Here is a 285,114-nt window from a genome sequence, read left to right on the forward strand (position 1 = left end):
TCATCTGTTGCTTCACGAATCATTTTAATTATGTATATTCTGAACTCCTTTTCTGACATTTCTTCTCCCATGCTGTCACTGGATTCTATTAATATAGAATCTAGGTTTGTTTGGATCATTTTCTTCCCTTGTTTTTTTCATGTTGTTCACCTATCTTCCCCTCTAGCAGTGCAGATCTGGGGTATTGCCATTTCTTCCCTATAGGCTTATAGTGAACCTATAGGTTTCCAAAACCTCTTTTTTTAAGGGGGAGATCAATATTAGCACCATATCATATTAGACAATATGCAGCCCTGAACCAAATAGCCCCTATGAAGACATTAACAATATTGTCATAATAAACAGAATGAGTTCAATTATTATCTGCAGTATAACAAACAGATTTGCAATGAGGTCTGCTGTTTCTAATGGAAGGACAAAGAGGATGCAGAGGAGTGTAGGATGTAACTGTTAGTGGGACAGGAAAAGAGTATATAGAAATTCTAGATTGTAGAAGGAGTGAAAGTGTAATCAAAAGTTAGTTGTTAGCATGAGAAAAGGGAGAAAGAGACTCTGAGGAAACAGGTAAACAAGAGGAAAATAGAGTATGAAATGTAAAGAAATAAAAATTTAAAAATTTTCAAAAAGGAGAAAAAAAATCTGTAATGTAACAGTCATATAATATTCAAACCTCTCAGTCTTCAGTAGCCTGATGCATGATAGGTGCATGACAATAAACTTCCAGTCTCAGGATGGGATTTGCCTCACCTAAAGTTGGGAGCTACTGCTTCCAGGATAATCCAAGATGGCCACTCTGACTTCCAAATGTGTTGGCAAATGGGGAGCTGCAGCTTGGGGTGTGGGCATGGTGGGTCAGGGGTCCTTGAGTTGGGGGGTGATTGGTTGGGCTGAGGGGTCCTGGAGATGGGTCTCAGTCAGCCTGGCCTGGGGTCGTACAGGTCCTGGCTGTTGTCTCAAAATGGTGGCAGCCATAGGAAACCAAACCTGCAGGTTGACAGTGGACTTCCAGGCAACAGTAGGCAACTGGTGATCACAGGCAGTCTGCGGTCAGTCTGCTGGCTACCAGCAGACGATCGGCAGGTGGACCTTGGGCCGTGAGTGGTAGGTAGGTGAAAGGCAGGCAATGGGCAGGCAAGAGACAGGCAAATGGCAGATGATAGGTGCCAGTCAGTGAGCAATGTGACTCAAAAAGTAGTTGATATGCTGGCAGATTGCAAGCAAACACAGTGAACAAATGGGGTAAACAGTAGGGGATCAATAAGCAGCAAAGACTGCCTCATTGAGAACCAGATATCCTCTGCTTGAAATCCGAGTTATGGAGTGACAAGGAATGCAGCCTCCCTCTAGTCCACCATCTTGGATCTCCCTCTGCCCCAGAAAATTATTTTAAAATCACCAACTTTATACACCCAGAGAGTAATGATGGTTTATTAGATTTATAAAATAAGAGCCAATGAAATGAAAAAGTAGAATGGTAAGAAAATAAGAAAGGCTTGCTGCAGGAGCACAGATGGTGGTCAGTGATTCAGGAGGCTGAAGCAGGAGGATGTCAAGCTCGAGGTCAGCCTGAGCAACTTAGTGAGGCCCTGTCTAAAATAAAAAATAAAAAGGGCATGTTGTTCAGGTGTAGAGTACCCTGGATTCAATTGCCAGTAACATCAAAAAGGAGAAAGAGAGGAGGAGGAGGAGGAAAGGGGGAGAGGAAAGAATAATAAAAGAAAAAGCGCTGGGAAATTAAAAATACAGTAGCTGACATAGAAGCTCAATGGAAATTTTTGGAAACAAAATTGAGGAAATCACTGAGAGCACAAAACAAACAGACATACCATGGCAACTGAGTCTTCTCTGTCAGAGGACAGAAATAAGGAAAACTAAATAAATAAGAAACACATCCCTATCAAAACTCCATCTAGCACTTTTTCAGAAATGGACAAGCCAATCCTGAACCTCACAAGAAAACGCAAGTGACCCAAGATAGCCAAAATAATTTTGAAAAAGAACAAAGTTGGGGGACAGTTATGGTGGTGTATGGCTGTCATCCCAGAGACTCAGGAGGCTGAGGAAGGAGGATTGCAATTTCGAGGCCAACCTGAGAAAATTGTGAGACCCTGTTTCAAAGTAAAAAGTAAAAAGGGCTGGGAATATAACTCAGTGGTAAACATCCCTGGTTTCAACTCTCAATAGCACAAACAAAACAAAACAACAAAACAAAAACTAAGGTAGAGGATTCACACTCTGATTTGAGATCTTTCTACAAAGCTACAATTAATTAAGATAACATGGGGGACTGGGGTTGTGGTTCAGTGATGGAGCACTTACCTACCACGTGTGAGGCACTGGGTTCAAATCTCAGCACCGCATATAAATAAATAAAATAAAGGTTCATATAAACAATGAAAACATTATTTAAAAAAATACAATATGGTACTGGCATTTAAGGTTAGATATAGATAAATGGAACATAATTTAGAATTCAGATGAGACAAGTGGATATCCACATACAAAAGAAATAAGTTGAACCCCCGACCTCACACCATATAAAAAAATTAAATACAAATGGATCAAGGATCATAAAGAGATGTAAGAGATAAAACTATTAAAATCTTAGAGGAGGATCTTTGAAACCACCTGACTGACTCTTAGGTTTCCCCTCCATCCTGTGCGGCAACTCCTCTGCCCACCCAGTTGCATGTTTTTACTGCCAGTTATCATCATGGTTCCAACACATATTGCTTTTATGAAATTTTAGGATTTTTCTGGCACAAAGGGCGCCCTCTATCCAACGGTGGATAAATCCTAAGAATTAATGTATTTCCTGATTAAACCATGTAAGTAGCTGTTAATAGAAAAAAAAAAAAAAAGAATGGTTAGGAATTTTGGAACATTAGCATCAAGTACACAGTACTCACATTTTGTCTAATACAAGTACATTGTTTTATCAAAAAGATTCCAATAAAACATTTTAGAGCAAAAAAAATCCTAAAGGAAAATATAGGCATAAATGTTTGTCATCCTGGATTAGGCAGTAGTTTTTAATAAAGTACACTCAAATCAAATAACAAGAGAGTGAAACAAATAAGTTGCATATCATTGAAATTAATCTTGAAACAAAGGATATCATAAAGTGGAAAGGCAACCCAAAGAATGAGATACATTTTTTTTTCAAATGATATATCTGATAAGGGACTTGTACAGAGAATATATAAAGAACTTATATTTTTTTTGTGTGTGTGTGGTGCTGGGGATTTGAACCCAGGGCCTCGTGCTTATGAGGCAAGTACTCTACCAACTGAGCTATATCAAGAACTTATATCTTTTTAATAAAATTTCACCCCAATTAAACAATAGGCAAAAGATCTGAATAGGTATTTCTCCACAGAAGAGATACAAATGACCAGGAAGCATATGAAGAGATGCTCAGCATCATTAGTTATATATAAGAGAAATGCAAAGAGCAATACCACTCCACATCCACAAAGATGGCTATCACAGAAAAGGGAGACACAATAAATGTTGGCAAGGATGAGAGAGGGAATGGAACTCTCACACACTGCTAGAAGGAATGTAAAATGGTGCAGTCACTTTGGAAAACACTCTCTAAGTTCCTCAACTGGGTAAACATAGAGTTACCATATAATCCAGTAACATATTCCCTTGGTATGTACCCAAAAGAAATGAAAGTATCAACTGGTGAGCAGAGAAATAAAATGTTATATCCACAAGGGATAAATAAAATATTATCTGGTAATAAATAGAAATGAAATACTGATACATACTATAACATGGGTAAACCTTGAAAACATTATTCTAAGTGAATGAAGCTAGTCACAAAGGACTATTCACTGTGTGATTTCACTTACACAAAATGTTCAGAACAGGCAATTATCCAGAGTCAGAAAGTAGACTTGTTGCATAGAAGTTGGTGGGAAATGGGGAGTGATTGCTAATAGGTATGGGACTTCTTTCTAGGGTTATGAAAAAGTTTTAATGTTGGCTATGATAATGGTTACACAACTCTGTGCTTATACAAAATGCATGGCATATGTACTTTAATTCGGTGAATTGGATAGTATGTGAATTTCATCTCGATATATAAATTTTTTTTTCAAAGAAATAACTGATTCTTTGGGAACTGTTTACAGATATGCCAAGTACAAAGGGCAAAAAAAGGTCAGAGAGGTGAGGGAGAAGAGAAAGTCTCAGGGATTCATGAGATCCTTTCTAGCCAGCAGAGTTTCATAAAAGAGGTACCATTCCAGAAAACAGAGGTAATCTGGTGGTTTTTCAGATAGATAAGGACAAATTAATGCCACAAGGATTCCTGGGACCTAAAGGAGAAATTGTTTCCTTTTCTCTGTGACAATTTTGGAAATACCATAAAAGATATGGTTGAGGTTCTTACATCTCACTAAAATCTACCTTCCCCCCTTTCTGTGGGACTGTAATTGTAGTCTGGAACGTGCCACTCTATCTTCATCCCCAGTGCAGTCAATGTATGGCCATGCGGACTGAGTTGCCTCTAATGGAATGCAATCAGAAGGGTTATGTGTCATGTCTTTTCTTTTTTTTTTTTAATAGTAAATTTGACTGTAGATATGTTTTATTTGTTTAATTGATTCATAATCTACCAATTTCCAAAAGGAACCTGATAGAGTGATTTTTTAAAAAAAAAATTTACAGACTGCATTTTGATTCATTGTACACAAATGGGGTACAACTTTTCATTTCTATGGTTGTACACAATGTATATTCACACCATTCATGTGATCATCATATACATAGGGTAATACCATCTGTTTCATTCTACTCTTTCCGTTCCCCACCCCCCCACCCCATTTTCCTCTACACCATTCAAAGTTTCTTCATTCTTCTCTCCACCCCCGCCACCCCCCATGTGCCATTTCTGAACCCAGCAACTGAGGACCTTGTACGCCTCCTCTGTACTCTCAGATGTGCCTTGATTCAGTTACAATGATGGAAAAATAAGGTATGAGAATACTGTGTCCCAAAATAGTTGTGTAGAAGGGAACGCCCTACTAATGCCCTGAACTGCTATACAAGAGAGGGATAAAAATCAGTTTTATGTGAGCTGTTGATTTGGAGGGTTTATTTGTCATAGAAATTTATTCTTTAATACATAAAGTTTCAGGGAGTGTATTATACCTAACTTTAACTGAGTTAAATAATTGGAAGGGTACTCATTTTCAAGGTATTGGAAGATGAAAAAAAGAGTGATAAAAAATAAATCTGTACTCTGTAGTTAAATCTAAATAGAACAGAACATTTCAACTGAGAATATATCATCAAAGGATAAAATAAAAATTCTTGAAACAGAAAATGCATACTGAAAGGAAATTATAGGCATGATGATATGTAGTAGTCCCAGCTTCTTGGGAGCCAGAGGTAGGAGGATCATTTGAGCTCAGGAATTCAAGTCCAGTCTAGGCATCATAGTGTGACCCCTTCTTTTGAAAGACAAAACCAAAACCAAAACTAAACTTAAAACTTTTCTTAAAAGAAATTCCTAATAATATCAGACAAAAGTTACTATTTTAGTGTGTAAGTTATCTATTGTTATGTAGCAAAATATTCCAAAACTTAATGACTTAAACAATAATTTGGTATTTCTAATGACTGGTTGGAGTACTTCTGTTCCACACGATGTTGACAGGGGTAATTTCTGTGACAGTGTTCTGTTAGAAACTTGACTGAAATATCCAAGATGGTGTCTCTCAATTTTCTTTGTTTCTAAAGTAAATATAATATTTAATGGTTTTATGTTGAAAGCATCATAGCAGAAACAAGATATCATGATTTTCATTTGACATATTACTAGAAGTCTTAGCCAATACAATAAAGCAAGAAAAAGAAATAAAAGTTATAAGATTGGAAAGGATGAAAAACATTAGAATTAATAAGTGAATTTAGCAAGGGTGCTGTGTTCCAAGCCAACATACAAAAGTAGTTATTTCTGTATTCATATTGAAAACAAATAATTAGAAAATAAAAATCTTATCATTTAAAAGAATGTAAAATACCTAGAATTGATCTAACCGAGACATAAGCAATCTCTACACTTAAAACTATCAAACATTAAGAGAAATTACAGACAACAAAATATATGGAAAGGCATATCATTTTCATAGATTAGAAGATTAGACCCTACATAATGCTGGTATTAGTCTAGGGCTGCTATAACAAAGTACTTCAAACTGGGTGACCTTAAAAAAACAGAATTCATTATCCCATAGTACTTGTATCTAGAAGTCCAAAGGTTAACAGCATCATGTTTTGGGAGAATCCTTCCTTGCCTCTTGTGGCTTCTGGTATTTATCAACAATCCTGACTTGCAGCTGTAGTACATTAATCCCTGTCTCTCTTCTCACAGGGTGTTCTCTTCCTGTGTGTCCATCTCTAAGTCTCTTTTCTTATAAGGACACTAATCATATTGGATTAAGGGCCTGCCTACTCCAGTATGGCCTCACCTTTACCAATTACATCTGCAACAAACCTATTTCCAAATAAGGTCACCTTCTTAGAGGACTTCAACATATCTTTTGGGGGAATCCAAACACACTAAATAACGAATACTTATTTTACAAAATAAGTGAACACCTTCAGTATAATACTGAACACAACCTCAACTGTTTTTAAAATTTCCAAGTTTTCTCATGATGGATGATCTTTGATTCTAAAATTTATACAAATATGCAAAGGAGCAAGGAAAGTTGAGACAATCTTTTTTTCTTTAAATATTTTTTTTAGTTGTAAATGGACACAATACCTTTATTTATTTATTTATTTTTATGAGGGGCTGAGGATCAAACCTAGCGCCTCACACATGCTAGGCAAGCGCTCTACCACTGAGCTACACCCCTAGCCCTGCCAAGACAATCTTGAAGAAAATAGTGGGAAGGAGAACTTTTTCTATCAACTATCAGATTTTATTATAGATCTGTAACAGAAATTAAGACAGTGTGGTATTTCTATACAAAGAAATAGTAGTCTCTATACAAAGAGACAAACTACGTGGACAAACTACATGGTCCTGAAACAAACCTATGCATATTCAGACAACATCTGATAAAGGTGACAGTGTCCAGCAGTAGAGGAAAGGATGGCCTCTTCAAAAATAGTGTTTTGTCAATTTAATATTCACATAGAAAAAAATACCCAGCTTACCACATACCATATGCAAAACCCAACTACGGGAGGATAATAGATCTAAAAGTGAAAGTAATAAAACATTTGGAAATTTCCAACGTGGGGTAGGAAAATATTTTTTTTTTTTTTTTTGGGTGCTGGGGATCGAACCCAGGGCCTTGTGCTTACAAGGCAAGCACTCTACCGACTGAGCTATCTCCCCAGCCCCCGGAAAATATTTTTAAACAGCATGCAAAAGGCACTTAGCATAAAAGTCTTCTACATTCATCAAAAGGCACCAATAATAAAGTGAAAAGGCAAGCAACTGAGTGGGGGAAGATATTTGAAGTACTTGTATTCAAAAAAGATTTGGCATAGTTCATTCCTCCTGCTACAAGAAAAACTGGGTGATTTTTAAAATTTGTTCTAATTAGTTATACATGATAGTAGAATGCATTTTGATACATCATACATAAATGGAGTATCACCTCTCATTCTTCTGGTTGTACATGATGTAGAATCACACTGGTCATGTAATCATATATGCACATAGGGTAATAATGTCTGATTCATTCCACTATCATTCCTACCCCTGTGCCCCCTCACTTCCTTTCATTCCCCTCTGTCTAGTCCAAAATATCTCTATTCTTTGACCCAGCCCCCTTGTTGTGAATTAGCATCTACTTATCAGAGAAAACATTCAGTCTTTGGTTCTTTGGGATTGGCCTATTTCACTTAGCATGATATTCTCCAGTTCCATCCATTTACCAGCAAATGCTGTCATTTCGTCCTTTTTGAAGGCTAATATCTCATTGTGTATAAATGGTACAGTTTTTTTTTACCTTATTTTGTTTATTTAGTTTTTTAATGTGGTGCTGGGAATCAAATCCAGTGATTCACGTGTGCTAGGCAAGTGTTCTACCACTGAACCACAACACCAGCCCTATCAGTTTCTTTATTCATTCATCTGTTTAAAGACACCTAGGTTGGTTCCATAGCTTAGCTATTTTGAACTGAGCTGCTACAAACATTGATGTGGTTGTGTCACTGTATTATGCTGATTTTAAGTCCTTTGGGTATAAACTGAGGAGTGGGATAACTGGGTCAAATGGTGGTTCCATTTCAAGTTTTCTAAGGAATCTCCATACTGCTTTCCATAGTGGTTGCACCAATCTGCAGTCCCACCAGCAATGTATGAGTGTACCTTTTTCCCCACATCCTCACCAACATTTATTATTACTTGTGTTCTTGATCATTGCCATTCTGACTGGAGTGAATGGAATCTCAGTGTAGTTTTGATTTGCATTTCTCTAATTGCTAGAGATGTTGAACATTTTTTCATATATTTGTTGACTATTTATATTTCTTATTTTGTGAAGTGTCTGTTTAGTTCCTTTGCTCACTTATTTTTATTTATTTATTTATTTTTTGGTTTAAAGTTTTCTGAGTTCTATAAATGTCCTTAAGATTAATGCTGTCTATCTGAGGTGCGTGTGGTAAACCCTTCTATTAGGCACCGGGTCTCTGTTCTAGTACCTATGTCTTTGACACTTTGAGTTGATTTTTGAGCAGGGTGAGAGATAGGGGTTTAATTTCATTTTGCTGCATATGGATTTCCAGTTCTCCCAGCACCATTTGTTGAAGAGCCTACCTTTTATCCAGTGAATGTTTTTGGTGCCTTTGTCTAGTATGAGATAACTATGTGGGTTTGTCTCTGTGTCTTCTATTCTGTACCGTTGGTCTATGTATCTATTTTGTTGTCATTATCATGCCATTTTTGTTTCTGTGCTCTGTAGTATAATATAAGGTCTGGTTTGTGATGCCTCCAGTTTCACTTTTCTTGCTAAGGATTGCTTTGGCTACTCTGGGTCTCTTATTTTTCTAAATGAATTCATGATTGCTTTTTCTAGTTCTCTGACAAATGTCATTGGGATTTTAATAAGGATTGCATTAAATCTGTATAACACTTTTGGTAGTTTGGACTTTTTTTTTTTTTTTTTTTTTTTTTTTTTTTTTTTTTTTGGTGCCAGGGATTGAACTCAGGGACACTTGACTCCTGAGCCACATCCCAAGCCCTATTTTTATTTTATTTATAGACAGGGTCTCACTGAGTTGCTTAGTGCCTCACCATTGCTGAGGCTGGCTTTGAACTCACGATACTCCTGCCTCAGTCTCCCAAGTTTCTGGGATTAAAGGCATGCGCCACTGTGCCCAGCAGTATGGCTATTTTGACAATGTTAATTATGCCTATCCAAGAGCATGGGAGGTCTTTCCATCATCTAAGGTCTTCTTCAATTTCTTTCTTTAGTGTTCTGCTTTAGTGTTTAGTTTTCATTGTAGAGGCCTTTTACTTCTTTTGTTAGATTGAATTCCAAATATTTTATTTTCTTGAGGCTATTGTGAATGGGGTACTTTTCCTAATTTCTCTTTCAGTGAATTCATCACTGATGTATAGGAATGTATTTGATTTATGGGTGTTAATTTTATATCCTACTACTTTGCTGAATTCATTTATTAGTTCTAGAATGTTTCTGGTGGAATTTTTTGGAGCTTCTAAATATAGACTCATGTCATCAACAAATAGTGATAGTTTGAGTTCTTCTTTTCCTATTTGTTTCCCTTTAATTTCTTTATTCTGTCTAATTGCTCTGGCTAGAATTTCAAGGATAATGTTGAATAAAAGTGGTGAAAGAGGGCATCCTAGTCTTGTTCCAGTTCTTGGAATGCTTTCAATTTTTTTTCCATTTTAGAAAGATGTTGGTCTTGGGTTTAACACAGCTGTTACAATGTTGAGTTATGTTCCTACTATCTCTAGTTTTTCTAGGGAAAAATTGGGTGATTTATAAATAATAGAGATTTATTTCTTATGGTTTTGGAGGCTGGGTAGTCTAAGATCATGGTGCCAATTTGAGGTCCCAGTAAGTGCTCACTCTCTGATTCTACAGGGCACCTTGTTGCTATGTCTGGAAGGGATTTACATTGTCTCCATATGGGTGAAGGGTAAAAGAGCAGAAGGGGCAGGCAAAACTTGTGTGAAGCCTCATTTACAAAGGCATTAATTCCATTCTATAGTCTAATCACCCTGCAAAGCCCTTACCTCTTAATAGCATCACTTTGGGGTTTTAGTTTCAATATCTGACCTTTGGAAGGACACACTCACATTCAAGGAGAGAACTCATATTCAGAACACAGGTCCATAAGAAAATAGCAGACAAGCCAAAAAAAAAAAAAAAAAAAACAAAAAAAAACCAAAACCCAAAAACACAAAACAAACAAACAAAAAAACACAGTAAGAGTAAGAATCTTGAACAGACACTTTATAGAGAGAATATCCAGATATCCAAAAACATGAAAATGAGCTCAACCTTATTAGTAACCTGGGAAATGCTAATTAAAACCACAGTGAGCTGTGGCTCCTGAGGCTGAGGCAAGAGGCAAAGCCAGCCTCAGCAACTAAGGGAGATCCTGTCTGTAAATAAAATATAAACAAGGGCTGGTTATGAGGTTCAGTGATTAAGTGTCCCTGGGTTCAATCCCTGGTATCAATAAAGAAAGAAACCCATAGCCAGATATGGTCTACCCCAAGAGTTGGTTAAAATTATAAAAATTTATACCAGTAATTATTGGTGAGGTGTTGGGCAACTGAAATACTCATATATTGCTGGTGGAAGTATAAAGTGAAATAAGCACCTTCTAAAATTGTTTGACATTATCTACTTAAGTTTTACAAATATATGCAAGCAATTAAATGTGTGCATATGTTAACAAAAATAAGAATGTTCACAGTAGCCTTATTCCTAATAGCCCCAAATTGTAAACAACTCAAGACCACCGATCATAGATGATCAAATTGTAGTGTACTCATTAAAAATAGAGTACTACAGAGCAGTCAAAATGAACGGTCACACAAATTATGGATGCATCTTCAAAACAACATTTAATAAATACTTGACTTTGGAAAGTTAATCTTGTTATTTATATCTCAGATAAAAAATGTATTTCTTAGAGGTGCGGTCAAGATTAATTGGCACAGTACAGGAAGTGTCAGGTATTATTTATTATTATAATGTCTTGACAGGCCACCCTTCTGAAAAGGCCATTAAAGTATTGAGCAGAACACTTGCAGCGCCATCTAACGTTCCTGACAGCCTCCCCCAAACTCTTTCTTCACTTTCACAATCAAACCTTGGTCTCTTTAAGAAGTCAACCATAACCGAGGTGATAGGGATGCTGGGAAGTGAAGGTCCACTCAGCTCAGTCCTGGGGCATGACGGGAAACGGGGGCGGAGACTAGAGCTGGCAAAGCCCACTGAATTAAGGTTTGAGGCATGACGGGAAATAAGGGCGGAGACAGGGCTCAGAAGGTTCCCTGAGCTCAGTTCTGGGGCATGACGGGAGAGAAGGGCGGAGACCAGGGCTGGCAAGAGCCACTCAACTCAGTTTGTGGCATGACGGGAAAGAAGGGCGGAGACAGGTCCACGGGGCTTAGGTCTGCGGCATGATGGGAAAGAAGGGCGGAGACCAGGGCTGCACACGCACCTTTGGCCGAGTCTTGCTTTGAGATACATCAGGCGGAATTCAAGTAGGAGAAAATACGGGTCCTCCGGCCCTTGGGTCCTATTCTGCCTCCTCCGCTCAGCGCTCCTGCGGGAGCCGGGAGGCGACTAAAGGTGGGGGGCGCAGCGCGGGCGGGCGCGGGGCGGAGCGCAGCTGCGCCACGTGACCAGGGGGCGCGGGGCGGGTGGCGCGGCCGAGGTAGCTTGCGCCTACTGCAGATGTCTCCCCGGGGACGTGCTGACAGGCACCAGTGGGTCCAGCGCTCCTCCAGCGAAACTGGGTTGTGGCGTCGGTCCTTAATGACGGGCGCGAGACTTTTTGGTGGGAATGGGAACTTGGGAACTCAGGTGATAACTCCAGGGAGGGGTGAGCGTCCGTAGGTGGTTAGAATTGTGGCAACTGGTCGAGAGTTCTCAGGTCTTCCTTGAAACGAAGTTTTAGAGCAGTTGTCCGTTTCCATGCGTGCCTTGACTGGAGAGGTTCCCTTTTGCTTCAACTTTAATATGCACTTTTCGAGGAAGGGAATCTCTCTTGAACCGCCAAGTTCCTTGTTTACAGGGTGGCGTTTGGGATGCTGGACTCAGAAGGGCTTGACCCCTATGGAGACTCTGAAAGGTACAGGTGTCCCACTTTAAGGAAGGGCCACCTGTGAGTGCATGCTATTGTGATGGGATCTGGATCTCTGAATCAGAGTTGGGCTAAGAATTGGCACCCTTGGAGGGTTCCAGTGAAGGGTGAGTTAGAGTTGAGGGTGGGGTGTTACTGTGCCCCTCTTTGAGAAATAAGACCTCCAAGTCAGTACTCCTGGAATTAGGAACTGTATTTCTTGAATCCATTCCTCTGAAAACTTCGTAACTTCCTCCCTTGCTACTTTAAACATATTGAAGAAAATAGTGTTTGTTTTTAAAGATACTAGGAAAGTACGAGCTGTTGCCAGAAGACTTGATTTCTTATGTCAAGAAAGCAGGAAGAAAAGAGAACAGTTAGTCACGGTCCCAGAGGGTTGTTTTTCAAATGCTCAATCCTGACAATTTTAATATTGATAAAATGAAGGAGGATCCCTCCACAAGACACCCCCAAAAAAACAAAACGGAAAAAAACCCACCAAACAGCTGTGTACTGATTGTGTTTTTTGTGTTGTAGGAGTCCAACTATCCATTGCCAAGAAGAAATACATTGGTTTTAAACTAGAGAACTCCTCTCTATAAAAAAGTAGAATGAAAGAACCTTTGGGTGGTGAATGTGACAAAGCAATGACACCTCAACAGGGGCTTCTGGACAAAATTAAAGAAGAACCTGACAATGCTCAAGTAAATTTTTCCGCTTGATAAAGTTTTTTTTTTTCTTCTTGTCTATTTTGAATTGAAAAATTTACCTAGGCAGTTTATGGTTTATAAGTTGAAACAAAAATGATTCTTTCCCCCTTAGGTGGGTGCTTTGGTTTGATTGTATACCCTCAAAGCCCATGTGTTGGATGTGTAGTTAACCCAGTGCAATGTTGTTGGGGGTTGAGGCCTAATAAGACATAATCAGGTCATGAGGGCTTCTGCCTTCAAGAATGGATTGATGCTATTATCTCAGGATGGGTTAGTTACTGCAAGAAAGGCCTTGTTGTAAAATTCAGTTCAGCCCTCTCTTGCTTCTTCCTCTTTCTTGGATGTTCTCTTGCCTTCTCTCATGATGCAGCAGGTAAGGCCCTATCTAACTGTGGCCCCTATATCTTGGATTTCACAACCTCCAAAACTTTGTGAAATAAATTTCTTTTCTTTATGAATTACCCAGTCTGTGGTAACACAAAAATGGAGTAAGACAAGGTATCAGGTTTCTGTGCTTTGAATTATCAAAAATCTTGATAACTATGCACTATTTTGTAAAAGGAAAGCGGTACGTATTACCATTTTTTCATATTTGCTATTTAAAAAACTTCTCTTGTACCTGATTGCACTTTCTTGTTCTGTTAAGTATTTATTGTCTATTGTATGTTCTGGGGGCCCAGGAGTGAGTAGTTAGCTTAGTTCCTTCCCTACCTCATAGAGTTTACCAATTAGTAAAGACAGAGATTTCCCAAGTAATTGGTCAATTAAAAAATACATATATATGTATGTAGTTACAAACTATGACAAGTACTTTGGAAGAAAAACCTGAAAATGGGGAATCTGACCTAGTTTTGGGAGGGGATAGGAGTAGTTAGGAAGTCCTTCCAGAGGGAAGGATTTATAAGCTAATTTTGAAGAATGAATTGACTAGGCAACTGGCATGAAGAAGAGTGTTCAAGACAGTCCTGAGTTGGAAAGATACATGGTTCTCTTGAAGAACTGTAAGACCAGTGTACCTGGAACAGAAAATATAAAAATGATGATGATGATGAACAACAACAAAGATGGTATTAGTTTATCAATATGCAGTATATCTTGGTGTCATAATAATATGACATTATTATTAACATTGTGTATGCTTACAGTGTGAACACTGTTGAAAAGCAGTTTATGTACATTAATCCACTTGATAATTGCAACCTTGAGTTAAATACTGTTTTTATTCCCATCTTACACATAAGGATCAGAGACACATGAGAATCAGAGACCAGTAACTTGTTAAAAGGTCACCCAATTAATGATACCATCTGTCTTAGTATGTTTTCTGTTGCTGTAACAATACCTGAGACTGGGTGATTTATAAATAAGTTTATTTTGACTGACCGTTGGAGACTTTGAGTCCAAGATTAAGTTACTAGTATGTGCTTGGCTTCCAGTGAGTGCGTGGTATTGTGTTATGTTAGTGGAAAAGTGGAAGAGAAGCATATATGCACAGAAGTTACAAAACTTGAACCCTGCTTTGTAACAACACACTCAGTAACTGACTCAGGCCTTTCTTAAGGCATCAGTCTCTCTTAGTGGTCTAATCACCATTTAATGGTACCACCACCTCTCAACACTTTTTCCTAAGGAATAAGATTTCAATGTAAGTTTCAGAGGGGACAGACCATATTCAGATGATAGCACTAAGTCATTTTGTGTTGCTGTAACAAAATACCATAGACTGTAAGGCCTATAAACAACAGATGAATTTCTCCACAGTTCTGGAGGATAGAGGATAGCAGTCTGAAATCAGGATGCCACATGATTGGGTTCAAGGGAGAACCAACTTCTTGTATCCTTTGGTAGTGAAAAAAAAGCTAGCTAGTTCTCTAGCCTCTTTTTTTTTTTTTTTTAAATTCTAGATGGACACAATATCTTTATTTTATTTATTTATTTTTATGTGGTGCTGAGGATCAAACCCAGTGCCTTGCACTTGCCAGGCGGGCATTTTACCACTGAGCTACAACCCTAGCCCTCTAGCCTCTTTTTTTGTAAGGACACCAATGCTGATTATGAGGGCTCTACCCTCATGACCTAATTACCTCACAGAGGGCTCATCTCCACATACTATCACTTGAGAGATTATAAGGGTTTCAACATATGAATTTGGGAGGGGGCGACAGACGTTCAGTCTATTGCAGATACTAAGAAGCAGTAATGAAATAATATGACCAGACAGTGGAATCATTGGCAGCATCAGATTTATCTGCGAGGCCAAGTAAAATAGAAACCTAAAAGTGTTTATTGAACTAGGCAATTGTGAGATGATTGATTATCTTAAATAATTTCAGATAGACTAGTAGCTTGTTTGTATTGGGTTCAGGAAGGAATTAAAATGAGGAAGTAGAGAAAGAATGAAGTGCATTTGTTGAAATTTGATGGAATAGAGAAGGAGAAGCAAGTGGAGTAGATTCATTTATAAATTGAGGGGAAGAAACCAATATGGAGATGGAGAGAGGTTGTAGATAAAGGGAGATAGGATGGAGTGCTGAAAGAAGGAAGAGAAAAATCTTGAACACAAGCACTATTTAAGATGGTTGCCTTTTCCAGTGAGGTAAGAGAACAATTTGCTAATCAGTTGACATATATGGTAGAGAGAAGAATCTGATGTTTCTTAGTTGCTTGTTTGTAATTGATTAAATTGAAACATCAGTGAACAGGAAATAAGTGAGGTATGGTCTTGAGAGTAATGAAGGGTTTAGAATAGTTTTTTTGCAAAGTAAAAAGAAACTGACCAGGGAAATATAACAAGAATATTAGAAAAATATTAGAGATGAAGTAGTTGATAAGGTAAACTGAAGAAGGTATATATTTATACTTTTAACTTTTACTGCTTTCTGAGTGCCAGTAAATAATATTAAGTATCAAGTAATGTTTAAGACCATCCACTTTGGCTGGAATGGATTTGGATTTATTCATTCATAAAATATTTACTAATGGCTGTAATTGTGGATCTAATAAGTATAAGAGCTAGCATTTTTTTTATTGTAAACAAAAAGAAGTTATGATAAGTCTATTTAAATTTTTTTTATTCTTTTTGATTATACATGATAATAGAATGTATTTTGACATGTACATACATGGAGTATAGCTTCCAATTTTTGTGGTTGTACATGATGTATTCATATAAGAACATAGGAAAGTTTTGTCTGATTCATTCTACTGTCTGTCTTATTCCCATCCCCGTTCCTTCTTTTCCCCACTGTCCAGTTCAGTGAACTTCTATCCCCCAACCCCCTTATTGTGAGTATATCCACATATCAGAGAGAATGTTTGGCCTTTGGTTTTTTGGAATTGGCTTATTTCACTCAGTATGATCGTCTCCATTTCTATCCATTTACTGGCAAATGCCATCATTTCATTCTTATTTAAGGCCGAGTAATATTCCATTGTGTGTATGTACCACATTTTCTTTATCTATTCATCTGTTGAAGGACACCTAGGTTGGTTCCATAGCTTAGCTGTGTGAATCGAGCTGCTATAAACATTGTTGTGGCCACATTACTGTAGTGCGCTGATTTAAGTCCTTTGGGTATAAACTGAGGAGTGGTATAACTGGGTCAAATGGTGGTTCCATTCCAAGTTTTCTGAGGAATCTGCATACTGTGTTCCATAGTGGTTGCACCAATCTGCGGTCCCACCAGCAATGTATGAGTGTACCTTTTTCCCCACATCCTTACCAACACTTATTGTTGCTTGTATTCTTGATTATTGCCATTCTGACTGGAATGAGATGAAATCTTGAGAGTAGTTTTGGTTTGCATTTCTCTAATTGCTAGAGATGTTGAACATTTTTTCATGTATTTGTTGACTGATCATATTTCTTCTTCTGTGACATGTCTGTTCATTTCCTTTGCCCATTTATTGATTGGATTGTTTCTTTTTTGGTGTTAAGTTTTTGAGTTCTTTATATATTCTGGAGATTAAGGCTCTATCTGAGGTGCAGGTGGCAAAGATGCTCTCCCATTCTGTAAGCTTCACATTCTTGATTGTTTCCTTTGCTGCGAAGAAGCTTTTTAGTTTGAATCCATTCCATTTATTGATTCTTTATTTTACTTTTTGCGCTTTAGGAGTGTTGTTGAGGTATTCAGTTCCTAAGCTGACATGATGAAAATTTGGGCCTACTTTTTCTTCTAGTAGGCGCAGGATTTCTGATCTAATGCTTAGGTCCTTGATCCACTTTGAGTTGAGTTTTATGCAGGGTGAGAGATAGGGGGATAGTTCTGTCTTATAGGGAGCATCTGTTTGGTGCCAAAATACCTTTCATGGAAAGTGATAATCTAATGCAGCAGTTCCTAGTTTTGTTCACTTAATAAGGAAATTTCAAAAGTGGTTTTGGAACTGACGTAGTCGTTTATTTTACTAAGTGTAGGTAGGTTTTGGTAACTACCATTTATTATGACCATTGTTTCAGAAAAGTAAGACAGTTTTTAAAAAAATTTTCATTTGGAAATATGTAAGGCCATTTTAACACATGTACAAAAAAGGTAGTTGTGATTTCCAAATAAATGGCAGTCCTTTTCAAGATAGGTATATCTTAAAAATATATCTTAAAATATACTTTAAAATTTGTCAGATGATTTTATTCTACATTTAAAAAAATATTCTTTTGTTGACCTTTATTTTTATTTATGGTGGTGCTGAGAATTGAACCCAGTGCCTCAGACATGCTAAGCAAGTGCTCTACTACTGAGCCACAACCCCAGCCCCTTAATTCTACATTTTAAAGGACATATTGAAGATAAATCTGATTTAGGTTGATTTTGTGTATAATGAGCTGATTGCATTGAAATTCTTCTCTATCTTTTCTGCCATTACAAATATGACAGCTTAAAAGTCTTTTGGCTAAAATTACTGATTTAAATCTAAACTCTGAATCATTCAGATTTCTTTTCATTTACCACTCCCTTGTAAATACATCCTAAAAAATGAGAAGTATTGTGGGTTGGAATAACTATGTATTATTCTCATACATCAAGATTATATTTGAAAAGTGAATATAACTTTATAAAATATTTTCCAATACTGACAGCTTATCTTTGTGAAGATTAAATCTAGTCTAATAACTTTCAAATTTTGACTTTTGAGATGTTCATGAAGATGATTGAGTACAATGTAAAAGGAACGAATGTGATAGAATTAATTTTTACTTGAATTTCTAGTTTGCTTAGGTATATTTTATTCATTTTTCTCTTTTCTCTTTTGTATTTAAAAGGAGTATGGACATGCCCAACAGCCGAAAAGTCAAGAAAGTGAACTGAAAATCAGTGCTGTATTTTCAGTTAGTGACAGTCCTCTTGGTAAGAAGTATAACTGTATGAGTTAATTACAGTTAATATTTGTTTATTCTGTCTAGAAGAATTGAGGGAAAGCACTCCTCATGTAAGTCTTTTCCTTTAGAGTATGTTTTTCAAACTGGGAGCTGTTATTCATCATCATTTAAAAAAGAAATTGAATGAGATTATATCAGAATGTGATATGTGTAGTAAGGAATGTGCTGTTTCTGGAAACTTGTTTCACTTACCAAATTATACACACATACAAATGTGTGTATGTGAGAATTGAGTTATATTGTAAAATTTAATTTTAGGGGTCATGGTTAAAAAAGTTTGAAACTCCCTGTTTTGGAGTATTGTCTCATTAGTATTGAATTTCAAAGCTGTCCTAAAAGAAATTACACATACATATATATTTTACATATATAAAAAAATACTAAAACCTTTTTTTTTTTCCCTTATTTTGCTAGCCCAGCAGTTGACTCCAGGCTTTCAGCTTTCTCTTGCATCATCTGGCCCAAATGTATTGCTTCCTTCAGTTCCAGCTGTAGCTATTCAGGTTTTTTGTTCTGGTTGTAAAAGATGCTTTATAAGGGTCAAACTGCATATCATAAGACAGGATCTACTCAACTCTTCTGTTCCACACGATGTATCACCGGATATTCTTCACCTGTCTGCCTACCACCTCCTCCCAGGAAAACCTGTGCAAACTGCTCAAAGTATAAAATTCTTAAAGATATCTCTTTTTACTTTGCTTTTTAAAATGTGTATATATTTTAGTTTAGACTTGTTCTTACTTTTGGAGGAATGTGCAAATTAAAGTTTTGCAACATTATAAAAGTAACTCGGTGTTAGAAGTATTGCCTAAACCAGTTTTCTATCTCTTTCAATTTAAATTTTACTATGGAAAGAAATGAACCATTTTGGAATTATAGGATCACTCATATTTCTGTAATTGTAGACAACAAACATTTAAAATTGTTTAAGAGCTATCTTAAAAGTATAGATACAATAGTATCACTTTTTTTTTTTTTGGTATTAGAGATTGAACCCAGGAGTGCTTTACACTGAGCTACATCCCCAGCCCCCTTTTTTAAATTTTGAGACAGGGTCTTGCTAGTTGCTGAGGTTGACCTCAAATTTGCCATTCTCCTGCCTCAGCCTCCTGAGTGACTGGGTTTACAAGCACATGCCACTGCATCCAGCTTAGTCTCACTTCTAATAATATATGAAAGTTATTTAATTCTTTAGAAGATAAAAACTGTTAAGTGGTCACAGAAATAGGGTGTTTATTTCTAATATCCTTGTGAGCCTTTATTTGGGACATTGCTTTATAATACTGCTTAGATGCAGAGAGAAGAAACAGAAAAGTCATATAAACTTTTCTCTCTCTTAGTGCATTTGAAAAATTTGGGCACGTTTTGCCTATTTTCATGATAGTAGTTCCAGTAAGAAAGTGTGAGATTTTGAGCTTACGTTTCATTTGCTGGAGCCAGTAGGACTAGATTTAGTGGCCATCACACAGCTCCAGATCCTGAGGTATTATGTCCTGTTACTAGCCAGCAGCTGCCAAGATCACACATGAATGAGACAGCAAATGAAATTGTTGAAAGTTTGTGGTGTCAGTAGTGACTAACATAGAGGAAGAAAAGTTAAAAGCTTGGTTGTAGATTAGTGGTTGTAGTTCAGTGGTAGAGCACTTGCCTGGCATGAGTGAGGCCCTGGGTTCAGTCCCCTGTATTGAAGGAAAAAACCAAACTTGGTTTTAGATTATGATTCCATTACTTACTAGCTAAGTAACCTTGGGCTAGATATATTCACTTTCCTGAATCTCAGTTTTTCACTGTTAAATAATACTAACTTCCTCAGAGTTTTTTTCTTTCTACTTTTTCTTATTGGTGCATTATAGCTTTACATAATGATGGGATTTATTACATATTTGTACACACACACATACACGGTATACACTGTAATTTGGCCAATATCACTCCCCAACACTTCCCCACTCCTTCCCTTCCTCCTATCCCCTGGTCCGTTGAATTTACTGATTTTCTTACCCCCTAGGAAATTTTTTTTTTTTTGATATTAGGGATTGAACCCAGAGGTGCTTAACCACTGAACCACATCCCCAACCCTTTTTTATATTTTATTTAGAGACAGAATCTGGATGATTTGCTTAGGGCCTTGATAAATTATTGCAGTGGGCTTTGAACTCACAATCTTCCTGCCTCAGCCTCCTGAGCTTCTGGAATTATAGGTGTGTACCACCACATCTGGCTCCTTAGAATTTTAATAAGACAGTAATAGCACATTGCCTAGCACATAGTGAGTATTTAATAAATGGTATCTTACTGTTAGTAATAAATTTTAATTTTATGTGCTTCTATTTATAATTATTACTTTGCATTTTATTGTGTATACTTAATTTATGGACTCTTTTGTCTTTGAGATAGGTGACAGTTTCTTTATCTATTTGGTGTGTTGGCCTAAGACATCTAAAAGTAAATCCTGCGAAAAGAAAAATCTCCAAAAGGGAGAGGTGTTGTTCAGTGTTTTATATATTCAGATTTAATTTGTTTTTGTTTTTAAAATATCCTTCCTTTTTTTTTTTTTTTTTTTTTTGGTACTGGGGTTTAAAATCAGGAGCACTCCACCACTGAGCCACATCCCCAGCCCAGTTTTGTATTTTATTTATAGGCAGTGTCTCAGTAAGTTGCTTAGCACCTCGCCTTTGCTGAGCTGAGTTTGAGCTCACAGTCCTCCTACCTCAGCCACTGGAGCCCCTGGGATTACAGGTGGAACTCAGATTAAAATGCCCTTCTTATATCTTCCTTTAATATGTTAATGTCATTTTAATAAAACTGATATGAGTAAATTTCATTTTGTTTTTAGATATTTTGTTTCAGTATATTAAATATAAATATAAAGTGAATTAAGTTTTAAAGAACTTGACATGACTTATACATCCAAATGCATAATTTGTTCTTTTAAGTAGCCACCCTGGTCAGTGACTTTTGCCACAATGCTGCCCTTGTTTAGATTTGTTTATTTATGTATTTATTTATTTATTGTGGTACTGGGGATTAAACCCAGGGCCTCACGCATGTTAGGCAAATACTCTGCCACTGAGCAGCCCCTCAGAAAGTTTTTCATCTCTGGATATGGCCCTGCCTTCAGAGTCTCTGAAACATTCTTTTAGATTAAGTTAGGGTACACGTCTGTCTTTAGCATGAGTTGAAAAGTTACTTGATGCCTTATCAGGTCAAGATAGTGAGTGATTAAACTGAATTATCCTCTCAAGCATGAGATTTAATCATACAATTAAAAATATTTTTAGGTTCTTATAAATTAAGAGAACTTAGAGGAAAAATAGAAGAAAGTGTTTTGAGCCATGTTATTATAGCAAGAGGTATAATTTTTTACCCAGGATCAATGTTAAGGTTTAATGCTCATTTGAATACATAAGGTTTAGAGTGTGTTTGTATTTGCATGCACAAATTTTCTTAAAAAGTCATTCTTACTGACTTATTTATGCATACATTATGTCACTGGCAGATTTGCCTTATTAAGTAAAATTCTTTATTGCTGTTTTTAGCAAAACCAAGCAACATTTTAAAATTAACACTTCACCTATATATAAGCATGTCTACTTGCTTTTTTCTTCTGCATGATAAAGGTACAGGATGGGAGCCAGGTTAGCAGAATGATTAACTCCAGACTGCTGCATTTGTATTCTGCCATCACTGCTTACCAGCGGTACGACTTTGACAAATGATTTCACCTCTGATTTGCTCTCCTTACCTGTAAAGTGGCAATTATATTTCCCTCCTACTGTTTTATGATATTTAAATTGGGTAATTGAGCTGGGCGATGTGATACACACCTGTAATCTCAGCAGCTCGGGAGTCTGAGGCAGGAGGATCCCAAGTTCAAAGCCAGCCTCAGCAACATAGTGAGACCCTGTCTCAAAATAAAAAATAAAAAGGACTGGGATATGGTTTGGTGGTTAAAGGCCTCTGGGTTCAATCCCTAGTACCAAATAAATAAATAGGGTAATTGAGTAAAGTGATTAATGCCTGGTACATATTAATTACTCAGTTTATTTATCATATGTAATATTACTGCTATTATTGTGACCTGCACTAGTGTTTCTAGTTAATAACTGTTACCTTTGATTTTTATACTTGTGGAAGGAATAGTAATACGTAAGCTCTCTTTTACCCAGATATTGGATCAGTGCTTATTGTAATAATTAGCTCTTATAAAATGGCTCTAGAAATCTCATACAATTAAAAAAAAAAGAAACCTTGCACAATTATTTAGTTATTTGTGTTGTTCCTGTCATTGGTAGTTTATCTATTTCCTCAAATCTTATATTTTTAAATTTTAAAAAATTTCACTTATTGTCTCATTCATATTTCTACTCTTGGCATTTGCTGTTGAGTAAAAGGGCACATATCTTGGGGTTTGGAGTTGTGGCATGGCCTCTGAATCTAATCTCATTGACTCTAGCAGGTGAAATTTGGTTGGAGCAGGAAGCTTCACTGTTTTTGTCATGAGCTACTGGCCAGTTATATTTTGTTTTTATTTTATTTTTATTTTATTTATTTATTTATTTTTTTGTGGTGCTGGGGATCGAACCCAGGGCCTTGTGCTTTCAACGCAAGCACTCTACCGACTGAGCTATCTTCCCAGCCCCTGTTTTTATTTTTAATTAAAATTTTTTTTGTGGTACTAGGGATTGAATCCAGAGCCCCCTATATGATATGCAAATTCTCTACCACTGAGCAATATTTCTAGCCTCTTCTTTTTTTTTAAATTTATTTAGATGTTGACAGACCTTTATTTTTATTCATTTATTTATATGTGGTGCTGAGAATTGAACCTAGTGCTCACACAAGCTAGGCAAGCTCTACCACTGAGCCACAACCCCAGCCCCTCCCGCCTCTTCTTATATTTTATGTTGAGACAGGGTCTCTGTAAGTTGTGCAGGCTGGCCTCTAATTTGTGATGCTCCTGCCTCAGCCTCTTGAGTAGCTGAGATTACAAGCATGTGCTATCATGCCCCACTGACTGCTTATATTTTAAATGAAGTTTTCCCTCCACACATCTGTAAATTAGTTATTAAAAACCCCATTTACACAAGGAAATTGAAACAGTAATCGCCTGACTCATTGTCATTCAGCTGATAAGTGACAGAACACAATCATCAAGCCCAGGTTTTCAGATGCTTTATTCAAATTTTTTTTCTAGCTGCCCCTGGTAAATATCAGGGGTAAATACTTGCTCACAAAGAGAAGGAAGTTACAATTGTTACACATTTCATTTTGCCTTTTTTCTTTATTTTTAGAGAAATTTTAAATCCAAAGGATGTGATTACAACACAATTTGATAATTCCTCTCCTAGCAAAGATTTCTGCAGCCAATCATGCCTGTCTTCTTATGAGCTAAAGAAAAAACCTGTTGTTACCATATATACCAACAGCATTTCGACTAAGTGCAGTATGTGTCAGAAAAATGCGGATGTAAGTTACATTTTACTTCTATTGCTCAAAGATCAGAGATTTTAACTGGCTGTACTTATTTTATATGTGTGTGTGTGTGTGTTTATTTCCTAGATTCGATTTGAAGTTAAATATCAAAATGTGGTACATGGTCTTTGTAGTGATGCCTGTTTTTCCAAATTTCACTCCACCAACAACCTTACCATGAACTGTTGTGAGAACTGTGGAAGCTATTGCTATAGTAGCTCTGGACCTTGCCAATCCCAGAAGGTTTTTAGTTCAACAAGTGTCACAGCATACAAGCAGGTACGAATATCCATTTGTCATGCGTAGGCAGACTCACTCCTGAGCTGGCTGGGCAGGGATGAACTGCAGAATAAAAGATCAAGCTTCTCCCATCCATTCATCCTCATGTGATTTCCTCTCCAGGAAAATGTGATTCTGATGCTGAAGGGGTGATTGTAGAGTGAGATGATATAGGTGAAGTAGGTTGCTTTAAGGTTCTCTTCATGCCTGAGAATTAATAGCTGTCATTATATGATTTGCTGTGTGAAATGTTTTGTGAAATCGTGAAGAAAACTCCTTATGGTTAATAAACTATGAGCAAAAGTTAAAAGGTGATAAAATCAGTGAATCTCAAGAAAGCATATTTTTTTTGGTACTGGGGATTGAACTCAGGGGCACTCAACCACTGTGCCACATCCCCAGCCCTATTTTGTATTTTATTTAGAGACAGGGTCCCACTAAGTTGCTTAGCGCCTCAAAATTGCTAAGACTGGCTTTGAACTGTCAATCCTTCTACCTCAGCCTCCCAAGCCACTAGAAGAAAGCATATCTTTTTCTTCTTTTTTTTGGTACCAGGGATTGAACCCAGGTTGCTTAACCACTGAACCCCACTGCCAGCCATTTGTTATATGTTAGTTAGGCACAGGGTCTCGCCAAATTCCTGAGGCTGGCTTTGAACTCACATTCTTCCTGCCTCAGCCTCCTGAGCCTCTGGGATTACAGGTGTGTGCCACTGCATCCAGCATATTTTTTTCGTTCTACAGAGTACTTTGGATTGGATTGTCATTTTGTTTGTCATTTCCAATTGTTTGTTATTTTGACTCAAGCATTAAAATACTTTAGCTGATTTTATTTATTGTAATGAATAGTGGATTAATCTGGTTATTAAATGTATCACTTTGTAAATTTGATTTTTACTGAATGATTTGGGTTTTTAAAGTTTTTTTTTTTTTTTTTTTTTTTTTTAAAGAATGTGAATGATAGCAGATTTTTTTTTTAGACCAAGTTTTTGATTTGGTAATTCTTTTGAGCTATTAGTAATATGCATTCATGATTGAAAAGTATCTCTTTTCTAGGAATTGCCACTTTGGCAGTCTGTTTATGGTTTCACAGGAATAGAATCTGATAATGATTCTATTATGATTAGAAATGATCCAAAAATCAGTTCCATGTTTAATTTTGTTACTGATGTTGTACTGTCCATTGTGTAAATGATATTTGTCTTTTGCTAGGAAGATTGTGTGAAACTTCACAATTTATGTTTTCCTGCTATTTACTTTTTTACTGAAAGACAGCATAATACAGTGGTTAGGAGCCTGAACTACAGAGTGTGATGGAATAAGTTTAATTTCCTGCTTCTGTTTATCTGTGAATTTAATTAAAGTTGTTTTTTAAACTTTGGTTATATAATTTTTGAAAGCATGACTGTGTTGTTGAAAGAATGAAATGATATAGTGCACATAAATTGCTTAGCATGGGATTTGACTTAAATGATAAGCATTCAGAAAGTAGTAAGATTGGTTGTATGAATGGTAGCTATTTAATACTGTTATTATTTCTTAGAACAAACTTACAGGCAGACTTTTTTATGAAACTCAGCTTAAAAAAATAAGTAGTTCTGTAGGATTTCATGATATGCATTGAGTATCATTTCAGTCTCTCACTAAAGAGTCTGACAAGTTAAGTAGCTTAAAGGTGGTGGACTCTCCTAGATTGAGGTTAGGTCCACACTGAGGATGGCTGTTTGGCTCAGGAACCACCTGGTCCTCTCTGGTTATTTATGATGAGAAAAGTATGTTAATTCCTCATTCATTTCTTATAATGTGTTTTGTTCTTCCTAAATGTCTGAGTAGCTACTACTTTTCTTCATTCTTCTATTGTCTGAAAGAACTTACCTTCTCCATATTCCAACTTTCAGAAAAGTCTAATATTTGTCATGCCCAAACATTTCAATCAAAGGCAGCTGTTAAATGTAGCTTTTATTTTTTCTTTTTAAAACACTATGTAGTTATGTATGCTGGCACTAAGTATCTAAATGTTATTTTATTTTCTTAATAGAATTCGGCCCAAACTCCTCCCTATGCTCTGGGGAAATCACTGAGGCCCTCTGCTGAAATGATTGAGACTACGAATGACTCAGGAAAAACAGAGCTTTTCTGTTCTATTAATTGCTTATCTGCATACAGAGTTAAAACGGTTACTTCTTCAGGTAATGTTTAAATTTGATAAATTTGTAGATTTAGTAACTGTTGAAGAAGCCTGTAACTGCTTTTCTTTCATTTTGCAACAAACTGAATTTATCTATAGGATTAAATAAGGACCCAAGTATAATTTAAAGAACTGATTTTTAAATGCAAATAGTTTTATATATGTATTTTATGGGTTTCATATATGAGAAGAAAGAAAAGAATTAATTGTAAGTTGTGGTTAGTTGTTATTTAAGTAGAAGTTAATCAAGGTTAGTTGTAGTTAGATTTACAGATTATTGTAGAGTTCCTTGATTTTTTTTTTTTTTTTTTTTGTTGTTGTTGTTCATTACAGTTAGCATTCCATGTCTCTGGTTTCCCTATTCATGGATTCAAACAACTGGATCAAAAATATTGCAGAAAAAAATTACCTCTGTACTAAACATGTACAGACATTTTTTCCTTGTCAAGTGTTATAGGTAATCCAGAGATGCTTTAAAGTATGTGAGAGGATATTTGGAAGGATGTGCATAGATTACATGCAAATACTGTGACATTTTATGTAAGGAACAGAGCATCTACAGATTTTGGAATCCTCAGGGAATTCTGGAACTAATCCCCCCAGATTACCCAGGGGCAACTGTACTGAATATTTGATTTTTTTTTTTCTTTCTACTAATAGAGTTTTAAATTATTTGTTCATTTTTATAACATTCATTGCTTTTTGTTTTTTTTTTTTTGTCATCAAGGTGTCCAGGTTTCATGTCATAGTTGTAAAACCTCTGCAATCCCTCAGTATCACCTAGCCATGTCAAATGGAACTATATACAGCTTCTGCAGCTCCAACTGTGTGGTAGCTTTCCAGGTATGATCAATCTAAGGTAGTGTTTTATCCCTGGAGTTTTCTTAGGTTTTATTCCATGGCAAAATGTTGGCTACTGAAGGTCTATACTTTAAAAAGTTCATATTTAAGAAGAGCAACATTGTGTTCAGCCAGGGGTTGAACAGAGTTTATTCCAGAGGTTCCGGAGGTTATTTGTACAAAATTTCTAAATCCAGACATTGGGCTGCCTTATTTAGGGTACTTAGGTGAACTACCCTTCCTTTCTACTTTCTCCTTTGGTTCTCTACCTTTCAGAAGGGTGGAGGCTAGGATATGATCTGAGTTGGTAGTGTGAAGAACAGTAGTAGCCTTTGGGGGCTCATGTTCCCCTTCCTCTCAAGTTTGGGCCAGAAACTTAGGAACTCCTGGCATGGAGTTACAAAATTCTACTTGTCCCATTTTCATCTGCTTTCTACAGTATGCACAGAAAGAAACTCTGTTGTGTTTTGTGATATCCTGCATGGGAGGATGTCTGATATGGTATCTGGCCCCAAGGAGAAAAGAGACTGCTGGTAGCCACAGTGTTGTAATAGCTATCAGGAGTTGGTAACTGAGTGTGGCAGCGTACACCTGAAAACCCAGCTACTCCAGAAGCTGAGGTAGGAGGATAGCAGGTTCGAGGTCAGCCTGTGCAACTTAGTGAGACCCTGCCTCAAAATAAAAAGTAGGGCGGGGACTGGAGATGGACTTAGTGGTAGATTGCCTGCCTGGCATGTGTCAGGCCCATGGTCCAATCCCCTAGTTCCACCAAAAACCAGAAAAGATTTGGTTGGTGACAGGCATGCAGGAAGAGGTACCCTGGGGGAAGGCAAGACCTGCCATAATTTACTAAAGAAGTATGTGAAAATTTGTTATCTGGATTCCAGTCCTCCACCTTTTTTTTTTTTTTTTTTTTTTTTTAGTTGTCCATGGACCTTTACTTTTTATTATGTGATATTGAGAATCAAACCCAATGCTAGGCAAGCGCTCTACCACTGAGCTACAACTCCAGCCCAGGCCTCAACCTTTTAATGTTGCATTTCTCAGTTCTTATATTTTGAAAGTATGTCATTGAAATTCTTCCTGTGAGAAATAAGATGTTTAAAAACTGTGGTGGGATTAATTAAATTGACAAAATAAAAATATTGTTACATTATTTCTCGGTTGATTAAAATCTTTGCCTGTGTTCATTCAGAATGTATTTAACAAACCAAAGGGAACACAGTCTTCTGCGGTGCCCCCGTCTCAGGGCCAAGTGGTTGCGAGCTTACCCTGCCGGTCAGTAGGCCCACCAGGACGTGGTGACGTTGCCGCTGCCATTTCCTCCAGCTCTGTCAGCGTCCCTGCCATAGCAGCTAGTCACCAGACTTTTGCTGAACAATCCCAGCAGGTTGCTGTAACACAGACAGTCGTGAAACTCAGGTGTCACCACTGTAGTCATCTGTTTGTCACAAAACCAGAACTTCTTTTCTACAAGGTAAGGAGAGATGATGAAAGGGATTGCATAGCAACTTGTGCAGTAGAAGCACTTTTTTCATCTTTGACTGTCATTGAGTTTGCTTTGAAATGAGAAGGTAAAGGATTTCTTAACGATAAAGCAGCTGTGTTTAGTTAGATCTTAATGACTGTTATTTTTCTGCAGGGTAAAATGTTTCTGTTTTGTGGAAAGACTTGCTCTGATGAATACAAAAGAAAAAATAAAGTTATGGCAATGTGCGACTACTGTAAACTGCAGAAAATTATAAAGGAAACTGTGCGATTCTCAGGGGTTGATAAGCCATTCTGTAGTGAAGGTAAAGAAAATGGCATAGGGTGGGAAGGGGGCAAGAATGGAGGAAGGAAGGACTCTATAGAGGGATAAGAGGGGTGGGAGGAATTGGGGGGAGAGAAAAAAAAATAACAGAATGAATCAAAAACTATTACCCTAGGTAAATGTATGATTACACAAATGGTATGCCTCTACTTCATGTACAAACAGAGAAACAAGATGTATCCTATTTGTTTACAATAAAATGAATTTAAAAAAAAAGAAAATGGCATAGTATTATACATATAGCATGTGGTTGTTATGAAATAATTCATGATGAGTTGAGCAGTTAATCATGATTAATTTTCAAGTAATTTTTCTCTTATGAGGTATAAGTTGAATGTTTTTATGTTGAGGTTTTACTTAGTTTAAGGTCTGTCTTTTTTTTTTTTTTTTTTTTTTGTTGTTGTTGTGCTAGGATTGAACTTAGGGCCTTACGCATTCTAGGCAAGTGCTCTATTACTGAACTGCATCCTAGTCCTGAAGTCTGTCTTTCTAAATGTTATAGTAATCTCAGTAAAGAAAAATTATCAAAACATAATTAAATAAGTGGTATTCATATAGAAAGTCTTGTAAGCTTAACTATGACATCAGAGATTTTTTTTTGTGTTTTTTGACCCATTTGTAAATAGGGAACTTTAGTAGTAACTGCTTCTTGGGTTAAGAAACTTACAGTTCTGATGTTTCTGAATATAGATGGTCTAATATTTAGATTATATTTAAAAGGTGATGTGAGTTTGTTTTGTGAATGTAAAAAGACTGTTTTTTAACCTAGCGGCAAATAGTGTGTCAGATGTTCAGGAATTAACTTACCATTTGTATCTGTGACTATAGAAACTCACTTTACCTCCTTGAAATTAATGTGAATTTGATGTTTCTTCTTTCATCCCTGTGTGTTCTCAGTTTGCAAACTGCTCTCTGCTCGAGACTTTGGAGAGCGATGGGGAAACTACTGTAAGATGTGTAGTTATTGTTCACAGACATCCCCTAATTTGGTAGAAAATCGATTGGAGGGAAAGTTAGAGGAGTTTTGTTGTGAAGACTGCATGACCAAATTTACGGTTCTGTTTTATCAGGTAAATGTGATATACTTTTTAACCTTTTTTTTATTCCACTGGGACAGGGTCTTTCTATGGTGCCAGGTTGACCTTGAACTCACAATCCTGTCTCAACCTCTCAAATAGGCTTTTGTGGTTTTTCCAAAGTTAGTGCAAATTATTTTCTATTTAAATGTGTATAAATTATGTGAATAAAAGTGTGGTGTTTGGAGCTGTGTAGAATAAATTATGGACTACTGCAACAAAATTTGGTTGAATATAAACATCTTTGGGGATCTGAGTTTAGGATATCTAGAGACTTTTTGTTGATTGAGGATATGTACCATTTATTTTTGCTTTCTTATGAGGCACATTGACTTGTTTGTAACTTTGAGTTCCTCTCAATTACAACTTTACATATTGTTGCCTTATGGCTCTCTCATTCAGGTTACTTTGAGGAATTTGAAGTCAGACCTTGTTCTCACTGCATAGGTCAAATGACAGTGACTGGCAGACTTAACTATTTTCCTTTAGAAAAGGTTACCGGGCTGGGGAGATAGCTCAGTCGGTAGAGTGCTTGCTTTGTAAGCACATGGCCCTGGGTTCCCCAGCACCAAAAAAACAAACAAACAAACAAACAAAAAAAGTTACCTTTTTGAAAGACTGCCAATGATAGCTACAATTAATTGAACCAATAATACATGCCTGATGATTCATGTGTGTTGTTTGATTTAATCCTCACCACAATCCCAAGAGGTAGATATATTATTATCAGTTTAAAAATAAAGAAAAGAAGTGAAATCCAGGAAGGTTAAGTAATATGCCTTTGAGGAAGCTGGTACGTGACACCTAGGTAGCACCTATAACACTCTAATGAAGTCTATATTTTCTTGTCTGCCTCACCCCCAAAATATAATATTCTTGTGGTGGCAGTAATAAATGTTTCATCATTCTATGTTCAGGACCAATCACAGAGCTTAAAGCAAAGGATATATAGTTAGATATTTGTTGAGTGAATAAAAGTCTTAATGACCTCAAAGCCCATATTCCTTTTACTGCCTTTTGTGTGTATGTGGGGGTGTTACTGGGGATTGAACCCAGGGGTGTTGTACCATTGAGCTACATTCCCAGCCCTTTTTATTTTATTTGAAAACTAAGTTGCCCAGGTTGACCTTGAACTTTTGATCTTCCTGCCCCAGCCTTCCCAACAGATGTAATAACAGGCAAAGTACCACCATGCCTATATGGCTTCTTAATCTTTTGAAAATAGAATCTGCCTTTAGATTTTTTTCATCAGTAATTTTTGAAAACAGAAGAGCAACTTGTATATTCTTAACTTAGGACATCAATGTGAAAAAAATAATTGTGCATATGTGTGTGTGTGTATTTTAATTACAGTCTTTTAGGATAGGAAACTTACATTTTGTAGTCTCAGCTGACTTATGTACCCTGTTTTCGTAGTGCCTCTGGTTTATGATGAATGTTATCTTTTCATTATTTTATAGTTTTGAGCCTATGTTGTCTTAAATTTTTTATCTCAGATGGCCAAGTGTGATGGCTGTAAACGACAGGGTAAGCTAAGTGAGTCCATAAAATGGAGAGGCAACATCAAACATTTCTGTAACCTTTTCTGTGTCTTGAAGTTTTGTCATCAGCAAAGCATGAATGATCCTCCTCCACAAAATAAAGGTAAAATTAAACTTACCTAGTGAGACCTTTATATCAATTCTAAGATATACTATCAGCATACACAGTTGAGGATAGTATAGTAAAAACAAAATTTCACTGGATTCAAATAGTCTGAATTTCCTTTAAGGATTCTTAATGATGTTCTTGAGGGAAAATTAATTTGGATGCTTTTTGCTCTTATAATCAAACATACCAAGAAATTAATAAATCTGTAATTTATAGGAAATATTAATGTGATTGCTTTTGATCAAACTTACCTGTACATTCATAACTTGTACTGTTTATTTCTAATTATTAACTGACTAGTCAGAAACTTAAAAATCAGGGCAAACAAAGGGAGAAGGTATAAGTATGTTAATATAGTTGCTGTGACTGATGTAAGATTTGATCCAGAACTTGCTTGTAGCAAAGGAGAAAAGAACAGCACATTAATTATCTCAGAAAAAATAAATAGACCACTTCTTCATGGGTAGCAAAGTTTTTCTTGGCTAAGAATAAAATAATTTTGCAAGTGGGACAGCTAATGTGGTCAGACTATCAGAAGAACAGATAGATATGTGGCGTGTCCTTAAAGTAGCTTTCCTAAGTAGCACTTTCTGAATGTTAGATCACAACACTTGATATGATGTTCTCTGATCAGAACCTGAAGTGCTGCCTAAGTGACAGAATTTATGTCCTTTGGTCCTCACAGTCTAGCTCTTGCCTACTTTTGCAGGCTTATTAATTCTTGCCTTAATCACATATGCCTTGTGCTTATCTTTTGTATTAGCCATTTGTTACCCAAGACCAGTCTGTTTGGAAGAATATTCATTTTGTAATGTAGCTTCAGAAAAACCAGTGTTCAGTGGTGGATGGATAGGTCCCTCATCAACTTACTTAGAAAAATTGACATGTTAAATTTTTATTTGAAGCAAACTTAGGTGTAGGAGTTTTAGCATTCACTAATAGAACAGCCCAGTTATTCCTGAAGGTGATATCTGTATTTTTACCTGTTAAATGTCATTTGAATCTTATTTTACAGAATCAGGCTCTTTTTAAGCCCTAGTGAGCATTAATTTGACCAGAATCTTCCAACCCAGTGTGATATAGAGTTAGATATTTTCATTGTTCTTGAAAACCTTGTTGTTAAATAGCTTTGTGTATTTGTGTATGATCATTTTGTTTATACCAGGTCGTATCTTTTTATTTATTTTAATCAGTAAATATTTCTAAGACACGAACTGCTTTAATGGAGCTCCCTTCTGCAAAGACAGTTACAACACCAGTTATAACCAATGTGGTGTCATTGGCAAAAATATCTGTCGCCCAACCTACAGTGAACACTAACAGTGTTTTGAAAGGTATGACTTGATAAGGCATTTGGCTAGAAAGTAGAGGTAAGTGTTGCCTAGCCTGTTTCTTCTTGGGAATATTTTTGTTTACATTATATAAGGAAACCCTCTCCTCTCTCTCTGGGGAAAGTAGATAGCAAGCACAGTGATGTTGGTGTGAAAGCAAATGGTATAGGTCATTGATTTTCTTTTTTTTCTAAGAAACTAGATGATTTTAATATACCTGCTTATTTACCATCAGAGATTCTAATACAATAGGATGGGCCTGGGACCTAGGGCCCATTCCTTTCCTGTGTACTACAGATGATATTGGTATGGTTTCCTTAGCCCATTTTTTGAGAAATTCTGGTCCAGACTCTAGCCTACTTTAGAGAAAGGAATTAACTTCTTTTTTTTTTTTTTGCAAGTCAGGGAATACTGGGGATTGAACTCAGGGCACTCAACCACTGAGCCACATCCCCAGCCTATTTTTATATATTATTTAGACAGGGTTCTCACTGAATTGCTTAGTGCCTTGCTTTTGCTGAGGTTGTCTTTGAACTCGAGATCCTCTTGTCTCAACCTCCTGAGCTGCTGGGATTACAGGTGTGCACCACCACACCTGGGTGAAATTAACTTCTTGATCTCAGTGTTTTTTATGTTTATTTTGGGAATAAGAATGTTTGTCTTGGGGTATAGCTTAGTGGTAAAGCATTTACCTAGTATGCACAAGGTGGTGGGTTTGAACCCATCACTGTGAAAAAAGTTTTTTTAAAAATATTTCTTAATTTATAACAGGTGCAGCTGCTAAAGAAGCAGGAAGGATCACTGAAGATGTAAGTTTTATTGTTATTTTTTATTTTTCCTGATAATACCACTAGGGTTGATTATCATTTTGGATATAACATTCTAATATATCTGAAAAATTTCTACTAGTAGCTTATTTACAAAAGACAGAGTAGGACTGGGGCTGTACTTAGTGGTGGAGTGCTTGCCTAGCATGTGTGAGGCACTGGGTTCAATCCTTAGCACCACATAAAAATAAATAAATAAAATAAAGGTATTGTGTCCATGTATAACTAAAAATATATTTTTTAATATGCACTAACTTTTTGTCTTGAATGTTATAGTTTGTCTCTAGATCATTAATAAGAATATATTCCTGATTTATTTTACTGTTTATTCATGTTCACTTTATTTTTTAAAAATGATTGCTATTTCATCTGGTTGCTTATTTTTTCTCTCTTACTACTTTGAAATATTTCTTTTTTAGACTTTTTTTGAAAGTTCAGTGTAGTGTCACTGTAAGTAAATTTTGTGAGAAAATGATACAAGGTGAAAGTATATGTAAACTCTCATTTTATGTCTCAAATTTGAAATATTGTGAAACTCCCCCCCAAATTTTTTAGAATTCAGGAAATGCATAATTTCAAATCTGGTAGGGTTGAAAGGATTACGGACTATGCTATTGTTGCTCTGTGTCAGCATCACTTTACTTTAGTAGGAGAATAATATTTCCTTCATCCTTTATCAGGATCACATGTTACTGTGCCAGTTCTTGGGTTAATGTTTTTGGTGACTGCTGTGCTGCTATCTTAACATTTGCTCTTTTTTTTAAATATCTTTTTTATGTGTTTATTTTTATGTGGTTCTAAGATTTGAACCCAGTGCCTCATATGTGTGAGGCAAGCACTCTACCACTGAGCTACAGCCCCAGTCCCTTAACATTTGCTCTTCATATAATGAAAAATTTTATATGATGGTGTCATTCAAGTGTTAAATTGTGGAACTAGTGCTAAAAAGTATGCCCCAAAATTCAGTAACTTTGGAACAGAAGTTAGATGTGATGAAAGTCTATGAAGATGATACCCCATGCTGTTAATTTAGCCAAGTGTACCTACCCTACATAGTGGTAGAGGTGATGGTTAAGAAACCCAAAGCAGCCTTAAAACAGGTGCACTGCCTTAGCTCACAAAAATTGTAGCCAGGCAAGGATAATGAAATAATTGGAAAAAATCCTGGCAATATGAAAATGACTTGAAAGGAAATGATAGTGAAACAAATGTTACACTGTAAGTCACTGCATTTCTAATTTTAAAGTTCATTGAGGTTTTATGTCTGTTTGTTTGGTACTGGGGATTGAACCAAGGAGCTCTTAACTGCTAAGCCACATTCCCAGCCCTTTTAAATATCTTATTTAGAAATAGGGTCTCACTGAGTTGCTTAGGCCTCACTAAGTTGCTGAGACTGTCTTTGAACTCAAGATCCTTCTGCCTCAACCTCCTGAGCCCCTGGGATTATAGCATGGGCTAACACACCTGGCCCCATTGAGATTTTAAGAATATAAAATTGAGCAGGAAGACTGGATCTACTCTTCTAAAGCTATCAGAACCTTCAAGACAACATATGGTAACCTGTTCATAAGGATTCTTTGAAAGTGGTAAAGAAGGGAGATTTGCATAGTAGATGAAGGGGCCATTAAAAATTTGCTTGGAAGAAGCAAATTTCACAACTATTCTTAGTTCTGTTTTTCTTTCTCTCAATATGGATATAGAGATTATATTTGTATGTATTACTATACATTTTATATATATAATGAACATGGAAAATTTATTTAAAAAATGAAAATTTGCTTGAACTAGAATTAGAAAAACAAAGGCAGCAGGAAGAGGACCACAACAATTAACCTGGTCTTCTTTAAAACTAACAGCAGTAAAGCCATTGTCTTAGACTTTTAGCCATATTTTAGCAGAAATTACTTATTTTTGAAGATGATTCAAATATGAATTGCTGTTCTAGGTAGCATGGAAAAATAATTGAAAATGAATCTGCCTGTCAAATCCTCAGTGGAAGAAAAGAGGAAAAACTCAAACCACATTAGATTCATTCTTTAGTAAAAGTCTTGCAGGAAATCAGACCAGCTTTCACTGTAATATAGAGAGATAGCTTGTCTTAATTTAGTATCTCTTAACTCTCCTGTTATTTATATTGTTGGAAGATGATAATTTCTACTTAATTATTTTCAGGCAATATACCATTTTAGTTAATGAAATGTCATTAACAAATTTATTTGTATATTATGTGTTGTACATTAAATTATTTTAAAATTACATGATTAATAAATCACTGTTATACCATTAATAATGGTTATTAACTATACAATTATATAATTAAAGTATTAACATTATATACTGACAAGCATTATTAACATATTTATAAAAGTGTTCTATATTGGTTGTAGATATATGTAGTCTGAGAATGCATCCCTCTGCCACTTCGTCTAAATGGGACAGCTAGTCTTGAATTATGCTAGTTTTGAGTTATTCAGGTTATTCAGGATCTGTATACCTCATATTTAATGTGTCTGCCCTATATATGTTTTCCCCATGTGAAGAATTCTATAATTCACCAGTCATTTAAATTGTGTTACCCAAGTGTCTCTGATTAACATTTTTCAGTTTAGTCTATAAAAAGCTAACAATAAATAATGTGCTGTTATGATGTGAACTAAGTCCCTAATGGTGTTAGAATCATTTTGTCGTTGTTTCTCCAAGAATGTCAGTATGAATCTCCCTTAAGTTATTTAAATGTTCTTAAACTTGGTGGAATGGCAAAAAATTATGAAAAGCACAAAGAAAATCTAAAAAAGTCAGGAAACTTTAAAAATCTAGGTAGTAAATATTTTAGACTTTGCAGGTCAGTTGGTCTCTATTAAAACTAGAACTTGCCATTTCTGCCATTGTAGCACAGAAGTGAACCCAGACAATAGATAAATTAGTGAGCATGGCTGTGTTCCAGTAGTATTTATTTACAAAACAGGTGGAAGATTGAACTTTGTCCAAAGTCTATAGTTTGCCAACTCCCATTCTACTTTATTCCTGTCACCCAGAATTAGCCATTATTTGCCTATAGTTTTTCCCCTCTTGCCTTTTTTTTTCCTTTTTCTTTTTATAAATTATTTACTACCACTAGTTTCCTTTTCACATCTCCAAAAACAACTATCATGAGTTTTGTGTGTCCTTTCAGAATATTTTGTAATCTTTGGATATACAGTATGAAAACATTTAACATTATTTTTAGAAAGATTTATCCATGTTGATACTTAATACATTTTGTACATTTCTGTTGATTACTCTATGTATTGTATTTTCTGTAGGTACCATATTTAATTATCCACTGCCTTACTGGTAAACATTAGATTGTTTCCAGCTTTTTACTGTTAAAAATCTGCTAAAATGAATGTCCTTGTATACGTCTTCTTGTGCATGTATATACAGGTATTTCTCTAGTGTAGAAATGGAAGAACAGAATAGTTGAGTGAAAAAGTATTTGGATTTCTAGTTTTTAAGTATCCCTACAGTGACTGTCACAGTTTTTATTCCCACTAATAGCTAATTCTTGTACCCATTTTTCACAGCCTCACTATCATTTCTTTTTATTTATTTAAAAACAATTTAATTGGCTGAGTCCAGTGGTGTATACTTGTAATCCCAGAGATTTAGGAGACTGAGGCAGGAGGGTTATGTTCAAGTCCAACTTTAGCAACTTAACAAGACCCTGTCTCAAAATAAAAAATGAAAAGATCTGGGGATGTAGCTTAGTGGTAAAGTATCCCTGTTCAATTTTTAATATCACAAAAAAAATAGTGCATTATAATTATACACAGTAGTAAGATTGGTTGTTATGTATTTCTGCACGCACACAGTGTAACAATGCAATTTTGTCAATTTCATTTTGCAGTAACTCCCACTTTTCTCCCATTTTCCCTTCTTCTGGTCCCCTTCCTTTATTCTGCTGGTCTCTATACTATTTCAATGAAATCCCCCTACCATTTTCTTTTTTTCTCTCTATGTTTCACATAAGAGAGATAAACATGACTCTTGACTTTGAGTTTGCCTTATTTCACTTAACATGATTCTCTGAAGTTCCAACCATTTTCCTGCAAATGATGTAACTATATTCTTCTTTATGACTAAATAAAACTCAATTGTGTATATATATGACATATTCTTTATCTGTTCACCCATTTATGAATCATTTGGCCATTGCGAATTGTGCTGCTATAAACATGAGTATGCATGTATTGCTGTGGTATGACTTCAAGTCTTTGGGATAAATACTGAGGAGTGGTATAGCAGCAGGTCATATGGTGATTCCATTCCTAGTCTTTTGAGAAAGCTCCATACTGATTTTCATAGTGGTTGTGCTAATATACAGTCCTACCAGTGGTATGAAAGTGTTCCTTTTTTCCCACTCACCATTATTTAATGTCATAAACTTTTTTTTTCTTTTGCCAATCTGTTTGATGATTTTATTGATTTCTTATTTTATATGTCTGATTGCTAGTAGGTTTGCTTATATTTTTGTTTTTTGGTCATTTGTATTTTCTTGGAATTTCCTGTTTTTAATCTCTCCTATTTTTGTGTTGAATTATCTTTTTCTAATTGATTTCTAGATTGGTTTCTGTCACCCATGGCCAACCATGGTCTGAAAATATTAATGGAAAAGTCCAGAAATAAGTAATTCATAAGTTTTATAGGTACACCATTCTGTGTAGCATGAAACTTCACACTATCCTAGTCTGTCATTAGGTGGTTTTAAGCACCATGTAGATGGTGGGACTGATTTTCAGATTCATTCCTCTTGTTCTGACCTTTGAGTCAAGATTTGTGTATCCAGCTGCCTACTTGACATTTAGACTTAACTATTTAGAATAACCATCTCAAATATGTCTAAAATAGAATCATTGTATTCTCTCTAGACTTCTCTCCACTGTTACTCCTTCTTATCACCCCTGTGCTACATCCGTAGCCTGAGAACCGAACCGTTGCCTTTCTTCTGGATTATTGCAGTGACCTCCTGCCCGTCTTCCTGTATCCATTCTTGCCCTCTGCAGTGCTTTCTCCGTATAGTTGCCAAAATGATCTTTCTAAAACAAGCCTTCATTGAAATTCTGAAAAAGAGGAATAAAGAAGGGATGGAGCTACTTCCCACATACTAAAATTATTGGAAAACTACAGATATCTTAAAGCTACACACATAGTTAAGACATGGGTACATGAGTAGACATCTCAACAAAAAGGATATCCAGAAATAGACCTGTGTGTACATATGAATTTAGTAATAATAAAAGTGGCATTTCAGATTAGTAGGAGAAATATTGATTATTCAATAATGATATGAAAGCTGAGTAAACATGTAGAAGAAATGTAGTTGGTTTTCTGCCTCACAGTTTAGATCAAAATGCAGTTCAGATTTAAAAGATTTAAATGTAAGAAATAATGAAGGTACTAAGAAATAAATAGGAGAAAAATTTAATAATGCCAAAATGGGGAAAGTATTTCTACTTTCCATAAAAGAAGCCACAGGAAATTCAACTATATTTCAAAGTCAAAAGACAAATGACAAAATGCAAAGGTTGCCACTCTTGTCACAAAAAACTAGTTTAAGAAACTAAAGAGATTTTGTGAATCAATAAAAAGACCCAATATCCAGTAGAAAATAGGCAAAAATATGATCCATCAATTTACAGAACTGAATATAAAAATAGTTCTTTAACATCGGCAGAGATATTCAATTTAAAAATTAGAGAAATACTGTTAGGATTGCAGTTTAATCTGATTGGCAAAGATAGAAATGATGAATAACATTGTTAGGTCATTCTTACACATTGCCAATAGGAGAGTAAATGGGTAAAGCTGCTACAAAGCCATTTAATAGAGACCTTAATTTTAAATGTAAATATCATTTACCTAGAAATTCCGTTTTTAGGAATATATCCTTCAAATACATTTTTAACATTTATGAAATTATTTATGTACTAGGATATAAACTGCAGCATTTTTCACAGTAACAAAAGCTTGAAAGCAACCTAATTGTTTCATCAGTGTCTGTGGTTATGGTGAGTTCACTCTTGAATTATTATGTGAATTAGAAAAGAAATAGCCCTATCTGGGCAGTCTGAAATTCACCCCTTTCCAGTCCCACACCTGTTTACAAGTGGAGCCCCCTGCACAAACACACACAGTAGCCTTGGGGTTGTAGTTAAACTCAGCATAGCATAGCCCTACAGCAGAGTATTATGCTGATGAAAAGAATACAACAGCTCTATATGTATAGGCATAGATCAATCTGAAATTTAGAGTGAAAAAGAAAACATAACTGTGTAAGCATGCGCCCATTTGTGCTTTAAACCCTGTGTGCATGCTTGTATGCATGTACAGCATATCCCGAAGGCCACTAATAACTAGGAAATAAGTAATGGTGATTTTCTCCGAAGAGAAGTGAATGGGAGAGGATTTTAAGAGGGAAATTATTTTGCCATTGTTTACTGTTTGAATCTTTAAATTTTATATTGCATTTACATAGGATTTTTTTAAATAAAGGAAAACAAGGCAAAGGTTTGATAGACAATTCACAGAAAAAGAAATGTAAGTAATGCTCACACATGAAAAAATGCCTGATCACACTAAAGTAAGATAATTTTTCACTTATGAGAAATAGCAAAAAGTATGATAATACTCTGTTGAGTAGGATGTTGGGAAACAGGCTTTCATATATTGCTAATGGCCACATAATATGGTACAACTTCTATGAAGTGCAATTTGGCAGTACCATCAGAATTAAAATCATGAATTTAGTACCCAATAACTTTAGACTTTATTCTGTAGAAATACTAACATGCAGAACCAGTTTATGTATAAGATAGTCACTGGGGCACAAGATTTATAACTTCCTAAATGGTCGTCAGCAAGGACTCTTCAAATTGTGGTACATTCTGTAATGGCCAACTATGTAAGCTGTTCTAGACAGCTTTATGCAAAATTATGTAGATATACCTCTAAGAGAGGTTGCTGAGTGACAAGAACAAAGTGCTGAATCTTGCTAATGCGCTACCTTTTGTAGTCAGAAACAATTATTTAATGACATAGACCATCTCTAGAAGAAACTGATAATAGCGATTGTATGCAAATTTGAGTCTAGATAGATGGCATTAATGTGTACACTTTTATACCTTTTTAATTTTCTACTGAGTACATTCATTATTTATTTATTTGGTACTGGGGATTGAACCCAGGGGTGCTTTACTGTTGAATATCTGTCTGGGTTTTTTTTTTGTTGTTGTTGTTGTTTCGAGACAGGGTCTCACTAATTTGCTGAGACTGGCCTTTAACTTGCAATCCTCCCATCACAGCCTCCCAAGTATCTGGGATTACAGGCGTGTACTACCATGCCAAACACATTACTAATTTTAAATAAGTGAATTTAACTATACCCTTCAGTGGCATTCCATCATATTTAAAATATGGTCCCTATTTTGTTGTTGTTGCTGTTGTTTTAACTAGGACCTTCTGGTCTTACATAGATTAACTTCTGCCACTTTGCCACCATTCTCCCCCTGCTTTACTATTTCAGCCTCCTTGTTGATACTCCTAAACCAAAACCATGTCAGACCCTTTCCATCTTCAGGGTTTTTGCACCTACTGCCCCTCTGAACTCCTCAGACTTTTGCTTGGCTCATTACTCTTTTGAATAATTCAGAGGATCTTTGCTCAGATGTTTTCTCCAGAAGTATCTTTCCTCCACTCTGTCACTCTCCATTCCCTTACCTGGCTTTATTTTTCTTTACTGCTGTCGTCACTACCTGGAATTATACATTATATGTTTGTTCTACCTGTTTGTTTTCTGTCTCCCTGTAGAATGTAAGGCTCATAAGAACAGGACTCCGTTTGTTTTCAGGTCTATCCCCAGAGCTTAGAACAGTTCCTCGCTCTGGTAAACATTCAGTAAATATTTACTGAATGAATAAACATTTAAATCTCCCACTCTGTTGTTTGTCCTTAACTTTATTTTATAAAGATGTTTGTTTACAGAAGTTTTAAAATTTCCAGGTAGTCAAATGTAACAATCTTTCTTACTTTATTATTTCTTTTGTGTTTAAGAATATTTTCTCTGTGCTTTGATCATTTGAAAGTTCTTCAGTGATTTTCAAGTTTTTTTTTTTTTTTTATGTTGGTCTTTAATCAGTAAAGAATATTTTTTCCCCATGTGTTCTGAGGTTGGATCTAATTTTTCTGAGAAGCCAATTGTCCTAATCAGTAAAATTGTTTTCATTACTTGGATCATACTACAGGCAGAATTATTATTTATTTTTTGTAGTGCTTGGATCAAACTCAGGGCCTCACACATGCTAGGTAAGGGCTCTCCTTCGGAGCTGCCCTTCCAGCCCTCAGAATATCTTTTAAAAAGTCAGTAAATGGGGGCTGGGGAGATAGCTCGGTTGGTAGAGTGCTTGCTTTGTAAGCACAAGGCCCTGGGTTTGATCCCCAGCACCCAAAAAAAAAAAAAAAAAGTCAGTAAATGGAACTGATCCCAATTAGGAGAATTAGGAATTAATGTTTCCCAAAATACCTTCTTTTTTGCAACTGTTTTTCAGATATCCCCTTTAAATGATAGTGATTAGAGTCAGTGATAAGGTACTAAAATTTTTCTTGTTTTTAACTAGGAAGGTGCACAATCAGATGCCATGAAACTTCTATCTTCCCAGTCTTCTCAGTCTCCCAAACTTTTAAAGAACAAAGCTATATTGTGCAAGCCTGTCACACAGACCAAGGCCACCTCTTGCAAACCACATACACAACAGAAGGAATGTCAGACAGGTACGTGTCTTTGTGCTTTTCCCAAGTGTGTTTGCTGGTTTTTATAAGAAAGGAAGGAAAGAATTGATAATTTCTTAGTTGTCAAAAACATTCATTAATTTCTAGATCACCTACTTTAAAGCCATATGCACACATGTATATGAATAGTACATAGACATCTCCTACATGTATATATTGTGTATATTGTGCAGACAGCTATTTTAATTACTAAGATAAAAATTTGATTAAATGTATTACTGATTTAGCTGGGCATTTTGGCACATGCCTGTAATCCCAGTACCTCATGCGACTGAGGCAGGAGGATCGCAAGTTCAAGGCCAGCCTCAGCAACTTATGACTTAAGCAACTTAACAAGATCCTATCTCAAAATAAAAATGTAAAAAGGGCTGGAGATGTGGTTCAATGGTTAAGTGCCCCTGAGTACGGTCCCCGGTACCAAGAAAAATACGTATTACTGATTTAACCTTAGTTCTTTTTTCTTTTTTTTTTAAACACTGAATTCAGTTGTTAGTTACTAAAATCATAACTAGTATGTCTAAGATATTGGTGATCAAGAAAATTGTTGGAATTCATACTTGAAAAAACTGTAAAGTATTGTTCCAGTCCATGTTAATTACTTTCAATCCCATTATACTTGTATTTATAATTACTTTAGTAATTAATGCTTTGCCCAAAGCATTTTTTAAATTATTTTTAATGATATTGGAATTAAACGTAGGGTATGTTAGGCAAATGCTCTTCCATTGAGCTAAATCCTTAGCCCTCTATCTATCTATCTGTATCTAGCTATACCAGGTGTTGAGCCCAAGGGTGCTTAACCATTGAGCCACATTGCCCAGCCCTTTTTATTTTTTATTTTGAAACAGTTTTGCTAGGTTGCTTACAGCTTGCTAAATTGCCCAGTCTGGTGTCAAATTTATTATCCTCTTACCTCAGCCTCCTTAAGAGCTGTTAGCTGTGCATACCATGTCCAGTTTGATTATATTTTTAATAAAGATTTTATCTTACATAGTTATCTGTATTTAAAAAGCTTAGTCTATATGTGGGCATATCTGTATTTTAAAAGCTTAGTCTGTATATGGGCATAGTACACTTCTGTAATCCTAGCACCTCAGGAGGATGAAGCAGCAGAATCATAAGTTAGGGGCCATTAGCAATTTAGCTAGACCTTGCCTTTAAAAAAAAAAAGAGAGAGAGAGAGAGAGAGATTGCTGTTTTTCTTCCTCAGGAGATTTGATTATTTTATATTCCTGTTAAAATGATACACTGTACATGAGTTTATATTAGATATATGATCACATATGGAGGATAGTAAAGGCTCTGTGGGCATATGTAGGTATTGGTAGATGTGTGCTTACACATTTTTTTAAATTTCTAAATTAAATATTAGATCATTTTCTATATACTGTTGTAAACTCTCTTAACGATTAGGGCTTTTCATAAAGGGCTTTTGTCATTTGACATTTCATTGAAAATATTCCATGTCAGCATAAATTTAAATATATGTTGGGATTTTTAACATACATAGATTTCAGTGTATATAACATAATTAACCCCCTACGACTAGACATTCAGTTTTCCTTTAATTCTTTCCTTCCCTCCCTCCCCCTCTCCTTCCCTCCCTCCCCAGTACGGGGCATTGAACCTAGCACCTTACATATGCTAGGCAAGTGCTCTACCACTGAGCTACACCCCCAGCTCCTAGATTTAATATTTATAAACAATGTCAAGTTAAGCTGTGTTAATGGATCTTTGTCCACTTGTCTAGTTATGTCTTTAGGACAGATTCTAAGAAGCAGGATTACTGATTCAAAGGTTATGGTCTGTTTTTAAGGCTTTTGAAACCTGTTGCTAAATTGCCTCCTGAAAAGTTATAATTTATGTTCTAAGCATCAGTGTTGGCTAGGATTCATTTCTCTTCACCCTCTCTGGCACTGGGTATTACATTCCCACTAAATAACTAGCTTTCTTTCTTTTCTTCAACTTTAATTTTGAAAAATATCAAAATTAAGACAGGTTGAAAAACAGTATCATTAATATCAGCATACCCTTGTTCACCAAATACTTCCTTTTTCCAACATTTCTTTTTTTCCCTGAACGCTTTGAAAATAAAATAATTTATTCTTAATTTGATGTGTTCTATGATCTTCAGAACAAATTCCAGTAATTTATCAGATACTTGAGATTAATTACACATGTTCTATACCTAGAATTTTATTATAATCAAGTGACCAAGCTTTGGACAAAGGAGAAATTGAGTTTTTAATGGCATCATGAAGGTATTATAGTTTGTTTTAAAACTTTAATCAGTGTATTCTTTTCATAAATATATATAGTAACAATAAATAAATTTTAAAATATAAAGAACAATGCAATGCTTATTTGTACTTGAATGTAACAGTGATTCAAATATTTCCTTCAGATTTACCTGTGCCTAATGAGAAAAGTGATGCAGAACTTGATTCTCCACCTGCAAAGAAAAAAAGAATAGGTTTTTTCCAGACTTATGATGTGGAATATTTAAAAGTTGGTTTTGCTATCTGTCCTGGATCAAAAGAGAGTCCTCCAAGGCCACAGTGTGTCATTTGCGGAGAGATCTTACCCAGTGAAAGTATGAAGCCAGCAAATCTTTCTCATCATTTGAAGACAAAACACTCAGAATTAGAAAACAAGCCAGTAGATTTCTTTGTACAAAAATCTCTTGAAATGGAATGTCAAAACAGTTCTTTAAAAAAGTGTTTACTAGTTGAAAAATCACTTGTGAAAGCTTCTTATTTAATTGCTTTCCAAATTGCTGCCAGCAAGAAGCCATTCTCCATTGCTGAAGAATTAATTAAACCATATTTAGTAGAAATGTGTTCAGAAGTTTTGGGTTCAAGTGCTGGAGACAAAATGAAAACCATCCCTCTTTCTAATAATATAATTGGATACAGGATTGATGAACTATCTGCAGACATTGAAGATCAGCTGATCCAAAAGGTCAGGGAGTCAACATGGTTTGCCCTTCAGATAGATGAGTCATCAGAAATCTCAAATACCACCCTTCTCTTCTGCTATATTCGTTTCATTGATTATGAGTGTAGTGATATAAAAGAAGAATTATTATTTTGCATTGAAATGCCTTCTCAAATCACTGGTTTTGAAATATTTGAACTGATAAATAAATATATTGAGAGTAAATCTTTGAATTGGAAACATTGTGTTGGTCTCTGTATTGATGGGGCGGCAAGTATGACTGACAGGTGTTCTGATTTAAGGGCAAAAATTCAAGAAGTTGCTGTGAGTACAGTGGCATTTACACATTGTTTTATTCACCGTGAACACTTAGCAGCTGAAAAATTGTCTCCATGTTTACATGAAGTTCTTTTGCAGTCAGCACAAATTTTAAGTTTTGTAAAGAATAATGCATCAAATTCACGAATGTTAACAATTTTGTGTGAAGAGACGGGGTCTGAACATGTTAATTTACCACTTCACGTTGAAGTACGTTGGATATCAAAAGGGAGAATTTTAACAAGGTTATTTGAATTACGACATGAAATTGAAATATTTTTAAATCAGAAGCATTCAAATTTGGCCAAGTATTTTCATGATGAGGAATGGGTTGCAAAGCTAGCCTATTTAGCAGATATATTTTCTCTTATAAATGAATTAAATTCAAGTCTCCAAGGAACCATGACTACTTTCTTCAATTTGTATAATAAAATGGATATATGTAAGAAAAAGTTAAAAATGTGGTTGAAGCGCATACAAGAGAATGATTATGACATGTTGCCTTCATTTTCTGAATTCTCAAACTCAACAGACTTAAATGTGAGAAACATCACAAGTATTATTTTTGAGCACCTGGAAGGACTTTCTCAGATGTTCCATGACTGTTACCCACCAGAAGATGACTTGCGTCCAGGAAATTTGTGGATAATTAATCCTTTTGTGAATCACCAAAATAATAATCTCACTAATTTTGAAGAAGCAAAACTGAAACAGTTATCTTCAGATTTAGGATTACAGTCAGTATTTAAATCAACGTGTGTAACTCAGTTTTGGATAAACGCAAAGACAAGTTACCCAGAACTCCATGAAAAGGCAATGAAATTTTTACTGCCTTTTTCAACTGTTTATTTATGTGATGCTACCTTTTCAGCTTTGACTGCATCGAGACAGAGAAATCTGTTGGTTTCTGGCCCTGCCCTGAGACTTGCAGTTACATCATTAATTCCAAGGATAGAAAAATTAGTAAAGGAGAAAGAATAGCAACGTGCATATTGCTTATCATCAAAGTAATTTTGTGTTAAATTTTGTATAAGTATCCTAAAATATAATTTTGTGTTAAATTTTGTGTAAGTATCCTAAAATATAATTTCCTAATGTGAATTTGTGTTTTCAGTGATTGTTTTAATAATTTTCCTCTTTTTGTGGAGGGATTTAATAATGATGCATTTGTGCATAATTATGTATAATTTCAATAATCCAAGGTAGATAATTTACCTAATATGGGTTGATAAACTTTGGGTTAGTGACCAAGATTGCAGGTAAGGAAAGACCCAGTTTATTTTTTGTTTGGGTTATTTTGTTCCTGGGGACTGAACTGAGGCGCTCAATCACTAAACCTCCTTCCGAGTCCTTTTTATTTTTTGTTTTCTGAGACGGACCCTCACTTCAGCTGAGGCTGGCTTTGAATCTGCCATCCTCCTGCCTCAGCTTCTGAGCTGCTGGGACTACAAGGAGTGCACTGCTGAAAACTGGGCTGAAAGGCCCAGTTTTTAATGTGATAGCACAGTGTGGATGTTGACAGTTGGAACTTGGGAGATTTCAGTCTTCAGCCAGCCAGCTGCCCCCAGCAAATTGTAGGTAGGTGGAAAACAAGATTTTAAGCAGTGGTTAACAGGAAATAGGATAGGACAAAGGGGAGTTTGAGGCTCTTCTCTGGCCAGGCAAACTTTTTTCATAAAGGACCAGATAGTAAACATTTTAGGCTTTGCAGCCATACTGTGGCCACTACTACACAGTTGCAGTGTAAAAGCAGCCATAGACAACACACAAATGAGTATTTCAATAAAACTGTTTATGAACACTGAGATGTGAAGTTCATATAATTTTCATGTGTCATGAAAGTTTCTTGCACTTTATCATTAAAAAATGTAAACAAGCATTATCTTGCTTGGTGGAGAGTGAAGAAACCAAACAGCCTGCGGAATTTGGCCCACACTGCCCAACCAGCTCTACACAGATGTCCAGGTAAGAGCAGATGGGCCAGGAGTGTCTAACCTGCAGCACTTTGTTCAATGAAAACCTCTCTTCCCATGACAAGTCTCTGATTTTTCAAACACCTTTCACATTTAATTTCAGCTGAGAGAAGGTAGGGCAAAGAAAAACTTTTTAAAATAATTATTGGCTATTGATGTATTAGCAACGACTGTTTAGTTCACTTATTTACAAATGACTTTCTGCCAGCCTGTTGGCCACTCGTGAGCACGACAAGGCTTCCCCCGTGGGGCAGACGCAGGCCGTGGGGTCTGGCTGCAGCCCAGCTGCAGCCCAGCTCCTCCCGCTGGGGCGGCTCGGGCAGGGCGGACGCCGGGCTCTGGAAGGGAGCCGGCTCTCGCACAGCCGGCCAGATGCGCACGTTTGCCTGCGCTCGCGGCCGGCCGGGAGGCGGAGCTGCTGCCGGAATCCGGCGCAGCGGGTGGCCCGGGAGCCCGCGGGCCCGGGTGTGCGCATCCCCGACGGGGCGCCCGCGACGCTCGGGCCTGGCGGCGGGCGCGGGCAGGGAGGGCGCGGCGCGGCCTTCCGGCGGCAGCGGAGGCAGGAAGCGCGCCCGCGGGGTGGGCCGGCGGCCCCGGGGTCGGCAGCGGCGCGGCCATGGCGCTCGTGCTCGCCGCGCTGCGCGTCCTGCTGGGCGGCTTCTTCGCGCTCACGGGGGCGGCCAAGCTCTCGCAGATCTCGGCTCCGGTGTCGCGGCAGATGGTGAGCGGCGCGGGCGGGCGGGGGCCGGAGCGCGGCGTGTGCCCGGCCGCGCTGGAGCGGGGCCGCGCCGCGCCTTCGCGGGGAGTTCTTCGAGTTCTGCGATCTTCCTGGGGCGGGAGGGCGTTGGGGACACCCCTTCCGGCTGGGCACTGGTGTCCCCGAGCAAATTAAGGGGCCGAAGAGGAATGCTTGGGGACCCTGGGGGCGGAGGATGCGGTGGAAAAGGGGCCGGGCGTCCTTCCACCTCCTTCCCCTCTTCGTTTACTTTTTGGGTGGTTCACGAGGCAGGCTGTAGTGGTCCCCACTTTGCAGGTAGGAAACCTGCCCTGAAGGTGAAGTGTAATCTGCAGGAAGCAGATCTCAAACCAGACTACTAATTCAATCCAGTCTTCACCGAGCGAGCCGAGACGCCCCCTGCCAGCCTTTTGGCTAGTTCCAGAGTGTAGGAAGGCTTTCATGTCCTGCTTACCAGTGCCTCCAGCCCCTCAAAGAGGCCACTGGCGGCTTTGAGGGAGATCCCAGTTGACTCTCTCTCTCAGGTCTGGGTACTCCCTCTTATGGGTTAGGATGGTGGATTATTTGGGGGAAGAACCTCAACAGAGCCTTGCAGGGCTGAGGAGGAGAGGTAAGGGAAAGGGTGACTCTGGATGAGTTGTCATTTGGCCAAGAGAAGGGCCCAACTCAGCAAGAGAGAGGGTCATGTTGAGCCCTTCCTTTCCTTCCTTGTGTCTGTCACAGTGGGATCCAGGACCTAGCGCGTTTGATATTGATAGGTGGGATCTATTTAATGAGCCCTACTCCCACCTCACCACCTCCACACATCCCCTGAAAAGAAGAACCAGGCCTGGCATGGTGGGCTCACCTGTTATCCCAGCCACTTTAGAGGCTAAGACAGAAGGATTACAAGTTTGAGGCCAGCCTCAGCAATTTAGCAAGGCCCTGAGCAACTTAGTGAGATCCTGTCTCAAAATAAAAAGGACTGGGAATGTAGCTCAGTGGTAAAGTGCCTGTTGGTTCAATCTCCAGTAAAAAACAATAGCAAAACAAAAGGATCTAGAAACTCAGAAGGCCTTATTCCTAGATGGGAAGGCCCAAGCCTTGCTTCTTCCTCCTAGGATTTTGGGCCTGGTGAGAAAATAAGCTTCTTCTCACTTAGAGCATAGAGCCTGCATCCTGATTTCAAAGCTCAGCCCCACAAGGTGGCCTCTCCAGGCTGACCTCAGGCCCTGACCTAGAGTAGTAGCTGTTTTGTTAAGGGGTTGAGAGCAAAGGTACAGAAAGCCCCTGTGGACAGTATATCCTAGATGTGTATGGCTGATAGGCATTCCCTGCTGTCCGTAGAAAGCCCTGTTCGTGCAGTTTGCTGAGGTGTTCCCGTTGAAGCTGTTCGGCTACCAGCCAGATCCCGTGAACTACCAAACAGCTGTGGGCTGGTTGGAACTCCTGGCTGGGTTGCTGTTGGTCGTGGGCCCACCGATGCTACAAGATATCAGTAACTTGCTCTTGACCCTCCTCATGATGGGTAAGGGGGCCAAGTGGTCTGGGGAAATGGGATCTTCTGGGATGGAATGATAGAAGACCTGGTTGTTCTCCCCTACTGTTGCCACCCTTTCTTCCTGGAACCAAGAGCACTTTCTGCTCTGCTTCAGAGTCCATAGTCTTCAGATGAGGACAGGTGCTTTTGAAACTTGTTATACCATAACACTGACTTGTGTCAAAATATACTTTCTACCTCATTGCTTCCATCGCTGCGTAGTATTCATTGTGAGGCTGTATTATAACCTCAGAAGCCCTGCTCCTTCCTCCACACATCCACGCCTGGAATGAGGGGAAGAGTTGGCTTATGTGTCTGGCAGGTGGGAGTAGAGAGCAGGGAAGCTGAGGCCCCCTGAACAGAAAGGTAGACGATTTCTGTACAGGCACCCCTCGTAGAAGCTCTGTCCACAGGGACTGCTGATGTACAAAGACAGCTGCTGCCTCAAAGACTAGGCATCTTCAGGCTCTTCTTCATCACCCTGGCCTGTGTCACCATTATTGCTATTATTACCACCCTACCTCCCAAGCCTTCTTTCTATTTCTAGAGCTTTCTTCATTTTCAGATCTTTGCCAACACTTTCACCACAATCCCCATGCCTTCTTCCATCCTGTAGATGTAGAATTAAGAAAGGAGAAGGATCAGGGAAAATTTGTTCCCAAATCCCTGTCTACCCGCCGTGTAGTGCTTTCCCCTCTGACTGGACTGTTGCTGTTTCTTTCTTGATCTCTGAGAGGGCCTTTATTAGTTCAAGAGGCTGCTAATTCTTGGTCTTGCTTTCTCTGGAAGCCAGAGCTGAGGAGTGGGAAAATGAGGAGGGGTGTTTAATAGGAGGGCTTGGGGTGGAGTGGGTCGGTCTAGGCTAGAACCCCTGAGCCCCTGGACCTTCTGGGTGCTCCCAGGGAGCTTCAGGGACCTCATTTTCCATTCCAGTGGCTATCTTCACTTTGGCATCTCTGAAAGAGTCACTGAGCACCTACATCCCAGCCATCGTCTGCTTGACGCTCCTGCTGCTGCTGGACACCTGCCAGTTCTTAGCCCAAACTACGAAGGTGGTCAGACACTCTAGGAAGAAGACTCCAAGTGCCTTCAAGGAACCCTGGAAGTAGAGAGTCTCTTCATACCATGCAGCTGTCACATGTCTTATCACCTTGTTACCAATATGTTCAAGGTCTTCCATTGTTGAAGGAGACATCTTGTCTACCTAGCCCTGATTACTCTCTGTGCCTATACAGCTCTGTTTTGAGGAATATATATTGCACATACTAACATTCTTCATGTCAGGTGAAAATAGAAAATAAGCAAAGAAATTTAAATTACCAAAACTCTAATATTCCAAAATTACCACTTTTAATGCCTTGGTAACTGTACCTCTTGTCTTTTTCTATGCCTTTATATGGATTTATATATTTTTAAAATGAAAACGAGACAATATATCCTACTTTATTACCTACTTTATAAGCCTGATATTCTGTAACACCATTCTATGTCTCTTTTACCTCGTTAATCTTGATGGCTGCATAGTATTCCATTGTAGGGGTGAATTGTATTTAGTTCACCTTCCATGAGGAACATTTAGGTTGTTCCCAATTTTTTGTGATTGTAAACCTCACAATAAATCATCTTTGCATACTTATTTCCTTTCCCTAGAAGTGAAGGTGCTGGTTCAAAAGGCATGCACATTTTTGAGGTTTTAAAATACACATTTTAAAATGAATAGGTTGAATATTACAGAGTTTAAGTATCTGTTTCTGCCTGTGCCCTTCTAAGCCACATGAAGGATTCCTTCCCACTCTTTTTTATCTCTCACACTTCAGATTTGCAGAGCTTACAAAAATGGGCATTGAACCATTTTATAGGACCTGAAATCACTGGCCTCTGGTGGTGAGGTATGGCACAGTCCAGGGTTTCTTGACTCCTATGCAGAGCTGGGGGCAGCCAGGTCCCTGGAATGCTGAATGGTACAGCAGAACCCAAAGCCTAGAAGGAATCCCAGGGATCAGAAGGAAATGTGAACAACATGGTAGGGAACCTTCTATTATGGCACCAACCACTTCACCCTTTGGGAAGTACTGTGCCTCTCATGAGGGAAAATAGGAAAAAATTTATTTATGCAAATATTCTAGCCATCCTGGACTAAATTGCTTTGAGGGTAGGGGCAATAGTTTGGGGAGTCCAAGGAAGTGTAAGAAATCTATGTATATTACACCATTTCAGGTTCATATTGGAAAAACAGTTCCTATTCTGTCATCGACTAGCATGAACCTTAGGCATGTTGACACTCTGGGTTGGAGATCTTGTGTCCAAAAGCACAAGGATGCAATCTACCTGTAGCAAGGATAAATCAATAAATGGGTGATCGTACATAAGTACGTGTGGCGGTGTCAAACAGTAAGGAAATTTTCTCCCACATAAGAGGTCCACAGATGACTTAGCTTTGGTTCCAATGTTGGTTAATTTTGCTGCTTAATTAAGACATAAATGACCAATATTCTTTCAACTGTCTGTTCTGCTGCTTTCTGTTTATTGGCTGCTGCCTTCAAGGTTGCAAAATAGCTGCAGCAGCTACAGACAGCATATTTGCACATTTCTAAAGGAGAAAAGAAAGAGAAAGGCTCTTTTCGAAGACCCTAGATTTCCCTTCACATCTCACTGGTCAGAATTACACCACATTTCCGTTCCTAAACCAATCATTGGCAAGGACGATGGAATTCCCATAGTGGACTTACACTGATTTTTTTACCCATTCTGATCAATGAGGAAGTGGTGGGGAATGACAGTGTTTGCCACTTCCTAGCTTGTTTATAAAATATGAAAAATAACTATTTCATAGTCTGGTATATAACAGCTCAGTAAATGCTATTATTAAATATCGATTTGTTTCACTGATGAGAATATGGATCAAAAAGTTTTAAGTGTTTATGTGTCAGACCTGAGACTAGAACTAAGGCCTGACTGATTCCAAATCCTACACTCTGTTGCACCAGCTGTCAAAGCTAAAGATAGGCTGGCCTGATACCTGAGATGACCTGTCCAATGTGATCAAATCTGCCCTGCTTTCTAGAATCGCCCCTCTGTATAAAAATTTTGAAACCCATAAAAGAAGAGCTTGGGAACCCCTGGGATCCTGCCTTACTGCTTACCCCTTTCAGGATGCTATAGCCAACCTGTCTCCAGCCAGGACTATAAGTAAAACCTTTTGCAGCTGGCATTGGACTGAGGATACCTGTTTACCAGGACTTGACCTGTATGCTGTATGCTGATGAGTAGCCACTGGCTCCTCAAAGGGCTGGCCCAGCAACTGCAGGACAGGCATGGTGCTAGAAAAATGGGATGGCCATCTTGTGTGGAGGAGCTGTTAGGATTAGCAGCAGCAGGAATCTTGAGGGCCTCCTCAATAGCCCAAGGAGAAGCCAGGCCCCAGGAAATGCATACCCCATATTGCAGCCTGAGTCTAGGTCAGCTCAGCACCGTTATGTTCACCTGCCTTGCCTTCTGAATACCTTGCTATGTCCCTCCCTGTACTGAAGGCCACTTAACCTGCAATGACACACTCTCTTCCCTTGGGGCTATAGCTGTACCCCACAAATCCATCTCCCAGCTGCCACAGGTGTGCCTCAGCCCCTCCCTGTTGGATCCATTCTTCATGTCCTGTCCAGAGATTAACAAGAAAGATGTGGGACATGTGGGTGGGAGGGGATTCTTCACTGTCTCAACTCCTTAAAGTCAGGATCCCAGGACCTCAGAGAAAGCGCCAACAACCAGAACAACCAGAGGTAAGAGGGATAATCCGAAGGGATGACAGGGAGGAGCTGAGAGCTAGAGTTGAGGTGGACAGAACTGGGGGCGGCGTTTGGGTGGAGTACACTCCCTCAGGGTCCTGGAAAGGACCAGAGCCTGAGAGACTCAAAGGCAGAAATCCAGATGTTGGCATTGGAGGGATTGAGTTTGAGGACATGATAGGGGTGTCTAAGTGTCAAAAAGAGTAGTTTTTGTAATGAGCAATAAAAACGAACATTGTATGTACTCATCCCCCTTGGAGAGGGCAGGAGTGTGAGCAGATGTTTTTGTGGTGTTTGCTTGCTGTAGGTGTGCCTGTGAGGGTACACATGTATCTGTGTGCTGCCTGGAGGGAAGAGAGCACACGGTTATGATGTATCTCCCCAGCGTCAGCCACAGGGCTCAGAGTTTTACTTTTGCATTCTCATAATCCTCCCAGCAACCTTATGAGGTAGGTTAGTTAGATCTCCATTTTACAGCAGGGAAGGCAGTCCCCGGGAGGCTGAGTAATTCACTCAAGGTCACATGGCAGATAAATGTATGTATCTAGAAGCAGCAAGCTTCCTGGGCCTGGGCTCTTTTTTCGCTTTGCTGTCCAAAGTTCTGAGTCTAACCCAGAACTTCTGGTCAAGCGGAGAGGTAGGAGGAAACAGGTTGGAAAGCTCAAGTTATGAAACCTTTTCAGCCCTGCCAAGGGTGCTCTCAGCAAGACTTGGGACACCTCCCAGGAAGAGGACCTTCACCGAGGCAAGTTCACTCCATGGTCACTGTGAATAGGCGACATGTCCTCTGTCCCTGCATCACAAGACCATCCCTCCATCATTGTCTTGCTCCCTTTGCCATTGATCTGAGTGTCCCAGAGAGGAGTTGGTTATTTTTTTTTTTTTTTATTGTTGTTGTTTGTTTTTCTGGGAAGGACTCAATATTCCAGCCTCATTTCTCTGCAGCTCCCTATTGCCTCAACCCTGCTTGGTTGGACTCACTTCACATAGCTGTGCCCCCAGGATTCTGACCCATACTCTGTCTGTGAAGGGCACCTCTCCTCTCCCATTCACCAAGGGCTTGAAATTTTCAAGCCCTGTTGGGTCTCCTGTCTTTCCTCTTCCCACAGCGTGTCACTGGGAACTCTGGCTTCCATGCTCTCCCCTCTCTCATGGACTTCCTTGCCCCGACTGTTCCCTTCTAGCAAGAACTGAAGAAGAGGGGCCTAGGGTGGGAAGGGAAGGGCTGGGGATTTCTTTTTGTAACTAGGCCTCCACAGTGACCTCTCTTCCTCTCCCCAGTTCAAGGTCGAAGATGAACAACAGTGATGGGGACCTGGGTGTTGGCAGTTGCAGCCCCTTGGCTGACCCAGCTCCATTAATTTGTGACGCCTGTGGCCTATGCCTTGGCCTCGGGCCTGGGGCTGCCTGCCAAGGTGGCCACTCGGGCAGTGTTTGTCCGCAGCAGTGGGCGCCTGGGCCAGGCCCTGCGTCTCTACCTACTTAACCTGGTTCAGGTCGACGTGCTCTTCACGCTCACGCTGCTGCTATGGCTCACCTACTACCTGAGCCCAGCCCACGCGGCTGGGGCTGCCTACTACGTGTCCACGGTGATTAGCGGCGGTGGCTTTCGCGGCACTATTCAACTTTGCAGCTGCAGCTCGGTGCGCAGGTCCATTCCAGGGCGGACGCCTGCCTGGCCTGAGCGGTGTGCTTGCTGGCCACGCTGCACGCGCTTCGCCCCGGCCCTGGCCCCGGCTGCCCCGCTCGCTGCCTGGAGCACGGCTGGGCGCGCTCAGCCCTGGCCTGCGCTGCGGTGACCGTCTTCGCAGCCACCTTTCTGCTGGTGCTCGCATCCTAAGTGAGCCTGGCCAAGCGGCTCGCGGCGCCCACGGTCCGCATGACCTTGGGCTGTTGCCGGTCTTGCCCTCTGCCTGGAGCCTCACAACTCTGCTGCTGGCACCCTGGGGCGGAGGTGGGTGCCGTGCCTCCCCACACTCCCAATGTTCTGCACACCCTCAGCCTGGTGCTGCTGAGCCTCAGCAATTGCTTGGATCTACTCATCTTCCTCCAGGACCAATGGGTGCTGAACTACTGACCCGGTTGGGAGGCCAGGCATGCAGAGATTCCTTGGCCTCTTCCTAGAGAGGCCCCTGGCCTTCCCCTGCTGCACCCTTCCAACACCCGCCTCGCGGGGATCAGGGCAGAGAAAGTGTGTTGGAATGACTTGGATTCCCATCCTGTGGCAATCCCATACTAGCGGTGTAGCTATGGACCAGTGGTAACAAAGGGAGAACATTATTTGTACCTGTAACCCCGGACTCTGCCGACTTCTGGACACAAATAATATGCTATTGTTTCTTTAAACCTCTTGAGGTAAACCTCTTGAGGTAAACCTGCAACTGGATCCTGCTTCCCTCTAGATCTCCTCTTCTACTACCCCTGACTCTGTGGGTGGGCTTAGTCACCTTCTCAGTCCCTGGAATATGATAATTTTCTACTCTCTCAGCCTTGCACCTGACTTGACCAGGAATGATTTTCCTCTTTCTCTTTCACCAAGTTAATTCTTCTTTCTCCTCACTTCCTCAAAAGTCACTCTTAAAAAGATAGTCTCTCCAACAAATGGTGCTGGGATAACTGGAAATTCATATGTAGTAGAATGAAATTGAACCCCTATCTCTTACCCTGCACAAAACTCAAAGTGGATCAAGGACAGACACTAGAACAGAGACCCTGCATGTACTAGAAGAGAAAGTAGACCCAACTCTCCATCATGTCCCTTAGGAACCTACTTCCTCAATAAAACTCCTAAAGCACAAGAAGTAAAATCAAGAATCAATAAATGGGATGATATTGAACTAAAAAGCTTCACAGAGCAAAGGAAACAATCACGAATGTGAACAGAGAGCCTACAGAATGGGAGAAAATCTTTGCCACCTGCACCTCAGATAGAGTATTAATCTCCAGGATATATAAAGATCTCAAAAAACTTAACACCAAAAACAACCCAATCAATAAATGAGCAAAGGAACTGAACAGGCACTTTACAGGAGAAGAAATATGAATGGTAAAAAAATATGAAAAAATGTTCAACATCTCTAGCAATTAGAGAATTGTAAATTAAAACTACACTGAGATTTCACTCTAGTCAGAATGGCAATTATTAAGAATACAAGTAACAATAAATGTTGGTGAGGATGTGGGGAAAAAGATACACTCGTACAATGCTGGTGGGCCTGCATATTGGTGCAAACACTCTGGAAAGTAGTATGGAGATTCCTAAGAACACTTGGAATGGACCCACCATTTGACCCAGTTATCCCACTCCTCGGTTTATACCCAAAGGACTTGAAATCAGTATACTACAGTGATACAGCAACACCAATGTTTATAGGAACTCAGTTCACAATAGCCAAGCTATGGAACCAATCAACAGATAATAGATAAAGAAAATGTGATATATATAAACAATAGAATATTAATTAGCCATAAAGAAGAATGAAATGATGGCATTTGCCAGTAATGGATGGAACTGGAGACTATCATGCTAAGTGAAATAAGCCAATCCCCAAAAACCAAAGGTTGAAAGTTCTTTCTGATATGCAGATGCTAATACACAATCCTAGACCCCAAAAAGTTAAATACTGGCAATTCTATTTTCATTTAATTCAACCTTATAAATTCCACATTTACCTTGCTCATTATAGAATCTCCTGAGCTGGGTACTGTGCTTGCACATGAAAATATCAAAAGAGCGAATGAAACGTTTATATCATTAAAACTCTCAAGTTCTTGGACACACCGATCTCTAGTAAATTTTCCTCAAACATTTCTGGAAATCTCTAAGCTTGTCTTACTTCAGTGCAGACCTGATGAGTGCTTCCTTCTGCTGTTGCTGGATACCTCAGCCGTCACCCCCACTGTGCCAAGACTCCTGTGCCAAGACTTGGTGGTAACCAAGCTGGAGATCCATCCTGCCATTAGCCCGGTCAGGGATTAGCCAGACTTGCCGCCTTCAGCTTCAACTCATCTGAGACTTTCAGAGAGTGCAAGTCCCTGCCAATGGCTCTGGCTATGTGTGCTTTTCCTTTTCTATGTGTGCTTCAGGATAACTCAGCAGTCTGCTTCTTGTGGGAGAATGGAGTCATTCTCTCTCCTTAGTCATATTATTAGCCCCCCCACAGCCCCACTGCCAGACTGCTTGAGTCTCAAAGAGTTGGAGCTTAGCCAGTAAGAACAGCAAGTTCATGTTGCCAAGTCTGCCTGTCAGAAAGGGTCCATCAATCAGCCCCCAAGTCTTACTTGCCTTCCGACCTGTTCACTGAGTTTGCTTTCTAATGATAAATTTGGTAAATTCCTGCTTTTCTTCTTGACAAATTACTTCTCACTGGTCCCTTATTCCTTCTTCAACTTTTTTCTTTTATGTTTTAAAAGTAATACATGTTCCTGAAAGTAAATTCAGAGCGGTAGAGAAAATGCGAAATAGAAAGTAAAGGTCCCCCAGTGGTAGCCGCTATTCACTGTTCCTTGTGTGTGTATATATCTTTCCAGATGTTTTCTATTCTAGTACAAATACATGGAGAGTCAATTTTCATAAAACATCTACAAGTGGGATAGTATTACAAGACTCTTCTGCAATTTACTTTCCTCATTTAATTTATCTTGCCCATCTTTCCACATCAGCAATGTAGTTCTATCTCATTCTCTTTATTAGTTGTGGTACTTATTTTACTCAATTGGCCCCCTGTTGATGGACATTTGTTTCCATTATTTTACTGTTATAAACAATGCTGCAATGAATGTTCTTGTACACAAACCTTTGCATTAACTTGTAAATCTGTAGAATAAATTCCTGGCAATGAAATTGCTGTGTCAAAGAATATGTGTGTACACTGGAATTGTTTAATGGCAATCACCAAATTGCCTCTGGAAATGTTGTACCAATTACACACCCAGCAACAGCATGTAAGGGTCCTCCCTGAATAGCACTGGGTGTTATCACCCTCCTTCTTGAATCTGGACTTCTGTTGGTATCTGTGTTAGTCAGTTTTATGTTATTACAACCTGAGATAATCAACTTATAAAAGGAAATGTTTAACTGGGCATGGTGGCACATGCCTGTAATCACAGCTACTGGGGAGGCTGAAGCAGGAGGATTGCAGATGTGAGGCTGGCCTTGACCAACAACCTATCAAAACCTCTGTCTAAAAAAATAAAAAGAGCTGGGGTTGTGGTTCAGTGGTAGAGTGTTCTTGGGTTTAATCCCCAGTACTGCACTAAATAAGTAAATAAAATATTTTTTAAAATAAAGGAAAAGGTTTGTTTGGAGGTTTCAGCCTTGGATCAATTGGCCCCTTACTTTTGGGCCTGTGCCCAAGTCTCACATCATGAGGGAAGCACATGCCAGAGCAAAATCACTCGCCTTGTGGCCAGGAAGCAAGAGAGAGAAAGAAGGCATGGGGTTCCATAAGCCCCTTTAAGGGCTCATCCCCATACTTCCACTAGGCCCTACCTCTTAAGGGTTCTATCACCTCTTATGTTAACTTTCCATTCCTAGAACAAAATACTTGAGATGGTCAACTTATAAAGAGACAGTTTATTTCAGCTCATAGTTTGGAGGTTTCAGTCTGTGACTGGGTGGGCAAATTGCTTTGAGGTCCAAGACAAGGAAGCAAATAATGGCAGGGAGCATGTGGTGCAGCAAAGCCTTTCACCTCATGACCAAGTCAAGAAAGAAAGAAAAGGGCGCGCCCACGATCCCCTTTGAGGGCACCCCTCCAAAGACCTAAACCTCCCACTAGGCCTGGGTTCCCAAAATTTCCACCACTTGCCAAGGTATCAAAACATGGGCCTTTGAGGGACATTTTAGATCTAAACTATAGCAGTGCCTAGTTCCTCTAGATGTATCTGAATATGTCTGCATCCCCACTGTAAGCATAGTTCTTTTCTTATTCCTCACCCCACCCATTCCTAGGATGCTTCTCAGTCTCCTTGATAAGTGTTTGAAACCTGGGGGGAAGAGAAAGGATGTCACCTACTCCCTCACACTGGTCAAATCTGAGCCTATCTTACTTGTTGGGGGAATTAAAGGAGAACCCAAATGAGAGCCCCCAAAGCAGGCCAGTACATCTGCAGTAATTGTTGGTTCTCTACCCTTCCTTGGGAATCAAGCTGACTTAGCTCGTGCAGTGCTGACCAGCCCAAGGCCAGAGACAGGCTAGGCCCTCGACATCATGAACTCATTTGCTCCGGTGGAATGAATTGTTCAGCTCCAGGGGCCATGCAAGGCTGGGTCTTTGAGAAATGACCTGGCATCTACACCAGGGCCAGCTGAATCTCCTAAGGCTGAATTTGATTCTGTCCAAATAAAAAATGATTCCCGATGGCCTCATCTATCCCTGCGGTCTTGTACTATCATGCTTTTGATGTGACTTTTCCCCTAGTAAAGTAGTCAGTTTCCTTTGGGAAATGTCCAACTTAGTTTTCTGTGTCTGACCTGGGGAAAAAGAACTTGAGAGTCAATTACCTCTGGGAGGTCAGACACATGAAAAGGAAGCCTTGTCGAGAGTTGCGGTGTGGGAATCCCCTCCTCCCTTCAGGTCAGCTCAGGGAAGGAAGAACCTGGGATGAACATCCACAGGCAAAGAGCCTGAGGGATGAGAGAATGCAGACTGCTTTGTACTATCAAACCTTTTGGATTCCCAGTCCCTTACTTTATTCCAAACCTTCAAGACCCTCCCTCAATTTAGGAAGGAAAAGCGAGCCAGAATTGGTCCTTGACTATTGCTGGGTTGATCCCCTTCTCTCCAGGATTCAGGGAAAATTCATCTGCCAGCTGTTTTCAGTAGCTACCAATTAGTATGTCGCAGACTCCTTGGCCCTTTTGCAGAGCCAGGAATGTCCGATCCTTGCCTGTAATCCACCTGGGTGGCACTCTGGCTGAAGGGAGCAGACATGGTGCAGGCAAGCTCATTTAGCACACACACATGAAAGCGAAGCTCCCCTTCTCTGCCTGACCCCACTCTCCCCTCAATTCAATCACAGTCCATATGTCTAAACTCAGCCCAACCCTATGCTTGCCCTTGGCCAGGCATGACTTAGGTCCTTGGCTCTGCACATATCCACCTGGACCTCTCTGCTGGTCCTGCATCCTCTGTGACCCTACGTACTCCAGCCTGCGTCCTCATCTCTAGCCCAGGCCCCATCTGCTCCGCTGGCCACTTAGGGGAGCCTATTAGACTCCAAACTTTTTCCTCTTATTTCTTAGAGTCTGTGGTCTCAAGGCGTTCTCCCTGCTGCTGATGCTTTGCCTTGACATCTCTTTCCCTCTCTTGTGGCCTCAGGAGGAGGATAGTGTTTCCCCTCTGGACCCTGCAGAACTGTGACAACAGCTCTCCTTCATTGACCCTGAGACCACATCCTAGGACTACATTCCAGCTTCAGGGACAAGAACCTTTCCAGAACAATCATTCCTCAGACTCTTCCAGCCTTGCCCTTTCCTAGCACTAATAGGAACTTTCGTCATCATATTAGCCTTCCTCACCCTCATTCTCAGTGAGCACAAGCCTAGTTCTGAAATGTACTGTGGTCAGGACCATAAGCATTTGTGAGGTCCTTGGCAAGACTACAAATGGAAATCCACATCCTAATGTCTAAATATTTAAAAGTCATAAATTAAGCTAACACATTGTTAAATAAAATGCATTCCATCTTACTGCCCTGACAAATATGCCTTTGTAATGACAAAATAGAAAAATATGTGTAAAGCTGTGGTTTTCAGGACTGAAAACCAACAAATTATCAAAGGTGACTGAATTTGAATCTGCACATTAGGTTTAAACATTGTATTTGGGTCATGTATGATAAATTATTATCACAGAAAAGATAAAATGTTTTCATTTCACCACACAACTCACTATCATCCATAATGTGAATTTTTACCATTTGTTAAGTCATATTTACATTTGTACAGAATTTCTGAAGTTCCCTTTTTTCAAAATTTTCAGTGACAAGCTATTACATAAAAAACAGCAAATGACAATTAGTTCCTAAATTTGTTCATCTCCCTCTTCAATCGAGATTATACCTCAATTTGTAACAGTCAAAAAATAGTATCTGTAGAAATTAGTTCAGATCTGTGCTTGATGTCCCATGCCTGTAATCCCAGTGGCTTGGGAGGCTGAGGCAGGAGGATTGCAAGTTCAAAGTCAGCCTCAGCAACTTAGTGAGACCCTATGCAATCTATTGAGACCCTGTCTTAAAATAAAAAATAAAAAGGGCTGGAGATGTGCTTCAATGGTTAAGTGCCCCTGGGTTTAATTCCCCGTGCAAATAAATAAATAAGTTTGGAGATTATTTGTGAATTTTATTAATTGTTATGCAAACACTTTTCTTTAGTTCTAATTGCCTTATATTTTATTTAAATCTCACTTTGGACTGGGCATAGTGACATGCCTATAATTCCAACAACTTGGCAGGCTGATACAAGAGGATCACAATGTCGAGTCCAGCCTGGTTACCTGAGTGAGACCCTGTTTCAAAATAAAAAAATAAGGACTGGGGTTGTGGCTCAGTGGTAGAGCACTTGCCTATCACGTGTGAGGCACTAGGTTTGATCCTCAGCACCACATAAAAATAAATTAATAAAATAAAGGTAGTGTGTCCATCTACAAGTAAAAAAAAAATTTTTAATTTTTCCAGCAAAGACTATGATTTGTTCTTTATTTAAGAATTTTAATTGTTTCATTTAATTTTTCTAGTTCATCTCATATCTTAAATTCAATTTAATTGATTTAATGGCATTTAGTTGGGATTGCCATAATATGTTTGAGAGAAGTTCTGACACCAAATTTGATGTGTTTCATCAATATGTTCCATCTTTGGACACATCCAGAAAATGTTATGTATATAATCTTTGAATTACTCCAAAAACTGTCATTGCCACCAACACAGTTAATGCCACATCTTTATTGCCAAAAACTACTCATGAATTTTTTGGCCAAAATTTTGGCCTTGTTGCCTGTCCTTGTCAGTCACATTAGCACTATAACTGTAGACCTATCCTTGGCAATTTTTTGAATCACTGTTGAAAATCAAAGCTGTTTTTTCCCCCCAGCTCTTCACTTAAGTCAAACTTGTACTTTGGGATTCTCATTTGCACAGGATGTAGCAATAACACTTTGCTCTGTTTGCAAGAACTAGAAAAAAATCAAAAAAACCACAAAAGACACGTTTTAAAGATACTGAACAGCTGTGGAGGCAGCATTGACCAGAAGAAAGTTGACGTAGCCTGGATGTTTTCTTTCCTGGGAGCATTATTCCCATTCTGTGTAAGACCTGAGTATTGAACCTAATCCACACAGAGGGAAAGAAACCAGTTAAGTCTTTTGTAATTAAATGGGGCTACTGGGAAAAAAATCAAGTTTCTAAAACCAGTTAATTTTAGCTGGAGGACATTTTCTGAGTCCTGAGACTGGGTGTGGAAATCTGGGAAGCTGGGCTAACAGTTTCTAAAGGCAGTGTGAATGAAATCTCCCATAATCTTGAGATGCTTAGGACACAAAGTCCACCTAGTGGAGGAAGGCCTGATATAAAAGCATAGCTGTCATTCTCAAAATTTTGCCAGTCTGAAGCTGTGGGGGTGAAGAAGTAGGGAAAAGGGTTAAAGTGTTGAGCCCAGAACACCCAAAGATCAGGACTGAATCTTTTGCAGGTCTTACAAAGCTGGGGAGACAGAGAACAATTAGACTCTCAGTCAAAAGCCCAGAAGGGCCCAGCCTGAAAACAGAAATGAACTGGAGGTGGACTGAGTCATATTAGAACTGCAACCCAGTTCTGTTTCAGTTAATTGCTGATTAGGTTGAGGTGATCAGTTCCTCATCCAATCTGCCTAACAGAGGAAGGATGGAACTTTTCTCTGGTAGGAGATACCATACAGAGAGAGCCTCTACAGGTCTTTTATGTGCAAGTACCAATGGGTGTTTTTTACTGCCTCTAAAGTCCTTTTATTAAATGTTAGGGATTAATGTCTGTATGCAATAAAAGTCACTAGGTATATTAAAAGGCAGGAAAATGTGATTGATAATCAAGAGAACAGATAGATAATAGAAACAGACCCACAAACGATCTAGCTATTGGAGTAATAAGACAAGGATTTTAAGTTACTATACTTAATTATAATGATTAAAGAAAATACTGAGAAATGTGGACAAATGAATAAAAAATGGATACTTTCAACAGAGAATTGGAATTCATGAAAAAAGAATCAAATGGTTTGAGAACTATAGAAAAGATAACATTGATAGGATGTGGGGTTCTTTTACAATACAATAAATACCAATAAACATAATTCACTTATGTATAATTTTAATTAGTCCAAAACCTGTATATTAAAGTTCAACAAATTAATTGCTTTCTTGTCGGGTGCAAATCTATCAATCAATAACCAAAATTAATTTATACCACATGGTAAATTTTCACCATGGTAATGTCTGTGAAGAAGGAATCACTGGCATTTCAACATCCATGGAAACAGGTAAGGAAAACCTGCTATAAATATCTTATTAACCTCTGGTACACAGGAGGATGTGTGGCAAAATGACCTCCTCAGCTGCAGACTGCCAGGACTCTGTTCTGGCTAGAGAAAATTGGAGGTGGAGTGAGTAACCCTTGAAGATGCAGCCTCATAGGGATAGGGTAAACCATAGTAACAAACAGTCTTTGTAAAAATAGCAGCTGAGAAAAATTATGTATCAAATAAAGTTTTAAAGAAAATGCAAAGTCAAATATATTCCATCTAGTTCAAATTATTTTTCTTGGATTGTCAACATTTACTTGAAAATTAAGGCAGGACAAAAGTTTGGAATAAGGATGAGAAAATATATAGGAACTGGAGTTAGATAGACCAGGGATAAACTCCCAGATCTATCACATTTCTATATAGACCCTTAGTAAAGTATTGCCCCTCCATATGCCCAGTTATTTTTCAGATGTAAAGAGGAGATGGTCTCTACAAGTCAATTCATATAGGGCCTGGAGATATCAGAGTGTCAAGGAGTAGTGGTGATAGTCCTTACAACTCTGATGGGACTAATATTTGAAGATAAAATGCTCATTATTTTGAAGATTTTCTTTTTAATTGGGCCTTCTTTGAGCAGATTTTGTTTCTGCAGTGCTGTAGGATACAATGCAATATGATGAATATAAAATATGGCATCTAAGCACTGGTCACATGCTCAGGACAGACACTGAAATTATACATCTACTTATGAATATTGAAATGAAAATCTGGATATGTAAAATGTATTTACATTTATGTATTTTTTTCACGAGTAAAACAGAGAAGATGGAATGTAACAATAAGCAGAAACTAATTAGCAGCACAAATGTCAGAAGTGGAGACGGTTGAGATTCTGTGCTATAATTTATCTTCTGCATTGTGAATTTTAAGTAAAACAAGAGGCTGTGCTGAACAAACATCTCCCTCTGGTCAATTCAGGGGAATGGTCATTCTGAAAAGGCTGCTGTTATCACAAGATGGGACAAGCTTAAATAATCAGAATCAGCAGTTTATGTCCCTTCCTAAAAGAAGTGCTCACAGACAAAAATCTATGGCAAGTGGAACAGAGGATGTTGTTTAAAAGGTGGGTCCCTTGTAATGCTACCTCTTGGCAATGATTGTGATTGGCAGTGACTGGTCAGAGTTCGAACTTCCAAATTGAGTTTATAGCCCATTTTTGTCTAAAATCCCCAGGTGTCAACCACTATTTACCAAAACAAAAACAAAGTTGAGTTTCTTTTCTTTAAAAAACATAATCAAATGGACATTCTAGGACTGAAATAACACAGTATCTGAAATTAGAAGTACATTTGATGAATTTAATAGCAGACTAGACATAGATTACCAAATCGTTAGAAAATGTCCAAACAATATAAAGAGAATACAGAACAAGATTAAAAAATAGAGCATAAACGACATGTGAGATCAATCAAAATACCTACATGATTTTAAATGTAATGCCAAAAGAAAGGAGAGATAATAATGGAATAGAGGGCATAATTAAAGAAATAAGAGCAAGATTTTTCAAAACTAATGGAAGGCATTGATCCACAGAGTCAAGAACTTTAATGAAACCCATTCAGAATAAAACAAAACAGAATGAACAAACCAAACCAACCAAACTAAAATCTCACAGGAACATCATAGTTTAACAGTTAAAATCCAAAACTAGTAGGAAATCTTAAAATCATAGAAGAAAGACACTTTATAATCAAAGAAGCAATAAGATTGGTAAATATTTTGTGAAAACTATAAGACAATGGAATTACATCTTTGAAGTGTTGAGGGGGAAAAACAAACAAACTTGACAACCCAGAAGAAAATCCTTCCACAATAAAGGCAAAAGAAAAAAATTTTTCAGACAAGCTGAGGACAGTCATCACGAGTAGATCTGCAATGTAATAAAAAGTAACTTAAGATAGACTGTAGCAAGTCAAGAATGCAAGTCAATAATCTCTGGGGTAAACAGAAAGAAATATAAAAGAACCTATCTATAAAGTTAGTAGAAGTGAAAAAACTTAAGAACACCTGATTAATTCAAACATAAGCAAGAAATAGACATAAAAGAACAAACGAAAGGTAAGAGAAAACAAATATCAAAATGGTATATTTAAGCCAAACTGTAATCAGTAATAACATTGAGTAAGTGAATTAAAAAATCAAATTAAGAGACAATATTGGTATAATCAGATAAAAACCAAAATCAATAATTTGTTTTTTATGAGATAGATAAATTTTATATAAAATGATGATGAAAGGTTGAAAGTAAAAACATGGGAAAGATATACTATGTAAATACAGAAAGACAACTGGTGCAGCTATGTTATTATCAGACAAAGTAGACTTTGAATCAAGAAGTATTAAAAGAGATAAAGAGGGACATTGCTTAATGATAAAAGAGTCAGTTCAACTGGTTTGGTGGCACATGCTTGTAATCCCAGTGACTCAGGAGACTGAGGCAGGAGGACTGCGAGTTCAAGTACAGTCTAGCAATTCAGTGAGACCCTGTCTTAAAATAAAAAGGGTTTGGAATGTATGTAGTTCAGTGGGATTGAAAATAAACAAACAAATAAAAAATTTTTTTAAATGAAATGGGGATGTAGCTCAGTGGTAGAGTGCTCCTGGATTCTGTCTTCAGGACTGAGGGGATAAAAAGACATACATAACAAAACTAAAGTAATCCACACTGTTAAGGTTTAGATCTGAGGTGTCCCCAAAAGCTCATGTGTGAGACAATGCAAGAAAGTTTAGAGGTGAAATGATCAGGTAATGAGAGCCTTGATCTAATCAGTACATTAATCCACTGGATGGACCAACTGGGTGGTAACTATAGACAGTGTGACTGGAGGAGGTGGGTCACTGGGGGCACGACTTTGGGGCTTATATTTTGTCCCTGGTGAGTGGATCTCTCTGCTTCCTGTTTGCCATGTCCTGAACTTCTTTCCTCCTCCACACCCTTCTGCCATGATGTTCTGCCTCATCTTGGGCACAGAGCAATGGAGTTGGCTGTCTATGGACTGAGACCTCTGAAACCATGAATGCCAAATAAACTTTTCCTCTTCTACTTTGTAGTAGAAGGTCTTTTGTTCACAATGCAGAAAGGCTGACTAACACATGCACCTAAGAACACATTGTAAAAATATATATATATATATTTATATAAATGTATATATTTATATATATATGTATATATATATATATATTTATATATATATAAAGAGTTAAAAGAACTTAAAGGGGGAATAGACAAAGCCACAACCAGACTGGAGATTTAGCATATTTCTCACAGAAACAGAATACACAGATGAAACTTCACTAAGAGTATAAAATATTTTAAAATATGAGTAATCTAAAGTGGGCCTAATTGACATTTATCATACATGATAATTGACAACATTCTTTTTAGGTACATACAGAATATTCACCACATAATATGCTATGAAACAAGTCTCAGTAACTTTCAAAAAGTTAACCTGGATTGGGGGTGTAGCTGGGGGTGTAGCTCAGTGGTAAAGTTCTTAACTAGCATGAGTGAAGCCCTGGGCCCTGGTTAAGCAGACCACAGCAGAATTATTATTTGAAAATCAATAATAGAAAGATATAAAATTCTCCAAATATTTGGAATTTAAGCAATTTGCTAAAACCACCTATTGGCCAAAGGAGGAATCACAAAATAAATTATGATTTTTGGATCTCAATTATATTTCATGATATACTAGAGAGTCAGGTAAAGTAATGCTCAGAGAATTTTAGTTTTAAATAGATATGTCAGAAAATAAAGTTTAAAAATAAATGATGTAAACTTCAATCTCGAGAAACTACAAAAAGAAACAAACCTAAGAAAAGCAGAGAAAAGGAAATAGTAAAGAATAAGAGCAAAAATCAATGAAATTGAAAGCAAACATCCAAATGATAAAATCTAAAGTTGGGTCTTTGAAAAGACTAATAAAATTGATAAATGACTGGCAAAATTAATAAACATAAATAAGGGTGCAAAACCAAATTATAAATATAAGTAACAAAAGGAAGAATTTTTAAGGGAAAAAATCAATATAGCAAATAGTATGAAGATAATCTATCTGAAATAGGCAAATTCTTTGAAAGATATAATTTACTAATTCATACATATGTGGAAGTGTGTGTATATATATATTTTTTATTATGACATGATTCCATAATTAAAACCTTAGCACAAAGATGTTCACTGGAGAACATCTTTAAAACTTAAGAAAGCAATAATACTAATAATCAAACACTCTTCCAAGGGATAGAAAAAGAGCAAACTTTTCCTCTTTCATGAGTACAGCATAACAATGATACCTGAGAAGGGCATTTTAAGAAAGGAAAATTACAGGCTAATGTCTCTCCTGAATATAGCTACAAAAAACCCTAAATAAGACTCTGACAAACAGATTTGTATGATATATAAAAAAGATAATACATCACAAGTAAGAAGGATTTATGCCTACAATTCAAGTTATGGTTTAACATTTAAAAATTAGTCCAGCAGGCCATATAGCCCATCTTGTAGAGTGCCTGCATCTCATGCTGGAGGCCCGGGTTTGAGTCCCCAGCACTCTGGGATTGTGGAAATAACAAACAAATGAAAAATTAGTTAATATATTTTGCCATATTTGCATGACAAAAAACCTAATATGCAGAAAAAGCATTTAATAATTTTCAACACTGATTGATGACAAAATGTCTAAGCATGTGAGGAATAAAAGGGGATTCTATATTTTGCTAAAACACTATTTTCCCAAAAAACTCTATAGCTAACATTATTCTTAATTATGAAATTTGAATCCTTTACCCCTGAGATCAGATCAAGACATCAGCTATCTCCATGTCATTGGCATTTTACTGGAGTTTCTATACAGTACAATAAATAAAGAAAAGGAAATAAAATTTTGAAATATTAGAAAGGAAGAAGTAAAACTACCAATATTTGTAGTTAGATGATTATATGCAAATCCAAAGAACTGATGAACAATTAGTATTTAAGAATGAATTTACCAAGATCATGGGATAGAAGATCAATATACAAAAACAGTAATGTATTTAAATAATAACAGCAAGCAATTGGTAAATAAAATAAAATTAGTTTCCACAGTGTGTGTATACACATGCCCAAGCACACACAAAAGTACTATGAATAAATCCAATGAAAATGTTCAAACCCCCTAAATTAAAAACTACCCGATATTTAAGATATTCTAAAAGAAAATCTATGTTAATGATGGGATATACTGTATTCATGGATTGGAAATTTCACAGTTGTTAAAATGCCAGTTCTTCTCAAAATGACGCACAGCTTTAATACAATCTCAGTAACAATCCAAATGGAGTTATTTTTTGTGTAAATCAACAAAAATTTTAATCCTAAAATTCATATGGAAATATAAAAGAAGTATAATAGCCAAGGCAGTCTTAACAGAGGAACTAATTGAGAGGACTTCTACTTCTGGATATCAAGACAAGGGTAGGACTATAGCTCAGTGATAGAATACTTGCCAAGTCTGCATGATGCTTTAGGTTTTATCCTCAGCCTTGCAATAAATAAAAAGTAAATTGTGTGTGTGTGTGTGTGTGTGTGTGTGTGTGTGTGTGTTTATTTTAAATCTAATGCTTGATTCAATTTGTAAGTGTTGAACAATAGTTTTCTTTTCTTGAAATGCCTTTTATGACCTTGGCAGTGATGTTGGTTTTATAAACAACCTGGAAAGTATTCTTTTGTAGGATGGTTTCATTTCTTTGATGTTTGTAGGATTTCCTACTTCTTCCTGCTTTTTTCTGCTCCTGTCCTCACCAAGATACACAGAAAGATTGGTTTGCTCTGTGACCTGACCAGATGCATGTTTTTCCCTGCAGGCTTGAACCCAAACCTAGGTTTTGAATATTCCTAGACACTGATATATTTGTGTAGGCTGTTACCTAAAACACAGAAAGATCACGTATGCTGTTAAACATGTTAGAACCTAGCTCCCACCCTGAGCTTAATTTCTTAAGCCCTCACGTTAACTCCATAGCCTGAACCTCTCCTTGCAGACATTCCTAGGTAGAACATCAATTTTTCTGGAGGTCCAATGCAAAGATACATAAAACATTTTTTTTTCTGTACTGGGGATTGAACTTAGGGGTGCTTTATCACTGAACTACCTCCCTAGCCCTTTTATTTTTTATTTTATATGTCGAGGCAGGGTCTTGGTAAGTTGCCGAGGGCCTCATTAATTTGCCAAGGCGGGGCTTGAACTTGTGATCCTCCTACCTCAGCCTCTCCTGTCACTGGGATTATAGGCTGTGCCCAGTTGTTGTTTTTCTTGATTAGGGTTGGTTATAGGAATGATATAGTCATTAAGTGGTACACTTAAAATTTATGCACTATGTGTAGGCACATGTAGGTATATACAATGCAATTGCAATTCAATAAACTTATTTAAATTTTAAAATTAACTTATTAAACACTTTAATTTATCTTCAAAAAGAAAAAAAAATGTACTTCTAAAACAGTTTTTTGATCATTTAAAGGTAACAGATTTCCATGGTTGGGTATGAATTAAGATCTTTCTTAAGATCTTAATTAAGATCTTTCTGAGAGATGCGTGGCAAATCCTCTCCTTTTACATCCATTTATGATTTACACAAGGCCTGAAGAAGCCTCAAGAGGAGTCCTGAACTCTTCAGAGATGTGTTGGCTGATGGACTAGGGTGATCGCAAACAAAGACGGATGCCTCTGGAGACCAGAAGTCATGGAGGGAGAATTCACTATAAATGAAAGAAGTTGGGCACATGGACCAACTCTAGCAATAGATGCCAAGTAATGGAGAGAAGGGCTGGTTCTAGGTACACAACAGGGGACTGACTCCAAAGCTAATCTGGTCTAGCCCTCTCTTGGTTGTACACCCTGAGTGTCATGGATTATGTTTGAATTAGATAGTATAACCATTGATCTTTAAAATACCATGGGACTCAATCAGTCTTGCTCTGACTCCTCTCTTCTCTTTCACTGAACATTCCTCAGGAGAGTCCCTTTCTTACTTCCAAAGAGGAAAGACAGGGACTTTCTGGCTTGAATGCAATGCAGTCTCTGAGTTTTATGGCCTTCGGGCACGGCTGAATTCCAGCGCCACCAGCATATGGCACAGCTGAGTTCCTGCTTCACTGGTTCCTAGTGGTGGTGGTGATGATAACATCAGCAGGAATGGAATCTGAGCAGGAGTATGACTCTGTGGAATCATTAGGGCCTAAGGTTATGGAGTCCCTGCTTGGGTGTCCTGGCAATGAGGAAAAGAACGATATTAACTAACAGCTCAAGCAATTTTACTCCAGGACCTCTCCAACTGAGCATAACACAGAAAATGCATGCTCTCCATTTCACAAGAGATAACTTTAATCTCAGGCATCAGGCCAAAGCAGCAGCATTTCAATTTCACTAATGATGGCACATGGCAATGATGGGAGTCGACTGTCAGTGTGGGGAGGCCCTTGCATGAATGATTGGGTCCTGAGCCTGCAGATTTCTGGTTTGGCTAGCCATGGCCTAAAGCCCCCACATTTTGCTTACTTGCAAAAATCCTGGATTTTAAGCTACCAAGATTTAGTTGTGAGTGTTAGTGGATAACAGATGGATTCATCAACTGGCAAAGTTTGTGATCTCTGGTTACCTTTGTGAGATTTTATAAATACTTCAGAATGAAGGTCTAGGATGTAAGAAGCAATGAAGTAATATAAAATAGTAAATATGTGGATCCATATAAATAAAACTTGACTGTGTGAAACAGTAATAATAAAGTCTTTGGGTTTTTCAAAGATGGAATTGGGCAACAATTACAACACATGCCCATATCCATTATCGCTTTATGAGGTCAGTTGCCAGCTCGTGTATTGCTTCTTTGAAGGCAACTTGTCTCTTCTTCTCTGATTGATTTTTATTTCCTTTTTCTTTTTGGCATTTGGGATTGAACTCAGGGCATTGTGGATATGCTTTATCTACCGCTACGATATACCCCACAGCCCCTCTGGCTTTTTAAAAATTCTTCCTTTTAGCTTATATCCTTTTATCTTTCTGGTTTTATGATGTTGTAGGTGTGGCTCTCTAATTTTTCTGTTTGGAATTCACTGGGAATCTATAGTTTGACATTGTCATCAAATTCTGGAAAACGATCAATCGCTATCTATTTGCCCCTATCCTGTTCTCTCTCTCTGCTTTTGGGCTTTTGGTTGGATGTATGTTGGGCCATCTCATATTACCCTTCATATTTCTTAATGTCTTCCTCAGATCTTTATCCCTCTATAATGTTTCCTGGGTATTTTTTCAGCTCTATCTATCTGTTCACTGATTCTATTAGCACTTGCCTTTGGTTGGCGTTTAAACTCATTTATTGAGTTTCTAATTTTAGTTATTATATTTTTCATTTCTTGAAGTTATTTTTAGTCCCCTTTCCTATCTGCTCAGTTGTTCTTTAAAATTTTTCATACTTCAAATTGGTCTTTTATTTTTTAATGGACCTGAGATACACAGAATTGGATCAGTCATGATTTTTGGTCTATGGTTCACGCTCATCCCTGGACATGGACCCCTTACTTTCTGGATGAATGTATGTGTGTATTTATAAAAGAATATATTATAATGCCTACCTAACTCAACCTGAAAACTACAAGAGCTACCCCTCTTCTCCTCCCTATCTAATGACTCTGCTTTTGCTCTTTTAAATTTGTGATTATTGTTCTTTCTTTGCATAGTGTTATCCAACGTTCCTGAATATATGTTTAGTTTTTTCATTTTTGAACTTAATGAAAAAGATATTATGATACATATAATTTTGGGGACGTTAAAAATACTTGATGCTATATTAACTAAAATTTATCCCCATATTTTTGCATGCTTTATGTAATATTCCATTGTGTGACTATTTTATGATAATTTTAGCCATTCTTCTGTTAATAGGCATTTTGGTTGTTTCTATTTCTTTCCTGCTGCAAACAGTGTTACTATAAATATTCTTGTATATGTCTCTTGATAAATAATGTGAGCAGGAGTTTCCACTTGGTACATAACTAGGGGTGGCAAGCTGAGCTGTAATATGCGTAGTGCTATCATTAGCTAATATACACCAGCAGAACTACATACAGGCCAGCATCCAGTTTTATTGGTTAAGCATCTGTCCTGATTGATCAGAAGCATGTAGTATTGGTTATGAATACTTTGAATATTATCCTATGAATATCAAACTTTTTAAGCTAATGCTGAATTATCATAAAATATTTCTAATTTATGCCTTTACCAGATTTGTGTAAGAGAACCTATTGATTCACATTCTGTCTAATACTTGGAATGGTCAGATTTTTAATTTTCTGCAAATCTAATAGTATGCATTAATATCTCATTCTGGTTTTAATTTGCATTTCCCTGGTTACTAATAAGTATGAATCTGTCCTTGCATGTGTATTGTCCATATGTGTTTCCTGTAAGAATTCCCTGCTCATGTATGTTGCTCATGTAATACATATTTTTTAAAATTGATTTTGAGGAGTTAATATAGAGAAATAGACAATTATTAATACTAATTCTTGGTCAGTTATATATATTAAAAATCTCTATAGCTTGTCTTTTCACTTTAAGATGATTTATGAATATAAGTTCTAAGTTTTAACAGAGTCATATATATCCATCTTTTCTTTTTTATTTTAATTTTGAAACAGGATCTCTCTGAGTTGCTTAGGGCCTAGCTAAGTTGCTGAGGCTGACTTTGAACTCGTAATCCTCTTGCCTCAGCCTCCTGAGCCGCTGGGATTACAGGCATGCGCCACCATGCCCAGCAACCCATCTCTTCTTTCTGGGATAGTGCTTTTTGGTACATATTATTTATAAGAAAATATTTCTCACCCAAGTTCAAAAGGATATTTTCCAGGTATTGGTAGTGTATATCTGTAGTCCCAGCTATTCCAGAGGCTAAGGCAGAAGGATCCCTTGAACCCAGGAGTTTGAGGCCAGCCTGGGCAACATAGTAAGACCTTGTCTTTAAAAAAAAAAAAAAAGGCTATTTATCTAAACTTCTATGATGGTAATTTTATGTCAACATAACTGCCTCGGAGTGCCCAGATACTTGGTTAAACATTATTTCTGGTGTGTCTGTAAGGGTGTTTCTGGATGAAATTAAAATTCGAATCATAAACTGAGAACAGCAAATGGCCCTCCCCAGTGTGGGTGGCCCTCATCCAACCCATTGAAGGCCTAAGTAGAATAAAAAGGCTAAGAAAGAATACTAAGAGATCTCTTGGGTCTCCAGTTGGCATAGGGCAGATCCTAGAACTTCTCAGCCTCCATAATTGCGAGAGCCAATTCCTTAATATCTATCTATCTATCTATCTATCTATCTATCTATCTATCTATCTACACACACACACACACACACACATACACACACTATTGCTTCTCCTTCTCTGGAAACCCCAGATTAATACAATTTCTATTAAGAACTTTGCATTTGACATTTAATTCATTAACCCAATCCAACTGGAGTTGAATTGCATATTGTGTGAAGTAGGGATCCAATTAATTAATTTTCCAAATGGATAATCATTTTTTCTCCTTTTTCTACTGATCTGTGGTGCCCTCTTTGTCGTACATCCAAAGTGTCATATATAAATCTGTTTTGAGTTCTCTAGTCTATTGTACTGATCATTCTCTTTCCCAGCCAGCACAGACCACATGGTCTTGATGCTATATCTTCTGATATGTGATAGGGCAAATGACACCTCTTTAGTCTTCAGAAGTATTTAGAGTAATTAATGAGATCTCTTAGTACCCAGTATGAAGCTTTTAATACCATTTCAAATTAAAAGCAACCTGGATTCTTGGAAGAATGGCTATTTTCAGGTCTGGTACAGCAAATGACAAAATGAGTTGAAATATTTCCTTATATTATAAAGCAAAGAAATTACCAAATATTTCTGGGTTTGTGAAGGACCCAGCAGCCAACTTAAAGAGAAAACCTCTGGCCATAAATGGGGAAAATAGAGCATAAGTAGAATTGAAGCTGAGCATTAAGGAGGCTTTCTTTCATTACTGAGTTTGGCTATCAGCAAGAGGGCCTTGGGCAGCTACCCCCTCTAGCCTGTCTATTGTGTAATATGTCAGGAACTGCACATGGGTAAACGACTCAGTGACAATAATAGCCCAAGGAAATAATAATCTTTGTTCTTGAGATTGGCAGAACTGAAAAACATCTCCTGACTAGGTGATTAGAATCAGATATGCATCATCCTGTCCACCCAATGTGAGGAGGCACCCTCAAGTCTGGTTACCCATCACTTACTATGAGAAGGTTATGTAAACTGCTCCGAAATCAGCTTCCCAGCAAGATGGATTCTGTGACAGGAATTCTCTGTCTTTTTATCTAGTTGGATTTTCAAATAAAGTTGTCTTCCTTGCCTCAACAACTTTTTTTTTCTTTTCTTTTCTTTCTTTCCTTCTTTCTTTCTTTCTTTCGTTCATTTGTTCTGGGGATTGAACCCAGGGTCGTTTAATCACTGAGACACATTCCCAGTTCTTTTTTATATTTTATTTAGAGACAGGGTCTTGCTAAGTTGCTGAGGCTGGCTTTAAACTCATGGTCCTCCTGCCTTATCTCCCAGGCTGCGGGGATTAAAGACAGACCGTGCCTGGCAACAACTTATGTTTTATGCAATCGGCCTGTTGTGTGGTGAGGAGTTGTACTTGGGTCCCATAATGGAATAAAAGCTTCAGTGTATTAAAATACACCAAATATGTTTGTGATGATACTAAAAAGCCCAAATTAGTCACCTTTGGAGTATGCTGGGAAACCAAGTTGTTACTTTTATTTTATTTTGGGGGTTAAAAAAGATTCCATGAAGTATATCTTAAATCTTTAGAATTTTTAGCTTTGTTGCTGTTACTTTTGTTTTGAAACAAAGTCATCCTATGTTGCTCAGGTCTGCCCTTGAACTTCTGGACTCAAAGCAATCCTACTGCCTCAGTCTCCTGAGTAGCTGGGACTATACAGGCCTGTACCATTGTGCCCAGCGTATAGATTTTAATATGTACAATCTAAAGTTTGATTTTTTTCTTATGTGTTTGTGGAACTTGGGATTGAATCCAGGGGCCCTATACTGCTGAGTTACATCCCTAACCCTTTTAATTTTTTTATTTTGAGACAGGGTCTCACTAAGTTGCCCAGGTAGTCCTTGAACTTGTGATCCTCCTGCCTCAGCTTCTAGAGTAGCTGGGATTTCAGGCATGTGCCACCATGCCATGCTTAAAGTACTATCCTAGAGGTAGAGATTGAGGAGAATTTTACTTTTATATACATCCAAGGGAAGATATAAAACAATATTTTTCAAACCTTAGTGGGCATACAAATCATCTGGTGAATTTGTTAACATGTAAACTGTTTCAGTAAGTCCATGCTGGGGACTTCGGATTCTGCATTTTAACAAACTCTTGGGTGATGCTGCTGCTGCCAGTCTGTGGACCACACTTTGTGAGGTTAGGGTATATGATTCTATGTGGTAGCGTGTAACAGGAGTTTGTTCTTTTTTTATTGCTGCATGATTTTTCTATTATGTCATTATTTCATAATTTATTGACTTATTTTTCCCATTGGTGAATGTTTTTGTTTTTTCCAGCATGGGGCCATTGTGAAATAAGTTGCTACAGATATTCTTGTACATGTCTTTTGGTAGACATATGCATTCAGTTTGAGGCAGTATGTATCCAGGAGTAGAATTGCTGAGTCATAGGGTAGGCATAGGTTTAGCTTTGGCAAATGCTGTCAGTATACCAAAATGGTGGTACCATTGTACCCTTTCCAGCAATGTATCAGAGTTCTGGTTACTTCCCATTTTACCAATTCTTGGCACCACTGATCTTTATAAATCATTCTGTTGGATGTATGGTGGGATCCTACTGAGGTTTTACATTTAATTTCCTTCATGAGTAATTCTACTGAACACCTTTTATATGCTTATCAACCAGTTGGTGATCCTCTTTTGAGAAGGCTCATTTAAGGATTTTTACTCATTTCAATTTTGTACTTGTTTCCTATTGGTTTGTGGGTGTTCTTGATATATTCTGGACATGAGTTCTTTTTCTTTTTTACTTTTTTTAATTGGTGCATTATAATTATACATATTGCTGGGATTCTTGTTACATATTTGTACATACACACAATATAACAATATAATTTGACCAATGTCACTGCCCAGCACTTCCTTCCCCTACACGTGAGTTCTTTTTTAAAAAATTTTTTAGTTGTGGATGGACACAATACCTTTATTTTATTTATTTTTATGTGGTGCTGAGGATAGAACCCAGTGCCTCACACCTGCTCTAGGCAATCACTCTTGCCACTGAGCTACAACTCCAGCCCCAGATGTGAGTTCTTGATTGGATATATAATTACAAATATTTTCTCCCAGCCTTTGGTTTTTCACTTTCTTTTTTTTTTTTTTTTGTGGTGCTGGGGATTGAACCCAGGGCCTTGTGCTTACAAGGCATCACTTTCTTAATGGTTTCTTTTAATGAATTTAATTGTTTAATTGAAAAAAAAATTGATACTGGAGATTGAACCCAGTGCATTTTACCACTGAGCTATATCCCCAACCCTTTTTATTTTTATTTTGAGATCGGCTCTCTCTAGGTTGCTTAAGGGCTCACCGAGTTGCTTAGGCTGGTTTCGAACTTGTGATCCTCCTGCCTCAGGCTCCCAAGAGGCTGGGATTACGGGTGTGTGCCACCAGGCCTGGCATAATTATTTAATTTTAATGAAATTCAATATGTCAATATATCATTACATGGTTAGAACTTTTTGCATCCTGCTTGAGAAATAGTTGTACCCTCCAAGGTCATAAAGGTATTCTCCTGTATTTTCTTGTGGAAGCTTTAATGTTTTGCTATTCACATTTAGTCTATGATCTATTTTGAATTGCTGTTTTGTGTTTTTTATTTTTCTTCTGCTTTTTGAGGTCAAGGTTCATTTATTTCCCTCCAATTCATTGGTTTTAAAACTGAAAACTAAAGGAATGAATATTTTCCCTGATTTCCCTATATGAACTGTATATTAGGGTAATAAAACAATTGAGGAAGTTTCTCTTTATGTAAGTGTTCCAGCCAATAATGAAGAGGGAACTGTATAATTGGTACACCATTAATTTTCAAACTCTAATGCATAGAGGAGACATTGTAAAAGAGACAACCAGATATGGTGTATCTGCTAATAAAAATATACAATACCACCTATGAAGAGTTCTTGCTCCAAAATTGAACCAGCATCTAATTGAAGCTCTATATCCAATTATCCATTTATATAAAATATAGGGGATAAATTGTGCACAGTGGTGCACACCTGTAATCCCAGCTACTCAGGAGGCTGAGGCAGGAGGATACCAAGTTCAAGGCCAACCTGGAAAACTTAGTGAGAACCTGTGTCAAAACAAATTAAAAAATAGAAAGGAGGGGATGTAGCTCAGTAGTAGAGTGCTTCTGGGCTCTGTATCCAATACCAGAAGAAAAAAAAGGAATTGGGAGGGAGAGGATAGAGAAAAATGATAACTTCACAGACTAAATTCAAAATATATGAAATTCTCAGGATAAACAATCTGACTAATTTAACAAATAAATTTGCTATTAAAAGAAAAGTCGAGAGGGGCTGAGGTTGTGGCTCAATGGTAGAGCATTTGCCTAGCATGTGTGAGGCACTGGGTACAATTCTGAGCACTGCATATAAATAAATGAATAAATGTCCATTGACAACTAAACAAATATTAAAAAAGAGAAAAGGAGAGAGGAACTATATAGACTAAAAACAAAAAACAAAAAAATCTTCTTAAATGGTACCAATTGATTACAATGTAAAAATTAGAAAAATTAGAGAAATATAACTGAATATTTGATAACTATTTGATGACTTTAAGAAATTATTGTTAAACTTATTTAGATGTGGTATTTAGATGTGATAATATTTAACAAAATAGTTCTTGTATGTACATACTAAAATATTTATTAATAAAATATTATGTCTAGGACTTGCTTCAAAATAATACAAAGAGTGCAAATGGAAGATACAGATTAAACAACATTGACTGTGAGTTTATAATCATTGTATTTGAGTAACAAACACATGGGGTATTATACTATTTTATTTACTTTTTTGTTATACGTTTAAATTTTTTCATGAAAAAATTAAAAAGTGTCTTAGTCATTCTTGGCTCTTAACTTTTCCATTTAGAATCAGGTAATCAGATTATATGGCATTTCAACTGAAACTGCATTAAATCTAGGGATCAATATAGGAAGAATTACATCTCTATGAAAATTACAGTTTTTTATTCATCAATATGAAATATCTCTTCCTTTATTGTCTTTTTAAATGACATTCAATATTTATAATTTTATGTATCTTTTATTATTTATTATTAAATATCTGACATTGTTGTAGCTATTGTAAATGATGCACTTTAAAACTTATATACATTTAGTCAGATGTGGTAGCACACACCTATAATCCCAGTTACTTGGGAGACTGAGGCACGAGGATCACAAGTTCAAGGCCAGCCTAGGAAATTCAGTGAGATCCTGTCTCAAAATAAAATAAAAAGAGCTAGGGATGAAGTTCCCACACTTGCCTAGCATGTGTGAGGCCCTGGATTCAATCCACAGTCTTGCAAACAAAAACAAAAACAAGAAGGAAAAAAAAGGGAGAAGAAAAGAAAAAAATCACAGGCATTTAACAAACATTTTTAGTTAATTATAAATAAAATGGAACTTTACATGATTGAGAGATGTCTCCAAAATTTTTACAATAAATATCATCCTAAAGAAGAAATATCAAATGCACGAAATTTATGGAAATGACAAATAAAGCCACCATCATCATTTCTATTCAACCTTGTGCTCTAGGACACAGTCAGCATATGATAAGACAAGAAAAATAAGCCAAAGGCCATAGATTATTCTTCTAAATATACTAAACATAGTATTTTATATTTGGTGTCTCATAATTCTAATAGTTGAGTTCTTGGCGAGTGTTTTTCTGCCCTGTGTCATTTTTGCTGCTTGTGTTGATTAGGGTTTTCCAGAGAAACAGAACCAGTAGTATGTCTATTTAGATACAGGTACAGATGAAGCTATCTAGGAGGGGATTTATTATGGGAATTGGCTCACACGATTAAGGATGCCAAAAAGTCCCATGACATACTGTCTGAAAACTGGAAAACAAGGAAAGTTCATGGTACTATTCAGTTCACATCCAAAGGCCTGAGAAATAGCAGAGCCATTGGGTATAACCCTTCAATGGTTGAAGGTCTGAGAAGTGCGAGCTACAATGTCCAAGGATAGTAGAGGACAAGAAGAAAGAGCAAATTTGTCCTCCCTTGTTCTTTTCTTTTTTTCTTTTTTCTTTTGGTATCAGGGACTGAACCCAGGAGTGCTTAACCACTGAGCCATACTCCCAGCCCTTTTTGCTTTTTATTTTGAGACAGAGTTGCTCAGGGTCTTGCTGAGGCTGGCCTTGATTCTCCTGCCTCAGCCTCCTAAGTAGGTGGGATTATAGGTGTGCACCACCATGCCCAGTCCTTCCTTGACTTTTTTTTTTTTTAAACTGGGCCCTCAGTGACTTAGATCACCAACATTGGTGAGGGTAAATCTTCTTTACCTAGTCTATTAATTCGAATGCTAATCATTTCAGGATACATCTTTATACACATATCCGAAACTTTTTTTTTTTTTAAACCAGCAATCTGGGTATTCCTTAACCCAAGCAAGTTGACACATTAAAATTAATCATCACACTGATTCTCGTTCATGGAACCAAGTTTTCTTCTGTGTTCATTTTCTTTGAAAATTTATCTGTGGAAATAATTTGAGGCCTGAGATAACCATGGATTCTTTTAACAAAGATTTGCTTCTGTCAGTCACCTGAGGCGCTATCATTCTGAGACCATTTTATACTAAATTCTTGGTTGGAGTTTTTCTAGTTCTCCTAGGTCTGGTGAATTGGGCTGCATGTGGTGGGAGATCTAACTTGTGGTTATGGGTCTTCAGGAGGTGATTGTTTCCCCTGACACTCATTGCTATTGCCAAGTTCAAAACAAGCTATTTTCTTACAATATTCTATGTGTAGGGATGGGGAGAGTTTTTTTTTTTTTTTTTCTTTCTGATTCTCTTGGACATTGAGAGTACAACCCCTTGGGGTTCTAAGTTCTAGTTAAGGAGTACTGACCCCCTTTGGGCAGACTCACGGTTTTACCTTCTTTCTCTTATGCCCTAAGAAATCACGACAACTAATGGTAAATTTCATTTGTCATCAGATGTTACTGTACAGTTATTTATTGCCATGATATTGTGGCATAACACACCATCCCAAAACTCAGTGACTTAAATTAACAAGCACTTATTATTGCTCAAGAATCCTCAAACTGGCTTCATGATTCTTCCTACTCATTTGGCTCACATGTGTCTGCAGTCAGCTGTGGCCGTAAATATTTCTGCTGCTTATGTCTGGGCTTTATCATGTGTTTACAGGTCAGCAGCTACAGGCTGGTCTTCATTGTTCTTGTTTGGAATGGTTGTGATGGTATGGCTCTTTTCTACCTTGTCACTCATTCTTGGGTAGGCTTTCTCAGGCTTGTTCTCATAGTGAAGGCAGGAGACCATGAGAAAGAGGAGAGGTGTGCAAGTCTTTTAGAGGCTAGGCTTAAAACTGGCACATTATGGTTTCTTTCACATTTCTTATTGGCCAAAGCAAGGGAGAAGTTCACCCAGATTCAAGGGGAGAGAAAACAGAGTTCACCTTTCAATCAGTTAGTTACAAAGTCATATGGCAAAGGACATGTCCCAAGAGGCTAAGCAATGTGCCTTGGATGATCAGTAAATATTGTTGAAGGAACAAATGAAAACTACATTAGGTTGTCAATTTAAAAACACAACTCTTTGATAACAACTTTAAGAGAAAAGCAGAGCGGGGTGTGATGGCACACACCTGTAGTCTCAGCAGCTAGGGAGACTGAGGCTGGAGGATCTCGAGTTTAGATCCAGCCTCAGCAACTTATTGAGGCCCTAAGCAATTCAGTGAGACCCTGTATCTAATAAAACATAAAAAAAGGCTGGGGATGTGGCTCAGTGGTTGAGCACCCCTGGGTTCAATCCCTGCTAGAGAGAGAGAGAGGGTGAGGGAGAGAGAAAGAGAGAGAGAGAAAGGGGGAAAGAGAGAGAGAGAGAGAGAGAGAGAGACAGAGAGAGAGAGAGAGAGAGAGACAGAGAGAGAGAGACAGAGAGGGAGGGAGAGAGAGAGAGGGAGAAAGGGAGAGAGAGAGAGAGAGAGAGAGAGAAACCATAGCAAATGTCCCTTTCTATTGTAAGATGCTTTCCAGTTTCAGAATGGTTAACAAAATGTACATGTTAGAACTGACAAAGCATGGTGGTACCCATTAGCATCCTACATGAGGACTTTCTTTTTCTTTCTTTCTTTTCTTTTTCTTTCTTTTTTTTTTTTTTGGTACTGGTGATTGAACCCAGGGGTTCCTTACCACCAAGCCACATCCCCAGCCCTTTTTATTTTTTATTTTGAGACAGGCTCTTGCTCAGTTGCTTACAGCCTTACTAAGTTGCTGAGGCTGGCCTTGAACTTATCTTCCTTCTGCTTTAGCCTCCTGAGTTGCTGGGATTATAGGCATGTGTCACCCCACCCAGCTAGATGATGACTTTTTATGCTCCAATGAAAGTGAGATGTTTTTTTCAGTTCTAAGGAGTTCCTGAGACTAACTTTCTATCCTATTTTCTCTGACATTTACTCTTGACTGAATGATTCTTGGGCTGGGAACTGTAACCTTAGCACATGATTGAAGGGACAATGTCCTGTGTTGTAGGCAGTAAGATAGTTGACCAAACTGCTAATCTCCCGCTAAGACTTTCAGTTTCCTTTGAGAGTAGGACTCTCTAAGCTCCTTTATGTAATGTGGCACCTTTCAACATCTCCCTGGGACTTGGCTCCCAGTTCTAACATTTTAGGGCCTGTGGCTTCTACTTTCTGTACCTCAGTTTGCCGCTTTATACAGGAATAAGAGCCAGGGGCCCCAAAAGGATACCGAGAGAAAAGAGCTGTTAGGGGGACATTGAATCAGAACAAATCCAAGGTCTCTCCCTAGAGCGATGCACGGTTTCCCAAGTCTATCAAACCCACGATTCACCAGCTCAAGTTTTCAAAACCAGAAAAGGTGGAGGAAGAGGGCTATAAGGACACACCGGCCCTTCATCCCAACTTTCACACCCACCCTGGAAAGTCAGAATTCAGAGCCAGCTCCTCCTCCACATCTTCAGCCCCTCCTCCTCCGGCTTCCCCCTCGAGGCCCCCTCCCCCGCATTACAGCATCGCTCTGGGCGCCAAGACGGATTCTAGCCAGGGACTGCTGCAGTCAGCTCTCCGCCTCTCCTGGCTCCTGCAGCCTATGTACTGGCTCTGCAGCCACCGGCTGTGCTCCGGACAGTTCCCTTTCCCTCTTCTACCCCACCCCCGCCATGGCACAGCCCCTGGCTCTGGGCCCAGAGGTGGGCGGGCACAGTGGGCACGGGTGGGGGCCCCAGCAAAGACCGCAGGTATAGCGGGGTTCTCCCTCTATACTGGGGATGCCTCCGCTGTGCGGAGTGTGGGTGGAGGACTCCTGTCAGTGGCCCTGAGACCGGGCACAGCGCCTCATCTTGGCAGGGCTGGGGCAGAAGAGGGGGGCTTCCTGAACCGAGACCAAGAGCTGGAGTCGGGGAGCAGACCTGGAAAACCCGAAGGAGAGTCTCCTAGGGGGACGTGCCGGGATGGGGGCTGTATGTGACATTCGGGGTGTGACTGTGCCTCAGTGGGGCAGGAGACCTTGTCTGTGAGACTGTGACTATCTCCTAACCGCCCGCCTCTGGGCTTAGGTGCTTGTGCCTAGATCGGCTGTGCGTGGCAGTGACACTGTATGTGCCCCTTTTGGGTCCTCGGTGGACACTGATCCCGCGGCCCCCAGTGAGCGTGATCTTATTGGCACCCCCAGGCTGGGCCTCCCCAGCGCTGTCGCTAAGCTGGGCGAGTGCTCCTCGGGGACCCGGTAGCCGCCCGCCGGCTGCGACCTGGGCCCTCCTGGGTCCGGTGCGGGGGCGGGGAGCTTGGTCCCCCTCCCTCTCCTCGGCTCCCAGCTCGGCCGCCCTGCGCGGGGGCGGGGGCGGGGGCGGAGCGCGCGGGCGGGATCCCCCCGCCTCCCCTTCCTGGTCCCCGGGAAATCCAGCCTCCGTGGCTTGGCCGCCTCCCGCTCCCGCGACCGCTGCCGCTCGGCGCTCGCTCGGGGCTCCGCAGCCGGCGCGGCCCCTCCGCTGGGGGCTCCGCAGTGCCGGGTCCTGGTCCCTGCCCGCACGCCCGTCGCCGCAGCGCCCCCGGCCCGGGCCGCCGGCACCATGTAACCCGGCCGGAGCCCGAGCCGGGCCAGGTAAGCCGCCGGGAGGGGTGGGGACGGGGCTGCACTCGCCGCGCCCTCTGCAGCGCCCCCCAGGCTCGGCCCGGCCGCGGCCCGGGCGCCGCCCACGCCCCGGGCTCAGGCGGCCTCAGCTCCAGTCCCGCGAGGGGGGAGGGGCTGGGCCTCTTCCGCGGCCCCCGCCCCTGCCCTGGCCTGGAGGCCCGCGGGCCTGACCCGAGGGACGCGCGGAGGACCACGCGGACCGGGGACCCGCTCTCTGGGCCGGGGCGGTGGGAAGCCGGCCAGCCCCCGCCCAGCCCTTGTCGGGCTGGAGGCTTGGGTCTGGGAGGGAGTAGCCGGTTGGTTGTGGGGGGAAGTCGTGATGTTGGGGAGACCGGAGAGAAGTTTCCTCTGCAGGTGTGAGTGTGAGTGCGTGTCACTGTGTTCGTGGTGAGTGTGCGAGTGTGTCACCGCGTGGGTCTGTGGATGATCGTGTGGCAGTGGAGTGTATGTCACTGTGGGTGAGTGTGTGTGTGTGCAGTGATTGTATGCAACGAGGGTGTTACTGTACATGTATCTTTGGACATGTGTGTGAATGAGTGTGTGTGTTGTCACTGTGCGTGGCTGTGTATGTTTCTGTGAGTGCGTGTGTGTGTGCCTGTGTAACTGTGACTGTGAGGGTCTAGGTATCTGTGCTCTGCGTGACCGAGTGTGTGTGTGTGTGTGTGTGTGTGTGCGCGTGTGTGTTGGCTGTGTGAGGATGTATCTGAGCAGGGTTCACTCCGAATCACCCACACCTGGTCTTTGCCAACCTTCCCCCCCACCCTCAGTCCTGGTGAGATGTGTGGCACCTGGAACAGGGAAATCAGACTTCTCAGAGGTCAGATCATCCCTTCTCCCCAGGGACTCCTTATCCTGGACTCAGGAGCCTCATGGCACTCCCTCCATTGGTCTCCACCTTCACCTACCTCAGGGGGCATCCTCTATGGTGCTACTGGTTGTGTCCTTCCTGCATGCGGGGCTCTGCTGCTGGTGGGCCTGGAGCTGAAGACTGTGTACCTGTGTGTGCTGCTTCTCCTTCTTGGGGCCTGGGAGCTTGTGTTACCTCAGTAATGTTTCACTGAGGGCCCTTTAGAGCCAGAAGCTGAGGAGGCCAGGTGGAAGTGTCTGGTCTATTGTTAGTCACCAGAGCAGGTGGCTCTCTCCCAGAGTTCCAAGCCCCAAATCTCCGAGTTCTGGGTCATTGGTTCAGCCCACTGGCTCCAGGTGTGTCTGTACTGAGCTCCTTGAAGTAATAATAATACAGCGCCTCTATATCAGTCCAGGACTTTTGAAAATGTTCCTCTCTCAACTCTTTATTTCTCCAAAAGTCTTGAGAACTGGGCAGGGCAGGTATCAGGTTAAGCCATAGGAAATTGCCAATATTCCACTGTTCTATTTTAACCTACGAAAACAACCATTCACATGTTTCAAGCTAATATAATGCCAATTCACAGATGAGAATGTTGAGGTTTGAGAAATGAATTCCATTTCCCACAATCACACATTTCTAATCAGTGGTACAGAAAGACTCCAGCCTGTCTTTTGTTGACCCAAGGAACTGAACTGAACCAAGGTTAGAGGTGGCACTCTCTGTTGTGTGCTCTCTGACACTGGGGGCACTGCCCTCCACCTCTGCCCAGCATTTCCTGAATGCTGGGGCTACTTCTGCACCCAGCTGCCAATGCCTAAAAGGGAGAGAGGGGGAGAAGAGAGGAGGGAAGGGAGGGAGAGGCTTCGTGAGTTGGCAGTGAATCAGGGTCTAAAAAGGGAGCTGGGAGGGCTAGGGTGGCAGGTGTTTCTAAAAGGAACATGAACATGGGATGAACAGCCTCAGACACAGCCCCCGCATCCCCACCCCCACTGCCCCACTGATCTGGCAGTAGTGCCCATTGCCTTTTGTGCCAGGGGGCTCATGTCCAAGGAGTGAGCTTATATGTTGTTATATAGAACAATGGCCATTGAGGGAATCTTAGAATTGACTCGGTCCAACCTCTTAATTACACACTGGGGACCCTGAAGCCCAGAGAAGGAGGGGACCTGTCCAAGGTCACGAAATGAACTAGTGGGTTCTAAGGCTAGTCTTAGCCAAGGAACTTTCCAACCCCCCAGGTTGCCTTCTATTCCTGGACTCCCCAGCCCCATCAGAACTGAGTATAGGGGATTTGGGGAGGAGTAATAAAGACTCATTATCTCTTAAGACTGTATACCCTTTAACTTGGGACTCCTTTCCAAAGAGGGGAAGCTACAGATATTCCTGGGGATGGGGATTCCTAGCCATACCTGCCACAGAAGCAGGCCATGAGCTTGTCTGAGTTCCTGCTGGTAAGGGGCTGGAGCTGCTACAGGCTCGGCACCCAGACTTTCTTTTGTGTCAGTGCCTGCTGTCAGCAGCTGCCTGGCACCTCACATCTCTTCCAGCTGATGTTGGGGCCCGAGCTGACTGAGCTCATCCCCCTCACCCCCAGTTTCTGATGCATTTTGCCTCTAGCTGGGCTGACACTTCCTTACCTTCTTGGGTTTCTGATGGGTAGAAAAACTTCTGGGGCTTGTCTGATTTAGGAAGGGTCTATAGTTACTTCTAAACCCTTTCTGATTCAATCTTCAAGGAGTTTAGGGCAAATGATAATTATGATTATCCCTATTTAAGGGTGAGGAGATGGAAATTCAGTGAGCGATTTCCTATTTGGTTGTTTTTAGGAGTGAGGGGATGAGGGAGCAAATGACAACAGGAGCTTTTGTTGAGAGGGGCTTCCAAAGACCCCCTCCAGTGTCTTATATCCCCATGGTCAGGAAACCTTCCCAGATTCTGATTTCATTCCCACTTGGTGGAGTCAGAGCTTTGTCTCCCTGTGGGGGGTGGGAAGAACAGCTGCGTACCCTCCTCTATGCAAGCATTATGTCTCAATTCCCTCTTTATCCCCCCCCTCCAGTCTGAAGGCTGCTGGCTCAGCGGGCCTCCTGCCGTCTGGGGAGTCTGGGTTTGAGCTGGGGTGAGGCGGTGGCACCATCGTTATGGTAACGAGCTGCCAGCTCATCGTTGCTAATAACTTGTCAGGCCCCTGGGCTCAATGCAGCATCCCTTCCCACCAGCCCTTCTTCCCATGTCACAGACTGAAAAAGTGAGGCTGTGAGGGAGGGACCTAGAAAGAAGGGAGTCCGGGGAGGTAGGTGACCTTTTCCTTGGGACTGTAGCTGGAGAGCAAAGGACAGAGAGGAGAGGTTGCTTTGGGGCTGGTTCACACATATAGTTACATAGGTTTCTGTTTGATTGCAGTGGCTGGTAACATGTGAATATACTCAGAACATTTTCCTGTAAACTTGTACATGCTAGCTGATATGTTCATGCACTTTTACACAACAGCCCACAGGCAAGCATACTCCAGGCATCAGAACATGCTTGTGCATGAGTACTGCCTCTACCATCTGTACATAGGCACCCAAGAAATCTGGGTTTGTGGGGGTGTCCAGGTACGTGGGTGGGGATCTGATCTTTTTCTGATGCAGCTTCAAAGTGTCTTGTTAACAAAGGGACAGAATGGTCCCAGGGTTCCTTCTTCTCTCTTCCAGTCAAGAGCTCAGAATGGGAGTGGGCTGGGGATAGTGTGGGGGACCCAAGTTCTTCGCTCCCAAAGGCCTCTGCCTCTGTGCCCTTTGAGCTCAGGTAGCCCATACCCCCCTCACTCTGTTCTTTCTCATCCTCTTCCTGTGTGTAAATATTAAAGAGCTGAGCCTGCAGGGCTGATGTAGACATGGGGAGAGAATGAAATTAAAAAGGATTCCCTCGCCCCCAACCCGACACCCCCGCCCCACAGTCCCCCGCTCCTGCCTCCTCCCCTCTCCCCTCCCCTCACTCAGTGCTTCCACATTTTCTCCTCCCCCCAGTCCAGATGGGAGCTGGCTCCTTCAGAAAGGGGGCTCAGAACAGGGTGTGGGGAGCTACCTCTCTCTGCCTTCCCCCAGCACATCTGCCTACAGGGCTGGGAGCCCCCACGTGAGTATTTCTTTTATTTTTGGGGTGGTGGTTAAGAAGGAACGTGTTTTCTAGAACCAGCTGTGAGTGGCGTTGAGAGGCTCAGGGCTGAAAAGGAGGTGGGTGGGGTTCTGTCTCTAGGCTCCCTCAGGAAAGCTCCGGGTCTGGGTTTCTTTCCTCTCTTGGGACATAGAGGGAAGGGAGGGGTATCAGGTGGCCCGGTGTTTGGAAGTGAGTGTGGGAGATGTAGGGGAGAGGGGCTTTGGTTCTAAAGAGGGTGTGTGGTTGGGAAAGCCTGCTCCTTCCTGGTGTCTTGGGTTTCTGGCAACGCGGCCGGGATGTCTCTGGGAGCTGTCCTGAGTGCTGAATGGGACTCAATGGAATTTGCTGCTTAGGAGCTGTCCCGAGTGCTGAACTGGGCTGCGTTCGGAACAAGGATGAAAAGGTGGCTGGGCAGTGCTGAGGGCTCACTAGAAAATTTCTCCCAGATGACCCACTTTCCAAGGGCAGAGTCCTTGGGTAGAAATAAAGATTCTGGGGTCCGGTATGTGAATTAGGCCTCACGGTTATTAGTGGAATTTGGAAAAGGGACTCCCCTTTCCCTGTTTGCTCACCCTCTCTTTCCAAAACCATCCTACAGTTCTGAGGGGGTAGGGATGGAAGATGAAATTGTAACTGTGATATCTATTCCCCTGGGATCCTTTTTAGCACAACAAGCTTAGGGGTACTTTCACCAGCCTTTCTCCTACTGGGTTCCAGAAGTTCAGGCTCAAGGCAGCTCTGGGTTAAGACAACATGGGTCTTGCAGGTTATGCCTGGAGTGAGCAGAACTCAGAAGTTCAGGATGATTTTGTTGGTATCCTCCTGCTCACCATACTTTGGAATTCAGGACAGGGACACTGAAATATTCTGCAAACCTCTCCTGTGCCCTGCTCATCCCCATCCCTAGCTCTGAGCAACATTTGGGAAAGACTTTTGTTGGGGAGGAAGATTTCTAAGCAAAGGATTCAAGGAGTGGGTGGGGTTGTTCAGTGCCATGGAGAAGAGAAGGAGGAGGCTACTGGAGACAGGGCAGTGGGAAAAGAGGAAGATCTGGAGGAGTTAAAATATTCAAATTGAGGAATGAGGTCTGGGTTTCAGTCCTTAGCATCCCTGGATATCTTTTCCCCACTAACCTACAGTCAGGGTCATTGCAATTATCTGAGTTCTTATCCTTTGTCTTTGTAATTGTGAAGGAACTAGAGCAAGGAGTTATTTCTCCAGGTCCTTTCCCTTGTCCCAGGGGGATGAGAGCCAAATGTCAGGACATGCAGATGAGACTGTGGGGGAAACAACAGGCAGGAGGGCAGCTCACCTCCCATCCCCAAGAGCACAATCAAATATTCAAATAGGATCCTTCTTAGAGGGAGAGGAAGGAAAGGGTTTCCAGATGGTACTGGGCAGAAATTGGGTGTGGCAGAGAATTAAAGACAAGGGAGAGATATCTAGGGGACTTCAAACTGAACCAGTTCCTCCCTTCCCAGATGTGACTTCTAGTTAATAAGGAGCCCTTCACCCATCATGTTTTTGATGTAACTCATCAAGATGATTCCTCCCTTCTCTGGCTGCTTGAGAGGAGCTGAGTTTTCCTATGCTGTGGGTGCTGGGAGGTGGTAGGTGTGGGTGTGGGTGCCTGTTTGGGGAGGGGAGGTGTTTGTGCTCTACCCAGCTCTCTTGGTTACATAACAGCTTTGATAAGACTTTACTTTGGAACTGCTGCTACTGCCTGAAGCAGTCACCCCTCCACCCCCACATGGAATGCTAGATGTCCACCCCCTTTCCCCTGGCCCCTTGGAGAGTCCTGCTATTCATGATCCAGTGTTCCAGCAGCTGCTTCCCTTCCAGGAGGTGTCTGTCTTGCCTCCCTGTTCCCTGACTGGCTCCTGTTTTTAAATATTTGCTTCTTTTGTTTTTCTAAACCCAGGTCACCCCTTTACTTTTGTTAGCTTCCTGATCTTCCCTCTCCCTGGGCAGGGCCCTCAGGCTGGGATGAAAGGGGTTCACTGGACATCATGAAGCTCGCCTCTGAGGTAGAAGAAGGGTTCCTCAGGAGGTTTAGGACCAGTGCTAATTCCTTTCCTCTCTTCCTCTGCCTTAATATCTGTTATATCTGTTTTGGAGTTTGGGAGTGGTGGCTCATACCCAGAAGTACTTGGAAGAAGGACTTTGGCTTTGATATTTCCCCTTTTAAAACTTGGGTTGTAATTCCCAAGAAGGGAAACTTCTTGGGTGGGAAGAGATGCAACAACTTTGTTGTTACTCCACCCAAGTTGTCTGAGCAAGTTCTGGTTTCTTCAGGCAAGGGACAAGAGAATTTCAGAGCTTTCTTTTAAAATGACTTTTTTTTTTTTCCTGAGTGGGTGAGAATGAGATGTATCCAGGAGTGGAGTATATCCTATTGATAACAGAAATACTTTCCCAAATAGAGAAGTGGTAGACTCACAAGTTTGCAAATGCTTATTACTTGGAGAGAACATGGACTTCTGGTTTGTGGATAGGGCAGAAACCAGGGAAGGGAATGAATATCTCTGTGAATGGGTCTGTGACTGTGTATGTGTACATTTGTATGTGTGAGTTTGTTGCATGTGTATAAACACATTTACATATGTAAGTGTGGGCTCATATATACATGCATGTGTGTATGACTCCATGTGTATATGTGACTGTGTAGGCAATTAATTAAACCAGTGTGTGTGGATGTTCATGTGTGTGTGGTATGCTTATCCAGTGATGTGAGTGTAAGCATGCATGTGAGCATGCACGTGGGCCACATATATACTGTACATAATGCATCAATAATGTATAAATATATGTGCATAAGTTGAGTCATGCATGTGAATAAATGTAAGAGAGAGAGAGAGAGTACGAGAGATTAATTCCGATTGAACATTGAGGCTAAAAGTTGTTCTCACACTAGCTTGAACTTGATCTACTCTGATGCCCATGGCTCTTCTCCAGAAAGCAGGCTCCCTGAGGTCTCTCAAATTCTCATATCCTGGAGAGCCAACTATACCTGCCACTATCTATAGCCTTCCCCTACTAAGGCAGCATATATGACTGACTAAAATACACAAATGTACACTTGTGTGTGTGTACATGCAATCATGCATTTGTATATCGCATCTCCTTTTTTTCACTTCTACTGCCAATGTTTTAAATCAGTCCACCCGTATCCTAATTTCTCACCAGAGTTATCATAACAGGTTCCCAAATGTTGTCCATCTTTGCCAGTCCACCTCCATGTTCTTTCCCTCCCAAAGCAGCCAGAGTAAGATGAGATCATGACTTTTCAATGGCCTTCCATCTCATTTGGAATGAAATCCAGAGTGCTTAGTGGGACCTGAGCAAAGTTGAGTGCTGCGTATAAAACAGGCATCGATCACCTCTCTGATCCTACATGGGCTTCCTTTCTGTCCCACAAAGATGCTGAGCACAGTGGCGCCCTGAGGTTACTGCATTGACTCTTTCCTTCAACCTGAAATGTTCTTCCCTCAGATAGCCATGCAACTTACTCCCTCACTTTATTCAAATCTTCGCTCAAAAGTACCATATTTGGACAGGCCTCCCCAACAGTCTAACTTAAATAGCCTCTTGTCACTCTACCCCCTCGCCCCAGGTTATATATATATATTTAAATTTCAGCGCTTGCTACCACCACCATCTCATACATTTGTTTATCATTCCACTTCCCTGCTAGAATATAAACTTCATGAGAATGGGAACTTCATAAGTCTTGTTCATGGTTGTATCTTGTGTGTCCAGAAGAGTATCTGGCTTAGAGTAGGCACTCAGTACATATGTGTTGAATAAACCAACTGTGTGGATGGATCACACTAGCAGCCTTGAAGAAGATGGATCAAGGTGGAACAAGAAGAAAGGCAGGGAGACCATTTAGGAACCTGTTGGGACAGCTTTTAGCATGAGAGTAGCCTGATGTAGAACATAAGCAGTGGCTGTGGAGAAAAGCAGATTCGGTGTTCAAACACATGTGCACGTGTGTGCGCCTGTGTGTGTACATGTGTATTTTAGCCAGTCATATCTGCTGTGTTAGTAGGGGAAGGCTAAGGAAATAAAGGCGTCTACACGTGTATATGTGGTGTGCATGTTACGAACCCCTGTGACAAGCTGGACACCCTCCAGCTAACCCTGGCTGCCATCCTCCCTTCCTTTTGGATCTTGTCACCACCATCCCACACACCCCCACCTCTGCCAGCCAGGCTGCAGAGGGCTGCTAAGCAGAGGCTCTGTAGTTCCATTCCATCAGTGATGCAGAGCTCCTGCCTTAGGGAACAGGGGTAGAGAGCAATGGGAAGGATCTTTGGAAGGCAGAGCCACAGACAGTCTGAGAGACACACCAAGAGGAGACGGAGGACTGTGCTGAGCTCAGAGCCAGAGAGCTCAGGCATGGCCCAGACTTCCTGAAGCCAGATGTAGTATCCTTCTGTTCCACTCTAAGTCCTCTCTCCTGGTGGGGAGGCCTCCTTAACCAAGGATGGACTTGAGAGTTCTTGGCCTCCCAGGCTGTGGTACAAAGTCAGGTCTACTTTCTATGGGACAGTCTGGGGTTTGGCAGTAGGAGAGGAATTTCTGTTCATTTCAACTTTGGTTATTTTCCTGTCTCCCAAGGGAGGATGGGAAATTAAGTTGTGTTGCAGAATGAGGAACTAAGGTTAGACCTCAGGCTGAACCAATCAGCTGCTAGCCTGAAGGGACTAAGATATACTATGTGGGTGGGCAAAGGTGGAAGGAGGACTGGTGAGAAAAGGAGAAAGAAATGGGAGTTGTGGGTCATCCCCACCTGGTGCCACTTCCTGACCTTGGGTGGAAGGGAGGGACAAGACCCAAGATGATATTTGAGAGTTCCTCCCCCAGACCTCCAAGCCTGGGGCTAGGTTGCCTCAGTGCTAGGGCTCCTTCCAGGTCCCGAGGTGAAGGGAGCCTTCGCTTGCCTTCTCTTATCTGGGCTAGGGGCCGGGCGCTGCAGCCGCTCCCCTCCCACCTGGGCTATGAGCATGGGGGTTGGGCCGAAACAGCCGCCAGAGCCGCCCACCTGCCCGCGGTGTCATGGCAACGACTCTGCCCACGTGGACGAAGAGGAAAGGGAGGAGAAGAGAGGAGAGGAGGCTTCACGACAGGAGGATGGGAGGGGGCTTCTCAGGGGCCCTCCTACTGGAGCCCTCACCTCTCTAGCTTGGCCCCAGCCCTATCTCCTTTCACCTCCAAGCCCCCAGGACAGGGTGGGACTGGTATTGCAGCCCTGACCTCGGATTGTGCATGTCCTTCGGTGTCCTGAGTAATGACAACCTTGGCCTTCTTCACTGGGGGGCCCTGGCTGGGTTCCTGGGGGACATGGGGCTTTGGCACATGCTGGTTTCTCCCTCTCTCCCCATCCTGCAAGTTGGGGATGGTGCCTGGGGCTGAGGGGATGAGAGCCCGACCTACTTCTCCATTTTCTCACTATTTTTCAAAAGGAAAATGACCCACTTTTCAGCCAATCGGACTGGGGCCTGTTCCCAGGCTGATTCCCTGAGCCCCCATGCCCAGGCCTCTGCCCCATCCTCAGCCTCTTAGACACGTTCTGGGCCCACTTTTTAAGGGAGGCAGGTGCACCTGTGTAGAGGGGTCCCCCCTGCCGTCTGTGCCAGGCTTAGGGAGGAACCTGTTCTTAGTGGGGCAAGGGTGGGCCACGGTTGGCTGATCCAGCTCGTGTGACCCCTGCTTTGGGGAGATGCTCTTGACTGCCTCAGTCCCGGGCACTTTGAATGATATCCTCTCTGCTAGCCCCTCACCCTCCCAGGATGTATCTTCCATCTCACAGAGTGGCAAGGAAGGGCTTGGGGAGGGCTGGAGGAGAACCGTGCCCCCCTTCTCACCTTGTTTTGGTGGATGGTAGTGGGCTCTCTTTCAAGCTGCTCCGTTTCCACATGGAAAGGAAGAGCCTGTGGCACTGGAGAGACATGTCTGACTGCCTGCATGACCGAGTTTCTCCCAGAGACCCCTCCTCAAGGGTTCTGTCTGTGCCTCTCTTCCCAAGCCCCTCCCTTTCTCTAGATATTGGTCTGGGCCTCAGAGCCCCCTCCCTCCCTCAGCTATATTGGCCTGGACTGGCTTGGGGGGTGATTAGGGATTTAATTATTTAGTTTCTCCAGCTCAGTAGATTAATTCCATCCATCACAGGCAGGCCGAGTCTTCTCCTTCTCTCTGGGCTGCCTGGCCAACCCCAGAGGGAGGAAGCAGCATTGCTCACCTGGGCCTAGTATTGGATCTGGGAACAATGGATAAAGTTCTTGTTGGGGGAGGATTTGGTGTATGACATTGAGCAGATCTGGGTGCTTAAGAGCTGTGAAATGAACATGTCTAGCTTTCGTACAGGGTGAGCATGTGGACGCGTGAGATGTGAGGTTTGCATTGTGCAGCTTCTATGCACACAAACATCAGTGTCTTGTGGATGAAAACATATGTGTACAGACCATTATAGGAATAAGTTTGTGTATTATCTTTGTACATTATTTGACCATGGCTGTAGGAGAGGACAAATTCTGTGTAAGATATATATGGATGACTGCATGACTGTGTAATTTACCTACAGAAGAACACATACTCAATTGTGAATGAGCAGTCATGAGAACATGTATGGCCACGTGTGAGGGAGGGATGGCAGGGGGGAGCTTTCCTGAGGCCGAGTGCTGAGTCAGACCCATGGAGATCTGACTGCTGGCCTCGTCAGACCATTTTGGTCAGGGAGATGTGGCTAAATTAGCCATGTTTGTTTAGCCTGGGCTTGGTGTCCTGGTGGTTCAAAGTGTCAGGTCTGGATTCAGATCCATATTGAATCCCTCTCCCACCACCTATGTGACCTTGGGCAATTTTCTTTACATTCTAAGCCTCAATTTCCTCATGTGTGAAATGGGACTAGTGATGGTCCCTACTGTATAGGACAGTTGTGAGGCCTACAAAAGGAGATACATCCAAAGCACTTAACACAGTGCCTGTGAGTTTGCAGGCATTCGGGGAGCTGAACCTTAGACTGCAGAGTTGAAAGGCACCAGATGGTGTCTGTTCAGTGCTTGAATCCAACCTCTGCTCGCGTGCCTCCCTGGGCAGGAAACTCCCAGCTCTTCAGCAACTGGGACCAACTTTCTCTGCTGTGAAATTCTGACCCAGCTACAGGGAGTCATTTTTCTTCTGCCTTCTCCTGTTTCTCTCCCTTTCTCCATGTATCAGCTGGGGGTACTACTACTTGATGGCTCAGTTGCTGAGCCTGAACATGTTGAGCACCTACTGGATGTTTCGTTTGTCCAAACAGAGACAGCTCACATGAATCCTGGCCTTTGAGGGGTTCACTGTCTGACAACACATTTACTCTTCTGTGCTGAATGGAGGTATGGGACACAAGAGGAGGTAGGACCTTCTATGTCCTGGGGTTGATGGGAAAAGTACTCTTAGGGAAGGCTTCTTAGAAGAGGGTGAAGTTGAGAGGACAGGTCTTCTATGTAGATATTACAGTCTGTGCTGCTTCCTCTCCTCACATACCCTTCCACAATGTTGCCAGCTCTCCACTCTTCTGTCCTCCTAAGCCTGGAAATTCAGAGAGGGGAACTTGGGCTTAGACATCCTTGAACCTGAGGCAGGGACAGGCAGAGGTTCAGGTCGAGCCAAGAGGTGAACCCTGTAGTCAACCAACAAAAGGACCTGGCCTTCCAGGGGCCCTCGGGGCACAACCTTGTGCTTGATTTCCCTGTGGGAGAGGCTCAAAAGGAGGGCGCAGACCTCAGTGCTGGAAGTCTCTGATCCAGCTCACACACAAGGCTTATAGGACAGTGTGCTAACCCTGGAGGCAGTTCCAAGCTCAGGACTTCCCAGGGGGACTAGATACCTAGGCTATGGATAGGAAAGGTTGTAGCCCTGGCCCACAACCAACGGACTCTTGTCGTGGACTTGGGCTCCTACCTGTTTTCAGGTGGCCCTGCAGGATCAGATCTGGCAGTACCCTAGAGGCCAGGGCAGCACCAGCCTAAATCACATACAAATGAAAGAAGGTGCCAGGGCACTAAAGTCAGGAGAAGCTAATATATGGGGACAAATGTTCCAGCTGACTTACTCATTGCCGCAACCTAAGGAAGCAGGCTTTCATTATCCATATTTTATGGACGAGAAAATGGAAGCTCAGAGAGAGGAAACGAGTTGTTCACGGTCTTGCATGTAGGCTGCAGTAGATGATCGGAGGTGACTGATTGTCTCTCTAGTACCCAAGCTGTGAGTCCCTAAGTCCCTTCCAGATCCCTAGATTTGGAAAATAAACTGCCATCCCAAGCTGCTGGAGTTTGTTGGGGTCTGTGAATCAAGGGCTTCTAACTCTCCCAGGTGATACCATCTTTGGCCATCTGGGCTGTTCTGCTGTGTCCTGCATGCTGAAGATGTGGGAGGTCTTCAAAAAGATCCCAGGCAAACAAGTTCCTCAGTGCATGAAGCAAATGAGTTTTCAGAGTGTCCATTTGTGATCCAAACCTGTCCTTTGGCCACAACCTCTGCCTAGGGCTGTCTGAGACATCCTCCTAGAAGCCCTGTGTCTACGCTGGGTGTGGTGGCTCATTCCTGTAATCACAGCAAGTTGGGAGCCTGAGGCATGAGCATGGCAAGTTTGAGGCCAGGCTGGGCAACTTAGTGACACCCTGTCTTATAAAAATAAAAAGGACTGGTGATGTAGTTCAGTGGTAAAGTATTGCTGGGTTCAAGCCCCAGTGTAAAAACAAAAAAAACAACAACAAATAAACAAAAACCCCACAAAAAGCAAAACCCTGTGTCTAATTCCCATACATTTAAATGCTTTTTCTTTATCAATAGTTGCCCCTTGGGCTGGGGTTGTGGCTTAGTGGTAGAGCACTTGCCTGGCACGTGTGAGGCACTGGGTTTGATTCTCAGCACCACATAAAAATAAATAAATAAAATAGAGGTATTGTGTCCATCTACAACTAAAAAATATTTGAAAAAAAAATAACTGCCCCTCAGCACAGTGTGGGACATTTCACCCATATTATCTTCATTCTTATTTCATCATAGTGAGAAAGGGACTATTCTTGCTCCCACTTGGAAATGGGGAAACTGACCCTGAGAGAGATGAAGGGACTTCCTTGGGGTCACATGTTTAGTAACTGGTGGACCTGGGTTATGAACCCTTACAGTTTGGTACCAGGCCTGGAACTCATAGTCCCTCTCACCAGTTGTCCCTGGCCAGGATCTCTTAGGAGTTCTGGTCCTGGGAATCTTCCTTCTCAGCCAACAGAGGCTCCCGGAGACCTCCAGGAGGGGGAAAATGACATGACAGGGCAACATAGCAGAGAATCAGTTAGCTGACAGAGATGGAGGAGATGGCTGAGGACAGACTGGAAGTGTTGGCTATGATGGGTGAAGCTGATCAGGATGAATTATGTCTCAGTGGGCCTTTGGCAGCCCTGGAGAAGGAGGAGGAAGTTCAAACTTTGCTTTTGGAGTCTCTTGGCTACATGGTTTGACTGGAGAAGGAGCTCTGGGGCCCTGCAAGTTAGAGTGAAGAGACCTACTTGCGGGGTGGACCCTGAGTCTTGCTCCTACGCACAGCTCATCCCTGAGGAGCCCTCCTTACAGCCCTGTACCATTGGGACAGTCATCTGTTTTCCTTCTTACTCCTCCTCTACTATCTTCCCTATGGAAAAGGGCACATCTAGGGGAGACCTAGGCAAACAGGATGAGCAGGGCTGGGTTTAGAGGTAGGATTTCTAATACAAAATCTTGCAGATTGTTCCAAAGCCTTTTTTTTTTTTTAATGAAATACCTCTAGTTTTTATGTGGTGCTGAGGATCAAACCCAGTGCATCACACATGCTAGGCAAGTGCTGCCCCCAAACTACAACCCCATACCCTGTTCCAAATCCTTTGAAGGAAAGGTGTGGAGATCCTTTCTGTGGGCACCAGGAAGTGGGTGAAGGCAGCAAAGGAAGACATTTATTCATGCAGTAGATACTTTTTGAGCACCCGTTGGTGCCAGGTGTTGTTCTGGATGCTCAGAGCACTGCAGTGCATGAGACAGATACAATCCCTGCTCTTCTGAAACTATGTTCTATCATGGGAAGGCACACTCTAAATGTGTGATGAAGGAAGAAAATAATTTCAAGGAGCAATAAGTTCCCTGAAGATAATGGAACAGGGTGATATAGAGCAACATGGGGGATGAGGCTTAACTTTAGTTAGAGCGAGTGGTCAGAGAAGGCCTCTCAGAGCTGAGCCCCAAAAAATGAGACAGAGGAAGTCATGGGAGTATCTGGGACAGAGTGTTCCAGCAGAGAGAACATCAAGTGCAAAGCCCCCTGAGGTGGGATTTTCAAAGAGATTATAGGTAGTGTGGGTTATTCACAGGCTGAGCACTTTCCAATGGGTCAGGAGATGCATTTAGACTCAGATCTGCCTAACTGTCTTGAGTGTTTTGGAACAGTAAACCCATTTTCTATAAAATTCTTGCCCTATGCCCCCAGGAAGAGTTGATGCAATAAAGAAGTGAAGGTGAGTGAATAAGCCTGCAAACCTCTCTCCTTCCATTCTGTCCCTCCTTCCTCCTCCTCCACTTTCTGGGGTAGGGAGGAGAGGAGAAAGAGGGTTTTCCTTGGATTCCTAAGGGCTGGGATCTTTAGCCACGAGATGGATAGAGGGATTGAGGGAAGCCATGGACGAGAGCACCAGACCAGCAGCTACGGAGATACACTACCACAGGCATCTGAGTAAAGCCAGTGTCACCCTGACCAAGGGTCTCAGGCAGACACAGGTGCAGGAAGAGGCCTGGCAAAGATGAATAGCCAGGATAGTGAGGTCAGAGGCTCTATGTTAGGCGCCCAGTGACTGGCTTATTCAAGGTGGACACATGGCCCCTGTTACCCAAGCTGCAGTCCAGTCAGGGGATGGGAGAGGGCTGTACAGGGAAACTGGGAAAGAATCCTGGCCATATGGATTAGGTCAGCTCAAGGAAAGGTAGATAGGCAAAGCTTGAAGCTTTGGGGTTCCTAGGCACACATGGCTCACCCACAGGCATGGAAGAGCCCAGGCTTCTAGCATCAAAATGAGTTCTAGGCCTCAATTGCTATAAGTTCTACTGTGATACTGAAACTGGTGTGGGGATGACCTCATGGGGTCCCTGTGAGGGGATTGGGTAGGGAAGACCCCCAGTGAGAGAGCAGCTCTACCCTTTTGCTGCTATCTGAACCATCATGTCAAGCTTGTCACTCTCCCAGAGGCTTCCTGAGGAAGGGGTGAGTCAGCTAATATTCAGTAATCAAAAATCTTCATCTTTACCCAAGGTGTCACTTTTTGTCAACCTCTGAGACATTTTGTCAAACTCACCTGGATCTCTGGGTCCCTAGATATGGACAATCTTAAGAACAACTTATCTTTTCCACAGCAGAGTACCTTTGACCTTAGATGGTGTCTCAAAGAGATTAAGCGACCTACTTAAGGTCATACTGTAAGCCAATGGAGGAAGTACTAAAAAACTACAAATAATGATAGCTACCTTTGTTGGGTATTTACCATGTGCTCGGTACAGTGCAAAGGGAATTATATACTTTCCTTGATTATCCCTCACATCATTAGTGCCTTTACGATGGCTCTCATGTAATCCCCATTTTGCAGGTGAGGAAATAGTTTAAGAGAGGTGAATCACCTGCCCAAGTACACACAGCTAGTGAGTGAGTGGAAAGGGATTTGAACCCAGATAGTCTGATGACAGAGTCTACACCAATAACCACTTTGATCCAGTGAGTTCGTGAGTCACCTAGGTCTCTAGAAAAGAAAAGAAAACTGATTTGGCTGGGCAGAGCCCTGGGGGAGAGAGAGAAAACACTCTGACTCCTTCCTCTGTATCTCTTTTCCTCCCCCCATTTTCCATTCTTTTTCTGGAAGGTAATTGCTTGGGGCAGTGACAACCTCCCTGGCGAATTACACAGCTGGTTTCCCAGTGAGATTTGTAACAACAACCCCGCCAGCCTGGCAGCCCCCAGCAAGTTCCGGTTTAAGAAACTAATTGCTGGATTGTGTAGTTGGTGCTAAATTGGGTAATTTCTTGGTGACGGCATCTGTGCCACTTCTTCCATTCCCAGATAGATTCAAGCTCTATCAGAGAAGAATTTGTCACACAAGGCACCCTCCCAGACTCCTTCACTTCCCACTTCCCAGCCAGCCACAGGCGACTTGCCGAAGTGGCTGCTTTCCCGGCCCAGGGGTTCATCATCTGGGCAGATCCTTGTGTCCTGGGATAATGGAGATAACAGTGCAGTAAAATGAGGAAAATAATGGCAGCACCCAGAGTTGTCACAGGGCTTCAGGCAGCTTCTTTTATTCTGTGCTTATCTGACCTTGGCTCCGGGCATAAACTCATGCTCGCCCCACAGGGGAAAAGGTTAACTCATACACTGGTTAGCTCTGGAATCTGTAGTATATGTGAGGTCTTTTTATTTGTTTGTTTGCTAAACAAAAACAAAAACACCCAAATTTGCATTCGTTGCTGTATGTACTTCAGAATGGCATTTAGTAAGTGACTTCTCTGGGCTAACAGCACAGACAGTGGAAGAGTTAAGGCTGTGGGAATTAGGCAGCCCTGGGTTTGGCTTTTGGCTTTGCCACCAGCTTTCAGTGTGACCTTAGGAAGGTTAATGAGCTTCTCAAAGTCTCAGTTTCTTTTTCTGTAAGTGGGAAGAGTTGGGGGATAATCCCTTGAAATGGTTTTGGGAATCAGATAAAATATCACAAATTAAAGGATCTTGTTCTTCTTAGCCTCAGATTCTCTCAACAAACACCTGCCATGTGCCAGGCATTGTGCTAGGGGTTGGGGAGAAAGCAGTGACTAAGACGGACAAGATTCCTGTGTGGAACTAACATTCTAGTGGGAGAGACAGGTGATCTCGGAATCACACAAGTTTAAAATGGTAACGATGTAAGAACCAGGTCCGTGGTGCCTTGAGAGCAAACAGCAGGGGGATCTGACCTACTCAGGGAGGCCAGAGAAAGCTTCCCCGAGGAAGCAACCACTGGGCTGAGATCTGAAGGGAGTGCAGGAGTCAGCAAGGCAGAGGTGGGCGGGAAAAGCATTGGGGACAGGGGGACATAGGCCCCATGATGTGAAGGATCATGGAACTGAAAAGAGAGCAAGGGGGACATGTGGTGTCGGAAAGCAGGAAGGGACACGCCGGGCAGGCCTGGTGGGACAGGTGAAGGTGCTTTATCCTCAGCATCATCAGTCAGCCAGTGAAGAATTTAAAGCACAGAAGTAACATGATCAGATTAGCATTTTCAGAATGATCATTTGGGTTGGAGTAGGGTAAGAACTGAAGCATGGAGACCAGTTGGGAGACTTTTACAGATGTACAGGCAGAAGGTGGTGTTCGGAGGTGTAGTTGGATTCGTTTGTAGTGCTTTCTGCTGCACATGCAGAAAATCTGGCCAACGGTGGTTTAAAATAGAGTTTATTCCTTATCACAGCAGGCCTGGAGAAAGGCAACTGCTTGTGTTGCTTCGTGGCTTCATAGTGCCAGGACTAACATCCTTGCAGTTGCCTAGGGCTTTCTCTTGTGATGGCGAGATCGCTACCCTCATTTTGGCCATCGTGATTTTATTCCAGCCAAAAAGAAGGGGAGGAAAGATGGCATTCACCACACTCACAAGCTCCATCTTTTTTGTGACAAAAGCAAAAAATTTCCCAGAAACCCTCACCTTGTTTTTGTGTTTCGTTTTAAAGTATTGGGAATTGAATTCTGTGATACACTACCGCTGAGTGACATTCCTAGCTTTTTTTTTTTTTTTTTTTTTTTTTTCTTGAGACAGGGCCTCACTGGGTTGTCCAGGCTGGCCTTGAACTTGAGATCCTCCTGTCTCCATCACCTGAATTGCTGCGATTACAGGTGTGTGCCACAGTGCCTGGCTCATCATATGTTTATGTATGTATATCATTAGCCAAAACTGAATCATGTGGCCTGCAGTTACATGGGAGACTGGGAAAGGGAGAAGGTTAGGAATGAGTTTTAGCTAGTCAGCCAACAGTGACTGGTGGTAATGGAAATAAGTGGGTACGTTTATTTTTAGGAAGCAGAATCCATAGGACTGGGTGACGGGTTGTATCATGAGTCCCCTCCTCACTTGTTTTTTCTTCCCATGGAAGTAGGGGGTGGGGACAGAGGGTGAAGGAAAATGGCTGTGAAGCATAATATATAGGAGGAAATCATTGCTAATGAAATCTTTTCTTTAGGAAATCCATAAGTTAGATATCCTCTCTCCCCCAGTAACTTGGATTTTTTCTTTCTTTTTTTTAAATTTATTTATTTTGGATTCATTGTACACAAATGGGGTACAGCTGTTATTTGTAACTTGGATTTTTAAAAAATACTGTTTACTATTTGGACACTGAGGAATTTGGAAGTCCAAAATAAAGGCTTTACATGTAAAGATTCCATTGCATGATCTTTTAGAGTTTATAAAGTGGTTTTGTACGCATTGTGTCATTTGCTATGACTTGAAGTGAGCAGGGATCTCTAGACTTAGAAAAGTTGGGTCACTTGTCTGGGTTGTGCACGTTCTGATCTTGGGACTATGCTCTTTCCACTAGACAGTGCTGCCCTGTAGGACATGGCTCAGGGAGCCAGAAGGGACTGGAGAGGAGCAACTATAAGGACTTATCTCTTCTGAGAATACAGGCAGGAGAACATGGGTCAATGTTAAAGAGACTGAAGTTTGTTAAGATCTTGACTGCAGCTCACCTGTGTGAAGCTGGAAAGAGCAGGCACCTGGCAACACCCACCATTGGGAAGTTCACTGTGAGGTTCTGCTCGATAGAACCACAGACAAAGCAAATGGGATTGTGTGTGGTTCTCCAAAGTGGTCTTCTGTGCTGAGTCTCAGACATGGGTCCTGCCATGGGTTCATGGAGTGTGCCGTGAACAAAGGACCAGCTTCTATCCAAAGGTGGGGGGATGTTTGCGAGTGCTTTTCCAAGAGCTTGAGAGGAAGCTCTCTTGGCCTGAAGTTTCCTTACCCCCAGAAAATGGCAGTGGAAGAGAAGAATTGTCATAGAGCCAGGCAGTGGATGTCTGTGAGGTCACTCCAGTCTCTCTCTAGGCAAAATAACCACTAGCTGCTCCAGTTCAGGTCCCAGGGTGGGCTTGGAGCTAGGCATATCTCACACTCTGCTCTATGGAAGATTCCCAGGAGACTCCACAATCTTCTTCAGTGTCTCACATCCCTCAGGGTCAGGAAGTTCTTCCTGATGTCTGACTGTGTCTCTTCCACTACTATTAATCATGCTTGCAAAGCTAGCTCTTTTTCCTGACATCCCTGTGTCTAATAATGGCATCATTAGTCTTCCAGTCACGGCTGCTGCAAACTTCAGAGTCGTCTTCCTTTCTGACTCCCTCTCTCTCCTTCCCAGTATTCACCAAATCCTATCTGTCTACTGGAACTTTCAGCCCACCCCTCAGACTTCCTTATTTGCACCAGTGTTCTGACTTGTGCTGGCCTTCCCTCCATTGGGAGTTATCTCCCCTCCACCTTTGTGGAATGCACAGTCATCTTGTACTCGAATTCAGTACCCTCTTCTCTGAGAAGTCTTCCTTGATTTCTCTCTACTGAATTGGTCTTGCCCTCATCTGAACTAGCCTAATATTTTGGCACCTCTCTCCAGCACAACCAATTTACTCATGCCCTTAGCGTGTGTTTATTAAAGATAAACATACTCTTTTCTCTGAGCAAAGCCCTAGCTTAGATGCTAGAGATCCAAGATGAATAGGACTTGATTCCTATCCTGCAGAAGACTATACTATAGGGGAGGAGATAGAAATGGCAACTATTTCACAGTGTGACCGTGATTTCATGGGGCTACGTGTTATAAAAGCCCAGTAGAGAGGCATAACCCAGAATGAGAGTACGGAAAGTTTTCAAGGGAAGGTGGGGCTTAATGTAAGCATTAGCTGGGGTCGAGTGGGTTTGGGGGCAGGTGAAAGGAGATTCTAGGAGAAAGGAGCAGCTCCTGCAAAATTATAGGGACCTGAAATAACTGTCATGTGAAAGGTTGTTCCTGTTCGACGATAGACCCCTTGAGGACAGGGACCACATTTAAATCACCTCTATACACTTCTCATCCAGAGTCTTGCTCATGGTAGCTGGTCAACAAATGTTTGTGGAATGCAGCCATATTTAAGGGCAATGAAAATGCTGGGGCTCAGCACCATGGACAGATCACAAAGACACCTGCAGTTGGAGGTAGTCCAACCTGTGAGCTCATTTGCATACATTTGCATAATGAAGCCAACTTCATTTCCCTGGGGGTCTGAAGGCTCTGCATCATGGGGGATCCAATCAGTCCTGGTTTGGGAGGTTGGGAAGGGAAACTGTCAGGACCAGAGACCAGAGGACTCCAGAAGAATCTCTTTCCCCTTTTGCTGACCATTTCTTTCTTTTCTGTTAGGAGCCAGTGGTCCTGAGCCTTCTGAAGTTAGGATTCTGCCTGGTGGTGGGGATCCTGACATCAAGGATGGGATACCCCGGATGGTGAGTGGTAGGAAATTCTGGGGGATGGGGATTAGATTCAGGTTCTCAAATCCGAATAACTTTAGTGTGTTGTAACCTCACTATTTTGAGCTCCAGTTTCTCATGGTAAGTGTGGATAATATTTGCATTACAGGATTCCAGTGGGGTTAGGGTGTTAGGTATGCACAGTACCTGGTACACAGAAAGTGCTTAGGAAATAGTAGGAGATGAATTGTGAGCAGGGTTTGGAAGAAGCCTGAAACAGTGGGTGTGGGAAGGTGGTGGTGGGAGGAGGGAGATTGAGTCTCAGAGGTGCTGCTGTCTGGAGTCTTCTGGACTGTCATCCACTCCTAGTCAGCAGATGGCCCAGGAGCTGGTCTGGGACGAGGGAGGGCTCCGTCTGCCAGCTCCTTCGTCCCTGTCCTTCCTGCTGTCACCCCCTCCTGCCGTAGCTCCTGTCCTGGCAGCTCCTGGAGTTCTGATTGGAGGCAGCTCTTGCTGAGAGTTGACCTCTCTGTCCTGTAGCCTTGGCAGCCTGGGATGGGGGCCAGGGACACTGGTTCCAGACCTTCTTCTCCATCACTTCTCTGCCTCGCCAGCCCACTGTTCCTGGGAGGAGGAACTTGTGGGTTCTAATCCCAGTTCAGGATTCAGATGCTGCCTTGTATAGCCAGCATTCCTTCTATATGGCTTTTCCTCCCTCCTTGATCCCCACCCCCCAGTAGAAAGAAGCAGTGGGAGGGGGTAAGTGGCAAAAGGGGAAATTTCATTAGAGAATATTTGGAGCCCAGAATATTTCCCTAAGAGGCCTTGCATGCTCATAGAGGGTGGGTGCAGCCCCAGCTCCTGCTTAAGCTCACAGCCCCAGTGGAGGAAACAGGAAGAGTCATCTCAGGTTTTCCTTCCTGTCTCAGTGATGGGGGTTGGGGAATGAGCCTGCAGCCAGATGGAAGGAACTGGGTGTGGAAGGAAGGGGAGGGATTTTTCTGTGAAACGATGCTGGATATGTAGATTTGGGTCCAGCGTTCTCTTGGGTCACATGGCTGGGTGCTGTGACCCTAAGGCCTGGCACCTTATAGTAGTGGGGCGTGGAGTAGGGTTGGGATAGAGGTATGGCTCTGGGTCAGTTTGCCTAAACCCAGCTTGTTAAAAGTTAGTTCACTGAATGACTGGTTTCTTTGAATATTTGGTATGTCTGCTATATTTCTTTGAATATTTGGGTTTCCTTTTGTTTTTGCTAACCTAAAGATATTTAAAAACCCATTTGGCTGAGAGCGTTTCCTCTTGTGAATAAGTATTTATCAAATTTGCCACATTTGATGAATGGTGGGATTATTTTGTGTCCTTGTATCTTTGTCTATTATGACTGTTTTAAGGACTTTTCAGCCCATTTGTGGAAAAGTAATACAATTAATCACAATAAATTGATACCTAAAGGAATACAGGAATGCCTAATGAAAGATGGTTTTAGGTGAAGTAGCTTGTTCTGTCTGAAACCCTTTTCTCCCTGTTTTCCCAGGAGGTTCCTGGGGCCTGGCCCCCAACACTATGAAGAGCCTTTGCTGAGGCCATGAGGGGTTACCATGGCGACCGAGGCAGCCATCCCCGCCCAGCCCGCTTTGCTGACCAGCAGCATATGGACGTGGGCCCAGCTGCCAGGGCCCCATACCTGCTGGGCTCCAGGGAGGCCTTCTCCACCGAGCCCCGCTTCTGTGCCCCAAGAGCTGGCCTGGGACACCTTTCTCCGGAAGGTCCCCTGAGCCTGAGTGAGGGGCCATCGGTAGGCCCTGAGGGAGGGCCAGGGGGGGCCGGGGCAGGGGGGGGGAGCAGCACCTTCCCCAGGATGTACCCCGGCCAGGGCCCTTTCGACACCTGTGAAGACTGTGTGGGCCACCCTCAGGGCAAGGGTGCCCCCCGCCTGCCTCCCACACTCCTGGATCAGTTCGAAAAGCAGTTGCCCGTTCAGCAAGATGGCTTCCACACGCTACCCTACCAGCGAGGTCCAGCAGGGGCTGGGCCTGGGCCAGGGCCAGGGTCTGGCACCACCCCAGAGGCTCGCAGCGAGAGTCCCAGCCGAATCCGGCACCTGGTTCACTCTGTGCAGAAGCTCTTTGCCAAGTCCCACTCTCTGGAGGCACCTGGGAAGCGGGACTATAATGGGCCTAAGGCCGAGGGAAGAGGTGGTTCTGGGGGAGACAGCTACCCTGGTCCAGGCTCTGGAGGCCCCCACACCTCCCACCACCACCATCACCACCACCATCACCACCACCATCAATCCCGGCATGGCAAGAGGAGCAAGAGCAAGGACCGCAAGGGGGACGGGCGGCACCAGACCAAGGCCGCGGGCTGGTGGAGCTCCGATGACAACTTGGACAGTGATAGTGGCTTCCTGGCGGGTGGGCGGCCCCCTGGGGAGCCTGGTGGTCCCTTCTGCCTGGAGGCTCCAGATGGGTCCTACCGGGACTTGAGCTTCAAGGGGCGCTCAGGCGGGTCAGAAGGCCGCTGCCTTGCCTGCACTGGCATGTCCATGTCACTGGATGGACAATCAGTCAAGCGAAGTGCCTGGCATACCATGATGGTCAGCCAGGGCCGGGATGGATACCCAGGGGCCGGGCCAGGCAAGGGGCTTCTGGGTCCGGAGGCCAAGGCCAAAGCCAGGACTTATCACTATCTGCAGGTGAGGCTTTGTGGGGGTGGGGAACAGGGTCCTCAGCCCTCACCAGTCTTGACAGCCAGGAAACAGGGAAAGGGTTGGATGAGAGCCAGCTGACCCTCTGACAGAGGGCACGAACTCAGGGAGGCCCCACTTGCCTCATGGTGTCACCCTGAGCCCCTGTTGGGACTACAGTTTCCCCATTGGTGCAGTGGAGGGGCCCTTCTTCTGATCATGCACATCAGTGCCAGGAAGACTGACCTACTGTTTTGGACAAGCTGTGCTGACCTCTCTTATGAGTCGGAGGCAGAGTGAGGTTGAGGAAAGGCAGTGAATAGTGTGACGCTCTTTGGCCCTAGCTGCCCTTGGGCTTGGAGGTTGGCAGTTGGAAAACAGTTCTGCCCCAAGGCCTTCTCCCGAACTTCACAGCTCAAATCAGAGTGGTCCAGATGTTGTTTGAATACGAAGGCCAGTTTCCAGAATATGTTTCCGCTGAGGTTTGTTATTCTGGGGTACCTGTGGTGGGAAAGCCTGGGAGACTGTGGAGGAGCCCTGGGTCACTGTCTTGTGAGTTTTCCTAGACTGGGGACACATCAAAGTTTGAGCCCTGATATAATTCAGGGGGGTCTTGGGAGTGGATGGTTCTGGTAATAATTGGTATGTTCTCCCCATCCTGTCTTACCACCCCTGAGGCCTCTGCTGGTGAGCCTGAGTTCTGACCCCTTCTAATGGACCCTTCATCCCACCCTCTACTAGCCCAGTCTGTCTTCTTGAGCTCTTCCATACTTTTAGAAGGAACAGCAATACAGGTTCTGGATGTCCAGCAGACTTAGGGTTATCTCCCAGACCCACATTCCTCATAGATGATTAATCCACATTCATTCACTCAATGAGCATTTCCTGTGTGCTCAGATGGGTACAGAGATGAAGACACAGATGCTGCTTGTGAGAGCTCACAGTTTAGGAGAAGTAGACAAGGAAGCAGATGGAATAGAGTGTGATAGGCTGTGACAGAAGAGGGCCCTCAGCACCATGGGGACACCGGAGGCCCCTCACCCACCTGGCGATGGTGGCCAGGGGTGACTTGAAACAATTTGCAGGAGGAATGTCCCCTGAGTGTCAATGGAGGAGTTGGAGTTAGTTGAGTACAGATTAAAAGTGTTCCAGGAAGAGACTACACAGTCTGTTCAGAGGTGTGGAGAAGTGAGTCTGCATGTGTCTTTTGGGTGTTTTTGGCCTTGCTGGTAAGTTGTTCACACATCAGGGTTCTCCTGGGGGAACTCATGAAAGCCCAGAGGAGAAAATAGGGCTATTGTGGAAGCAGAAAGGGACTTCTGGGATTCAGGGCTTGTGGGTTGGCCTTGGATTGCCCCCTCCTGGGTAGGAAGGTGCTCTAAGCTGAAATTTGAAGGATGCAGGGAGGGAACAGCCACTGTTCCTCCCCATAACCGAGCCCTTGCCATCCCTGGAGGCCTGCCACCATTTTGCTGCTCCCCGCTGCTTCTCCAGGGCTGCCCTGACCTCCCTGGGGGCTTCCTTTTTAACATGCACCTCACAGTGTCCTGCAGAGAAGGAACTCTGCAGCGGCTATGGAGAGGGAGCCCTGCAGTGTGGCAGAGCCTGCCCTGGCTGCCCCGTCTGCTGGCTTACCTGCTGCTCCTCCCTGTACAGCGTGGGGAAAGGGAATGGTCCTCAGGGTCTGGGGTTCCAGGATGTCATGGAGTAGGAAATCTGAGCTCATTTAGGTGAGAACCAAGGGGCTGCAGGGACCTCTTAGACAGCCTGGCGCTCCCCTGGCACACCAGCAGGCGAGGCTGGCTTCTTTGGCTAGGGTCTTCTTCAGCCTCCCGGGCCCTTTGTTCAAGCCCTGCTTCTCTCACTGGACACCAGCCCTCCCTCAAACCTTTTCTGAATCCTCTCTTCCACTCTGAGCCTTGTTCCTTTATGGACCCTTGTCTCCTTTCTGTATTCCCATTTTCCAGTGGCACTCTGACTCCTTGCTGAGCCCTGCTCTTCCCTGAGGGCTCCTTCATGGGATCCCATCCCATCCTGGTCCCCAGTTCTCATGCTGATCCCTGTCCTTATCCCTCCCTGGAACCCTAGACCCTCCTGAACCTTGTCCCCTCTCGGAGCCTTCATCTTTTCCCTGTTTAATCTCTTCTTTACGAAGAGTGTTTTAAATCCTCGTTGCTTACCCTAGTTTTCTCCCTTTGCCTCACTTACATGACATTCTTTGCAATGTAGGTGACCATCACAGACTCTCTCAGAGGAAACGCCAGGACCACCTAGCTTAGGCCGATGCCTTCACAAGGACTCAAGCCCATCTTCCCTGGACCTCCTCATCCCTCAGCTGTCCTGTTTTAAAAGAAAATCTTTACTGCCTCTTTCTTTCATCTTAAAAACATGTTCAAAGTCACTTTCACCCTAAAAACATCTTTCCTCAATTTCATTGCCCCTCCACTTCTCGCTTCCCTTTCTACCCAGGTTTGTAGAATACAGACTTCTCTCTTCACTTCCCTTTCCTTCTGCACCTCACACCCCTGACTGCTGAAGTGTCCTGGTTTCTGAGAGCTGTCTCCAGAGGGTACCTTTCATACCTATGATAATAGTTAACATTTATTGAGCACTCTCTGTGTCCAGGAAACTCGGTATTGGCTTCTTTAACTTTCCCAACAACCCTTTGATGTGGGCATAATTCCATTACCAGTTTGCAGATGAGAAAACCAGGCTGAGGCTTGGCGATTGATTGGTTTGCTCAAGTTCACCTAGCTAGCAAGCAGTGGGGCCAGAATTTGTGTATGGATCTTTCAGCTCCTAAACCTGAGTTACTAACCTCTGAACGCACTGTGGCATTTGACATAATCGACTTCTTTTATTCTGGAGATGTCTCCTGTTGCTATGACATGGCATTCTCCTGACTTCCCTCCTACCCTCCTGCCCACTCCTTCTCAGGTGACTTCACAGGCTCCTCTTCCTTTCTTCACAGCCCCCTTTTAAATGTCAGTGGATCTCTCTTAGCTCTCTTCCTATCTCCCCTGGGCTGTCTGCTTTACTCCTATGGATCCAGCTGCCCCCCATGATCCCTGCATGTCTGCCTCTAGCCCCAGTCCCCCTGCTGAACCCCAGAACCAAGCATCTAACCAATGCTTAACAGTTCTATGCCACACTGAAGGTGCTCAACCCCAAACCTATCACCTCTCCCCAAACCTATTTCTCTGGGGTTCTGTGGCTCAGTGAGCAACAGCACCACCCCCCAGGTCCTCAGCCATCAGCCTGGCAGTCATTCTCAACTCCTCCCTGCCTCCTCTCCCCCCACGGCTAATCAGGCTCACTGATGCTCCTTAACACCTCTCATCTCCATCTCCTCTTCCCCCTCATTGTCATTGTCTTAATTTAGGCCTCATCATCTCTTGCCTGGATAACAGCCTCAGCCTCCTAATTGGTCTCCCACCCGCACTTGAGCCCCTGCCCTGCTCCTGGTCCTCCACCATGCAGCCTCCTTCTGGGCTGTCGAGGGCTCCCTCTGAACACAAATCTGATGTGTCTTCTGCATAACATCCTCTTTAGCTGCTCACGGGGTAGAGCAGAGTTGGAGAATGCAGCATGTGAGCTGGTTAAGAGGATGGAGGAGGAGCGGGTAGAAGGTGCCTGAGGTCAGTGGATGCTTCACTGCTGAGAGCGGGATTGACGAAGGTCACTTAGGCTTCTGATCTTCAGCCTGTTGGCGCCTGGCATGTCACACCCCAGACTCTCTAAGTGGCCTTTAGTTAAGTGGCAGGAGGTCCCTGGAGGTTGAAGTGGCATCTCCCGCAAGGGAGGGGCCAGCCTGAGACCTCCCCTCTTACTCCTCCTCTGAATGCTCCTGAGTGTGGTCTGCTCCAGCCAGGGAGACCCTCCCATTGGCAGTGGGGGTAGAGGATCCTGGCCTCTAGATTGACAAGGGACATGTCTGAGAGACAGAGGCCCTTGTCCCTGCAGGTGCCGCAAGATGACTGGGGGGGTTACCCCACGGGTGGCAAGGATGGGGAGATCCCCTGTCGCAGGATGCGGAGCGGCAGCTACATCAAAGCCATGGGGGATGAGGAGAGCGGCGACTCCGATGGCAGCCCCAAGACGTCTCCCAAAGCAGTTGCCCGGCGCTTCGCCACCCGACGCTCCTCCAGCGTGGACCAGGCCCGGATCAAGTAAGGACGGGGAGGGCTGGCAGTAGGTGTCAGGAAGCTGATGCTGGGTTCCTGCAGGTGTGTGTAGAGTGGGTTCCAGTTGGGTAGCCCTACAAAGGGTTCAACTGGGGTATCTTGCTCTGTCCCATATAAAGGGGAAGGCTTTGGTTATAGTTTCTGTCGGAGTGCCTTTTGCGGGGAGTCTCTTTACGCAGAGTCTCCTGGGGGATCTCTGGAGATTTCTGAGGAGCAGAACCTGGTCAGAAGCCCCACTGCTGTCATTTCCCCTAGCAGACGCCCATTCTGACTTTGACATTCTGACCTTTTCCAGCTGCTGTGTCCCACCCCGGATCCACCCCCGGAGCTCCATCCCTGGCTACAGCCGTTCCCTCACCACTGGACAGGTAGGGAGAGGCCCAGTGCACCTGGAGGGAAGGGAGGCAAGGGGTGTTCAGTTGCATATTCATCCTAGGCCTTAAAATCAGAGGCCTGGCCATGGGGAGAGCTCAGGCCTGGTTTTGGTAAAATTGGTAAACCTGCCTTGAGACTCCTGGAACTACTCAGACCGAGGGTCTCAGTTGCATCCATGGAACCTGCCAAGCATCCTCAAAGTTAGGAGCTTGTAAGGAAGGACAACACTACTTCTCTGAGGTTCCCCGGCTCTCTCGAGGCCTGACTGCTTCCAGCCCACCCCTGTGCAAAAAGTGGGATTGATTTGTATAGATGGGGCCTGGGCCAAGCTGCAGCCTCCCAGGCGATCTGGGCCTGTGTTCTGCCCCTACCACTTCCATCCCTTGGGACCCCTAGCAAGATACCTTAACTCTCAAAGCCTCCTTTTCTCATCTTTAAAATGACAACAGTAGTGATAGTTATCTCTCAGGGGATTTGTGAGAGTTCAGTGAAAAACTGTATTCAAACACAAGGTACCGATCTCAAAATTGGTATTTTGTACATGTGAGTTTCACCCCTAAGTGGAGGCTTTCTCTTTAATTAAACAGAGACAGCTGCAGTTCAGTCATTAAATGCTGGAGATGGACTTGAATTCCAGCTCAGCTACTTACCAGCTGAGTGACCTGGGGCAAGTAACTTGACTTTGTTTGAGCCCCACTTTCCCTATTTAAAAATAGGCATCATAATAGTGTTCTTGGCACATGGCCAGCGCTCAATAAAGGTTAGCTATTTTTACTGTTTGCTGGGGGAAAAAAGCAATGCAAAAAGTGATGCAGAAGACCGTCCACATGGGCTCCTATTGTTCCCCACAGCAGTCTCTCGGTATTCCTTTGTTACATTTCCTGAATCAGGGAATCTTATTGGCCCAGCTATCTTTTCACATCAGACCAGCCTGTGTTGCTAAACCCACTAGTTAATGCTCAGTCCTGGTGTTACTTGACCCATCAGCAACGTCCTACACAGTTGCTAACTCTCCTTTCTGAAATAGTTTTCTCCTTGACTTCGGGGACACCAGACCCTCTAGATTCTCCCCCTGGCTGCTTATTCCCATCTGTGTCCTGGATGCCTCTGTGACTCCCCAGGATCTCAACACTGGAGTTTGCCAGGGCTCCTGGACTGCTTCTACACCCACTCCTTGGGTGATCTCATCTAGGCTCACGGCTCTGAATGTTACTGAGAGCCTGAGTACGCCTTTGAATGCACAAGCCCAGCCCCAGTCTTCCCAGGAACACCAGGCACGTAATCAAGCCGGGTACTGAAATCTCACTTGGCTGTCCAGTAGAGATCTCAAACTTGAGATGCCCAAAGGTAAACTGCTGACACCCCCTTTTCCTCCTCCGCAGACTGGTGCTCCACCTGCCATCTTCTCTTTTCAGATAGCATCAACTTTGTTCTTTCAGGAACTCCAGTCTGAAAGTTCAAAGCCAATGTTTTCCTTACTTTTTTTTTTTTTGGTGCTGGAATGGAACCCAGGCCCCCATACCTGCTAAGCATGTACTCTATAGCTGTGCAGTACCCTCAGTCCATGAAGTCAGTCTGTTTTCTCTTTCTTTCTCACAGCCCCTACCTAATCCCTCAGCAAAGTTTTTGGGTCCCATTGTCAAAATGCAAAAATGTATCCAGGATCCAGCCACCCTTTACCACCTCCACTGCAAGTGACCATGTCCTTTTGTCTGGGCTCTTGCAATGCCTTCTAGTTGGGCCTCCTGTAACCTGCCCTGGCTTCACTTCCTTCCCTGTCAATGTAGCCAGGGTGGTCATTTAAACACGTTACTACATTCACTCACTAATCTGCTCAAAGCCCTCACCTTGCTCAGAGTAACCACCAAAGGACTTTACTGTGACTTTATAAGGCCCTGCATGATTTGTCCAGTGCAGCTTCCAGGTTCCTCTCTGAACACTGCTCCCTCTTCCACGCCAGCGCACTAGGCTCCTGGCTGCTCCTCCAACATCTCTCTGCGCTGCAGCCTTAGGGCCTTTGCATATGCAGCTCTCTCTGCCTGGGTGTCTCCTTCCCAGACACTGCCCTGGATCACTTCCTCACTTCTTTCAGCTCTTTTCCCAAATGTTCTAAAATTTTAATTTAGCCACCCCCCCGCAACATTTCCTATTCCCTTTCCTCCTCCTTCTGCTCCTCTTCTTTTCTCCTCCTCCCACTTTACATTATCTAACATCACATATACTTGACATATTTCTCCTGGAGGAATGGCTTAGAATCTCTGCTTTATGGAAGAGGAAGGAGGTTTAAAGCACCAGAGATGCCACCCTATTACCTCTAATAATGCTTTTTCTCTTAAGTCTATTTTTTTTCTGTTCAGTATTTGCCCAGAACATCTTTTTTCATCTTTGATTTAAAAGACTTTTTTTTTTTTTTTTTTGGTCTCCTAATGTTTCAGGTATGTCTTTTGTAAATAGTCTGTGGCTAGATTTGATTTTGTATCCATTGGTAATTGTTTCAGAGTTTAGTACATTTATATTTATTGTGATTGCTGATACACTTGGATTTATTTCTATCATTTTCTATTATGCCTTCCATTTATCCTGCCATTTGGGTGATGCCTTTCTACTCCTTTGCTTTCTTCTTTTGGATTGACTGTTTTCTTTCTTCTTCTTCTGCCAAATCCCACGCTGGTTTGGCAGTTATATATTCTATTTTATTCTTCATAGTCACCTTTATAATTTTAATGTGCATAGTTGACTTAGCAGTCTGAAGCTGATTTTTTTCTACCTTCCCTCTGAACAATGAAAAGACCTTAGGACACTTAATTTTTTTTTTTTTTTTTTTTTTGTGGCGGTGCTGGGGATTGAACCCAGGGCCTTGTGCTTGCAAGGCAAGTACTCTACCAACTGAGCTATATCCCCAGCCCAGGACACTTAATTTTGATGACCTCTTCCCTTCTTTTTTTAAGCAGCACATTGGGAGTCCTTGCTCAGTGGTAGAGTTCTTTCCTAGTATCCATGAGGCCGTGGGTTCAATTGCCAGTGCCACACAAAAAAATTATTATCTCACAGTTCTGGATGCTAAAAATGCAATAGTAATGTGTGACTGGGGGGGAGTTTCTTCTAATTAGGAACTTGTATTTTCATGTTGTTGTTTGAAATGCACTGAATTTAATCAGGTACAGTTCATCTAATTTTTTCTTCTCGATTGTACTTTTGATATAAAATTTAAGAAATCTTTGCCTAATGCAATATCACAAAAATAAATATTTCTTATACTTTAATTTAGGTATGTGATCCATTTTGAGTTTTTTTTTTGGGGGGGGCCTGTGTTTGTGATTTGAGTTAGGGGTCGGTCCAACTTCATCCTTTTGCATTTTGATATCCAATTTTCCCAGCATCTCGTGTTGAAAAGATTTTTCTTTTCCCTTGGCTCCTTTGTCAAAATCAATGAATGTACTTATAAGTGCATGTGTTTAATTAATGAACCTTCAAATTTATTCCATTGCTATAACCACATGCTCGATTACTATAACTTTGTAGTAAGAATTGATTTTGTGAAGTTTAAATAATAGGATTTTGTAATTCTTCATAAGAATTGTTTTGTGTCTCCTTTGAGGAAACTTGTTAAGAGACTTCAAGTATAGTTGGGAATTTGAAGGGACTGCATTGAATCCGCAGATCAATATGGGATATTGTGTTCTTAACAATATTATTATTATTATTGGACATGGGATTCTTTTTTCATTTATTCAGTTATTTCTTTGACTTCAGCATTTAAAAAATTTAAATTTATTGCAAATTGACAAATTGTATGTAATTATGGGGTACAAAGTGATGTCATGGTAGATGAATACAATAAACTATTAGCCTGCGCATCCCGTTAAATACTTAAATGACTTTTTTTTTAAAACAAGTTTTCTCTTTTTTTTTCTTTAAGTTTTTAGTTGTAGATGGACACAATATCTTTATTTTATTTATTTATTTTTATGTGGTGCTGAGAATTGAACCCAGTGCCTCACACATGCTGGGCAAGTGCTCTACCACTGAACTACAACCATAGCCCTGAAATAACTTTCTTTTTTTTTTTTTTTTTTTTTTTTTTTTGCAGTGCTGGGGATCGAACCCAGGGCCTTGTGCTTGCAAGACAAGCACTCTACCGACTGAGCTATCGCCCCAGCCCCTGAAATAACTTTCTGATGATCACTTTCCTTCTTTTTATGTACTTGTTGTCCAGTATTTCAGTTCCACCTTTTTACCTCTCAAATCAGTCTTTCTTACGGTTGCTACCTTTTAGGCTATCAGGACTTGATTGTGTATGCTCACAACTTTACCTTTTTCCCCCTTCCATTGCTTCTTCTATCCATTCCTTCCTCCTAAAGTATATTCTTAAGTTTTTCAGTGAATATCTGTTCGCTGTACAGCAAGCTGTAACAAAGTATGTTATCCTCACTTTTTTTCTTTTCTTTTCTTTTCTTTTTCTTTCTTTCTTTTTTTTTTTTTTTTTTTTTGATGCTGAGGTTCAATCCCAGGACCTCACATGTACTAGGTAAGCACTCTACAACTAAGCTCTATCCCCAGTTTCTTCTCCTCACTGTTCAATGTAGTTTAGCTTACTAGGGGAATTTTAAGTCAATAATTATTTTCTCTCAGTGTTTGGAAGGTATTTGTCATCTGTCTTCTATTATTGCTGTTAAGAAGTCTGCTATTAGCATAATTGCTTTTGTGGGTAATTTTCATTTCTGCCTGGTTGCTGTTGAGATCTCGTTTTGATTTTGGTATTCTGTGGTTTCACTGTGATATGTTTGAACAGGTGCTCCCGAAGTCTGAGGATTCATGTCTTCCATCCATTTTGGAAAATTCTCTCTGGTTACTGTTTGTTTGGTACATTTTTTTCCATTCTCTTACTTTCCACCCATTTTTATTTTGAATCTAAGGTATATCCCTTACAGACCTCACATAGTTGGGTCTTGATTTTTTGTTTGTTTGTTTGTTTGTTTTGGCATTGGGGTTTGAACTCAAGGGTGCTTTACTAATGAGGTACATACCCAGTCGTTCTGAGATAGAGTCTTGCTAAGTTGCTGAGGTTGACCTTGGACTTGCTGTCCTTCTGACTCACCAGTCAGAGTTTACATGGATGTGCCACCATGCCTAGCTAACCTCTGCCTTGAGTGGGAGTTTTTTGTCCACTAACATATAATGCAATTATTGATAGTTGAGTTGTCTCATATTTTGTTTACCTGTACTTTCTTTATTGTCTTATTTTGTTTTAAAAATTTTTTTTAGTTTGCCATTTCAATTCCTTTGTTATTTTTTCATTATAGTATTTGAGTTATTTTATTAGTGGTTGCACTAGAAATTACAATGTTTATCTTAGCTTATCAAATATAATTAATGATGGTAAACTATAGAAGCATTGCTCCAATACATCTCTTCTCCCTTCTTTGTGATATTATTGTTATATAAATCACTTATGTATATGTTATGAACTTAACAGTTATTATAAATCAACAATGATATTATAATAAATGCTTTATGTAACCTTATGTTTTTCAAAGAAGTTAAGAGAGTGAGGAAAATATTTTATAGAGCCTTTTATGTTTACTCACGTATTTACCATTTCTCTGCTCTTTATTCCTTTTGTGTATCTTAGTTACCACCAGGTGTTACTTCCTTTAAGCCTGAGGACTTCCATTACTATTTCTTGTACGATAGGTCTGCTGGCAATAAATTCTTCAGTCTATATCTGGAAATATTTTTATTTTAAATTTGGATTTGAAGGTTAGTTTTGCCGGATATAGAATTCCTGGTTGACAGTCTTTTTTGCCATTCCACTATCTTTTGGTGTTCATTGTTTCTGATGAAAAGCTACTAGTTTCATTACATGTGATGAATTATTTTTCTCTTGCTGCTATTAAGTTTTTCTCTGTCTTTGGCTATCAACATTTTGACTACGTGTTTCAGTATGAATCTCTTAGTATTTAACTTACTTTAGGTTCATTAAGCTTCTGTAATCTATAGGCTAATGTTTAAAAAAATCAAATTTAGAAAGTTTTAGGCGATTATTTCTTCAAATATTGTTTCTCTCCCTGACTTTTCCCTCTTCCTGCCACCTCTTCTTCATCCTCCTTTTCTTCCTCTTCTAAGTTTTTTCTTCTTTTTCTGGGGTTGCCGTTACATATATGTTGGTATGCTTGATGTTGGCCCATAGATTTCTGAGACTCTGTTCATTCTGTTAAATCTTTCTCTCTCCATTCTTCAGATTGGGCAATTTATTTTGATCTATTTTCAGGTTTACCAATAATTTCTTATTTTTCTACTGAATTTTTCATTTCAGTTATTATACTGTTCAGTTCCAGAATTTCCATTTATTTCTTTTTAAAAATTCTTTCTCTTTGTTGTGATTTTTATTCATGAAATCATTGCATTTGTGCTTGCCTTTAAATCTTTAAGCATAAAAAATCTTTAGGAATGGTTTTCTTTCATTCTCTGAATTAGTTATTTAATTAATTTATGGTACTGGGGATTGAACCAGGGTCTCTCACATGCTAAGCAAGCACTCTACCACTGAGCTATATCCCAAACCCTTGAATATATTTATAATAACTACTTTGTAGTTTTGGGGTGAGAAATCCAACATTTGGGGACAGTTTGCATTTTCTTCATTATTTGCATGTCTCATAATTTGTAGTTGAATACAGAACATTTTAAGTAAATAGCAACTCTGAATTCTTACTTTTTCCTCCTGAAAATTGTTATTGTTATTACTTTGTTTATTTGTTAATGAATCCCTGGACTAAATTGGTGAAATCCATCTGGCCCACAACATTTAGCTACTGATGTCTCTGTTCAGTTTTCTTTTTGTTTGTTTCTTTTCTTTTTTTTTTTTTTTTTTTGGGTGCTGGGGATTGAACCCAGGGCCTTGTGCTTACAAGGCAAGCACTCTACCGACTGAGCTATCTCCCCAGTCCTTCTTTTTGTTTTTTTAAGCCGTTCCCTCTGGAGGTTGTCCCTGTGTCTGCATACCTTCGTGGTTAGCTAAAGATTGGCCAGAAGTTGTGCTCAAAAATCTTGAGCTGGGAAGACTTCTTTCTCTCCCTAAGTTCTATGCGTGGCCTGAGGAGTGATAACTTCAGGTTGTTTTCAGGTGTACCCTGGCTTTTACTCTTCCCCAGCTGTCTTGTATTTTTCTCTGAACATATATATTGGTTCCACTGGTCAGGGATGTGTGGGTGTCTCAGTGCCTCTCTGGTCTCTACTGTGCACTCACCCAACCTCCAGTTAGCCCAAAATATGTGAAGAAGTTATCAAACTCACTGTTGTTAATTACCTGGCCAATTTGTGAGTCCATTGCTTGCCCCATGCAGTGCTGAACCCTCAGCCTGGCAGTGTTTCTGGCCTTCCCTGTTCTTGAAGCTGTAATTGACAATGCTCCAAATGAAGTGGAGCCCCTGGCAGTGGCTGGAAGCAGCTGGTTTCACACCCTGGGTTAACTGTTGTAACTCTGAGAGCTGGAGGCTTGGGAGATGGGAGCGACCTGAGGCAAGGCTACCACAAAGTCATGCTGTTATTACCCAAATTTCAGTAACATTCACGATGAAGGTTTCTTTTTGTGTGCCTTTGATTGATTGTCGTGGAATAAAGTGATTGTTTTTGACAGTTTTGTCCGACTTTATAATCATCTTGGGTGATAGGATTTAGCCTTCCTTACTCTTTGATGTGTGAAATCAAAAGTCACAAAAATTCCCAACAAGTGTCATTATCTCTTTAAATATTGCCTCTCTCGCAGTCTACATAGTCTATCCATCTGGCACTCCTATTATGTTGTAAGTGGGACCTTCTATTGTCTCTTCCATGTATCTATTTTAATGTCATATTTTCCATCTTTTTGACTCCCGTTGCTGCCCCCTTGGTGTGTTCCTCCAGTGTATCTTCCAATTCAGTGAATTTTTCTTCAGTTGTGTCTTATCTGCTATCAACTCATCAGTTGTATTTTAGGTTTTTTAATTTTTTTATTTATTTTTATGTGGTGCTGGAGTTTGAACCCAGTTCCTCACACATGCTAGGCAAGCGCTCTTCCTCTGAACCACAACCCCAGCCCTGTATTTTAGTTTTGCTAACTTATTTTTATTTCTAGAAATCTCATTTGGTTCCTTTTCAAATCTTTGGTTTCCCTTTTCCCCAAAGCTTTTGTTCTATCCTTCTATTTTCAGTTTTAGCTTTGAAGTTAGGACTTTTAAAGATAGTTTAAAGCTTGGCACAATAACACATGCCTGTATTCCTTGCTCCTTGGGAGACTGAGGCAGGAGATCACCTGAGCCCAGAAGTTCAAAGCCAACCTGAGCAACACAGCAAGATCCTATCTTTTTTTAATATCAAACATACTTTAAAAACAATTTTGTTATAGATAAGGCAACATTAGCTGCTAGAATAGATAAAAACCTGGATTCTCAATGACTTACTAAAAGTTTATATCACAGTTTGTATTAGTTATCTATTCCTACATAATTATTTATACCAAAATGCAGCATCTTAAAACATAAGAACTTATATCTCCTAGTTTCAGTGGGTCAGGAATTTGAGAGCAGCTTAACTAGATGAACCTGGGTCAGGCATCCCACAAGGCTGCAGCTAAGGTGATGGGCAGGGCTGTGGTCATCTCAGGGCTTGCCTGGGGGAAGGCTTGCTTCCATGCTTACTCATGGGCTTGGTTGCAGGCTTAGATCCTCACCAGCCATCAATTTCTTGTCACATGGGACTCACTTTAGGGTCCTTGTGCAACATGGCAGCCTGCTTCCCTCACAGCAAATCCTGTGTATGTGTGTGTGTGTGTGTGTGTGTGTGTGTGTGTGAGAGAGAGAGAGAGAGAGAGAGAGAGAGAGAGAGGTCTAAGAGGGAAACCACAGCCTGTAACCTAGTCTCAGAAGTGACATCCCATTGTATCTGCCATGTTCTATTCCTGAGAAGTGGGCCAATAAGTCCAGTCCACACTCCAGAGGAAGTAGAGCACGCCAGGAGGTGGAGACCATTACGGGTGATGTCAGAGGTGTCTGCTACGTAGACACCATCAGCTCATCTTCAGTTGAGCTTTGTCTGTAAGCTGCTGAGCAGCCTGGGTAGGCATGGGTCCCTCAGGGATGCATTTTGCAATTGCTTCTGTTAGAATATTCCTGGTCTGGGGCCACTTTATGTTAATTTTTAATCTGGGCCATGCAAGCCCATGAAGATACACAACCCTGTGTCTGTGGGAGGACTGGCTTATGGGTACAATTTTTAGGGAATTTGTCTCCTTTCATCCCCCTGGTGCTTGAACTACAAACTGACTTTTTTGTATCAGCCTGTGCTAAGGACTGATTTAAAAAAAAATTTTTTTTTTGTCTACATTTTCATCGAAGATTTCCCCTTTCCTAGCTTTTAAAGGTTCTCATTTCTGCTTCTCATTTGGGCTTCATGTGAGCCCAACGCCTCACTCCTCCGCCAGAGTGGGTGTTAAAACCTAAGTCTTTTGGTTACTGAGACCAGAACCCCCTGCCCCCACTGCCCGCCTCCACTGGGCTGTTTGCAGCATTGGCTCACATAGTTCATATTCTGATTTTCCAGTCTCCTCTTTGCTTTTGTCCCCTGGGGACTTAGCTTGCTTTCTTGTGAGCTCAGCTATGCATATAAAATGACATTTGTTATGTTTTATCCAGTGTGTTGGAGTGGCTTGAAATGGGAGGCTTCAAAGGTTATCTAAACGAAATAACTTACGTAAAGTGTACAGGATGTTGCCTGGCCCCCAGCTGGACCCACTGACTCTAGCATGGATGATTTTCAATTAGATTCAAACGAAGTATTTTCCTTTCATTATCCCATGTGCTTGGAAATGGCTACTGATTCTGAGTCTGGTTTGTAGAAAGGCTAAGGATCTCATTTCCTCAGAGGAGTCTTTGACTCTGACTCTCCTGCAAGTGGGGGTTGGAGGAAGGAGGGTGGAGGTTGATGCAGGAATAGTGGGAGTATTCACCACGCAGTGGTACCATTTTATAAGCATAACATAACATAGGGCAGATCAACTCAGTTGTAGTGATCCTCTGTGAGCCTATATAGAGTCTGTGTTTTCCTTGGGTCCTTGTCCCTTGTAGGATCCCCAGAATCTCCTCTTGGCCAGTCGAGTTGGAAGGTGTATGACCCTAAGGAGCTTCTCACTCTCTCACTGTCTGCCTTGGATAGAGTTTGTTGTGGATGTAGCCTATGCATGTTATTTTAAGACAAACAGATGTCTATTTGGGATAGAGAGCTCTCTCATTCTGAGTGGTATTGTCACTGTGATATAAGAACCTCTTGCTACTAATAGTCATAGCTAATGTTTATTGAGCATCTACAATGTGTTAGATATGCCTAATGTTTTACATATAGAAGAAGACTGAAGTTAAGTGCAGAGTGCGATTCCTTGAATCCCTGATGACCAGGCTACTTGATACCACAATGCTCTTATCTAGGGTTAGATTAGCTCCCCTGGGATCCAGGAGGGACTCTCTGGGTTGGATTGGTCTAGTTGGCGAGTGCTTTGAGCCTAATCTAGAAATGGCAGGAGTTAGTTCACCTCCTGAGTTCCAGGAAATACCCTGGCAACTGCTATCCATGGTGTCCCCAGTGTCCAGAGACAGGATGACTGAATAGTAGATTATAGGAAGTCATGGTGACAGCCACAGAGGCCAGGCTGCTTGGACATGTAAAAATTTAACTTCTACTGGATCTTGGATTGCTTTTTCTACGACCTGTGATTTCTGTTCCATTGTAATAAAGTTCCTTTAGGAAGGAATTCAGGCAGTCCTTTTCCATTACTGGGCCTATATTAGAACCATTGAGTGTCTATCTTCAGCAGATTTTTTTCTGAGCTTCCAAGCAGCCAAAGCAGAGAGAAACATATAGTTAGAGGGCCTGAGTTAACGTGGGTTTAACAGGCTCCCCAGGAGATCCTGATGCTCAATCAGCCTTACAGGGGAGCCAGGAAATGTAGCGTTTAATTTTAGTTTTACCACTTACCAACTGGCTATCTGTGGACAATTCATCTGCCCTTTCTGAGTCTTAGTTTTCCCATTAGTAGAAGGGGATGGAAATTTCAGCTCTATTTGAACTAGGGCCTAGTGAAATCATGTTATATTTAGGAGGTCTAGTTATGAAAATATTGAACTGCATTTTACACTTGGGTCAAGACAATCCTTTGAGTCTTTGTTGACTGCACATAAATATGATGCTGTGAACCTTTCCTGGGAGATGTCACAAGATGCAGCCTGGGATACTTGCTGTTATATTCACCATGGGGTATTACTGAGAACCTTGTACAAGACTCCATCCAGTGGCCTCTACATAATCATCCACATGGCAATTTCTCTTGGGCTTAGTGACAGGAATAGTTGTGGTTCTCATGAACAACCTAACCTGTGCTTCCTGGGCGTGACTTTCTCTGTGCCATTTGCTGCACTAGGTGCCTCACACTTTCAAAGTCATATAGTCCTATAAAGATGGTATCATTATCACTCCCATTTGAGGCTCCAAAACTTTTGCTTTCCCAGGTCACACTTCTAGGAAGTGACAGAGACAGCGCTTGAATCTAGGTGAACCTCACCCCGTGGCCTATGCAGGCAACCCTCAGGCTACATTCCTGCATGCTTTGGCTGGGTAGAAGCTTAGGGTCAAGTAGGTGCCCATTTTGAGCAATGTTTAGGACTCTGTCAGCTGTGTTTTGGGCACAAAGCTTACCTCTGGTCCTACCTTTTCCTACCTTTATTTCTTTATTTTTTTCTTTATGCTGAAACCTCTGTAGTATATTTAGTCTTAGTGTATGGTTTGTGGCATGGTTCCATGAACAAAAATTTTGTTTTGTATTTTTCTTCCTTGCTTTGTAACTTTTTAACATCATGAATTCTGCACCACAAAATGCCAAAAATCAAAAAGAAGAACTTCATCCCAGATGCTTGGGAGGCTGAAGCAGGAGGATCACAAGTTCAAAGCCAGCCTCAGTGACTTAGCAAGGTCCTGAGCAACTTAGTGACACCCTGTCTCAAAAAAAAAGGGGGGGGGGATGTGATTCAGTAGTTAAGCACCCCTGGGTTTAATCCCCAGTACCAAAAACAAAAACAAACTTCATCCAGCAATGGTTGAGCTTTCCTTGGAGGGTGAGGACAGGGCAGAAACCAGTGGACCAAGCCAGAACCCTTGTTCGTGGGCACAAAGTGGGGAAAGTCTTGAAATACTTGTAGGTTAATAATTCCATTCCATTATTTACCCATTAATTTCTATCTTGCCCCTTGGAATTATATCTGTATAGGTTTCTTTTAGTCAATTTGGTAATGTAGTGGGGTAATAAGTAATAAATTGTCTTTCCCTGCAGTCTCGACCCTGATACCTCATAGGAGTATGGATGGCAAGGTTCTCTGTCATGCTCGAGTGTGAGAAAGATGAGGGACTAGGTAGAGAAGAAAGTATGTTCAGGAGTCTGGGGTACAGCCAGACACCTGGAGAAGCATAGGTGGGGGAAAGGTAGGGGTATTTAAAGAAGGCTGGGCCCCAAGGCAGGCCTTGGGGAGTATCACAGGTGTCCCCATCTTACTTTGGGGACAGTGAAGGTTTCTTTTAGCCAAATGCTGGGGAAGAAGAGTCACACAGAGGCTTAGTGGATGCAAACTTAGATCTGTTCCTAAGGCACGGCACTCCATCCCAGCCCCTTGGTAACTAACCTCCTGGCCCCTGCCCCTAGCTCAGCGAGGAGTTGAACCAGCAGCTGGAGGCCGTTTGCGGGTCTGTGTTTGGGGAGCTTGAGTCCCAGGCCGTGGACGCCCTGGACCTGCCTGGCTGTTTCCGCATGCGGAGCCACAGCTACCTCCGGGCCATCCAGGCCGGCTGCTCTCAAGACGACGACTGCCTACCCCTCCTTGCTGCCCCTGCCTCTGTCTCAGGGAGGCCCGGCTCCTGTGAGTATGCTCTCTCTGCCCCTGACCTGGGCCTTGGTTGGAGACCGCGCTGGTGTCCATTCTGGCCAGCGCCATAGCTGTGCTGCGGACAGACCGCTTTCCTCTCTGGGCGGGATGCAGCGAACAGCCCAGGCCCCGTGCGCACGGAGTACACGTGGCCGCTGGGTCCTGAGGGAGTGCACCGTGATGGGCCGCAGGTTCTCGCAGCGATGCGTGTCTTACTCACGGCGACCCTGCCTTCGCTCTCCACAGCCTTCAATTTCAGAAAGGTCCCGCCCCCCATCCCGCCGGGAAGCCAGGCCCCGCCCCGCATCTCCATCACCGCCCAGAGCAGCACCGACTCCGCCCACGAGAGCTTCACCGCCACCGAGGGCCCAGCCCGGCGCTGCAGCTCCGCAGACGGGCTGGACGGCCCCGCCATGGGCGCACGCACCCTCGAGTTGGCGCCGGTGCCACCCCGGGCCAGCCCCAAGCCCCCCACACTCATCATCAAAACCATCCCTGGCAGGGAGGAGCTGCGGAGCCTGGCGCGACAGCGGAAGTGGCGGCCGTCCATTGGGGTGCAGGTATGAAAGGAGGAGGCACCGTCGAAGGCTCAGGTCCAGCCAGTTGGGGATGGGTTGAGAAGATCAGCGGGATCTTCTGGATACCTAGAACTTCTTGACTTGCCTTGAGCTGCAAGTAGACTCTGTGCCTGGTCATCAACAGGGCTGCTTCAGCAGCTTCACCCACTCAGCTTGCCCCTTGTACCATCATCCCTGATAGGGAGTGCAGAGAGGTGCCCAGTGGTTGCCACCTTGATGCGTCTGCTCTCTCGTCTTGTCAGGGAGTTTATGGTTGAAGATTTGCCATTTGACTTGATTTGCCAGTGCTGGCCATTCTCACTGGGAAGGGCTTGCGTCCCCTGGCCAGCCCCAGCTGCTGACTCCTCCACCCTGCCACCAGGTGGAGACTATCTCAGACTCGGACACCGAGAACAGGAGCCGAAGAGAGTTCCACTCCATCGGTGTACAGGTGGAAGAGGACAAGAGGTAGGTCATGGTGGGTGCATCTCAGGTGTCACTGGGGGAGAAGAGGAGCCAGAGCCGGTCATGTCCTCCCCCGCTCACTCTGCCTGCACTTGCTTTCTTATTGGAGGTGAGACCCCACCTTCTTATTGGGGAGGAGTCAGAGCAGAAGCAGAGGTTGTCCACAGACCTCACTAGGGTAGTCCTCAAATCCAAAGCGAGTTCTCCTTGTACTCATGCCTTCTCAGGTGCCTAGAGGCAGACAGACAGATGGTGGTTGGTTGGAAGGAAAGGTAAGGAGAAGCAACTGGTGGCAAGCAGGCTTCTAGTCATTGTCCCTTACAGGGGATGATAGAACTGCCAATCCCTCCTTACATCCTGAGGTACCAGTATTTGAGCCCCAAAGAAATAAACAGAAAGACTGCCTCTCACGGCCCCTGGCAGATACAACACTCCTCCTCACTTGGCTTTCACAAGCATTTAACCAGTTGGGGTACCTATTATATGCCTGAGTCCGTGGTGTACCCAAGACAGCAGAATTACCAGCAGCCACTATTCTGGCATTAGGTGGCCTCAGAAACACTCCTTCCTTAATTACCATCTGAAGAATTAGCCTTGTAAGTTGTGGAGGGAATATTGAAAGAAGTCTTCTCTATTGTTGGTTATCCCTAGGGAAACACTCTATAAACCATGTGGCCATGCTACAATGGCCCATCTGCCCTCTGGGGCACAATGCTACCAGGCCAGTGGCCCTAGATGTGGTATCTGGGAACCTTTCTGGGGCTGACTATGAGGGTTTTGTGGTAATCGGAGTTGTCCAGGCCATACCCACTGTAGGAATCAAACTAGGGCCCCAGTACTATCCCTTGCAGCTCTTTTCCCACGTTCCATTGTTGGGCCTTCTGGCTTTCCTCATGGTTCCACTATCTATTCCTGGGACCCCTGGGGGTTGTGAGTGTGTGTGTGTGTGTGTGTGTGTGTGTGTGTGTGTGTTTGTGAGAGAAAGATCAAGTCTTCTGAGGGTTTCTGTGGGATTCACCCTTTTTCTCCGCTCCTGCTCTAGCTCCCTGACAGTCTTTACAGTCTTGAAGTATAAATGCTTCCATCAAGGGTGGCAAAAAGCTGCCTTTGTTGCCTTTATCAAACCCAAAGCCACTGTCCTCCAAATTCTTAATATGTCAGGAAGATTACAGTGGAGTGACAATTTATGATAAACTTAATTTGCAAATCCATGACCTCAATTTTTGAGAGAGGGCAGGAGCCATGCATGGATATAGCTCTGTGCTCCTAATTCTGCACTCCACGCTGACTCCAGTGCTACCTGTGGACCATAAACCAAGCCTATGTGTCCTCACTGCTCCCTTGGGATGCTTTTTGACCTCTCATCCAGATAGATCCCTGAGGGGTCCCTCCATTCCTCCTAATAAACCTGAATTCTGGGAAGAGTGTAGCAGGCATCCTAGCTGAGCAAACTGCCATCCATTCGTGATTTATTCATTCAGCTCATTCTTATTAAGCCTTGTTAAATGATAAATGTTCGGTACACTGTGTCAGATGCGCAGGGAAACACCAACAACATGACCCTTGTCCTCATAGAAGTTAGAGTCTAGAGGGAAATTGAGGCAATCAATAAATAATCCATGAATAAAAATAGGATGACACATTATGGTAATACCGTGTAATGGTATTATTGCACATCATGGTGGGAATATGAAAGAGGAAGAGATAAGAGAGAACCTTATTTAGATTAGGCAGATGACATTTGAGCTGATGTTTGAGAACACTCCAATGACAACTGAGGGAAAAGCATTCTGGAGAGAAGAAATCACATTTGCGAAGGCCCTGGGCATGAAAGGTTTGACATCCATCAGGAACTGATAGAAGGTTCCCGTGGTCGGCGAGGAGGGCGATGGGGGCGATGGGGGAGTAGCAAGAGAGTGCATTGGAGAGTTCCAGGGGCCAGGTCATGCAGAGCATGGGCATGAGAAAGAATTGGAATCTAATTATAAGTAATGAGTAGCTATTAAAAGGTTAAAGAAAGAGTGTGACATGCTCTAATTTATGTTTACAAAAGATCACTGGCTGCTGAATGGAGAATGAATTTGAGGAAAGTAGTAGTGGAAATGAGGCTAGTAGGGGTTATTTTTCAGGATCCATCAGAAAGGTGATGGTGTTTTGCACTGTGGTGGCTATAATGATCCAGGTCTTTTTTTTTCCTGTTGTCTTTTATAATTGGGCATTCCTAGTATATGGGGACACTATTAAGTTTGTCTATTGATTTTGTATTCAGCAGCCTTGCTGCTCTCTCTTGTCAGGTCTCAGGTTATCTGAAAAATCATGATGGGTGTTCTATATAGTCTTTTGCAAATGAGGATATTTCTTTTAAATCTTTATTTAAAATTAATTTTTATTATAATAATGCATTGAATAAGACTTCCTGTTTACTGTTTTTTTAAAATATTTGTTTTAGTTGTTGATGAAACTTTATTTTATCTATTTATTTATTTGTTTATATATATGTGGTGCTGGGAATCGAACCCAGTGCCTCACACATGCTAGGCAAGTGCTCTGCTACTGCGCCACAACCCCAATCCTGTTTCCTGTTGAGTAGTAGCTTGCTTATTCCATTCCTGATTTTAGTAGCTATGCTTCTCAAGATGTCTGCTACACATTGTGATAGGTATTGTTTTTTTCAGGTTAAGGAATTTCTTTCTATTCCTAGTTGACTTAAGAGTTTTTATTTTTATTTATTTTTTTTAAATAGAAAATGCAAGTGGAATTTTACTGAATGCTTTCTCAGAGTCTGCTTAGATGGTCCTAGATTTTCTTCTTCCATGTGGAATGTGGTGCATTATATGAATAAATTTTCCCTGTTGGCCCATTCTTTCATTCCTGGATAAAGTCTGCTTGATTCTGTTATCAGTTTGTATTGAATGTGGCTGTATCAGGGCCTCAGGGTTTTGAAGAAGGGTATTTCTCTTACACCTAAAGCCCCCTGGATGTAAGAGGTACAGTGTCAGGACCCCAAGCTCTCCTTTTGCTACTTTTCCATCCTTTGTGTATTCAAACTGAAATTCAAGCTTCACCTGCCAGGTCCGTATTGAGCAGTGGGAAGGCGGAACAGAGGAAGAAGGGTATCATCATTCCCTTTTAAACAGTTACACACTGCACTTTCACCTACATCACATCGACTATAACCACATCACATGGTGGCAACTTGCTGCTTGGGGGCTGTGGAGGATGGTCTTTCAGCTGGGAAGCAGTGTGCAAAGTACCAAGTACGTAGCTGAAAATTACGGTTCTTATGAGCAAAGACTGAGGCGAGAATGGATATATGGAACTCTTGGAGTTTTTATCATAGCCTTGCTGGATTATTTTTATGTGTATTGCTATATTTTTGAGTAGTTATTACTTTAGGATTTTTATATCTATGTTCACAAGGATATTGGCCTACGATTTTGTTTTGTTTTTGTTCAGTTCAGGTATTAAGGTTATGCTAGACTCCTAAAATAAATTTGGTACCTTTCTCTGTTTCTGTTTTTTTGGAACAACTTGTATAAAACAGGAATGATCTATTGCCTAAGGTTTGGGAAAGGTTACCTATAAAACTATCTAGGCCTGATGCCTTTTGGGAATAAGAGAGCTTTTGAAACTAGGGTTTCTTCAGTGGTTGTTGGTTGATTCTGGTTTTTCTTTTTGAGTTCATTATGGTGATTTATATTTTTCTAAACAACAGACCGTTTTATAAAAATTGGTAGTTTTCCGATTTTTTGGCATGAAATATTGTTTCTCATAACATTATAATTTTATAATGTTCACTGTACCTTTAGGTTAGCTTCCTTTTCATTCCTAATATAAGTATTTATGCCTGACTTCTCTTTCTTGATCAACCTTGTATCTTTTAACATTTAAATGTATTATATGTCCTTTCCTTTACCTGTTTGGTGTTACTATTTTATTTCTTCTACCATGTTTGACTTTTATTTTAAAAACTCTTGAATTAAACACTAGCTTTCAGTATTAATTATTTTCTAATGTGCTTTAAAAATTTTTTTTAGTTGTTGTTGGACCTTTATTTAATTTATTTCTGTGCAGTGCTGAGAATCAAACCCAGTGCCTCATACATGCTAGGCAAGAGCTCTACCACTGAGCTAAAGCTCCAGCCCTCTAATGTGCTTTTGATTTAGGCTATAAATTTCCTTTCTTATTATACTATTATATCTGCATCTCATTTTGAGATTTGGTATTTTTCATGTTCAGTTCTAAAATAGTTTGTAACTTTTATCATATTTTCCTTTTTAACCTGTGAATTTAGGAAAAAATTGGTGGTTTTTTATTTGTTTGTTTTTTAAGTTCCCAAGTGTATTTCTCGGGGGGAGTGTCTACCTTTTCATGATTGGTTTCTGAATTTGCTATGTGTGGTCAGAGTGTGTGATCTGTCTGGTATTTAGTCTTTAGAATGTGTTGAGGCTGCCTCTTTCATGAATGCACATATTACATGTGTATTATATGTAGCATATTACATATGCAGTCTAATCTATAAATTATATCTTTCAAATGTTTGTCTTCCATTTTCTTGGTATGTTTACTTACCAGGTTTTTTTTTTTTTTTTTTTTTTTGTACTGGGGATTGAACTCAGGAGCACTTAACCACTGAGCCACATCCCCAGCCTTTTTTTGTATTTTATTTAGAGACAGGGTCTCACTGAGTTGCTTAGGGCCTCACTAAGTTGCTGAGACTGGCTTTGAACTTACCATCCTCCTGCCTCAGCCTCCTGAGCTGCTGGGATTACAGGTGTGCACCTGTAACATATGTTTTTTAGTTGTCAATGGACCTTTATTTTATCTGTTTATATGTGGTGCTGATAATCCCACCCAGTGCCTCACACCTGCTAGGCAAGTGCTGTATCACTGAGTTCTAGCTCCAACCCCTAATCTACCAGTTTTGAGAAAGGTGTGTTTAATGTTTCACTGTGATTGTGGATATGTCATTTTCCCTGGTAACTTTATTTTTATTTGAGTTTGATTGTGTGCTGTTATGGTTATTGTATCTTCTCAGTGGACTGACTCTTATCATGAAATAAGACTGCTTTCCCTGCTCACTAATGATTTTTGCCTTTTTAAAAATTTTCTATAGCTGCTTTCTTTTGGTTACTTCTTTTGGTTACATCTTTCTCCATCTCTTTATTTCTGGTGTTCCTGTATCCTTATGTTTCTGATGTGTTGCTTACTGCAAGCAATACGTAGCCAAAGTTTAATCCATTTGATATTGATATAGTAATATTTTTATTATTTATTTGTATTTATTTCTGCCTTTTTGGGGAGGGGGTACTGGTGATTGAACCCACATCTGCTCTACCACTGAGCTACCCACCCCCCCCCCTTTTTTTTTTTTGTTTTAGACAAGTTCTTCCTAAGTTGCTGAGGCTGGCCTTGAACTTGGGATTCTCCTGTTTCAGCCTCCCAACTGACTGGGATCACAGGTGTACGCCATGGTGCCCAGCCATTTCTGTCATCTGTAAATTTTTTTTTGTATTTAACATGCGTTTTCTTTACTTTTCTCCTCTCTGATTTTTCTGTCTTCTGCTAAAGTGATCAAGTTTACTTTCTTTTTTTCTTCCACTGGTTTGGAAGTTTATATTTTGTTGTAGTGATTTACCTTACAAATTTGACAGATATGCTTAGTTTCTTGGTTTTCTAATAATGTCTAAAATTAGTATTTCTATTCTTCTTAGACACAAAACGAGAGGCTCTGAACACTTCAGTTTTCTCTTTAACTCCTTCCCCTCATTTTCCATATTGTATTTCTCTAGTATTTTGCTTATACCTCTTTAAAAGTTTCTGCTAGGTTAGTCATCGTGTCTTTTATGGTTTAATAGCGTGGATTTACAAACATGTTCGAGCAATTATGAGTTCACTGTTATCACCAACTCCTTCCTCTTGGGCTGTTTCTGCAATGCTGAGGTACGACTTGAGCTTGGGGCCACTTTTAAAGTTAATATCTCAACTTGAATTTCTGTGTTTCCCTGGCAGTACACATTTGAACCGCACACCTCTGCACAAAGCAGCCTTAATGTTCTGATTTCCCAGCATCCTACGTCCAGGCCACATTCCCGAATCACTGGCATGAGCTTATCTGGTCCAGGTTTGTAAACCAAACAGAACTTCTTGGCTGCTGGCTTCATGCACAGGTCTCCATCCAGCTCTCCACGATGCTCAGGTTTGGGGTCTCTCCTCCCTCCCTTGGCTTCCCTTCTAGCTTCTAGCATATGTCTGGTCCCAGATTCCTGGGGCTCCCTTGGCTTATATGCCCTCTCACTACTTGCTTTTTGAATTTCCTCTTTGCTTCTGGTACCTGAAGATGTCTCCCCTGTTTCCAAGCTTGGCATTGTAGCAGAAACACCTTTTTAGTTTGATTTTATCCAGCGTTTCTGTGTGTTTGGGGCGGGGGTGGAGCTTCCTAAGCTGATTCAGTCTACTGTAGTGATCAGTGGTTTGGACCAGGCCAATAGTAGCGGATACAGGGAGAAGCATTCCTAGGTGGGAAGCAGTTCGGGGTGAAAGGTGGGCAGGGCACGGTCAGGCAGAGAGTGTCGTGGGTTTCCCTGCACTTGTGTAAGTGCTTGGTGAGGTCTGGATGGAGCAGAATGAATTTGAAAAAGTGTCTGAAAATCAGGATTGCCTGGGACAGGTGATCACACTGGGAATTCAGAGTCAGTGACAGGTGGGGAGAGGGGGAATCTGGCCCAACTCTCTGGCCCAGCTCCCTTGCTTGTCTGATGAAGGCATCCTTAGTTATACACCTGTACGGCCCTTGCCGTCCCTTCTGTCCCTGGCACTTTGAGTCTGACTCACCACACGCCATGCCCCAACTGGTATATAAAAGTGAGCCATGAATTCCAGCAGCCTTGCCAGGCAATCATCCAGGACTAACCCCCCACCCACTGCCACCCATTTTCTTGTCTCACTTGTCTGTACTTAGGTTTTAAAATTGCTGGACAGGAAAGTGCTTGTTTCTGCCTTTCAAGGTTTCTCTGCCAACCTCTTGGGTAGAGTTCAGCGCACTGCCTATTACATCTGAGAATTGCTTGTGGAGCCTTCCAGTTGTCGATCGTCAATGATGACTTAGCTTAGAGTGCACGGAGGTGGGGCTGCACCCTCACCCATACCCAGGACTCATTTGCCCACAAATGGATTGGATCCCCGTTATTTGCCAAATACTGTGCTGGGTATCGAGGACACAAACATGAGCAGAACCAGATGCAACACCTGCCTTGGTGAAACTTGGCTCCACGTTAATCTAAGAATCTCATCAGTCTCATCAATAACAAGGAATAGGGCTGGGGCTATCACTCAGTGGGAGAGCACTTGCCTAGCACATGTGAGGCCTTGAATTTTATACCCAGCAGTGGGGGGAAGAAACAGGCTGGGGGAGAAATACAGCTGTGACAGGTGGCACAGAGGATGGATGAACAAATATTAACTGAATGGAAATGGGAGAGATGGGCGGGGCTGAAGCTTAGTGGTAGAGTGCTTGCCTAGCATATGTGAGACACTGGGTTCATCTCAGCACCACAAGTAAATAAATAAATAAAATAAATAAAAAAGAAAATGGGAGATGAGAATGTTCCGGGCAGAAGGAGCAGCGTATGCTAAGACCACGTGGTGAGAATTCATCAGCCCTGTCACAAGGTGTCCTTACTGCCTCTGTCTTCCCGACCCAGCACCTTCTGTGTCATATAAAAGGTCATCCAGTGTCCTTGTTGAATATTACAAGACTGTCCTAGGGCCCCCTTGGGATCATAAAAAAATGTGCTGCCAGCTCTCTGTATCCATGGGCACCCCCAGTATCTTCCATCTCTATATCCTTCCCACTAAGAGCATGTCTTAAATTCCAGATCTAGCAAAAACAAAAACAAAAACACCATCACCAAAAACACCGACCAAAAGAGACAGATGACAGCAACAAACCCACCAGGATGCACAGTTTATTAGATAAATAGCAAGCACATTTTATTTGAGGATGTCCCATGCAATATTTGGGATGTACTGCTACTACTAATAAAGTCTGTTATCTGTCCGAAGTTTAAATTTAACTGGGCATCCTGTGTTTGCTCTGACAACCCTACCTGGACCCGCTTGCACCCACCCAGGGCCACCTGGGAAGCTGTGTAGAAAGGCCTGTCCACCCCTTCCTTAGCACCACGGTCACTTTGGCTTCAGCACTTGGGGAAGGGCATGTGCTGAAAGGATGAGCCCTTTGAGCCCTGGGAAGGAATCTTCCATCCTCATGAGGCTACGTCCCAAGAGAAGGCCCGGCACAGGTACTGCCTCCCCTCCTCTCCTTCAACTCCAGGGCGGCTCCTAACTGACCTTTGTGACTCCTTCTGAAATGCCATCTAGTCCCACCCAGGCTGGGGTGGTGGTCTCGAGGATCCCAGCCTGATCATCTTAGATGTGCTGCGTCTGGTACAGGCACAATAGTACGAAGGCTGTGCCTGGTTAAAATGTCACTGTCCCTCCTCTTCCCTGCCCCTCCTCCTGTCCCTGCCTGTCTCCTACCAAATACTCCTCTTGACAGTTCCTGGATTTTTCTTTGGACACTGTGTCTCTGGGGGTAATCCAGTTTCTTCCCAGAGGTTTATGTGTTATCCCCCAGAGAATCACAGAGGGAACATCTCCCTAAAGTAACCATGAAAACAGCTTCCAGAATCACCAAGAATGTGATCGTCACCTGGAAGAACTGGAGAGGAGGAGGCCTCTGGAGCCTAGTTAAAAGGCCTGGGGAGAAAATACCGTGAGTGCATTGTTACACACTAGTGATAATTCACAGCCGGAGCCCGTTTCTATCCTGTGCTTACAGCTGTTGGTGGAGACCACAGCAAACACTGCCAGAGCCAAAACTTAAAACTTAGAAGTCTGGGCATAAGACCTGGACTTCACTACCCCGAAAATTCATCTGCTATAGTTAGGATTAGGTTTGGCTGTGAATTACAGGACCCCCTCCTCCAAATGACAGTGACTTAAAGATAATTGAATTTTGTTTTTTTCTTGCTGAGAACAAGCCCAGAGAGGGCTGGTAGGAGTTCCATGGTGTCAGGACCCAGGCTCCTTCTGTCTTACTGCTCTTCCACCCTTGACACTTGCTTGCGGTCTCATGTTCCAAGATGGGGGCTTGTGGTCCAGCCATCATCTGCCTCTGGTTATCAGGGAGGAAGGAGGGACAAAGAAGGGCACACCCTTCTTCTTAATGACACTGTTCTTTTTCTTTCTTTCTTTTTGGTACTGTGGATGGAACCTAGAGCCTTGATCATGCTAGGCAAGTGTTCTACCAGTAAGCTATACCTCAGCCCAATGCTTTCCTTTCGTTCATGTGTATATATTTATATATATATATATATATATATATATATGTATATATGATTCTGTTTATATACACTTGAGATGATAAAATTATACAGATGGAAAACAGATCCAATGCTTTCCTTTGAAGAATACTTTCTGGAAGTTGTACATACCACTACTGCTTATATCTTAAGGACTGGAACTTAGCCACATGGCTATACCTAGTTGGAAGGGGGATTGGGAAAAGAATCTTTATCCAAAGTGGCCACGTGTCCAGCTTAAAATTATGGGATTCTGTTACTAAGGAAGAAAGGAAGAATGGATGTGGGGGGATAATTAGTGGTCTGTACCATCCTTCCTTCCAGCCAACCAACCAATCAACCACCCAGCCAACATTTATGTTTGAGGAGCTGCCCTATTTAGTGAGAGAGACAGATATGCAAATAACTCACTACAATACAATGTGATATGGAGTATAAAAGAGGTTTTGTTTGGAGTGCTGCGGGAGAACAGATGGAAGTGATCAACAGCAATCAGAATAATTAATGACTACAATGCCCTAGCTGGGGCCTCATGATACATTCGGACTATTGTGTGTTCCAGCTCCCTTTCTTCACAGTGAGAGCCACAAACTTTCCTACTTCTCCACAATAGCCGACACAATGGGCTGGCAGGTGCTGTCCTGAGTTCTTCACACACATTATCTCACTGCAGTCCCACAAGCGGAGACTGTCATTCTCACTTACAGATGAGAAACAGGCCCAAGCCGTGGAGCTGGCTGTTGGATGCAGGCAGCCTGGCTCCTGGTACCTGGGCTTAGCCTGTCTGTTCTGTCACCCCTTTCCTCAATCCCCATGAGTCTCTGGCAGATGGTCTCCCCAGCCACTTCATTGTGATGACTGAGGTCATCTGGTGGGACCTTGCTTCACCTCCAGACCAGCCTCCAGTTTACCTGCATCCCTTCCCTGGCCCGGCCTCAGTGGGCTCGTCTGTCTTCCTCGTTAGAGCTGCCCTCCCCTGTAGTCTAGAGAGGCAGCCGGGTGCAGTGGCTGAAGAGGTGGTCGTTCCATCTTAGGAAGTCACTAGCGTCACTGTCCTCATCTGTAAGTAGGGATGGGACTAACACCCTTATCACAGGACCGGTTGTGAGGAGTCAGCATGTTGTTTTCACACAAAGTGCTTAGCCTAGCACATACTCAGTGCTCAGAGGAAATGTTACTATTTTTTATCCCCCTCAAATCTTCCTTGGACTGTTACCTCTTTGTTTCTTCAGTCAGTTTCTCTTTACAGGTTGTATTGGTTTCCTATTCCTGCCTTAACAAATGACCACGAATTTAGTGAGGTAAAACATGCATATCTAATGTCTTCTGTTTCTGGAGGTTGGAAGCCTGTACTGGACCCCACTGGGCTTATATCAAGGGGTGGCAGGACCGCGTCCCTTCTGGAGACTCTGGGAAGAATCTGTTTTGTTCCCTTTCCAGCTGACTGAGGCCCACAGGGTCTGCCCTCAGGTTGCATCGCTTCAGGCCTCCCGCCTCCTGCTCCTCCTGCTCCTCTCCTCCTCCAGCCCTCTTGCCTCCCTTTCTCATGACAGGGACCCCAGTGACTAAATTGCACAGCCCTGGATAACCCAGGATAGTCACCTCATCCGGGATCCTTCACTTCATCACATCTGCAGAGTTCCTTTTGCCATGGAAGGTAACACATTCACAGGCTCAGGGGATTAGGATGTGAACCTCTTTGGGTGCCTACCTCTTGGATTCTTTCCCCTTGGGATGTGGTAGGTGAGAACCATCTTAAACAAAACCTCTCCCTTTTAACTGTGTTTCCCTCACTCTTCTTTGCTCCTCAGGCAAGGTTTTTTTTTTTTTTTGTTGTTGTTTTGTACCATGGTTTAATTCAGGGGCGCTTAACCACTGAGCACATTCCAACTGATTTTGTAAAAATGTTTTATTTTGAGACAGTCATACTAAATTGTGTAGGGCCTCACTAAATTACTGAGGCTGGTCTTGAATTTGCAATCCTCCTGCCTCAGCCTCCTGAGTTGCTGGGATTACAGGTGTGCACCACTGCACCCAGCTCTCAGCCAAGCTCTTTGAAGGAGTCATCATGACTAGCTTTTCCACCTCCCGAAAACCCGCTGCAGTCTGTACCCCCACATCCCACCAAACCTGCTTTTGTTCTGGTCACAGTGGCTTTGGTGACACATTTTGTTCGTAACTGGCTGCATTATCTGTGCTGCCTGCTCGTTCCTTCTGGAGACCTTCCTCTCCTTGTCTGTCCTTAGGTCTGTTCTGGTTTTTTTCTTCATCCTCCCTGGCTTCTTCCTCTCCTCTATGAGCTCTGCTATCTCCACCCACCTGTGAAATGCCCATGTTCCCCTGGACTTTGGATCTTTGATCCATTGCTCTTTTTTTTTGCTAGTTTTAAATGCCACTTACACAAGGATGACTGACTCCTGTTTGTGCCTTGTAAATCTCTGGCCCCTGGCTGGGAGTGTTGGTGAGGAGTGTGCTTCTACGACTAATCTCGTAAGCTCTCAGCTCCTTCAGTCTTCCTTGATGCACACTCATGAGGGAGTGACTGAGAACCATGAAGCCTGGGGCACTTTGTGCTCCTGTTCCAGACTATGTGGCTGCTTCCATGGAGATGGAGCCCCATCCTCACAGGACTTCTCAGAATAAGGTGTGAAAGGCAGCAGGCCCAGTGGTGCCAAAGGACAGATCTGTGTTTAGTGGGGCTGACAGGGAAGCAGCAGGGATAGCAGCTTTTTGGTAGTGTGTTTACTGGGGCATACCCCACCTTTACCTCTGTGATTTGCAACTCCTGGAGCTCTGAAGGAGTTACATGCTCACTAGTTCAAAGGCACAGAAATATTCATGCGAAGCAAAGATGCATCTTGATGGTAGTTAGACACACAAGACTCTCACCAGGGAACAGTTTCACATTCTCTGAATGCGAGAAGACTGCTGGGGGTGTAGGAAACTGAGGCGTGGCCTGAGATTCACAGAGGAAGAGGGACTTGGGCAGGGAGTGAAGAGGAGGAAGGCCATTTGGGGCAGGGAAATAGCATGTGTCAAGGTGGAGAATCAGGATAATCTATTTGGGGAACAAGGAGATTGTTGAAGAGATGAGATCAAACATGAGGACAGCAACCAGAGCATAAGGGCCTCATAAGGGTTCAGGTAGGTGCTAGCAGGAAGTTTGAACTTTATCTTGCTGGCAATGGGAAGCTATGGAATTTGTTTTTTCCAGTTCTGGTCATTGAACCCAACATACATGCTCAGCAAGTGCTCTACCACTGAGCTACACCTCCTACTTGAAGAAATGATGGTAATGATGGTGTGTGTGTGTGTGTGTGTGTGTGTGTGTGTGTGTTGCTAGGAATTGAACCAAGGGTCCTGTGTATGCTAGGCAAGTATTTTACCACTAAGCTACATCCCCAGCCCCTGTTTAAAGCAGAGAAATGATTTGGCAGAACTCAGCTCTTTAGGAATATTACTATACTCTTCAGTAGTTTGGGGAGGGATTGTTGGGGCTTAGATCTTCAAATATGCAAGGTATAATTTTAGAAGAGATACCTTGACAATTACTGGTTCAGTCCTTAATTTTATATTCCTATAATTTTATGTGTGTATATTTTAGGCATATGTACATATTCCTGTGTAATATAAAATCATATATATCATCTATTTTAAATATACCCTCACACATATTAGATGGCCTAGATGAACACACAGTGGCAAAGCCAGCATTAGAACTCAGGACTGCCTGCTAGTCCAGTGATCTCCTGTACTGAACTGAATGGATGCAGAGGTATCTGAAAGGAGGCTGTCCAACAGTCTCGGCAAATGGTGATGCCAGTCTTGACCAGGGCAGACACCAAGGTAAAGACCATGTGGGAGGTAGTGAAGACATGTTGTCTCTCTCTCTCGGTGGGGGTGGGGACATAGGGCTTGTTGGAGACTGCACATGAGTGCATCTCTCTTTCCTGGGTCCTGCAGCATCCTTCTGGGCCTGGTTTCTATGGCAACAGGCTCCCAGCAGGCAGCCCGCCAGCTGGAGGGAAGCAGGCAGGCAGGCAAGGAGAGAAGGCCTGGGCAGTATGAGGAAGACTGAAGTTGAGGGGGTTGGGAGAGTCTCCTGGGAAGCTGGACAGGTCCCTGGAGCTGTCCCAAGAAGCCTGTCTCTCTTCGGACCATGTGGGGATCGGGGGAACTCAGGACCCATGGATCTTTCTTGTGAGGTCTTTACATTCTCAGATCTGGAACTTCTGTTCATCCTCTGTCCCCCCACATCTCCTGACTCCCCACTTCCTAAAGTATTGTCAGGCCCCAACCTTATACATCTTAGAGGGCACCGAGAAAAGAGTCCCTACTCTGAACTCAGGGGAGAAATGAACAAGGCCAATTGACTTTCTGTTTTGCATAGGATTTGCATATTATTAACTCAAAGACAAGAAATTTCCAGGCCCTATGTCATTCCTGCCAACAACTTAATTCAGCTCCACTGGCACTGGCATACTGTGTCTGGCCAGGCTCTGGTGCTGAGCCTCAGGGTCCTCAGGGGAGAAGTCCTCCCAGCCACATGCCCACTCCACCCCCAGCCGCTCCCAGACACCTCCTCCCCTGATGTTCTAGCAGCTGCTGTGGAGTGTGGTACAGAGTGCTCTGACTGTGGAACCCAGCAGGCAGCCCAGGCAGGGTCCAGCTCCTAGCTCTGCTGCTTTGTAGCTGGGTGATGGTGAACCTCTGGGCCTAGGTTTACTCATCTGTCTTAGGGCTGAGGACACACTGTACAGCTGGTGCAAACAATCACAGACTTACCTTTGTTAGAATACAGAACACATTTGCATTCATCCATAAAGAACTAACACTACCCTGGACCCTACCTGGGACCCTCTGGTCTACCTTACAGTCCAGCTTCTGGAGGGTGAGGTCCCAGCACTTTGGTCACAGTCTGCTGTGATTGGTGTATTGGCATCTGTTCTGGCCATGGAGTACTGGTTGTTAAATATTTTGACTGTCACCTGTCCAGAGGTGGTGCAATGCGTAGGTATATTAGGTTACCTACTAGTTGCAAGGACTCATCCATTTCAAGTGCTCCGACTCATAGCCATTGCTTTATAGGTTCCCTTCCTCACTCCTTTCCCTTTTTGCCTGGGGTGTGGGTGAGGGCTAAGGTGAGACTGGTCAGGGACAGAGGGGACAGGCACCTCTCTCCACAGGCGGGCAAGGTTCAAGCGCTCCAACAGCGTGACGGCTGGCGTGCAGGCAGACCTGGAACTGGAGGGCCTGGCTGGCCTGGCCACGGTAGCCACAGAGGACAAGGCCCTGCAGTTTGGACGTTCCTTCCAGAGGCACGCCTCTGAGCCCCAGCCCGGGCCCCGGGCCCCCACCTACTCAGTCTTCCGCACGGTCCACACGCAGGGCCAGTGGGCCTACCGCGAGGGCTACCCACTGCCGTATGAGCCGCCGGCCACCGATGGGTCGCCCGGCCCTGCCCCCGCCCCCGCCCCCGGCCCCGGGTCTGGCCGACGCGACTCCTGGATGGAGCGTGGTTCACGCAGCCTCCCCGACTCAGGCCGCACGTCCCCCTGCCCACGGGACGGCGAGTGGTTCATCAAGATGCTGCGGGCAGAGGTGGAGAAGCTGGAGCACTGGTGCCAGCAGATGGAGCGCGAGGCGGAGGACTATGAGCTGCCCGAGGAGAGTGAGTCCACTGCCATCCGCAGAGTGGGCTGGGCCTGTGGGCACTGGGGACCATGAAGCAGGCGAGTCGGGCTGAGCCTAGTAGGAGCCTCCTCCACCCCACGTGGACTTGAGTTTGCCTTCCTCACTGGCTCTTCAGGCCCAGAGCTTGGAGGTGGGCCAGCGACAGTGGCAGCAGGACCTGCTGGGAGCCCTTGGAAGCAAGCAGCTTCAGAGTCCAGGGCTCTGATCAGGCAGAGGGCTAGACTTTCAGAAGATGACCACCAGTCCAAGTCACCAAATTCCTGAGGACAAAGGGAAAGCCGGATCTGAACTGGCGTGGGGATCAGAGTGATCCCAGAGCACTTCCTGGAGGTGGGGGCGGGGGGCAGTGCCAGTCAGATCAGAGCTAAGGCTCAGCCAGGCAGTCGCTGCCCTGGCCTGTAAATCCAGACTAAGGTGAGGGGAGACATAGTCCCTAAGTTTATGGGACAGTGACTAGGAAGACAAAGTGTCATGTTCATGAAATGACCTAGTAATTTTTTTTTTTTCTTTTCTTTTTCTTTGCTTTTCTTTTGTGGGGCTGGGGCTGGAGAGGAAACCTGAGATTCCCAAATGCTAGGCGAGTGCTCTACCACTCAGCTTCGCCCCTGGTCCTTCTTATTTTGAGATAGGGCCTTGCTAAGTTGGAAGGGTCCAAGTTTAGCCAACAGGGCTAGGCTAGGACTGGTTTCCATCTGTTCTCTAGTGTGGAAGGAAGAAGATACAGGATGAGGCCTCAGCTAACGTAGGTTGTGTAAAGGAAGGAGCATTGGTGCTGGAGGATATGGTCCTCTAGGTGAGGCTGGACTGGGAGCTGCTTGTCAGGAATTGAGAATGGGATGGGGGAGAGGTGGAGGAGACAGACAGTGCATATAACTTGAGTGGTGAGAATCATTCAGGGCAGACTTCCTGGAGGCCGGGGAGGGAGATGCCTCATTCCCCTCCTTGAGTTTCCTTCTGCTCTCCAGTCCTGGAGAAGATCCGCAGTGCCGTGGGCAGTACACAACTTCTCCTCTCCCAGAAGGTCCAGCAGTTCTTCCGGCTGTGTCAGCAAAGCATGGTGAGTGCCCATAGGAATGAGCCTACCAGGTTTGTGGACCTGGTAGGTGACCCAGAGTGTGACCAGGAGGTGAGACCAGGTCTGTGTGTCTGCAGGGGTAGTTTTGAGTATGTTGTGCCTGGAGGGGTATCAGGTATTTGTGCCCAAGAAAGGAGAGACCTGGGCTCTTTTTTTGGTCCTACTTTCTCCCACCCCAAACCCCACTCTCCCAGTTGAACTTCCTGAGGGTGAGATTGGAGAGGGCTTTCTGTGGTCCTCGCTGGGGTCAGACCTCCCTGACTGGCTGCCTCCCCTATGTCTTCCACTGCTACAGGACCCCACTGCGTTCCCCGTGCCCACCTTCCAGGACCTGGCGGGTTTCTGGGACCTCCTACAGCTCTCCATCGAGGATGTGACCCTCAAGTTCCTGGAGTTACAGCAACTCAAGGCCAACAGCTGGAAACTCCTGGAGCCTAAGGTGTGTGTGTTGGGGGGTGTCCCTTCAGGCTGAGGCCACACTTTGGACAATGACATTACATAGATCTGTGAGGGGGTAAGTTCCAGGGGGAGGGACCCAGGGGCAACAAGGGCATCTCTGGACAGTTAATGGGTGACCATTCACTTCCAGAATGACACACTTTTGGTCATTGCCATCTGGGTGGCCGCAGTGGTCATCATTGCCTGAATTTCCAAAGCTGCCTCAGGCACCTCTGGCCCTTGTAGTTTGGGGAAATAGAACTAGACTTAGAAGGTCACCTTCGGCTCAGACCCAGGCACAGAGGACAGAGCAGTAAGGGTATCCTCAGACTTCAGCTTACCAGACACTGTCTGCGATGGGTCTCAAAGGAGTAGCGGGTCGCCTCTCTTGCCTGACCTGGGTTCCCGGAGCTATGCCCACCTCCACCTGGAGTGAAAACAGTTCCCCAGCCAGCATGCTGTTGTGAGCGGTTGAGAGCAGCTCCACCAGGGGGCGCTCGAACACGTCACGTTTTAGGGAAAGATGCGGAGCTTTGACCTTGTCAGATCAAGTACACCTGCGGCTTCAAGTCGCGGGATCGGTGGCCGATTCTAAGCGCCATCGCGATCAGCCACACTGTTTCCATCCCTCTGGGAGCTGGGACGTGGGGGCGCGGGATGCCGGATGATCCTCTGCGCCCAAGCTTAGCCGCCTCGCTCTCTCGACAGGAGGAGAAGAAGGTCCCTCCGCCGATACCAAAGAAGCCCTCGCGGGGCCGGGGCGTGCCGGTGAAGGAGCGCTCCCTGGACTCCGTGGACCGGCAGCGGCAGGAAGCGCGCAAGCGGCTCCTGGCGGCCAAGCGCGCCGCCTCCTTCCGCCACAGCTCGGCCACCGAGAGCGCGGACAGCATCGAGATCTACATCCCCGAGGCCCAGACCAGGCTGTGACCCGCCCGGCCCGCCCAGCCCGGCCCGGGCCCGCGGTTTTCTACCCGTACTGTACACCCAGCGTCGAGGTCACTGTGAACGCGGGCCGCCCCGTGCGCCCGCCGCGCCGGCACCGCACGCCCCGGCCCCTCCTGCCCGCCACACTCTCGTGGGTTTTTTACCTTCCTGACCCCACGCGAAGGCGCCCGGGCTGGGCTGGGGGCCGTGCCTCTCCGCCCTGCGCTCCCCACCTGGAACCCTCACCTTCCTGGTCCGACGCTTCGTCCCCACCTTCTCCCCATGGGCACCATCTCTGCCATTACTTCCCCCCACGGGCCAGGCCGGGCCGGGTCCCCCATCTGGGCTCTGCGTCCTCCCCACCCCGCGGGGCTGGGCTTCGTGGGGATCAAGCTTCGTGGCTTTTTATGAAGAATCCCGAACCCCGCCTAGGAGCCCACCCCACCCTCCCAGGGCTCCTCCTTCAGCCCTCAGCCCACAGGGCCCAGGGACCACAGTGGCTGGACCAACCCAGGACCAGGGCGCCTGGGCCTCTCCCCTTTCCCAGCGGCTGGGGAGGGGAGATGGGGGCTTCCCCTCACCACACCTGTGGCTGTTCCCACATCCCAAGTATCCCAGGAAAAATAAAACCGCAGAACTGCACTTGAACCACCTGCTCTCTCCAGAAGAGGCAACTTCTGCCTGGGGGGCGGGCGTGGTAGGGAGTGGGGCAGAGAAGGGCCATGCTGGTGCTCTTGATTTTGGGACAGCAGGGGTTGCCTAAGCCCCTCCAAAGGGATGGGCCAGCTGGGAGAAAGGGGATTCAGCCCTGGTGGCCACAAAAGAACCTAGGCGTTCCTGGAGGGGCTCTGGTGACCTGCAGAGAGGGGGATGTCAACCTCTCCACTCCTCCTGGTTCAGTCAGGTTCCCTTTCTGCCTCCCAGCCCTCCTAGGGTTCCCCCAGAGGGGGAAGCACTGGCACTCAATGCCTGGCACACAGCATGTGCTCAACCAACATTGTGGTTATTATTAGGTATCTACAAATATGGTTTCTCTTCCCTTGAGGGCACAGTGTTCCTTCTGCTCCAGTCATTCCTAATCAGCAGCAGAAAACTGTTCAGATAAGTGCAGCAACTTCTTCTGATGCCCCCTATGGGTGGACACTGGGAAACGGAAGTGGGAGGAGTATAACTTCCCTGGGAAGCCAATCCCAGACTAGTGGTGATGGCTAATATTTATCAAATGCTTCATGTGGGTCAGGCAAGGTGCATGCGTTATGTGAATGTAGCTCATCCTTGCAACAGAGGAAAAAACTGAGCCCAGGGGAGGTTAAGTGATTTGTCCAAAGTCGCAAAGAAGCGGTGGACCCAGGTCTAATGCCACGTCATGAGTTCTTAGCTCTATAACCTTCCTAGCTCAGAAAAGACTGGGTTGCAACCCCCACCCAGAAAGCCCTATTTCTAGTCCCTTGAAGTTAATGTGGCATAAAGAAAAGCCCCTCAAGGGGTTGGTTGCTCTTCTAGGCTCTACTGGACCAATTCTTCTCACGTTTTTTCAGCAAACATCACTCTCAGACACCATAGAGATAGCCTGAACAATGCAGTTTCTATCCTTCTGGAGCTTATGTTCTTATGGGAAAAACAAACAAGTAAACAGGCAGTTAAAATGCAGCGGGGAGTGCTGGGAATGACTAGGGATTAGCCATTGACAAAGGGCTGGCTGGGGCTGGGAAGAATGTTCCAGGATCAGGGAACAGCTGTGCCAAGGCCTGGAGGAGAAAGGCCGTTGGGAGGGCAGAGATGGATCGTGCTGGCTTCTGGGTCCAGTCGAGGAGGGTGGCCTGCAGTTTGTGTGCCCTGGGGAACTCTAGAAGGGCTTTGAACTAAAGAGTGGTGTCAACTTAATAGGCTGGTTTGGGAGACTACTACTCTTACCACTTCTACACATGCACATTCCCGTGAGCCCATGAGGAGGGCTCCCATATGATCTGAATTCCTGAAAGCAAATTAGCTTGGAGCTGATCCCATGCAGATTCCTGGGCCTGGTCCAATACTTAGTGAATAGACCTGGTCCTTGAATAGGTATTTAACAAGTGCTCCAGGTGATTCTGATGAGAGACAAGGTTTGAGAACACAGATTGGACCACACAGGTTTCCTTTAGAAGTGATGATTTGTCTATTTCCCATAGACTTGCCAAGGAAGCCTGGACTGCATTACTTCTGTGAGATTGTTTCATGTCTAAAATTGGGACATGAATGAGTTTTGAACTAGACAATGCTCAGAACATTCCTATAAAGTGGGTGTTGTTATCACCCCCATAAAGAAACTGAGGCTTGGAGAGGTTGAACAACTTACCCCAAATCCCGAATCTAGGAAGCAGCTGAGTCCAAGTTTAATCTTAAACATTATACCATTTTTTGGCGGGGGGTCTATGTCTTTTCTCAGAAATGGAGCTGGGTTTCCTGGAATCACTAGGTATATGGGAGTGGGCGCAAAGGAGCAGGTCAGCTTCTGTAGTTCTGGTCATCTTGCTATTGACATAATGTTTAAAATGTCCCAAGGTAATGCTAATGTGGGGGACTCTCCTTAGGTTCTTGTGACCTTGACCTGGGTACTTGGACCGAGCCTCAAGTGTATATTAATGATGAGACCAAGTTCTTGTGCATGAGTTAACCCTAGTCTGGCCATAGCCAGGAACATGAACAGAAAGTTGTGGTAAAAAGGGAGGCAGGCCTGCTCTCCCAGGGGGTCTGAGGAGATGAGTGTGGGGATCCTCTAGCAATCAGGGTGCCAGTCTGTTTTGTGCTGCTATAGTAGAATACTGCAGACTGGGTAATTTATAATGAGAAGAAATTAATTGACTTATAGTTTTGGAGGCAAGTCCAATATCATTATGCCTAAAAGCAGGACACAGTAGTGTATGCCTAGAGTTCCAGTTCTTCAGGAGGTCCATTTGAGTCCAGATGTTCAGGGTCAGTCTGGACAACAGAGCAGAATATTGTTAAAAAAAAAAAAAGTTTGCCTGCAACTGGCGAGGGTCTTCTTGCTGCATCATCCCATGGTGGAAGGGGAGAAAGGGCCAGAAAGGGGAAGGAGGGCCAAACTCACTCCTTTATAAGAGAACCAAATCCCACCCATCCATGAGAATGGAGTGCTCAGCCTAATCACCTCTTACAGGTCCCACTATAACAGCAATTAAATTTCAACATGAGTTTTGGAGGGAACACACATTTAAACTGAACAGGAATCTGGGAAAGATTTCTGCCTTGTGAACTGAATCTTGCGGGATGAATTGGCATTTTGCAGTCAAGGAAGAGAAGGGAAAACTCATTTCAGGCAAAGGGATCAGCTTTGGCAGAGGCTTGGAAGGGAATGTGTGCTGGGAATGATGGGAAGAGCAAAGGCTGGAGAGGGGTAACAAGCTAGGATGGGGTATGGAGGGCACCGAGGAGATGTGGCAGAGGGGACCCCTGGCAGCAGGGGGTGGGGAGAGAGATTTCATGGTTTTATGGAAGTTTTTGAAAGACCCTTGGACCAAAAGGATGGAAGTGGTCTGGAGATGGCAAGGAGAAGGCAGGGAGACCATGATAAAGTGATCGAGGTAAAAGAGAGTGATGTTGACTTTGAGAGACGTTTAGGAGGCACAGGTGCCCTCACCTGAATGTCACTCAGGTTTTTTGGCTTAATGAGTAATGCCAAAAAAGGACAGGAGGAATGACGGTATGGAATATTTAACATATCAATAATCATTTACTGAGCACTTATTGAGGTGCCAAGTACTATGCCAAGCACATTAAGGTGATTTAATACAGCAACCCTCAAGGGTGGGTACTATTATTGTCCTTTTAAAAATGAAGAGTGTAAGTAGCTTTTCTGAGATTAGCAGATAGCTTAGCTGGGTTAGCCATCTGATTTCCAAGTGTGGACTCTTGAGCCCCATCCACTTCTGCCTGATCCAAGGCACAGCTCAAGGACTGGCTCCTCTAGGGAACTTTCCCTGATTCTTCCTGGCTGAGCTGATGGTCCTCATTTGTTGTCACGTTTCTTATACCCTGGTGACATTCTGTAGACCTGTCTGCTTCCCCTTCAGTCAGAGAATTCCTGAAGTCAGGAAAGGTCCAAGTCATTTCTGCATCTCCAGTGTCGACTAAGTGTTAATTGGCTGACTGAATGCCAGTTATTCCAGGCAGTTCTGTTCCCTTCTCTCTTACGTATTCAATGTGCAAGTAAACAAGTTCGGCTAATAACATTCTCAGTTCTTTATACTGTTTCTTTCCATCTTAACTGCCAAACTTAGCTTTGGGCTCTTCCTGGTTAATAGAGGTAGTGTCTCTAACCTGATGGTGCAGTATAGGAGGCTTCCTATGAAAGTAATTCATGAATTTGAAAACAAATAAAACCAACCAAACAAAAAAGACACAGTTACTTTGTTAAAAAAGTACTTGGGAAGAAGTACTTCAGGTAAATGGAAAAGCATAAGTAAAGTTACAGACCTGTAAAACAGTTGGTCTGTGTGGGGAAATAGGAAGGCATTAGTACATATTACTAAAGATAAGAAAATATGCTGGGCAGAGATCAACTTGATGAGGTTGGGAAGGCAGAACCATGTGGGGGCATTAAGGAGCTTGGGACTTTTTTTTCCCCCCTGTATGTGATAATAGACCTCTTTTCAGTGTACAATGGAAACACACAAAAAACTTGTACCTGAGGGGTCAGGCTTTACTCTATTTCAATTATTTGTAGACTCACAATAGCTACCATTTATTTCCCTGCTTGTGGTGTGCCTAGCACAGTACTTTACATACATTATCTCACCTAGTCCGCAAAACATCCCTGCAAAATGGATGTTATTACCTCTACACAGAAGGAAAGGAAGCTCAGACAGACTAATAATGTTTCCAAGGTCACACAGCTGGAAAGCTAGCTCGGCTCCAAAAAGGTTTTAAAGCACTAGATTATAATCTCCTAAGGAGAGTTTCTTGAGGTCAGGGATCATGTCTTATGTTTCTGTGTACCTGACCTAGGTCTTAGAAAATGCCTAATAAACATCAGTTGAATAAATGAATGAAAGCCTTTCACTTTCTCCACGAGAAAAACACGTGACGACGTCACAGGGAAACCTCCCGGACACGAGGGGGCGCTGTACCAATCTCAGCGCAGTAGGGTCGGGTTGCGCACACCTAGCTTCCTCTCTTCCCTAGACTGGAGCTCAGCCAATCCCTGCACTCGAGAGATCCCGCGGTCAGTAGGCGGGGTCACGGGGCGACGCCCCGCAGGCCGCCGGGAGCGGTGACACCCGTGCTCCCGGCTAGCGCGCGGAGAGTGGGGGCCAGGTCGAGGAGTGCGGGCTGGGCCGCAGGTGAGCACGCGGGCCGGGAGGGCAGTTGCCTTCCCTGGAGCGGCTGCCGGGGCCGCCCGTTCCACGATGACGGCTCCGGGCCGCGACCTCTGAATTAGGAGAAGGGTGATCGCGAGTGTCCGCTTCCACCCTGGCCCGGCCTAACGGCGCCCTCTCTTCCCGGAGCTTGGTTGCAGAGTCTGGGAGCCCAGCTGGCCTTCTGCGGGCTTCTTACCTTAGGCACCAGAGTGAGGACGGACGTTGACAGGACCATGAGTGTGGTGGGACGGAGGAGGGAGGGTAGCTGTCTGGACCTTGACCTCCCTTGCGCTCCCATCCCTGAACTGGGCTCGAGTGACTTCGAGAGCTCATTCTTGCTCCTTCTGAGGCCCCCTCTGTCCTTGTTAGCAATTCTCGAATTTGGGAGTGCGGCCTGGAGTCTCACTGGGCCGACGTTGGCAGCCGTTCGATTTCTACTGGACGCATTGTTCCTTCATTGGAAATAGTCGTGACAGTATTTGTGAGACACTTCTGCCTCTTTCATTTTGATACCCTGGAGATGACTCCATGGAGTCTCTAGTTTTCGTGTAATCAGCAAAGTCATCTGCTGTTTCTGCCACCTTTTGAGGGTAGGTGGATGACTGCTGTGGTTTTACGGCTAGTGAATTGCTTGAGCTGGTGTCATTGGTACGGTGAATTCGTTCAGGCCTTTTTTTTTCCTTTTTTTTTTTCTTTCCCCCCTTGACCAATTTGTGCTAGAGAGGGTGGAAAAGGTGGAGGCATGGATAGGGCATAATGGGCTGGACAGACTTGGTCCTTGCCCTTTAGGAGCTTTAAGGTGCTTTGAGAAATGCAGACAAGTAGAGCAAGTCGGCACAGTGCCCAGCACAGAGAAGATGGTTATAAGTGTTCAATAAATGAATGAATTGGCTTATTTGGAAATGACTATAACACAAGCAGGATGACAGAGAGAGACCTTGTACTGAGTGTGAGAGAATTTTAGTTGTAGACTTGTGCTTGATACGTTTTAAGACAGATTGGAAAGCTCAGTGGAGCTGCTGTTTAGCAAAAGTGTTTGTTTAAAAAGAGAGAACTTGCTTAAATGATAGGAAATAAAATGGAGAAGTGTTAGGTTTGGAATTCTTCAGGTGTGTATCTTTTAACAATGTCTCTAAAAAAGTTTACAAGTTTCTTAGTATATCAGAATTTGCAAAAAAGGGAAGCTTCTCTAGGTCATGGAATGCTAAGTTAATGGGGAAAAACTACAGGAGGCTCTTCCAAAGTCCAGAATTTTGACAGAATTCATACACATATCTGCAGTGTGTTCTTTCCACTAGAAAAGCTCAGGCTTTGAAGTTAGAGAGGTCTGGCCTCAAAAGCAGGGTCTATCACTTCTAGTGATCTTGAGCACATTACAATGTTTCCTGAGCCTTTGTAGCCTTAGACAAAAATCTGGCCTACTCACAGGTGTTGTGAGGGCCAGGTGATGACTAGTGTATAAATTGTCCTAAGTTGTCTGGCATAGGGCCTGGTGCTGAGACAAAGGACTAGAAAGGAATCTTGAAGCTGCTGCAGTTTCCTGCCCCCATGTTGGTCCATTTATAATTTTAGGTTCACAAAACACTTGGATTCTGAGAGGAAGAGAATGAAAGAATGAATTGTATTTTCTTTGGTGAGATTTTGATTGTTACTCTAGACCAGAGATACATTGGGGAAATATCCGCAGAAGCGCAAACAGATTTTTAGTTGAGGCTTTTGGGCAAGTTACTTAACCCTCTGATAATGACATCTGTCTCTTCAGAGGGTAGAGATGAGGATAAAAGACAATTTATGTAAAGTGCTTAGCCCAAGCCTAACTATAATATGTACTCAGTAAATGGTAACCATCATTATTATAATTGTGAATGATCTTTGAAAACCCATTTTTGTTCCATTATCCCAGATGTGGAACACCTATAAAAATTTAAACTTGAGCAACAAATATATCATTTTTGGTAATTTTGAAATGATCATTGTTTTTAGAAATCTATTCTTTCGAGAAATGTAATATGTGAATGATTTGTTCATTTGAAAAAAAAGTATGTATTTCACATATATATGTGAAAAATATATAATGGATTTATGAGCTCTAGATTATGATTTCCAACCTATTTTAATGTACCTGTGTCAATATTATTGAAATGTTCACAGAATTGATGATAACTTGGGACTTAATTGGTTAGTATCAGTAGTAATCATTTGTGGCTAAATGGCCAATTAAAGTGAGCCAATTTGTATTTTGTACATGTGTGGGTTGGTTTTTTTTTTTTAGTACCGGGCTTGAACCCAGCTACTGAGCCACATCTCCAGTCCTGCCCCCCTTTTTGATATTTTTTTAGTTGTAGATGGACACAATACCTTTATTTTATATATTTATTTTTATGTGGTGCTGAGGATCGAACCCAGTGCCTCACATGTGCTAGGCAAGTGCTCCAGCACTGAGCTACAACCCCAGCCCCTGTCTAGCCCTTTTTTATATTTTATTTAGAGATAGTGTCTCACTGAGTTGCCTGAGGCTTTGCTAAATTGCTAAGGCTGGCTTTAAACTCCTGATCCTCCTGTCTCAGCCTCCTGAGCCCCTGGGATTACAGGCATGTGCCACTGCACCCAGAAATCGGTGTGTTTTTACCTTACTCTGACATCGTCCTATTTAATATCAGAAGGCCCCAGTGCACTTCCACCTCTTCTATTTTCTGCCATGCCTTGTTCAGTGGTTTTTACAGAGAATTTTCAAGTCCTAGGACTCTGCCATGTCCAGAGTGTATAATGGTTTGTGATATTTTTAGGAGTTCACTATGCAAATGTGAGGGTGTGAGTTTGGTTGAAGACAGTCTATTTTGAAGACAGTGTGACCAGCAGATTTGTAAAGTATAGATTAGACCCATTGTTAGAAAATCTAAGTTCAGAATAGGATAAAACTTTTGTTTATCTTACTCCCAGAACAGTTAGGTGATGGATTATGGTATTGGCTATTTCAGTATGCTTCGTATACTTTACACAAGGAAGAGGAACTATTTCTCATTATTGAGGAGGTGGGAGATGACAGTGGGATTGTATGTGTAGCTGTCTGTGCGCATGGAGACATTTTGTAGAATAGAGAAAGGCTTCTTTTCCCTTAATATGTTGGCAAACTGGGGGTGGGGTGGGGCTGTGGTCCACAAAAGGCTTGGGGCTCAGCAGTCCCCTTGTGGGTAGCACTGCCATATACAGGTGCATGGTGCTTGAGATAGAAATTCTTTCCTTCTTCCCTAACAGTTGAATCTTTCAAAATTTCCTAGATTATTTCAGGGACCCGACTGGTGCATAAAGCATAATACCCTCTGGCATTACTCTGCAGCAGTTGGCTGCTCAGTAAATTGTGCCAGGCTACTTGGTAAGTGGTGTGCCCCATGGGTTGTCCATATTTGGTGGGTTGTGGATGTTTGTTTCTCCCTAATTCTACCTTATGCTCTTCTGCAGATGTCATGTGGCCTGTGTTTTGGACCGTGGTGCGTACCTATGCTCCTTATGTCACATTCCCTGTGGCCTTTGTGGTCGGGGCTGTGGGCTACCACCTGGAATGGTTCATCAGGGGAAAGGATCCTCAGCCGATGGAGGAGGAAAAGAGCATCTCAGAGCGCCGGGAGGATCGCAAGCTGGATGAGCTGCTGGGCAAGGACCACACCCAGGTGGTGAGCCTTAAGGACAAGCTGGAGTTTGCCCCTAAAGCTGTCCTGAACAGAAACCGCCCGGAGAAGAACTAATGGAGGACATAGGGCCCTATGGTCCACAGGGCTGTGACTGGTTTTGCCACCATGTTGACCCAGCCCCAGAACATACATCTGATTTGCTTTGCTGCTTATTCTGGCCCCTCCTGCACCCCACAGCCACACTGTACTGGCTGTTCCTTTATGGCCGGGCAGGCACAACAGCAACTGAGGGGCCAGCAAAGAGGAAGGCCGCCTCTGTTGAATGAGGTCTACAACTGCTCAGGCTTCTGGGCTTACGTGGGTGCACTATGCAGAGGAGTGTTTTGAAATGAACACTGGTTCTCAGACTCCCTGGGGAGGTGGTTTGATCTCAGGTGGGAAGGGCTGGGATTTGGGTGTTACCTTTAGGAGGGAACCACACATGTCAAGTTCTAGTTTGCACTGGGAAGAGTTAAAAAATCTACCTGGCTTCCTCAACTGGTTCACCTTATCTTTCAGGTTCATTCTTCCTGAAATTCTGTTGTCAGCTCAGGAATGGGATTCCTTAGAGAAGGAAAGCATTTTTTTTTCTGTTGTCAGAAGCTCAGGCTGTTCACCTTGGGGCAGGGAGGAACATGTACCTGGTGAATTTGCTTGAAAACAATCACCGTCTTCCACCCTTCATTACTGTGTAGTGAAAACCTTGATTAAAGTGGCATCTGAGCACCTGTCAATTGAATCCTATCTTCCAGAAGGCATTTGATGTCTCCTTAGAAGTTAGGAAGTACAGCCAGTTCCGGTAGGACAACAGTGGCACTTGAGGACTCCCAGGGCCCTGGAAACCTGGTTTCCCTCGGTGTTTGCTGTGAATCCCCGAGGCCCAAGTTCCCAAGAGCCTTTGTACCATGATATCAAAGACTGTAGCATCATCTAAAGTCTAAATTGGAGTATGGCAGATGCATGTGTGTATGCATGCACACACATACTGCACACACTTCTCTTGAAAAGTAATGTATGCATATTAGAGAAAATTTGGTAGGGATTAAAAAGGTCACCCATGCTCTCAGTGCTTTAACTACTATTAACCTTTTGATGTCTTTTCATTACCCTAGTTTTTAAAGATAGTTATGTAATTGTACTTTATTATTTTTTTTCACATTTCTCCTTTTTTTTTTTTTTTACAGTACTGGGGATTGAACTCAGGGCCTTGCACATGCTAGGCAAGCACTCTGCCATGGAGCTACACCCTTATCTTCTCCTTTTAGCATTGAGACCAGGGTCTTGCTAAATTGCCCTGGCTCGCCTTAAATTTGGTAATCTGTTTCAGCCTCACGAGTAGCTGGGATCACAGGCATGCCCTACCATGCCTGGCTACATATTATTTGTTCAAATCACCTTTCCGTCTTATCACATGGTTATCATAATTGCTTTTAGTAGCCACATAATTGCCCATCAAGTGGGAATATGGCAAGTTTATTTTAAAGTTTCCCTGTTGGTGGATATTTGAATTGGTTCTGTTTGTTCACAAGGTTAAATACTCTAATGAATATCTTATACAAAGCTCTTCCTGCATTTTTGAGTTAATAGTAGAAACAGTAAATGGCATTTGGATAAATGGGATTAACGGTTTTGAGGGTTTCAGTGCATAATTAACTGAATGTCTTTCTGAGGAGGCTCTAGCAGTTTATGCAGAACGTGACCACTTAAGATGTTACCAGCGAGGCTGTACAGGCAGGAGAGCAGAGGGCAGGAAGAGGCATAGGACCACGTTGCCTCATGAAGCAGACCTAAGTGAGCAAGGGGAGTGCAGGTCATGAGCACAGGACTAAGGAATCTACCTCCAGAAGTGGGGAGGGTATTTGCCCTGCTTGCAGGATCTCTCTCCCCAAGATCTGATGGTTTCAACAGGTAGGTGAGGCTGCAATTCCTGAACAGGTAGAGATGCCAGCCAGGGAGAAGAGGAGGCAAATCCAGAGAGTGGCTTCCCCTCAGTGTTGCTGAGGCCCAGTGGGGATGTTGAACTGAGCTGCTGTTGCCTCCCAGGGAAGGAATCCCTTGGGGAGTGTGGGGAAAGATTGCTACTCCTGTAAGATGAGACTGGGGTTCTGAAAAGATCTGCTAAGCTCAGCTTCTGGTTACAGACCAGCTTGTGGCATGCCTCATTGACAGAGCGGTGCTGCCCCTCTGTGGCAGGCCTGAGCATTACCAGGTCTGGGATAGCTCCAGGGGGCTAACCCAGGAGCTGCAAACTTGATGCCCACAGGTCAGTCATATGACAGGTGAACCCTAGGCTAGCCTGGCTGGGAACTGGAAAGCACGGGCCTGCCTAGAGGGGGCAGTAGTGATTCAGCTTTCAATTTGTGCTGCTTGCCCAGTGGCACCAGATTTTCCATTTTTTCCCCCAAAGATGCTGGAAATTCAATGGGGTTTTAATTTTTTTATTTGTGGAAACTTGTCTTTTTAAAATGTTGACAATTTGTTTAAAAAAATTAAGCATGCTACCACACTTGTGAGGTTAATTTGGCCCAGTGGCTGCCAGTTAGTGACCTTTCAAAATGCTCTTTTCAGGCTGGGGATGTAGCTAAGTGGTAGAGTGCTTGTGTAGTATGTACACAAGCCCTGGGTTCCATCCCCAGCATTGGAACAACTAAAAGCTCTTCTCCTACTGATGTCTCCTAATGCATTTTTTAGCTATCTAACAACTTGTAGCAAATATCAGGTTCGAGAATTGGTTTCCATGAAACACTTTTGGTCTCCGGCATATGCGCAGTTTAATACCTACCTAAGCAAAACATTTGAGGATGGAAAGGCACAGAAACAATACCAAAAAGATTTTCCCAGAGACATTTTTAGATTTTCTGATATTTTAGAACAACCCTGTCTCTGCTGGTGTGCCTCCTACCAGTGCCTCGCTGAGGAAGCCCTATCTTTGGAAATGCAAGTTGCTCCCTTCTTCAGGCTCACTTTGATTGTGCCCCCTTTTAAATAACTTCATTTCCTAGGGCATGTCTTGGCTGAATTTCTGCCTCCAGCAAGTCTATTAATATTCTCAGCTATGTCTTTCCCACGGGCTGACTGAGATTCTGCTGCCGTAGTGGCTGTAAGACAGTGCGTGCTCTCCTGCTTCTGTGCAGGTGACATCAAGTAGCAAGGCTAATGTGGATGTGGGTAAAGACAGGTCAGGATTGCTGGGGTGAACCAGGGCATGGAGTAGTTTTCTTCCACACTTGCTGATTCACCTTGAAAGCATGTGAACCTCTCTGGCTGGTCCAACAGTCACAGTTCATTGAAACACATTAGCAAGTGGATGTGCTTGGGGCTCTTTGCTTGTCCTCTCTCTGCTCCCCTGCGTCTTTTTCCGGCCCCGTGATGGTGGCGGCTTTGGAGCAGGGTCATCCTGTCTGAGCATGGCAGGAATCACTTCTCTGCCCTCAGCGGCTCAGTGTCTGGTGCTTTTCCACTCTAGACCTTTCCTGTGCCTGTTGCTGTGTTAGCATAAGTCAGCTGGGAAGCTGCCAGGACAAGCCTTCCAGAGAGCCCTTGGACTCCTGTCAGCTTTCCAGGGCCCTGGCTGGTGGGACTGTTGGTCGAGTGAAGCAGTGTGGATTGAGCCCCCTGGAGTCTGGGTTGAGAGCCAGTCAGCTGGGACAAAGAAGCCCTGCCCTACCTCGCTTGTCCTTGTCCACATTGGCATGGTCCTCTATGTACTTGTGGGGTGCTGAGCCAGGGCAGCGTAGTATAGTGAGAATAAAGGGGGTTTTGGAGGTTGACAGACTGAGTTTTGAACATCACTTCAATAACTAACAATGACCTTGGTCAAGTCACCAAGCCTTTCTGAACCTCAATATCTTCATTTGTAAAATGCGTAAGACTTTTTGGAGAGTAGTTTGAGGGAAAGGTAATGTATGTGAATTTTTTAGCACGGCCATGGCAACCAATAGGTGCTCAAAGAGTGTTAGCTGCTTTAATTTTTATTGCAGGAAGTGCCTACATTTCCTGCAGTAGTTGTGTGTACCATTGTGATCCTGGTGAGAGGGGAATGGGAGGAGAGAGTGATCTCAGCTAGTGACCTCAGGGACCCTCACAGGCCTGGTGGTTGAGGGCTTCTTAGCAATATTTTATGGAAAGGACTGGCTTTCCTAAGAACCAAGCTGGCCATGGGGATTGCAGGCTTTAGACTTAGTTACTAAGTAGTACTCCACTGTGTGGTCTGCTAAGTCAAGAGGTGAGAGGTGGGAAGTAAGGTGTCCAGAGGTGTTCTGATCCAAGAAGTCATGGATCAGGAGAATGGGAAGAAGACAGAGCCTTGGACTTGAAGGCAAGAGAGCTGGGAGGCTTGGGGATGCTGTCTTCTATCCTGGCCTTTGGTTTCTCCACCTGCAAAATGGGGTGCTAACCTGTGCCCTGCTGGTAGCACAGGAAGAGGAGGAGCAGTTTTGAGTACTTTGAAGACATGCAAGGGCTGAATGTGCTGACCCAGTAAAACCTCCCTTTTATCTAAGTGGGATGGCAGCCAGTCTGAACAATAAAACATAAATACATCCTCTTTCATTCCTTTGCTGTACACAGTCTCTTTTAAAAGGTTTTGCTAAATAGAAGTCTTTGGGGGATTCAGCTTGAAGAGTAAAGAATAATTAGTAATTGGTGTATCTGTTTTCATCCTCTTCCAGCGGTGCCTCTCATGTACTTAAAAACAATTTATTCTTTTTTTATTTCTATTTTTGTGTTGGAGATTGAATCCAGGCTTCATGCATGCTAGGTAGGTAAGTGTTCTACCACCGAGCCACACCCCCTGCCCACTGTATTCTTTATGAATTAAATTTGTTAACATTATCTGTTAAGTCCTTTTTACATAGAACCATGACTTTCAACAATGGCAAATGTGCCTTCTACATTGCTGAGATTTAAAATAATGTTTAGCATTCCAGGAAGGGCATGGACACTTGGGAAAGGTCCAGGGTGTTTGCCTTATGCTCTTTCTCACTGTCCCTAATCCCTCACATCCACCTCCAGCTCCACGGTCCATTTGTTTTTCTTTTTTTGGGTACTGGGGATTTAACCCACAGAGGTTTTACTGTTGAGCTGTGTCCCCCTTCTCCCAGCATATAATTTTAATTTTTTATTTTGAGACAGGGTCTCACTAAGTTGCTGAGACTGGCCTCTAATTTGTGATCCTCCTGCTTTAGTCTCTCAAGTTGCTGGGATTACAGACGTGCCCTGGCTCCACTGTCCTTTTCTGTTTCCTTCTGAGCCTGCATGGCCAAGTGCAATTGGAGCAATTTGTTTAGCCCCTCTCCGGGTACTCTCCATTTGTGGGTTTCAGATGCAACACAGTCTGGTATACTTCAAGGTAATCCGTTTTAAACAGGCTGTAGGAGTCCCCAACTCTACAGCTCTCTTAGCTGTGCTGCTTGCTCACTGACCCCACCACTGCAGTGCTGAGGCTGTGTAAAAGCAAGTCTGGTATCCTTGTTTCGATCCTGGTTGAGCTCTGCAGTTTCCGGCACCCTCTCCATGGCCTTCTCCCTTGACGTCACTACCATCTCAGTGTCTGTCCTCCACTCTCCCCTGTTCTAAACATGGTCAGCTTGCGGCTTCATTCTCACCTCTGCTTCTTTGTTGGGCAATCCTGACCTCATCCTGGCTTCAGCCACTTCCTGTGTCTGTCTTGATGACTCGCACATGCATCTCTAGTTCTGGATCTCCCCCTAAGCTTCAGAGCAGTGCCCTGTACATAACCTGACATGTACTGTGCATCTCTGCTTTGTTTTCCTGTGTGGTATATGGTATGATAGTTGCAAGTGTTGACCTGGGTGTGAAACCCAACTCTGATCTACTCATGTGACCAGAGCAGTTACTTAAGCTCTAGCGCATCATCTGTGAAGAGGGGCGAATTCTGCCTCTCTCCCAGAGTTACTGAAGACAGATCATGTTTATAACACCTAGCACAGGCTCTGGCAGAGTCCCTTTCTTCTGTTTCTCACGTCATTTTGACACTTCCTCCCACCGTGTCCTTCATGGATCCCATTGCCACTGTGTGGTGACCCACTTCTACGTCTGGAATCCATCTCACTCCCTGCTTTAGGCCCTCATCTTCTCTTGGCTAAGCTCTTGATCTCTTCCTGAACATTCCTTTTCTGTCAGCATTTTCTTTCTAAAACACGTTGGTTTGAGGTTATTCCTTGAAGACCTTCTGGCTTCTCTTGCCTACAGCCCTCGCATGCCAGGTAAGGTCTTTCACTCTCTTGCCCCAGCCCACCTCCTCAGCTTTCTCTCTCGTCACTACCTGAAGCAGAACCTGGCTTTTGCAGCTTCCTCAATGTGCAGTGCCCCTTCAAACCTTGGTGCCTCATGCGTCTGTGCATGGGCCTCCCGGGCTCTTGCCTCCTTGGCTACCTGATGGACCCTAGTTATGCTACAAGATTTGCCATGTGGGTTGACGCCTGACTTCCCCAAGCCTGGGTTACCTTTCCCTCTCTGCTTCTCTAGCCCTGTGTTCATTCTTCTACCTCAGCATTGTTCCCAGGGACTGTGACTGCTGTGCATCCGTGTTTCCTTAGACTATGGGTTCCTTGAGGGCAGGGACCAAGTCTTTCCTCTGTCCCTTCAGTGTCTCACACATGGTCATTGTCAATAAATGTGAAAGAATTAAGAGGCCCTTGAGTGTGGTTCTGGGAGGGAACGGGTAGGGGGGGTGGGGGTGGAGAACTCTGAAGGGAGGGAGCAGAGTACCAGGTTTGTGCTTTGAGGTGCCTGGTGGCCTGGAGCCAAGGGCAGCAGTGTTTCGCTACTGCTTTGCCTTTCCTAAGAGAAGACATTGACTTAATTTTCCCAGGAGAAGCGGGGCTTGGACAGAGGGCTGCCTTTCCCCATCGGGTAGGACCTGGACCAGCACAGCCATGATGAATTTGACCCTGATGACTCTGTAGTGGGGAACAATGTCCTCAGGAAAGCATTCAGGAAACCCTTCGTGTAGCAGTGATCAAAGCCCTGCAGCAGCTCAGCGGGGTGGATGGGAAGACTCCAAGGAGTCCAGCAAGGCCCTGGGTCTGAGCCCAGGGAGCCACTTAATGCACTCAGCAGGTGGAGCACTCCTCAGGCCTCAGGACCCTGGGCAGCCCTCTGGGAGAAGGAAATCCTAGGAACCGGCAGAAACACCTGCCTGGGAAGCCCTGATGGCTGCCCTGGAGAGCCTCATTTACCCTCAGGGTCTTCCTCCAGCTGAGGGCCTGAGAGCATGGGGGCGGGGGCTGGCAGGTGAGGCTGGGAAGCCTCATGAACAGGTAGGGCAGGCTCTGGTTTCCCCAAGCTGATGGAAAAGGGTTGGGAATAGTGTAGCTCAGTAGTAGAACGTACACTTAGCATACAGGAGGCCCTCAGTTCCAGTCCCCAGCACTGAAATAAATAAGAGGAGCGAGGTTTCTGTTCCTCTGGTTCTAACTCAGTAAACCTGGGGCTGGGCCCTGGAATCTGCCTTTTGCTCTGTGCTGTGACTCAGTGGTAACGCTTGTGCTTGGCACACACAAGCCTCCAATTTCCACCTCCAGCACTGAAACAAAATAAAATCAAGCTGACGCAAGACTTCTTGTATTTATATGAAACCCTCTTTTCTCTGTCCTCATCCTGGAGGAACTCAAATAGAAGAGAGAGTGCTGGTTGTCCGTATGCCAACAGCAGGGACCTGAGGCCTCGAGCAGGAAATGGCTCACCCAAGATAACACGCCGTTCTTGGCAGAGCTGGCCGCGCCATCCCATGCCCTCTCCCCTTCCCAGCCTGCCTCTTGTCATCTCACCAAACCAAGGTCAGCTTCTGGCCTGCAGAGCGGTTGCTGTGATGACGAGGGGAACACCCTTGAGTGCCTGCTGGCCACCAGGCGCCACCACAGCCCCTGTGGCCAGCAGCTCCCCTGACTGAGCTCTGAAGCAGCCTGCAGCCTGTTTTCCTGCCCCTTCCGGTTTCATTTCCCAGAGTGCAGACCCAAGATCAACTCTAGGGGTAGCTCTGGCCCTTTGATGCTCTCCAAGCTGTTTTCCGCACGTGCGGGAGGGTAGGAGGTCACAGTCTTTCCCACAGACAGGAGTCCTGTGTGTTTATCATTCGTTCAGTTGACAAGGGGGATTGTTCAGCTGCGGTTGTCCCTAAAGCCCTGTCCCTGGCTGCCTCTCTCCTCACATTCTATGCTGGGCCTTCCCTCACCCCCTCCAAGAAGCTCTGCTCTGGAGTCAGAATGTTTGTGTCCACAGCCCAGCACTGCCACTTACTGCTGCGTGCCCTTTGGCAAGCCACTTCACTTCTCAGTGTCTCAGTCTCACTTGTCAAATGGGGGCCGATACATGGCTTGTCTTCCAGGGTTGTTGTCAGGACTAGAATACTCCAAGGGCCTTGGAACAGGGATTCCCATTCAGTTAGCACTTAGGAAAAGCTGGTTACCGTGATGAGTAGAACTTCCCCCATTCCATGCACTTGGCCTCACTTGAAGGCCCTGGTCTCTGGGCTCTAAGAGGGGTTGTCTGAACATAGAGGGGAGCAGGCCTCCAGTGATGCTGTGGCGGAGGGCTAGGGAGTGGGGGACGCCCTGATCCTCAGTGCCGAAGCCTGCTGACCCTGCGCTTTGCTGCTCTTCTGCCCATTTCACTACTGCCCTAGTCCTGTTCCGCACAGTGTTGGTGCCTTGCAGCATCCACCGGCCCTGGCTGGGTCCCCAACATCCACACAGCCCTGCCTTGGTTGTCTCACTCTTGGCCTGAATTTTGGAGGAGGCTGTAGAAACTGGTAGTGAGGGGTGGGCTGAGCTGAAGGGACCCTGCCTGGGTTGTCATTGGCTCCTGGAGCGCTATCCCAGTGTGAGGCTCACTGGGTGTGTGTGGGAGGAAGTCTCCCCAGACTCTTCTTCATCCCCAGACAGGTCAGGGGAGGAGGCCTTTGTTTTCTAGGGCTGCTATAACAAAATACCTCCAAATGAGTGGCTTAAACAGCAGGAAATTATTTTCTCGCAGTTGTGGAGACAAGTCCAAGGTGGCAGCAGGGCTGGCTGCTTTCTTTGTTTTTTGGTTTGAGGTACTGAACACGGTGGGTGCTTAACTACTGAGCCACATCCCCCCTTTTATTTTGAGAGGGCCTTGCTAGGTTGCTCAGGGTCTCACTAAGTTACTGAGGCTGGCTTTGAACTTTTGATCCTCCTGCCTTAGCCTCCTGAGCCACTGGAATTACAGGTGTGTGCTACCACGTCTGGCTGGGTTAGCTTATTTGAGGCCTTCTGCCTTGGCATTTTTTTTTTTTTTTTTTAATTTGAGGTGAGGTCTTGCTATGTTGCCCAGGCTGGTTTTGAACTCCTGGGCTGAAGTGATTCTCCCACCTCAGCCTCCGGAGTAGCTGGGACTATGGGAGCATGCCACCACACCGTCTGGCCTCCTTGACTTTTGCAACTGGCTGCCCTCTCCACATGGTCATCCCTCTGTGCATGAGCACCCCAAGCCTCCACTCGTGTCCAAATTTCTAATGGACACCAGGCGGATTAGATTAGGGCCCATTCTAATGGCCCTGTTTAAACTTAATCATAGTTTTAAAGGATATCTCCCAAGACAGCCACATTCTGAGGAACTGGGGTTTAGATCTTCAACCTGAGTTTGGAGGGATCGTTCAGCCCACGACGGGAGGACAGATGGCAGCAGCATGGAAGGGACTTCCTCTGGGGAATCCCGCGGAGGAGGGGCAGGGGCAGATGAGGTAAGGTGTGGGCCTCCTAAGGGCAGGCCTGCAGTCCCTGACTGCCTGCTTGGCTATGGGGTGAGGCTGCTACTGGCTCCTCCGCCTCTTCTCCCCAAAGAGTTCTTAGGGAGGGAACTAAATGCCTGAGGCTGGGAGGCTCTGTGAACTGATGGTCCCTGTGGTCTCTAGGGTGAAGGAACAGTCAGGGAGCCAGGCATGGTCCTGTCCTTCCCCTGCCTTATCAGAACCTGGACGTCCTTCTGCCTCTAGGCCGAGGCCCAGGCTCTCCCAGTGGGGCACGCTGACTTTGAAGGGGTAGTGCTGCCACCTTTGTTTCAGCTGAGCTCTTGGGCTCTCCATGCCCCTGCTGGGCAGGGAGCGGTGGAAACAGCATGAAGAATCCAAACGTCCCTTCCATTATTTTTCCAGAAGACTTCACCTACCTGATTGGGTTCCCTCAGGCTGACACTGCAGCAAGGTTTCCCCTGAGCCCGTGCATTTCCTGGAAAGAGTGAGGGCAGGAGGGAAGTGGCTTAGAGCGTGCTGGGGAGAGTGGCATTGTTCATGCAGCCCATAAGGTAGGCTAGAGGTCATTCAGGGGCCTCTGAAGGGGCATTGCCTCCCTCGGGTCTCTGTGTCTCCCATGGGTCAGTAGCCCTAGGCCTCGTGAGGCTTCTTGTCACCCAGGGTCCAAGAGGGACAGGCAGGATGGATGCTTTAACCTGATCACTGCAGGGACTGCCCAGCCAGTCCCATGAATCTCAGGCTTGCAGAGGGTCCCTGCATCCTGGAAATGGGTCAGAGGGCAACTACTCTCTTCTGTGGACCTTGTCATCGTGGGAATCTAAGGCAGAAAAATCCCAGGAAAAAAGAGAAGGAAAACTGCTCACTGAACTGTAGGCTGAGCATGAGGCTGGGCACTTCATGGACTCTCATTCCATTCCCTTGAGAGTCCTACACAGCAGGGTTGTTTTCTCTATTTTCATAGAGGAGGAAACTGAGACTCAGGCTATTTAACTGCCTAAATCACACACTGGACAACAGTTGGTCATGTGGGAAAGAGCGACTCGGTCTGCTGGCTTTGCATCTCTTTTCTGCTTCCAGCCAAGCTGGCTGTCCTTCCTGACTTCTCTGTGCACTTTGCCCTTCTTGCCCTTGGATGGTGGAGGGTGGGAAAGTAGGTGAGGTCCTGCTTCCCTCCTCCTTCCTTCCAGTTCTAGAGACCTCTTTGTTCTTCCCATTTCTGTACACTCAAGGGCTTGGGACTCCTGTCTGGCTGGGTCACAGCTCTCAGGTCTCCAGTGGCTAGGAGGAATTGAATGGATTGTCACCTCTGATCTGTCCCCTCCTCTTACACTGACCCTTTCAACACAGCCACAATGGCCTGAGTGCTGCTCAGTTGAGTGGAGAACAATATTCCTAGAGAAGGGCTTCTGACAGGACTGGAAGCAGCCACCTGCCCCTCCCCAGGGGCGTTTCTCCAGTGCCAGGAAGTGGGAGAAGACAGATTTGCTCTGAAGGGGGGGTGGGGGGGGTCCTTAAGAGCAGGTGTAAGAGGAGGGACAAATGGTGCTCTCTCCGTACTATCTAAACCTGACTCAGTGTCAAGCAGGGCTGTGTGTAGTTTGGGCTACTTCTTATTAGACAGTGGATTATGTGGTTGTGCCTCTCATTAGCTGTGTGGCCCTGGGCCAAGTAACTTCTCTATGCTGAAATAACTGAGGGGCAAGTTCTCAGCATAGTGTATGACTCCATCGGCTCTCCTCTCGCTTCAGCTTTCCTGCCAGTTGGTGGGTGTTCTCGGTCTTTGTGATCAGTTTCTGCTGGGAGGCCAGGTGCGGGGGGGACACTCAGCCTGGGTAAGCCTTTTCCAAGCTCTGCAGGAGCCTCCTGCCTCCCGCTCTCTTGCTTCACTTTGCTTTTTGCAATGTGGAGGAAGCTGAAGGAACTGTGATTATCCGCTCTGGGAAGATAAAGCTGAAGGGTGACTCAAAACGTTTTTGTAAGCCTAGCGAAGGTTATCGTCCAGAGCAGAGTGACCAGCAGACACCAGGAAACGTGCTCAGTGTGCAGCAGAGGGATGGGAGTCGACATGAGAAAGCCCTTCCCAGCAGTGCAAGGCCCGAGGTCCTGGAAAGGCAGGGGGTAGGCGGGTGAGATGGAGGAAGCCTGCGAAATCCTTAAAAATAGGTCGTTTTGTTCTGGCTTGGTTTGGGTGGGGATTGGTCAAGAGGTGGTTAGAGGCCGCTCATCAGAGGCCAGCAAGGAATTCATCCTCAAATCAGAAGTCAGCTGAGATTGGTGGCATCCTTAGGGGACAGAGTTGAATATTGGAAATGAGCCTGGACCAAAGGAAAGACAGGGAAACCCTGCCTCAGCCCCTACCCCCAGCTTTGCCTGGCTATATTTTCGGAGACAGCACAGGAAGTGGGCCTTCACAATGTCAGGATACAGGAAGCTATCGAACTATTGAAGGCCACTTCCTGTGAGCTGGTCATTCACATACATTTGTCACTGGCTATCAGGCCTTTTGGGCCCTGCCATTGTCTGGAGGGGCTGCAGAAGACTGGGGGCGCCAACAGAGGCTCTTGGAAACAGAATGCACTATTGTGCTGAACTGGCAGCACCCTGCGGGTGGGGAGGAAAGTGGTGGGTAAGAAAGGGGACGCCTGCCTCTCATTGTCATTGATTGCACAATGGGGCTGGGGGCTGGGGTCCTCTCCTGCTCGTGGGAGCCTGAACTTCTGGAAGCAGGGTTGGCTGCACAGGAGCCTGACTTCAGGCATGGTCCCGGATAGAGCTGGAAGGTGTTCCAGCCCCTTATTAGCACCCGTGGGTTTTATCGGCCTTGGCAGGTTTTCGAGATCTCTGCCAGGAACCAGTGTGATGTAAAATGGGCTTGGAGTCAGGCAGGCCTAGATTTTGAAGTCCTTCTCCAACACTATCAACTGTGTGACTTTGGGCAAGTTGCCTCCCCACTCTGGGCTTCAGTCCTGCTCCGGAAAGTGAGGATAGTCCTGGCTGGCTCATAGGGATGGCCTTTATTTGAGAGAATCTGTTGAAGATTTTAGCACATGGTAGATGGTTGGTGGCATGCACTAGATGTCCTCCTCTACCCTCAGTCTCCCTTCCAGCTTGCTTCTGACCCTACCATCTGGTCCTCCAGTGAGCGAGCAAATCAGCATGTGCAGGGGTATGAAGGGGCATTTTAATGTCAGCCCAAACAAAAGCCTCACTCTGCCTTCCTTGATGCCAAGAATATCAAATCAACTGTTAATTATCTGCACTAATGAACGGCACAGCAGCAGATAATTTTTCTTTGGCCATGTGCCTTTGGCCTTATGTGTGAATCTGGGTGTGTTTGATTTCTGGAAGTTCACTTCAAGCCAAACAATGTGGTTCTAGCAGGTGGAGCTAGCTCAGAAGGGGGAGCTGGAGAAATGTCTGCTGCCCAGGGCGCTGCCCTATTCGGCTTTATAACTCAGCAGTGCCAGGAAGGGGCCGCTCTCTTTTCTCAAGTAATAGGATGAGGCTGTGCACTTTAGAGTCAGACACTTGGGTTCGAATCTTGACTCTGGTTTCAATGATGTGACTGAGTCGTAGGTGGCACCTTACAAGTCTTAATCGTATTTACCTTTCAGGGTTTCTGTGAGAATGAAATAAGAGCATGCAGCTGGTTGGGGAAGTGCAGGCCTGTAATCCCAGTGATCAGGGAGGCTGAGGCAGGAGGATTACAAGTTCAAGGCCAACCTCAGCAATTTAGCAAGGCCCTAAGCAACTTAGCGAGGCCCTAAGCAACTTAGCAAGACCTTGTCTCAAAATAAAAAGTAAAAAGGGCTAGGGATGTGGCTTAGTGGTTAAATGCCCCTAGGTTCAATCTCCAGTATAAACAAAACAAAACAAAACAATACAAAACAAAAACATGCTTATGCCATCACCTGGGTGTTTTCCTTCCTTTTCTTTCCCCTCCCCCTTGTCCCTGTCACTTCATTCCTACCCCAATGGTTCAGGCACACATTTGGACTTCAGAGGGTTTTACTGTCCCACCACATGGAAGAGCACAGGCGGGGCTGTTCAGTATGGCAGCCTCCAGCCACGTGTGGCTATTAAAGGTGAAATGAGCTAAAATGAACAATGCAGTGTCCCACTAGCCACCTTCAAGTGCTCAGCAGCCACAGCACCTAGTGGCTGTGGTTTTGGACAGCTGAAGCAGAACGTTTTTGTAGGTACAAAATGGTTGCATAATGCTGAGCTAGTAGCTAACTACTGAACCTGGTCAGCAGGAGGAGATAAACTAGCAAGGACAGAGGTTTGGGGAACTGATCTGAGTCAGTAGTGTCCCTGTGCCCTCGGGGTGTCTGTGAGGAGTGGACTCTTCATGCTCGTCCTCTGCCCCATTGGTAGGGTTCCTCAGAGTGCACTTGGTCTGACACTCAAAGGCTGGGACCTCTGAGGCTGAATGGGAGCTGCCCAGATAGACCAGCATGCCAGGGACAGGTCAGCTCCAGCCTTATAGACTTGTGTTTGCTTGTGTGCCACAGCCCCCATGTAAGTGTGCGTCGTGACGGTGTAGGCCAGGGGAGACCCTTTAACCTAAGCCTGCAGCTCTATATTCTTGCCTTTGTCTTCCATCCTTGGCACAGAAACTGTAGATATTGACATGGACTCACTCTACCATAGATGACACTCATCCTCTAAGAATGGGTGGTAATTCCTGCACATGACTCTGTCTCTCCTTCCTCAGTCCCCTTGGCTGCAGAGGGCTGACCCTGACATTCTCGGCCTTGAGGTTTCAGCCTTGTTGCAGCAGCCTGGTGTGCGCAAGTCCTGGGCACCCCTAGACCTCAGCCATCTGACCTCAGCAGCGTGTTCCAGGTTTATGCTGTTTACAAGCCCTGCTTTGCTTCCCGACACTGACTAGTCAGCGTCCCCTCCCTCGCCCCACTAGAGGAGCAGGGCTGGGCCTCTGTGCTCCTGTGAACTGGGTTCCTTCTCTGAACACACGTGCCTTCTGAAACTGCGATTCCAAAGTCTGCTGTTAACATCAAATTGGCCTGAAGGTCTCTCACCGGTTTGCTGGGTCTTGCCTTTGGAGTAGCTCAGCCTCTGCCCAAGTACCAGATTTCTGGCCTTTCTCATTAGCTGCACCAACAGTGAAGTCCCAGCACGCCTGGCAGCTGAGCCATAGTGTTGGACAGATTTAGGGAGGCTTCGGGCTTGCCTACCTTGGGCAGGTTCACGGACAGTTGGAGCACGCAGAGTTTGGAGCTGCTGGGCAAGTGCTAGGTCGGGAGCTGGCCTGGGATCCCACTTGTGAGGCTAACTTGTCCCCACACCTGGGGGCAATCAGTAATCTGTGGTCCAGGGTATGTTCTGCTCTGATTGTTTCTTTCACAGTTGGGGCCCCTGAGGCAAGATAAGAGATATGGCTGTATACCAGGGTGTCTGAGTTGGGATCCAACCCATCTTATTCTGTTGGTCCGAGGTTGCCCTGCCTTTTTCTCCATCCAGGCCTGGGGCCCTGTCTTCCACCCTAGCCCAGAACAAGCCGTTCTTTTCTCTGACTTCTTCCTCTCCTGTCGCATGAGGTTGTGGTGAGAGAGGTGGTCTCTAGGCATGGAAAGGTGCCCCTACCACCCATTCCTGCCTCTGCTTCACTCAATGGCCACCTGAGGGGTGGGGGTATCCGGGGAGGGGTCTTGATTCCAGAAACAATGTTGCTGCCCATGCCATTGTTGGGAGAAACCCAAGGGACAGCCCAGCGGGGGTGGTGCCCCTCCCCACCCTGAGGCTTTGCTTTTCCCTGGCGCTGCTGCTCATTGTCCTTCCTATCCTGGGCAGGATGGGAAAGGGCTTGTGGGGCTGGACACAGGGCCTTAGCCAAGTGACCAATGTCCAACTTATGCTGTTAGGCAGAAAGAAGTTTTTAATGGTCCACACACGCCTTCAGTGACAGACACATGTCACCAACACTCCCTACCTCCCACCTCAGCATCTCTCTGAGCCTCCTCCTCCTCCTCCTCCTCCTCCCCCTCCTCCTCCTCCTCCTCCTCCTCATCCATGTTTCTTCCACATGAAGGAAAACAGAGCCACAGATAACTCCCAAGTCTAAGTTGTCACAGGAGAGGGCAGCTCTGATCCATGATTTCTTTATCCAAAAATCCCAGAGAAAGAACACCCTGGCTCAAGTACCTGTCCCCAGATGAATAATGGGAAGAAGTTTCAGGTAAGAACATGGGAGCTTCAGCAGTGGCCTGTGGATGGGGCCACAGTTCCCTGAGAGGGCACGTGACTCCTTAGATGATATTATGAGGGAGAACAGAACAGGTGTGACAAGGCCTCATGGGCGAGGGCAGGGTTCAGGAGGTAGATTGAGCCCTCTCTGCTACAGTGATTTCTTAGTGGCAGTGTGCTGGCCTAAGAGAAGGAACCGAGGAGAGGAGGGCTATTAAGGATTTTGGAGATTTGGCTCTGAAAATAGGCACTAATGGTGTCCCAGGTAGGCTGGCACCTTAGAAAGAGTGTAGCCATAGAACCAGAGGCCTGGAGCTGGCTCCACCACCTCCACAAGAGACTTAGCATCTCTGAGCCTGATCCCCATGTCTAAAAGTACGCAAGAAGTGAGTTTTGCTGGCCTCACCAACCTGTGGATTCAAATGAAATCACCCTGGCCCAATGTTCCACTGTTTCTGTCCCATAGCTCCTGGTGTGCATGACCCCCTACTTACTCAATGGGGATAGCTCTCAGGTGTCCCTGATTGGATCCATTCTGCAAGTCACAGAGAGGCTACAGGGCTCCTGAAAGAGTCCTCATTCCACCTTCGCTGTGGTCCCACCCAGTGGTTTTAAACCTGCAGATAACCTGGGTGGCAGGTGTTACTACATATCCATTGGTCCTTACTACGTGGAGCTATTTGGAGTTCCATGAAGTGGGGGAGAAGATTCACCAAAGCCAGCTCATACTTTGTCACTGGGTCCCAGAGCAGTGTGGCTTATGGGGCTCCTCTCACAAGATGACCAGGAAGAAGACTCCTTTGGCTCTGCCAGCAGCTTCCCTCTCTTCCTAAGGTTCTGACCTGGTCCCAGGATCTGGGCCAGGAAAGACATCCGACTCTGCCCTCCAGGATCCTGCCTTCTGCACACTCCCATGCCAGGCCTTCTCTTGGATGCTAGGAGGAGGGGACACTGTCCTTCAATGTATCAGATATAACCTGACTCTGAATCCCAGTTTAACCTTGTTCAGAAAACCCTCTTTTCCAGAAATGCAATTCCTTTTAGAATTACTGTGTGGATTAAAAGAGATAAATGAAGGTGTTCAGAAAATGTTGATTCCCTTTCCTGAATCCCACAAGTTCAATGGCATTCTTCTGGGAAGAATGAGTGTAGAAAGACACTTGTGTAGTTGGTGCCCAGCCAGAAGGCCAGGGATGCCTGGCATGGCTTGGCCAGGTGAAGCCAGGGTTCTCCAGCCCAGTGGCTCTTCTGTGGTCTCTTAGGTGGGGCTTGGTGAGGGGGCTGTTATGGAATCAAAGATCTTGGTTGGTGGTAACATGTCACTGTTTTAAGACAGGCCAGGGAGAGGTCCTCCTGGCTGTGGTGTGGACAGGAGACCTTGGGCTTGGGAGGTGAGAAAGAGGCTGTAAATTTCTGGAGTCCTGAAAACCAGGGTTTCACCTGGGCTGCCCCCTGCAGTGTCGGTGTCAACCCCACTGAAAGTGAAAAGCCGGGCTTCCCTCCTGGCAGGAAGGCCACCACTCAGCCTCTGCCAGGATGCTCCAGACAGCAGGCCCATCAGATAGGAGACCCACGTGCTCTGGCTCAAAGGCCTCTCCCTATGGTGGAATGATAACGAATCTACCAGGGCTAGAGGGTAGACTAAGGACAGGAAGGGGAGAGCCGGACATCTCCACAGTATCGTGGGGACAGGGACTCAACAAAGGGGAGGGAGAAAGGGCTGGGCTACAGTCGTGGAGAAGTCACTGGAGGTGTTTGGAATCTTCCTGAGAGGAGCTATCCTCCCCAGTCAGGTGTTCTGGGTTCTGGGAGCCAGGCCTGACTGTCCCCAAGCCCCTCCTCCTGTTTCCTGGGAAAGGCCCTCAGTGAAAGTTCTGGCTGGATCACTTGGTCCTCAGAAAAAGTTGGGACCAGATCCCTGATCCATGAAAGAAGCACACAGAAGTGGTGTTCTTGGGGACCAGGCAGAGTCAGGAGCCAACTGTCAGTTGCTCCAGGAACACAGAAGCTGGAGACCAGAGGAGATGGCTGTGGCCGCTAGAGGCTCTCAGAATTCCCACCTTGGGAGGCGGCCAGTACGACCTGCTGTCATTCAGCTTTCATTTTCCACAAAGGGACATGTAGCACCTAGTCACACACACTTAATGAAGACTCAGTCTCCCACACGGCACAAACAGGCACGTGCCCGTACCGGACACCACTTCCCACCCTCAGCCACTCCGGTGCTGGGAGAGTTCATCCAGGCCCAGCACGGCTTGTCCCCTCCTCTTCTGCCCTCGCCCCACCCCCACCCAGCCCCACCCCTGAGAAAGTACAGCTCAGGGGTCCCCAGGGCTGCACAGGAAATGCTTTGTACACTACGGGTCAGCCAGGCTATTTTCTGTCCCAGGACTGGAGGGAGGTTGGGCCAGGAGCAGCCTGTCACGACACACTCAGCTGTTCTCTGCCTCTCTTTTTTGTGGATTTTCCTGTCTCTACAATTGGCAGTGGGTGTATTTCTGACTCTGTGTCTCTGTCCTGACTCTGTTTCTCTTTCAAGCCTTAGGGTCATTTTGACCTAATGTCTTTGCCACTTTTCACTCAATGGTGACCCATAGACCCTCCAAAGCTTAGCTCAGTGCCAACCCTTCAACAGTTTTCTCTGACCCCTTCCTGTCCAGTTTGAATCCCCTTCCCTGTAGCCATGTGCAGGAGGGATCTGAGGACTGTGTTCTTGTGGATGAGCTACGTCCCTCCTCCCTGGATGGACTGGGGGTCCTCACCCTGACTTAATGACAGCGTTTCTCAGCACCTGAACACATAGACAGCATTCACATGTGTGTCCATGTTTACCCTCATTGTTCATTTACCTGTGTGACGGGAGGCAGCAGTGAGAACCTGACTCTGCCTGAATTACAATTTTAGGTGCGTGACCTCAGGCGAGTCACTTCACCTCTTGGTGTCTCAGTTGCCTCCACTATAAGATGGGGATGAACTTGAGTTGTTGGGATAATGAAATGAGTTAGCAGGTGTAAAGTGCCAACAGCAGGTCAGTGCCTGGCCCGTCACGAGCCCCCTCAAATGTCATCTGTGTCATTATTTCACAAGTGCTGAGATGGAGAAATGGCATCATTTACTGGTAGTTCCCCCAGGGAGAAAACTATTTTGGGGAAGGATACTTTGACTAATCGCTAGGGTGGAAGCCCTATTGTCAAAGGCTACATCCTTGAGTAACAAGAGATGGTTGCTAACTGTCTTTATTTATCTTTTTAGTGGTGCTAGGGATGGTACTCGGGCTCTTGACCATGCCAGGAAAGTGCTCTATCCCTGAGCCATGCCCCAGTCCTCAACTGCCTTATTTAAGGCGGGTAGTATAGGTAACCGCAGGGCTTTCGTTTGGTGAGGTGTGATATGCCAATTTGGGGCCGGTGCTGAATTGCTCGTGTTTTAGTCAGCTTTTTCTCTGCTGTGACTAAATGACCCAACCCAGGAAGGGTTTATTTGAGGGCTCAGGGTTTCAGAGGTCTTAGTCCATAGAAGGCCAGCTCCATTCCTCAGGGCTTGAGGTGAGACTGAACATCATGGCAGAAGAATGTGACAGAGGGAAGCAGCTCACATCATTAGGAAGCAGAGAGAGAGACTCCACTCTTCAGATGCAAATCTATACCCCAAAGCCACGCCCCAATTCCAATCTCCTCCAGCCACACCCTATCACTTCATTTAATCCCATCAGGGATCAATTCACTGATTGAGTTAAGACTCTTATCACCCAATCATTTCTCCTCTGAACCTTCCTGCACTGTCTCACATGTGAGCTTTTGGGGGACACCTCACATCTAAACCACAGCAGTTTGAGATGGGGGAGTCTGGGTGGGGTGTGAGACAAAGGCAAGAAGGAGGACGTGTTAGTTTCCAGTCACTGCCGAAACAAATTGCAACACACTAATGACCTTAAACAGAATTAATTACTGTAAGAACAGTACAATTTCTTATTTTACAGTTCTGGAGGTCACAAGCCTGAAATGGACATTGCTGGGTTGAGGCGAAGGTGTCAGCAGGCTGCATTCCTTTCTGGAGGCTCTCAGGGAGAGCCAATTTCCTTGCCTCCTCTGCCTTTAGAGGCCTACTACATTCCTTGGCACGTGACTCCCTTTCTCCATCATTGAGGCTAACTCTGGTCCTTTTTTTTTGTATTGGAGATTGAATCCAGGGGTGCTCAACCACTGAGCCACATCCCCAGTCTTTTTTTGTATTTTATTTACAGACAGGGTCTCACTAAGTTGCTGATGAGGCTGGCTTTGAATTTGCCATCCTCCTGCCTCAGCCTCCCAAGCTGCTGGGATTACAGGTATGCGCCACAGTGCCCAGCATTCCCTTTATACTTATAATGATTCCTTTGACAACCCCCAAAAGGATGTTTCCCCTTTTAAATGTCAACTGATTAGCAACCTTAATTCCCTTTTTATGGAGGAGAGTACTATGGATTGAACCCAGGGCCTTATGCATGCTAGGCAAGTGCTCTACCGCTAAGTTTCATCCTCACTTTTTCTCTGTTTTCTTTCTTTTGTTTTGAGACAGGGCTTCGCTAAGTTGCTAAGGCTGGCTTTGAACTTGCCATGCCCCTGCCTCGGCCTTCTGAGTCTTTGGGATTTCAGGCATGTGCCATCATGCCCAGTTCTTAATTCCCATTTGCCATGTAACCTAACATATTTATAGGGACTAGGACATGGACATCTTGGGGTGGGAGCATTATTCTGCTCACCCCTAAGGACTAAGTGGTGGCAAGGAGGCTGGGGAATAAATGTATCTAATGAGTGTTTGGGGTTCTTGCTGAGGGGTGTGGCTCTCCTGTGTTACTTACAAAATCTTTAGTGCAGATGCTTTGTGGACTGCATTTTCTTTGGGAGAGAGGGGAAAATGTGGAATCTTGCTTCAAGGGTTGACATGTGGGAAAACCAGAGGCCACCCTCAGTAGGAGGGGACCAAAGCTTGGTTACACACTCATGCACTCAACCTGGGTGTGCCAGGCCAGGCTCACAGGCTCGTAGCCCTGAAGTCACAACAACCTATTGGAGGAGACAGGTGTACAAACAGGTGAGAGTTCCTCTAGGTCAGGAGGGTCATCGATGAGGGTCTGTACAGCCAGAGCACAGAGAAGGCCCCTGAAAGCCTGGAGAGAGGAGAGGCTGGGAAGCTTCCTGAGGAGGTGATGCCTAATCTGAGCTTTGAAGGAGAAATAGAAATCCAACAGATGACCCCTGAGTCAGGGCACAGAAATGAAGGCACGGGATGCATCAGTGTGTGTGACAGGTCTGGCACGTGAACAGTGCTCCCTCGATATTGCGTTTCTGGAAAGAATACTCTGGGGTCATCCTGTCCTGTCCTGTCTCCATTTCTCGGCTAGTCACAGACCTGCCAAACTTACCCAAATAGGAGACATCTCCTTTAGGAGAAGTCCCCTGCAGTTTCAGTGACCAGAGAGGTCTTTTTCAGGATCTTCCATTAGGAAAAAGGGGAACATTGGTTTCTTATTTGATCTTCCATATGGCAATAACTCTTCACATCTAAAGAATGCATCATGCCTGTCTGGACCCTTTCACCCACCAGCAGAAGAAACCAAGGCTCAGAGAATTAACTACTTTTCCCCAAGGTCACAGCTGTGTTGCAGAACCAGGACTGGAGGGCAGCCTCCTTGCTTCACAGCCAGAGGCTGGGCACCTGCGAATTACTGGGTGCCAGTCCCCTCCTTCTGGCTGTTGAGTCAGCTGGGAGCTGGTCTTGTCACCCAGTGCTGCTCATGCCATTGTCCCCTCTCCGGGAAGGGGTTTTCTGAGGGTGGAAGTGGGACCTGAAGGTTGGGGAGAGTGCATTGTTTAGCTGCACCTGGACAGTGAGCTCATGTCAGCAGACAGAAGGGGGACCATGCTAGGCTGGAGAAGGTCTGAGTGGTTCCCTGGGCCCAGCTCCTTACCTCCGTCTTTGCTGACTCCTCCTGGGAACTGTTCCCTTCCATGAGTCCTGGGTTGCCAATTAGGGGGCTGGGGACCTAGTGAGGCCAGCACAGTTTCCCTGGCTGAAAACGAGGGCGGGTCAGTGGGGTTTCCCTCTGTGGGGTCTGCTGAACGTTAGTCCTTCAGAACCTTCTCGAAGAATAGGACTGCATGCTCAGGCAAACCTGAGAGCAGCTGAGGATCTCTGCCACCCCTGGACGGTCACAGTGCACCCTGCATAGCACAGGCTCTCCGAAGTCCTGAAATGAAGTCCGAAGTCACCAGCATTTCTCAAATGACTTGTTCCACCCAAGGGTTGTCCTCATGCTCCTGACCTCAGAGTGTTCCATTGCTGACGCTTGGGGAAACGTGGGAGTAGGTGATCTCTAAGGTCCCTCCTCAGAGGCTGTGAACTATGGCTGACCTTCATCATATAATTTTGACTGCCCGGCCCCCCAGGCCCTCTCCCATTTTGCAGGTGCCTCCTCTGCATCTTGGAGGGAAGCTGAGCTCTCCTGTTCACTATAGAGGTCAAAGGGAGCAATGTATTTCCTCCTCTCACTTCCGGCTACAAGCAGGGGCACATGGTCTAGGTTTAGGACTTTGAACCTGGAGGAAATGGCCCAGAGACACGGGAACAGTGGAGGATTCATTCAGAGGAGACACAGAGGAGCAGTGCTATGGCACTCTGCATGCAATGTCACCTTCGGTGAGTCCCTGCTGCTACACCTCCCTGGATTCCTGTTGTTCTGAGTCTCACTGAAAGTCTTCCTAGGGATACTCCCTATCCTTCAATATTTTCACCACTTAGGTTGGCCTGAGTTGTTCTGTTGCTTACAACCAAGAATCCTGCCTGGGCACATCGTGGGTACTCAAGAAATAATGGTTAAATGAATCTACACAAGCAAGTTCTGTTCCAAGATTGTGCCTGTTTTCCTGTTTTGTCAGCAATCCCATCCTAACCAATACAAACCAATTTGTTTGGTTCCACAGCTTCTGAGTATAGGCCTTCTGTGGCATACAGCAGGGGAATCCAGAGATGGGTCACACTTGGTCTGTCTCCCAGGACCTCCAAGATCAATGTGGGGGACTGGCCTGGGCCAGCACAGAGGGCCTGGCAGAGAGTACAGTGGGAACACCGGAAAGTCTTAGTAGAAAAGAAGACCTCGAGCTCCGAGCTGGGACTTGAGGAAGATGTAGGTCCAGGTGGGAGGAAGGACGTCCTAGGCTAGAGGAACAGCACAGGGTCTGGGAAGTCCTGGGGTACATGTGAGCCCTATAGAGAAGGACTTTCATGCTGGTCACTGCTAACATTTTGCTAACATTTTGAGCAGGGGAGGGATGTAGCAGCACAGTCCTGGGTTTTGGAACCAACAGTCCAAATGCTGCCATGTGGGAGCCAGAGCTTGGGCAAGTCACTTGAACTTTCTGAGCCTCAGGGTCCTCATCTGTAAAAGTGGATGCAGTAAAAACTCCACAGTTGATTGTAAGGATTGGAGATATTCAGGAAGTATAGGTCCAGGAGGCATCCATTCAAGGAGATATTAGCATCATTCTGATCCCTGAGCTAGGACCGCAAGCCCCTTCCCCAGCTAGTACCTGGAGAGTAGGGACCACGCCTTCTTTTTCCTAATTCTCCACCCAGAGCAGGTGCTGGGTAACTGAGCAGAAGACACACAGATGGAGTGAGGCAGTTGGCTTGGAGGAAGAAAGAGAGAGAGAGAAGTGTGACGTTGGTGGGACCCAGGCCACAGGTTCAGAGCCAATCCTGGAGAATGAGGCCTGACTCCAAGGAAAGAAAACGCTCATGATTTAGCAGCTGTTTTGACACAGGGACTGAGGAAGAGCAAGGCTTTTAAGAGCTGATGGTTCCTTGTCCTGTGCAAGCAGTGGCCGAGAAAAAACTTCATGTTTTGAACTCTGAAGTGCTTGGTACACTTTTAGCTGAGTATGCAGATGGGTCCAGGAGAGAGATGGTGTGAATAAAGGAATTCGTTGGAATTGAATTGGAGAGAGATTTTAGTTCAAAATATGGACACACTTTTAGAATAGCCTGCCTCTGGAGGTAACTGGATTCCTGTTGGTGGAGGTGGTCTGAGCAGGAGGCTGGGAAGCCATTGGTAGAGAGGCAGAAGCACAATGGTCCAATAGCTGGCTGGGAAGTGTATCTGTCAGCTTCTGCTGCGTCAGAACCATGTAACTTCAGTGGTATACAACAGTAAGGATTATGGCTCACAAGTCTTGAGTGAATTGGGCTTAAAAGGTCAGTTCTGCTGAACTCGGATGGGCTTATTTGCAGGTCTGGAGTTTGTCAGTCGTTGTCTGATCTAGATGACCCTAGACGAGCTGATCATGCGGCGGGCTGTGCTCCATATGTCTCTTGTCCTCCTGCAGGTTGGCTCAGGCTTATTCTCAAGGCTGTGCTAGAGGGGCAAGACAGTGACCTGAACATGCAAGGCCTCTGGGGACCTCATCCCACAACGGGCACCCATCACTTCTGCTGTCCAGAGCAGGCCTCAGGGCCAACCCAGACCCAAGGGGTAGGGATCTAAACTCTTACTTGTGAGAAAGACAGAAAGCTGTATGACAAAACTGGGCACAGCGGAGGGTGAAGAAGGAGGTCACTCACACAGTGCCTGGTGGTGAGGCCAGCGCTTTTCAGTCTCAGCTCTGTGTGCACCTAAGTTGTGTGCTTTTTCGTCAGGGATCCTTGGAAGGTTCAGGGAGGCTCAGCGGGTTGGACTTTCCTCAGGACTATTAACTTAGAATAGCAAATGGGAGACACTAGTGAGTGCTCACTACACATCTGGCATATTTTATCTCCCTATTTAATCTTATAAGAACCCTGGCTATGGGCTTTATTTCTTCTACCATTTTGCTGATGAAAAGACACTGAGACTTAGGTTAAGCAATGAGCCCAGAGTCAGCTGGCTGGTGGGCCTGATTTCAGGGTCCTCTCCTTGCTCTTCCACCTCCTGTGTCTCCATTCCTGGGACTGCTGATCGATTGGTTTGACAGGTGGGGAAAGACTCAGATTCCAGGGAACCCGAGAGCATAGGCAGTCGCAGAGCCACAGCAGGGGCTGGCGGACAGAGCGGGGTGGCGGAAGAGTTTGTGGTCCTCTGTGGCCTGAAGGGCCAGTTTCCTGGAAAGGGAGACAGAGGCTGAGATCCCGAGGGAGGCTTTGAGAGTGGAGGCTGCCCCAGGGCCTGTGGGGCCAAAGTGAGGGCTGAGGAGAATCCTTGACTTCTCCACCCACTTGGTAGCTACTGAACGCTGACTGAGTACTAGGCTTCGCTCTGGGTCCCGGGGATGCAGTGGGGAATGAGGTGGGCCAGACCTCTACCTACCTGAAGTTCACCTTCCAGCAGAAGGGAAGACACGAAACCTATAAGGAGATCCGCGACATAACTTCAGCTAGCAGGAAGAGCTGAAGGCCCGGCCTCCCAGTAGGGGATTTCCCGGCAGGTTCAAGGTTGGATTGATGACACAATGCACAGGTGAGGAGTCATCTTCCAGGCTCCCTGAGGGCTGTGCTGTCTGACCAGAGGCAGTTCAGTCCGGGGTTAGACGGGCAGGAGGCCAAGCCTGTCTGGATTGGATTCCCAGGCCAGGGCCTTGGGGGCAGGAAACAGGTGGATGGAGCAAAAATAAGAGCTGAGGACAGTAAGGGAAGATGGGTGAGGACTGTGAAATTGAAGAGGTGGGCGCAGGTAGTTGGACTAGGTTTCAGAGGATGGGGCCCAGGCTAGATCCCCGGCCCAGAGAGAAGAGGCCTAAGGACCCATCCATTAGGTCGCAGGGATATTAGGTGCCAGGGATCACTTCTGAGGCCAGCTCAGAGTGTGACTGCCCGGAGTAATCTATGGAAGAGGGATTTGAGGCAGCACCCTACTTCCGCCAAGAGCTGATTGGTCTGTAATGTCTGCCGGGATTACAGGATGGGAGGGGCCTGCGGTGGTGCATTAGGGGCCGTGATGGGAGCAGCCCACCTGGGGGGGCACGTTTCGTCGCTGTTTGGTCAGCTTTTTCAGTGCTGTGACTAAAAGACCCACCAGAGGAGAAGTTTATTGCGGGTTCAAGGTTTCAGAGGTCTCAGTTCATACGCAGCGGCTCCATTCCTCGGTGAGGCTGGACAGCATGGAGTCTGGAGGAGGGAAGCAGCTCACACCATCGGGAAGGAGAGAGAGAAGGAAGAGAGAGGGGGAGGGGAAGAGAGAGAGAGAGAGAGAGAGAGAGAGAGAGAGAGAGAGAGGGAGGGAGGGGAGAGAGAGAGAGAGAGGGAGAGAGAGAGGAGGGAGAGAGAGAGAGGAGGAGAGAGAGGAGAGGAGAGAGAGAGAGAGAGACGAGAGAGATAGAGAGAGAGAGAGAAGAGAGAGAGAGAGAGAGAAGAGAGAGGAGAGAGAGGAGAGAGAGAGAGAGAGAGAGGGAGAGAGAGATTCCCACTGGCCAGATACAAATATACACCCAAAGCCACGCCCCCAGTGCCCACCTCCTCCAGCCACAGCCCACCTGCCTCTGGGTACCACTCAGTTAATCCCATCAGGGATTAGTTCACTGATTGGGTTAAGGCTCTCATAGCCCAATCATTTCTCCTCTGGACCTTCTTTCATTGTCCCACATGTGAGCTTTTTGGGGATGCCTCACATCCAAACTTTCACAATCACTAATATCTCCAGAGCGGCTGTGCAGGGTGATAATAAAGAGCGGGCTTTCAGTCACCTTACTACTCTTTCTAAAGGGACCCCAGGCAGGGCCTCCCCTAAGCACCCCACACCTGGGGTGCTGCTCACATGCATACGGTGGAACAAAGCAGACCGGAGCGCCTTACTGACATCTGCTTTAAACTTCCGTGCTGGGATGCACACTCCCTTTTTTCCAAAGAGTCGGAATTGGAAGGCAGCGTGCCCTGTCCAAGTCCAACAAGCTGCTCAACCCCCAGGCTTTTCCTTGTCTGCAGAGAAGTGCCTGGTGTGGCCTCACTGGGCACTCAGCACGCTGCTGCACACTGAGTGCTGTGGCACCAGCCAGTGGGCCACCAGTGGTGTGGATGGAGGGAGACACCGGGAAGGGTATTTGGGGATTAATTATTGGACAGTAATATTAAGACCTTCCTCCAAAAGGAGAAAAAAATAAACACTGACCCAACCTTTCAGAGGGGAGGTCATGGATGGGAATGGAAGGCCGAGGAAGACTCTTAGGGACTCTCTCTGGACAGGTCAGGATTGGCCGGCCGGCAAGACTCGCCATCTCCTGGTGGGGTTTGGAGCCTGTGGGTTGGCTGCAGGGCTGTGATGCTTGGAGAGAGGGCATCCTCTGCCTCAGAGCCGAAGAGGGTCCCAGCGTGCACAGGGCACGGGCTGGTGCAGCCTGGGGGACAAGAGTTACCTCTGCCAAGTGGGGCAGAGCCCCTATTTCACCGACTGCAGCAGGTGTCAGTGCCTCAGCCCTGTGCCCTGGGCACGGGTCCTTCTGCCCATGCTGTGAACTGCTGCAGGGCTGGCTGCAGGGGCTTGCTTGGGCCGCTCACGGGGCAGTCTGGAAGCCTGGGGAGTAGGGTGTCAGGAGCAGCCGCAGGCAAGGATGGGCAGAAGGTGGATGGAGGCCAGCTTCCTTGCATCCCTGGGGGATAGCTCTGCTCTGCCCTGTCTCTGCAGAGGTTCCCAGAGCTATGGACCCAAGTCACTCCCAGCCATCCCTTCTCCCTTGGTTTCCTCCCTTCCTTATCCTATCACTTTATGGAAGTTTCCTGGGTCCAATTCCCAAACAAATCACTTTATGCAAATCTTTATTTCCTCTGGGGATCTCTGAAACCTTAACCAAACTGGCCTGTTGTGAGCTTCCTGACAAAAAATGAAATCTAGATATGGTAGGTTGATAACGCTCCCACCACAAACCTAGGTAACGAATAGCTTCAGCCTGGTAAAGCAAAGATGCCCTACAAATATGAAGGGCTGTGGTGGGACTGGACAGGGCATGACAAAAGAACATGGACTTGATAGGCAGCTGTGGACTTATATCCCAACAGGGCACTTGAACAGTCACGAGCCTCTTTGAACCTCAGCTTCCTCGTGTGAAAAAGGTGAAGAGCATGTTCTCTAGGAGCACTGATAATGGTGTTCCTGGTGAGGGGAGGGACGGAGAGGCTGGCTAAGAGCAGGCACCAGTAAGACACTGCAGTTCTTGGAGGTTGGCCTCTGTGCTGCGGGGTCAGTGATTATCTCTGCAGCCTGGCCACCTCTGGGCCCTTCTCTTTCAGTGAGGAAAGACTTGGGTTGGGTGCTTAACCCCTGAATGGCCAGGAGCTTTCTGTCCCCTCACCCTGCTCTGAACCTGGCAGGCTGGCCTGAATGACCTCCAGGCTCAGCCTGGCTCTGGCCCTGAGGGCAGCCCCAGCTGGCAGCCTGGCAGCCAGGCCCGTCTGTGCTTATCAGCTCCCATGTTTTGCTCAGGATGGGTTTGGGCCTCCCCCTCCCCCTCAGAAAACAAGAAAACATGTTTTGCCAGTGGCGGGTGGAGTGGGTGGCCTCGCTGGCTCCGGGCCGGCCCCCTGGCGGGGCGGCCAGACGGGGCGGGCAGCCTGTTGTTGTTGGAGTGGAGAGGTGAGCCCGCGCCTGTTTCCTCCAGCTGTCCAAGCACCCCGAGCTGGCGAGGAAGCCGGCGGTCCCGTCCATGGGCCCAGCCGAACCCCCTGTCACAACAAGGGAACAATGGCTTGGATGGGCTGGTGGGGGGGCGGGAGGGCAGCCCCCTCTGCTCCCTGTTTCCACCCTGGACAGGCACGTTGCTGGCAGAGGCAGGACTGCTCTCTCCGTACCCCCAGCCCCTGCCTTGTTTTCCACCTCTTTGGACATACAGTCTCCCAACTCGGGGGCCAAGGAAAACAGCGGCCTCAGGAAGCGTCTCTGGGCTGTCGCTGGGTTTCTGCAGCTCTTGGAGGCACCACGGGTGGGGGAGTGGATCAGAGACAGACTGGCCCTGCACAGGCTCCCTTCTGCATGGGACTGCAGCTCATGGTTCTGTTTTCCCCTGGGCACCTTGCAGACTCTGTCCCCCGGCATCCTTGGGTCTGTAGTCCCAGGCTAAGGCCTGGGATAGAGAGGTGGCAGAAACAATTTGTTGACTAAATCAGTGGATGACTGACGATATGAATACATTCATTTTCTAGCTCAGTTACCTGGTGGCTGTGTGACTTTCTGCAGGTTACTTAAACTCTCTGAACCTTATTTCCCTCATCTATAGACTATATACCTCATAGAACTGATGTGAAACTGCTTCTAGCATTTTGGTTTTGTCCTGGGGAGTATATAGCACGATAAACCCAATAGATTTTAACAAGTGTTAGGGTGTGATTGTTCTGTTTGTGGTGTTGTCAATGTGTGATTTAGAGGAGGTTGCCAGAGTATTTCCATTAAGAAGTCTACGGTTTTGTTTCTGTGGACACAGGAAAGAGAGAGAAGCAGATGCCGTCCCTACAGGAGCCAGGAGGGCATCTCTCTACCTGTTCACCCTGCTCTGTGTTGGTAGGCTGGCACCTGGAGCCTGGTCAGCTCTGGTAGTCCTTGGGAACAAGGAAGGTGGTTTGGGGTCTACTGAGAGACTGTCTTTCAGAGCTTGTGTGGGGTCCTGACACATCTGTCACCAACTTTCGTCACCGCAAAAATACTGTGAAGAAGTCAAAACTAGCCCCATCTTACAGATGGTGAAACTGAGACTCAAGAGATGGAGTCACACGGCCAAGTCACTCACCTGGTCATTCACAGTGCAGACGTTTCAGTCTGGATCTTTGAAACACCAGACTGCATTCTCTCTATCAAGTCTCACTGTTGAGAGATCAAGGCAGGCTACCCAACAGCGTGGATGGTTGGTGGGGATTTGGTTCGTCGGTGATTCTAGACTCAGGAGTGAATTAGGAAGCGAAGATGGAGACTCAAGCCTGGGGCCAGAATGGAAGCAGAAGAGCTGGGAGCTGGCCTGGCACGAACTAAGACTTGTGAGGAGTTGTGTTCAGAGCAGGAGGGATGAGGATAGAGCCATGTTGTCTGTGGGTGTGCATCGTATGGGCATGTTGGATTAGTTACCCTAACGAGTTAATGACAGCAAAAATAAAAACCCAGCTCTCTGTGGCTCCCTGGCTTCCCACAAGAAAGTTTGTGTTTTGCCTCTTTCCCAGTCCAGGGCAATGGGCCAGCCCTGCCTTATGCTCTCACTTAGCAACGCAGAGCCCCGTCAGTTCTGGTTCCATCGTCCTCTAGGGGCTGAGTTCTCTGCTGGATCTTCTCCAATGAGAAGATGGGGAAGGCAGCCCACCCTGAGCTGCCTGGTCTGTGAGTAACGCATGCCACTCTCACCCACACCCTGGTGGTGAGAACTGGTTGTGTAATCCTACTCAATGACAGGAGTCTGGAAGTGGGGGCCATGTCACAGCATGACCCTGGTGAGCCTTGGCAGAATCTGCCGTAATAATAACAATTATTTTAAAATATAGCTAATAATTTTGATGTGCAAGATACTGTGTTCTATAAAGGTTATCATTTTACTTGATTTTCATTTAATCCTTGCAATAGCCTGGTGATGTAGGTAGGTACTTAGGGAGATGACTTCCCCACTTTGCAGACCTGGCAACTGGTAGCCATTGATCTTCTTTCTATGACTGAAGTTTTGTCTTTTGTAGAATTTCACACATGTTGTCTTTTTTTTTTTCACTTAATATGCTTTTGAGATTTATCCATATGATCAGTCTTCATTTTATCCCTTTTACAGGGTTTTGTAGTAGAATTTCAGTGTGATTTAAATTTGCATTTCCTTAATGACTAACATTATTGAGCATATTTTCATGTCTTACTTATTATTTTGATGAAATCTTATTTATTATTATTTTTCCTTTATGCTTTGTGTTTTTGTGTTGGTAAGAACCTATAATCATAAATCTTTACCTAACTGAAGAATTTCTCTTTTTTGAACTTCTCAAAATCTTAGCTCTATGTTTAGGTTTTTAAATTTATTTTGGGATAATTTTTGTGTTTGGGGTGAAGCAAGCATTGAGGTTCATTTTTTCCCCTCCATATCCAATTGTTGCAATGCTATTTGATGAAAAAAAAATCCTTTCCCCACTGATTTACTTTAGTAGCTTTGTCAAAAATCTAATAACTACCAATCTAATATGTTGATATGCCTCTGGATTCTATTCCATTTTATTACTCATATGTGTATCTTTTTGTTAATACCACAACATTTTTTATCAAAACAACTTTATAGTAAATTCTGAAAACAGGTAATGTATATGCTCCAAACTTGTTATTTTTCTAGGTCAAATGCTACCCAAAATCTTGATGAGATTTTCATTAGGATTCTATTTAATCTGCAAATCCGCTTCAGGAGAATCAACAACTTTAAAACATTAAGTGCTATTATCTATGAACATGGTATATCTTCCATTTAGCTAGGTCTTATATTCTTCCACTGAGCTTCCTAGTTTTCAGGGTAGAGATCTTGTATATTTTATCAAGTTGATTCCCAGTTTGTTTTTTTTTTTAGTTTTATGCCATTGCAAGTGGCATTTTTATTAATTTTTATTTTTTTAAAAACCTGATGATGGCGGATGGACACCTCTCACAGGTTGCGTTCTTTCTTTTTTGTAACTTTATTTATTTATTTAGTTTTGTGGGTGCTGAGGATCAAACCCAGTGCATCACAGTGCTAGGCAAGTGTGTTGTACCACTAAGCTACAATCCCAGTCTTATTTTTATTTAGTTAACCATTTATTTACTTATTGAAGCACTGGGGATTGTACCCAGGGCCTCATGAATGCCAGGCAAGTGCTCTGCTACTGAGCCACATCTTCAGCCTCACAAGTGGCATTTCTAAAAGTTCAAATTCTGGTTATTCTTTATGGTATATAGAAAACAAAATTAATTTTTGTATATTGATCTTGTAAATTGTAATCTTGCTAAATCACTTATTAGTTCTCCTACCGTTTTTGTAGGTTTGTTGGAATTTTCTAAATAATTATGTCATTTGAGAATAAAGAGAATTTGACTTCTTCCTTTATAAGATGTATGCCTTTATTTCTTTTTCCTTGCCTAATTGCACTGGCCAGTAAAATGTCAAATAGAAATGATGTGATCAGATACATTGTCTAACTGTAGGTTTTAAAAATATCATATTGAGGAAGTTCTAGTCTTAGATAACTGAGTTTTTAACCAATGGGTGTTGAATTTTGTCAAATGCTTTTCTTGTATCATTTGAGATGATCACATGGTTTTGCTATTCTAATGTTTCAATAACCTTGCATTCCAGGAATAAGCCCATTTAGTCATAGTGTATTATCTTTCTATTTATCACTAAACTTCTGTTAAAGATTTTGTGTCTAGACTGGATGTGGTGGCTCCTGTATGTAATCCCAGTGACTTCAGAGGCCAAGGCAGAATGATCACAAGTTCTAAGTCAACCTCAGCAACTTAGCAAGACCCTGTCTCTAAATAAACTGTAAAATGGACTGGGGATGTGGCTCAGAGGTTAAGTGCCCTGGGTTCAATCTCTGGTACAAAATATATATATATATATATTTTGTGTTTATGTTGATGAGGGGCATTGGTCTGTAATTTATTTTTGAATCTTGTTATCTATTATTTTTATCAGACTGATTGCCTCCTAAACTGAGTCAAGATTTTTTTTTAATATTCCAGAAGAATTTGTGAACAATTGATAATATTTTTGCTTTACATGTTTGGTAGAATTTGCCAGTGATGTCATCTGAGCCTGGAGTTTTCTTTGTGGAAAGATTTCAAACTATAAACTATTTCTTTAAATAGTTACAGGGGTGTCTGTGTTATCTGTTCTTGAGTGAGCATTGGTTGTTTGTATTTTTCAAGGAACTTGTCCATTTTATCTGAATTGTTGGATTTGTTGGTATGAAGTTATTCATAATATTTTCTTATTCCTTTAATAACTATAGGATCTATGTACTTCACATTGGCAAAATGGGTCTTTTCTCTTTTTGTATTCAGCAGTGTGGCTGGTGGTTAATCAATTTTTTATGTCTTTATGTATTTTTTAAGGAACCAGATTGACTTAATTCATTTTCTCTATTGTTTATATATTATTCAAGAATATTATATAAATGGAATCGTACTGTGCATAGTCTTTTGGGACTGGCTTACTTTACTCATCATGATCAGTGTAGTGATATCTCATTGTGATTTTAGTTTCATTTCCCTAGTGGCTGATATGTTGAAGTGCTTCCAGTTCTTATTTGTCACTAGAGTGTCTTCCCTTAGTACAATGTCTCTTCATATCTTTTATTATTAGATTGTTGGCTTTTTTACTGTTGAGTTTTGTCTATTCTAGATACTAGTCCTCTGTTGGATATGTGGTTTGCAAATATTTTATTTCTCTCTGCCACTTTTCTTTTTATTCTCTTAGAGCCTTTTGCAGAGTGTTTATTTTTATCTTTGAGGAAGTTTGATTTATCAGTTTTTCCTTTTATGGATCAAGCTTTTGGTGTCAAGTCTAAGGACTCTTTGCCTAGGCCAAAATCTCTTTAATGATTTTTTAAATAAGTTTACAATTGACATTTAAATTCCACAATTCATTGTGTATAAGGTGTGAGACATAAGGTGCAATTTTTTTTTTTTTTTTGGCCTATGAATGTCCAATTGTTCCAGCACTATTTCTCAAAAAGATTACCTTTCTCCACTGAATTGATCTTGTGCCTTTGTTAAAAATCATTTGGGACTATTTGGGTTCATTTCTGAGTTCTCCAGTTCATTTCAATGATGTTCTAGTACTCCAAAAGTACCGTGCAACTAGTCCTGGTATCTATGTAAGAAAGCTTGAAATTGAGTAAGCTGATTTTTTCATATACATATATATATAGATATGTGTAATTTTAGCTATTTTAGTAAGTTTCCTTTCCATATAAATTTTAGCATAACCTTGTCAATATGTATAAAAACACTGGGATTTTGGGGAGAATTATCAATTATCAATTATCAATTATCAATTTGGGGAGAATTATCTCTTTTTTTTCCTTTCAATGGTAGGCATCGGACCCAAGGTCTAGCACATGCCATCACTGACTCAATTCCTAGACCTTATTCTTTTATTTTGAGATAAGGTCTTGCTAAGTTGCCCAGGATGACCTTAAACTTGAGATCCTCCTGCCTCAGCATCCTGAGTGGCTGGGATTACAGGCAGGCACTACTATGCCCAACCAGAATTATCACCTTTACTATGTTGAATCTTCCAATCCACAAACATGGTAAATGTCTCCACTTATTTAATTCTTTTTTTAAGACCTAGGGATGGAATCCAAGTGTGCTCAACCACTGAGCCACATCCCCAGCTCCTTTTATTTATTATTTTGAGACAGAGTCTCACTAAGTTGCTCAGGGTCTTGCTAAGTTGCTGAAGCTGGCTTTGAACTTGGCAATCTTCCCGCTTCAGCCTCCCCGGTTGCTGGGATTACAGGTGTGTGCCACTGCACCTGGCTTTACTTAATTCTTTTAAAATTTTCTATCGTTAGTATTGTGTAGTTTTAAGCATGCATATCGTTAGATTCACTCCTCACTTTTTTCAGTGATCGTAAATGATATTGTATTTTAAAGTTCAGTGTTAAGTTCATTGCTAACCTAGAGAAGAAGTACAAGTGATTTTTTGCATAGATAATCAAGTCATCTGCAAATACAGTTTTATTTTTTTCAAATATGTGACTCATATTTCCTGGCTCCTTACTTGACTTTCTCTACGCCACCTTGGAAGGGGTGTTGGGAGCACCTTGTTTTAGCTTCATGAGGGTGGAAGTCTAGGCTCCCCACCCAGCCTTTGCTAGTGTGGGTGGCTCTGTGGACACAGTGTACATCATTGTGTGCAAATGTACAATCTTGTGACTTGTACAGCTTTTTCTGTGTTTGGCTGGAGTGGAGTGGTTATTGTCTTAAAGTTTTCCACCTAGCTAGGCTGCCTCTTTCTTTGGTCTTTGTCTAGAGAGAGCAGTGTTTGGTTGAAGTTTTTTCTTTTTCTTCTTTTGATCTGTGCCCATTGGCATTTAAACTTATCTGCCTTCTTAGGTTCCCAATCTAGGATTTTTTAAAACATTTTTAAACTTTTATTTTTAATTATATTTTATAGTTGTCAATGGACCTTTATTTTATTCATTTATTTATATGTGGTGCTGAGAATCAAACCCAGTGCCTCATACGTGCTAGGCAAGTGCTCTACCACTGAGCCAAAACCCCAGCCCCCCAATCTTGAATTTTTGAGACAAAAGGAAAATGTAGAGAAGTCACTGTCATGTCATTCCTCTGGTCCTTGAGGTCCCTGGTGCATCTTTCTGGAAAAGGAAGCTATGTTATTATGTTTACCTCTATTATTGACTTAGAAGCTGTATCTCTATTTTATTTATTTATTTATTTTTATTTTTATTTTTTAAATTTATTTTTTTTGTAAACAAATGGGATACATGTTGTTTCTGTTTGTACATGGAGTAACAGCATACCATTTGCATATTCATACATTTACATAGGGTAATGATGTTTGATTCATTCTGTTATTTTTTCCTTCCCCCCCACCCCTCCCACCTCTCTTTTCCCTCTATACAGTCCCTCCTTCCTCCATTCTTGCTCCCCTCCTACCCCCCATTATGTGTCATCATCGGCTTATCAGTGAGATCATTCGTCTTTTGGATTTTTGAGATTGGCTTATCTCACTTAACATGATATTCTCCAATTTCATCCATTTGCCTGCAAATGCCATAATTTTATTATTCTTTATAGCTGAGTAATATTCCATTGTATATATATACCACAGTTTCTTTATCCATTCATCAATTGAAGGGCATCTAGGTTGGTTCCACAGTCTGGCTATTGTGAATTGAGCAGCTATGAACATTGATGTGGATGTATCTCTGTAGTATGCTGATTTTAAGTCCTTTGGGTATAGGCCAAGGAGTGGGATAGCTAGGTCAAATGGTAGGTCCATTCCAAGTTTTCTAAGGAATCTCCACACTGCTTTCCAAGAGTGGCTGCACTAATTTGCAGCCCCACCAGCAATGTATGAGTGTACCTTTTTCCCCACATCCTCTCCAACACCTATTGTTACTTGTATTCTTGATAATCGCCATTCTAATTGGGGTGAGATGGAATCTTAGTGTAGTCTTGATTTGCATTTCTCTTATTACTAAAGATGGTGAACATTTTTTCATATGTTTGTTGATTGCTTGTAGATCTTCTTCTGTGAAGTGTCTGTTCATATCCTTAGCCCATTTGTTGATTGGGTTATTTGTATTCTTGGTGTAGAGTTTTTTGAGTTCTTTATATATTCTGGAAATTAGTGCTCTATCTGAAGTATGAGTGGCAAAGATATTCTCCCACTCTGTAGGCTCTCTCTTTGCATTGCTGATAGTTTCCTTTGCTGAGAGAAAGCTATTTAGTTTGAATCTATCCCAGTTATTGATTCTTTGTATCTCTATTTTAAAAACATGTTTTTACAGTGGTTTCTCTAGGGTTTACAATATCTTTAATTTATTATCATAGTCCATCTTCAAATATTATTATACCACTTTGTGCTTTAATGTAAGAACCTTATAGCGATACATTTCCATTCTTTTTCTCCTGGCCTATGGGTTATTGCTGTTCTGTTTTATTTCTACATACATTATAAACATCATAATACAATGTCATTATTTTTGACTTCAGTCAATTATCTCTTAATGAGATTTTTAAAGTGTGTTGTTTCCTCACATATTTACCATTTTTGCTCTCTTCATCCATGTAGACCCAAATTTCCATTTGTATTCTTTTACTTCTGTTGGGAAGAATTTTCTTAAATATACCTTGTAGTCCAAGCATGCTGGCAATGAATTAGTTTTTCTTTGTTTGAAAATACCTTTGTTTTGTTTTCATTTAAAAAAAAATAACAGCTTTGATGAGATGTATCTACCATACAATTCACTCATTTAAAGTCTACAATCCAGTGGTTCTTGGTGCACTCACAGAGCTGTTCAGCCATTGCACCAGTCAACTTCAGAACATCTTCATTGCCCCAGAAAGAAACGTCACACCCATCAGCAGTCACTGTCATCCCCCCAGCTCCCAGCCCTGGGTACACCAAGCTGCTTTCTGTCTCTACAGTTCCCTGTTCTGGACATTAACTGTCAAGGCAATTGTGCAAGACGTGGTCTTGGTGACTGGCTCCTTCACTTAGCATAGTATTTCCATTCACATTGCAGCATACATCTGTCAATTTCATTTTGACATATATTCCTCTAGGTTTAGAGTGACAGATTGATAGCCTTAGTTCGTTTTTCTTTCCTTACCTTTAAAAATGTCCTGATTGGGGCTGGGGTTGTGGCTCAGTGTTACAGTGCTTACCAAGAACACTCAAGGGACTGGGTTCGAGCCCCAGCACCACATAAAAAAACTAAATAAGCAAAATAAAGCTATTGCATCCATCTACAACTAAAAATATATATTTTAAAAAATGTCTTGTTTGGTTTCGGCTTGCTTAGTTTCTGACGAGAAGTCTTCTTTTGTGTGTACCTCTGTTCTTCTTAATACTTCTTTTTTCTCTGAATGCTTTTAAGACTTTCTCTTTGTCTCTGATTTTCAAGCATTTGATTATGATGTGCCTTGGTGTGGTTTTCCTTATACTTATTCTGCTTCAATTTCATTGAGTTACAGCTGAGATTCTGTGAGTTTATGATTTTCATCAAATTTGAAAATTTTTTGGTCATTTTAAAAAATTTCTGGGCTGGGGATGTGACTCAGTGGTAGAGTGCTTGCCTAGCATGTGCGAGGCACTGGGTTTGATCCTCAGCATTGCATATAAATAAATGAATAAAATAAAAGTCCATCAACATCTAAAAAAATAATTTAAAAATATTTCTTTTCTGGGCTGGGGATGTGGCTCAGTGGTAGAGTGCTTGCCTAGCATTTGTGAGGCACTGGGTTCCATCCTCAACAGGGCAAAATAACAACACACACACACACACACACACACACACACACAACACAACGACAACAAAAACCCAGAAAACAGAAAAACAAAACTTTTTCTGTGTTCTCTCTTTTTCTGGGATTATCCCATTCATTATTAGATGGCTTAATAATATCCCAAATAAAATTATTCAATTTCTTTGAATGATTTTCTTTCCATACTTCATCTTGGCTGCTTTCTGTTAGTATGTCTTCATCTTTATTGATAAATTTTACTAGTTTCTATTCTTATGCAAACTTTATCCATTGTATTTTTTTTCTCATATCACATTTCCTTCTCTCTACAAAATCCATTTTGGTCTCTTAAAAAAATCTTCCATATTTTTTTCTTCAGCACAATTAAGTTTCATCTATATCCTCAAGAATGTATTTTTATATTTGTAAAATAACTTAAATTTCACTGTTGTGTTAATGCCATCATCTGTCATTTGGGGGTCTGTTTTATTGATTAAAACTTCTCCTGGTTGAGGCTGGGGGGTATAGCTTAGTGGTAGAGCACTTGCCTAGCATGCTTGAGGCCCTGGGTTCGATACCAGTCTCAGGTATTTTGCTACAGCAGCACAGTTGGACTAAAGACACCCAGCCAAGATGCCCTCATGGAAATGGCTTGCTTAGAACTCCTGAGCTGGTGCTGCTATTCCTGGGTGGAATTTCCTGCAGTACTCGTGGAGTCTGTAGTCCCTGGACATCTAGCATCATATTGGGCTTCTCTCTACCTGAAGAGTCCTTGATGGGAGCATCTGATTGGTTGAATGTAAGTGAGGACCAAACCCTGGCTGCTAGGTTCCAGGGAAAAGGTACAATCTCCCCGCTTCAGCTTCCATGATGGGAGGTACACCCTGTCTTTCATGTGTCCTAGGACTTCTTCCCTAATATGAAGGTGCTCAGATGTCTGTTCAGAGGTAGCTACCAACCCAGGGAAGATTCTTCTCTTGGCTAGGTGGTGTCTTCCAGCCTCCCTGCCTGTTCCCACCCCAGGCTCCAGAAAGGTGGCCTCCTTTCCTTTCTTTTTGTGTCACTTACCTGCCTCCCAGGCAATATTTGGCATTCTCTTTTAAACTGACTGTCAGCTGGGTGCGGTGGCATGTGCCTGTAAACCCAGCAGCTGAAACATGCTGAAACACAATGGTATGCTTAATCTTATTTGGAAATAATATCCAAAGTCCCACTGATGTCATGGCTTCGTTGGTAGAGTTCTTGGTATTCTCAGTGTGTCTGTCCCTGAAAGACCCTGCTTTTCACCTTCTCTGTCCTTCTGGAGGCCACCATAGAAGTCACCCTGGAATCCTTGGCTTATTGTGCTCGTCTGTGGCAAGGACTGACCACCACGGGCTGAGGCTGCTTCTCCCATGGTTAAAACTAACCTGATGCCTGGGAGCTCCCCTCGGGGAGCTGTGTGAACCTATGCTGGGTTTGCTTCCTGTGTCTACCTGCCCTCAATTACCCCCTGGGAATTTGTCCTCTCTCCTCTTGAGAGTTCCTGTTTCTGGCTTCAGAGATTCATCTGGGTATTGCCCAGCTGGGCTAATTGACGTCCTCTGCGCTCACGGAATGGTTTAGAGAGTCAGGTCCCCACCACCTCAACTTTGGGCTGTCTGTGTTATTTTCCTCTGCTGCCTCCCATCCTGTGGTATGAGGTGGAGCAAGGGATATGGTCCTTTTGGAAATGGTATTTTGCACTTAACAATAACCTCAAACAACCAGACTCAGGAATCAGCCTCCTCTCTACCAGGGAATGCCATTATATTAAGCTCCTTAGATTTATCTGAGGAAGGAGAAATCTGATTTATCAAAGCTAGGAGTGACTAATACCCCACATGACAGAATCTAGATTTACGAGGATAATTGTTGTCAGTTAGATCAGTGAGCTGAAGTGGAACGATGACATTTAATGGGCGCAGATGTCAGATTTGTCACTTATATTGCCTAAATTCCCAATTACATAAGCTCATGCTTAGTACTGGCTTAGTGGCATCCCACTTGGAAAAAGCTCAGGGGTTTTAGTTGGAAAGCTCTCCCAATATGTCACCAAACAAGTCTAACCCTGATTACAAAACATCTCCATGTGGCACATACACAGAAGCCGAGGAACAATTTTATTTCATGTTTTTAGTTGAAGCACAAACAAAACGAAGAAATATTGTGTGAGGAAATAAGGCAGTCTGAACACTTAATTCCAAAAGGCATTCCTTTTTTTGGTGAAGAAATACAAATTCCTAAGATACATTCATAAAGAAGAAAATTTGAATAGACAAATTATTGCCAAAAACAGTGAAAAGGATTTTGAAAAAAGGCACCAAGTCCAGCTGGCTTTATAGGCAAAAAATTTTAAAACCTTCCAGGAATCATGACATTAAGACAACTGTAGGTCTGTGTATTAGAATTCCAGGTTTAAAATCAGGTTCCTTGAAATCCTGAGGGCTTTGTTCCATTTTCTGGTAGTTTTCAATGTTGTTGCAAAGCCTGATGCTACTCGGAGTCTTGTGATTGTACATGGCACTGTGTGCTTTCCCTGGGAATGTGTAGGCACATCTCTGTCCCTGGCGTTCTGAAACTCTTCAATAGTGTGGACCTATGCTCACCCCCTGGGCTGAGCACTTAGCGGCCTCTCAGTCTAGAAATAGTTTTGAATTGTCTTTGATTACTTACACTCCTAATATTATCTGTCTCCTTCTCTAGAACTCCTGCTAGCTGGACCTCCTCTACTGTCCCTCTGGTCATTTTTAATCTTTTTTCTAATGTCTCTGTCTTTGATTTTTTTTCACTCTTGTTTCTGGGACTTGCATATCTAACTTCCAATCTATCTACTGAAGTTTTCGATTCTGCTATTCTGCTTTTCCTTTCCAATCACTTGGTTTGTCACTGTTCTCTACATGTTTTGTAGAGTCTCATCTTCTTATTTCATGGATGCAATGACCTTCTTTTATCTCTCCAACTAAAACAGTGTGTTCGAAAAATTCTCCATGCAAAATCTCTCCTTCCTCTGTTCATTTCTGACTCTTCTGTTCATTTCAGACTCTTCAGAAAAGGTGCTTTTCTCAAATGCCTGGGAACCTCAGTTGTGTGCTCATATTTTTTTTTTTTAATGGAAAGAACTCTCTAATACAATTGAAAATAATCATGAAAATTCCTTAATATTGAATTCACAATTAATACACAGATTCCTCCAGTTATTTCAAATAAATTTTGTAGTTAGATACAAACAAATCAGGGCCAAACTAGGAGCATTCATTGCATTTGATGAATATGTCCTAAGTCTTCCCTTGTCACCTACTTATTAACAAAAGTAGTTAATTTATACCACAGAATCTCCCAAGTCTTTGTTTTGCCTGTTTGTTTTCTATTCCCTGGTAGTGCCTAGGATTGACCCCAGGTACTCGCCACACTAGGCACTACTCTACCCTGAGCTATAACCGCATCCACGAGGTTCTTCTTGTGACAGACACAAATACAATATTCACACTTATACTGACTTTGAATTTTAATACATAAACTTCTCAATAATTCTCAAATACTTTAACACTATAAGAAAAATTAGTCATTAAAACATGAATAAGGGGCTGGGGAGATAGCTCAGTCGGTAGAGTGCTTGCCTTGCAAGCACAAGGCCCTGGGTTCGATCCCCAGCACCCCAAAAAAAAAAAAAAAAAAAAAAAACCATGAATAAAAGCAAGCAATGAGGTGCACAGGAGCCCTTCCCCAAAGGGCCCAGTGAGACTCCAGGGACTGGGCCCTCCCTGCACCATCTAGGAGTAGCCACAGAGCAGATGGGGCCTGCATGCAGATTTATCCATGTGGAGTCTCCCAGGATCTGCAGACCAAATCACCCAGACACCCTAAGGACTCTGGGTAGTATGGCCCAGTGTTCTGTCCTCACTTTGGAGGCTCCTGGGATCTGCAGGCCATGCACTTACCCAGGCACATTAGTCCCTGACTACACTCACATGTAGTCTTATTTCTATTAGGTTTTAATATTTTCTGATCAGTTTGTGCATGTTCTTTATAGAGCCCTTGTAATGTCTTCTGTACACTAATAAAATAACTACCACTGGTAGTCAATAGCTTCAAAATAGGCACTGGCCAGCAGAGCTCCTTCACCAGATTTGCATTTTAACAGTCACCCCTGGAAAAACAAGGAAGGGCTTAAGAGAGAGACCCGGTGAGTGAAACAAGACTACCTATATCAGGGCACAGGGCAGATGTGTGCTCATATTTAAGAGTCACTAGGGCCGAAAATGTAGTCCAGTGGTGGAGTGCTTGTCTAGTATGCATAAGACCCTGGGTTCTATCCCAGACTACCCACCCCACCCCTCAAAAAAGAGTCACTAAAATCTGTTTGACTAAGAGTAAACTGTAATTGGACATGTTGAGGCACTCCTGTAATCCCAATGACATGGGAGGCTGAGGCAGGAGAATTGAAAGTTTGAGGCCAGCCTCAGCAACTTAGCAAGGTCCTAAGTAACTTAGATCTTGTCTCAAGATAAAAAAATAAAATGGGCTGGGGATGTGGTTCAGTGGTAAAGTGCCCCTGGGTTCAATCCCCAGTAAACCCCCTCCAAAAAAAGAGAGAGAACTCTAATGTAATCTCTGGACTTTGGGTAATAATGATATGTCTTTGTTGGTTCATTAGTCATAATAAATAAACCTACCCCTCTCGTGGGGGATTTTGAGAGGGAGGCTTTTGGGCAGGGGATACAAGGAAAATCTCTAAATCTTTTTCTATGATCTCTAAAAAACAAAAGACTATTGAACAAGAAAAAATAAAACATTGTATGGGAGGTTCTAACTGGTGCAGTCAGGCAAATAAAAATTAAATTAATGAAGGGAAAAAAAAGAGGTTTTTGGATGCTCTGTGTAAATGGTTGGGGCCTTCTGACTAGGATGGCCACTGTCTGATTATACAGCTTCGATACTTCCTTGGGGGAACTCCCAGGCTCTTTAGATCTTTTCTTGTGGGTCTGTCAGATTCCACTGAGAAGATTCTTCTGAATACCTGTCTGAATATATGTATCTGGCTCCAGGATTCTCAAGAAAGGAAAATGTAATAGAAGGAGAATGTATTCTACCAGATCTTTATTATGTTATAAAGTTACGGCACTGAAAACACTGATAGTATTATATAAAATGATAGATCAAAGGAACACAATCACTGGTTGTGTAAACGTGGACTATTTTATGTATGAAAGTCATGGGCTGGGGTCGTGGCTCAGTGGCAGAGTGCTTGCCTAGCCTATGTGAGGCCCTGGGTTTGATTCTCAGCGCTGCATATAAATAAATGAATAAAATAAAGGTCCATCAACATCTAAAGAATATTTAAAAAAAGACAGCCTAGCATATGGAATGCTGATATCACAAATGAGTGTAGGAAGGATTACCCAATAAGTACTGCTGAGACACGGGGATCAGTTGTTTCTTTGTCTTATGAATTCAAAGAATGAGATCCAGGGACGATAAGATGAGAACAAAGTAACAGAATTTATTAAAGGGATAGAAAGAAAGGAGTGCTCACCCAGGGGCAGGGTGCCAAGACAGAGAGGCTATGGGTGTTGTCTAGGGGTTTATATGATAATGTTAGAGGGAAGTTAGGTGGCCCTGAAGACCGTAGGCTAGAGATGTTAAAGAAGTCCAGTCCCACCAGGCACCTGGCGTTCACGCGTTCCCAGTTCAATCAGGATGTTGATCACGTGCTGTTTCGTTCACTTTAGGGACCCGCTCGGAGTTCTGGTGCAGACCTTCAGGCTCCAGTGGAGTCACTGGTCACCAGCCGTCTGCTCTCGCGTGGGGTGGGGAGCTTAACCCTGCCTGTCTAACACATTTCTGTCTCCTGCTCTCACTGCTGGACTCTAAAGTTTTTTAAATTAATTTATTTTTTGTGGTCCAGGGGATGGAACCCAGGGCCTCATGCATGATAGCTCAGTGCTCTACCACGGAACTACATCCCCAGCCCAACCATGGGTTACTTTGCTTCACATTAAATGCTAAAATTAATGTAGGGTGGAAGGCTAAAGCATGATATTTTTGGAAAGGGAAAAATTGAAAGCTTTTCCACCTAGAAATTATAAACATCTGCAGACAAAATAACACACAAGAATTTTTTAAATAATATGCCAGATACAGGGTTGACATCCTCTCCATCTTAGCCCATTTGATCTGCTATAACAAAACACCACAAATTAGGTGGTTTATAAACAAAACACCAGTACTTTCCCCCCACCCCCTCAGTTCTGGAGGCTTGGAAGTCCAAGATCAAGACAGTGGCAAATTCAATGTCTATCGAGGGCCTGCTTCCTCTTTGAACTTTCTCATGTCTTCACATGTAGAAGGGATGAGCCATCTCAGCTCTCTCTCTCTCTCTTTTTTTTTTTTCAAATAAGGGTATTAATCCCATTCTGAAGGGCCCACCCCCACAACCTAGCCCACCTCTCAAAGGCCCCCCTCCCAATACCGTTACTCTCGGGATTAGGACTTCAACACGTGAATTTTGGGAAGACACATTCAGATCATAGCACTCTTTCTATAAAGAACATGCACAAATTGACCAGAAAACATTAAAACTTGATAGAAAAATGGGGAAAATATGTACATCTATCTATATAATAGAAGAAACCCAAGCGCTGAAGAAGTATGTTCGAATGTCGACCCTCATTTGTGGTCAAGGCTGACCCACTGGAAGATGCTGTCATTTTTCCCACTGTTTAATGATAAGCCATTAAAATTATAATAATTGTTATAATAATGCCTAGCATGCACTAGACTCCAGTGCTGAGCAAAAATTTTAAAAGTTAGTCTGAGTGACTTGAAATGAGTGCTTTCATACAATGCCATTGAACAGGTGTTGTTTTTTCTTTTTTTTCCTGAAAAGCAACTTGGTAGTACACATCAAAAACAACCCTGATACAGCCATAGAAATGAAGAGTTGTACCCTATTTGTGTACAATGAATCAAAATGCAGTCTGTAAAAAAAATTTAATAAAAAAAAGGGGGAAAAAAAAAACAACCCTGAGGAACAAATACATCAAGCCCCACCCCTCTCTTTTTGGTACCAGGGATTGAACCCAGGGGCACTCAACCACTGAGCCCCAGCCCCAGTCCTTTCTGTATTTTATTTAGAGACAGGGTCTCCCTGAGTTGCTTAGAGCCTCCTTAAGTTGCTGAGGCTGGCTTTGAACTTGCGATCCTCCTGCCTCAGCTTCCAGAGCTGCCAGGATCACAGGTGTGCACCACCCTGCCGGCCTCAAGCCCTTTCTTCTTCAGAGCCTTGGAAAATGTTCCCTCTGCCTGGATGGCTCTTCCCCAGCTCTTCCTAGATCACCCCTCCTCACCCTTCAGGTGCCAAAGCTCATCTCCTCCAGGTTAGATCAGACCCTCTTTCTTTAGTTTTATCGAGCAGCGTTCAGGAGAATCAAACGGCGGGGCAGGTGGTGGCTGAAATCTCATCATTCAGGATGTAAACTTTGGCTGAACTGTTCTGTATTTTTTAAATGAGCCTCATCTACATGACGTCTCCCCATCCTGAGACTGTTTTGTCCTCTCTAGAGGATAATAAACCTCTATCCTTCCATGTGAGAAGTGGTCACCTCTGCTCTGATGGAGCAGGGCCTTGGGCCTAACTGCATTAGGTCAGCCCTCCTCTCTTTATAGCTCACCTCCACTTGGGGACCTCGGAGCCTTCACAACTTCTCACTGGCTTGTGCTTTTCGTTGTTTCTGGATCACCTACAATGAATCACCTTCACTGTCAGGAAAAAAGTCTCTTAATTTTAAAAAGTCTCTAACATTTAAAAGGTAAGAAGTTTTAAAATTACTTTGACCCAGTAATTTCATTTCTTGGAATATCTTCCTTTTGGGGAAATGGAAATCTGGAAAACACTTATGTACAGGCAATTACATCACAGTACAATTTATTCTAGAAGATCATAAGACTTTATCATTAGTTTCTTACCCATGACCCCAGAATGTTTATAACTAATGATCTAGGAATGAAAGATGACTGGAAGGAATGACTTTAGAATGTCACATTACCTTTAAAATCTAGGAAAAAAAAATCCATATATGAAAACCAGAAAAAAAAAGTGAATGTCATCCCAGATTGCATGAATAGAGGGAGAAGTTTTAGGGAACGAGGTGATAATCTGGGGACTGATCACCTGGAGAATGGTGTCCAGCACATAGGGGAGGGTGGTGCATGTTAAGAAAAAAGTGGACCAACTGCAGGTGGGTCAGAGACTTCGGGAAATAGGGGTCAGTTGAAGGGATGGGAGGAGCGGAGGCTCTGGTGTTTTCTGCATGTGCCTGCAGGGCCTAGGAAAAGGACAGAACGGCCAAGTGTCATGGGGCTCTTGGGGTCAGACCAAGGCTGTGGAGAAGCTTGAAGGTGGAGAAAGATGTTGGGGCAATCCTGTGGGAAGCGTGCATGGTCAGGCTGAGGGTGGTGTGAAAAGGAAGTGAAGGCCCCCAGACAGGGCTGTTGGGGTCAGGAACCCTGTGGCCAGTGAGCAGCGTGTGAGATGGGAAAGAAGTTCAGACATCACCTGGCCCAACAGCTCTCTGCTTTGTTTATGTGCCATCCATGACGTCCGCAAGCTCCGTGGGCCATAGATAAGATGACCTTGGGTTATGCAAAATTCCCAGTGCACTTTATATAACCCCAGGCCGTGCTTTTTCACTCAGGAAGGCAATGTAAATTCAAGTGCCTGGAATTCATCTTTTTATGGAAATAACCTTGAATCTGTTCTGATTCATGAAAACCAGCACATCACTCATGAGCTTCAGACCAGTGACTTGTGACACGTTGCCCATACAGCACTCCCATACCCAATTGCTGTTTCTCACACAGAACTTTTTGTTCACAATGGGGAGACTGAGGCCTAGAGATTGGAAAGAACCACAGTCCAGTGAGTCCGAGGGGTGGGAGGTGGTGGCCAGGTCTCCTGTCTCCAGATGGTGAATCTTTCTGTGATGGAGAGCCACCTGCTACCAGCTTAGGTTTCGGTGGTAGTCAGGCATAGGCTGATGGGAGGAAGAAGGAAGTGAGGGAAGAAGACGTGAGAGTGTCTCCATCAGGGCCACATCGTCAAGTAGGAGCCTGAGTCTCACACACACTGACCATTCTCCTCAGCCTCCCAGACCAGGGCTTGGAGGTGGGGGTGGGGTAGAGACAGACACACAGGGAGAATGTCATATGAAGAGGGAGAGACAGGGTGATTCTTCTAGAAAGCCAAGAAAAGCAGAAAGAAACTACCAAAAGCTAGCAGAGAGGCATGGAACAGATTCTCCCTCAGAGGAACCAGCCTTCCAGACACCTTGATCTTGGCCGTCCAGCCTCCAGAACTGTGAGAGAATACATTGCTCCCATTCCAGCCACCAGCCTGTGGTAGCAAGCTAGGCAGGTAGGAGGGTGCTCACAAGGGCTCTTCCCCGCTGAAGTCTTCATACCGTCCCACCCCACCAACCTGTCCTCACCCTTAAACCCCAGCCCATTTGCCTGTGGGTTTGGGTGGCCTCCAGTCTAGGTCTCAATCCCAGTCTTGTGGAAAGTGCAAGTCCTGAGCCCAGCCTGACCCCACCAGCAACACCACGCTCAGAGCTGGCGGGCTCTGAGGGTGAGGAAGGATGCTCTCTTTCTCTTAAACCTTCCTTCCACTTTCCAAGTGAGGACAGGTAGGGGATACCAGGAACACAGGCTCCCAGGGCCCTCAGGTAGGGCTGGCTCCAAGAGACTAGCCTTTAGCTCACAGCCTTTGGCTGGGGGAGCCCATCAAAAAGGAGCTCAGCCTCTTCCAAAGTGTGCACTGCCTCCTTTCTGCCCTGTTTAACTCGATCCCCCACTTTACGATCAGAACTAATGCCGTGTGGTAGACACCTAGGGAACAAAAAGTGTCTCCCTGGCACTCTCTTGCTGAGAAAGGCACATACTGAGTAGTGGTCCAGAGCCCGAGTGACAGAGACTAGTGCTGGAGATGTCAGGGCGGGCTTCTCAGAGGAGGTGTTTATAGCCTTGCTGAAAAGTGTGAACTGACTTCCTGCTTGACTATCATGAGCCAGCGACAGGGATATTCTATTGTCTCATCACTAACGAGGCAGGCAATGTTATCTGCATTTAGAGATGGGAAAACCGAGAGAAGTGAAATAATCGGATTATTCATGTCGGAGGCAGCATTCCCATTCAGGACCCTCTGAGGCCAAAGCTCATCTTCCTTTTCCTTCTGCACTAAGATTGTTACCTTCTCCAGGTCTGCTAGTGTTTAAGGAACGTCGGGGTTTGGAAGTGTGGGGGAAGGACACTGCAGGCTGCCATGGCCTGGGCTTCCGGGGTGTGTGGGTGCCCAGAGGAGGGCTCCGCGGCAGACCCTTCAGGAGCTCCCTCCGGGGGTGGAGGAGAGAAGGCCAAGGCAGGATGGACGAGTGACCTCAACCTGACTTCCAAAACCCCAAGGGGTCAGGATGAGGTGGGAAGGGTGCATGGCGCATGGGAAGCATATAAATTGGGCCGTGGAGAGCGTGGCTGGTGGGCACACTCGGGAAGCAAAGTGTCCGTAAGGAAGGCCACTCGGGGGCAGTGTGGCTGGGGCAGAGCAGGAGAGACACTGCTTTGGCCACTGGCTGATGGGCCGGTTGATTACCAGGGCCCCAAATGGGCTGAGGCAGTGGGATGAGGAGGCCATCGCCTGGGACATTTGAAAAGGCAGAAGAGTTAGGACTCAGGGCTACTGGGAGACAGAACCCAGGGGCTTGAGGGTCTAAGGTACTGGCTGGAGTTGGGGCCGAAGGGACGAAAGACAGTCTGTGCAGGACTGAAAAGAAAAGGAAGCCTGGGCAAAGTAACAGTGCCCTCCCCAAAGCACTCAGGACAGCACCGTACACACCTAGCTGTGAGCAGGTCCTATTTATTTTAGAAGCACAAATACTGGAAGGAGTGACGATAACAAGGCACCAGTCCCCTGGACAGGGCCGGAGCCAGCACAGGCTGTCTGTGTGGTCCAGGCTGACCCAGCAGCCTCCATCAGCCTTTTCCTGTGAGGAGAGATGTGAGAACCAACTAGGTAGTGGGGACTCTTCCAGAAGGGTCGGGGAGAACATGCTGGCTCCGGGTCCCTCCAGACCACGTGAAAAGGCCAGAGGGCCCACAACACCCTTGTCCCAGAGCACCTGGGCCGGCTGCGTTAGTGCCTCAGGGTGAGGAAGCCATAGTGCCCTCTGGTCACCAGGAAAGTCCCAGGAAATCAAGAACCACCTGCAATGAGCCCCTCCAGCCAGCCAGCCAGCATCCACATCCGGGCCATCTCTGCAGAGCCTTTGCAGGGGGGCATCCACAGCAGCGGACGCCTCCTTTGAGGTCATAAGCCCCAGGCCCCTACACATACTGTTTCTTGGAAGAACAGGTGCTGGGGCGACTGGGGGATTTCCTCCCACTCTGGGGAGGTGGGTCCAGGAAGAGTGGGGGGCTGGAAGAAGCCAGTCTCTCCTCGGTGGTCAGGTTGGCCCAGTTTTGCTCAGTGGATGAGAGTCCGTTGTAGGTGGGGCATGGTGGCGACGAGGGCCCCTCGCCCATGGGGAGGTAGAAGAAAACCTGTTCAGGGTAAGGGTCTGAGGAGGTGCCCCGGGCTGGGGGTTTGTCCTGGCCTTGCCGTGACCTCAGCGCCCGGCTGAGGCCGCGACACAGCAGGTGCACCAGCTCCAGCAGGTTGAGCACCAGGGAGATCACGCCGACCACCAGCATGAAGATGATGAAGATGGTCTTCTCCGTGGGGCGAGAGACGTAGCAGTCCACGAAGTGGGGACAGGGTGCGCGCTGGCACACAAACACAGGCTCCATGGTCCAGCCGTAAAGGCGCCACTGGCCATAGAGAAAGCCTGCCTCGAGCATGCTCTTGCATAGCACGCTGGCCACATAGGTGCCCATCAGCGCCCCACGGATCCGCAGGCGACCATCCTCCGCCACCGAGATCTTGGCCATCTGACGCTCCACGGCTGCCAGAGCCCGCTCCACCTGCGGGTCCTTGACTGGCAGGGCCCGCAGCTCGCCTTCCTTCTGCCTCAGCCGTTCCTCTCTCCGGGACAGGTAAATGACGTGGCCCAGGTAAACCAGGGTGGGTGTGCTGACGAAGAGAAACTGCAGCACCCAGTAGCGCACGTGGGAGATGGGGAAGGCCTGGTCGTAGCAGACGTTGGTGCAGCCCGGCTGGGCCGTGTTGCACTGGAAATCCGACTGTTCATCGCCCCAGACGGACTCTCCAGCCAGGCCCAGGATGAGGATGCGGAAGATGAAGAGCACCGTCAGCCAGATCTTGCCCACCACAGTCGAGTGCTCCTGGACCTGGTCTAGCAGCTTCTCAAGGAAGCCCCAGTCACCCATGGCTCCAGGCCTCTGTCTGCAGGGAGACAGAGCACATCAGCATGGCAACGGAGCATTCTCCCGTTTGTCTTAGCAACAAGTGTGTGTGTGTGTGTGTGTGTGTGTGTGTGTGTGTGTTCCTCCCATGTCCATTCTACCTGCAAGGAGACTCAGGCTCAGCAAGGAGACAGGGCCCAAAGCAGAGCTTTGGATGATGGCTGCTAAATTGTGTGCCCTTGTTTTACTTATCTGAATGGCAGGGGTGGAGGGGTATTCAAGTATTTGTGTCCTCTTGTCTCCAGCCAGAGCCCCAGGAAGACCCAAGGAAATCTGGATTGAGGTGAGGCTCCTTTGCTTATGGGATCAGAGAATTTGAGGAATTTATCCAAGGTCACACAGTTGTGCGATACCCTTCCTCCCTTTTGCCCAAGCCTGGCTATGCTCAGAGAGCAGGGTGGGTAGTTGGGTGGGGGTGGTGCTGGTAGAGGTGTTATCTTCAGATTCTTAGGGGACTCAAATCCTCAGGTCTCTGTTCGTCACCTCTCTGCCCCAATCATGTTTCACACAGTTGGTCTCACTGTACTCTCTGGGCTTGCAATGGCAGGTGGGGAGTGGACTGGAGGAAGGCTTTAGAAGCTGAAGGTGGCCTCCTGCATCGACTCCACCTGGCTACAACAGGGAGCACCTGTCACTTACATAGGGCTACTTGGTCCTGTTCTCTCTTCCGCCCCATCTCTCCCCCCACTTCCACAACTGTCTCTGTCAAATTCTCAACTCTTAAAAGGAATTGCCTGCAGGGTGGAGACACAGGCCACAAAGTTCCCAGAACATTTAGGGGGAAGGAAGATGGGGGGAGAGGAGAGGGAGGGGCCTCTTCCGGGGGGCAAAGCTGTTTCGTGCCAGGCTCTGGAACCAGACCTGGGTTCAAATCTCCCCTCCTTCTTACCAACCGGCTGAGCACCTCCATGTCCCCACCCCTTGGGATTCAGTGAAAGCAGGGGAACCGCTCTTGGTGCACAGCCTGGCCAGAGGCAGGCTAGGTGTGCGCTGCCTCTGCAGCTGGGATCGCGCAGGGCACCCCGCAGCAACCCTCGGCCCCTGGCTGTGGCTGGACCCGTGTCACGCGTCCCCTCCCCTGACTCACCGCCTGCCTGCCTGCCGGCCCGCCCAGGTGGAGGTGGGGATGATGGCCGGAGCGGCGCCCGCGGGAGCCCTGCTGGACCGGCACTGGCCGCGCGGGCTCCTTAAATAGCGCGGAGCGGGCGGGGTAGGGGCAGGAAACGCCACCGGAGGGCGGCGGGCGCTGGGGAGACGGGGCGGGGACTGGGAGGGGAAGACTCCCTGAACCCACTTCGGGAGGTGGCACTGTGAACTGGGGGCCGCGGGGGGCTAAGTCCTCTTCCCCTCCGCCCGGCTCTCCATCGAATTCCGATGGCAAGACCTCTTCGCCGGTTTCCTTGGCCATGGGATGGGAGTTCAAGGCCAGGAGCTGCTGGGTTGGCTGCGTTTGGAAGGATTATATTAAGAGCTTGCAGGTCTGCGCAGCCGGCTGAGAGGCTGCGAGGGGCGGGCGGGGGGAAGAGGATGTGGGCACCACTTATTAGGTGGTGGTGGTGTGCCGGGACCTGGCAATCAAGGCTCATTAGGACGTGGGACCCGCGTGGGCGGGAGGGGTTATACTCCACACTTCCTAGAGTCCGAGGTGGATCTCGGGGTCTTCACCTAGCACATGATCTTCCAGAATTCTCAACCATCCCTCTTGCTGGGCAGGTTCCAGAATCAGGGCACTCAGCAACTCCCTGGAGCCCCTTGAGACTGGGAGTCTGGGAGGTCCTGACCATTAGGCGGCTCCTGTTCCCAGGCCTCTAAGCAGGAGGGGGCATCCGAAGAAATTAAAGGGAGAGGCAGAGCCATCATTCATTAGGCTTCCTGTGGATGAACATTAAAGGGACCAATGGGGATTAAGTGCACCACTGGAGAAAGCATGAGAAACCAGCCAGACCTGGTCTCTGGGTCCAGTTCTCACGGCTGGTGCAGACATTGAGCGCATCAGCCCTTAGGTGACAGTAGCAGGGAAGTCATGGGACTTGGTTAGGAACTCTCCCTGGGGGAGACTGCCGGCAGCCAGGTGGAGGGAGAGTGCTCCAGGGCAGTGGGGGTAGGGACCGGACTGTGAGGTTTGAGATGGTGCCTCTGTTCCCAGAGTTGCTTAAGCCCCAGTGCCTCAGTTTCTCCCTCTACAGAATGAGGACAGTGATTGCACCTACTTTGCAGGGTTGATGGTGGATCTGCTTAAAGCACTTGGTGCCTGAACGGTACCTACAGGTTTCAAATGAGTGGCTAAAAACACTGTGATAAGACCTTTGTAAAGAGAAGGTGCTGGGGTTGGTCTCTGAGGGGACAGAAGAGGCAGGACACTCAGGGACAGCCCCAGGGGTTCTGCCTGGAACAGCGAGTGTTGGGGCTCAGACCTCGGAACTTCAGGAATGGCTGCCCCTGGGGGTTCAGGCCGAGCTGGCTTTCCCTTCCAGGCCCTTCTCTCAAGGCCAGGCTGAACCAAGACTCCTGGGATTCCAAAGCGGACAACTGCGCCCACTTAGTTCTGACCCCTGAGGGCATGGGAATGGAGGCCCCTAGAGACTGGCTCTTGCCACGCCCCCCTGGCAGCCTCTGCTCCAGTGTTCCTATGCTGCGGCTGCGCCTGGCTCTTCTGAGGCCTTTCTAACCCAATCGAAGGGAAAGGAAGGGAAAGTAAAGTGGGTGAACGGGGGTGATGTCAAGGCTGCCCTCACCCTGCTCTGACCCCTTCTTAGGGGCCCTGGAGGTCAGGGTTTAAGTAACCTAACCTGAAGGAAGAAGGAGCTGGCACCAGCCAAGACAAACTCTCCAAAACTGTGAATATTTCTGTGGGGTAAACGTTCCTAGAACCCCACACTTCCTTCTTACCTGAGGCCCTCCCAACTCTCCAGCAGCCTCCCAACTGGTCTCCTGGCCTCCAGCTCCACCCCTCCCCTTAGCCTCTGCACTTGCCTAGAATTTGACCACAGTGCTGCCCAGTTTAAAACTTCCTAGGGCTCCCCACTGTCTTCAGGGTAAGGCCTCGGCCACTTCTCCATTCCATTCCTCTCCCTCCTGCGCTCCATCGCCCAGTCCTGTCTAATGATTTGAGGTTCTCTCTGTACTCTCGTCTTCATCCATGTTGTTCCTGCTGCCTGGAGCACTCTCACATGCGGGTCCCTACCGAGATAGAAGATAGGCGGTGGAGAGTAGGGAAGTGACAGTAAAGATCGTGAGGAGAACATGAGAATAGCCATTTTAATATGCCCTGACCTGTGCATCCTGCCTGCAGCTGCACGCAGGACAATTGAAATATCAAGAAACAATCAAGATAAAGAAACTGTGGCATAGACACACAAGGGACTATTACTCAGCCTTAAAGAAGAATGAAATGATGACGGCATTTGCTAATAAATGGATGGAACTGGAGAATATTATGCTAAGTGAAATAAGCCCATCCCAAAGAACCAAAGGTGGAATGCTTTCTCTGATATGTGGATGCTAATTCACTATGGGGAGGGCGGAAAATAGGGGTATTTTGGACTAGATAGAGGGGAGTGAAGGGAGGGCAGAGGGCATGGGGGTAGGAATAATAGTAGAATGAATCGGACCCTATGACCTTGTGTGCATGTGTGGTTACACGACCCGTGTAACTCTACATCATGTACGCACAGACGAATGAGAAGGTGTACTCCATTTACGTATGATGTGTCAAAATGCATTCTGTTGACATGTATAACTAATTAGAACAAGAACAACAAAAACCTGTCACGAGGAGTGCATCAGTTTCGTATGTGCCTTTAAAAGGAGGAGCGCTGTCAGACTCAGAGGCATCTTGCTCCTCCCAGGTGCACTGCGCCAGGAGTCCTGAGTCTTTCTTTCACCTTCCTTTTAGATAAAATTCCCGCTTGCTTGCTTACCTTGTTTGCAGCGTTCATTCTTTGACTCCGGGGAACGTGAGCCCGATTCTGACTTCAGGAAACACGCCCAGTCTTTCAGGTGTTTGCACGGATGCGCCTTTTCCCAGCCGCCCCCTTGCCGGCTGCCCCTGGGTTAGGTGTACCTTTGTCCTTTCAGTGGCTCAGGTACTGCCCTGTGGTACGTTGTTGTTGTTATTTTTTTTTTTTTAAATTGTGGTTAAAACATACATTTACCATCTTGAGAATTGTAATTGTGCCAAGCACGACAGCGCAGGCCTGTAATCCCAGCGGCTTTGGAGGCTGAGGCAGGAGGATCCCAAGTGCAAAGCCAGCTTCAGCAATTAGGAGGCCCCAAGCAACTTAGAACCTGTCTTAAAATGAAAAATAAAAAGGAATGGGGATGTAGCTCAGTGGTTAAGTCCCCCCCACCCTGGAGTTCATTCCTTGGTACCAAAAAAAAAAAAATGCATTCCAGCGATACTGAGTATATTCACATTGTTGTGCAACAGATCCCAGGATCCTTTCATTTTGCAAGATTGAAATTCTATACCCATCAAACAACTCCCTTTTCTTTACACTGTTTCCATTAGATTGTGGGCCCCTTGAGAGCAGGCAGCCAGGTCTCGCTTATGTCCCAGCACCTAGCAGGGCACAACGGATATTTACTGAGTGCCTCCCAGGTGCTGTGACACTGTCCTAGACACTGGAGGTCCACCAGGACACACACACACACACACACACACACACACACACACAATCCCTGTCCTCAAGCAGTTATCATTTGGCTGAAGGGAGACAAACAAACAAAACTGGGACTCGTTATTGGTACGCACCGTCTGTGGGTCAGGTAAAGAGGCTTGAGAGCGCACGGTTGGCCAGTTTCACCTCAGATAGAAGAGAGGAGAGTTTGCACTAAGCAGCTGATATTGGAGGTGGCTCTTTGGGGAACTGAGCATGCAAAGACCCCGAGGCAGGAGATTTTCCTGCTTGAGAAACAGCCAGGATGTCAGTGTGGCTGGAGCAGGTGATCCAGGAGAGGAGAGGACAGGAAAGCAGTTGGAGGCAGTGGCAGTTGGGCGGGGCAGATCTTGTAGGCCCTGCGTGAGATGCCTTTGGAGATTTTGTCTAACTTAGATTTTGACAGGCTCCCCCTGGCCACTGTGCTGGGATGGACTATGGGGGTTGCAGATAGCATCCCCCTTTAATGTAGGGCTGGCTCGCTGCCCAGCATATGGGTTCTGGTCAGCTGGCCGCTTCCAACTGCCAGCACTTTCTGGTCTGCTTCTGCTGTCCAGGTGGCCAAGTTCTTGAGCTTTGGCAATGATGAAGCCATGGGGCGGCTGAGGACCCAGTCTTCTTGACTGTCTCGCGACCAGTCTGAGCTTCTGGGTTCCTGTGATGGATCTGTGGCTCTATCCTACTTCCTCCCTTTTCCATCTGCAGGGGTAACTCCCAACACTCTCTCCACACTCCCAACCCCTCTCAGAGTCTGCCTCCCAGAGTCGGGCAGGCAGCAGAGAGATGGGAGCAGCAGTCCAGGTGACAGATGAAGGGGTGTCTTAGTGAGGTGGGGCTCCTATAACAGAGTTCCAGAGACTGGGCAGCTTAAATAAAACCACTTGTTTCCCACAGTTCTGGAGACTGGAAATCTGAGATCGGGTACCAGCATGGTCCGGTTCTTGGTGAGGGCTGTCTTCATAGTTTGCAGATGGCAACCTTCTCATTGGATCCTCTCTCCTTGGGGAGGCACTAAACTTATTCAAGAGGGCTCCTCCTTCATGACCTGATCATCTCCCAAAGACCCCACAGCTTAATACATCACAGTGGGGACAGGATTTCAACATATGACCTTGGAGGAGGGACATGAGTTCAGTGCATACAAGGGATTTGGACCAGGCTGCAGCTGATGTGGACTTGAAGACTGTATATGCATATCCGTCTGTCATATACACAATTCAGGGAGACTTGCAGTGAATCCTGGTATGGTGGGGGACAAGGAGGTAGAGTTGTATTCTCAGGAGAGAAGACCGAAGGGACATGAGAGCCACCTTGTGGTGACAGCGATGCACCCTGGGGAATCTGGTGAACAGTAGCCCAACACGTGCGGGATGAAATCAGTGAACTGCTTTGCTCAGAACAGCTCTCAGGCCAAAAATGGGATGTGCAGGGCTGGAATGTTCCTTCCTTTGTGGTCTTGGCCTGCATCCTGGGGAAATGTGGCCAGGACTGGAAGGTCAGCCCATGTCGAGCCCTAAGGCCCTACTTGGAGAGTTGATTATGTTTTCTGGTTGCTTTGGCTTCCAGGCCACCCTTGACCAGGCAGCTGGAGCCACCCAGGAAGATACTGGAATGCACAGCAGCATGTAGGTGAAGATCACTCCTCCCTGAGACTTTATGACCATCAAGTCCTGACCTACAGTGTGACCTGAGCATCAGGCACAGATGTTCCTGAGCACCGGCATACAGTGGTATTTATGGGATACATCAGTGCCATCTTTTGTCTTACCTACAGTGTCTCCTTTGATCCCTACAATTCTACCAGTATGCACTGTCCCGAGTGCTGTGTTGAGTACAGCGCCCCTGCCCCTGAGAGCTACTCTCCACCCTGCTGTGCCCTGGGAGGCTGACCTGCATCAGCTGCTTCCCAAGCTCCCTTCCCTCTGACTTCTGGTTGGGCTGGGTCAGTGGGAGCCACGGGCAGGTGAGCAGGAGGTGGGAGAGTTTGCTGTGGTGGGATGCATCTCTTGGCTCCTGGCTGATGTTACCCTGCTGCTAGCCCAGGGTACTACAGTATCCCTTGTGGGTTTCCTTAATCATGTCCACACCTTTGAAAACAGTCGTTCTTGGAAACTCCTTAAAACTACTTGGTTTGAATGGACCATCTGTTTTCTGCTGGGACCCAGTTCCTTTTGCACAGATGCCAAGACTGAGGTCCTGAGAGCTCGTTCAGGTCCGGGTGGTGAAGCTGTGAAAAATGATCCAGTCCTGGGAGTGTGGCGACCAGTGTAGCCCAACCCTGGGCCCTGTGAACTCGCTGGCTCATCTGCCTGCCTCGGCCACGTGGGACAGCAAAGGGGAGCCACAGCTGGTCTCCACAGTGCCCTGGCCTCTGCTTGCATTGGCCCTTGGTTCACTGGCTTCTGGCTTTCTGGTTCCTGACCTTGGCCAGGATGGTCACTCAGTGTTCCTCTGGGTTAGTTTACCCTTGCACCCCCTTTTGCTTCCCATTCTGGTCTGGCCTCAGATGTTGGTGTCCCCTGAATTTCAGGTCATGACAGTGCTGGAAGTGGGGTTGGGAGCCTTCCCAGAGGCGGCCAGTGTGGGTGAGTTTGTTTCTGTCTGTCCCAGTCTCTCAGCACCTTGGGCTCAGGCCCTACTTCCCTATGCAGTCTCAGAATCCTTCTACGATCTGGAGTGGGGAAAAAGGACGGAGCCGAATGAGGCCTGGACTGCATGCAGGCTATGTGGCCTCTTGTGAGTGTACACAGGAGTGAAAGTGTGACTAGCAGGGATTGTGTGTACTCAGGGTGGCGACGCAGGTCGTGATGGCAGTGACTGGTGACAGGGAGGAGGGAGTGTGGTTTGCTTCATGAGAGCTGCAGAGATTGTGTGTGTACTCAGGGCAGAGTCTAATTCTGAGGGTTAGAGGCGCTGTTGCGGAGGGAGGACAGCGCCCTCTTGTGTCCACAGCTAGAATACCAACAGGGGTATCAGGTTCCCCAGCTCCAGCCTGCCTAACCCAGCCATCTCCACCCTAGCTTCATCCCCCAGCCAGCCACAGCTGTGAGTGGTGTACGGAGCACAGAGTCAACCTGTATAAAACACAGCTTTATTGATTTCAAGGAGAATGGCCTGTGGGTGTTCCTATGGACACGTCCACCCGAGCTCTGGGGACAGAGGGCACCAGGCTGAGCACATGGGTAGGGAAGAAGACTGCTGCCTGAGGCTGCCCCTGAGGGAAGAGGGTTCCTGGGTGCCTAGAACTCTTGCCTCTTCTCACGTCCATGCTAGGCCCCCAGATCTCCCTCTGCTGGAGAAGCCCTTTCCACCTGTGGAGCCTGGCGGCTTCTCCTGAGGGAGTCTGGTGCACCAGCCTGGGGTGCCCAGGCTGCTGTGCTGCTGCCGCCTCAGCCATTGCCTTAGGGAAGACTGGCTTGCTCATCCCCTCAGGGGTCGGGAAGGAGCCCTGCCACATGGCATACATTAGGTTAATTTGCTTGCTTAAACATCTGCCTCCTCCACGTTAGCTGTATCCAGGCGGACAGCACACTACCCAGTGGCCAAAAACAACTGCCCCCAAAGAAATCAGAGAGCTTAGTGAGTTCAAAGAGGGGGCTTCCTGCACCTGTAGGACCTCGTCACCGTGCAACACCTCTCGCTCTGCCTCGGGTGTGGTCAGACGGGGGTCAGGTTGGGTGCCGAAGCCTGCAGCTTGGCATTGTCTGGGTTGGGACCCAGCTCTCCAGCCTCTATCAACTTGTGGTGGCAGCGGCAGGTGGAGGCCCTGCTGGTGGAGGATGGGAGGCTGCGGGCCCCTGCCAGTTTGTTCTTTCGAAGTCCTCGCAGAACCCTGTGGAAGACGAGGTAGCAGATCTCGCAGATGGTGAGGACGATGCAGACGGCGGAGGCGCCCACCATGAAGTAGGTGAAGACCTTCTTCTCGGTGGGCCGCGCGATGTAGCAGTCCACGGTGTTGGGGCAGGGGGCCACGCTGGCGCACTGCACCAGGCGCGGCATGCCGAAGCCGTGCCAGAGCGTGTGCAGCACGTAGAGGAAGAGGAACTCGATGATGAGCTTGAAGACGAGGCTGAGCAGGTAGGTCCACCACAGGCCACCATGCTTCTTGCCCGTGTTGCTGTACAGCTTGGCACACTGGTCCCCGTGCTTCTGGCGGTGCCTCCGCTCGCGCTCCTCCCGGTAGGCCACGTGCAGGATGACCAGCAGCGAGGGGCAGGTGACGAAGATGAGCTGCAGGGCCCACAGGCGGATGTTGGAGATGGGAAAGAAGTTGTCGTAACACACGTTCGTGCAGCCCGGCTGCTTGGTGTTGCAGTCGAAGTCCTTCTGCTCGTCACCCCAGACACGCTCTGCAGCCACCACGTACACCAGCACCCGGAAGACGAACACCACCGACAGCCAGATGCGCCCGAATGCTGTGGAGTACTTGTTCACGCCACTCAGCAGGGCCTGGAGTGTCTTCCAGTCCATGGTGCCTGGCTGGGGCCCGGGCGGCCGTGCCCACCTGAGGGAATAAGTGGAAAAAACGATCATGTTAAGGAATCAGGAACATTTATTGAACATTTACTATGTGCTGGGCATTGTTCTGAGTTCTTTATGTGGACAGACATGTTCCATCATCACAGCGTTCCTTTGAGATTGGGACTGTTATTTCTCCCAAGCTGGAAACAGGAAACTGAGGCGCAATGAGAAGTCACCTGCTCAAAGTCACAGAGCTAGTAAGCCAGCAGAAGGGAATGTGCGCTTGTTGCTAAAAATGACCATTTACTGAGCACTTACCATGAGCCACGCATGAAGCTAACTACTTGATGTGAGAAAGCTCATTTAATCCTGTAATGACCCCATGAGGTAGATACTACTTTGCTCCCCATTTACAGATGAAAAAACTGGTAATAAAATGTCATAAAGATTGCGAAGCACACACCACATAGTAAATGTTCATTAAACGCCAGAGAGGTGGGTCACTCACTTAAGATGAGGGCTGGATTCAAGGCCAGGCTGCCCTGCCAGGGCCTGTACTCTCCTCCTCTCCCCACCTGCCCTTCTCTGCTGCACACCTGCCCTCCACCAGGTTCTGTACCTTGTCCATGCCTCACAGCAGCCTGTGAAGTTAGAGCTGTGAGCCCCAATCTCCGGGAGGAAACTAAGTCTGGGAGAGGAGGAAGAGCCGGCCAAGGGAGGCGTGGAGGGTGCAGGAGGGTCATGGTTTTGCTCCTGGGAGGTCACCAGATCCAGGAACTATGAAGAGACAGTCCCCTCCTCCCCATGCGGAGCCTGGGGAAGTCCCAGCCAGCCCCAGCCGTGCTGCTTGCCAGGGCTTTGAGGTGGGAGGTGTGCTCTGGTCAGGCCCTTAAATCACACATCTCTCCCAGCCCCGGAGTGACTCAGAGGGCGTGGATGGGCTGGGCGAGTCCGCTGAGTGCGCCTGGTGCAGTGGTGCGCTGGGAGTGTGAGAGCAGGTACCTCTCCTGGTGCTTGTGTGGGCCTGTGCTCTGAGCATGTGTGACGCCTGTGATGTCCACACTACGGCCCCCTCACTGGCCTCGAGGCTACTGCTCCTGTGCCCCTGAAGCCACTCAGCACACTCAGGTCACCTGCTTAAAACCCAACACTAGTTTCTCACTGTTTAGAACCGAACCCCAGATTCTGCATTTTCACTGTCTTCTCCCACACTCTTGCTCCGCCTCTCTCTGCTCGGGCTGCATGGGTGCCTCTGGGCTTTACGTTGATTCCTTCTGCCTGGAATGCTCTTCCTCAAGAACCCCACGTGGCTGGACCCTTCTCATTACCTCTGTTCAAACGTCATCCTATTAGGGCCTCTTCAGATTACCTTGCATCTGAACCTGCCTCCAGCCGCTCTGCTCTGCTCGGCCCCCCTTCTTTCCTTCGCACTGCTTAATCGCCATTTGAAATGAAAGTATTTATCATTTTTTTTTTTTGGTTCGTATTTATTATCTGGCTCCCCAATTAGAATGTCAACTCCATTTTGTTTAGGGCTTCCTGTTTGTGCCTAGTGCCTGCCACACAGGAGGTAATACTGCAAACAAGTCAATGCCTAGTTCTCAGAGAGCCGGTGGGAAGGCCTGGCAGGCGCTAGGCAGACTGGGCAGGTTTCCTGAGGGCCTGCTCCCTGGAAGCACAGTCTCCTACAGATGGGGTGACTGGGAAGACCTCAAATCTGGCGACCCTCCCCTATGCCCCACTCTGATCCCTCCAAGCCCTATGCACTGACCACGGAGTCATGAGTGGAATCAGACCTCAGCTCTGCACTTACCAGCTGGGGGTGTCCAAGAATTCTCTAAGGTAATTGACCCTGTTTCCTCACCTTCAAAGGGAAAGAATTCCTATTTTTTCCAACTGTTTGAAGATCCTAAGAGACGGTTCCCTCCCCTGACTGCCATTCACCTGGGGAGAGTTCAGGAGGGTGAGACGGAGATGGGAGCATCACGTGCCAGCCCCGGAGGAAAGGAGCCCCAAGAGCTGCTTCCACCTGACACTCTCCACCGGGTCCCCCAGGGGTGAAGTCCCCTCCTGGGGGAGGCCCCCACCATCCACCTCCAGGCGCTCATTGCCCAGTCCCGCCTGCCAGACACACCCCAGGGAGGCGACTCATGGGGAAAGAATCTCCCTCCCAGCCCGCGCTGGCGACCGGCGGATCCGGTTTGGACCCCCTGAGGTCCCCAACTACCAGCTCCCAATACAACTGTTTTAGCCCAACCCCGGGGGGGCGGGGGACCGCGCCTGGTTTTGCTCTTCACCCGCTCCATGCCCTCCAAAGACAAAAGCCCCCTTCCTTCCCACGCCCGTTCCCTTCATTCCTGGCAGCTTGGGAGCTTGTGGTCCTGGGGCGATTGGAGTGAGGGGTGTCGGTCCTCCCGGACCTCCTGCCCGGCTGGAACCTTCCAGCCGCCGGGCAGGCCACCCCGCCAAGAACCGAGGGGCGACAGGCGGAGGTAGGTTGGGGTGCTGGGGGTCTCCCTGCGCCCCGACCCCAGCCCCGCCGAGGGGAGCGCAGGGAGCACTGGCACCCGCGGGGACCGCTCCCGTCCCGCTCTTACCGTCAGCGGCGCGGCCACCTTGGGGCCTGGCCCCGCGTCCCCGAGACCCGCAGCAAGGAGGCCCGAGGGAGGCCCAGCGCAGCTCTGAGGTCCCGGAGGCGCGCGGCGGGCAGAAGCGGGTGGGCGGGGAGGGAGGGTCCAGGGTCGGGGCGGAGCCCCAGCCGCCCTAGTGGCCCGGGTTCGAATCCCCGCGCCGCACGCGCTCCGGGCGCGCTCCCGAGCGGCTCGCGACTCGGCCCAGGCTCGTTTGCTCACGCGTGGAATGGGACATCGGTGGCCATGGGCAGGGCTGTGGCAAAGGCGCCAATGAGATTCGAGGCGTGAGGCCGTCGGCAAACTGTTCGGCGCCGCGGCCGCGGGACAGCCTGCAATCACGACTCGCCCCCGCACCTCACCACGGATTCTGTGCCAGTGCCCTGCCCATCCGGGTCCCCGCCCGGCGCAAGGCCTCGACCCTGCGTGAGGACACTCTGGAAGCCTGCCCCCTGCCCTCGCCCCACCCGCTCCCCACGAGGGGCTCTCCTTCACAGGGCTGACCAGCAGGCGCACTTTGGAGAGCCGGGGTGGGGACCAGACTCTGTGCCCACGGCGGGGAGGGATACAGGGAGACCCGTGCGGGAAAGGTGTGCACGGGGAGGGCGGGATGGGGAGGGCTTTGCCTGGAGTTACTGTAAGGACCAGAGCCTGTCCCGGGCAGGGTCAGATCTGTGGCCTGCACCCACTGGGCAGGGCGGGGGGCTGCGGCTGGGTTGCACCTGGCCTGGGCTCTGGGAACAAGGATGCTTTGTCTCATTTACGAGTTTGCTATAACTAGGAACCTAACAAGAGCTCATGGTGTCCCACACTCCTTGGGAACCCCCTGACTTCTGCACTTTGGGAATCCCTGAGTCTTAGTCACCCTTAGTCACCCTTAGTCACCCTCAGGACTGAGTCCTCGCTGTCTGGACAGAGATGGCTGCCGGCACCATGGGAACTGCACATCGCATTTGTCCAGGATGCACCGGTTTATGCCTGTAGTCCCAGCAAAATTAACAGCGCCACTTTGTGATTTAAAAAATGGCTCCTGTGCTGGGGAAGTGGCTCAGTGGTAGATTGCTTGCTTGGCATGTGTGAAGCCCTGAGTCCCATCGTTGACCCCAGAAAACAAAACCAAATACAATAGAAAACGAAAATGGAGAAAAGGCTCCTAGGTTATGGATCAATTATGGTCCCCCTGCTCCTACTCATTTTGTTGGAAGACTACCTCTGAGTTGGCAGCCCAGAAACATCTTTGTGCCAGGCTCTGCCGTACAGGCTTTCCTTCATCCTCTCTGCACACAGAGGAGGCAGGTGTGGTTCTTCCTGCTTCTATGAATGGGAAGACTAACCCACAGAGAGGTTGGGGGCTTGCTCAAGGTCATGCAGATAACAAGTACTGGAGCCGGCTTGGGAGGGCCCAGCAGGGTTGAGGGCAAAGCTATAGGGCAGAGACCACTTTTACTTGCTGTGACCATGTCCCTTGAAATTCTGTACTGAACTGGGCAGTGGTGGCTGGTCTGGGTGGCTCTGTGTGGATGTGGGCGGGGATATACGTGCGTGCGAGCGTGCATCAGTGGGGGTACCATGACTTTGCCACCTGCTGCCTGTCACCTGTTGCTCTGTTCCTTTTCAAAGCTTACTTCTGGCTTCTTTACTTCACTTTTAGTCACTTTTCAACTCATTGCAACAATGTTTCTGCCCCTACCATGTTACTAAAAGCAGCTTTTCAAGGCCCCTGGGAATCTCCATGATGCTAACCCTGACAGTTGAGTCCCTTCTCCATCTTCTTTGACCTTCAGAAGCACTTGACAGAAGCACCTGGCCACTCCTTTCTTCTCAGGCATTTTCTTCCCCTGGCTTCCTAAACACCTGCTCCTGATGTCCTCACACATAGGAGTCTTCATGTCCTGGGCCCTAGGTAGGCATGTCTGGGGCCCTTCTCCCTCTCCGGTGAGCTCCTGGGCCTTTAACTACCATGTGTTCACCGATGATGTGCACGGTTCCAGGGCGGTCCTCAACATGTCTGTGTGGCCAGGGCTGCCTTCCTCGAGTTGTTCCTTCCTGAGTCATCTGTGCACACTCAACTATGGTGACGGTCTTCATTTAATCTATGGAAGTGTGCCAAGTATGTGATTGTGCACTATGCCTTTTCCAGTTAAAAAATATTGGACATTTCCCCTACCCGTAGGTAAAGAGCAGCCTTTTTTTTTTTAAAGAACTAAATATTATATATCCTATAATATATTTAGTCAGTCCCACTTTGATGAAAATAAGGCTGTTTTTAGTCTTTGTATTTCAAACACCATTGCAATGAATATCCTTGGACAAACATTATTTAATTCATTTAAAAATTGTGTTTATAGGGTATTTTCCTAGCAGTGGAACTTTTGGGTTAAAGGTATATGCTCATTTAAAAATTTGGACATGAGAATTCTTGTTGCTCTATATCCTTGTCAACGTAGTGTTACCAAACTTTATGATCTTTGCCAGTGGTACTTCATTATACTTTTATATTTTATTTCTCTTATCATGGAATGAGATGGAGCATCTTTTCATGTATTTTTAAAAACCATTTTTGTTTTTCTGTGAACTATTTGTCTATTTTTAATTAGATGGTTGCCTTTTACTATTGATTTCCTAGGATCTTTTTATATATTAAGGAAACCAGTCCTCTTTCTGTGAAATAAATAGAATTTCTCCCCTCTGGTTTGACGCTTGTATTATATATGGAGTTTTTGTCAAGCATAATTAAACATTTTTTATGTAGTCAAATACATTAATCTTATTTTTTATGACCTCTGAGTTTGGTCTTAATTGGAAATGCCTTTGCCACTCTGAGAATATTTAAATAAAAATTTCTCCCATGGTTTCTTCTAGTGATATAAACCACATCATGTCACTGCCCTATTAAAACCTTGCAGTGACTTCTCATTACCTTTAGGTTAATACCCACTCTCCTGAGGTTGACCTAGAAGGTTGCGAATGACCTAGTCCCACCTCTCCTCCTGTCACACGCCATCCCTTTGATCCTGACTCTCCAGTCACAGTGGCCTTCTCTCTGTTACTCCAACAAGCCGTGCTGGCCTTCGCATTTGCCTGGACTGTGTTTTCCCGACTCTTCACCTGACAGGTTCCTCCGTTCCCTGGTCACCTGTCCAAAGCTTCCTCACCCCACTTCCGTGGCAGTCACTCTTCATAGCGTTCTCTTAACGATGTCCAGGAGCAGAGGGCTCAGGGGTCACGTCTCTGCGGCATCTGCCAGGCCTGGGGTGCAGCAGACACTGCGCCTGTTGTAGAGTAAATGCTGGGTGCACATAGGTCGAGTGTGAGCGTGACCTGTGGGGGCGAGACCTTGTGTTTCTGGTGGTGGTGTGCACCACGGGAGCGGGTGTGTTTGGATGTGTGTATGTGTGTGGTTGGGGAGGGCGTGTGCACCTGTGTGGCTGTGTGCGAGGCGCTGGTGTGTGTGTGTGTGTGTGTGTGTGTGTGTGTGTGTGACTCTGCTCTTGTGACCTGATGACTTTATGACATAGGTCCTTCATTCGGACCCTGCCAGAGGCTGCCCTTTCCTCCTGAGGGCAGGCGGTACCCCCAGTGACTGGCCTGTGCTCTCTTGGGAATGACCCGGGAGAGCTCCACGTACCCACAGAGGCTCTGAGGACTTGGAGTCCTTGAAGCCTCGCCCTGAATTTCTGCCTCTTGAGAAGAGGACTGTGTGGGAGGCCATCTAGGCCATCCCCCTGCCTCAGGGCAAGATTGCATTGTGCCCGGGCTTGGAAGCTGTCTCTGTCACCCCCACACTCCTCAGGCCCTACACCTGCCGTCTGGGGGTGGCAGCCCGAAGCCACTGCTCCTTCTCCGGCCCAGGCCTGGGTCCAGGCTCGTCTTTCTCCCAGACTGCCCCCTCCGTCTAACCTCTGCCCTGGCCTTGGGCAGGGGCTTCCAGGATGGGCAGGACCTCCTGTCTGGGGCTGAGGCTGCCCTCATGTTCCTGCGTCTGGAGCAGAGGCCCGAAGACTGTCTCATCCCTTGAGCTGAGAGATGGGACAGGGAGAAGCCACCAGGAAGCGAGTGATGCGGAGGGATGGGGCCCTCTAGCCCTGCCAGACAGGAGGAAGCACAGTCCAGGACCCAGGTCAGAACGTGCTTTTCTTCCAGGACACCCAGTGTCGCTTGAGACTTCTGCTTGCATAAATTCATCCTCAAATGGATGAATTACTGAGTCGCTGTCTGGATTCTACAAGTTCACCCACCCTGCTGGCCACCAAGGACTGACCTCCACCTCCTCTCTCCACTGCCTTCTACCTTTTGCTCTTTACTGGATCTTCCCTGTTACAGTAAACATGCTGGCATTTCTCCATCTTCACACACACACACACACACACACAAACACACACACCTCCCTGGCCCTATTTCTCCCTCTGGTGTCTGCTTCATTTCTTCTTACCCCTTTATAGAAAAATTCCTCAAAAGAGTTGCTGTGATTCATTATCTCCATTTTTTTCTTTCTTTTTATGCTCTCTTGAAATTATTGCAGTCAGGTTTTTGCTTTCCATATTACACCCTCCAGCTCTGTGCAGCGGCACATGCTTCTAATCCCAGCGACTTGGGAGGCCGAGGCAGGAGGCCCACAAGTTCCAGGCCAGCCTCAGCATCTTAGCCAGATCCTGTCTCAAAATAAAAAATCAAAAGGGCTAGGGATTTGGCTCAGTGATAAAGTACCCCCAAGTTCAATCTCCAGTACCAAAATACAAACCAAAACACAATAGGACAACCATTTTATACCCTCCAGAAGTTCCTCCCTGGTGACCTGCACTCTTCCAGGAAGTGTTTTTTTGACTAAGTTCATGCTCTTGTCAAGACGTGGCTACATCCCATGGTTAAGTCCTCATATTTCCCTGAAATCTTGGCAGCACGGAATGAAGCTGGTTCCTCTGTCCCTTGGCTGGTTTGGCTTCCAGGACATCACACTCTCCTGACTTTTTTCTTTCCTCTCTGGACTTCGTTTCTCAGTCTCCTTCCCTGGTCCCTCCATATCTCCCCAACTTCTAAGTATCGGGGTGTCCTTGGGCTTGGTCCTTCAACTCCTCCTCTTCACTGTCCTCACGCTCTTCGTAATGCCAACCAGTATCAGTGTTTGAAATATCAAAACTAGGTTGACAACTCCTAGATACTGGTCCCCAGCTCAGGCTGTTTCCCTGAACTCTGTTCTTAGGCATTCAGTTGCTGAGTGACTTTTCCCTATAGATGCTCAGTGGGAAACACACCTTATGATGTTCCAAATTAAGCTCTTTACTTATGAAAGTTGTCAGAGTTAGAAGCCAAGAAAACCAATCCAAAACCAAAACCAAAGATCAAGATACAGAGTTAAATTTGAATTCTAGCTTGTACATGGGACATGCTTGTATTAAAAAAAGTCATATGTGGTTGACATTTGTTTATCTGGTAATGTACTCCTTTACTTCTTCTCCAGCAGTCTCTTCTCACTTGGCTCTTCCAGTAAAATGGCATTTTTATCACCTACTTGTATAGACCCCAAATTATAAATAAAGTCATTGCCGACCCTCTTTTCTCATACCCCATATTCAATGGGTGGAACCATTTGGGTGCTGCAGATTTTCAAAACCTGACCAATTCCTTTAGGGTATGTACCTAGGAGTGGACTTGCAGGGTCCTGTGGTGACTCTGTGTTGTCCTGGCAACATTAAAGCATAAGCCATATCTGTCCTGGATTAATCCATCACCGTGTCACCCCTGGATTGATCTGATAGTCTCATAACTGCTTCCCCCACTTGGGCCCTTGCCCCCGTTCCCTTTATTTTTACACGGTCCCCAGAAGGGCCATGCATCTTTTGGTTCCACATGCCCCACTGGCCTCCTGCTCACTCAGACTGATGGCGAAAGGCATCAGATTGGCCTGCAAGACCCTAGGTCTGCAGTCCTGCCCAGGCCTCTCTCCCGCACATGCCGGCCTCCTTCCCACCTCTCCTGGCTCACTGGTGTCCTAGTGGCCACGGGCACACAGCAGGTCCTGGCCGGCCTCAGGGTCGTGGACATGCTCTTTCTTTTGTCTGAATGGACTGGCTGACTTGCCTTGGCCTCCCCATCTGAAGTCGTACGTAGTTCCGCCTCCAGCTCACGACAGCTCTTTAATCTGTTCCCCTTGAGCTTAGCTTAGCGCCCCATCTCCAGAGGTTCCTCCCTGACCACCTGACCTCCTCCAGAAGACTTTGGTGACCACACCTCCTTTGCCCCCTTCTTCCCCCGACCAGACAGAAATCCCAGGGGGGCTGTGTGACTGACTGGAGTCCATCTGTTCTCACCCAACCTCTGCTCCCTTGGGGCTGGCGGTGGGCAGTGGGGGGCTCTTTGCTTGGCTTGTGCCTCCAGTTGTCAGAGTGTGGGCCATCAGGACGGCTGCAGAAGCCAGTCTGGGGTGAAGTGGGTGCCATATGCTTCGAAGTTAGTCTGCCACCTCATATGTGGGAGCTTCCTGGAGCTTCCGGAGCCTTGATCCTGACTGAGGAGGGAAGGGGCACTGGACATCAGGGAGGAGAGATTTGGGTGGGTCTGGGTTGCAGGGATGTGTTTCCTGAATTTGCGTCCCTACACAGGAGAGGTCCTGACCTAAGCAGTGGAGAAGCTGGCTGCCACTGACTGAGCTGGGAAGTGTGGGTGAAGGAGCACATTGGGAGGGACAGAGAAAATGGAGGGAGGGGTGTCCCTGTGTCCGGAGTTAGCTAAACGACTTGTCAATGATACTCCAGTGCCGCCATTTTGTTCAGGTCTTTGGGACATTCTGATGCAGCTCTGAAAAGACCCTTTTTTGTCATGATGTACGTGCACAATAGACAGCTTCATCCCCTCGCCCCCTCATCCCTGAGCCTCACCCAATTTCCAACACTTAGCCCATCCCGGAGCCTCAGGGGTGGGGTGTGGCTGCCTTCACAGAGACAAATTGTCTTCTGCGCCCTGGTGTGTTGCTGGTGGGAATGTGAAATGGCATAGTCTTTGTGGAAAACTGCTTGGCAGTTCCTCCAAAAGTGAAACAGAGTTACCCCCCTGAGCCAGCGAGTCTACTCTGGTACACACCCAGGAGGACTGAATGGAGGGACTCAAATACTAGTACCTGAATGTTCCTCGCAGCAGCACTCTAGACGAGAGGCGGAGACAGCCCAGATGTCCATCAACCATGACTGGATAAACAAAATGTGGTGTAGATGCACAATGGGATTCTACTCAACCATAAAAAGAAACGGAGTTCTGATGCATGCTACAATACGGATGGATCTTGAGAACATCCTGATAAGTGAAATGGTCCACATGCCAGAGGACAAATGTTGTGTGACTCCACTTGTGTGAAACATTGAGTGGGCAAACGCCTAGGTACAGGAAGAGGCAGGAGGTGACCAGGGGCTAGGGCAGGGGTGAGTGGGGGTTAGTGCTGAATGGGTACAGAGCTCTCATTAAAGGTAATGAAAACGTTCTAGAATTAAATACCGATAATGGATGTATATCGCTGTGAATGTGATTAACAGCATGGCCCTGCTCACTTAAAATGGCTAAGGTGGTAATTTTGATGTTATGTTTATTTTATCACAATGAAAAAATGAAAAAGAGAAGAGGGATGGGAATATGGATTTGGGATTCAACTTTGTCCTGGTGGACGTCAAGGCCACAGGAGAGGATGGGATCACCCAGGGAGGGTGTGGAGAATGAGGGACAGCGCAGGGCCTGGGATGGAGCCTCAGGTCCATCCCAGCTCAGAGGTGGGCTGAGGGAGACAGAGGGGAGCGCCTGGAAGGAAGCCAGACAGCGGCGCTGCACAAGCCAGGTGCCGTAGCCAGGACTCTTCACTGCAGATGACAGAAACGCAACTTGAATTAGTTCAGGCGTGAAGGGGAATGTATTGGTTCATAGAAACACAGGAAGGGAGAATGGATATCTTGGTCTCCAACAGCACCCGGAGTTGGGTCTGGAGTGTGTCTAGGACTGCTCTCCTTCTCTTGCCTCCTGTCTTTCTGGTACTGGTGGGATTTTACCTAAGATTTTTGCACGAGATCAACGGCAGCTCTGAACTCATGTCTTCCCAAGTTTTGCCCCTATTTGCTTCTCTTAGAATCAATTTAAATAATCTGAAGATTATTCAGACCTCACCTGAAGCATGTATCCATGTCAGGTTCACCCCAGGGGGCCTGGGTGCATGGCTGACGGTCATCTTTAGAACCCCAGTATGGTGGGAAAAAGGAAGGGCTGGGCAGACAGAACAAAGGGCCCATGGCACCGGGAAGGGCTTAAAGCAGGGAGTGGTGTACTGTCATTATCTACGCATGCATGGCAAGACACGGAAAGCCTGGAGGGGCTCAGGGACAAAGGAATTGTAGGGAAAGTTGGCACAGGCAGGGCTGTTGAGGGGCAGAGACTGATCATTGCTGGTGGGCGAGGGAGTAGGGTGTGAGGAGGGAGAAACGGTTGTGAAAGCCAGGAGAGAGATAAGGAGGTAGCTGCAGGGGATTAGGGTTCAGGGAAGGTCTGGCTTTTGTTTTTTGATGGGAAAGATCTGAACTTGCTTACCTGCTCAGAGAGCTAAGAGGGAGGCAGAGGTCACAGATTTAGGAGAAAACAAGGAAGTGGGAGAGAATGGGGTCCCCTTGGCACTTGTGGGGAGATTAGAAAAGTAATTAGGTGCCACCCCCTGTGTTCACTGTGCTTCGGGAGAGGAGGGAGGAAGGGGAAGGGTGGTCTGTAGGCTTGGTGGCACTCACAGGGAGAGATGCTTCTTGGAGAGCTCTACTTTCTCTGAGAAATAAAACGGAATGAGCTAGAAAACTTGAGAGTGGAGAAATGGAGAATTCGGCCACCATGGACAATGGCCAAGAGACCAAGGCAGGATTTGTTGGGTGTCACCAAAGCTGGGCAGGGCTAGAGGACATGAATTTGCAGTGGCCTCCCTCTGTTTTTGTGGATTGCTCTCAAGGAGTCCAGCAGAGGGAGAAGAGATGGACGCGCCCAGGAGGACTGACGGGGGCCTGGGGTTCTGCTTAACAGGAGGGGCGGGAGGCTACGGGGCATTGCCGGGACAGCAGTTTGTTCCGTCTTTCCTGGGCAAGTGTTCGTTGCCCTTTTACTGTCTACCTGGCGTGGGGCGGTACCATTCCTGCTGTGGTCCAGGAGAGACGCAGGCATCAGTTGGCAGGGCTCACGTGAGATGAGGGCACATCAGGGATACTGTGGTGCTCAGGCTGGATGCAGAGGACGGGGATGGAGCAGGGGCTGGTGGACGCAGAGCAGGTGAGGTCCTGGGCCCATGCCCAGGGAGGAGCTAGTGGGGGGCCGGGTGGCAGCTGTGGCCCAGCGTGGCTGCACCTGTCTCGCCGTTTCCGCCCTCCCTGGTTAAGTAGCCTGCCTGTCCTTCTCTGGTCTAAGACTGAGCCTGGAGAGACTCTGGACCCCACTCCCTCAGGCTCCCTTTAGGCCCTCGACCTCCCTCTACTTGCTTCATCCATGAAGCGAATCGTAAACCTCCCTTCCAACATTCTTCTCCCTGCTTCCCATCTCCATTTGCTTGGCTCTCACCGTCCCCCACTTCACTGGGACCTGGCTTCTTTCTGTGTCCCACCTCTGCCAGCCACACTGCCGCCTCGGGTACCACCGATCATCTTGTGAATCTACCGAGTTCACTTCAACCCTTACTTGATTTCACTTGTATCAGCATTTGGTTCTGAAGATCACTTTCGCCTTCTAGAAACTTTCTGCAGGCTTCTTTCTCTGGTTGACACCTGGTTACCTATGCTTGGCTGACTTTCCTGCATTCCTTTTGGCCTTTAAGCCTCCCTCCTTGGGGTTCTTTTCAAGTCTCCCTGCAATCTCTGTGCAGCATCATCCTCTCTCCAGACTTGTCACCCTCCAACACAGAGGCTCAGATGTGTGTCCAAATAAAGGGCAACCCTTCCTATTCCCAATAAGAAGAACCTGCAGACAGTTTGGGGCTAATCTGAATATATAAACTTCTAGCCAGGAATGCTGGCTCATGCCTGTAATCCCAGGGACTTGGGAGGCTGAGGCAGGAGGCTCACAAGTTCAAAGCCAGCCTCAGCAATTTAGCAAGGTCCTAGGCAACTTAGCAAGACCCTGACTCAAAATAAAAAAATAAAAAGGACTGGGGATATAGCTCAATGTTTAAGTGTTCCTGTGTTCAATCCTTAGTACCAAACAAATAAACAAACAAAACCCCCAAACCAAATAAGACAAACAAACAAAAAAGAAAATACCACCAACAAAAAATTCTTCTAGTGTGGATGGAATAAGAAGGTACTTTTTTTTAAACTGCATTTGCTATACATTTTAAAAAGTCATATTTTGTATAAAATACATTAAGAAGGATTGCTTTTTCTCCCTTCATATTTTATGAAGCCATTTTATTTAAACCTTTTACATTTTTCTTTGACATCAATTCTGGGTCAATATGATCAGAGTTCTATTCTCATCAACATTTTACAGAGCTCAGAAACTTTATTTCTGTCCAAGTTATTTGTGTCATACTGCTTTTTTGAATCTATATAAGAAGCTGGACGTTTTATCTCTGGTCACAAAAGCCTGCAAGATATTAGGTGCATAAATTTTAAAAATCATCAGGGAGGTGTGTCTCTTCTCTCCACAACAAAACCTCGTCCTCTATGGTTTTTTAAAGTAAGTTTCTTTTTTTAAGGGCTTGCTTACAAAGACAATACTTGCAGTTGTAAAGTTCTACCCCAGAAATAATGATGAGATCTTTGTGAAATGTCTTTGCCTCCATATTTTCTGAGTCTGCCAAGTGACCTCCATGAATATCCCAGGCTTCATTGATTGAGGTTATTTCAGGCTAATGAGTTTCCCCCAAAGAACATTTTGTTGTTCAAAATGCAATAATTGAGATCATGCCCCATAATACAGAACACTTCCCAGGGACTTGATTATAAGTCAAATCCTTCCTACATGAGGGGTAATTTTGGAACAAAATCTTTTCTTATATTTAGGCATTTATGCTGACTCCCAACTCTGTATCTCCTGGTTGATCCTTTTGCTAGATGTCTCCACCTGCGTGCCAATCAGTCAGTCAGTTGACTCCTTTTTATTGAGCGCCTACTATATGTCAAGCACGGTCTAGGTGCTGGCGGAGCCTGTGATGAGCACAGCAGAGTCCCTCCTCTCTACGAGCTCATCTCTGTGGGGCCATAAAAAGAATAAACATGTAAACAAATAGGACAATTTCATCAACTAGAGAGAAGACAACATGAAGATGGATGAGATGGTGGGGTACGTGCTTCTGGGGAGGGCAGGTCAGAAAGCCTCCCGGAGTGGCGATGTTTGATCTTCGATGTGAAAGCTGAGGAGACAGGCGTGTGGGACCCTAGGGGAAGGACCTTGCCAGCAGGAGCAGGTGCAAAGACCCTGCGAGGAGAAGGTCGGTGGGCGGGGAGTGTGGATAAAGCTGGGAGCGGAAGCCAGCGCCCACCCAGGCAGGCTCTCGAAGGCCACCGTCAAAAAGTTTGGCTTATTTTTGTTTTTCTGGCCTTGATGGGAAGCCATTTGGAGGGTTTTAAAGGAAGGGAGTGACTTGATCGATTTGATTTATGTGCTACAAAGATCCTTCGGCCTGTTCTGTGGAAGAGGAATTTCAAAAGGAGCAAAAGTCGGGGCAGGGAGACCAGTGACTGCAGGTGTCCAGGTGTTGGAGCCCGTGGCTCGGGCTGGACGGGAGATGGCAGGGAGTGACTGGAGTTTGAATGTCTGTTGGAGTTACAGCCAACATGACTTGGTAATGGCGTGGGTGTGATTATGAGGAAAGAGACTCCTAGGCTTTCGAACTGAGCAGCTGGGTGAATGGAGAGGACATCTTCCGAGGTGGGGGAGAGAACCGGAATCTGCCCTTGCTGACCGGGGTCGGGAGTCAGATGAAAGCTGGATACGCGAGTCCCACACTCACGGGAGAGGCCTGGTCCAAACTCCTAAATGCGGGACTCGTCAGTTTATAGATGGCTTTATAGATGACACTGGGTGAGATCATCAAGGGGAAAATGTACATAGAGGAGAGAAGGGTCTAGAGAACTGGATCCAGGGACATCTTTGTTTAGAGAGGAGGAAGAGGCACCCGTGGGCATCAGGGCCTGTTGGTGAGGTGGGAGGAAGCCATGACTGCCTGGGAGCCAAGAGGACAGGCCTCAGGGAGGGAGCTCTCAGGGCAGAAGAACTGACCACCGGGTTTGGTAACTTGGAGATCATGGGTTGGAATGAAGTGATGAGGAAATGGAGACAGCTAGATAAATTCGGGAGGGTTTTGCTTCTAGTCAATGGGATAGTAGCTGCAGAAGGCTGGGATTGATGTCGAGAGAGAATTAAAAAGAGAAGGAGATGAAAATATTTTAGGATGTTTGCAGACAGGGAATTGTGAGGCAGGGGAGAGGGTACCAACCATGCTGCCGCCAGGAGCTGGCAAGAGGCGATGGAGTCTGGCGTCCCAATGGAGGAGCTGTTGCCTCGCATGCTTGAGGCCCGGGTTCGAGTCCCCGGCACTGTGGGATTGTGCAAATACCAATGGAGGAGCTGTAGCAGGAGCAGGGATGCTTTGTCCCTGTCACAGGACAGAAGGCAGAGCGGACAGGCACGCAGGCGGGGAAGATGGCAGATGTGGTGGCAAGGCACTGTGCCCTCAGTCTCTGCTCCTGTGCCCCAGGGACGCGTGACATGGGCTATCAGCTGGCAGGGAGGATGGGGAGAAGGTAGAATATTGTCAGCTAGGAGAATTGGATTCAAGTTTTAGAAAAATGGAGAATTTCTTTGAGATGCTGAGTGTCCATTGGAGCTTTGAGGTCAGAAGTCTACACTGAGACCAGTCAGTCTGGCCGCATCACTCTCCAGATGCCACGTGGAGAGGGCCTTGCCAGGTCTCGGTGAGCGTGGGAGAAGCACACGAAGGCAAAGGAGCGGGGGACAGCTAGGAGGTTGTGACTATCTGGGGGGCTGTGGCGTCTGAGTTGGACGGGAGGGGAGGAGGCCATGGAGCCGGTGACAGGCAGTGAACAGTGGTGGGTCAGTGGATGGGGCAGAAGGATTGCTGGAGTGTCAGGCAGATGGGAGAGCATGCAGCTCTTGGTACAGACCAGGTCTAGAGTGTGCGGTCACATGTGGGAGGGCTTGACGGGCGGAGTTGGAACTGAGGGAGTCAAGGAACTGAGAGGCCATGGTGATGGATGTGAAATCCCCAGGAGTGATCATAAGGGCAGTAATAGAAAGACAACAAGCCAGGGATGCAGGTCCCTGAATGGAAGCGCATAACCGTGCCTCCATTTGAATCTCAAACTCAGCGTGTTTGAAACTGAAATCGGGGCATCTCTCTCAAACCTGCTCCTCCACCAGGGCTCCCGGCCCCACTCAAAGGCACCACCACCCGGAGGCAGAAACCTGGACGTTGCTTTGATTCCTCCCCTTACTCGATCCCCACACCCAACAGCATCACCTAATCTTTGTGATTCTATCTCGTAAACACTTCTTAAATCCAGCTACTTCTTTCCATCCCCATTGCACACACCCTGCCTGGTTGGGGCCATTGTTTTTTTTTCTCTCTCAGACGATTGCATCAGATTCCAAACAGGTAGCCCTGCCTCGGTTCCTCCATGTTGTAACCAGAGACAATGCAAATCGGATCATGTCCTCTCCCTGCTAAATCTCTCCGGGGCCTTGTTATTGTCTTTAGGATAAAGTCCAAAAAAAATTATTAACAGGGACTTACAAAGAAAGCCTTGCGTGGTCCTGCATGCTGCTGACTCCAGTCCCTTACCCGACTGGCGAGCCATCCTGGGTTTCTCTCTGTCTTTGTCATCGGATTTGCTCTCTTTCGTCCCCTCTGTCTGGAATCCCGTCCCCTTTGCTGGGTGAAACCCTCCTGTCTCTGGCTTCAGCATGAGAAGTGTCAGGGAGCCCTTTCCCGGAAGCCTGGATATTCGAGCCTCCTCTCTCTCTCTGCCAGGGCCCTGAGCTTCCCAGTGTGCCACGAGATTGGTAGCTGTACTTTTTTCTAGAATGTAAGCTCCATGAGGCCAGGGGCCATGTCTGGTTCTTCCCAGCCCTCAGCACGAACCCTCAGGTGAAAGTAAGCACTCAGGATTTGTTGACCTGAATCCAGGGCAAGACGGTAGCGGTGGAGTGGGTCATGGTCCTGGGAATGGCAGCTGAATGTCCTGGAAGAAGAGGAGGTCATGGAATGTCAAGGACAGGGTGATGCACCAGGGTCACCATGGCCCAGGTCACAGGAAGAAACCAGAAGACCCATGGCCATGGGTCAGCAGAGGGAACAGGAAAGAGGACGGAGGAGGAAAATGGCAGGAGCAGGGACAAGTGGGGAATCTTCATGAAGACGGAGGTGGAGGGTCTGAGTGGTGGAGAGAGCCGTGTGTGGGGCTTGAGATCCTGGGCGAGGGTGAGGATGAGACCGTCCGATGGCTAACGTGTCCCCCAGACGCTCAGTCTCAGCTCCCTTTGGAAGTTTCTGGCTGGTCTTGGATGGCACTCTGCCTCCACCTGACTGTGGCTCAGGACTGGAGTCCCCTGGGGAGTAGCGTCCATGGAGAAGATAAGCTCAGCCTGTGCTGGACCCCCCAGCAGCCCCCGGAATGGACTCCTAGGCCCTCATGGGAGTTGGCTGTGTCCGGGTCCCTGGCCTTGGAGGGACTTTTCTCTGAGCAGCGTGGGGCTGTCTGGTTTGGTCAAGAGGGCCGCCCTGCTCTCCCGGTTAGGATTGGGGGTGAAAGCTGCCTTGTCTCCTGGGGTCAGGAGTTCATAGGTGGTAGCGGTGCCCTGGTCATGTCCCCTTTACTGGAGGACATCCACTCCCCAGCTGCTGTGAATATTAACTGCGGGTGGATTATAGCAGGCCCTGGAGATATGGCCTCGCCAGAGCCAAAGCTATCCATCCTTTTCAGCAGGCTGTCCTGCTATCGAAAGCCCAGTGTCCTTGCCTTCAGGGGGACGCAACTTGGTGGTGAGGTTTATGATCCAAAACCTCCTCACCTCGCGGAACAGGCGAAGGGCTAGTGCCCTTCCTGCTCGGTTCAGCCGCTGCTCTGTTTGCGTCCCTACTGCTTCCTTCACATGCACCAGATCGCTGCCTCTGGCTCTGCCTCTGGGAACTTGACCTGAGACAAGGTGACCTCTGATTTTGTGTCATATTCAGGGTGGGCCTGGAGGGTCCTCTCTCTTCTCTAGGCCCAGGTTTCCTTATCCATAAATGAGACCTGTAGGCTGGATTTAGATAAAACAACAAATCAAACAAAGAAGAAGCCACTTTGCTGACCTCCCAGGCTAGGCGTGGTGGAAGGTTCAGATAAACAAGACACAGTCCTTCCCCCAAGCAGCTCACAGCCCATTTACTCATTTAACAAGCATTTGTTGAAGGTTGCAGGGACCTGGTGACTCAGCATCCTGCCCTTGAAGGGCTCACAGGCTGATGGGAGACACTGAGGGGAACTGGCCACTCCAATCTGGGGAGAAGGGCAGAGGAGAGGCAGCATGGGGACAGGGCACGGAGAGGCAGGGAGGCTGTCCTTGGGGTTTGAGGACAGGTCACAGAAGAGGCAGGAAGGACATCCCAGGCGAGGGGAGGAGCATGGTAGAGGCCTGAGTCCTGTCACAGACTGGGGACCACCTGCCTTTGGTGTTATTGGGGGTGAGAAGAAGAGAGGAAGCTGGCTGTGGGGGCCAGGGGTGGGGTGGAAGAGTTTTCAGAGTGGGAGCAAATGGCATGGTTATTCTCAAGGGACAGATCTGTCACTCCATCCTGGAGGGTGGCCTGGGAGGCTGGGGGAGGCCGGGAGGTGGGAGGGGCAGATTTAGGGGTGTTCGGAGCTGGGAGTGCTCTGCTGGGATGCGGGTGCAGCTAGAGCCAATGTGCACGGCAGCACAGTGCCAGGCTGGGACGGTGGGGCGGGGGTGGCGGTTCCCTTCATGAGTGGGTGGGGGCTTTGGGAGGGGGCAGATTTGGAGTTACTGGGTGTGAGGTGATTGGGGGTTCCCTAGAGGACTGTTTAGTGGCAGCTGGTGGAACTCGGGGGCAGGTCCAGGCTGAAAGCATGGTCCTGGGTCATCAGGGTGGGGGTGGGGGAGGATGAGGTTGCTTAGGAAATGCATGTGGGTGAGAAAAAGGGAAATTCCACAGATGGGAACTTCCACAGATTCGAGGATTCGTGTGGAGACACATCTCTAGACGGCCAGGGAAACCCCGTCCTGCCCTAGCTCCCAGGACCGTCCATCCCACCCTCAGGAGCTCCCCTACCAGGGACCCACGCTGGGCAGGGCTGGGGGAGGTCAGGACAGGGGAGGCAGAGGCCTGTGGAGCCACATGCTTTGCATTCATCTGCAGGACGCTCACTGGGAAGGGCTCTTGTGGGCAGAGGGTCCCCTTGCCTCCGTCTCCTCCTGCCTTGGTCAGTTGGTTGCAGCGTTGTGAGGCCCCTGGTGCAGCCCCTGCCCTGGGCCTTCTCCTCCTTGTCCTGGAGGTACAGCGTGTGCGTGTGTGCGTGTGTGCGTGTGTGTGTGTGTGTGTGTGTGTGTGTGTGTGTGTGTAGGGAGGGGTTGGAGGAGGGTGATGGGTGGATTTGAGGTTCCGGGGCTCAGATGCCCACTGAGTGGCCCTGGTCCCCTCTCTGAGGTCCATGAGAACTCCCACACCTCCTTACCCACCACTCCCCACTTGGTCTATGAAATACTCAGAAAATCATGTTTATTAACAGGGTTGACATAACCTATTGTCATATACAAAATCCTTACCAGCCATCAAGTTCCCTGAGGCTCGGGACCCAGGCACCAAACTGTGCCCCTCCCACGGCACACTGGGCCCTGGGTGAGCTTCCTGAGCCGCTGCAGCCACCTTCTCCACTCACCCTGCCATACAGAAGGTGGCACTGCCCTTGCCCGTTTCCCTGGGTAGCCTCTGGGGACAGGCAGGAGACCTGGGGCTCCTATCTGCTGGTCTGGCAGGTTACGGATACCCACCTGCATCCACTGGGGTCAACCCGGCCTTTATTAGGACAGAGTTCCCATCTTGGGGGTGCCCTCCCTGGGAGACCACGTACGGTGGGCACGTGTCTGGCAGGTGGCTTCGGCGTCGAGACTTCCGCCGCCGGGGTCCAAGGATCTCCAGGCACCTCTTGCCCACCAGGTAGGTGACCTCACTGAGGTTGAGCAGGATGCAGACGGCAGCTGTGGCCACCATGAAGTAGGTGAAGACCTTCTTCTCTGTGGGCCGGGAGATGTAACAGTCCACGGTGTGGGGGCAGGGGGCCACCGAGCAGGCCACCACGCGGGGCATGTCGTAGTCCTGGTAGAGGCGGTGGAAGATGTACAGGAAGCCCGAGTCGACGGCAGCCTTGAAGATGAGACTCAGCAGGTAGGTCCACCAGAGTCCACCCCTCTTCTTGCTCAGGTTGTTGTACAGGGACGGGGCGTGGGGCCCGTGTTTCAGGCGGTGTCTCCGCTCACGCTCCTCCCGGTAGGCCACGTGCATGACCACGAGCAGCGAGGGGCAGGTGACCAGGATGAGCTGCAGGGCCCAGAGGCGCACGTGGGACACGGGGAAGAACTCGTCGTAGCAGACGTTGGGGCAGCCGGGCTGCTTGGTGTTGCAGATGAAGTCCTTCTGCTCATCGTCCCACACCTCCTCGGCCGCCACCACGTACACCAGCACGCGGAAGATGAAGACCACCGACAGCCAGATGCGGCCCAGCGCCGTGGAGTACTTGTTCACGCCGCTCAGCAGGCTCTGCAGAAACGTCCAGTTCATGCTGGCCGTTTCCTGGACGCCTCACGTGGTCGGGTCTGCCCCTGGGTGCCACCCGCTCAGGCCTTGGGAGCAGGAGGCCCGGGAGAACCTGGAGATGGGCACCCTTGGTCACGATGTGGTTGACAGTGCCGTTTCACGTGTCCTCACTCACGAGGACTCAGAGGGGGAGGGATTGCCATCACCCCGGATTCACAGGGAGGTGAGGCCAGAGGCACCTGCCCGAGGTCCCACAGCTGGAAGTGGAGAGCTGGTCTTGAACCTTGGTCTTCAGGTTCCAAAATCAGGGTTTATTTTATTCTACAAAGTAATAAATACACGTAAAGATAATCCTGCTGCCTGAACGTGCCAGCCGGCCTCTTTTACCCAGGACTTCTGAAGAGGCTGGACCAGGCAGGAGGAGCGGGAGTGTGTCCTCATTGGTGGTCAGATGAATCCAGCTTTGACCGAAGGCCGACAGGAGCCAGGCCCTGTACCGAGCACATCCACATCAGATCCTACGCGGACCCCAGAATGATCTCCAGCCTCACTCCTCCTCCCTGGCTCAGCAAGCTTCCCAAACATTCCCTCCTAAACTGAACAGAAGCTCTTTGAAGTCATGGTGGCTTGGCGTCATCCTTACCACCTCCCTGCCTTGGCGCTGAAGCCGGAGGACCGACGGTCTTGACCACAGTGGGTTCCTCTGGAGTCCCAACTGTTGGAGCTCCAGAGAGGGTCAGGGAAGGGGCACGGGCTGGACTTGGCATGGTGTGTGCCCACCACTGCTTTTCTCTCTCAGAGCCTCCCGTCACTGACTGTGGGGTGGCCTTGGCTCGCTACCCACCCCCTTCTCTTCCAGGCCCCTGTTCTGTGTATTCCAACCTCCACAGCCTCTTATCTGGAGCCCCATCACATTCCGTCCCACGCCCAGCCTCTGCAGTGCCTTGCGAGGCACAAACCCCTGGGACACAAGCCGAGCTCCCTGTCTTCACGGCACCTGGACTCACATGGTCAGTTCACCTGTCTTTCTTGCCAGACTGCATCTCATTCATCTGTCTGCCCAGGATCCAATACGTGTTTGTTAAAGTGGATCGGAGTCCCATGTCTTCCCCGTCCCTCCTCTCCGTCTCTCCTCTGGTCTTCCGGCCTCCCTTTGTTCTGGTAGGGGATTCCTTCTGCTCCTGCGTTTCTCCAGGGACCCTCATCCTGTTCTCTCTGGCCCCCTCCCTGAAACCTGCCCCCAGCCCCAGCCCCCGGGGTTTCCTCAGCCTGCTGGCCCCATCTTCCCGGCCCTGTGTCCTGCCCTCTTAGAGCCTCACCCTTCTTGAGTCCTGCGGCTGCTCTCCCGTCCGGTCCCCAGCTTGTCCGTCTGCCCGAGGGCCTCCCGGAGGCAGCTTTTGTTCCTCGCTCCTGAGTGGGGTGGGGCTTTCTGAGCCAATGAGCCAGGCGAGAGTGATGGGGTGGGTGGGCAGGGCAGGCTGGCAGGCGGACTTCCCGGGCACATATTCAGAGCAAACACCTGCGGCGTTCCTCTCCTGGCCCACGCCTTCTCTCGAACCTGGCTGAGGCACTGGGCGAGACTGCAGTGAGGGGACAGGAGCCTGGTGCCGTCATGCCCAGGCCAGGATGGCACCGCGGCGCTCAGCCCTCCCCGTCCCTGGGCCTCGTTTCCCACACCCTCTTGTCCCCAGGGCCCTCTCCTGCCCTTTATTCCCGAAACCTGGTTCAGAGGCCTCATCAGCTGACCTCTATGGAAAGCGGCCATCTCGATTCAGCCCAGGACCATGTCCTACCCTGGTGGATGCCCTTGGCTTTCACAGGGATGAGAGGGGCTGGCTGTGGCCTTTCTAGACCAGGCACCTGCTGTCCTGCTGGAGGCAAGGAGTGCAGGTTGGCAGCATGAAACGGCCCGACTGGCAGGGTGCCAGACTCAGTCCCACTCCATTCTCTGTGGACTGGGCCTCTGGGCTTCTGGGTAGGTGGGTGAGGCCTCTGGGGACACTGAGGTGCCCAGCGGGCTGCAGAGGAGCCCTGGGCCTGCATCTGGCTGGGACGGTGAAGGTTAATGTGCAGCCAGGGAGTGGCCCCTGTGCCTTATTTCCCACAAGCGTTTATCGACTGCTTCCTAATAGCAATGATTAACATTTATGTGGCCTTTTACAGCAGCTAACCCCGTCCACAGCCCTGAACTCATGAGTGCTCATGGAACTCGACAGGCTAGGCACTATTAACCCATTTTGGAGAAGGTTTGAAGTCACTTTCCCAGAGTCCTGGTGGCGCTTGGGCTGGACTGCAGGCGTGCTCACGCAAGGATCCGGCACTTCCCATTGCGGCCGGCACCCCACTCCGTACTGAGCCCCATTACCTCTCCAGACAACCCACGGAGGCTGAAGGCCAGCCATGAGCATGAGCAGGTGGCCTGGTCTCCAGCAGAGCCGGGCACCCCTCCTCTGGAAGAGAGGATGGCCCTTCATCTGACTGAGTCAGGTGCATCCCAGAGATTGAGACAGGGACCTCGTGAGGGTGACAAAGCCCAAATGACCAGAGGGTACCTCGGATCAATGAACACGTTGACCTTTATTAAGCCCTGCCAGTGGGCCACACGCACCGGAGGGGCTTGCCCATCTGTTCTTACTATAATCCTAGGAGGTGGCCCTCTGTGTCTCCAATTTACAGAAAAGGAAACAGGCTCAGGGCAGAGGGGTAACTTGCCTAAGGCCACCCTGCTGCAGCAGTGGCCAGAGCTGAAGAGTCGGGACTGGATCCCAGGCCACCTGAATCCTCCCTTCGCTCCGGTGACTCAGCTCCCCCAGCCACCCCCTCCCCCCACCAGAATGCACCTACGAGAGATGCTGGAACTTTCCGATCCGGGCCCACCCCGCCATCCAGTCCAGATGGCCCCTCAGAGGATGGTCTGCTTCACGTAGTCTTGAGGGCGGTCTGGTAAGAGAGGCGGGTGAGTGTCTGAGCCCAGATAAATGAGGTCCTCCGAGAGGAGGTCGTTCTGTTTGTGGGACCAGGTGACACAGTCTGGGTGATGCCCCACAGGTGTGGCCCGGGCTCTGCTCGCTGCCAGGCACTCGCGACACCTCTTGCTCACCAGGTAGGCCAGCTCGGCGAGGTTGAGCAGGATGCAGACGACGGCCGTGACCACCATGAAGAGGGTGAAGATGTTCTTTTCTGAGGGCTTGGCGATGAAGCAGTCCACCGTATTGGGACAGGGGTCCGCGTGGCACTTGACCACGGGAGGGAGGGTGTACCAGGGGTAGAAGGAGTGGAACACGAAGAGGAAGGCGGCGTCCACGCTGGCCTTGAACACCAGGCTGCAGACGTAGGTCCACCACAGCCCGCCTCGCTTCTTGCCGGGGTCCAGGTAGAGGCGCCCACCGTCCTCGCCGGCCGCCTCTCGGTGCTTCTTCTCCCGGGCCTCCCGGTAGGCCACGTGCATGACCACGAGCAGCGAGGGGCAGGTGACCAGGATGAGCTGCAGGGCCCAGAGGCGCACGTGGGACACGGGGAAGAACTCGTCGAAGCAGACGTTGGAGCAGCCCGGCTGGCGGGTGTTGCAGTCGAAATCCTTGTGGTCGTCGCTCCACACGCGCTCGGCCGTCACCAGGTAGACCAGCACGCGGAAGATGAAGACCAGAGACAGCCAGATGCGCCCGAAGGCTGTGGAGTACTTGTTGACCCCGCTCAGGAGCCCCTCAAAGATCCCCCAGTTCATGGTGGACGCAGGGGTCAGATGCTACTGCAGGGAAACAAGAAAAGTAATTTCCCACCTGTGTGGAGACTCGGAGCCCATTGGAGAAAGGCATCGTCCTATTCGATGCTCCTAACCCCACAGAGAGCTGGGTCCTAGTAATGTCCCCATTTTACAGATGAGGGAAACTGAGGCTTAGAGGTGTAAAGGAGGCTACCCCACTGTTGGGAGCCGAGCTGGGATTTGAGAACAGGTGTTTAAGCCAAAACCTCAGCTCTCCCAAAAGCAGCCAGGGTGGGTCCGGGGGCCGCTCACACCTGCAGGAGTGGTGCAGAGTGAGGACTTGCAGGGTTGGGAACGGCTGCCTTCACTCTCTTCCAACCCTGGCCCTTTCCACAGGGGCCCCAGCCTTGGGCGATTTGTCTCTTTGCTGAGCACTGAGCACTGAGCACTACTCTCTCCCTGCGATAGCCCCTCCACAGGGGAGTGCTCTCTGCTCAGTTGGGACTCCCTGGAAGCCAGGCAACGGCAATACAGCTGAGAGGTAAAGGGCAGCAACAATTCTCTTCATGCATAGGCTACCAGAGTAGCCTGGTAGTCCAGTGTTCCCCACACCAGGGTTCCATGGAACCCGTCCCACCTCCTGGCAATAGGAGTAGCCAGAGAAAAGGATTCGGTTTTCACGAAAAGTTGATTAAACACTGGGTTCAGCCACGTGAAAGAGCTCCCCTTTCCTCAACCATGCTGATAAATTCACTTTGTGACTCTCCAAAAGAGGGGCGGAAGATATGTAGTATTGTCTCAACTCCTTTGATCGCAGAACCCCGTTTGTCCTGTGCAGGAGCCTTGTCAAGACACGAGAAAGGCTTTCCTGGTTAACCTTGCTGGTGAATTTGGCATGAGGAAACACACAGAAGCGGATTCACCTTCCGGGAAGGAGGGGGACTGCCGTGCAGAATGAGGGGGGCCCACCTCCTCTCTCAGAAGTCCTCTGCCTGGCTCCTGGGGCCCACGGAGACCCATGCGCTGAGGTCTCACCTGGCCGTGCACCGGGAACCCCAGAGAGTCCGTGTGCTCAGACTCTTGCCCTAAGGGGTGCAGGTCCAGGTGGGAGGTCACAGGCCATTCTGGGCCCTGCATGATTACTGAGGAGGGAAGCAGAGCGCCGGGGATTAATCAGCTCACCGTTATGCAACTAGTAAGTGCCGGAGCTGGGACTTGAACCTGTGCAGGTGGGCTCAGGAGCCCACCCTCTGGGAACGGCCTTGTCCTGGACTGGCCCGTTCTTAAGTGCCCCCCCGAGCTGCCTGCTCATCAGTGCGCCCTCCTCCTGGGGGATGCTGGCTGAGGGAGGCTGGGCGGCCTCCGCTCCCAGCCTGTTCTCACCACCTACTTCTTGGCCCCGTGGCCTCTGCTCTGAGTCAGCAGTGTCTCTGCTCAGTCCTGCCTCAAGTGGGTGGGCCCGGCAGGTTCCCAGGAACACCCGGGCAGGCCCCAGCCCTGAGCCCCCAGGGGCTCTCTCCCAGTCCAGCCAGCTTGGGGTGGGGTGGGCGGGACTCTGCAGGTCCAGACAGAGCTGAGCTCCAGGCCCCTCTCGGCCCCTCTCCCACTCAGCTCCGGCTCCCACCTCTGCCTGGCTGGGGCAAGCAGGAAGAGCCTAGAGAAGAGGGGGAGCCCTTCATTCCTCCAGGATCAGGACCAGGACCAGGACCAGGTGGCCACGTGTTCAGGCCACCTCCCCACACAGCGCCAGAGCAGTCTCCCCCACCAGGCGTGCTGGGGGCAGGCACATCTGGACTGAGATGTCTACCTGAGTGGCGGCTCCTCAGGGCTGTCCTGGTGCCTGCTCCTGGTAGCCGGCCGTGGGATTCAGCACGCCGCCTGGCTCCATGTCAGAACTGGGGAGGGTTCTTGGGAAGCTCATTCCTGGGTCAGAGCCTCCTGATCCGCCTGGGTGTGTCAGACGGGCGGGGGGAGGAGGAGCTGCAGCCAGCACTGTCATTGGATGGGCTTCAGCCTCCAACACAGCCTCCCGTGAGGCTCAGGAAACTTAGGGGTTCACTCCTCTGAGGGTGTTGAACCCAGAATCCTGGCTTCTCAGGGGAGAAACAAAGGTCCACTCTGACCCTCTGGTCACTCTATCCTGGGGCTTGTGTGGGAGCAGCTGAAGCCTGTCAGACCCTCTCATTCTTCTGAAATTCTTCCCTGCTGACTCTTGTTCCTGCTCTGGTTTTTGTGGTCTGCTGTTTGGGTTACTGTCTCTCTCTAGTTGTTTCTGAGTGGCCTTCCTTCCTCAGGGCTCCAGGGGCTTTGGAAATCCCACACCCCTGACTGTCTCTGGTCCAGATGCTTTGGTCTCTCCCAATTATCCCCCCCAGACGCCCTTCTCCCCACTTCCTCCTTACCTGGCCAACTCTGTGCGAGTTGGAGCAGTCCAGTCTGGGCCCGGGATCTCCACAGCTGGAGTTCACCTCTCTTCATCTTGGTGCCACATGCCTGCATCTGGCTCTCACGCCCAGGATTCAAATCTCACTCCTAGTTTTTGATCTGAGTGATTTACCTGGTTCCTCCCCTGTACCAAGAGACATCCTGCTGGGGGAGGGGTGTCATGAGAAGACAGCGCTTGCCTTGCAGTGACTGGATGCACAGACTGCGGGGCCTGAATCCTGGCTCTGCCACGCTGCTGTGGTGTCTCAGCCACTTGACTGTGAAAAGGGAAAATAACGTCTCCCTTTGAGGGTGGGTGCAGTGACTCACCCTTGGAGGGGAAGTGCTTGGAATGGCGTCTGGCTCAAAGGGAGCCCTTTCCACGATTGCCTCCAGAACTGCCCAGCACAGGCCGGGCACCTGTGTGTGTGTGTGGGGGGGGGGGGGGGGGGTACTAGAAAAGTGTCGCTTCCTCTTCCTTTTATTAAAAATTCCTATACTTTTTCTTTCTGAGATGTGGGAAGGCAGAGGAGAAAGGAGGGAGAGACAGACACGCTCACCGGAGAACCTCTCATTTGGACGGATGTTGTCTTTGGGTTTAAAAGGCCAACTCTGAGCCTGGCAGGGCTGTGGGAGGGGGGCGGGAGCGCCTGGGGAGGCTTCTGCTGTGCACGGGCGTGGTCTGCTGGTCTGGTGAACTTCCCAGACGCCCTGCCACGGCATGTTACCCGGGGTTGGAATGAAGTCGACAGAGTGTCCAAGAGCCGTTGAGTCCACATGCCCACAGCAAGCACGGTGAGCATCGTGCATACACGCCGCCACACACAGGCCACCCTGTGGGCACCACGGTGCACACCCAGGGCCTGGCTTTGTTCACTGCTGGACCCCTGCTGCCTGTAGAGTCACATACATCTGTAACTCCCTCCCCAAAAAACTACTGCCACACTCTGGGAGAGGGAGAGACACATAAACAGATCCGTTACAACATATGAGAAGGGCTATAAAAGGTACAAAGAATGAGTGTCAGTTTCTGCCAGAGGGAGACCCAGCAAGGTGATACTGAGGCTGGGTCTTGAGGGATGTGTAGGAGTTCACCAGGAGGAGCCAGGAGGAGAGGCCTTGGAGGCACAGACACAGAGTGTGCAGAGGAGAGTGATGGGAGAGTGAGCTGGGACCATGGGGGGGCACCACATGGCAATGTGCCTGGGGGGTGGGCCAAGACCTCTGGATCTTGGAGGACCTGGAATGTCATGCCAAGGAATTTGGATTGATCTTGTGTGCAAAGGGAGACACGGGGAGTTCTAAACCAAGGAGCGACGTGGACAAATTGGTAACGTGGGTCCTCTTCAGTCAAGGCACCTTGAGTAGCAGGTTAGCAAGTAGTGACCACCGCTCCTGGGGGAAGTACAAGGTTAAGTTCCTGTAAACCGGTTTATGAGGTTTCCAACTGATCAATCCGTAGCCTTGTAGGTGTCTGCGTTTGCTTAAAGACATCCTACTTAATAGAGATGGTGATTCATGAACACTGAACCTGCGGCCAGCCACACGGAGCTCAGGCCTGGATGCAGCTCACCCACCCCCGGTTTCCACCCTGGGGGGCATCCAGCTTCACTCGGCTTGGGAACATTCACAGCACTTAGGCTCTGTGCTTGGGGCCATATGAAACAATAAAATCACCAAGCAAAAGCACAAAAATGAGAAAAATGCGGTACTAAGTAGACCTCCGGCAAGATGTGTGTTTACAGAACGAGAGCTGAGGCGGGGGCGACCTCAGCTGGGGACGTGTCCATCAACCACGTGGGGGCGGGCTCAGATTCCTGACCTCTTCTGCTGTGTAATGGCCACCGAAGTGCCTCAGGTATCGATTTTGAGGTCACTAACACATTTGAGTGAGTGGGCAAATTCACAGTATGGAATCTGAGAATGTGAATGCTGAAGTCGCCCTGGGTCCTTGCGGCCGTGATTTAAGGCAGAGGTGAGAAGAGCGCCGGATTTGGAAAACAGCTGGTAAGTACAACCCGCAGCTGGTTTTGGTGGCCGGGCAGTGGTGGGTCCACCGGTAGGAGGCAGGGCTGCGGGAGGAGAAGCAGGCAGCTGGCAGGAGATGCGCAGGTCGGTCCCGATGCGGGTCGTGGGTCAGCGCTGGTGCAGAGCCGCGCGGACCGCCCACGGCCAGCAGGTGGCAGCACCTGGAGGCTGGAATCCGCCTCACGGCAGCTGGAGGGGGCCCGGCAAAGCTCTGGGGAGCACTGCCCTGGTAGGAAGCAGGCGGAGAAGGAAGTGCCTGTGGAGGAGAAAGAACGATCCGAGACGGAGGCAGCAGGGCCGGCAGGGGAGGGGAGAAGCTCACGAAAGGGAATGCAGGAAGCCAGAGAGCCCCGACCCCCACGGGGTCGTGTCAGGAGAGGGGCGGGGCCGGAAGCCAGAGGGCGGGGCTGGGAGGCGCTGGTGCATGCCTGGGGCTGAGACCCACCTGCTCCCCCAGGCTCTGCCCTGGAAGGTGGTCCTGGCCTCCCACCCCCGCCCCCCGGGTCAGCCCTGGGCGGGGTGCCTGTTCTCTGTTTCTGCCGTGTGTGGGGTGGGTGGGGGTCTGTGTTCTGGAGTCCCGCCACCCTCAGGGGCCCCCTTCTGAATGCCGCAGGCCGAGGGACAGGGACAGAAGCAGGAGCTCCCTGGCCTCCTCTGGCCAGCCCTCTGTCAAAGCGCCTGTTCCCAGGTGAGAGTAACCCTCTGCTTTTGGGGCGGCATGCAGGGTGGTGCTCATTTACCCCACCCAGGGCAGAAGGAAAGGCTGGAAAAGAGACGGAAGCATATCACAGCTCCACTGTTGAGCACCTGTGCCAATCTAGGCTCGGTGCCTCCCGTAACAACACCCCACTCCTGCTTTGCCCTTCTCCATTCCGCTCCCTACACACAGCAGAGCTGTCTTTTGAAAATGCAAATCATACTGAAAAATCTGTTCCAGGCTTTTTGGTGGCTCCCCAGGCTCCACGTTGCTCATGTGAACTGTACCGTCCCACACCAGCTGGCCTCTTTGCCCTCAGCCCTGTTCACTCTTCATGCTTCAGCCACACTGGCTGCCTTTCCCTCCTTAAATAACAGCATCTCCTTCCCACCTCAGGGCCTTTGCATATGCTTTGATGTTCCTTTCCCATTTTCTCTGAGCTGGCACTGTCTCCTGGCCTCCGTTTAAATGTTGCTCTCTCAGAAGAGCTTTCCCTGCCTCCCAAACTAGGTCTAGTTCTCGGTTTCACCGTCTCCTAGATCTTAGAGTTGTTGGTGTGCTTGTGTCCTTAATGTCCTTCTTTAGACTGTGATCTTGGAGAGACCCAGGCTTGGATATGGAATCATGTTTCCTTCCACCATTAGGCATTTTACTGGGCACATAGTAGGTGCTTAATGAATATTTGATGAACGAATGAACAATTCTGTTCATCAAAAGTAAAGGAGCCAGCCGGGCGAGTTGGAGCACATCTATAATCCCAGTGACTCGGGAGGCTGAGGCCGGGGGAATCACAATTTTGAGAACAGCCTCAGCAAGTTAGCGAGATCCTAAGCAACTTAGCGAGAGCCTGTCTTCAAATAAAAAAATATAAAAACGCCTGGGGTTGTGGCTCAGTGTTAAGTGCCCCCAGGTTTCAATCCCTGGTACCACCACCCTCCCCACCCCCAAAGAGTAAAGCAGCCTTGCCAAATCCTTCGGCCCAAGTGTGGAAGCATCATAACGTGAAGAGCACGGGCCCTGGAGCCTGGCTGCCTGAATTCTCATAGCAGTTCTGCTTACAGGCTGTGCAATCCAGGCAAGTTTGTTAGCTTGTCTGGGCCTCGGTTTCCTCATCTGGAATGTGGGACCTCTGTGAGGATTAGATAAATAGAAATATGTGGAACATGTATGCCTGCAAGGTAATAAGGACCCAATAAATGTGAACTGTTATTCTCAGCTGGGACCAGTATCTGGAGCAAGACTGAGTTTATGCTGCTTTCTATTTTCTTTCTTTTCTCTCTCTCTCTCTCTCTTTTTCTATCAGGGATCAAACCAGGGATGCTTAACCACTGAGCCACATCCCCAGTCCTTTAAAAAACATTTTTTATTTACAGACAGGGTCTTGCTAAGTTGCTTAGGACCTTGCTAAATTGCTGAGACTGGCTTTGAACTCGCCATCCTCCTGCCTCAGCCTCCTGAGCCACTGGGATTACAGGTGTGCCCCGGTGCCCAGCTCTTTCTGTCATTATTAGGTGCTGGGTCTGGAGGAGCCTGTGTCAGCTCTCCTAAGAGGGAATAGGAGGAGAGAGATGCCCACTGAGGCATAAGCAGCCCGGTCTACCATCCCTGAAGGACGCAGGGATGCCACAGATGGAGTCCTGCCCCCGAGCCTATTCATCCTAGAGCAGAGTGGAGGCCACTCAGCCACGCGGGGTCTGGCGGAGGAGCAGGGTCCAGCCTCCAGACAGCTCCGTGGGCAGAGGATCTGCTTCTGTGCTGGGTGGGGCTGGGTTTAGGGGAGAACCCTGGAGCCTGCTCCTCGCAGAGGCTGGTCTCTGCGTGCGCTGAAGCAGGAAAAGGAGAGCGGGGAGTTCCCGGGGAGGGCTTCTTGTGCAGAGATGGGAGGGGGCATGGGAGCCTGGGAAGCGGGGGTAGGCACTGGAGCAGAGGCGGACCTGTGGCAGTGCACACAGTCCCCAGGCCAGACCCCGCCGCCCCTCCCTGGCTGGGTGGCCCTGGGCAGATCACTTTCCTCTCTGAGGCTTGGTTTCCTTTCTGTTGGGTGCAGGGTGCTGTGGGGAGTGAGGGCAGGGCCTCTGGAGAGCAGGGGATGGCACTTGGCAAGCTCCACCCATTAGCTCTGGGTTCTGTGGGTGGACCCCCCCCCCCCATGGGTGGGGACTAGTGACTTTGCTCTTCTGTTGAGAAGAACCTGGGTCTCTTCTGAACTGGACTGACCCCACCAGTTTTGCTTGTGCTCCCAGTACAGCTTGAGGGGGCTGGGCCTGGGGAGTGCCCCTGGGTCTCTTCCTGCTAACTGTGAGGCGCGGGGTAGCCTGGAGTGTGGCGGCAGCCAGCATGTCCTTGAGCCTGGAGACCCAGTGCCTCTGGGCCTCATCTCTGCCACACTGGGACCAAGGGCATCCATGGTCCCAGACACTGAGGGCCTCTGTCTCTGGGCAGCTGCCCTCAGTTCCCTCTGGGGACCTCCTTGTAGAAGACGGAGGACTTAGTAGCAGATCCTGAAGCTTTAGACACGGGCCGCCACAGTGCCCTCTGCTGCCCAGAAGTTCTGGGGCCGAGGGCTTCCCTTTGGGCCCTGCCTGGTGCTCAGGGCTTCTGCTCAGTCATGGCCTATCATGGGGCCCCTGGCTTGCTGGAAACCATCAGATCTGAATTCGGACCCTCGTTTCATCAAGCGTCCAGTCCGTGGCGCAGGTGGTCCGTTTCCACCCCACCCCTCCCCAAATGCTTCATGTTAATGATCGACAGAAACTGTGCAGGCATGCTGATTGACAGCAGGCAGGCCCGGGTCTAGTGGCCACCACCTGCCACACTGCCGGGGGCTATCTGGCCTTCTGGGACCTCCCGGCCTGTCAGCAAATTGATGCCCCTTTGGGAAGAGCAGGGGACAGTGAGTGATGGAATGAGGGGACAGATCCTCCAGTCCCCTCACCCTGGGGCTGAGAGAACCATGAGGCCCTGTCCTACTGTCCCCCAGAGGCCTGCAGCGGGGTTCAGCTCGATTGCCCATGGAAGTCACGGGCCCCGCTGCACATCCCTCATTAACTTCCCTCCCTTCCCTGCCTCACTTCCCGTTCCCATGCCGATGTTCCTGTGATTGCCTCCCAAATAAACAATTTGCATGCAGATCTTTGTCTCAGGCTTGGCTTTGGGGAAAGCCCAAACTAAGACGTCTCCTGTTTGCACTGGGCAGCGAGCTCGTTTCCTGGGGAATTCTTCTATCCCTGCTCTCGCCTCTTCACACAGAGCTTGCTTTCTTGTTGATGGGCCCTGGGATGGACCGGACTCCAGACCGAGCGCATCAGTCCCACTGTCCTTGCTCTCCAGTGGATGGGTCCAAAGTGACAACTTAACTCACAGGGACCCACTGAGACCCTCTGTGGGGCTTTTGAACCCGGGACAGGGAGAGTGTCTGGTGGTGGTGGGAAGTGAGGCTGTCGCATGCGGGTGGCCTGGGTGTGGAAAGGCTGGACGAGATGGTGGTTTTGATAAAGAAAGGGAATCGGATGCAGGGATGAGCAAGGGAACGCTCAGAAGGCATCCAGTTCCCCGCCTCATTTATCTTCAGAGCCCAGCTGACGCCTTTCCTTCCTGCGTGCGTGGACGCCACCACGTCACCCTTTGCCTCAGCCTGTTTGACTTTGGTTTCTGCAACCAAAAATGCTCTGCCAGGCCCTGGGTTTGCCATTTGCCACCGACTGGTGCGATGCTGGTGCTTGTCGGCTGACTCTCGCTCTCTGGACTGCGCTTCATTTGGTGTTAGGGTCCGTGATAACTACGTGGGGCTGTTGCAGGGATAAAACGGGACCATGGAAGGGAGAGGCTGTCTTGGTTCGCTGCTGTAAAGAATAGGCCGGGTACTTTCTGAAGGATGGAAATTTACTTCTCACGATTCCAGAGGCTGGGAAGTCCAGCCTCAAGGTGTGGGATCTGGCGAGGGCCTGCTTCCCGCTTCCTAGATGGTGCCTCCGATGCTGCGTCCTCTGGAGAGGAGGAGCATTTGGTCCTCACAGGGTGGGAGGCGGAGGGTGACAAAGGAGAGCTTCCCTCCATTACGCCCTTCGATAACGGCCTTCTGGTCTCAACCCCTCCAGAGAGGCCCTCCTCTCAACACTGCCAAATTCAGGATTCAGTGCCCCACAGCTGAATTTGGGGGACACCTTCTGATCATAACAGGGGCCTCGTCAACTCCGAAGTGTCAGATTCAGGTGAGGGGCTCCATTCTGCCCAGCGGGTCAGGCCTCTGGGCGAGGAGCTGAGCCCTGGGGCCTGTGGCCGGGCAGGGCCCCCAGGCTGCGGGCAGCTGATGGTAGGACTTGAGAGACATTTTCCCCTTCCCTTTGCGAGCATCGATCAGGAGGGCAGAGGAGGGAATTAGTGTTTATTGACTGTCTGCTACGCAGCCCGCTGCCCAACTCCTCGCGCACATCAGAGAGTACAGGCTGGTGACCCGGAGGCAAATGTTTTGCCTGGGCTTCATGGTGCCAGAGAAACATTTCAATTAGTCGCCGACATTTTCAAATCTGGGGGTTCCACAGGAGAACATGTTTTGGGGGATGTTCTTGAGGATCAGAAGATGGGCGGTGTGGGCCTCAGTTCCCTGCTTTGCCCACAGCTGGAGCCTCAGGCAGGTCACCTGCTACGGGGCATCTGCCCTCTGGCTTTTCCAGGCCCCTCCAGAGCCCTCGCGGCGGTCTGTGCCTGGCCTGGCCCCTACAGGCTTTGGATGGAGTGACCAGGAGGTGCCCTAAGGACTTCCTGATAACCCTGGGTACATGGAGTCCCGTTGGATAGATGCTGATACTGGGGGTCAGAGGTGCCGCCATCTGCTCCAGGCACAGGCTGGGGGTGACAGGGTGAGATTGCAGCTGGGGGCTTCCTGACCCCAGGGTCCCTCTTCCCCCACAGCCGGGGATCGGTGCTGCATGCAGGGGTTGGGGAGTGGGGGAAGATCAGAAGCGGGTGGTGTGGATAGAGGCAGGGAGGGAAGGGCTGGGCAGGGGACTCTGGCATTGCCAGCCGTCCAGGTGAGGGCCCTGCTCCAGGTCAAAGAGCACTGGAGGTCATGGCTGAAGACCTTTGGGGATGGCCCTGGTGACTGGGGTAGAGGAGGTGGGTTTGGAGGGAGGAGCCAGGGACGGTGTGGGGGTGCATCTGGGACTGGGGGCCTGCGGAGGGGGCCACTGCTCCAGGCTGTGGCTGGAGATGAGGACCCAGAGATTAGGCTGCACCGCCCGGCACAGACAGAGGGGCCGGGGGCCGGCTGTCCGGCCTCAGTCCTCGGTGGAGGCTGGAGGGCTGCCCCCACGCCCTCTCTCTGACCTTCAGCAAGGTAATGAGGATCCGCCCCTCCTCACCCAGCGGGCCCCTCCATAATCGGCCTCCCTGGGGAGGTTTGAGTGAAATGAGAGAGCGGGAGGCTGGCAGGGAAGGAGGTGGGAACTGGTTATCCTTCCCCTTGGCTCCAAGTGGATAATTACGCGGCTCTCCGAGCCCCAGGACCGGGTCGGCAGCAACCCATACAGACAACCTCTCAAAATTAATGGGACTCCAAGGGGTTTGGGGTGGGGGAGGGCCAAGGCTGAGAGGCTGAGAGATGAACTAGACACAGGCAGAGATGGTGTCTGACAGTCAGGGATGCAAGGTCTGAAACGGAGATGGAGGCCAAGTGCAGGAGAATTGAAGCCCAGCGAGGTTAAGTCACCTGCTTGGAGTCACACACCAGCTGAGTGTACTGGTACATGCTGGCAAATCTCCTAAGCTGTTTCATATTCAGCACTGATTAGAATTCTCACAACATTCCATTTCATGGAGGAGTCTGTGGGCTCAGAGAGATTAAGTAACTTGTCCAAGGTCACACAGTATACTCTGGCCAGAGCTTTTCCCATAGTCAGGACAGGAGATTGTTTGAAGCCTGTCCCCCCAGAGGGTGCTTACTGTAGATGCAGCAAGACATCAGCTCTTCCAGGGCAAGAACCACGGGCCACCAGGCTTCTGGGAGCCAGCTGGCTGGAAATGAACTCTCAGCCCCTGTCGAGGTTCTTGGTCACCCCCTCGTGGCTCTTCTCCCTGTTGCTGCTTAGCCTCTACCATGCTTCACCCACAGGCCGCTCTGCCCCCTCTGCCTCCTCTGCCCCCTCTGCCTGCTCTGTGCCCTCTGTGCCCTCTGTCCCCTCTGCCCCCTCTGCCTGCTCTGCTGGCTCTGTTCCCTCTGCTCCTCTGTCCCCTCTGCTCTTCTGTCCCCTCTGCCTGCCCCCTCTACCCCCTGTCCCCTCTGTCCCCTCTGCTTCGCAGTGAAGTTCAGCTTCTTCCTTTGGCCTTCGTGCCCTCTGCTCCCGGCTCCCCGTGGGAGTAGGATGGGGCGGGCTCCTCCTCTGTGGACGCTGCCCCTGGGTCCTGGCTGCTGTGAGCCGGGTGGCAGCTCACAGTGGGCAGTGTGGCTCAGTGCCACCAGGGAACGGCTGGGGTCTGCATCTCACTCTCCGCCTGTGGCTCCAGGCGGGTCACTTGTCCTCCTGGGCTCTGCGCATCACCAAAGGGAACGAGGAGGATCAGCACGCACGCTGCCTGCACTGGTCGCGGTGGGAGCAGAGCAGGGTTATGACCGCCACCCCGCGGTAGATCGGGGGTCTGCCGAGCGGGACGGGGCGGGGCAAGGAGTGACGGACAGGTCGACCCCACCCACCAGACGGGCAAGCCGCCTCTCCTGTGTGGTCCCGGGGAAGCACTCAGCCGGGTTGGGCGTCCAGCGGTGTGTGTGTGCAGGTGTGTGCAGGTGTGTGCATCTGACCCTCCTGCTGGGCCCGCCTCAGCACAGCACGGGGCGTGTGTGTGCAAATGGTAGGTTTTCAGGGGGAAAGTAGGGGCTTTTCCAAGACCCAGGAGTCTCCTAGGACTGCGGGAGACTTGCTGAGCTGGGCACGTCCACGGGTGGGCCATGGGAACGGCTGGCGGCACCTTCAGGGCACCTGAGGAGCCTGAGTCGCATCCCTCCTGGTCTGTGGGACGCCGTTCCTCCAGCGCCGACTCTCACCAGAAGCCTGCTCGGACCCCTCACTGCTGGGCGCAGGGGGGAAGATCACAGGCAGGAGAAGGGCCAGGAGGCTGAGGGTCTGAGCAGGACATGAGAGGGCAGAAAAGGCCGGAGGAGGCTGGATAAGAACAGCAAACAGTGCTCCCATCGTGCTAGACACTGTTCACTTACTCCCAACAGCAGCCCAGCGAGCAGCTGCGATCTTCATCTTCACCATTTTACACATGGGGAAACCGAGGCTAAGAGGGGCCAAATGACTATTCTTCTGGGCACTTTGGACACACTAAGATGAGTTCTGCACTTCTACCCCAGGGCCTTTGCATGCGCTCTTCCCTGTCCTGTGCTCTGCCCTCAAATCTTCATAAGGGCAAAATACTAGTGCTCTCTTGCCACATAACAAATCACCCCCAAATTTAGTAGTTCACAAAAATAAATATTTACTATCTCAAAGTGTCTGTAGGCCAGGAATTCAGGAGCAGCTTCAGAGCCTCATTATGATTTTCATGGAACCTAGACACTTCTGTCTTTTTTGGCCCCTTTTCTCTTAAAAGAATAAAAAAATTTTATATTTTTTGACTGTCTTGGATTAAAGACAAATACATTAATATTACCTATTAAAATATTTTTTGATCTAAAAAGTCTTTCTTTCTTCTAATTTGAAATGAAACTAAGCCATTTTCACCAGCCCTGCAGGGCTGTGGGCCCCTGCTGGCACTGGGCCTATGGTGTCCCATGGATGAGCTGAGTGGCTTGGCCTGCAGGCTTTGGCTTGGGGTGTCTCCTGTGGGTATTGGCACGGGCTGCTGCCGTCTGGAGGGCCCACTTCTGCCGTGGCTTCCTTACATGGCTGTTGGCAGGAGGCTTCAGCTGCCAGCCGTTGGGTCTCTCCACAGGGAGGCACTCGCTGGTCATCATGAGGTGGCAGCTGACTTCCGCCAGTGAGTGGCAGGGGGTGGGGGGGAGAGGAGGACTCCAGGGTGCCCTTCACACCCTGCTTTGGACGTCCTACATAATCAACATACCATGACTTCTGCCACATTCTTTTGATCACGAAACGAATCAGCAAGCAACCCTGCACTTAATGGACATATGGGAGTCCAGTGAGATTTTACTATTTGAGAGCGGTGGGCATATTTTAAAAAACTTGCGAACGTATTCTAAAACCAGCACACCCAGCTTCAGAAAGGCCTTGCCGGGTCAGGCAGTTTCGACCCTCCTGGACACCTTTCTGATCCCCTCTGACGTCATTCAGTTTATCACGGTCTGAAATCACCTTCTTTGTTCATTCATCTGTTTGGCTGTCTGCCCCAAGTAGAAGGTAAACTCCATGAGAGGACCTGCCTGTCCACGGCGGTGGCCCCTGGGTCCAGCATACAGCCTGCACCCACGAGGCTCCCAGTGACACCCGGGGAGTGAGGGCCCGCATGCGCGCAGTGGAGGTGGGGCTGGCCCTGGCTTCAGGCAGGTGCGTTCTGGGGGCGGGGCATGCAGAGGGGCTGAGGCTCGTTGTCCTGGGATAGTTCTCGAGGACACAGGGGCTTGGGAAGGAGGTCTCGTAGGAAGGAGGAGCTGTAAGGGATAGGGGTCTGGAGAGACTGGCCAACCAGAGGGCAGAGATTACTTGTGAGCAGGAACTGCGGATAGAGTGGGGGAGGCCGAGGTGGGAATAGGTAAATAGAAACGTATTCTGCCAGGCGCATAATAGGAGTGTGTTCAGGACCCATTAGGTAGGACCCGACACTGTCACTGCCCACAGAGGCCCTTGCAGTTGGCCTGACACTTGGCGGGGCCTTGCTCATCAGCTGGGGTGTTGGGGCTTGACCTGTCCGGGCAGGTGGGCTGCTCCGCCGGCTCGCTGCCTGTGCTTCCCCTTTCAGCCTCTGGGTGGCAGCAGAGGTCCGGGCTCACCTGCCACTCCAGCTCCAGCTCCTGCAGCCTCCGCCATCAGAGCCCAGAGCTTGTTCTGCTCTTGCCACCAGATTTGGCCCCTGCTGAGTGGGGCACTCGGGCCAAAGGTTTGGGGTGTTCCAGGCTGTTTTCCTGCTTCTGAATTCTTCTCTCCACTCTCCCCTGACCTTCCCACTCTGCCCTTTCCTCCTCTATAAGTCTTCCTGGAAATGAGAGGGGAAGGGTGTGTGTGGGGGGTAGGGGCCCTGGTCCCCCTTTTAAGAAGGTGCTTGGTCTTTCCCCCCAGGGCAGTAGAGAGTTCGCTGGAGCGTGTGAAGCAGGGGAGGACAATATGAGCTTTGTGCTTTTGGAATGGTCTCTTTGGTGACTGGCAGTGGGTTGGGGGCGGTGGAAACCCAGCCAGGAAGCTGCTGCATGGTCCAGGGGGAGCAGGGTGTGAGAAGAGCCAGCCAGGCCTCAAGGCGGACATCAGAGAGCCCCCACAGAGGACAGGGGCCATCTTGGGGAGCAGTTGGGCAAGCAGGATGGGGTGGGGCCAGACCCCAGAACAAGCCGTGGTGGTAGAGGGCTCAGGACACAGGGCCCAGCCCAGACGGGCTTGGGTTTGAGGCCTGCATTCCCTTCATGGGGGTGGCAGCAGGCTGGAGAGGGGGCCCAGTCCAGACGGACTGGCTTGACAGGAAGGAAGCCATGGCTGTGAACCTGGAACAGGGGCCAGGGACCCACACTGGATGACAAGGGAGGTGATGGCCTTGGACCCAGGTGGAATCCCTGACCAGACCTGGGCGTGGGAGGGCCACTGACCCGAGCCACCTACAAGCTGTTCCCCATGCCCAGGTGCCCCAAGGGTGCTGTCACTCACCAGACATCCAGGGAACATGCGTGGAAGCCCCAGAGGACTGGTGTGGGCTTGGCCTGACCACAGTTCTGTGCTTTGCCACCCAGGGCTGCTCCAGGGCCTCGCGGGCCTTTGCATCTGCTGCCTGCCAGCCCCACCCCACCTGGCTCAGGTCCCCCTCCCGGTGGGTGTCAGCCTGGAAGCTGGCTGTGTGATCACAGGTGGCCTCGTGCCCAGAGACTGCAGTTGGGCTGGGTCTAGCAGATCGCCTGGCTGCCTCCCAGGGCTCGGGGAGGGGCCCCACTCCTGCTTCTGGCCTCCAGCTCTCGCTGCAGACGACAGGTTCACGGCCGGCCGCCAGGAGGTCTGCGCGCGCCTTTCCTTCTTCCTGCGGCTGGGTCTGGAGCATCTTCTGCGGCTCATCTTTACCAGGCCAACGCGTCTTCACGTCTCCCTCTAAATGTCACTTCCTTGGGAACAATTTTAATACCCCCATTATTCTTGCTCACGGTGCCCTTTGCTTTTCCTGTTGTGCATTACTGCCTCTTGTCGTCACCCCTTTCCTCTGTGTGTGTGGTGTGTGGCCTGTATCTTAACCCCTCCACCCCCGATTAGACTGGAGGCTCCCTGCAGGCAGGGAGCGTGTCTGTTTCCTCATCATCCCCAGACTCTAGCCCCACGCCCTGGACACTGGAGGCACTCCAAAAATATTTGTTGAATGAGAGGAAGAAAGGAAGAAGAAAGAATTATGGCTGCCCCTGGGGACATGCTATGTGTTGGGAATTCATAAAGCCACGGAGGAAACCCGGCATCTCTCTGGATCATCAATTGTACTTGATAGTAAGGAATTAGAAGTGTTATATTCACTTATTAATTGAATATGTTACATTACAAAAAGTAATACATGTTCCTTGTCAAAATTCAATCAATAGGCATTATTTTTATATTGAAACAAACCTCGACACACCATGGGGTAGAATGTAAAGTTCTCCTGACTGATACAGAGAACACACGAGGCCGAAGCCTAGGAGGTCCCCGGAGGGCCCAGGGTGCAGGCTCCTGCTGGCCAGGGCGCTTCCCTGAGAGGGTCTGAAAAACTCTCACCCACCAACGGCTCTGTTTTGGTGTTGTGGCTGCAAAACCAGGGCACTGGCTGGGTTTGGAGAGAAAGCAAGTGCCAGCCTGTCGGATGTAACGGGACTCTGGGGCAGGGACTGAGGGAAGACCCAGGCTTTCACAGAGGAGTGTGAGCAAATAACAGAAATCTTTTTTGAGGATGGGGAGAGCTTGCTCCCCAGGAGGGGACCAGTAACAGGCCGGCCATCTCAGAGGGGCAGAGCTGGCTGCCCAGGACCAGGGCTTCAGAGCTGCACGGAGGAAACAAGGTATGGGGTTCCTTTAGGTGGACAGTGGGGAAAGGCACAGCTGCTCTGGAAGACCCTGGAGGATGACAGTGTTCAGTGCAAAACACGCCTGGAGTGAAATGAGAAAGGTGGACCTGTGGCCTCACAGATCTGGGTTCGAATCCTGGCTCTGCCATTTTAAGTGACATGACTTTGATGGAACCCTTTCCCTCTCTGAGTCTCAGTTTCTCCATCTGCAAAGGGTGGATCCTGATCACCCTCTGTGAGGAGGCTGTCAGCATTACATTAGGACTTTGCTCTCTGCTTGTTAGAATCCCCAGGGTAATGCTCAAAACATCCTGAGGAATCAGGGTCCCTGGGAGTGCGTCACCCACGTCAGGATGCTGTGCAGTGCCCAGGAGTTCTTCATGCCATGGAGGGGAGGGCCCCACAATAGGTGACACATCCAGAGCCTGGTGATTGACTCCAGCTGAGGAACAGTGCGTGTCCCCAGTTAATCCACCAAGGCCTCCGTGGCACGCGGCTGTCTTGGTGCTCCTAATTGGACTCCTCTCCTCTCCTCTCCTGCCCTTTGTCTGGGTCCCAGCAGTCAGGGACAGGGAGCAAGTGAAGGGTGCCCACGTGATACAGCTGCTTTAGGTCCAGTGGCCTTAGGTGTGACCGACACAGACCCAGAGGGAGGATGATAGGGACAGAAGCCAGAGCAGAGCCAAGGGACTGCTCCACCTTTCTCCCCTCTACCTCAGATCCAGAAAGAGGGACTAACTCAGTGCTTAAACTTGGTCAGAAGCCCTTGGGGGGAGGGTGTGTTGAAATACAGATCGTGGGGCCCCCAATCCTGGATGGCGTTTCCGACACGGGTCTGGGGTGGTGCCGAGGAGGTGCACTTGGAACGAATGTCCCGGCAAATTACCCGCCCCTGGGATTCACACTCTGAGAACCACTGGCTTCGAGAGAGGCCCGGGAAGAAGGCAGCAGCAGACGGGATCCCAGACAGAAACCCAGATCCGCACCACCTCCATTCACACACGCCCAGAGCCAGGGAGAGTCAGGGAGAAAGGGGCCCGGGAAGAGGAAGACATGCAAACCACCGACCAGCTCTGAGACAGGCACCGTGGAGACAGAGTGTCCCTCCCTGCACACAGAAGCCCGGCTGGGGAGGGACAGGGACCCCAATTACAGATCCAGGGGCTGGAGAGACAGTGACACCTTCTAGGTCCTTCAGGAAAGAGTGAGATGGACTGAGTGGAGGACAGAGAGACAGGTGGAAATCCAGGGTGAGCTGCCAGGAGCCGGGCGTGGGCATGGACAGCTCCCTCCAGGGGGCACTGCCACCCCCTCCTGCCTGCTGGGTTGTTAGACATGCAGGAGACTTTTCAGCCCTGGATGGTTTGTAATCGGCCCCAGAGGGAGTACTCAGCCCGCCTAAGACACTCAGGGAGGTTGTGGGACTGGGTTTGCAAGCAACAGCTCATCTTTTCTGGCCTGGGTTTGAACCAGACATGAGTTTGTTCTTCTACTCAAAGGTCAGATCCTGTTACCTCCTCCAGGAAGGCTTCCAGGACTGTTTCACCTGTGGGGCTTTTGCAGCCTGGGAATTTTGTGGCTCCAGTTTGTTGGGTTTCTCAAGCCTTACTTCTATGTTTCTGATGTGACTCTGGGTTAAGCATGACCCCCTTTCTGACCCTCTGTGTCCCTCTGAGTTCCCCTGTGTAATAATGGGGGTGGAGATGGGTGGAATGGCCCCTAGGCCCTCTTCCACTCCAAATAATTTGTCCTACTCTCTCTCTCCTGCCCTTTTTTGAATGATAATCCCCTGTCCACAAAACTTTCTTGAATGAAGCCTCTCAATATATATTTATAAAATAAATACATCCTCAGACATACCGAAATAGAAATTAGAAAGGATGAGGTAAAATTACCTGTAGAAGTAATAATGCATACATACTTTTCTCCCCGGGAGACCTCTGTCCTCATTGGTAAGCGCCCTGAAGCCATCTCTTGCTTCCTGTATCCCTAACTGGGCTTGTTTGACCCTGGGCAACTGCTCCTGGATTATTCAATAACAACAGAGATAGAACCAGTGCTTGTTATGAACTGGGCCTCCTGCCAAGTGCTTTATGTGAACTAACTGTCCTCTCTCTCTCTCTTTTATACTGGGAATTGAACCCACGGGTGCTTTATCACTGAGCTAAGTCCCCAGCCCCCTCCACCTTTCTATTTTTTATTTTGCGACAGGGTCTGGCTAAGGTGCTGAGGCTGGCCTTGAATTTGTGATCCTCTTGCCTCAGCCTCCTGAGTTGCTTGGATTACAGGTATGTGCCACCACCCCTGGCTATGGATGAACTCTTTTAGGCCCCTTCACCACCCTCTGAGGTGGGAACCACTATTACCTCAACTTCCAGTTAGAGAGACTGAGGCCCAGAGATGGTGAATAACTTGCCTGTCATCACACAGACAGGAAGTGGTGTGGGTAGGATTTGAACCCTGGACCAACCACCAAACTCTAGCCAACTGTTAGAGGGTGAGGAGGGAGTTTCTGCTTCTGAAGCTTCGCCCTGGAATCTGAGAGCTCACAGAGGTGAAGGCCATGCCCTCTGTGTGCATCACAACTATAAAACTGCTGGCTAAATATTCTCAGGAAACTCCCGGGTACTGTGCCAGGAGTCACAGCCGTATTATCTCATTTACTCCCTCCGGGTGCTGCTAGGTCAGTATTACTAGCCTCAAAACCCCAACCGGCCCTCCCCCGGGACGGGTGGACCGCTCTCCTGCCACCCTGGGCTGTGCAGGAAGGTGAAATTTACCCATCAACACATTAAGAGATGCATCAAGTTGCCCTAGAAACTAGATTCTAGTTAAGTGCCTGAAAAGTAATTATAAACTCCAGAATATCTTTCAGCCGAGCAGGTGGCTGGAAAATTAGAAATCTATTTCTGAGACACCTTCTGCTTTCCAGAAAGGCCGAGGTGCGTCGCAGGCGGGGCCAGCACCGGTGGTCGCCGCGGAGCCTGCGCCTGTGAGCGACCCGGTGCAGCGGCGGGGGCCGCGGGGCGGGGAGGCGCCAGGCCGGGGGTGTAGCTGTCGCGTCTGCCCTTCCCTGGCACTCGGAGCAGCGCGGGGGCGGCAAGTCGCCTCCTCTCCGGTGTCACCCTCCCAGAGTCGGGTTGCTAGGACACCGGAGCCGAGGAGATGCCAACTGATTTACCAAACAATTTTTCTTCCAATTAGGAATAATTAGACAAAGGGAGAGAGTGCGCACTTCCATGGGGGCAGAGCCCCGAGACCCCGTGCGGTCGTGGAGAGGCACCGCTGAGACTCCGGGAGCCGTGGTCCCCGGAAGGAGCCTCACTCTGGCACCCTGGCACCAGCTGGGGGAGGGAGGGGAGAGAGCTCACGTTCGTCAAGTGTCTGCCACATGTCGGGCATCCTGTCTGCTGCTGTATAGGCACAGCCGTCTTGGATGCTGCGACAAGCCAGGGGGAGAGACCAGCGCCACCCTCAGAGGATGGTCCCTGCACTGCACACGGCCCCCTGGGGTCCCCTCCATGCCAAAGCCTCCATCTGCCCGGAATGCTGCGTGGCTGGCTCCTTCTCAGCCTCAGGTGGCTACTGCAGCTTGGCCCCAAATACCTCCCCTCAGAACGGGTGTGCACCCCTGCTCCTCCTCCTCCTCCTCGGCCCTTGCTGCTTTCGCCCACGGCCTCCTCGGGGCTCATCTTACTTTACTCCCTGTTTTCTTGTCTGTCTTCCTCACTAGAATGTCAGATTCTTAGGGACTGGGGACAGCGTGTGTCTCACTGGTGGCACACTTCCTAGGACATGAAGTCTCTCAATGCATATTTGTCAAGTGAATGAATGAACGAGCTCTCTGTTTCATCAAGAGCAAACTGAAGCCCGGGAAGGCAGAGGCTCTTCCCTAAGGTCTGTGGCTGAGTGAGAGAGCCAGACCTTGGCTCCAAATTCATGTCACTCCCAAACTGGCTTTTTTCCCCCAAGACATCATGCTGTCTCTGGTCAGTGGAGCCTTAGGGCTCAGGTCCATCTCTCCAGAGAGGCCCGCATGACAGAGAAGGCCACAGGGTCTTCTGCCATCCTCAGTACCCAAGTGATGGCAATATGTAACCCATCAGTACCTGGAGTCCACCTGTCTGAGTAAGTTCCAGATGGGTCAATTGCGAGCCTTGTGACCCCGGCTGGGCCTCATTGAGCCCATCTATAATTTGGGGATGACAATGGTGCCTATTTCATAAGACTCCTGTGAGGATACAAGGAGCTCCATACACACAGAGTGTTTAGAACAGTGCCCGGCATGTGGGCACTGCATTCAATATAAATTACAGAGGAAGCGGGCGTGACAAACTGCTTTGATCCTTCCTACTGCGCCTGTGACACATCAGAGGCCAGAGTCTGCAGCCCTTTGGGTGCCTGGTATAAATTATTCATCCTGGCATCTGAGAAATCAAACTCTTAGCAGCTTTAGGGTCTGGAAGCTGCAGGAGCTTAGTGGATGTGAAGGAGCCTAATCGGGTGCCTGGCACTTAGTAGGTGTTCAGTGAGATGGCAGTGGAGCCACTCCTGGGACAGCCAGACTGAATATCTAACTGACTATTGAAACTCTCCACATGGGGGTGCCAGAAGCTCCTCAGATGCAGCAATAAAAATAGCTATGGGGTGGTATTATGTGCCAGGCACTCAATTATTTATAGATCAATATCGTCCTGCCTTTAGCTCTAAGCTCCATGGAGGTAGAGTCGTTTGTTGTCTTTTTCAAGCACATAGTTGGCATTCAGTATACATTTGTTGAATGAATTAATGACCTTATTTAATCTTCCCCCTCTAACTTTATAAGATAAATATTGTTACCCTCATATTATGAAAACTAAAGGTGAGAAAGGACAGGATTCCTGCTCAAGGTCACTAGTTAGCCACGGCAGAGTTGATGCCAAGGCTCCTGCTTTGAACAACTTCTTTCTTTTGATCCCCAAACTCTGCTAGTCTAGAATGGACCCACTGTCTTCTCTCCCCCATCTCCCTTTCATTATTGCCCTCCAAAATGAAAAAGTGAGCAACAGAAACCATACCCCGGGCCTCCTCTTTGCTCCCTGTGTCCATCAACAGTCTCAACGCAATAACCTGCTTCTGCACTTGCCTCTCTCCACGCAGTGTCAAGAGCTATATTTTAAAAGCTGCTATCAGATTATGTCACTTCCTTGCTCCAGCGGTTTCCCATTACCTTCGAGTAATACTTAAACCCATTAGCGTGGCCTACAGGCCCTGCGTGATCTGGTTTCTGCCCTCCTCTCTGCCCCCATCTTAGCTATCTCCTCTTTGCTCACTTCTCTCTCTTAGGCAGCCACACTTCTGTCCCTAAGCTCATCAGTGTCATTCCCACTTCAGGACTTTTGCAACTGCAGAACCTCTGGTATGTATGGTGGAAAAAAGATGACCACTGATTATTTGTCCCTCTTCCCACAGAAAGCTAGTGTCTACTTATCCACTCTCTTTAGTCGGAGCTCTGATTGTACTATGAACCAATAAAATGTGGTAGAAATGATGCTGTTGACTGGCAGTTCTGCTTTCTTTCTATCAGAACTCAGTTACCATACTGTGAGGAAGCCCAAGCAGCTTGTGGAGGTCCATGTGGAGGTTAATCAACTCTCCTAATTGACAGCCCCAAAGAGCTTCCAGCTGGCAGTTAGACCAACTGGTAGACTACGTAGTGGGTATTGTCCTACCCTAGTTAGGCTACCCCAGCTGTTGCCACATGATGAGCAGATGAAGTGTTCTCACTGAACTCTGCCCAAGCTGAAACATTGGGAGCAAATAATGGCTGTTTGAAGCAGTCAGGTTTTGGGGTGGCTTGTTATGCAGCAAAGTCACAGCCACACAGTCCAAGTTACTCTTATCTCCACACTTTGTCTTGCTAACTCATCATCTCTTTGGCCACCTCCTCAGGAAGATTTTCCTGGACCAGCTAATCACAGGGTTCCCCTTCCTGCTATTATAGCTTTCTACCACGTCATCTCTCTTATTATTTTCATGTGCTTTTAGCTATTTGAAATTGTCCCATTTGTTAATTCACTTATTTACTGTCTCTCCCCCTCTGGGGGCGGGGGCTTTTTCTGCTGTTTCTCCAGGGCCCTGAGTAGCACCTGTTCGTAGTTGACCTCCACGAAGTATTTGTTGTTGAATCAATCACCCTCATGCCAGTTATGGATCCTTCATTAGTTTCTTATTGGTGTTGTAACCAATTACCACAAATGTGGTTCAAAGCAATAACAAATTCATTGTCTTACAGCTCTGTCTATCAGAAGTCTAAGATGAGTCAGCAGGCTGAGTTCCTTCTGGAGGCTCCAGGAGAGAATCTGTTTCTTTACCTTTTTCTAGCTTCTAGAAGCTTCTCACATTCCTTGGATTGTGGTCCAGCATCACTCCGACCTCTACTTTTGTCCTCTACTCTGGGCCTCCTGTCTCCCTCTTATCGGGACGGTTGTGATGACATTGGACCCACACAGGTAATCTAGGATATCCCTTCTCAAGATTCTTAATCACATTTGCAGAGTCTCTTTTGCTTTATGAGAGAACATTAATAAGTTCTGGGGATTAATATGTGGACATCTTTGTGGGGGGGTTCTGTTACTCTGCCTGTTGTAGACCTGAGGCCATCTGTCCTTTTTCAATGATTTATTGTCTCTTTTGATTCCCTTCTTTCTTCCCACCCCACATCCTTGGATCCTTGGCTCCCAGGCCTCACAACATCAAGGGTCTGCCTTGGTGGACCATGGTTTCTCTTCCAGAATGACTCTTAACCCTGAAATCTGGGAGGGATGAGGGGGTTCTATGACTTAAAATCATTTAATATTCTGGTGTTCTGGTACACTGCATTGTTGTTAAGTACTGAAAGGCAGGCAATTTTTGTTAGCTGATCAGTGTTATTTCAGTATTTAAAAAGACTCTGAATCAAGGATGTCTGCAGTCTACCCGGGAGTTACACGCTGCATTAAGATTTCCAATTGAACAAAGGTGCACTCGATTGGAAAGAGTTCCGAGCGCCTCCTGGTCCTGAGCTAGACCCTTCTGAGGCCTCTCACTGCGGGTTTAATTCCCGTGCCCTGGGTAACAATGAGGATGAGTGGCCGAGTGAGTCCCCCATTTGGGTCGCTCTGTGTTTCCTTCAGAGTCCTTTTGGATCTCTGATGGACTCTGCCTCAAATGGGGGCGGGGTGGAATGGGGAGGACTTTAAAGAAAATGGGAAGAAGTTTGGGTGGGTGAACTTAGAAGAGGGGGAGGAGGTTTGGGGAGCTGCCCCAGACCCAGTTCTTGGCCCCTCTCCAATTTCTTCACCTATTGATTATACAAATTCACACGCACCAGGCACCGTCCTAAGCACTTCATAACTACAAACTCGATCACTCTGCAGAGCAACCCTGAAGTGGACGCTGCCATTATCCCTGTTTCACACATGGGAGCTCAGAGAGGACAAGCAACTCGTTCAAGGTCACACAGCTGATGAGAAGCAGAGCTGGGGCTACACCCAGGCAGTTGGGCACGCGACCCATGAATTTTCCTCTGTGCTGCCTTTTGCCTGATGGCTAAATTCCTCTGCTCTGCCCCGCCCCTTCCTCCAGAGCCAGTTGCCTGCTCTTGGGGTCTGCTCCTTCCCTTCTGATATCTGTTTGGGTCAGGACCTTCTTCCCTGTCATCCTACCTGGAGATGCTCCAGCCAGAAGAGTGGAGGAAGCTCACCATGCAGCCTGGCCAAGTGCGGGTTCAGTGTGGATCATAGCTTGCTTTTAACAAAATATTAGCATTTTAATATCAACAAAATTAATGACTAAAATATAACCATTAATTATTTTGCTGGAGAACTGCAGTCACTGGGTCAGAAAGAGAGCCCAGTTAGTGATTGGGCTATCTGGACAGTGACCTGGGGCACCCCTCTATGAGGAGTTTCAGACACCTTTGGAATAAATTTGGAGCAAAGTGAGGTTTCCATACAAGACTCTATCTGGTGTGTAGAATGTAAATGAGTCTCACTTCTGCTAGGGACGTGATGTCCTCAGAGGGAATGCTGCACAACATCTTGGACATACATTATTTGACATATTCTATTTTACTCTGAAAAGCAGTTCTATGAAGTATTCATCATCATGCACATTTTACAGACTAGGAAATTGAGGCCTGAGGATGCTCAGCAATCTGTCTAAAGTCACATCCAATAGGAGGAGGAAGTGGGGTGAGGACCTGAGATTACCTGTGTCCAGGATTTGTACTTTAATGTAGCTGCTTTACTGGCTCCAAAGAGGTGATGAGGGAGCTGGCCGCAGTGATGCAGGGCTGTACTCCCAGTGACTCAGGAGGCTGAGGCAGGAGGATTCCAAGTTGGAGGCCAGTCTCAGCAACTTAACAAGGCCCTGTCTCAAAATAAAAACTGAAAAGGGCTGGAGATGTTGCTTGGTGGTAAAGTCCCCCTGGGTTCAATCCCCAGTACTGAGAGAGAGAGAGAGAGAGAGAGAGAGAGAAAGAAACATGCAATGAGGGTAGGGCTCCTGATACTTCTTCCACTCCTCTTTCCATCTCATGGCCAAAGTGGGGTGAAAGGCCCTGCAGTAAGCTCAGGTCTGTGGCCGATAAGGGCCTGTCTGTCACGAGGCCCAAGCACCATGACAGGAAGAAAGAGGAAGGCAGAGATGACAAGAAGCCTTTAAGAAGGAGGTGGCGTTCAAATGGGGCTTTGGTAAGTGCCGATGCACATCTCCTTTGGTGACGGCGTGCACAAGCGTGAGTTCATTCAGGAACGGTTTCCTGGGCCTCCGCTGAGCCAGCCACCCTGCTGGCCACAGAGTTCAGGTGGCCTTGCCTTCCTTCCCCAAGCTACAGGCTGGAGCAGTGCCATCCCAGAGAACCTTCTGGATGATGGAAATGTCCACACTGAAGGAGGAGCCACTGGTCACATGCGGCTCTTGAGCACTTGAAATGTGGTTAGTGCAACCGTGGATCCGAATTCCTAATTTTATTTAATTCACATTTAAACAGTTGCATGTGGCCAGTGGCTACTCCTTTGGACACTGCAGGTTTAGAGGGAGATGATGAACGTGGAGTAACGCTTATGGGCGACCTAGGAAACATGGTGCAGCGGAGCAGAGGAATCGGGAGCGTCCTCTTTAGGTGGGGAATCAGGGAAGACCTAACTGAGGAGGTGGCATTTCAACAAAGACCCGGAGGATGAGCGCGGCTATAGCAAGAGTCAGGGGAAGAGCTCCAGGCAGAGGTGACAGTGAATGCGTGGAGAGACCCTGATGGGAGGTGAGGCCAGGGCGAGAGAGGAACAGGGTCTGAGTGTGGAGACTCGGCTTGGCTCAGGAGCCTGCATTTAGCTAGAGTGCAAAGGAGGACGGAGTTCTTTTGCTCTGCCTGCTACGTGGAGCACAGATTCTCGGTGGTGATAGTGGAAGCGGGGCATGAGGGGTGAGAGCAGTGTCCAGGTGGCAGGTGGTGGCATGGAGGAGGACGACGGCGTTGGAGATGAGAGACGGGAGTGGGGCAGAGAGGCCCTTGGAGGGTGGGCATGGCAGGCTTCACAGACGGACCGGATGTGGGATCAAGGGAGATGGTGAGTCAAAGCCGAGGTCCAGCTGTGTGGCCTGAGCCAGCGGGCAGTGGTGGCATGCTTCCAGAGATGACAATGCTAAAGAAGAATCAAGCCTGCTGGCGGAGGCCAGCCAGGTGGTTCCTGAGGTCAGAGGGAGGCCGGATGTTATCTGTTGGTGGTGTGGCTCTGGGCTGTCTGTGAGCACACTCCGCGTGGCTGAGTGTGCACTGAATCTCCGCTTTGGGTAAAGTAAACTGCATAACCCTGGTGTGGGATCATGGTGTGTGCATACGAGTTCCATATTTTAGATGAGAGTAAGTGAACGCGCTGTGGTCGGGATCTGCCTGTGTGAGTGTGTGCATCTGTGTGTGGGTGAGAGTGTCTGTCTCCAATCCAGGGTGACCCTGTGTCTACACAAGGAGATAAGTGTGTGTGCACGTGTGTGTGTGCAGGGTGACCATGTGTGTGAATCTGTGTGCACATGGAGGTGCAGTACGTGCATCGTTTTCGGCACAAGGGTGGGGCTGCACGTGGCTGCATCTCAGGTGTGCAAGGTCTGCGCGTGCTTGCCTGTTTGGGACACATGTGCATGGACAGATCTGTGTATCCATAGGCGGGGGGAGACCATGTGTGTCTGTGCACAGGGGCAGAGGGTGGGGCGTGTATGGGGGTGTGCCCACCTGGGTGCAGTGAACATGCTGGCCCGTGCCCTCTGGGGTTCCGGTGCCTGCGAGTCACAGAGGCAGCAGCTTGCAGAGCGTGTTATGACATGTTTATAGGTCTCTCAACCTTAATGCATTTTAAATTTCCAACCCAGGGCGATCCCAGTGGATTGCGGAGCCATTTGTTTCTTGCTCCGATTTAAAAAGAAAGTTTCCAGAGTAAGGTCCCTTCTGCTTCCAGCCTGGTGGCGCCACCTGGTCCTTCAAGATGCAGCTGGGAGGAGGATGCGGACATGGGTCCCATAGCAGTGTGGGTGGGGGCACTGAGAGGGAGGCGGGAGGGTTCCTGGAGTGTGGCGAAGGAGGCCTGGAGGCTGCCGTCGTAGTGGGAAGAGGAGGTGAGAGGGGCGGCTGGGCGGGCCCAGGACACGCAGGCCCTGGCGCCTCGCATACCCTCCTTCTTTCCTGAGGATTTGCGCTTGATCTTGCCTCTCACAGTATACACACACCCTGGGAAACTTGACGCCTGGGTGTCCAGCCCACTCCCTTACCACAAATCCCTTCCCAAGCTTCTGTGCATCCCCAAGGACCCCTCACTGTGCCTTTGGCCACTGCAGGTGTCCACCACTTCCCTCCTGACCCACTTCGAGTTGCTGTCATGCTGTCTCCTTTCCCTGCGAAGCCCAAATGTCCGCCACGCCCTGAGACCAGAGGGGCAACAACCCTTGCTCCTCAGGATGTGCCGAGGGCGCTGGGGGTGCGGACTCAGCTGCTTGCGTGGACCCGTAGGGGTGGGAGGCAGACAAAGCTCCTTGAACTTCAGCTCGTGTATTTGGAGCCCCTTGTACAAGATCTCAGGCATGAGTCTGCGGTGGGTTGCGCCGGGACGCCTGGGGATCCCCTCTACCTGATCTTTGGATCATGCTTGGACCGCAGTTCTCCCTCCCTTGGGACAGTTTTTCCTGTGACTCCTTTGGTTCTCCCTATAGACATGCTGGAGTCCAGGGACACACATGAACCCGGCTCGGCCTCCGTGGATGTCACCTGCCCGGTGCTCTTAGGCTCTCGCCCTCGGAGTTTAATTCCTAACAACTATTGACCATGATGTCTGTTTCTAGCTTGAACTGGGCATGGGTTGACCCTGGACCAGGAGCTGCGATTTGGTTCTACAGGTTCTGAGGGGTCTCTTCTTTGACTTTTGGGCAGCTAAGTCTCCAATCTGGGTGTCTTCAACATCCCATTTCATCATGGGGCTTCCAAGATTGGACCTTGTCACCTCCCTCAGACTCATCCCAAGGGAACCTCCACTGTCTACCCAGCAGGGTGAAAGGACAGGAAAATCCCCAGCAAGGATCTGTGGGTGCTCCTTCTGGAAGCTCCAGCCACCTTAAGGCCAACTTGGTGACTTGTTTTTCTCTTTGAAGAGAACAACTTTATTATTTTGGTAAAAATACTATGTCTAATCATGGTGGAATGCAGGATAGCTTCATGGCTATGGGCTTGGACTCCAGAGCCGACAGCCTGGGTTTGGCTTCTGTCATTGCTATTTGCTGGCTGTGTGACCGTGGGGAGCTGTCTGTCTTAGTGTTCCCTCCTACAATGGTGGTAATGAGAATATCCACTTCACAGGGTCGTCACGAGACTAGTGAATTAACACATGTGGGGGATTTACGACCATCCTCACAGAGTGGTCAGTAGGCATCATGATCATTATGATGGTTAAACATTTTCAAACAACACAGAAACAAGCAGCATTCACACCACTGTCTACCACCTAGGGAACCCTCTTTCAGATATCTCTTTTTGGGCTGAAGCATGCGCTGTTTTATATCAATGTGATTTATAATATGTTTTGTTCAGAGACTTTTTTAACTTAAACATATGTATTGGAGATTTTCCACTCTCAGTTCATTTAGTTCTACTTCCTTCTTTGAAAATTAGTATTAATGAGCTATAGTTTATTGGCTTAATCTATCACCATTTTGTGGGCATGAAGACAGTTTTCAGGTTTTCACTATGATAAACAACATTATGGGCGTAGGCTGTGCATACACTGTCCTCATTTGGGATCTCTCCTTGGGCTGACTTCTAGAAGTGGGAACGCTGGGGCCAAAGAGTATGCACATTTTACACTGTGATACACAGAGCCAAGCTGCCCTTTGGAAGGACTGTACCTTGACACTCTCTGTCCCCTATCAATGACGTCTTCCTATGAACCTCTTTCATTTTTTTGCTTCTGGGTCTCCCATCAGGTCTACTTGGTGCCCTGAGATGAGTCCGCCTGAATGCAGAAGGAAGCTGGGTGCTCACTTATTTTCTTTATCAGTCCGTGAGATCATGGGCTGCTGGGAAAGCGTTGCCACTGAGGGCACTTCCTGAGTGCTGCCACGAGGTACCCGGTGCAGCTGCTGTGGCTCTTTCTGAAGCAGAAAGGGCAAAGCATGAGGAAGCCTGTTGAAAAGTGACTTTGATGAATGTTAAGCATTGTTCTATCCAGGCTGCAGATTGAAGCAGCCAGGTTGATTTTACTGGATTTTGCATGCAAGTAGAAGCTACGAGTGACAGATTGTCCTTTTCAAAGATGGTGGCAACATCCCATTCAAAGATAGTCCCATCCCCCATGCTTCGGTGCATCGGGACCTCCCTGGGCCCCATCAGGAGGTGGAGTCTGATCCCCTTCCTCTTGAATCGGGGCTGCCTTCTTGGACCTATAGACTCAGAAGACCCTTCCCTAATTGGAATATTTAGTCACTGTTTACTGGGGAAAACAGTCCAGTGACATGCAGCCATTGTCAACCTTAGGGTATGTGAGAATCTACTGGTGCTCTCATTAATGATGCAGAGTCCCCGGCCCCATACGGGAATCAGAGCTTCTGGAGGTGGGGCCTGGGAATCTACATCATTAATGAGAGCACCAGTGGATTCTCAGGTACCCTAAGGTTAAAATGAAAACTCCAGAAAATTCTGACCACAGTTGCTATCGAATCCAAAAGTTTGGTGAGTCATTTAAGAGCAAATGTGTGGAGTCGGAAAGACCTGGATTTGCATTCTACTCCAGCGGCTACCCTTTCTCTGTACTTTTCATTCTTTATCTGTGAAGTGCAGGCAATCATAGCTCTTACTGGCCCTGAGGGGGTTAAATGAGTAATGCCCACAGTGCTTAGCTTAATCCTGACATATGAATATGGAAGAATTGGTGACTTCCATCCTAGCTAGCATCAGGGAGCAGGGATCCTTAGGCTAGGATGTCTCCTCTGCCCTTTGACATTCAGTGGAAAATGTTGTGTTTTCCATGTCTTTAACCAGGAGTGAGGTCCATAGTTGTAATCAGATTCTCCAAGGGTCCTTTACCTCAAGTTGTCTGAGCATGATCAAGAGAACATTTTTGCTCTTTGATTCCAGGTCCAGGAGTTCCTTTTCCTTTTAGCAGGAACCTCCTGACCGCATCCAAATAGGTCATCTTCATTCCATAGCATGGAAGGAAGACCTTAAGGCCTCCTGGGTTCACTCTCTGGGGCTAAGTGCGTGTAAGAAGGTCGGCATAGCATGGATGGAGATCTGGACAAGTTCACAGGGGCAGTAAGCTGCTATCAAGAAAGAAGCAGTTTGGGGTCTATCGCGGGCAATTTAGAATGCCAGGCTAGGGAGTTAGGAGCCAATGCACATTTCCAAGCAGGAAGGTGGCAGGTCCCCACTGTGATTGAGCAAGGTGCCTCTGTGCCGGTGCTCAGGGGAGAATGTGGCCTGGCGGTCAAGGCCAGGGAGGAGCGCTGCATGGCTGGCTCATGCTCCGTGCAAGGCTGAGCATCGGGGTTCCTCCCTGGGAGTTCTTGATGAGCTTGTCACAGCTCACTGCTTCTGTCTGCCTGTCCCCAACCCCAAGCATGCATGGTTGGGGGAGGAGCAAGTCATCCATTCTGTAGGCTGTGATGCTAAGGCCTGGGTGGTGGTGGAGCAGAGAGAAAATCAAACTCTGGGTGTGTGCTGGCCACAGCCGTCCCTCTCTTGGGCTCAGTATTCTCATCAGCATTGTGAGAGGTCAGGAGACCTGGGTGGTTTTGCGGTGGCTTTGGCCTCCTCTGCGATCGTTGCATAGGGCTGATAAGCATGCGTTAATTTCTGGGCCAGTGTTACCTGGCCTGTGTGTTGAGTGGCTTCTGCTGTGGACTCGGGGCCCAGTGGGAAGGACGCTATTCTAGGTTAGTAGTGTCTGCCCTGCTTGTGAGGGGCGGTGGCTTGTCTTGTCACACACAACCGGATGAAAATCTTGCATTTCTGCAGCCTCACTTTGGCCACTTAGGTTAAGATGGTCACGCTTTCTGCCGTATCCATACACCAACCCGATTACCAACTTAATTCAATGAATGTTTCTTAAAATTTAATGATGACTTACCCGATTGTGAATCAAGACGATTACGAACTAAACAGGCAGAGAAATCTGGTTTTTATTCTTATTCCCTTCTCCTTGTCTTGCTCTTCCTTCTAGAGGTAATGGGTCTTATTTATGTTTGGTTTTTCTTTCCGTTGTTTCTTTTGAAAGTTACATAATACACTGTTATCTTTCTAAACTGTCTTTAGATCAATAAAGGTGCCAAAACATGATTTACTTTTTCTTACTCAATTTTCTTTGCGAAAATAATCTTTTTATTGTAGTGTAAAGCGTGCACTGGAAAGAACACACATCTTCAGTGTGTGGCTCTGTGAATTGAAAATTTGGAAACTCTTAGGACTGAATGTATCTATCTAATCGCCTCTCAGATTAAGCAGGAGAACACTGTCAGGTCTCCGCAAGTACCCCTCATGTTCGCGTGCTTATTAGATGTTTGAGTATCTTCTTTTGTGAAGTGCCTTTTTAAGTCTTTGGCTCATTTTTCAATTCCATTGTCTGTCTTTTGACAATTGGTTTGTAGGGCCTCTTTATATATTTTGGTTGTGAGTCTACTGCTGATTATAAAACTTGTCACCATCTATTCTGTGGTTATTTTATTCTCTCAGTGGTCTCCTGTGATACATAGGAATTCTTAATTTTAAAGTAGTACGAGTTATCAGTCTTTTCCTCTGTGATGAGTGCATTTTTATTCCATTGAAGAAAGCTTTGCATCCCAAATTCTTGAAGAGATTCTCCTATGCTTATTGTTCAGAAGCTTTATTGTTTTATCTTTAACATTTAGGATATTTGGAATTGATTATTTTTTTAAAAAATTAGTTTTTAGTTGTAGATGGACACAATACCTTTATTTTATTTATTTATGTGGTGTTGAGGATCGAACCCAATGCCTCATGCAGGTGAGGCAAGCACAGTACCACTGAGCTACGACCCCAGCCCTGGAATTGATTTTTATATGTTGAGGTAGGGGGTCTAAATGAGATTATTTTCCCCATATGGATATCCCTCAGGTCCACTACTATTTATTGAAAAGACAATGCTTTCCCCTGTACTTGGGAATTCTCTTTTTTAAAAAATTGAATATCAATTAAATCATGAGTTTAATGTGCTAATTAATTTTTGTAAAAGACCTTAACATAGATACGTGCTTGTGAAAATAAAAAAAAAAAAACTTAATCTGCATTACATGACCTAAAATCATCTTACAGACCACACTTGAGGAAATCCTTGGTGAGATGCAGAGGTCACAGCTGTAGATAGAGGAAGATTTTCTATAAATTAAAAAAAATTCTTGGGAATTTATTATATAAGAAGCTAATTTTTGTTTTTAGAAACAACAGAAAATGTAGATAAATACAAAGAAATACAAAAATTCACTTATAACCCTCTTACCCAGAGGTAAACACTATTACCATTTTGGTCTATTCTTCTCCAGCTGTTTTTCCTTTTATACAAAGACATGTATTATTTTTAAAGAGGGTAATAAAATGCATACTTCATTGCACCCTTAATTTTTACTTAATATTTTCTTAACAACTCTTCATGTCAGTAAGTCATATTTTTACATAATAATTCCAAGCACGGTGTGCTGACCCTCCTGCCCACACCCCACCCTCCCAACTACAAACTCATCCCTGTCTGTGGGCCCCTGCCTTCCACCCCCTCCCATTTTAATATTACTCACCACCAAGCTTCAGAAATAAAACCAAATGCCTGTGGTTCCCTTTCCTAGTTCCATTTCCTTTCCTGTCCCCTGAGTCACCATTATTCTAGAGTTAGTGCTCCTAATTTAATTTGCCATGCATGGTGTATACTTCAAGTGGACCCATTAACAACACATAGTATTGTTTTGTAGGCTTTAAAACTTTACATATATAAATGATATGCTGCTATATACATCTTTTTGTAGATTGCTTTCATCACTCAAAATTGTGCTTCTAAGTTTTATCAATGTTGGTATATGGAACTTTCACTTCTTCATTTTTAACCACTGTGTAGCATTCCATTATATGTATATTTCACCGTGGACTCACCCATTTCCTACTCATAGGCAAAAAAAAGAATGATGCTCCTTTCTTGTGTAAATTTTAAGTGAATTCTTTAGAATTCATGCCTAGGATGAGAATTGCAGCATATACAATTTAACTTTACTAGTTATTCCCTGTCAAATCATTCTTTAAAATTAGTACAAATTTACAGTCCTCTCAACAATGCATAAAATTTCCTGTATAAACCAACCCTGGTATTGTTACCTTCATATCTATATTCCCCTCTCTTGGGTGTAAAATGGCATGTCCATTAGCCAGAACTCAGGAAACCAGACATGACGCAAGGTATTTCAGACAGAGGGAATTCGGTGCAGGGAATTGGCTACGTAGGTTTCTGACAGAACAAGATGGAATGCAGAGGTAACCCAGGGGAAATGACTACAGAAAGCAGGTCCTGTCCTGAGGGCTGGAGGAGTAGAAGCAAAGATAAATGGGTATTGGGACCTAGGAGTGCAGAGCCCGAGTCCCCTGCAGAGCTAGGGACTTTGGAAAGGGGGCCAGCCGGCTGCTGTTGGTTTATGGGGGTAGTGGGGTGAGGCTGGGGAGTGGGGTGCAGAAGGAAATTGGAGGCTGGAGTCAACGACTATTGCTGGAATGAAGCTGGCAGGAGAGAGGAAGCAGGAACTAAGCCCCTGCTCTGCTCGCCCTCCCGTCTTCCTAGCGGGAAACCAGCTGGTCCCAAGTCTACGAGGAGTCATGTGTGGCGTTCTGGTCCCAGCAATGGCAGAATGGGGGAGGGTGGACTTCAGCTGGGAGACATTGGGGAAATAACCTGTATAGCCATATATATCGTCTTGGTTCTTTTTTATGGGTTGCTATTTTGAATGGTGCTCTATAAACATCCTTGCACCTACATTTTCTTTAGAAAAAAGATTCTGGAAGCAGAATTAGAGAGTCAAAGAAAATATGTATATTTAAGGCTTTTGGTCCAGGCTGACAAAATTGCTGGAGGAGTAAGTAGGTTTTGAAAGAAAAGGGAGTCCCTCCCACAGTGTGTTCCTGGAAACCACGTCAGAGTGCCGGCCGCAATACGGAAGGTGTCCTTTTGCATTAAAGTGCGGTTACCTGGGGACCACTGCCTGCACAAGGAATGACGACCAGAAGTTGTAGTTCTAACCATCGTATGTGAGATGACCTTAAGCGTCTGCATCACTTACACTAATGACATCAGCCTCTGAATTCTGTAAAAGAGATTTAAATATCGATTGCCTGTTGACCACAGAAAAGTCACAGTGAGTTATAAAGTGTCCCCCGACACATAGAGCAGGTGAAGCTATAACTCTACAGGATCATGCATGTAATCTATCTCCAAAGGATGGACTCTTACTCTAAGGGCTTGGTATTGAGTTCATCTGTGTGCGTTGGCTCCCTTGGGCTTACAAAGACCCGGAGTGTGTGTGGGGGGGTGAGTCTGGGGGGCTGGGAGTCAAGGGCCAGAGGGAAGGTAGAGAGGGATGAGAGTCTAAGTTTAGGAGGGTGGAGGAAGGGGGCCCAGCTGGCACACTGGGTGCTCTGGAGGTTGGGAGGTGCTGGATGTGTGGGAAGGAGGAAGTGTGGAGATGAAGGCCTGATACCTGTAGACACGGCTGCAGAAAAATCTCACTTCCCTCACAGTAGAGGTAAGAGCTCTTCTACCTGGCCCAGATTCTTCCTCCTCTGTCCCTGCTCAGCTCTGTCGAGAGCATGAATCTTTAATCAGATGATTGCAATCTCGAGACTCCCCACCAGCACGTAATCAAGAGGCCAGAGCCCCCGTCCATTGTGCCAGGTGTGATCTCCAAGGGAGCTGCGCTGCCACACTTGCCTGGTAGCAGGGCCCTGTAGGAGGACCCGGGCCTTGGCTGAGTATAGTGGGAAGCGCAGGGTTGAAGTCTGGGCCTCGACCGAGGCTCTACACGTTTCTCCAGCTCTGACCCCTTCTGAAACATGCATCCAGGGCAGCTGCGGGGGTGACTTCAGAACTGTCCCCTGACCCGCCTCCGCCACGAGTCGCCTCCTGGATGTCCCGTGGCTGCTTCGGCCACCTTCCTGTCGCCAGGCCGTACTTCCCGTGACAGCAGGAGCTCTGTGGGTTTGGCGCACTATGACATATGCAGAGTCCCATGCAGTGTTTAGCACTGACTCAAGAAATACTGACCAGGGGAAGAAACAGTTTGAAAACAAAACATTTCCACTTGCAAGCGTTTCCGTCTCTGGTCACCGAATCCTGCCTGTTCCACCCCAGCATGTGCCTCACGTCCCTCCCTCTTCTTTACCAATGCAGACTGCCCGTGTTACTCCTTTGGCACCTGGTGACACCCTCCTTCCTGTCTAAGACCCCCTATCGCCTTTGGTGTCAAATGCCAACTTCTTAGTTTGGCCTTGAACTTCAGGACTGGCCTCTGCTGCCCTGCTGTGTCCTGATTCTCTTCCCCTGTTCCAGCCACGCCGGTCTCCTTCTTATTCCTCAAACCCACCCCTGGTTACCTGTCCTCACCTCTGGGCTCAGCTTCCTGTCTGTACTCGCCTGTCTTCCTGGCCAATCTTGTGTTTGATCATTTTTCTTTCTACTGAACCGAGAATCAGAGCGAAGCCACACCCAAGACCCACCGTGTTAGCACTGGGTGTCGGGTGCTGGTGATGAAGCTCTGGCTTTGGGACATCCAGTGATGGTCAAGGTCATGCACTTGGCATTAAGAATAGCGACCACTCCTGGGGTGTCCCCCGTTTCAGGCACTCCGCTACGTGTCTTGCAGATTCCCTTTCTAATCCTGATAAACCTATGGTGCACCATTCAAACGCGGCAGATGAAGTGTGTCTCTGAGTCAAAATCTGGTCAACCTCAAGTACTAAGGGCTTAGGGCTTTAGGGTGATCAGTGGCCAGGATCCAGGATGAGTCTACACTTGGGGCATTGGGCCATTCCGTCATTTTGAAGTTGACCAGACTTTTGACTTAGATCAACACTGCATCTGCCTAACCTACAGCCAGGAGCCATGATTAAAAGGCCACGGAAGAGTGAAGGAGACAGAAGAGTTTTCCTCCGAGGTAAAGGGGAGATGTGGAGCAGATGGGGAAAAGATTCTGGAGCCCTCAGATTTGGCTAGTTCTCAGCCTACCAGGCAGGATGTCTTGGGATGTGAGAATCATCTCTTTTTAATGAGATAATTTCTCCTTCTTCTTCTCTTACCCACCCCCCCCCCACCATTTCAGATAAGTTCCTAATAAAGAGCTGCTGTATGGCCAGAACCACATCAGGGGGTCTACACAGGGCTTGGGAGGGGCAGCATAGAATGGAGAAAAGGGAATGGTTGTGCTAGACTAGAAAAGGCACCATAGAAAAGGACGCCAACACGTAGCGAGCTCCTACTGTGTACAAGGCACCACACCAGAGGTTCCTATGTAAGCCAACAATTTGATCTTCCCCACAGCATATGAGATATGCTTCTTACCTTATTTCCCAGACGAGGAAACTATTGCTCAGAGAAGCTAATGCACATGTTTGTGGTTTCTTGGGTGTTAGTCAGGACCTAACCCAAAATCTCCAAAACGTTTGCTGCCTTCTGGGTCCTGGTAAGATGGACTCAAGTCCAGGTTTGGATGTCATACGTTCGAGGGGCCTGTGGGTTGGCTGGGGGGGGAAGTGCTCAAGTGCCATGGTTGAGTTTTAGGATGGCCACACAGTAGGGTGTGGAGAGAAGGGTGCATAAAAAAGGCTGCTTCCTCGTATTCAGATTTCTCAAGTTTTAGCTGGACACAGCCTTATGGAATAAAGACTACTTCTTAACTTCCTATGAGGCTGGGTATGTCCATGGGCTAAGCTGTGGCTCCTGAGGTGTGAGGGGCAGTGTGCTCTGTACACCTTTGTCATTCTTTGCTGCTTTCTCCTTTCTATAGGCTGGAATAAGGATGTGAAGCTCAAGCAGCCATTTTGTGCATGAGGCAGTAGGAGTCTGTCTCTGATCATGGTGGAACAGTCAAACTAATCTGCATCTCCAGAGTCCATACCTACAGGAGACACGAACTCCTGTCTTATCTAGGTCACTGGTATTTTCTTTATTTTTCTGTACAACTGAACTTAATGAACACAAAGACCAAGGGCATATTCTTTACCCAAGGCTGTAGCGTTCAAACTATAGTTGTGATCCCTGACTCTGATTCAAGCAGCCTTCCCTAGACAGGAGCCCTTAGGGAGGACAGCCAGGCCATCCAGATTTTCTGTGCAGGTGAGCTGGCCGACTGCTGCCTGGATTGCCTTTCAAGTTTCCCCACTCGAGAAGGCTTGAGACTCCCCAAGACCAGCTAATTGAGACCGGCTGGAGGAAGACGCTAGTTATTGGTAGTTCTAAGTTCCAGTCAGAAAGGAGACGTATAAAGAGAAGACGTTCGCGGAGGGAAGAGGAGGAGAGAACTTGAGGAAAGCACAGGTGGACATGAGTGATGAATGCCTCATTGGAACCTGGGGAGAAGCCATTGGCTTAGGTCCCCAGGGGTCTTGTGGATGGGGTGAGAGGCATGAGGATGTGGTAGGGTTTGATATGGGCTAAGAGGGGTTGAGGGTCTCAGGAAGTATAAGAAGTCTGGAGCACAAGAAAGAAGATGGGCCACCGACTTGACGGCACGGTGAGCTAATATTCAGAACCACAACCAACTGCCTTATGTAGTGACAGGGCCCACACCCGGCAAGCCCCTCTCAGGCATCTCCACCACATTTCACGGTGGTCCTGGTGTTTCTGAGCTGAGATGAGATGGCTGGCTCACGGTCTCACAGCTGGTGAGTGATGGAGGCTGAACTTGAATCGCCTCTGTCTGATCGAGCGCTGAGTCCGTCCTGGAAAAGCCAGCTCAAGTTCTGAGGATCTGGGGCCTGTTCCTACCAGGGGCAAGGGAGAAATTTCAGGTACCAACCTTGGAGGGGGTGTGCGAGGGTGAGAATGGACTTCAAGGTTGACCTTGGACAGACAGACTTCTCCCTTGAGTTGGAGCAAGGTGGGGGCTGATGAGAGGAGGCAGTCGACCAGGCGCCTCCATCTTTTCAGGAAGGGAGGCAGGGTCGTCGCATGGTCATTGGGGCGAGAGGGACTGTTGCTTGAAAGGTGGTGGTTTATCTTCAGACGGGGTTGGCCTGTCTGTGGCACAGTTTTGAGGCCATGGGACCTTGTGATGGAAGCCCAGTTCCAGGCTCTGATAGTGCTAAACCAAGCAGAACTGGTTATTAAATGTCCGAGGACGCAGCTTCTGATAGAGATGTAGGTGAGTTTCCCATCCCCAGGACAGCTTGCTAACAGGATCCTGTTGTGGCTGCAAATGAATTTTCCGTGATCCCTGACTCTTTGATTCAAACAGCCTTCCCTGGAGAGGAGCCCTTAGGGAGGACAGCCAAGCCATTCGGATTTTCTGTGCAGGTGAGCTGACTGACCGTTGCCTGGACTGTTTTTCAAGTCTCCCCAAATTATTAAGTCAACTTTAGACTATCTCAGGTTCAAAGGCCAGCAGGCTGGAACCAGGCATCTGAGGGACCTACAGACATCTCAGCAGAGGAATATTGAGACGTGGCAGGCTGGGCTTATCAGGAGACTGGATAGGGATCAGAAGGAATGAATATGTTTGTATTCTGTAAGCCACAGAGCTCAGGAGTCATTCTTCTGATGTCAGTACCATCGATGGATCTAACTTTTGTGCAGGTTTCTCGGCTTCGAGGCTTGCATGGGAGGGAGAGACGTGCAGAGGTTTGGCCTGTGTTCCTTGGAGCCTCAGGTCAGTGGGGGTGGGTGGCTGGGTGGGTGAATGGGGCCTGGAGAGGCCAGCAGAGGATGCTGCTCCCCACTCCTGCTTCAAAAGGAAGAGAAACTGTGGTCTTAATTGTTACCTAAATTGGGATATCTGTCTGTTTTAGTCCATTTGTGCTAATATAGCAAAATACCAAAGACTGGGAAATTTGTGAACAACAGAAAAAATTAATGCTCACAGTTCTGGAGGCTGAGGAGTCTAGATCAAGGCTCAGGCAGGTTCCGTGTCTGGTGAGGGCTGGCTCTCTCTGCTTCCAAGATGGCGCCTTGGTGTCCTATAGCAGGCACAAGCACTGTGTTCTCATAAGGCAGAAGAGCAAAAGGGCCAAAGAGGCAAAGAGCTCCCTCCCGCCTCTTTTTATAAGGTCATGAATCCTATTAATTACCTCTTAAATGTCCCATATTTTTGTACTATCATATTAGTGATTAAATTTTAGAACATGAATTTTGGGAGACGTTTAGGACATAGTATTATCACTGTTATGTTTCAGTGAGAGGTGGGGTGATGGAAAGAAAGAAAGGAAGGAAGAAAGAAAGAAGGAAGGAAGGAAGGAAGGAAAGAAAGAAAGAAAGAAAGAAAGAAAGAAAGAAAGAAAGAAAGAAAGAAAGAAAGAATCCTGCACGTGGTGGCAGGAGTTTGGCATAAGTAAAACAGGGATCTGGATCCCAGCTTTGACTGATTAGCTGTGCATCTGAGGCACAAGTGGGGCCCACACTTAGCCTCTAGGGACTAGTTGTCTGTATCATGGGATGATAAAGCCTTCTCAGTGGGATGGATCAGAAGACAGAATTCTAGAGCAGGGTTTGGCCTGAGGTGTTGGTCTTGGAGTGAGTCATTTCTTTTCAGGGACAGCAACTGCAACCAAGAACTTGGGAGCCCCTCCTGTGGCAAGCACCACAGCCTGTTTCCTCTCGTCCCTCCTGACGACCCCTGGACAGGGCACGATGTGGCCCACTTTCAGAGGAGCAAACAGGGCTCAGAGAAGTTATATGACTTGGCCAGGCCCTTGCAGCTAATTCATGGCAGAACTGAAATCCAGCAGGGAGAAAGACTCATGGGTCAGGGACTTAGTGTCACTCACTTATTTCCTAGAAGTATTCATTGAGCCCCTAAGTAGGTACCCAGCACTAGAAGAGGGACTTGGAGGTCCTTGTAAATGCATCCAAGCATGAAGTTCCATGTCTTCCCCACTCTTTGCAGATCCTCTTCTGTGACTCCCCTTCATACACAGGACCTGGAGTCACCAAATGGCCCTTTGGCTTCACCAGCCCTTGACCCTGCTGCTCCTCCTCCCGGAAATGCCCTGGCTTCCTCTCTTCACCTGGAAGCTCCTATTCATTCACCTTCTCAGAGAAGTCTTTCTTGCTTCCTCCCTGAAAAATTTTATTTTGTAAAACTTGTATATCTGCACTATTAAATTTCTATTATATTTTTGAATTTCAGGGTATTTGTATTAACTTTCCAGAGTTTACATAGCCAGTTACTATCTAAGTATTTGAACTCAGAGAGGAAGTGAATTTGGACTTTCTGATAATAAAGCCAGTGAATTTAACCACCATATCACACGACCACAAAGTCTGTGGCTCTTTCTTTGGGATCCAATATCACTCCTGCTCTGCCTTGGGTCTTGTGGTATTTGATTGTAATTATTCATCTGCTGGTGAGATTTCTAGGAGAAGTCAGGGTATGGATTAAGCAACAGGTTAGATGCTTGTGGGATAACACCCATGTTAATTAACGTGCCTGTTACTGGGCTCACCTCTCTGTATTTATTATCACTGATGATGAGATATGATTATTATTACTCCCATTCTGCATTTGGGTCAACTGAGGCTCAGAGACATGAAGCAACTTGTCCAAGTCCCACAACTAAAGAGGGAGTGCGGGGACTCAGACTCAGCTCTGTCTTATTCCAGAGCCCCCTCTTGAACTGCAGTATTTCACTGCCTCACTGGGAAGGGACGCTGCCAGATCCTGTGGAGGTGCCGGACAACAGAGACAAGTGTCACAGAGCTCCTACCCTCAAGGAGCTCCCAGTCACATGCCGGAGACAGACACCCCAACACGAACAGATAATCATAACCTATAACCTGGAGGTAGCCAGGAGGATCGGGCAAAGAATTCCTCAGAGAGCTGGGGGCGGGGGGATTTCATTGTAGAGGTGACACATGACAGGGTTTTGAAGGTTAAGCAAGAGTCTTCCAGGAGACAAGGAGGTGGAAGGAGACCAGACACATATAGCAGCTTAGAGAGAGAGAGAGAGAGAGAGAGGGAAGCAGAAAGCAGAGGCAGACAGACAGATCCTGGGTGGTAGAGAAGCTGAGTATCCAGAGATGTCACCCCATCCATTGCTCCTCCCCAGCAGCCTCTCTGCCGGAAGCCGTGGATCACAGCTGCAGACAGCTGGTCGCACCGCCGGCTGGAGTTGGGTTTCTTCTCTCACACCTGTCTGTTGGAAGGGAGCAGGCGGACTGTGAAACTCTGGGATTCTTCTCGGTGCTGGGCAGCAGGAGAAATGTGGGGACAGCTGCTCTGGGCCCTGGACCCCAACACCTGCTCCCCCTCCTCCAGGTGCACCGCTCAGCTCCCAGCCTCCCGCAGTGGGAGGACAGGCCAGCCTCTCGTGTCCCCAGCATGCCTGACTAAGACCCTTGGGGCTGCAGTGGGGTAGGATCCTGAGGGCAGTTTCTGGAGGTGCAGAGTGAGTCTTCCAGGTGTCTTCCTGGACACCGAGGGAATAATAGAGTCCAGGGTCTGACTGGCTCAGGGTGGGTTGCCTGGCTTATCTCAGTTCCTGCAGCAGAGACATGGAGAGTCCCCTGTCTATAGGCTGCTCACCTGACCCAGCCTGGCTCTGGGTGGGGAGTCAGGATGGCAGCAGGTGTCCAGGTGCCACTTGTGCTTCCCTGTGCACAGGCTCTGAGAGCCAGGGGCCCTGGGCACCTTGCGCATGAGCCCAGAGCCTTCGCTCACTGTATGTATCTAGCCAAGGGGCATGTATGTCCTGTTCTGCACTGGGATAAGGTCCTGACATACAGGTTCTCCTTTGGGAGGAAGGCCTCTCGCCAGTGGTTCTTCCTGGTGCAGTTTCCCTATTGCCGTGGGGGGACCTATTTCACCCATGAAGACCCCTCTCCCACTCCACTAAGAGGCTCCACACTCTGAACCACGTGCATATTGGACTCCGGGTGCAACCTTGGGTTAAATCCAATTTAGCCACATCTCCTGGGTTCTATCTAGCAATTTGGAATCCAGGCTGTGCCCTGCGTAGCCACCCGTGAAGCAGGGTCCATCTCCCATCCCAGCCTCTTTCTTAGTCTCAGACACGTGTTTAAGTACAGGTGCTGGTCAGTGATCATGCTGCAACAGCTGACTGGACCTGTATTGGGTGCACATATGTTCATTAATGCTCCCTCATGCTGCTGTGTACTGTGTACCTCGTCTGACTCTGGTGCATGTTTGTGAACATGTCTGTGTGCCTTGAGGGGGATCAGTGTGCATGTCTTCAAGAACACAGGTGTGTGTTTATCTATCCATACACATGAACAAATTTCTCCAATGTGTATGCTGGACCATACGTGTGTGTGTGTGTGTGTGTGTTTATGCCACCTAAGTGTGTGCCTGTATTGTCAGAAGGCCCATCTCAGAAAGGAAAAGGGATGGGTCCACTCTCTCTCTCTCCCTATAGATCCACTGGGGACTGAGCTAGCTCAAGGAGTGGAGGAGAGGGACTCCAGAGCCTTCTGGAATTTCCCTGCCTAGCATTCTGGGGCTTTCCTGTCTGTTCCTTACTCCTATGGCCTCAGCTCTGAGTATTTCAGGACTACAGAGTCTGGGCCCAACATCCCTCCCTTTACTTTGGAAAGTGTGTACCTGCAAAAAGTACCGAAGCACCCTTACGTTCACCATGGACAAAGATGCCCACCATTCTGCTCCATCGCTCACTTCTGGGCTGTTCCCCTTTGTAGAGCAGAGGGACCCACAGAAGGGACTCCTGGCCTGATATCGCTGTTCCCCAGGCTTGAGTTTGCCAGAGGCCTTCAGCATTGGCTGAGGACCTGGTCTGGTTGGAGGCACTCCCAGGACCCTGGTCTGTGTCCAGAGCTTCCCCTTCCCAACCAGTCTCTGGATGGGCAGGGGGAACACTTGCGGGAAAATTACCAATTTAAATAGGAAATGCAAGCAATTTGGATGGAACCCCAGGACGGCAGTTTGAGAGCTCATTCTCTGCCCCGTGGGGGTTTGATTACAACCAACTTGGCTGATAACATGCAGAGAGGGCCAGGGAAATGGTTTCCAAGGAAACTCGGATCTTTCTAAGCCCCTTCTGGCTCAGGTAGGAGCCAGGGCTGGATGGGAAACCAGAGGTTGCACTGGGTTCCAGAAGGCTGTCTGCCCCCACAAATCCCCTCCCACCCTGCTTGCTGCTGCTCCTACCCCTGGACCTCCAGACTTGACCCCACTTCCATGTCTGTCCATCTTTGTTTGCTCAGTTTCATTATTTATCTCAGCCTGAGCAGACTTAGACACGGGAAAGTTGACAAACAGTTAAACAAAAGTTGTGTTTTTTTTGTTAGTTTCCACTATTCATATAATAACTACTCCATTCCAGAAAAGTGTTAGGATTTATATCTATGATTTCCATTTTCACAGCAACCCTGTGGTAGAGAGGACACTACGTGTTCATTGAGTCCTCTTTTTCTCCTGGAACTACATTTCCCAGCATCCCTTGCTATTGGGTTGAGTCACATGAAGGTTCTGGCCAATGGAATGTGGGCAGGAGTAATAGATGCATGTCTTGCATGTCTGGTCCCTAAAGAATATCATGGGCAACCTTTTTTACACACCCTTGCTTACTCTTCCCTTATGGGATGTTGAAATAGAAAATCTAATGATGGACTCGACCCCTGGGCTGAATTTTGGTATCGTCTTAGGTAATAGTCCCCTGGCCTCTGCTCAGCTTCACTGGACTGAAATATTATGTTTGTTATGTCTCTGAGATTTAGGGGGAGGTGTTTCCTAGGAGTTGCCTAGCCTGATAAAACAAGCTCGAAGCAGAGGTATTTGTGTCCTTGTTCTTCTAGGGACAAAATGAACTTAGAGACACTAATAACCTGCCAAGCTCACACAGCACATGAGAGGCAAATATGGCTTTGTGCTCAGGTTATGTCTTTTCCACTCTACCAGGCTCACTGGATGACTGCTTCTGTACAGATGTCGTGTTGGCCTTTGATTGTCTCTTGAGGAGTCACAGAGGAAAGTCCTGGAGCAGAACTAGAAGACAGGGAAGGGGGCTCCGCAGTGGGCAGGCGTGTGGGGTGGCACATCATAGCAGTGAAGGGAGGGGAGCTTCCAGGAAGGGGTGGCCAACCGTGTCTAACGAGAGCTGGCCAGGTGGAGGAGGAAGAGGCTGGCAAGAGACCGTTAACTTTAATGACTTCAGTGACAGTTTCAGCTGAGTGATGGGGCAGAGGCCAGGCTGCAGAGGTTTCAGGAACAAGCCAGGGGTGGTGCTGGGAAGGGAGCGAGCGGAAGAAGAGAGGAAGCCTTATGTGGAAGCCAGGCACGCTGAGCAGGGAGTCAGTGGTTGGGGAAGATTAAAAATGCGAAGGGGACTCACGACCTGCACAATGCAGCCCTAGAATGTGAGGCTCTCACCCTCTGCCTGGTTCTGGTGTGCCTTCCTGGAGTCAGGCTGACAGACTGGCCCAGAAGGGGAGGAGGTGGACAGAGCCAATGGCCATGCAGCATTCACTGGGCTGCAAGGTCGTCTCCTGAGTGGACAGAGCAGTCTCTCTGACAGGCTGTGATGGCAGAACCTGGAATTCTTCAGGGCCTGCTAACATTGTCCATGTGGCAGGGGTAAGGAATAATGCAGAGAGCCCTAGATAATACTTACGGGAGCAGAGGGATTGCCACCTGTGTCACGCCACCCCCATGACTTTCAGTCTCCACCCCATACCCAGACTCCTCCGTCACTTTTTTTTTTTTTTGGTACTGGGAATTGAACCCAGGGGTGCTTAACCACTGAGCCACATCCTTAGTCTTTTTTATTCTTTTATTTTGAGACAGGGTCTCACTGAGGTGCGTAGGGCCTCCCTTAGTTGCTGAGGCTGGTCTCAAACCTGCCTCCTCCTGCCTCAGCCTCCCAAGTTGCTGGGATTACAGGCGTGTGCCACCACACCCAGCCCCTCTGTCGCTTCTCTGCCTTTGTCTTCTATAGAGCAATCTAGCCCCCTGCCCTCCTGGTGTCAGGGCTTCCTGGGGATCATTCCTCAACGCCCCTCTTCCTTCCTGTCCACATTCCATGTGCTTTGTCTGCTTCCTCAGTTCCAATCCCCTCTGATGACACCAGCTCAGTGTCTCCAGCTTGGTCTTTTTCTCTTCAAATTGAACAGTGATGTGTTGGATGGGCACCTCTCTCTGGGTTCCGCAGGTCACCTGGGGTGGCTGAGCTGTGCCACTCCAGCGGTCTCCAGGCACTGACACCCGATTCAACCTCTCTGTGTCAGTCAGGACGTTTGGGCTGCAGGTAGCGAAACACAAATCTCGAAGTGGAAATTGGGGCTGGGGGTGTAGCTCAGTGGTGGAGCGTTTGTCTAGTGTGCAGGAGGCCCTAGGTTTAATTCCCAGCACTGCAAGAGTGACAGTAAGGACCTTCATGGGCTCCCATAGAAGGACAGACTGACCTTCAGGGTGACGTGACCCCGTGGTTCGGTGGATGACACCAAGGGTCAAGTGTCCCTCTCTCCATCAAACTCCTTTCCCAGAATGGCCTCCCCTGAGCCTCCTGAACTGAGGATTGCTACAGTAGCCACCAGGACGCTTGCTCCCTTGTTCTCATCAGGAGAGGGTGCCTCTCCCACGATTGTTGGAATTGGGCACTTTTCTCTGGTCCCCCTGGTCCACTTATGGTCGCTACACCAACGAAGCCACAAGAGGAAAGCCTGGTGCTCATTGTGGTAGACTTCTGCTCCAAACCAGGCTTCAGCAAGGAAGGGGAGTGTCACAGAGTGGGTCACCACGATCGGTGTGGTCCATGGATCCGGCCCACCCTGGATCTGGAGCGAATTCCTTAGATTGCATTTCTGTGACAGATGGCAGGGGATGAATGGATGTTGGGCAATCAGTTACAATGTCAGCTCCCATATCGACATCTAAGCTCATCCTGTCTGCTCGTTTCACTCAACCCCGACTTCCCCACACAGTTAAAAAATTTTTTTGTGTGTGTGGTACTGGGAATTGAACCCAGGGAAGCTATACCACTGAGCTACATCCCCAATCCTTTTAATTCTTTTAAATTTTGAGACAGAGTCTTGCTAAATTGCTGAGGCTGGTTTTGAATTTGGGACCCTCCTGCCTCCGCCTCCACTTCACTGGGATTACAGAGGGGCACCACCATGCCCGGCTTCCACTCGTAGTTTCTATTTCAGCCGACGGTCCCACCATTAACTCAACGATGTGAACCAAAAACCCGAGTCACCCTTGACTTGCTCTCTGTTGCTCCCACTCAGCGATGACACCATCACCAAGACCCAGCTAGTTCATCATTTGGGGTCCCTTCTCCTATCTGCCACCTCCGCTCTAATGTCTTTTTAAAATAGTTTCCTTCCCTTAGTCCCAACACCCTCCAATCTACCCTCCCTGCTGCTTCTCGAATGAGTTTTCTGAAATGCAAATCTGATCTTTTCTGTCACTCCCTTTGCTTAAACTACTCATTGGCTTCATAACATTTATAGGATAAAAATCCAACCTCTTCCCAGGTGATCAGGGGCTAAGTAGGATTTAAAATGCCTTATCCTGGGAACAAAAGGACCACAGCTAACATCGACACATTGCAGTCTCAACAGAATGCTGGGTGGTGTGCATGTGTGCATGGGAGGCCTGACAAGAGGCTGGGAGCAGGGGACGGGGTGCAGGGAGGGTCAATACCAGGCAGCCTGGAGTTTGATGAGGCTCAGAATTTATACTGGCACATGGGTTCTGTTTTTTTTTTTTTTTTTTTTTTTTTGTGTGTGTGTGTGTAGTCTGGTGCTTAAGAGGGTTAGAAGTCAGAAAACCTGGTTTGGGTTTGAATTTTGACACTGCTCTTGCCACCTGGAGCAGGTTGTCAAACTCCCCAGCCTCCCGATCTTCCTCTGAAAACGAGGACAATAATGTTACCCATCTTGAAGATTTCTTTGAGAGTTGGATGAGGCTGAAAAAACACAGCACACGGTGCATGTTAGCTGTTGCGATTGCTTAATGGAAAGCTAATATGAATGACCGGTATTCCAAACAGATCAAGATGTGTGGTGAGTACAAGCTCTTCCTGTTCGAGGATGAATTAGTCGTATTTCCTCTCAAGTACAAACCCGGCTTTTCCCAGCCATTGCCTTCGATGTGTTGAAATTTGGGATGGGATGTTGGGATGGGAGATCTTTAAGTGTGAATTTTTTTTTTAATATTAGTTTTTAAATGGTAAAAAAGCCACTAAAAATGAAATTGAAACTGAGATTGAGGGAACTCGTGGAACATTTCCAAGGAAGGCTGGGTGCCATGGAACACAATTTGAAAACCATGGCTCTCACCCTGCGGTATGACAGGGCAGCCCCTGACGACGTGGGGACACTGAGCATTTGAATTTAGCTGGTCTACACTGAGATGTGTTATAAGGACCTTGAAGACCTTAGCTGTTTTTTGAAAAAATAAAGTAAGCGTTTCTTAATAGTTTTTTTTTGTGGTTTGTTTGTTTGTTTGTTTTAAATTTTTGAGACAGGGTCTTGCTACATTGCCCAGGCTGGTCTTGAACTCCTGCCTCAGTCTCCCAAGTAGCTGGGACTACAGGCGTACACCACCACCCTCAGCCTGAAAAAATTTTCATATTTGATAGCTGAAATAATGTTTGGGATATATTTGAGATACATTGCCTTAAATGAATCTATTATTTTTTTCACCTTTTTTAAAAAAATTTTAATGTGGTTATTACAAAATTGCATGTGACTTTGTATTGCGTTTCTACCCAGCAGGGCTGTGCAGACCCCCAGCTGCCTCCTTCTGCACCCTGATTCCCCTGCCTCCCGCCCTGCTCTGCTTTGCCTTTTCACGTTTTGAAGATCTCCAGCATTCCCTTTTGCTCTTGTCAGAGGACTCCAATTCCGCTCTGGAGACCCGCAAGCTCTCCATGAGAACTTCCTGGCTCCATTCCGCCACCCACCGTGGGTGGAGCCGAGACTCAGGAGCACAGTCTGATGTCCCTGGAGACTTCATTAGGGCCAGAGTCCCTGCGTATAGAACTCAGCAGATCCTACGGCTGAGCGGGGGCGGCTGGGTGTAGGGCCAAGAACACTTGGGGTGTCCCTAGGGGATACTTCTCCCTAAATGCCACTTAGATTCCTGCACTGCGGTACTTATCAGTGTGATGGCAAGCCATGGCGGGGATGCAGGCATTGGAGTTGGAGAGGTTCTGATCCCGGCTGCGCTCTACTAGCTGTGCGACACTGGGCTCATTTCTCCCTTTCTTTGTGCCTCTGTCTTCTCTTCTATGAAATGGGGGCAATCCTAACCTCCAGGAATTATTGATAGACTGACACGTGATCAGGCATGTGAGCTGCCCAGCCTAGA

At 46.5% G+C, this 285,114-nt stretch overlaps 8 protein-coding genes across 20 annotated transcripts; 4 read left to right on the forward strand and 4 right to left on the reverse strand.

The window, feature by feature from the left end:
• Positions 1–11,888: 11,888 nt before the first annotated feature.
• Positions 11,889–47,714, forward strand: Zmym6 (zinc finger MYM-type containing 6). Its single transcript, XM_047521771.1, is given in 17 exon segments — positions 11,889–12,021; positions 12,844–13,010; positions 18,274–18,358; positions 18,805–18,909; positions 18,912–19,053; positions 23,685–23,859; positions 23,953–24,144; positions 26,182–26,332; positions 27,059–27,174; positions 28,367–28,648; positions 28,814–28,964; positions 29,882–30,054; positions 31,557–31,704; positions 32,904–33,044; positions 33,813–33,850; positions 42,520–42,673; positions 45,096–47,714. Coding segments are annotated over 16 exon segments (3,978 nt in total). The 5' UTR covers positions 11,889–12,021; positions 12,844–12,917; the 3' UTR covers positions 46,928–47,714.
• Positions 47,715–48,317: 603 nt separating this feature from the next.
• Tmem35b (transmembrane protein 35B) lies at positions 48,318–55,154 on the forward strand. The gene is made up of 3 exons (XM_047562982.1): positions 48,318–48,640; positions 49,982–50,162; positions 51,108–55,154. Exons 1-3 carry the CDS (start codon positions 48,536–48,538, stop codon positions 51,281–51,283), a joined length of 462 nt encoding a protein of 153 aa, XP_047418938.1. The 5' UTR covers positions 48,318–48,535; the 3' UTR covers positions 51,284–55,154.
• Dlgap3 (DLG associated protein 3) lies at positions 48,520–144,838 on the forward strand. Of its 4 annotated transcripts, none has more exons than XM_047562979.1 (12): positions 48,520–48,640; positions 105,461–105,543; positions 107,042–108,199; positions 112,154–112,359; positions 112,670–112,742; positions 125,471–125,684; positions 125,937–126,250; positions 126,630–126,715; positions 141,264–141,748; positions 142,737–142,828; positions 143,142–143,285; positions 143,993–144,838. In XM_047562979.1, exons 3-12 carry the CDS (start codon positions 107,093–107,095, stop codon positions 144,209–144,211), a joined length of 2,940 nt encoding a protein of 979 aa, XP_047418935.1. In that variant the 5' UTR covers positions 48,520–48,640; positions 105,461–105,543; positions 107,042–107,092; the 3' UTR covers positions 144,212–144,838. The 4 variants fall into 4 exon arrangements, with proteins under 4 accessions (XP_047418935.1, XP_047418934.1, XP_047418937.1 ...); XM_047562978.1 differs by lacking the exon at positions 48,520–48,640 and adding an exon at positions 84,652–84,969; XM_047562981.1 differs by lacking the exon at positions 48,520–48,640 and adding an exon at positions 84,655–84,969 and having other exon boundaries at positions 107,042–107,302.
• Positions 144,839–149,422: 4,584 nt separating this feature from the next.
• Smim12 (small integral membrane protein 12) lies at positions 149,423–158,066 on the forward strand. 2 transcript variants are annotated; one of them, XM_047520458.1, is made up of 3 exons: positions 149,434–149,547; positions 152,844–152,938; positions 153,025–158,066. In XM_047520458.1, exon 3 carries the CDS (start codon positions 153,030–153,032, stop codon positions 153,306–153,308), a length of 279 nt encoding a protein of 92 aa, XP_047376414.1. In that variant the 5' UTR covers positions 149,434–149,547; positions 152,844–152,938; positions 153,025–153,029; the 3' UTR covers positions 153,309–158,066. The 2 variants fall into 2 exon arrangements, with proteins under 2 accessions (XP_047376406.1, XP_047376414.1); XM_047520450.1 differs by lacking the exon at positions 152,844–152,938 and having other exon boundaries at positions 149,423–149,547.
• A 43,949-nt stretch (positions 158,067–202,015) lies between these two features.
• Gja4 (gap junction protein alpha 4) lies at positions 202,016–204,690 on the reverse strand. 2 transcript variants are annotated; one of them, XM_047562975.1, is made up of 2 exons: positions 204,625–204,690; positions 202,016–203,510 (listed from the first exon to the last, which is right to left on the reverse strand). In XM_047562975.1, exon 2 carries the CDS (start codon positions 203,492–203,494, stop codon positions 202,493–202,495), a length of 1,002 nt encoding a protein of 333 aa, XP_047418931.1. In that variant the 5' UTR covers positions 203,495–203,510; positions 204,625–204,690; the 3' UTR covers positions 202,016–202,492. The 2 variants fall into 2 exon arrangements, with proteins under 2 accessions (XP_047418931.1, XP_047418930.1); XM_047562974.1 differs by having other exon boundaries at positions 204,618–204,683.
• A 6,567-nt stretch (positions 204,691–211,257) lies between these two features.
• On the reverse strand, positions 211,258–215,611 carry Gjb3 (gap junction protein beta 3). Of its 2 annotated transcripts, none has more exons than XM_047562972.1 (2): positions 215,247–215,611; positions 211,258–212,692 (listed from the first exon to the last, which is right to left on the reverse strand). In XM_047562972.1, the coding sequence occupies exon 2, from the start codon at positions 212,656–212,658 to the stop codon at positions 211,846–211,848; it is 813 nt and encodes a 270-aa protein (XP_047418928.1). In that variant the 5' UTR covers positions 212,659–212,692; positions 215,247–215,611; the 3' UTR covers positions 211,258–211,845. The 2 variants fall into 2 exon arrangements, with proteins under 2 accessions (XP_047418928.1, XP_047418929.1); XM_047562973.1 differs by lacking the exon at positions 215,247–215,611 and adding an exon at positions 213,158–213,276.
• A 16,389-nt stretch (positions 215,612–232,000) lies between these two features.
• Positions 232,001–234,519, reverse strand: Gjb4 (gap junction protein beta 4). Of its 2 annotated transcripts, none has more exons than XM_047527764.1 (2): positions 234,372–234,519; positions 232,001–233,373 (listed from the first exon to the last, which is right to left on the reverse strand). In XM_047527764.1, the coding sequence occupies exon 2, from the start codon at positions 233,074–233,076 to the stop codon at positions 232,276–232,278; it is 801 nt and encodes a 266-aa protein (XP_047383720.1). In that variant the 5' UTR covers positions 233,077–233,373; positions 234,372–234,519; the 3' UTR covers positions 232,001–232,275. The 2 variants fall into 2 exon arrangements, with proteins under 2 accessions (XP_047383720.1, XP_047383729.1); XM_047527773.1 differs by lacking the exon at positions 234,372–234,519 and adding an exon at positions 234,060–234,266.
• A 1,086-nt stretch (positions 234,520–235,605) lies between these two features.
• Gjb5 (gap junction protein beta 5) lies at positions 235,606–239,306 on the reverse strand. Of its 6 annotated transcripts, none has more exons than XM_047527726.1 (3): positions 239,158–239,303; positions 238,563–238,702; positions 235,606–236,797 (listed from the first exon to the last, which is right to left on the reverse strand). In XM_047527726.1, the coding sequence occupies exon 3, from the start codon at positions 236,774–236,776 to the stop codon at positions 235,955–235,957; it is 822 nt and encodes a 273-aa protein (XP_047383682.1). In that variant the 5' UTR covers positions 236,777–236,797; positions 238,563–238,702; positions 239,158–239,303; the 3' UTR covers positions 235,606–235,954. The 6 variants fall into 6 exon arrangements, with proteins under 6 accessions (XP_047383682.1, XP_047383672.1, XP_047383678.1 ...); XM_047527716.1 differs by having other exon boundaries at positions 235,606–236,800; positions 239,158–239,302; XM_047527722.1 differs by lacking the exon at positions 238,563–238,702 and having other exon boundaries at positions 235,606–236,800; positions 239,158–239,306.
• Between the last annotated feature and the right edge of the window lie 45,808 nt (positions 239,307–285,114).

This window comes from Sciurus carolinensis, chromosome 1 (genome assembly GCF_902686445.1).
Source record: "Sciurus carolinensis chromosome 1, mSciCar1.2, whole genome shotgun sequence".
Classification (NCBI taxonomy): Eukaryota; Metazoa; Chordata; class Mammalia; order Rodentia; family Sciuridae; genus Sciurus; species Sciurus carolinensis.

Coding starts and splice junctions, on each gene's coding strand:
- Gja4 (XM_047562975.1), bottom strand. CDS start 203,494: ATGGGTGACTGGGGCTTCCTTGAGAAGCTGCTAGACCAGGTCCAGGAG.
- Gjb5 (XM_047527722.1), bottom strand. CDS start 236,776: ATGAACTGGGGGATCTTTGAGGGGCTCCTGAGCGGGGTCAACAAGTAC.
- Gjb4 (XM_047527764.1), bottom strand. CDS start 233,076: ATGAACTGGACGTTTCTGCAGAGCCTGCTGAGCGGCGTGAACAAGTAC.
- Dlgap3 (XM_047562979.1), top strand. CDS start 107,093: ATGAGGGGTTACCATGGCGACCGAGGCAGCCATCCCCGCCCAGCCCGC. Junction 125,685..125,936: donor CTCAGGGAGGCCCGGCTCCT/GTGAGTATGCTC, acceptor CGCTCTCCACAG/CCTTCAATTTCAGAAAGGTC. Junction 126,251..126,629: donor GGCCGTCCATTGGGGTGCAG/GTATGAAAGGAG, acceptor CCCTGCCACCAG/GTGGAGACTATCTCAGACTC.
- Tmem35b (XM_047562982.1), top strand. CDS start 48,536: ATGGCGCTCGTGCTCGCCGCGCTGCGCGTCCTGCTGGGCGGCTTCTTC. Junction 48,641..49,981: donor CTCCGGTGTCGCGGCAGATG/GTGAGCGGCGCG, acceptor TGCTGTCCGTAG/AAAGCCCTGTTCGTGCAGTT. Junction 50,163..51,107: donor CTTGACCCTCCTCATGATGG/GTAAGGGGGCCA, acceptor TTTCCATTCCAG/TGGCTATCTTCACTTTGGCA.
- Gjb3 (XM_047562972.1), bottom strand. CDS start 212,658: ATGGACTGGAAGACACTCCAGGCCCTGCTGAGTGGCGTGAACAAGTAC.
- Smim12 (XM_047520450.1), top strand. CDS start 153,030: ATGTGGCCTGTGTTTTGGACCGTGGTGCGTACCTATGCTCCTTATGTC.